The sequence below is a fragment of the Cucurbita pepo genome, chromosome 3, assembly GCF_057944985.1.
Source record: "Cucurbita pepo subsp. pepo isolate OVF chromosome 3, ASM5794498v1, whole genome shotgun sequence".
NCBI classification, from domain to species: domain Eukaryota; kingdom Viridiplantae; phylum Streptophyta; class Magnoliopsida; order Cucurbitales; family Cucurbitaceae; genus Cucurbita; species Cucurbita pepo.
Window position 1 is genome coordinate 3,335,399 of NC_141800.1, and position 243,972 is coordinate 3,579,370.

At 36.0% G+C, this 243,972-nt stretch overlaps 40 protein-coding genes, 1 long non-coding RNA gene and 2 pseudogenes across 67 annotated transcripts; 19 read left to right on the top strand and 24 right to left on the bottom strand.

Moving 5' to 3' along the window:
• Positions 1-966: 966 nt before the first annotated feature.
• Positions 967-4,202, top strand: SIP1 (Raffinose synthase family protein). Its single transcript, XM_023670680.2, has 5 exons — positions 967-1,793; positions 2,037-2,641; positions 2,713-2,890; positions 3,019-3,386; positions 3,472-4,202. The coding sequence occupies exons 1-5, from the start codon at positions 1,163-1,165 to the stop codon at positions 4,033-4,035; spliced, it is 2,346 nt and encodes a 781-aa protein (XP_023526448.2). The 5' UTR covers positions 967-1,162; the 3' UTR covers positions 4,036-4,202.
• A 455-nt stretch (positions 4,203-4,657) lies between these two features.
• Positions 4,658-13,452, top strand: LOC111791126 (zinc finger CCCH domain-containing protein 41). The gene is made up of 5 exons (XM_023672339.2): positions 4,658-5,060; positions 5,399-6,269; positions 7,380-8,603; positions 8,914-9,240; positions 12,772-13,452. Exons 2-5 carry the CDS (start codon positions 5,490-5,492, stop codon positions 13,111-13,113), a joined length of 2,673 nt encoding a protein of 890 aa, XP_023528107.2. The 5' UTR covers positions 4,658-5,060; positions 5,399-5,489; the 3' UTR covers positions 13,114-13,452.
• Positions 13,453-14,470: 1,018 nt separating this feature from the next.
• On the top strand, positions 14,471-20,209 carry LOC111791496 (Transducin/WD40 repeat-like superfamily protein). Of its 4 annotated transcripts, none has more exons than XR_015420467.1 (11): positions 14,471-14,629; positions 14,896-14,996; positions 15,226-15,335; positions 15,423-15,489; positions 16,029-16,128; positions 17,504-17,620; positions 17,695-17,832; positions 17,951-18,032; positions 18,327-18,376; positions 18,470-18,725; positions 19,966-20,209. XR_015420467.1 is itself a non-coding variant. In XM_087122746.1 (11 exons), the coding sequence occupies exons 1-11, from the start codon at positions 14,561-14,563 to the stop codon at positions 19,968-19,970; spliced, it is 972 nt and encodes a 323-aa protein (XP_086978872.1). In that variant the 5' UTR covers positions 14,471-14,560; the 3' UTR covers positions 19,971-20,209. The 4 variants fall into 4 exon arrangements, 2 of the variants coding, with proteins under 2 accessions (XP_086978872.1, XP_086978871.1); XR_015420468.1 differs by having other exon boundaries at positions 19,971-20,209; XM_087122746.1 differs by having other exon boundaries at positions 18,470-18,602.
• LOC111791497 (oleosin Cor a 12-like) lies at positions 18,832-19,530 on the bottom strand. The gene has a single exon (XM_023672870.2). The coding sequence runs from the start codon at positions 19,528-19,530 to the stop codon at positions 19,054-19,056; it is 477 nt and encodes a 158-aa protein (XP_023528638.2). The 3' UTR covers positions 18,832-19,053.
• A 6,185-nt stretch (positions 20,210-26,394) lies between the features above and the next one.
• On the bottom strand, positions 26,395-27,315 carry LOC147793064 (LOB domain-containing protein 25 pseudogene; annotated as a pseudogene). The gene is made up of 2 exons (XR_015420415.1): positions 27,285-27,315; positions 26,395-27,190 (listed from the first exon to the last, which is right to left on the bottom strand). The product of XR_015420415.1 is annotated as an LOB domain-containing protein 25 pseudogene (transcript).
• Positions 27,316-30,075: 2,760 nt separating this feature from the next.
• MKK3 (mitogen-activated protein kinase kinase 3) lies at positions 30,076-34,272 on the top strand. 3 transcript variants are annotated; one of them, XM_087121886.1, is made up of 11 exons: positions 30,076-30,235; positions 30,332-30,489; positions 30,720-30,974; positions 31,454-31,672; positions 31,789-31,926; positions 32,037-32,204; positions 32,368-32,481; positions 32,689-32,796; positions 33,286-33,377; positions 33,491-33,880; positions 33,980-34,272. In XM_087121886.1, exons 2-10 carry the CDS (start codon positions 30,388-30,390, stop codon positions 33,849-33,851), a joined length of 1,557 nt encoding a protein of 518 aa, XP_086978012.1. In that variant the 5' UTR covers positions 30,076-30,235; positions 30,332-30,387; the 3' UTR covers positions 33,852-33,880; positions 33,980-34,272. The 3 variants fall into 3 exon arrangements, with proteins under 3 accessions (XP_086978012.1, XP_086978013.1, XP_023528785.2); XM_087121887.1 differs by having other exon boundaries at positions 30,081-30,239; XM_023673017.2 differs by lacking the exon at positions 30,076-30,235 and having other exon boundaries at positions 30,341-30,489; positions 30,727-30,974.
• Positions 34,273-34,561: 289 nt separating this feature from the next.
• Positions 34,562-39,331, bottom strand: LOC111791076 (uncharacterized). Its single transcript, XM_023672273.2, has 16 exons — positions 39,141-39,331; positions 38,903-39,018; positions 38,692-38,800; positions 38,535-38,599; positions 38,219-38,257; positions 37,997-38,093; positions 37,779-37,875; positions 37,217-37,280; positions 37,069-37,145; positions 36,892-36,964; positions 36,715-36,794; positions 36,108-36,192; positions 35,941-36,009; positions 35,794-35,861; positions 35,662-35,710; positions 34,562-35,259 (listed from the first exon to the last, which is right to left on the bottom strand). Exons 1-16 carry the CDS (start codon positions 39,205-39,207, stop codon positions 34,903-34,905), a joined length of 1,512 nt encoding a protein of 503 aa, XP_023528041.2. The 5' UTR covers positions 39,208-39,331; the 3' UTR covers positions 34,562-34,902.
• Positions 39,332-40,212: 881 nt separating this feature from the next.
• On the top strand, positions 40,213-46,070 carry LOC111791505 (pescadillo homolog). Its single transcript, XM_023672881.2, has 13 exons — positions 40,213-40,346; positions 40,468-40,553; positions 40,864-41,112; positions 41,215-41,340; positions 41,477-41,561; positions 41,650-41,757; positions 42,667-42,760; positions 42,873-43,156; positions 43,620-43,727; positions 43,803-43,924; positions 44,281-44,500; positions 44,611-44,835; positions 45,749-46,070. The coding sequence occupies exons 1-13, from the start codon at positions 40,305-40,307 to the stop codon at positions 45,830-45,832; spliced, it is 1,833 nt and encodes a 610-aa protein (XP_023528649.2). The 5' UTR covers positions 40,213-40,304; the 3' UTR covers positions 45,833-46,070.
• A 1,392-nt stretch (positions 46,071-47,462) lies between these two features.
• On the top strand, positions 47,463-75,644 carry EMB3012 (embryo defective 3012). The gene is given in 37 exon segments (XM_087121859.1): positions 47,463-47,836; positions 48,491-48,756; positions 50,227-50,393; positions 50,501-50,717; positions 51,076-51,422; positions 52,597-52,776; positions 53,027-53,165; positions 53,242-53,390; positions 55,346-55,457; positions 55,561-56,147; positions 56,251-56,374; positions 56,495-56,772; positions 57,058-57,168; positions 57,402-57,464; positions 59,637-59,828; positions 60,161-60,220; positions 60,290-60,358; positions 63,716-63,862; positions 63,972-64,091; positions 64,248-64,367; positions 65,082-65,237; positions 65,316-65,378; positions 65,459-65,534; positions 65,537-65,588; positions 66,723-67,134; positions 67,967-68,069; positions 68,157-68,269; positions 69,157-69,228; positions 69,778-69,853; positions 70,157-70,264; positions 71,764-71,905; positions 72,477-72,548; positions 72,645-72,861; positions 73,271-73,337; positions 74,398-74,489; positions 74,594-74,654; positions 74,753-75,644. Coding segments are annotated over 37 exon segments (5,880 nt in total). The 5' UTR covers positions 47,463-47,660; the 3' UTR covers positions 75,127-75,644.
• Positions 75,645-76,314: 670 nt separating this feature from the next.
• Positions 76,315-79,298, top strand: LOC147793065 (RNA-binding (RRM/RBD/RNP motifs) family protein). Its single transcript, XM_087121860.1, has 6 exons — positions 76,315-76,628; positions 76,790-76,830; positions 76,923-77,086; positions 77,168-77,267; positions 77,347-77,516; positions 78,419-79,298. Exons 1-6 carry the CDS (start codon positions 76,492-76,494, stop codon positions 78,971-78,973), a joined length of 1,167 nt encoding a protein of 388 aa, XP_086977986.1. The 5' UTR covers positions 76,315-76,491; the 3' UTR covers positions 78,974-79,298.
• A 5,644-nt stretch (positions 79,299-84,942) lies between these two features.
• On the top strand, positions 84,943-88,898 carry LOC111790794 (protein kinase PVPK-1). 2 transcript variants are annotated; one of them, XM_023671855.2, is made up of 5 exons: positions 84,943-85,078; positions 85,310-85,385; positions 85,843-85,895; positions 86,013-87,232; positions 87,753-88,898. In XM_023671855.2, the coding sequence occupies exons 4-5, from the start codon at positions 86,184-86,186 to the stop codon at positions 88,651-88,653; spliced, it is 1,950 nt and encodes a 649-aa protein (XP_023527623.2). In that variant the 5' UTR covers positions 84,943-85,078; positions 85,310-85,385; positions 85,843-85,895; positions 86,013-86,183; the 3' UTR covers positions 88,654-88,898. The 2 variants fall into 2 exon arrangements, with proteins under 2 accessions (XP_023527623.2, XP_086978649.1); XM_087122523.1 differs by lacking the exon at positions 84,943-85,078 and having other exon boundaries at positions 85,098-85,385.
• A 1,538-nt stretch (positions 88,899-90,436) lies between these two features.
• On the bottom strand, positions 90,437-92,576 carry LOC111789673 (Tetratricopeptide repeat (TPR)-like superfamily protein). The gene has a single exon (XM_023670313.2). It carries the CDS (start codon positions 92,521-92,523, stop codon positions 90,676-90,678), a length of 1,848 nt encoding a protein of 615 aa, XP_023526081.2. The 5' UTR covers positions 92,524-92,576; the 3' UTR covers positions 90,437-90,675.
• A 3,271-nt stretch (positions 92,577-95,847) lies between these two features.
• On the top strand, positions 95,848-99,054 carry LOC111789674 (serine/threonine-protein kinase STY13-like). The gene is made up of 6 exons (XM_087122577.1): positions 95,848-96,572; positions 96,682-96,814; positions 96,933-97,128; positions 97,928-98,052; positions 98,147-98,305; positions 98,528-99,054. Exons 1-6 carry the CDS (start codon positions 96,442-96,444, stop codon positions 98,840-98,842), a joined length of 1,059 nt encoding a protein of 352 aa, XP_086978703.1. The 5' UTR covers positions 95,848-96,441; the 3' UTR covers positions 98,843-99,054.
• Positions 98,016-100,958, bottom strand: LOC111789675 (uncharacterized). Of its 2 annotated transcripts, XM_023670316.2 has the most exons (3): positions 100,465-100,958; positions 99,404-99,607; positions 98,016-99,147 (listed from the first exon to the last, which is right to left on the bottom strand). In XM_023670316.2, exons 1-2 carry the CDS (start codon positions 100,882-100,884, stop codon positions 99,449-99,451), a joined length of 579 nt encoding a protein of 192 aa, XP_023526084.2. In that variant the 5' UTR covers positions 100,885-100,958; the 3' UTR covers positions 98,016-99,147; positions 99,404-99,448. The 2 variants fall into 2 exon arrangements, with proteins under 2 accessions (XP_023526084.2, XP_023526083.2); XM_023670315.2 differs by lacking the exon at positions 98,016-99,147 and having other exon boundaries at positions 99,250-99,607.
• A 1,348-nt stretch (positions 100,959-102,306) lies between these two features.
• Positions 102,307-107,585, top strand: LOC111789677 (SAGA-associated factor 29 homolog A). Of its 2 annotated transcripts, XM_023670318.2 has the most exons (10): positions 102,307-102,407; positions 102,466-102,635; positions 103,588-103,681; positions 103,861-103,937; positions 104,741-104,835; positions 104,980-105,065; positions 105,752-105,805; positions 105,890-106,043; positions 106,191-106,204; positions 107,290-107,585. In XM_023670318.2, exons 2-10 carry the CDS (start codon positions 102,518-102,520, stop codon positions 107,396-107,398), a joined length of 801 nt encoding a protein of 266 aa, XP_023526086.1. In that variant the 5' UTR covers positions 102,307-102,407; positions 102,466-102,517; the 3' UTR covers positions 107,399-107,585. The 2 variants fall into 2 exon arrangements, with proteins under 2 accessions (XP_023526086.1, XP_086978563.1); XM_087122437.1 differs by lacking the exon at positions 102,307-102,407 and having other exon boundaries at positions 102,414-102,635.
• Positions 107,586-107,663: 78 nt separating this feature from the next.
• On the bottom strand, positions 107,664-111,170 carry LOC111789676 (GDSL esterase/lipase At5g14450). Its single transcript, XM_023670317.2, has 5 exons — positions 110,762-111,170; positions 110,464-110,673; positions 109,469-109,641; positions 108,442-108,715; positions 107,664-108,017 (listed from the first exon to the last, which is right to left on the bottom strand). Exons 1-5 carry the CDS (start codon positions 110,988-110,990, stop codon positions 107,770-107,772), a joined length of 1,134 nt encoding a protein of 377 aa, XP_023526085.2. The 5' UTR covers positions 110,991-111,170; the 3' UTR covers positions 107,664-107,769.
• Positions 111,171-111,983: 813 nt separating this feature from the next.
• On the bottom strand, positions 111,984-114,809 carry LOC111785645 (GDSL esterase/lipase At5g14450-like). Its single transcript, XM_087122666.1, has 5 exons — positions 114,497-114,809; positions 113,895-114,104; positions 113,654-113,826; positions 112,834-113,098; positions 111,984-112,456 (listed from the first exon to the last, which is right to left on the bottom strand). Exons 1-5 carry the CDS (start codon positions 114,723-114,725, stop codon positions 112,215-112,217), a joined length of 1,119 nt encoding a protein of 372 aa, XP_086978792.1. The 5' UTR covers positions 114,726-114,809; the 3' UTR covers positions 111,984-112,214.
• Positions 114,810-117,112: 2,303 nt separating this feature from the next.
• Positions 117,113-122,701, top strand: LOC111789715 (uncharacterized). Of its 2 annotated transcripts, XM_023670384.2 has the most exons (5): positions 117,114-117,432; positions 117,854-117,951; positions 118,057-118,338; positions 122,122-122,206; positions 122,315-122,701. In XM_023670384.2, the coding sequence occupies exons 1-5, from the start codon at positions 117,188-117,190 to the stop codon at positions 122,391-122,393; spliced, it is 789 nt and encodes a 262-aa protein (XP_023526152.2). In that variant the 5' UTR covers positions 117,114-117,187; the 3' UTR covers positions 122,394-122,701. The 2 variants fall into 2 exon arrangements, with proteins under 2 accessions (XP_023526153.1, XP_023526152.2); XM_023670385.2 differs by lacking the exon at positions 122,315-122,701 and having other exon boundaries at positions 117,113-117,432; positions 118,057-118,342.
• A 3,528-nt stretch (positions 122,702-126,229) lies between these two features.
• On the top strand, positions 126,230-130,899 carry LOC111785643 (E3 ubiquitin-protein ligase RGLG1). Its single transcript, XM_087122010.1, has 11 exons — positions 126,230-126,613; positions 127,022-127,696; positions 128,254-128,479; positions 128,568-128,681; positions 128,782-128,879; positions 129,284-129,363; positions 129,442-129,547; positions 129,666-129,793; positions 129,894-130,071; positions 130,624-130,680; positions 130,761-130,899. Exons 2-11 carry the CDS (start codon positions 127,406-127,408, stop codon positions 130,839-130,841), a joined length of 1,359 nt encoding a protein of 452 aa, XP_086978136.1. The 5' UTR covers positions 126,230-126,613; positions 127,022-127,405; the 3' UTR covers positions 130,842-130,899.
• Positions 130,900-131,414: 515 nt separating this feature from the next.
• On the bottom strand, positions 131,415-134,105 carry LOC111791907 (proteasome subunit beta type-7-A). Its single transcript, XM_023673420.2, has 9 exons — positions 133,987-134,105; positions 133,255-133,417; positions 132,679-132,820; positions 132,493-132,589; positions 132,331-132,400; positions 132,150-132,254; positions 131,958-132,056; positions 131,788-131,875; positions 131,415-131,685 (listed from the first exon to the last, which is right to left on the bottom strand). The coding sequence occupies exons 2-9, from the start codon at positions 133,396-133,398 to the stop codon at positions 131,609-131,611; spliced, it is 822 nt and encodes a 273-aa protein (XP_023529188.2). The 5' UTR covers positions 133,399-133,417; positions 133,987-134,105; the 3' UTR covers positions 131,415-131,608.
• A 1,088-nt stretch (positions 134,106-135,193) lies between these two features.
• LOC111791909 (S-adenosyl-L-methionine-dependent methyltransferases superfamily protein) lies at positions 135,194-137,189 on the top strand. Its single transcript, XM_023673422.2, has 2 exons — positions 135,194-135,774; positions 136,827-137,189. Exons 1-2 carry the CDS (start codon positions 135,223-135,225, stop codon positions 137,148-137,150), a joined length of 876 nt encoding a protein of 291 aa, XP_023529190.2. The 5' UTR covers positions 135,194-135,222; the 3' UTR covers positions 137,151-137,189.
• Positions 137,190-137,298: 109 nt separating this feature from the next.
• Positions 137,299-144,197, bottom strand: LOC111791908 (peptidyl serine alpha-galactosyltransferase). The gene is made up of 9 exons (XM_023673421.2): positions 144,042-144,197; positions 143,486-143,903; positions 141,993-142,163; positions 140,797-141,040; positions 140,455-140,655; positions 139,800-140,338; positions 138,785-138,949; positions 138,455-138,698; positions 137,299-138,338 (listed from the first exon to the last, which is right to left on the bottom strand). Exons 2-9 carry the CDS (start codon positions 143,785-143,787, stop codon positions 137,661-137,663), a joined length of 2,544 nt encoding a protein of 847 aa, XP_023529189.2. The 5' UTR covers positions 143,788-143,903; positions 144,042-144,197; the 3' UTR covers positions 137,299-137,660.
• A 774-nt stretch (positions 144,198-144,971) lies between these two features.
• LOC111790697 (ATP12 protein-like protein) lies at positions 144,972-147,323 on the top strand. The gene is made up of 4 exons (XM_023671716.2): positions 144,972-145,564; positions 145,667-145,841; positions 146,586-146,863; positions 146,999-147,323. The coding sequence occupies exons 1-4, from the start codon at positions 145,121-145,123 to the stop codon at positions 147,104-147,106; spliced, it is 1,005 nt and encodes a 334-aa protein (XP_023527484.2). The 5' UTR covers positions 144,972-145,120; the 3' UTR covers positions 147,107-147,323.
• A 1,883-nt stretch (positions 147,324-149,206) lies between these two features.
• On the bottom strand, positions 149,207-151,498 carry LOC111790698 (succinate dehydrogenase [ubiquinone] iron-sulfur subunit 2, mitochondrial). Its single transcript, XM_023671718.2, has 2 exons — positions 150,720-151,498; positions 149,207-149,561 (listed from the first exon to the last, which is right to left on the bottom strand). The coding sequence occupies exons 1-2, from the start codon at positions 151,379-151,381 to the stop codon at positions 149,390-149,392; spliced, it is 834 nt and encodes a 277-aa protein (XP_023527486.2). The 5' UTR covers positions 151,382-151,498; the 3' UTR covers positions 149,207-149,389.
• An 871-nt stretch (positions 151,499-152,369) lies between these two features.
• LOC147793066 (protein NOI4-like) lies at positions 152,370-154,371 on the top strand. Of its 3 annotated transcripts, none has more exons than XM_087122668.1 (3): positions 152,370-152,556; positions 153,324-153,509; positions 154,018-154,371. In XM_087122668.1, exons 1-3 carry the CDS (start codon positions 152,548-152,550, stop codon positions 154,039-154,041), a joined length of 219 nt encoding a protein of 72 aa, XP_086978794.1. In that variant the 5' UTR covers positions 152,370-152,547; the 3' UTR covers positions 154,042-154,371. The 3 variants fall into 3 exon arrangements, with proteins under 3 accessions (XP_086978794.1, XP_086978795.1, XP_086978796.1); XM_087122669.1 differs by having other exon boundaries at positions 152,372-152,556; positions 153,327-153,509; XM_087122670.1 differs by lacking the exon at positions 152,370-152,556 and adding an exon at positions 152,645-152,779.
• A 155-nt stretch (positions 154,372-154,526) lies between these two features.
• On the bottom strand, positions 154,527-159,452 carry LOC111789824 (putative membrane protein At3g27390). Of its 2 annotated transcripts, none has more exons than XM_087122667.1 (11): positions 159,438-159,452; positions 158,915-159,361; positions 157,212-157,320; positions 156,889-157,084; positions 156,664-156,800; positions 156,183-156,471; positions 155,893-155,999; positions 155,682-155,808; positions 155,371-155,566; positions 155,044-155,287; positions 154,527-154,932 (listed from the first exon to the last, which is right to left on the bottom strand). In XM_087122667.1, the coding sequence occupies exons 2-11, from the start codon at positions 159,006-159,008 to the stop codon at positions 154,677-154,679; spliced, it is 1,755 nt and encodes a 584-aa protein (XP_086978793.1). In that variant the 5' UTR covers positions 159,009-159,361; positions 159,438-159,452; the 3' UTR covers positions 154,527-154,676. The 2 variants fall into 2 exon arrangements, with proteins under 2 accessions (XP_086978793.1, XP_023526295.2); XM_023670527.2 differs by lacking the exon at positions 159,438-159,452 and adding an exon at positions 157,544-157,911 and having other exon boundaries at positions 158,915-159,399.
• Positions 159,453-161,883: 2,431 nt separating this feature from the next.
• On the bottom strand, positions 161,884-164,733 carry LOC111791462 (protein LOW PHOTOSYNTHETIC EFFICIENCY 1, chloroplastic pseudogene; annotated as a pseudogene).
• A 558-nt stretch (positions 164,734-165,291) lies between these two features.
• LOC111791761 (uncharacterized) lies at positions 165,292-166,393 on the bottom strand. The gene has a single exon (XM_023673232.2). The coding sequence runs from the start codon at positions 166,224-166,226 to the stop codon at positions 165,492-165,494; it is 735 nt and encodes a 244-aa protein (XP_023529000.2). The 5' UTR covers positions 166,227-166,393; the 3' UTR covers positions 165,292-165,491.
• Positions 166,394-167,816: 1,423 nt separating this feature from the next.
• On the bottom strand, positions 167,817-172,342 carry LOC111790003 (uncharacterized). Of its 2 annotated transcripts, XM_023670758.2 has the most exons (6): positions 171,612-172,341; positions 170,898-170,934; positions 170,557-170,793; positions 170,426-170,473; positions 169,289-169,758; positions 167,817-168,153 (listed from the first exon to the last, which is right to left on the bottom strand). In XM_023670758.2, the coding sequence occupies exons 1-6, from the start codon at positions 171,911-171,913 to the stop codon at positions 168,150-168,152; spliced, it is 1,098 nt and encodes a 365-aa protein (XP_023526526.1). In that variant the 5' UTR covers positions 171,914-172,341; the 3' UTR covers positions 167,817-168,149. The 2 variants fall into 2 exon arrangements, with proteins under 2 accessions (XP_023526526.1, XP_086978914.1); XM_087122788.1 differs by lacking the exon at positions 167,817-168,153 and having other exon boundaries at positions 169,118-169,758; positions 171,612-172,342.
• Positions 172,343-172,641: 299 nt separating this feature from the next.
• On the bottom strand, positions 172,642-176,088 carry LOC111785784 (uncharacterized). 2 transcript variants are annotated; one of them, XM_087121998.1, is made up of 2 exons: positions 175,533-176,087; positions 172,642-173,055 (listed from the first exon to the last, which is right to left on the bottom strand). In XM_087121998.1, the coding sequence occupies exon 1, from the start codon at positions 175,935-175,937 to the stop codon at positions 175,545-175,547; it is 393 nt and encodes a 130-aa protein (XP_086978124.1). In that variant the 5' UTR covers positions 175,938-176,087; the 3' UTR covers positions 172,642-173,055; positions 175,533-175,544. The 2 variants fall into 2 exon arrangements, with proteins under 2 accessions (XP_086978124.1, XP_086978125.1); XM_087121999.1 differs by lacking the exon at positions 172,642-173,055 and adding an exon at positions 175,114-175,462 and having other exon boundaries at positions 175,533-176,088.
• Positions 176,089-177,064: 976 nt separating this feature from the next.
• On the top strand, positions 177,065-180,071 carry LOC111789755 (uncharacterized). Its single transcript, XM_087122556.1, has 9 exons — positions 177,065-177,273; positions 177,710-177,735; positions 177,902-177,986; positions 178,107-178,316; positions 178,726-178,848; positions 178,925-178,982; positions 179,076-179,149; positions 179,606-179,694; positions 179,774-180,071. The coding sequence occupies exons 1-9, from the start codon at positions 177,169-177,171 to the stop codon at positions 179,841-179,843; spliced, it is 840 nt and encodes a 279-aa protein (XP_086978682.1). The 5' UTR covers positions 177,065-177,168; the 3' UTR covers positions 179,844-180,071.
• A 599-nt stretch (positions 180,072-180,670) lies between these two features.
• On the bottom strand, positions 180,671-184,834 carry LOC111791650 (Myb domain protein). The gene is made up of 4 exons (XM_087122557.1): positions 184,645-184,834; positions 182,351-182,458; positions 181,238-181,302; positions 180,671-181,149 (listed from the first exon to the last, which is right to left on the bottom strand). Exons 1-4 carry the CDS (start codon positions 184,732-184,734, stop codon positions 181,002-181,004), a joined length of 411 nt encoding a protein of 136 aa, XP_086978683.1. The 5' UTR covers positions 184,735-184,834; the 3' UTR covers positions 180,671-181,001.
• Positions 184,835-186,856: 2,022 nt separating this feature from the next.
• LOC111791649 (transcription repressor MYB6) lies at positions 186,857-189,969 on the bottom strand. Its single transcript, XM_087121883.1, has 4 exons — positions 189,702-189,969; positions 188,402-188,641; positions 187,734-187,863; positions 186,857-187,641 (listed from the first exon to the last, which is right to left on the bottom strand). Exons 2-4 carry the CDS (start codon positions 188,532-188,534, stop codon positions 187,116-187,118), a joined length of 789 nt encoding a protein of 262 aa, XP_086978009.1. The 5' UTR covers positions 188,535-188,641; positions 189,702-189,969; the 3' UTR covers positions 186,857-187,115.
• Positions 189,970-191,073: 1,104 nt separating this feature from the next.
• Positions 191,074-193,645, top strand: LOC111790881 (uncharacterized). Its single transcript, XM_023671988.2, has 6 exons — positions 191,074-191,445; positions 191,581-191,660; positions 191,850-191,992; positions 192,085-192,134; positions 192,813-192,887; positions 192,987-193,645. The coding sequence occupies exons 1-6, from the start codon at positions 191,192-191,194 to the stop codon at positions 193,549-193,551; spliced, it is 1,167 nt and encodes a 388-aa protein (XP_023527756.2). The 5' UTR covers positions 191,074-191,191; the 3' UTR covers positions 193,552-193,645.
• Positions 193,646-193,652: 7 nt separating this feature from the next.
• On the bottom strand, positions 193,653-197,523 carry LOC111790880 (alpha/beta-Hydrolases superfamily protein). The gene is made up of 2 exons (XM_023671987.2): positions 196,269-197,523; positions 193,653-194,477 (listed from the first exon to the last, which is right to left on the bottom strand). Exons 1-2 carry the CDS (start codon positions 197,144-197,146, stop codon positions 193,937-193,939), a joined length of 1,419 nt encoding a protein of 472 aa, XP_023527755.2. The 5' UTR covers positions 197,147-197,523; the 3' UTR covers positions 193,653-193,936.
• Positions 197,524-200,140: 2,617 nt separating this feature from the next.
• On the bottom strand, positions 200,141-205,792 carry LOC111791033 (AUGMIN subunit 6). The gene is made up of 13 exons (XM_023672211.2): positions 205,437-205,792; positions 205,276-205,332; positions 205,044-205,138; positions 204,643-204,793; positions 204,183-204,308; positions 203,908-204,064; positions 203,186-203,246; positions 202,823-203,102; positions 202,291-202,416; positions 201,731-201,892; positions 201,399-201,648; positions 200,848-201,303; positions 200,141-200,758 (listed from the first exon to the last, which is right to left on the bottom strand). The coding sequence occupies exons 1-13, from the start codon at positions 205,650-205,652 to the stop codon at positions 200,718-200,720; spliced, it is 2,178 nt and encodes a 725-aa protein (XP_023527979.2). The 5' UTR covers positions 205,653-205,792; the 3' UTR covers positions 200,141-200,717.
• Positions 205,793-206,295: 503 nt separating this feature from the next.
• Positions 206,296-207,618, top strand: LOC111791443 (uncharacterized). The gene is made up of 2 exons (XR_002814644.2): positions 206,296-206,778; positions 207,365-207,618. It is a non-coding gene; the product is annotated as an uncharacterized LOC111791443 (long non-coding RNA).
• A 5,293-nt stretch (positions 207,619-212,911) lies between these two features.
• On the top strand, positions 212,912-217,040 carry LOC111789798 (lysine histidine transporter 1). Its single transcript, XM_023670489.2, has 8 exons — positions 212,912-213,138; positions 214,952-215,109; positions 215,191-215,574; positions 215,661-216,054; positions 216,169-216,274; positions 216,357-216,448; positions 216,576-216,644; positions 216,747-217,040. The coding sequence occupies exons 1-8, from the start codon at positions 213,088-213,090 to the stop codon at positions 216,843-216,845; spliced, it is 1,353 nt and encodes a 450-aa protein (XP_023526257.2). The 5' UTR covers positions 212,912-213,087; the 3' UTR covers positions 216,846-217,040.
• Positions 216,576-218,426, bottom strand: LOC111789799 (TLC domain-containing protein At5g14285). Its single transcript, XM_023670490.2, has 2 exons — positions 217,561-218,426; positions 216,576-217,482 (listed from the first exon to the last, which is right to left on the bottom strand). The coding sequence occupies exons 1-2, from the start codon at positions 218,292-218,294 to the stop codon at positions 217,416-217,418; spliced, it is 801 nt and encodes a 266-aa protein (XP_023526258.2). The 5' UTR covers positions 218,295-218,426; the 3' UTR covers positions 216,576-217,415.
• Positions 218,427-219,287: 861 nt separating this feature from the next.
• On the bottom strand, positions 219,288-223,793 carry LOC111789800 (transcription factor GTE9). 6 transcript variants are annotated; one of them, XM_023670492.2, is made up of 11 exons: positions 223,437-223,793; positions 221,732-223,082; positions 221,590-221,644; positions 221,359-221,499; positions 221,031-221,101; positions 220,834-220,906; positions 220,322-220,399; positions 220,111-220,226; positions 219,928-219,994; positions 219,707-219,837; positions 219,288-219,621 (listed from the first exon to the last, which is right to left on the bottom strand). In XM_023670492.2, the coding sequence occupies exons 2-11, from the start codon at positions 222,983-222,985 to the stop codon at positions 219,352-219,354; spliced, it is 2,256 nt and encodes a 751-aa protein (XP_023526260.2). In that variant the 5' UTR covers positions 222,986-223,082; positions 223,437-223,793; the 3' UTR covers positions 219,288-219,351. The 6 variants fall into 6 exon arrangements, with proteins under 6 accessions (XP_023526260.2, XP_023526261.2, XP_086978286.1 ...); XM_023670493.2 differs by having other exon boundaries at positions 221,732-223,114; XM_087122160.1 differs by having other exon boundaries at positions 221,031-221,098; positions 221,590-221,638; positions 221,732-223,160.
• Positions 223,794-224,634: 841 nt separating this feature from the next.
• Positions 224,635-231,025, bottom strand: LOC111791450 (uncharacterized). Its single transcript, XM_023672802.2, has 12 exons — positions 230,532-231,025; positions 230,373-230,448; positions 229,239-229,444; positions 228,248-228,334; positions 228,086-228,178; positions 227,813-227,967; positions 226,843-226,927; positions 226,681-226,767; positions 226,487-226,606; positions 226,311-226,412; positions 226,018-226,250; positions 224,635-224,843 (listed from the first exon to the last, which is right to left on the bottom strand). Exons 1-11 carry the CDS (start codon positions 230,853-230,855, stop codon positions 226,083-226,085), a joined length of 1,503 nt encoding a protein of 500 aa, XP_023528570.2. The 5' UTR covers positions 230,856-231,025; the 3' UTR covers positions 224,635-224,843; positions 226,018-226,082.
• A 1,519-nt stretch (positions 231,026-232,544) lies between these two features.
• LOC111791128 (Pentatricopeptide repeat (PPR-like) superfamily protein) lies at positions 232,545-236,216 on the bottom strand. Of its 7 annotated transcripts, XM_023672346.2 has the most exons (5): positions 234,401-236,215; positions 234,143-234,324; positions 234,009-234,035; positions 233,664-233,915; positions 232,545-232,812 (listed from the first exon to the last, which is right to left on the bottom strand). In XM_023672346.2, the coding sequence occupies exon 1, from the start codon at positions 236,009-236,011 to the stop codon at positions 234,410-234,412; it is 1,602 nt and encodes a 533-aa protein (XP_023528114.2). In that variant the 5' UTR covers positions 236,012-236,215; the 3' UTR covers positions 232,545-232,812; positions 233,664-233,915; positions 234,009-234,035; positions 234,143-234,324; positions 234,401-234,409. The 7 variants fall into 7 exon arrangements, with proteins under 7 accessions (XP_023528114.2, XP_086977967.1, XP_086977966.1 ...); XM_087121841.1 differs by lacking the exon at positions 234,009-234,035 and having other exon boundaries at positions 234,258-234,277; positions 234,401-236,216; XM_087121840.1 differs by lacking the exon at positions 234,009-234,035 and having other exon boundaries at positions 234,143-234,277; positions 234,401-236,216.
• A 1,210-nt stretch (positions 236,217-237,426) lies between these two features.
• Positions 237,427-239,667, bottom strand: LOC111791046 (putative adenylate kinase 7, mitochondrial). The gene is made up of 4 exons (XM_023672228.2): positions 239,219-239,667; positions 238,788-238,928; positions 238,427-238,654; positions 237,427-237,856 (listed from the first exon to the last, which is right to left on the bottom strand). The coding sequence occupies exons 1-4, from the start codon at positions 239,570-239,572 to the stop codon at positions 237,704-237,706; spliced, it is 876 nt and encodes a 291-aa protein (XP_023527996.2). The 5' UTR covers positions 239,573-239,667; the 3' UTR covers positions 237,427-237,703.
• Between the last annotated feature and the right edge of the window lie 4,305 nt (positions 239,668-243,972).

Sequence of the window (243,972 nt, forward strand, 5' to 3'; positions counted from 1 at the left end):
AAGCTTTGAAATTAATTAATGCCTCTGTCCCCTTCATGTATTTGCCTTCATTCCCTGGGAATTAATTTAAATTTATAAATTTAATATCAGATCCCACGTATAGAGAGTGAAACGAAACATTCTTTTATGATGGTGTGAAAATCTCTTTTTAATAGACGCGTTGTAAGACCATAAGGTTGATGACGATACGTAACGAGCCAAAGCGGACAATATTAACGATACGTAACGAGCCAAACACCGAATTATGCGCCAAAGAGGACACTAGTCCCTAAAAGAGTGGAGTGCGAGGTCTCACGTTGGTTGGATATGATAACAATACATTCCTTATAATGTTGGTATGGAAATCTCTCCATAACACACGCATGTTAAAACTGTGAGACTGACGACAATACACTTGTCACAATCGCACTTTTGGTGGCAGCGGACTTGCGATTGTGCGGCACTCACTTTCCAACGACAAGTGAGCTAAGTCAATTCGTTCTGACGTCGCCTACGACCAAGTAACGTATGCTCGAGCCTCTAGCCTCGGTTTTAAGAGAAGGTTTTAGAAAACGAGAGCAGAGAGAGATTTGCGAAAGAGAGCGTTATATAAGCAAGCAAGAGAGAAATAACAACGGCTCACAATATATTATTTATTTATGGTTTTTTATTTTTTATTTTTTTGAATATTCAAATACACTTTTTATTTTAAAAATAATTTCCAAACAAGTTGGAGAGGTACCATTAATTTTTTTTTTTAGAAACCAGTCTAATCCGATGTGGATAATTTATTTAAATACACTTTTTTGAACCCACGCCTAATAATATTAAATAAACATTTAAATTTGTATTAACTCACTATTTTAAAAAATAAAAACAAAAAAAAAATGACAACGTCAAAGCTCGAACCCAAGTTCCCACGAACCTTCCTTTTCGCAGGTCTCCATATCTATAAAACCCCCAACTCTTCCTCTTCCCTTCCACCATTGTTAACCTCAAAGCTTTTTCACAGAGAATCAACAAAAATTTCCCCTTTTTCCTTTTCGATCCTCAAGAATCTGTAATTTGCAAAAAAGCCCTCATATTCTTTGATAATTATTTTCAATTCTTCTCTATAAAATCCTCTCCATTTCTCTTATTCTTCACCCCGACCTTCTAACCCTTGTTTTAGTTTTTGGGTTTAATGGCTCCCAGTTTGAAAAATGGCGGTTCCAACGACGTCGTTTCGTATGATGGTTTGAACGACACGTCGTGTCCGTTCTCCATCGACAAGTCGGATTTTACTGTGAACGGACATTTGTTTCTGTCTGACGTGCCGGAGAATATTGTCGCTTCTCCTTCTCCCTACACTTCGATCGACAAGTCGCCGGTTTCTGTTGGTTGCTTTGTTGGGTTCGACGCGTCGAAACCTGACAGCCGACATGTCGTTTCCATTGGGAAGCTGAAGGATATTCGGTTTATGAGTATCTTCAGGTTTAAGGTTTGGTGGACCACGCATTGGGTTGGTCGGAATGGTGGGGACCTTGAATCCGAGACTCAGATTGTTATCCTTGAGAAGTCGGATTCTGGCCGCCCGTATGTTCTCCTTCTTCCGCTCGTCGAGGGGCCGTTTAGAACGTCGATTCAACCCGGGGATGATGACTTTGTCGATGTTTGTGTTGAGAGTGGCTCGTCGAAAGTTGTTGGTTCGACGTTTCGGAGTGTGCTGTATCTTCATGCTGGCGATGATCCGTTTGCACTGGTCAAGGAGGCGATGAAGATCGTGAGGACCCACCTCGGAACTTTCCGCTTGCTCGAGGAGAAGTCTCCGCCAGGTATTATTAATTTAAAACCCGAATTCAAAAATTTGTTTTTATCGCTCAATTAAGTATGAAATAGTTGTCACGTTAAGTTTAATCACTCAACCCGTCATTATTAAACTATACCAAAATTCAAAATTTTAATTTTTTTTTTTGGCCGATCGTATAAAATAATAGTTAGGACTCACGGATTTACACAATGATGTGATATTGTCCACTTTCAGCACAAACTTATTTCAATATCTTACAAATATATAGGTATCGTGGATAAATTCGGTTGGTGTACGTGGGATGCATTTTACCTAACCGTTCACCCACAAGGCATCATCGAAGGCGTAAAACATCTGGTCGATGGTGGTTGCCCTCCTGGCCTAGTCCTAATCGACGACGGTTGGCAGTCCATCGGGCACGATTCCGACCCCATCACGAAAGAAGGAATGAACCAAACCGCGGCGGGCGAACAAATGCCCTGCCGTCTTTTAAAATTCCAAGAGAACTACAAATTTCGCGACTATGTCAACCCAAAGGCCTCCTCCGTTGGCGCCACCCAGAAGGGGATGAAGGCGTTTATAGACGAGCTGAAGGGGGAGTTCAAGACAGTGGAGTATGTGTATGTTTGGCACGCTTTGTGTGGGTATTGGGGCGGGCTCCGGCCGGAGGTGCCCGGCTTGCCGGAGGCAAATGTGATCCAGCCGGTACTGTCACCGGGCTTACAAATGACGATGGAGGATTTAGCCGTTGATAAGATTGTTCATCATAAAGTGGGGTTGGTGCCGCCGGAGAAGGTCGAGGAAATGTACGAGGGGCTGCATGCTCATTTGGAGAATGTCGGGATTGACGGCGTTAAGATCGACGTTATCCATGTAAGCACCGTTACCTTAATCTTTGATCTCCGTTGTGTTTCACTATGTTATTGATTGTTTGAATGTGACAGTTATTGGAGATGTTGTGTGAGGACTATGGAGGGGGAGTGGATTTGGCAAAGGCATATTATAAGGCCATGACGAAGTCGATAAATAAACATTTCAAAGGAAACGGAGTTATTGCGAGTATGGAACATTGTAACGACTTTATGTTTCTCGGGACTCAAGCTATATCTCTCGGTCGTGTTGGTACGTTGTTTTTAATGATTTGAAGTATTCTCGATTTCAATTTCGTTAAGGTGGATCTCACTGACCTTATCTGGTTATGTCATCAAAATCTTAACTGATAAAATATATTTGTTTGATCGAATTCTTAGGTGATGACTTTTGGTGCACTGATCCTTCTGGTGATCCGAACGGTACGTTTTGGTTGCAAGGATGTCACATGGTGCATTGTGCCTATAATAGCTTGTGGATGGGTAATTTTATCCACCCTGATTGGGATATGTTCCAGTCCACTCATCCTTGTGCTGCCTTTCATGCTGCCTCTCGAGCCATCTCTGGTGGCCCGATTTACGTTAGTGACTCGGTTGGGAAGCATAACTTTGAGCTCCTAAAAAAATTAGTGCTCCCTGATGGGTCGATCCTTCGAAGTGAGTACTATGCTCTACCCACTCGTGATTGTCTCTTTGAAGACCCGTTGCATAATGGAGAGACTATGCTCAAGATATGGAATCTAAATAAGGTAAACATTTTTGTTTTGTTTAACTGAAACAAAGGAAATTATTAAACTCAAATGTGATGGTTGATTTTTTTTTGTTTTTTAACAGTTCACTGGTGTGATTGGTGCATTCAATTGCCAAGGAGGAGGATGGTGTCGTGAGACACGACGAAACCAATGTTTTTCTCAATACTCAAAACGAGTGACCTCCAAAATTAATGCAAAAGACATCGAGTGGAACAGCGGTGAAAAACCGATCTCTATTGAAGGTGTGAAAACCTTTGCACTCTACCACTATCAATCTAAGAAGCTCATCATCGCCAAACCCTCCCAAAGCATTGAAATTTCTCTTGACCCGTTCGAGTTTGAGCTCATCACGGTCTCACCAGTCACCACACTCGTTGAAACCTCGATTCAGTTTGCCCCAATTGGCCTCATCAACATGCTCAACACAGGTGGTGCCATCCAATCTGTGGTCTACCATGATGACCTAAGCTCTGTTGAGGTTAGCATCAAAGGTACGGGTGAGATGCGCGTGTTTGCATCAGAAAAACCAAGAGCTTGTCTTATCGATGGTGAGGATGTTGGGTTCAAGTACCAAGACCAAATGGTGGCAGTCCAAGTGCCATGGCCCGGTTCTTCTGGCATTTCAACTATCGAATACTTATTTTAATTTATGTAGAGCTTAATTGTCGTTGTCGTTTTTATCACTATTAATATATTTCTCTCCAATAGGAAAACACATGTAATTTGGAGAGCGGGATTTCAAATACATGTAATTGAATCGTTTTCGGTTCATATTTTGTAAAGTACCTCAACACGATAAGAATATTTCTACGAGATCACGTTCCAGCTCGTTAGTGTATTTTTCTTTTCGGATTTCATTTTCCGCTAGAGATTAGCTGGTGTTTAGGTTATCTTAGAACAAAACGTATATTATTTATTATTTACATTTTTTTATTTTTAATTAAATTGTTGCTTTATTAATTTATTGACGTTCAACACTTAAATTTAATAGATTATATAATATTTATATTTGTTGCGGTTCGGTTCGGTTCGTTTTAGGTTTGGTTTTGATTCGGTTCGATTTTTGAGTTTAGTTGTTCCTAGGTCATTAGCGCGACCCAATTGACGACTATGAAGCCCACCTTTCTAATACTTTGGGCCCTTAAGAATCTCCCAAACGGCCCATAATTTCGGCCCATTTAAGTACAATAATGAGGCTTCAGAATGGGGCAAATACACAAATAGCAAAATAGCATGGGGGAAAAGTATAATTTCTCAAATCTCGAATCAAATTCTCGTTTTGCAATTTTTCCTAAATTTATTTGGTACGGTACAATCGTCGTCGTCGTCGTCTCTCTCTCTCTCTCTTCTCTCTCGGTCTAGAATCCTGTTTGCTGTTCACAGCTCCGAAGGGGGCCATATACGAGGTCAGGGTTGCGAAGGAAACCCTCACGAGCGCGCGCGCTCTCCTTCTCTCTCTCTCTCTCTCGCCGGACCTCCGTTGAATCGCTAAACGCCGGCGGGGTTTTCGTACAACGATCTTGTCTTTTTCGTCGGCTCTGTTTCTCTTCAAATGCGCTTCGTTTTATCTTCTTGCTTTGCTCTCCGCTAATTCCATAGCCGAGTTTCCATGCTCTGACTAATTCAAGCGTTTCGAGGCGCTGTCTGGATCAATTTCTCGGAGAATATTCGGTAACTTATTCGTTCGTTGTTTCTTTACTGCTATGTGTTTGTTATTTTTTTTTTTTAGTTTCTGCGAGTTCGTTTTTTGTTGTGCTCCTGGAAAAATTTGAACTATTGTGGTTCTGGTATAATTAGTTCGCCATTGAAGTGATGGATTATTGGGATTAAGGGGACCAATTCGATGCTTGATTTTTTAAGTATGCTTTTCAGCTGTTTACTAGTGTGCTTCGTATTTCATTAGAGAACAGATGATTAATGAATGCGGCTGAATTGATTCCTTTTGTAGCTCTGTATATTGTTATCATCTTCCGGGGCTAATTGATTTCTCTCTTTGTTTGTTTCTTTAGGTTACAAGAACTAAATATAGTCATTGCAGTCCTGGATACAAGACGCTCTTTTAAGCAATAAGGGATCATTCTGGTTTTTGCTGGGAGACAAATGGAACTGAAAGTTTCATATCCTAAGCTGGGCATTTCTTCCTCTGAATATGTAAGTGATCCCGAGGAAAAGGATATTAGTGATGACGAAGATGATGATCGAAACCATAAGCATAGGAGGCGGGAGACACGCTCTCAGTCTTTGGAAAGAGATACACGTGAACATGTTTTGAGGCCATATGGTAAGCGTAGTAAACCATCTGAAAATGGACGTAGTATTAGGGACAACGATTCTCAAGCCAATGAAGCTTGGAAGTCCTTCAATACTCCCACTCTTGAGAAAGACATACCTGGGAAATTTGATAAAAGACGCTTGGGTGCAGTGCCAGGAGCTCGACTGGCTGGGGATTTCAACCAAAGGATCAGGGCAAACCAGACGTTTTCTGGTGACCTAAGTTCTGGTAGGGGAAGAGGAAGGGAGTCTGGCACTTGGAACCAGTTTGATTCAAGGTTTAGTCCTGTTGATATTGCTTCCCAAATTGTTCACCGTGGGCCTTTTCCTCCTAGTCTATTTGCTGGAAGGGGTTTACCAAGTGTTTCTACTGCACAAACTGCACCATGGAATGCATTTGGATTACTACCAGGAATTCCAAATAGTGGGCTAGAAACGATGCACCCCATTGGTTTGCAGGGAACACTTAGACCTCCAATCAACCCTCCTCTGAACATAGGCATACCTCGCCAGAGATGTAGAGATTTTGAGGAGCGTGGATTCTGCCTTAGAGGAGATATGTGTCCTATGGAGCATGGTATTAACCGCATCGTAGTTGAAGATGTCCAGGTATGTATACCACCCTTTTTACTACACTTGGCTGAGCTTGGTGTCCAATTAGAAGCCATTTTGAATATATGCCTTTCTTTTTTCCTTAAATTATATAGAACATAACTTATGGTGTTCTGGCTATATCTCTCTGTGGCGCTGCCAACTACTGGAAGCATCGATTTTGGTGTTCTTAGATTCCAAGTTTTCTTCATTAGAAGGATATTGTTATCTTTGGTCCAAACTTCAGAGAAGAATGTGACTTTACCTTAGAATTACCCTGCCTAAATTTTAGGGATTTTCTTGATGTGTAGGTTTTTCAAAGAATAATATGTAAAGAGAATTCTTTTCAGGATTGATTTTTGGGTACTTGTGTTTCTGTTTACTCTCTTGTTTGCAGAACTTTTTTTAAAAAAAGATCCCAATTAAAGTATATGATGAAAATGATTGGCGCCATTGTTATTTGTACAATTGCTTTAGAAATCCAAGTTGTCATTTCTTCATAAAAATTTAGTGTGTGCTTGCATGTGTAGTTTGAAAATCTAAGTTGTCATTTCTTCATGAAAATTTAGTATGTGCTTGCATGTGTAGTTTGAAAACAACTAGCCGTTCAAGGAGAGGAATTTACCTCTACTCTCTTTGTTTAATTATTCTTTTTGTTCATTATATTGTTCATTCTGTTATTTAGTATTTTCATTTTCATTTTAATTATATAGAGAACTTTTTATAATTTTTCTTATAAACTTAAATGCCCCATTAATTATTCGTTTCGCCATAAAATTATAGGTTCCACTATTAATTTCATTTGCTATAAATTCTTTTAAGCGAAGTGGCTTAGTTCCTTGCATAAGAAACTTTGTTAAAACTAACCAAATATTAAGTTATATCTATAAATTGCTTGATAGAGGACAAAAAATTGAAGAGAACAATATAATTTCTTTTCCATTTACATTTTTTATTTGGTTGAACCTTATTGTTTATCGTGCATAGGCAATAATCTTACCAACCGATACAGATTTTGGGTTGTTTCTGGCCTATGTATTACCTGAAAAGGAATTTCTCTATGCTTTTGATGTACAACTAATAACCATAAATCTAATTCTAATGAATTGTATGCTCTTGCATTTCCAGAGTCTTTCTCAATTTAACCTTCCTCTGTCGCTTCCAAATGCACACCTAATGGGGAAAACTACTGGATCTCTGCCTGCAGTTAGCACAACTTCTATGACAGTAATGAGCGGCAAAGGATTGCTTGGAAAAAATAGCAAGCCTGGTGTAGGAGATGATTCATTGCCCTTTCATGGTGTATATTCAGGTTCTGGTAGTGCAACTGAAGCTGACTTGTATGACCCTGATCAACCCCTATGGAACAACAATTGTCCTGAGAAACCAAATGCACTCTCAGGCATGCATTCATCAAAGATTGATGATGTTGAATCCTTGATGGGAGATGATCCTTCTGATAGAAATCAGGTTAGGAAATGTGATGCTGCTGATAATGGATGCTCTAGTAGAATTACTGCAACAAGTGGTTCACAGGTTACTAGTTCTTCTGTCTGGGGTAGAGTTGGGTCGAGGAATAGACAAGATGTGAAAGGGAAACTTGATCCAGTAAATTCCTCTGGCTGTCTTGATAATGAAGTGAAGGAACACAATGAGGTACTGACTAGTGTTCAAGGAAATTCTCACCAACAAAAGCACATGGCTCAGGGTGATGCTCACACTGAAGCAGGAAATTTACCTCACAAGGCACTGAATGATGCCAATGCCGTGCGTACTATGCGCAAACCATCTCAGAAAGCATTACGTACTTTGTTTGTCAATGGGATTCCACTACAAAGCAACAAAACAGAGACACTTCTTTCTCATTTTAAAAAATATGGTGAGGTCATTGACATCTATATTCCAGCAAATAGTCAACGTGCTTTTGTTCAGTTCTCAAAAAGGGAAGAGGCAGAAGCTGCTCTTAAGTCACCTGATGCTGTTATGGGAAACCGTTTTATCAAACTTTGGTGGGCCAATCGTGACAGCATTCCTGATGCTGGTGTAGGCAGTAATAATGGTATTCATGTTCCTCCACGTCATATTGCAGCTGTTTCACTTCTTCCACTTGTTGTCAAAGGAAAGAATAGTGTCCAGGTTTCCACTTCAAAGGGCAGTGTTTCCCATCCGTTGGAATCTTCTTTAGCTGCCCCAGATCATTCTCATGCTTTCAGCAGCCCAAAGGTTTCTTCTCCTTTGCAAAAGAAATTAGAGAATCTGGAACAGTTAAAGGAGGAACTCCGGAAGAAACAAGAAATGCTAGACATGAAGCGGAATGATTTTAGGCGCCAGTTAGATAAACTTGAAAAACAAGTAAACTTTCATCCCTTATAATTTCAGTTACTATACATGTTTGATCGGAAGACTTTTTTATGAAGAAATTTCCTCTATTGCTGGAAGAATACGGGTAGAAAAAAATAAAAGTTGAGAAAGAAAAATTCATGCCAGGAAAATAGCATTTAGAGCTTCATATCATGCCATCTCTATATAATTACCCCCTCAACTCTTGGCTTTAATCTCCATGTATAGACACCCTGCTGTAGAAGTGCAATACTAGCCTCGTGTTACATACTGCAAGCCAATCTGCCATTTGTTTTATTTTCTTATCTTGTTCTCAATACAGGCCACAGGAAACAAAGGCGAAACAGTCGTTGGGTTCTCCGCAAAGCGACTTAAAGTGGGAATAGAGGCTGACGCTAGTAAACTTGTTACTCCAAAGGCCAGCGATTCTGGCATTGCTTTGGCATCACCACACACTGAGGCGAGTGGGGAGCATGTGGAGTGCCCTTGTCCTGAGCCAACCACATCTATTGTACAACAGGAATCCTCAAAGTTTGAGCCTGTTCATCCATTGTCATCCGAAACACCTTTTGATGTTGATGGAGAGAAATCAGGGAGCTGTTCTACTGGATTTAGAGTTGTTCCTCCTTTACCAGTCGACTTTGCCAATGTAAGTCTTACCACACCTCTATATCAAGACCATTTATGATAATCTAGTTAGCAAATTTCTGGAATCTCTTAGATGATGATGCTATAGACTCTTTGTTTGCCCTTTAAGGATGTTCTGAAAGATGAGGTCATAGTTGAGGCGAGGACTATCTCAAACAAAAGGGAACATAATTGATATTCAATCAAGGACTACCCAAAAATAGTCTTGTTTAATAGTTCTTTTTCTGTTATTTTATAAAAAGAATAACTGAACTGTCATTGAGAAAATAATAGTAATAAAAAAATTATATAAGGGCAAACTAAAAAACTTAGTTCACAAAAGAGAATCGAACTAAAGAAAAATGCTCCAATCAAGAAAAATATGATATAAAGGATAAATACAAAAGACTTTTGTCGCCAAAATCCAAAGAGAACTATATAACCTAATGAAGGTCCAAAACTCGCTTGAATACCTGTCAAATATTCTAGAGGTCTTATTATTCCTCTCTCCCAAGTGTCTATAAAACTGCACAAACATTGACTTGCAATAGAAACCCCCTTTTCTCTTGAAAGTGAAGATCTACTCGATCATCTATTTGCATCCCATGTGTCTAGCAAACAAGAAATCTGACACCTCAAAGAAATAACTCCAAACTAATAAGCAAAATCATAGCTCCAAAGAATATGGTCAAGGTCTTCTGTCGCTCTTTGACAAAGAATGCAATAGAGTTGCCGTACCAAACTAGGAATCTTCCTCAATAACCAATCCAAGGTTTTCACCTTTTTGGGGATGACTTGCACATGAAGAATTTAACCTTCTTGAAAATTTCACCTTTCACAATGAGATGCAGATGGACACACTAGAGGGAGAGGGATTCACAAGACATCAAAAGAGGGAACTTTAAGAGACCTTAAAGAAGGATTTAGGCTTCAAAGATGATTATCCCTTCTCCCTAGCCACTATATTTGTTGATCCTAGTTTGACAATGGACAATAGATATTGACTATGAACAACCATCTCATATTGTCTATTCTATGATCCTGGTTGGACAATGGACAATGGATCTTGACTACGAACAACCATCTCATATTGTCTATTCTAACCTTTTCCTTCCAAATATTCTATGTTTCTTTCAAACCAAATGCTCCAATGATTAGCTTTTGTCACATTGACTCAACTATGTGGGTTTTGTGTCATGTTCTCTTTAGAACTTTTATACAACACCAAAGGGAAGTTGGAAGTCTTAAATAGGTGCTCTCAACACTTGATTATGTGGCTCCTCGATGGGATACTGGTGGCAGCAAAATTCGTGGGGAGTGGGAAGCAAAGAATTTGGTTTTTATGTTAAAGATGAATTTGGAGAAGGTCTATGATATAGTCAATTGGTCTTACCTTGATGCCGTGCTTGAATTCAAGAGTTCTGGATACAAATCGTGTAGATTGATGTGGGGGTGTATCTCGACATAAACTTCTCAATTTTCATTAATAGTAGGCCAGAGGAAAAAATCTTTGTGTAAAGGGTCTTAGACAAGGAGACCCATTTTGGTAGACTCTTTTAGCCGTACAATCCACTATTGTTGTGAGACAAGAATTCTTCAAGACTTTAAATGAGGGAGAGAGAAGTAGAAGTTATGCACCTTCAATATGTTGATGATACGATCTTTTTTTGCCGAGTGCGCTGAAGATACTTAAAAATTGATGGTTTATTCTGAAGTTGTTCTTGGCTTGTGTTTATCATCTTTGAATCTCTCAATTGGCATTAATGTTAACAACACCATGGTGGAAGAGTTGGTTAATACCTTCGGGTGCAGAGTTGAGGCCGTTATGTTTCCCTATCTTGACTGTCTTCTTGAAGTCGTGTCTAGTGTTTTTAAAATCACTGAGGCATGCGCCTAGGCACGACCTTTGTGCCTTCCTTCAAAGAAATGAGGCTATCTGAATGAAGTCCACTCGCAGTGAGCGCCTTAGTGCTTGCGGTGTGCGTCTTAGCACCTCAAACCTAGTTTCCTACCTTCTTTTTTATTTTTTCTAATTTTTAAGTGAGAAAGTATGAATATTCTTACAATCTAATAAAGCTTGATTTTCTTTAACTTTTCATCATCTTATTATTCATCCTACTATTTTTCTTGATTCATTAAACTTTTATATACATTTTCTTATTGTGCACCTCGTAAAGAAGTCTGCGCTTTTTTTTGTGCCCCAGAGGGCCATTGCGCTTTAGTACCTTTAGCTTTAAAAAATAGTGGTTGTGTCTGAGGAACTGTTGATTTATAAATTGAGAGCAAAGCTGGATTAATTGTGTGGTTCTCTCCTATCTAAAGGTAGAAGCTTTGTTTTACATCCTACATATTTACCCTCCTTAGAGCCCATGCAGAGGAACATATGAGACATTGTGGGTTGCAGTGAAGTCTATAAGCTGGGCAGCAACTTGGTATACGTTTGTCTTCAATGTGTGGAATCTCTTTCTGCTGTTGAATTGGCAATGGAGATTCACACTAGAACAGAACCTCTTTTGGCGGAGAGTGATAGCAGCTATTTATGGGTGTGATTCAAATGGGTGGGTGACTGAAGAGTTTAAAACGAAAAGCTGGAGGAATTCCGTGGGTAGACATCAGCCTAAACAGAGAACTTTTCTTTGGCTTTACAAAGCTTATGGTGGGAAATGGGAGGAATATTCGGTTTTGAGACCTACAAACATGGGATCAGAAGAGGCATCTTCATTTGGGAAATTGATAGCCGGGCAGCCCTTTGTGAAAAAATTGAGCAGGTTCAGCTAGGAGGTGGTGCAGATGAACTTATTAGGACTTTGGATTCTGGGGGACCTTTTCTTCTTTCCTCTCCCTCACTAAACAGAGTGGTGTCTCCGAGATTAATTAGTTGACGATGATGTGGAAGTCATCTATTCCTGAAAAAGTCCATTTTTCTGTCGTCATCCATCAGTGATGTATAAGAAGCATATTACACACTGCAAAGTCGTTTTTCTTTCTGATTCCTCTCCCCTCCTTTTTGTTGTTTGTGTTCAAATGTGGAAGAATCCGTAGATCATCTGTTGTTTCATTGTCCTTCCGCGGCTAAGGGCTGGTCTTTTATTTTGTAAGAATGTGTGCATTTGATTTGCCTCTCTAGGTAGGTTGAAGACGCTTTAGACAGTTCAGAAAGAGAGACTATAAAATCTTTGAAGATTTTTCAAGTTCATAAGATTCTTTTGTTTATAGTGTACAGCATATAGCTGCTTGATGATTTTAGTTCAAGCCTGTAGTATTTTATTCCTTGGAACAAGAGTTTGATAAACGGTTCTCCTTGGTGAACTTTTGTACGCTTTGGGGCGCTGAATTTTTGTTGACAAACGCATTCAAGAGTACCTTTTTGGAAAATTTTGTTGGAGAGAAACAAGAATGTCCTTGTTTAGAGCTTTAAGATTCTTGATGTATCATCTTTGATAAGAATTTGTTGGCTGGTTGTGTATATGTCAATTACTATGCTCAATTTGTTAAGCCATGATTGTCTTTCTGGGATCTTTAATCTAATTTCATGTTATAATTTGTATTGTAGGAGGATGTGATAAAGAAACATTTCTCATCGTTGGGTGATGTTTGTACGGTGGAGCTAGTTTCGGAAGATGGCGATCGGATTTCAAACGCATCCAACAACTGCTCAGCTAATGTCACTTTTTTAACCCGTCATTCAGCTGAAAGAGCATTCAAAGATGGCAAATCCTGGCAAGGTCAAGACTTGAAGTTAATATGGTTATCTGGTAGTGAAGGTGAAGACCACGATGGCGCTTTGTCCGACGACGCATCTCGAGATGCAGACATGGAGCCTGAAAGTGAACCAGAAAGCATCCTTTTGAAGGAGGAAACCCCACATCATACAGAATCCCAGAATTCAACATGAAACCACAGCATCCAGCCTTTTGGAAACAGGTAAAAAAGTGTCGCCAATGGTAGAAAGAGACATGATTTAAGCATTTTTATGGTTTAGGAGGCGTTCTTTTTGGAGCATTTTTCATGCCGAGTTAAAAAGTGTAAAATTAATGAAGTTTTTTTTTTTTTTTTTTTTTCTCTCTCTCTCTCTCTTTTTATTATTTAGTTCAGGAAACTGGTTTAGCAAATGTGAAAATTTGTTTTCCATTTTCACCCCTCTTACCGAATTCATGTATAAAGAAAAGAAGTCTCTATTCCCAGACTGCCACCAAGGGTAATTCAGTAAAATAGTTGATTCAATCAAATATAATTTTTTAGGATCAAAGAATAGTTGTGTATAAACTCATTTCTTAGATTACTTTATTTACTTTTCTTCAATATTTTTAGGTTTGTTTGCTTTATTTACAATTATATTTATTATTATTCCTTCTTCAATAATCCCATCCGTTTATAATTTAAAACACAAATTAATTATTAATTTAAATAAAATTTATAAATTAATTGATTTATAAAAAAAAAAAAATTTATCCATATATTCGTAAAATTAAAATCTTGAGTTATCTTTTATTTTTATATTTTTATATTTTATTTTAGTATTATACTTCTAATATATTTTTCACTTTTGTATTATAAATATTTTAATTTATAATTTTAGTTACCTTATTTTATTACTAAATAAACACTTAAGTCTATAAATAAACCAAATTTTGTGAAATTCATTTTGTTAGTATTCAAACCTTTCATTAGTTTTTTTAATATTATTAAAAATAAAAAATATATATATGAATTTAAATATTGTTTTTAAAATTATTTTTTATTAAAAAAAATCAGACAATAAATCAAATCAAGCATTAAGCTAAAAAAAAAAAGTAAATATAACAAATAAACTAAATAACATGATTTAAAAAAACACACATCTCCTTCCATATATATAAAATAAATTTAAAAAGTCCTAAAATCGATTTCAAATTAGATTTTATAATTTAAAACGTATGCTAACATATACATTAATTTATTATATATATATATAATAATAATAATAATAAAATTAAGAGTATTAAAATAATCAATAAAATAAATATGGTTTAATTGAAATTTAAATCAACACATAATATTATAAAAGTGATAAATTATGCAATCAAATCAAATTATTTAATTATAAGGTTTATATATATATATATATATATATATATATATATATATATATATATATATATATATATATATATATATATATATATATATATATATATTTATTTATTTATTTATGTATTTATTTATATTTATTTATTTATTTATACATTTATTTACCTTGTTTTTCTTATTAATTATTGCGCTGAATAAAGGGTTTGGCGCAAAACCCCCGACCTGAATCGAAGTCGAGAGGAGACCCCATAGACTCATTTCGCCGTGTTGAGATGGCGCTAACCGAGCTCGACGACGGCACGGTGCGGAGCATGGCAATCGGAGCTGTTTTCTCTGACTTCGTGAGTATCTTTTTCCTTTTATGATCGGATTACTCTCCTGTTCTTCCCTCTCTCCTTTTCAGATTAAATTTTGGTTATCTGAAGATTCTGGCAATGCATTTGAACATATGGTTGCACAAATTTACTTTCGCGGCATTGAATTCTAGTTTATAGTCTATTTGAGTGCATGCGAAGAGTGTTTCTACTGAAAAAGAAAGTTTAGATGCGGAGAATTATGGTTGTTTTTTTTTTTGTTCCTTATAAAAGTTCGCATTGTCTGCTTGCAGGTTGGGAAGATAAATTCTCTTGACTTTCATCGCAAGGATGATTTGCTGGTGACGGCGAGTGAGGATGATTCCGTGCGGCTGTATGATATTGCGAATGCCAGGTTTGATTTTTGTAGGCTTTACGTTATTAAACCTTTTAGTTTATGACTTTGCTTTCTCCAATTGTTTATACATGAATCATCGATGTCTCTCAACACTTTTGATGACATTGGTTAACCTCTTTGAAATTCGAGAATTCTCCATTTTATCAATTTTATCAATTTTATCAATTTTATCGTTTATAATCTTGTTAACGGGATTTAGTTCAATCCAACTGGTTAAAATTTTTAGGTTACTCAAAACCACATTTCATAAAAAGCATGGTGCTGATCGTATATGCTTTACCCACCACCCAAGTTCCGTTATATGCTCTTCAAGATACAATTTAGATACTACTGGAGGTTGGTAAATTTCTTCGGGTGTTTGAAATTCTGATGGCACTTCCTGACTTTGAATACTAACTGCATTTATTCTGTTTATCTCTCCAGAGTCACTGCGATACCTATCAATGTATGATAACCGATGTCTTCGCTACTTCAAAGGACATAAAGAGAGGTAAAATCCAGTGGCTAATTGATAGATGAAGAAAGTAAACATATGCTTTGTTCTATTTAACAAACTAATGTGCCCATCTTATTTGTAATTACACTCTTAGTCTTATTTTACTTGATTGGAGCCATTTAGTCTTTATTATTTTTATATGCCCGTGTATTATTTCTTTTTCTTTTTCTTTTTCTTTTCTAAATAAAAGTTTGGTCTTTCATTAACAAGAATGTGCCTAGTCTCTAAGGAATTGTCCAATTTTGAGCCTTCATCGTTTACCTTACTAAGGCTTCTGAGATTGGATGGGATTTTTTTCGGGGGGATGTTTAAAGTGATTTTATTGCGTTGCATGTCCATATTCACAATCTGTGGTAGTATGCAATAGACTTATTTGAAATTCTCTCCTTTGCTTTTCCCGAGAAAATCTCAATAACCCTTCTCGACGGTTTCCAAAATTCCATCTATAAATGATAAGAAAAATCACCATCCTTTGTTCCATATACCACTGAGGTACTTTGTCTGACTACCATTTTTTCCTTTGTGATTTGCAGGGTTGTTTCGCTCTGCATGTCTCCAATCAATGACAGCTTCATGTCAGGTTCTCTCGACCACAGCGTCAGGATATGGGATCTTCGAGTAAATGCTTGCCAGGTTGGTTTCAGATTATCATGTATTTACACTTAGCTTTCATTAGAAAGAGTTTTCCTTGAAAGAGCTATATTTGAAGGTGGAACTCCGTATGCTGATAGATAATTTCTTATGTCCTAGAATGAAGAAGTATAAATATATACATGTCCCTAACAGCCACATGGAGCCAAAACCTCAAAAGATTAATACACTGAAAGTACACAAATACACATGAACAAAAGAACCTGAGCCAACTGTAGGTTTGGTTGAATGGTTTTTAATAATTGTATGGGCTGAATCATGTGTCTATATGGGACAATTCAATCCTCAAACCTCTTTTGTGGAATATAAAGCTACTACTGTACTGACGCTAATACTCATCTTCCTATTGACAAAAGAACTAAGAATATAACATGGCGAGAATCAAACTTGACTTGCTCAACTTTAGGAACACTGAAGCTGATTGTTTGGCTTTCACTGGAACAGGATATCTGTTTCTTGCCAGTGAAAATGCTTCCTCTCATTCCATATGAACCATAAGAAGATCCTTATAAGGTTGAGCGGCTTAAGCCATAAGACCTCCCTTCCTTCTTGAACGGGTGACTGTCTGACTAATCAAAAGAGCTTCATGTAATGAACGTGGATCTCCCGGTAATGCTGTGGACCATTTAAAAGCAGCCAAAAAAATTCTCCAGATAATGCTTGAGGACAAGAAATGAGTAGTGTTGTGTTTCATCATCTTTTTTGTAAAGGCCAATTTGGAGAAATAGAGACCCGTCTTTGAACATCATGGGTGTTTATACAGCAATAGCTAAGCTCCCATAAAAATAAAAATAAAAATAAAATATTCTTTGAATATACTTCCCTTTCCCCACATACTTATAAAGGAGCTCGTGAGCCCTATTTCCACCGGACACAAGGGCATTGTCGCATTGCTGAGAGATCTAGAAGTGAGCAAACCATTGCCTTCTAGGTTTCAAACCAACAATCCGATGAGATCAAAACTGGATGGTTGATCTGAGTTGGGCTTTTGAAAGGTGAGATTAGTTGGTTCGTTGGATAGGCACGATTGTTTAAAACGAGGTTGAAATGTAGTGTTCTCGATGGACACGAGTATGACAATTCCCTTACCTCTCTAGTATTGATTTGGCTAGTATAACGGGGAGACTTGATATCCCGCTCTGCTAGAACATTGAAGTGAATAGCTCTCAGGAATTTACACCAACGCATAATTCGAACGCACGTGAATAGGAGAAAACGGACTAGTGCTCGTCGTGGGTGAACGTGCTGTATTGTGTCTTAACACTTTTAAGACCTAAAATTAAAATTCTCTATAGCATTTTGATCGCAATTTCATCATTCGCCCGAATATGATTGTGCTTACTTTCATAGTTTCCAGGGAATACTTCGTTTACGTGGCAGACCTACCGTTGCGTATGACCAGCAAGGCCTTGTGTTTGCTGTGGCAATGGAAGGAGGTGCTATTAAGTTGTTCGATTCACGTTCCTACGACAAGGTTCATACTGGAGAAACATTTACCTCATTTCTTGATATCGTTTTTGGCACGAGTTGATCGCCATTTATATACAGGGACCCTTCGATACCTTCTTGGTTGGTGGAGATATGGCTGAAGTCTTTGACATCAAATTTAGTAATGATGGCAAATCTATGCTCTTGACAACTACAAATAACAATATATATGTTCTTGATGCATATGGAGGAGAGAAGGTCAGTCTGCATGTTTGGGTTTTTAAACTTCTATTTTGCTAATTTACAGAGGTAAAAGAAACATCATTTATGTTATTCCCTGCTCCCTATTAATCGATCCTGTATCTCCCTCGTACAGCAATGTGGGTTCAGCTTGGAACCATCTCCCAACACAACCATAGAGGCTACCTTTACCCCAGATGGGCAGTACGTCGTATCAGGTGACAAACTTGCCTTGCTTCTGAAAACTATATTTTTCAACTGCCAATGCTTTTCTTGTTTTCTATCTTACTCGTTTGCTGTGCCTCCGGCTGCGATTCCTCCCCCACTTCGTTCACAATTACTATTGGCTTAAGCAAAATCTATTAAACGTAGTTCAATATCTTTTCTAAAAATTAAATAGCTATATCCGGGTATTAATCCCATTACAAACCCCGCTTGATTCTTTCCCCGCATGTTTTCTTGCACACGATCACAATTCATCACTAAATATTTTGTTTTAATTTGTGCCGAAGGCTCAGGAGATGGAACCTTGCATGCCTGGAACATTAACAAGCGTACCGAGGTACCTGTTCATCTCAAATGTGTTTACAGGCTTTTAGTTTTCATTGTGAAAAGGATGATCATCATGTGGTGCTTTCATCAATGGTAATCGCAGGTTGCAAGCTGGAACAGTCACATAGGCGTTGCCTCGTGCTTGAAATGGGCTCCTCGCAGGGTCATGTTCGTTGCCGCATCCACTGTACTCACATTCTGGATCCCCAACACTTCGAAGTCTACAGGCGAGTCGGGTATGGAATTCGAAGCTCGTTCTCAAGGAGAACATCTATCTCAATCAAAGCCATAATTACACGCATTCTACTACGGATTATCAAACCACCAAACTTAACTCCTACAAATCTTAGCTTACACAGGTTAGCTATAGTTTATGTATCTGAATCATTTTTATGTTATTTTCACTCCCTAGTTTGATTTGGGAACATGGTGTGTCACATTCTTGAGAGGAGAGAGGATAGAAGATAGGTTTAACGACCAATGCATGTCTAGTAAGTAATAACAGATAGAGAAGCAAGCAGTACACTGGAACTAGTAGAAATGTAAACCAACGGTAGCATTCTAGAAGTAGCTCAAAAGTGAACTAATCTAGGAATACTCGAAAAGAAACACTCAAGACCAACAACAATGCCAACATTGACTTGGCTACAGGACTCAAACATAACTCCGCCATCTTCCTTGTCTAGATTACGTCTTCCTCCCTTGTTCTTGGGTCCTGCTTTGAATCTCCTGCCCTAGGTCCTTCGTCTTCTGCCCCACATAACCAGCCATATCCTGCATGCGTCTCTTTGCTTGGTCGATCTGATCAGGCATGAACCCGGCTGCCCGGCGTATGTAGTTGAAAGCCCATGTGAGTGAAGAGAGAGCCGTGAGTCCAAATGCCCCAGAGGTCAAGAAGGCAAGGACAGCCAGACCAATGGTTAAGATTGCTGGCACCAGAATGGGGCTGAAGATGATGAAAACCGGGATGAACACAGCCAGGCCAACTAGCGTGACTGCCAGCGTCAAACCCGCGAGTCCAAGTAGTGAGCCGCCAAGAGGGACGAGGGTCACAACGGCAAGGATTGTGGAGGCTGAAGGGCCTGCTCGTCCCTTGGCACCGACGTCGTCGTAGCGACGTTGGGGGTGGACTTGTATTTGGTGTGGTTGTGGACGATCAGCCATTTTGTTTAAGGCAAAGAAAAGTTGGATGGAAGAAAGACATTGGAAGGTGTTTATAAATGGTGGTGGGATTTGCAAAATGGTGACACGTACATGTGAGATGGTGAGTAGGGGCTTTGCATGGGGAACAAGTTTCATTCGGAACCTATGAACTACTTTTTAAAGGGAAAAAAAAAAACCCAAAAAGATATCAAATTTAGATAGATAAATGGCAACTTTGCAGTGTGCATGGAGTAGAACTTGTACAAATCTTGGTACAGAATCTTTCTTTCTTTCTGATGCAGTAAAGTTTATGCACAGTTTTTTATGAATTTTAGTTGTGGTAGAAAGTGACAACGGGTTAAAAAATTCAGGGTAAAAAAATTCTATTTTTACCAAGCTAAACCAGAAATTTACCCTTGGCATTATAAGAAGTTATGGTTTTGTGTTGTATTGTAGTTTAGTGGGAGAAGCAAGGCATTTGGATTTGGCGGGGAGTTTTCTGCACAATGCTCTTTCCTTATCCTTTACCCTTGGCGGCATCATGCAATGTAATGAATCAAAAACCAATCTTATCCAAATCTATTTATTTATGTAGCGTGACCCGATATAGCTGAGTGGATAATACACTTAATATCTTCTTTAGAGTTGAAGAACATAGTATTCATGATCATCGTCTTATACGATAAGTTCATTGTATTCATGTGCATCGTCTTGTTCACCATCTTCCTTTTCTTGTTCTCACTTGCATTTTAGTTGATCGAAGTTTGCTAAATTGCTAGTCGTTACTACCTTCAACGACGTCGTCACCAGGTTCTTCCTCACACTTGTCATTGCTAGGAATAACACCGAAAACAAACAATGAATAACACAAGGGTCTGTTTGTTTTTATGCGTGTCCTACTTTCAAGAGTCGGGTTCATAGTTTTCATGATATCTCCTGGAATGATTTAAAAAGAAGAAGTAACATACATGTACCTTTAATAGAGCAACCTGTGAATTCCACCTCTATTTGGGCCGTAACATTGGAGAAGAAATCGGCCCAAGTTCCAGTACATCGGCCCACCTACAGAATCATATATGAAGTCGGCCCACCAACTTCTTGTCAATAGACCTCGGTTTAAGATAATTATATACAAATACATATTCGAAGAAAGAAAGAAAAAAATAAAATAAAATGAAATTGAAAACCCCTTTTAAATTAAAATATTTATCATAATATTTGTTAATCATGGAAACTTGATAAGATAATGAATTAAAATATGATTGTATATTTAAATTAATTTAGCTTTGTATTTTGTCAATTTCACTATTTAGGAACATTTCCCATCATAATTTAATTTAATTTATCGTACCAAAATTATTTTGATACAACCCTTTCTATCCATGCCATTTTCTATATCTAATAATTTCCACAAATCACTCTCATCATTGATATCAAATGTTCATCCAATAAATTATTATAAAGAAGTTTCGATCGACACCCGACTTTTTTTAACAATAAAACCGTCCCCATTTAACGAACTCTCAAGTCGAAACACCATAAGCTACAAGCTCTCCAGCAACCGCTAGCAAATATTATCAATTTCACACAAGGTTTTTAAAATGAGTTTGCTAGAGAGAGGTTTCCACGCTCTTTCCAACTGATGTGGGATCTCACAATCCACACCCCTTCAAAGCTAACACACCGTCTAGTGTCCCCTTCAACCGACGTGGAGTTTCACAATCCACCCTCTTTAGGGCTAGCACACCGTCTGGTGTCCCCTCCAACCGATGTGAAATCTCACAATCCACCCTCCATTGGGACTCAGCGTCCTCGCTAGAACACTGCTCGGTATCTGGCTTTGAGATCTTTTGTAACCGCCCAAGGTCATCACTAGTAGATATTGTCCGCTTTGGCTCATTACGTATCACCGTCAGCCTCATAGTTTTGAAACGCATCTACTATGGAGAGAGTCAAGCCCAACTTCAACCAGTGTCTCGCATCATTCGATGACTGACTTTGATATCATTTGTAACAATAGTTCAAACCCACCACTAATAGATATTGTTTTTTTTTTTTTAGCTTTCTCTCAAGGTTTTTAAAACGTGTTTATTAGGGAGAGATTTCCACACCCTCGTCAAGGATGCTTCTTTCCCCTCTCCAACTACTGGTACTCGTTTTTCTCTCAAATCAATGTAGGTTCTAACCATTTAGAATCAAACTTAGCAGCTTCAAAACCTTGTCAAATAATCCCTTTTCTTACTGGAAATAGGCTTCTCTCCTCAACTATCAGATTAAATTAAAATAATTTGTAAAAATAAAAAATAAATAAAACCCTAAACAAAAGCTAGAAAAATGCGATTTAAAATAAATAAATAAATAAATGGTTATTATTTGGACCATAAATACACGTTGGAATCTAATTGAATAAATAATTAATATTTAGTTATTAGATATTTAACTAAAAATAATTTGTTTTCAAAAATTGTGGTAGAGCATAATTTTTGGGTGTCCTTTCTTAATAAGTACTTGGAATCCAATCATGAGAAAGCAAAATAAAAATAAATAAATAAATAAATATAATAATAATAATAATAATAATAATAATAATAAAATCTAAATTCAAAGTATTCCATTAAAAACTTCACCTCCGGGGGAAAAACACTGATTTATTTCGAATCAAATAAATAATAATAATTTAATGGTAAATGGTTGGATTAATTTAAACCAATCAAAAGTTGAGGTTGAGCGTAATTGTCGGAGGTCATTTCTTAAAACAAAATAACTAAAATAAAAAGAAAATAAGAGTTTACTTAAAAAAAAATTATTAAAAATTAAATTAAATTTATAATAGTGAGCTTTTTCTTGCCCATCATCTCATTTAATCAACCTCAAATCATTGAACCATAATGAAAATTTTAAAAATAAAAAATAAAAAAATTAAATATAGAAAATAATAATTTAGACTCTAAAATTTAATTTATAATGATTTAAAGCTTATATTTTTTAAATTTTGTAATTATACACGTAAAATTAGTGACCGAATATGTTTATAAAATATAAAAAGTTAATTAACTCGTTAAATAATTAAAATTTATATTAAATTTAAACGTTACACTAACGCTTTATTTAATAATAAATTAATTTTATATGTAAAAATTAAATTCATAAACATTATTTTTGAGTATTATAGGGCGTTTATAAACTTAATTTCATCTCGAGAATATTTTATGCATTCATGCATTCAAAGCTATGGTATTTTGGGAAATAAATTATAGTGAAATTATTATCATTATTATTAATTTAGGAAATAATTATTGTTTAAATATAGTAAATGTTTGGATTAATTTAAACCAAACAAAATGTGAGGTTGAGCTTAATTTTCGGGAGAAAGTTATCAAATTCTTTGAATTAAATAATTAGAGAAAAAAAAAAAAAAAAACATAGGACGACAAGACATCAAAATTCTATTGAGAGAGCATGTGCGAAGGCCACCATGAATGATTGGGGATTCCTCCTCATCTCATCAATCAAATCATCCCTAATTAACATTTTTTTTATTTTACGTAATATTAATTAGAAATGAAAATATACTATTTTTCATTTATATAGTCGTGATCTTTATTTAATATACCAAAATTATAAGACACTCGTATATTTTAAAAATTACAAAACAATAAAAACGAAAAATTAAAGGTACTTGGTTAATTTTTTATTTTTTATTTGTTATTATTATTGTTATTTTTTCATCTCAAAATTTAATTATTTAATTATTTACCCGTTGAAATAAAGATTCTCGTAAAACGAGTAAGTTTACGTTTTTATAAAATTAGAGATTAAATTAAAAAATACTAAAAAATTATGGACTAAAATATAAATTCAACTTTATAATATTTTAGTTTAGTCGAGTCGAAGTTATTATATGATTTAGTCCTTAATATTTTGTATTTTTTAATTTAGTCTGTAATAATTTTTTTTTTATTAGTGAATATTAGAATTATTTGATGATAAATTTACACAATATAATACTCGAAAAATTGATAAAAACATTATTAAAAAAAATCATTTAAAAGAAATTGAAATTTCAATCCAATTTTTGAAGATTTTTTCTTTCTTTCCGAGCAATAAATTGAGTTAAAATTTGATATCGAGAACTAAATTAAAATTTATAAAAATAACAAACACTAAATTAAAAAATCGAGTAACCAATAATTAATAGAGATGGAATTAAAAAAAAAAAAAAAAAAAAAAAAAATTGGGGAACTAAATAGTATATTTAAGAAAAATAATAATTAATTCCCTATAATTTAGGACACTACCTTACGGGGGGGAGGGGGGGTTGGGCGAGGGCACGTCTTGGTGTCGCAGCCGTAAGACCATAGGTAACAGTAGGGAATGGTTGTAGGGTCGGTGGTCCTTTCCTAAGGCGTTTGGTGTGGGTCCCACGTCTCCTTTATTATTATTTTTATTTTTAAATTTTAAAATTTTTAAAATATTAGTACGACATGACGGCAGAGAGAGAGATATTCATGGACTTTTGCGACCCTACTTTCGGTTAACCACGCGTTTCAGTGACATGTCGGTTTTTTTAGTTTTTTTTTTTTGTCAACCAAATGGAAAATATTTAATAGTTTATCAATATATTTAATGTCTCTTAAAATTTTTATTAATATTTTTTTTTAAATAGTGAATTTTTTAAATATAAAAATTAATTTTATGTCTAGAGATGGAATGGTTTTTAAAATATTGGTTAATGTTAAGATATAATATTTAGAGAATATATTAGTTATGGAATATATCTTAAATATTATATTTTAATATTATTATTTTTATGATTTGTTTTATAGTATATTTTATTTTATTCTCAATGTGTAATTAATTTATATTTTTTTTATTCGTAAGTATTAGTTGCTAGCTTATATCTGCTTAATAGTTAATATTATTGATATAAATATTAGTTTTAAAGTTACGTTTTTATTGAAATAAATAATTTTAATATTATTTTGTTTTAATTAAAAAAATATTTTAAAATATTAGTTTTTTATGCACGAAAATTTTCTAAATAATTAAACTGATCCCAAGCATCTCATGTGACATTGTCATACGATAACTAATGACCAATCAAAGCTTACCTTTACTCAATTATGACCGAAATGCATTGTTTAGGTCCAAGTGCCACATCCCAACATACCATTACTATATCCACGTCTTCTCAGAGATTTTAAATTCGAACTCTGTATCGTGTAAGGTTTATTTGATTTAGACATGACATGATATATATAATACATATTCATGTTGAACTTCACACATTTTATACGTTGCATCAACTCATAGCCAAACAAATTGATTTTAATCATAACAGACGTTGTTTTTTATTAGAAGACTTGAACACTCATGTCGGCCAGGTTCGTAGCATACTTTCGACGTGTGTGTTCAGATAACCATCCAAACAACCCTATAAAAAAGTTATTTCATGATATTAATTCTTAACAAATTATTTAGAATCCAATAGGTATATATCTTATCACAATTATTGCTATAAAACTATGTTACAAATCATATTATTTTACCCCATTTATAACAAATTAAAAATAGCCACGTCATCCAACTTAAATAACGAGGAATATTATAATTTTATTTATTTATAATATATTATTAATTTTAAAAAATTATTTTAATTTCATATATATATATATAAACTACCGATTTTAAAATGACAATTTTTACCGCGTTTGGCTTGACACCCACATTATACATCATATAATTTCGATTAATTTTGAAAATATTATTATTTTTAGATGATTATAATCGGATTATTAAAAATAAATATAACTCAATCGTACGTGACATTTTTTAATTCAATATTTTATATTGTTTACGGTTTAACATAAACCTAACGTATATAAATCATTAAAAAATATTAATTTTGAGCAATTTTTATATTTTCTTTTGCTAAATAATTATTTTTTTAATATTTTATATGTATACACGTATTATTATTATTATTATTATTATCATCCTCGTCTATATTATAATTTCAACTATGATAAAATAATGTAAACGTAACTATTTTGTTTTTAATTTTTAATTTTTGAAAATATTGGTAGAAAATCGATACAATAAAAAAAAATTATAGATCAATGATTTAATTCATATTTTATTGTATGAACTTTTATTATTACTCTATTTTTCTTATTATATACTTTTAATATTATAGAATCTTTAAATTATGCGTATAATTTAAGGATCAAAATAAAATAAATATTGTATAATTTTGATTTCAAAGAAAATTCAAAATAATTATGAGAATTATTTAAAATATTAGCAACTGCCAAAATAAAAGAATAAAACAAAACAAAAATATCATATATAATAATAATAATAATAATAATAAAATATATCATAAAATATTTTGGGGTTGTTTTTCAAACTTGTTTGACAATAATATACTTTTTGAAACTCATTTCATATGAGTGTGACATTTAATGTTTTTTTTTTTTTCTAAACGACATATATATCACGTCGTTTTGTCAAGAAATAGCCATTTCTTTATGCCAATCCTTTCACCAATTATTAATTTTATATTAAATTCATTGATTTTTTATTTTTGAATAATCGATTTTCACTTATTATTTAGTTTCTGAAAAAAAAAATTGAAATTCAATTCATAGTTAAAAAAAAAAAAAAAAAAAAAAAAAAAAACTTATTTTATTTTTAAAATTTTAAAAATAATAAATAATTATAGAAAATAAATAACCAAGGAAAATTACAAACAAGAGAGATGTTAATAATTAAATCATAAGAAATAAATAATAAATAATAAATATTATTTACCATATCATTCCAAACAGATATTTAAAATATACAACATATATTAATTTATATATGTTTATATTGATATATAACAAGATAATTGCAAATTACACCTCCTACTTTGATCTATTTGAAAAGTTATACCTCAAAGATTCTTATGATTTGCAAATATACCCTTCTAAGAATTATAATACCAAAAGGGTACTTATAATTCATAGATTTTGCAAATTATAAGGATGTTTGGAACCATTTTCAAAACATAGAGAGATATAATTTGCAAATTAGACTAACTTAAAGGTGTGATTTGTAATTATAATTTATATTTATTAATCAAATTGCGTAATGAAAAATTTACTTGAACTCTGGTTTGTCATGGCCATCTCCACAAGAGCCATTATGGCTACTACTCCATGGAGAAAAGTAGGGATTGGAATAGTAGTGCCCATAGCTAGAGGTGGATGAGCTTCCGTCGTGGCTGGTCGACGACGACCTTCGAGCGTATTGCGAGGACGAGGACGGAGACGGGGCAGGGATTTCGGTGCAGGCGTAGCGAATGAGATTGGCGTTGGTAGCGTCGAGCTCTTTTTGGAGCTTGATGACTTGCCTTTGGAGTATGGAGATGGCGCCAACGCAGCCATAGACGGGGTCTTTCATCCTCGCCTCGGCCTCGTAGGCGAGCGAGTTCACGGCGTCGTCCCGTTGGTGTGGTTGGACTTCGTTCAGCAGTTTGCTGACATTGCTGGCACCGAAGATCTTGTGAACGTTGGCGAACTTTTGGGGCTCCTCCGGCGGGAAATAGGGCGCGAAAACGCAATCGGGTAGGCATTTTCGGCGGAGGAACTTGCAGGCTGCACAGGGGGAGTTGGAATAGGTGGAAGAAGACATGTTCCTGCAAGAATAAGATGAAGAAAGGAACAAATATTTAATCAAAATTAGTAAGGTAAGAAGAAAAGTTATGAAATGGGTTTGTGTAAAAATTGGACCTTTGAAGATTTTGTAGGTCTAGAGAGAGAGAGAGAGGAGAGAGAGTAGTTTGAGACCAGAAATCATGGCTTAAATATGAGATTTTTGCTGAAAAAAACACACCAACACATATTGCTACACGACAACCTTAATTTTTTGTACCTTGTTTTTTTGGTCTGTCAGAGCCGTCTTTCTTTCTTACCATTGGAAATTCTTTTTAAGATTTGCATTAAATTTTAGGTAATCTTCTAGCTCTCTACGTATACATCCTTTTATGTGTATTTCTTACCTATATATATATGGTTTAGCTCGTAATTCTATATGGGTTTATTGGAATAGGGTTCGAGGGAATCTTTTGAGGTGATTTAGCTCTTAACTTGATATGGGTTTATTAGAATAGGGTTCGAGGGAATCTTTTGAGGTTATTTAGCTCATAATTTCATATGGGTTTTTTGGAATAAGGTTCGAGATAATGTTTTTGGGTTATTTAGCTCATAATTTCATCTGGGTTCTTTGGAATAAGGTTCGAGATAATGTTTTTGGGTTATTTAGCTCATAATTTCATCTGGGTTCTTTGGAATAGGGTTCGAGAGAATGTTTTTGGGTTATTTAGCTCATAATTTCATCTGGGTTCTTTGGAATAGGGTTCGAGATAATCTTTTAAGGTTATTTAGCTCATAATTTCATTTGGGTTTTTTGGAATAGGATTCGAAAGAGTTTTTTAGGGTTATTTAGCTCCTGATTTCATTTGGAGTTTATGGAATAGAATTCGTGAGAATCTTGTAGGATTATCTAACTCATAATTTCATTTGAGTTTTATCAAATAGGGTTCGAGATAATCTTTTAAGGTTATTTAGCTCATAAATTCTTCGATATTTTATTCTTCGAATGGTAAAACTAGGGATAACGAGAGAGAGAAGAAGAAAAGATAAGTTTCCTGTTGAAAGTTGAGGGTTATGTATAAAATTTGGTAGAAGGTCACTTGGCCTTCCCTAATTGCATCAAAGGCAAAGGCAATGGCATAGCCCTCGATGCATGTTTGTTGTCCCTAAATCAATTTCTCTCTCCTCCCCTTACCTCTTTGTCGATCTAAAAGGCGATGACTAGTTACACTTAACTTTAGACGTGGAGAGACCAAATTTGCAATTTAATTATTAAAAAAAATAAGAATTATCAGTTATTTCAAATATATGACGACCCAGATTCAACTTTAGCAGATATTATCTCAATATTGTCGTTTTTGGGCTTTCCCTTGAGGGGATCCCCTCAAGTCTTTAAAACGTACGTGTTAGGGGAAGGGGAAGGTTTCCACGCCCTTATAAAGGGTGTTTTGTTCTCCTCCCTGTTGGATGATGGAAGTCCCACATCGGCTAATTTAGTGAATGATCCTGGATTGATAAGTGAGTAATACTAACTCCATTGGTATGAGGTCTTTTGGGAAGCCTAAAGCAAAGTCATGAGAGCTTATGCTCAAAGTGAACAATATCATATCATTGTGGAGAGTCGTGTTCGTCTAACACTCCCAACTAATGTGGGACTCTCACAAAATAAGTTATATTGGTCGAGCACTATATAACACTTAATCGAGTGCATTTGGGTCGACTTTAAAAAAAAAAAAGTGCTTTTACTTCTAGAAGAAACGTGAATTGAAAATGAATCATCAACCAAACATTACAAATTCTTAAACGAACCCTTTAGGTCATAGGATGAACACTTTAATATGATGATTTTGTACGATGAGTGGCTTCGACATGTCAAAAGCGCCTCCAAACATGTGGATTGTACCATATTAAAGCTCGTTGATATATTTAGATTCAAAGTCATCATGTGCTTACATGATTGTAAATGAATTTCTCTTTCTCTCTCTCCCTCTTTTTCGCTCGTTTCTTCTAGAATTTAGATAAAAGCACCCCCTTCGATATTTAGTATTAAATTATAGTTTATTATATATATATATCTCATCTTTTATTATAAAGAAAATTTCTATTTATTACTTTTTTTTTTCTTCATATATTTTTTTTTTTTTGTAATTTATTTGATTATAAATAGATAACTTTCGCACCATTTAGCAAACATTCTCATGGTATCAGAGTCTTTCGGTTTAACAACTCCGATCTTTTCTTTTCAATGACTTCTAAATCCTCTACTATTCTTCTCCACCACCACTGTTGGCTTTGACGCTGCAAGGGCAGTCGTCATGGCTACTGCAGGCGAAGTCGATTGATTACTCTTCGGCTCCACCCTATTGACCCCCAAATCACCTTTCGTCATAGTTTGTACATACAACCGATTGTGTATGTACTAAAATAAATTAGGATCAAGTTGCAAGTAGATATGATAGTTTATAATTAATTATAATGCTAATGACGATTATCGAACGAGTATTATGAAAGAACACATAAGAACCAAGTGTATGAAATTGGATTACAAAATTTATGAATTTATGGAGTAATGTTTATTACCTTATTTTTTAAAAATTAAATTCAATAATCAAACGGTTATTAGAATTTTTATTAATTTGGTAAAATAAATTAGTTTAATATTATTTTTCCAGTGATCAGATTATATTAGAAAAAAAATATCAATAAATAAATAGAAATAAAATTCATAAAACAGTATAATTTTTTTAAAAAAAATTGATTAAAGGTGGTATAGCCAAAACTACGTCGTTTAAGCTAGAAACCGAAACGACGGACTAGTCATTAGTCAAAGTGGCAAAATCCCAAACGAGAATCCACGTCCCATAAAATTGAAATCATACGGCGTCGTTTTTGGAGTAACGAATAAAGAAGCTTTCAAAACCGACACTGGGTGGCGAAATTTTATTGGCGAGATCACAGGCGTGCCTAATAGCAAGCAAATCAGCAACCCGAATTTCCCGATTCGGCGCGCTGTGGGACATGCTCGAATCTCTCCGACCAGATTTATCGGAGGAAAGCGATTTCGGGGTTTTTGAAGAGATTTTTCGATTGTGAGTGAGTGATTCGATCGCGTTTTTTATCGTTATAATTTCACTATTCCAAATTCGCTTACAATTCTCTGTTTTGCTGTTCATTGTTCGTTTCAGTTCTAGCTTCTTTCCCCCACGATCAGTATCTCTAGTGTTGTACAGATTATTCGAACATGGCGGGTCTCGAGGAACTCAAGAGAAAACTTACTCCCTTGTTTGATGCTGAAAAGGGGCTTTCTATGGATTCCCCTGTGGACCCTTCTGATTCATATACGGTAACCTAATTGCAATTTAAATTTTAGAAAAGGGGTTTTTCTTTCTGATTGTTAAGAATATGAATTAATTTTGAGTTAGTGGATGATTTAACCTAACATCATAGTTGAAGGTCTTAATATTCGTAGTATTCATAGTTTGTGCTAGTTTTCAAGCCTGCAAATGAAGTGTGGATGAATAGAAATAAATGATTGACACTAATTGTTTGAGACCTTTATTGTTGTTTCTGAAGTTTTCAGACAATGGGACTGTTAATTTGCTGAGCCGATCATATGGGGTTTACAATTTTAATGAGCTAGGGTTACAAAAATGTACGTCGTGGCTTGCCGATGATTCGGGGAGTAGCGAAAGGACATATCGATGTGCTTCCCGTGAAATGAGGATATTTGGAGCCATTGGTAGTGGGGCTAGCAGTGTTGTTCAGAGAGCTATCCACATTCCTGCTCATCGAATCATGGCATTGAAGAAGATTAATATCTTTGAAAAGGTTTGTGATTTGGCATTCTCACTGTTTCTTTGCTTGTTGATGGTTTCTTTTAGCAATGACGCGTAATCGTGATGTGTTGAAGAGGTCATCTTTGAGATTCAGAACATGTTCTTGTTTTAAAGAGAGAATGTTTATGGTCCAGAAGGCAGCATAGTTGAAATTCATAATCTTAACGACATTTATGTGTTGGGCTACCCTATATGTTCCTTAACGACATTTATGTTATGGAAATAGAAGCATATTGATGTCTTAAACTAGTGGCCACCATAGTTTGAGTCCACGACTTCAAAGATCGTATGAGTATAGAACATTTCAACTTGCTAACTATGCTAATCCATAGTGGTTTTGTTTAAGCCAATTCATATGCTTACTGTACTTCATTATTTTGTTTGCAGCTAATGGTACTATGATCTTTTAGTGTAAACAAATCTCAAATGAATTAGAAGTCATCCATCTTAATCTTTTTCTTATGTTTCTAGGAGAAAAGGCAGCAGCTTCTTACCGAGATAAGGACACTATGCGAAGCACCCTGTTCCGAGGGCCTTGTGGAGTTTCATGGAGCATTTTATACCCCTGATTCTGGGCAAATTAGCATAGCTTTGGAGTACATGGATGGAGGGTCGTTGGCAGATGTCCTGCGTTTGAAAAAATGTATACCCGAGCCTGTCCTTTCGTCTATGTTTCAGAAACTTCTTCAAGTATAGTTTTCTTTTCCCTTTCTCATTTATTATCCCCAAAATTCTGGGGTATATTTCCAATAATCGGCTTACTTGTTCTATTAACTAATTGGTACCATTTCATTCTGGTTTTTAAGGGTCTAAGTTATCTGCATGGAATGAGACATTTGGTTCACAGAGATATAAAGCCAGCCAATTTACTTGTAAATCTTAAGGGTGAAGCAAAAATTACTGATTTTGGCATAAGTGCTGGCTTGGAGAATTCAATGGCAATGGTTAGTTTTAATAGTTAGCATCGTTACCATTTCCCTCGGTGTTATTGACCATTGAATTGGAGGCAACCGAGACAAGTTTTTGTTAACTCGGTTTTTGCACGTGATAACAGTGTGCTACTTTCGTCGGAACTGTCACGTACATGTCACCAGAGCGAATTCGAAACGAGAGCTATTCTTATCCAGCTGACATTTGGAGCCTTGGGCTTGCACTCTTTGAGTGTGGTACTGGTGAATTTCCATATTCAGCTACTGAAGGTCTAGTGAACCTCATGTTGCAGGTATGAGCTTATGATCAAAAGATATCCTGCTTTTTCTTCTACGTGTGAATTACACCATTTCTGGAACTTATTTGTTCGGTGTACTTTCATGACCAGATTGCCTTTTAACTTATGTAATGTTGCATTCTTTTTGTGTTTTCTAAACTCTTTTCCTTTACGATAGATTTTGGATGACCCGTCTCCATCGCCATCAAAACATAAGTTTTCTCCGGAGTTTTGCTCGTTTGTTGATGCTTGCTTGCAGAAAGATGCAGATGCTAGGCCAACAGCGGAGCAGGTAAGTCTATGCAAATTAACACGGGTCTTTTTAGATTTTGATCGTGCATGCTGGTTCAAGATGTATTCAATTACTAAAATCCAAATCAGAACTAGATTAATATTTTCAAAGATTTTTTGTTTTTGCTATGTAAAGACCTTATATCTCTTGAGGTAGGCAACACTGGTTCAAGATGGATAATGTTTGTTGATACGTCTCTGATTGCAGCTGCTTTCACACCCATTTATCAAAAAATATGAGGATGAACAAGTAGACTTGGCAGCTTTTGTACAGAATGTGTTTGATCCAATACAGAGGATGAAGGACTTGGCCGATGTAAGTATATAATATTTATGTTCTTAGTCTATTACCTATTAAACAACATTACCCTTACAAAATTACGAATATCATTCTAAGAGGCAGCCGATGTTCGGTCTGATCTCGTATGCAGTTTTTGAAATAGTCCTTTGGGTTCTTCTAGTATGAATATGGTGGAGCTGTGCTGGTGAAATAATCGTAGTCTTACAAGAACCTGAAGTCCAATATCTTAAACACCATTGTGAATTTTTGTAACAGCTTAAACTCATTGCTAACAGATATTGTCCTGGGCTTTTCCGATGGAGAGGGGAACGAAGCATTCCTTATAAGGGTGTGGAAAACTCTCCCTACCATACGTGTTTTAAAACCTTGAAGGGAAGCCTGAAAGGAAAAGCCGAAAGAGGACAATATCTACAAGCGGTGGGCTTGGGCTATTACACTTTTGCACGGTAAGACTGGATGCTGACCTCGTTTTTTTTTTTTTCTTTCTTTATTTTCTCTTACCAGATGTTGACCATTCATTATTACTTGCTCTTTGATGGACCTGATGAATTATGGCACCATACAAAGGCTTTATACCATGAAAGCTCAACTTTAAGGTAGTGTGTTGTTGTTTATGTTTTACCTCCTCTATAAACAATGGAGTTGGGAGACAATCCTCTTGATGGTTAAATTGGAATAAGTCACGACTCTTGCATACTTTTATTTAAAGTTTCTCAGGGAAGCAATTTTCTGGTCCAAATGATATCTTTGCCAAACTATCAGACATTCGAAGTACATTAGGGGGAGACTGGCCTCTTGAAAAACTAGTTCATGTCGTCGAGAAACTCCAATGCCGAGCTCACGGTCAGGATGGAGTTGCCGTAAGGGTGTCTGGATCCTTCATTGTTGGGAACCAGTTCCTCATATGCGGAGACGGTGTACAAGTAGAGGGACTGCCAAATTTTAAGGATCTCTCCATTGACATGGCGAGTAAGAAAATGGGATCCTTCCGTGAGCAGTTCATCATTGAACCGAGTGCCCTCATCGGCCGATACTTCATAGCCAAACAAGAGCTTTATATAATTCAATAGGAAAACGCCACTGCTGTTTGATCCTGCTGGTATGTTCAAGCCTCGACTCGTCTTATTATGCTTTATGATTCTAACTTAGAAGCATGATCCTTGTTGAGCTGTTGATAAGTTTATGCAACTCTTTGCAGTTTGTACAACTTTTTGTGAATCTGCAAACAAAAATGGATCAATCTCATCTGTAATTCCCATAGCAGAAATTATGTATCGAAATGTACTCGACCGTCGTAATTTAGCAGCCAGGGGTCGCAGCCGGTTCGTACACAAGATGAGTCAGTCATCTTCAAAGCAGCAGCACTTGAGGCCTCTCTTAGTGAGAATACTATATATGTCAAACTTGTTTAGTTATCTTCAGGATGAGTCTCTTAATTGTATATTTGTTTAGTTACAAATGTGTTATATATCACGTGCTAATTTTTTGTTATTGGTTTTTAATCATAGTTACTTTTTTCTTGTAAATTTTTTCATTTTTTTAAAACTTAATTTAAAATGTTGTTTTATTTTTCATTTATTATTTTAGGTTCTTAAATTAAATCAATATCAATATATTTTCTTGGAGAGTAACTCCATAAACACAAAAATACTTATTGTTTACTTCGAAGTTCAAACTCCATGACGTTAAATTTAATTTAAAATAGTTATTTACATTAATTATTCCTTACTTATGCACACGAGTAATAACTACTAATAAAACTCTTTGACACTAATCAAAGCATAACTCAAACCGTAGATAACTACTAATAATTAACTCTCGACGCCAATGCTTTAAACTGTCGAACGTATAAATTCTACAAGTTAAGACTTCACATAAATCTGTACATAAAACTGCTTCCCTCACTATACATCCCAAATACAAGCCATCACATCAAATATACCACATCATCTCATGACTTCCAAAACTAAGGTATAAAGTTAACAAGAAAATCATCAGCTTCCAAGTGCAAACTGGGGGAGGTTTCTTGTTCTAAAGGCTTCTATTTGGACCCACCACCATAACTAGTGCTCGAAGAATGAATTGGAAAAATATGTACTCTTCCTCTTAGTGAGTCTTGCTTTATGGAGCAACTAGAAAGTAATCTCGGATTGTTTTTCTTTTCATGGAGGAAGGAGGAGGATTGAGAACAGAAGATGGGCTTTTCGAATTGGCTTCAGGAGTTTTCTCAAAGCTTTCAATTAAAGCAGCTGATAAAACTCTTTTTACCTTGGATTCGGGAGTGCCTAATTTATGCTCCATGTCCATGGCATTTGAATTGGAGGGAGCAGCACAAGCTCTGTCGAAGTATGGAGAATCTGAAGTATCAGAGTCTTTGGCCTGTTCTATGGTAGGCATTGCCATAATTCTCTTTCGGTTGCCTGAAGTTGGCCTTTTGCTTGAGCTGCAACTGTTGTTTTGAGAATTCCATATTCGAACCTATCAGATAATTTTCCAAGAGTAAGAATCACAAATGGTGATGATCACAAAACAATCTTTACTAGAAACTTGACTGTGTTTGAAATTTTATCTTTTAGAACTTAAAGACATAGTTGTACAGCCTATAGAAGAGATCATGTTCAAGTAAGATAAGTGTCTGAAATCTTATCTTTGAAGTCACTTAGAGGAAGACCAATGTTGATTTCCAAAATGACTAATGAAAGATAAACTACAGAACTTTTAGAGTTGGATTAGAATGTAACAATTTAAAGGTGAAAGAAGTATGAAAATTTAGAGATAGGTTAATCTTTGGATTAATCAACTGTTATCTTAGCAAACCAAGAAATTGTGTTCAGAGAATAAGAAATTGAATACTACATCCAGTTTAATTCACTTGCATACCGTGAAATCATCTGAAGATGTCACAAACTTCCCGACTTCAAACGAAGACCTGTAAGAGGCTAAAATCTTCAGTAATGATTTTAATAATACCGGAGGGCTAAGAACAAGTGGCAAAAGGTTTAAAGAAAGTACCAATCCACCGCCGAAACTTCTCCATTATGTTTTGTTAATGTGATGGGATCTTCATGAGGCTTATCCACCTGATTGGACACAGCTTTTGAATTCGTGCTACAATTTAACCATACTACAAATAAAGCTTGTTATTAAAAGGATTCTGACCTGCCAAACATGGGCATTTCCATCGGTAGAACCACTGAGAAGGTAAGAAGCATCAGGACTGATTACAGACTGAAAAAGCAAGAAAGAGACATTAAATATGAAAATGCCTTCAAAAGAAAATTTTGCAAAAGACTAATGACTTCAAGGCTTGCTGAAACTACGCTCACCTTTACAAAGAAAGAATCTATTTGGCATCCAGAAAATGATTTTACAGGACCCTTCTCCAGCTGAAGTACATTGTACAAATATATTCTGTTATAGAGACAAAAAAATTTAGATCATGCTCTTGTTTGCGCTGATGCTAGCTCTATAAAAATATACACAAATGATACCAGGAAAGTTTCCACAATATAAGCAATTTGAAGGCACGAACACCCAAAAGCAGCTAGAGATAGGTTTTTTTTTCTCTTTATGAGAAACAGCCTAAAGGCCTTAAGGATAAGAGGTCCCTAAACCTAATTTGGAGGATTAATAAGGAAAGATGTCCAATTCTAAATTGATGGGGAACATTTTTTATTACAGAAGGAACTGTGTAAGGCACTCCAAGACAAGACGATAAACTGTACTTTTTCCCGAAACAAATGAAAAGAATATGCTAATCTGAGAATAATCTGTATTCCTTTCTTTCAAAAATTGCCAAAGAAGACTTCTACTATCATTGCTACACAAAATCTTTGCTTTCTTTTTAAACCATCAGCCGAACAAAATCTAGAGCTAGGTGTTTAGAATTCATGAAACTGGAAAGTGTGGCTCGATATTAAATGAGTTAATTACCTATTATTCATGCAAGATGTCGAAAGAAATGCCCCATTGGCGTCTTGGGATAGGCTAGATATACCATGTAATCTCGTATCCTACAAATGAACATGGTAGATTATAATTAGACTCAAAGCATCAATGGTACGCAGAAATCTAAATAATATGTCATTGTATCTTTGATTTGAACATTACCTTATCGCTGGATTTGGGTTGGCACTGAGTGGTTGCACTTTTCAAATTTCTTGTATCCCAGAACTTCACTACGCTGAAGACAGAAAAAACTAACAGCAGTAACATGTGATAGCTTCTGACATGGAAATCTACTCCCAGCTTTATATAAAGACAGTTGACTGTAAATCTAACACGCACCTATCCACTGCACCAGCTGTGGCTACGGTGAGTTCGTCTTTTAGATAAAGAACAGAAGTTATGCTCTTCGAAGCAGACTGGAGAATTTGAAAGGCTAAGTAAGATCTAATACCAATCAAATAACAAAAAGAAGATGGTAATAGCAAACCTTTTGACGCCTGATGCGCTTTGCATGAGAGGAAAGATGAGCTCCTTTAACTACTGCAGTTGCTCTGTTCAAGGTAATTTGGGAAGTTGTAAGAACACTACCAAAAGGGATATTAGTGTTTTGGAATATCTTCCGAAAACAATGCCTTTTAACATAAATCAATTTTCTATATGCACTTTGGAAAAAATTATTGATCGAGTGTGTATAGTGTTAGTTGGGAATGACTTTAAAGTATGAATGTGTTTTCCTTAAAGAATATTAATAAATAAGAACTTTAAAAAAATTGAAAATCTATATATGAAGAAGATACAAATTATTCAAAAATGTCTTTTGATTACTCAAAATCCTAGAAAAGATGTAGTGAGAAAAAAAAAACATATTTGTAGTTACTAGAATCACCTACGAAAATTGTTACTAAAATACTTTTAAAAATGTAACACAGACAAACATTTTTTATATTAATTGAAAATGTTTTTTTTTAAGTGCTTAAACCAGAAGATATTCCAATCAGACCCTATGGCACTAAAGTTCAGTTAAAACAACGACCACCACTTCTACTTACTGCAGACACAGCTCCTCACTTCCAACTTTGCAACAAGAACTGGTTCTCAAGTCCCAGTGAGCAAATGAGCCATCTCTTGAACCAGATACAATGATATCTGTATGAGTCAATGAAAATCAATCATTCGAGGATAGTAGCTCCTTTTAATACTCTCTCAGATATGACTATTTGAATGTTTAAACAAAATATTCATGGATTAAATAATATGAAATGTGTACCATGATTAGTTGGATGAGATGATATAGATTTCACACTTCCTTTGTGCCCTCTCAATATTCCTATGCATTTCATTTCCTGAACATCCCATAACTTCATCTGTAGAAGTCGAATTGGAAGGTACAACTTACTCCCAGATGAAAAAAGCATGATATTGTTCGAACTATAGAGAAGATGTTCAATAAATGAATAAACTGATCTAAGAGCAAAATGGTGATACTTACAGATTGATCCCCGGAGGCTGTAATCATTTGAGTGTCGTCCTGAACAACATTAGCATTTCATGATTTAGGATGCAATTTTTTTTCTGCTTTCCACAATTGAAGTGGTGGGGATCAAAGTCATTGAAATTTGACATGGTAATTGGTACCTTTATCTAGTAAATTATATTTGAATTGACGATTTAGGATGCAGTTACCATTGTATAAGAAAATTAATGCATGTACTGACTTTTTATTGTATTGATAAAAATTACAAAAAATGAAGGGAAAAAAAGTCTGAAGCGGTAACTACAGAGAGAGGATTGAGCTTGTAAACTACCTTGATCCAACAAACATCAAACACAGCATTGCGATGGGCTTCCCATTCACAAACCCTAGACTTCTCTGTAAAATAAATGTGATTCAGTTACATAGAAACTAAAATCAATCAAAATCCACATTCTACAGGGTTTATGTGATGGAAATGAGATCAAAACCTGAATTTTCCTCGTGAGATGAAAACAATGAAAATCTTCTGCAAGTATTGAACAGGCTTACGAACCCATCCTCGTCCGAAAGTGCAAAAATGTGCGAGTTCTTCAACGTCTACAAAGAAACAAGTTCACAATATCCTCCAATCATTCTCAAACCTAAACAGAGGGAATACGCAAATATCAAACAATGTCAAAAGGCTCATCGAATCGAAACCTTGCAGAACGAAACGGCCAATGGCGGCGTCTGGTCGCCGTCGTGTTCAACAGCTAAAGCTCCGACTTCCTTGAAGCTAAGAGCAATATCAGTGGAAAATCGCGGCCGCTTTCGAACTAAGAATGAGATTGCCGAGTGTTAGAAGACAGAGATTGAAACAAGAGAAAAAAAAAAACAAAAAAAAAAAACAAAAAAGATGAATAAGAAACAGCGATTGGCAATTGAGAAAGAAGGAAACCTCTGAATCCATTGAACTCTCTGGAACTGAGATCTTGAAAGAACGATTGTGATCTTGAAATCTCCATTGAGTAGCTTGAATCAGTCTCCGGGGATGAAAAACTAGAATGAAAAATGTTGAAGATGGGTGTTTCGCTTGAATCTGAAGAGATTTGAGACCCAACTTGGCGCCAGTGGTTGTGTTCTAATGGCGGGAACTTGAATTTTACCTTCCATCGTTCTTGGCGGAGGCGCCATTTTTATTTTATTTTTATTTATTATTTTTCTTTTTTCTTTTTTTTGTAAGTAAATGGTATTAATATTTAATAAATATCGAAAGTTTTAGGAATATTTTTTAAATATAAAATTGATATTTTATATAAGTTAGTGGTTAAAATATTTAGCTAAAATTATATTACAAAGTGAAAATATAAAACTTGGGTAAATTATTTAAAATAAAATGGTAAAAACTAAACTTTCTACTCATAGCTCGACTGGTTGACCGAACAACTACAATCTTATTTATATTCAACGTTTATGAACTATAGTTGAGAAGAGACAAATTCGTGTTACAAATTAAATTTCTTTCCTCGATTAATTAAAATATCTAATTAAGAGCACGAATCCATGTAATTTGAAAAAATAACGTTCGAATAAAAGCACGAGTCTAAACACGTATTTCAATTATTTGTTAAGAGGAATAAGTATGGCTAGGAGATTTTGAAACTTTGGTTCGGGTTTCGTGGGACGGACTATATACAAATAGAACTAAATCAATAAATTTCAAAATACCACGTTATATTTATAAATAACCGAGCTCGCGTTAATTTTCAATTAATTAATTTAAAATAATAAATTTACAGATTTTTTAATTAATTGCATTAGGGGCTAAAAATTAATTTAAATATATTTGATTTATTTATTTTTAGTTAATTAATAGTCAATTTTACCTAAGGAATAATATACGGTAAAATTCTGAAAACTATAGGCTAAAATAAATATAAAAAAAAAATTAAACTTAAAATATAATATTTTAAAATTTCGGGGACTAAATAATAACTGCCGGTACCGAAAAGGAATGTATCCCATATTTAAACAACACGGCCGCATCAACGGATGGTCATAGTCGGCGGCTTCCTTGCTGCAGGTCGTAGATTGATATTCTCTCTCGTCTGCTACCGCAACAATGGTGAATAAAGTTACGAGGAAGAAGCATTACAGGCCTCCGGTATGTTCGAACTTGTTCATAGATGTATTTGATGATGATAATCTCTGTTTATTAAGGATTGTTGAGCTGTTTCCGGCGCGGGTAGTGTGCTTAATTGTTTATGCTTTCGGTCGTTTATCAGGGGCAGAAGAAGGAGGGTAATGCAGCGAGATATGTGACCAGGTCGCAGGCTGTGAAGCAGTTGCAAGTTAGTTTGCCAGTTTTTAGGTATTTATTCCTGAATTTTTGCATGGTTATTGGTACCAGGAATGGGGCGTGTTTTTAAACGCATGATTCTTATTATTGATTTTGGACTATTAGTGCTTTAATACGTAATCATAGATGCTTCGAAGTAAATGGTATTTGTTTTTTAAGATTGAACATGTTTATCTTTGATTTGAAGTTATTGATATGAACAGGCGTTTGAAGATTTTGTAAATATTATATTGAATCCGGTTGGACTAGGATGGCATTGTTGTACCTTGATTGAATATAAACATTATTGAGACAATGGTTTCGGTTTTTATTATTATGACAGGAAGCTATGCATTTTCAAGGGAATTTTTCCTCGAGAGCCGAAGAAGAAATTTAAAGGAAATCACCACACTTACTACCACGTGAAGGACGTTGCTTTTCTTCATCACGAACCACTCGTGGAGAAATTCAGAGAGATCAGGGCATATGAAAAGAAGATAGATAAAGCTGATGCAAAAAAGAATAAGGAGCGTGCAAACTTTCTAAAAGTTCATAGGCCTACATATGTATTAGACAGAATAATAAGGGAGAGGTTCGTGCATTTTATTGGTCCTACTGAAAGAATTATTTGGTTTGTTTTCGTTGCCCATAATGGATTCTTTTCAATTGTTGTATGCTATGTTTGGCCTTCTAGGTACCCAAAATTCATCGATGCGCTTAGAGAATTGGACGACTGCCTCTCAATGGTGCACCTTTTGGCAGCATTACCGGCACAAGAGAGTGTAAAGGTTGAGGCAAAGCGCATTCACAAGTGTCGGAGGTTGGTCTTTACTGGCCACGATAAATTTCTATGAACTACATTTATATGTTGTTAAGTTGTCTTGTATTATTGGCATGGTAACAAATTGACAACTTCAATAACCCATCACATATATTCTTGTTATAATTTTTGCTAGGTTGAGTCATGAATGGCAAGCATTTATTTCTCGAACTCATAAATTACGAAAAGTCTTTATATCCGTGAAAGGCATTTACTATCAGGTATATCATGATTTATATTATGATATCTAGTGTCATGTGAAGCATTTTATATTCCAAATGTATTTTCTTAATTTTGTCGTTTGTATAGGCTGAGGTAGAAGGCCAAAAGATTACATGGCTCGCCCCTCATTCGTTGCGTCAGGCATTGACGGATGAAGACTTAACTGTTATTCTTAACTTCATGGAATTTTATGAGGTAACATTTTGATCCCATGTTTTCTTTTCAGCTATTCTACAGTAAGTGTTTGGTTCTTTTCACTGGTTGTCTTTCCAATGGAATGAATAGAGAGAAACTTTAGGAGAATTCATTGAGTTCATGATTTGTATACTATATTTTTATATTTAGAAAAGCAGGTTGGCATGGTTCAGATTATTCACATAAACGGTTATCTCTCTCTCTCTAATGAACTATGCTTGCAGCGAGGGGAATAAAAAAATAAGAGAACCAAGGAACATGATTGATATAAAAAATCAACTATATTGATTAGTTAGTTTTCTAGTGGGTGTGTGGTTTGTTTCAAGGTGAGGTAAGTCTGTTAGTTGCAATGTTGAAGTGTTAAAAAGAAGAAAGCGTGAGGGGACTTGGGACATAACAAGAAGATCTTTGGAATAGTTTTGAGGAGAGAATTAACCACCTTGATGCATAGTAAATACTCATTTTCCCCTCCTTTCAACTATAATATTATCTGTTTTCAAACAGAGCATGTGAAAAGTGCCCGAGATAACAAAAAAGTGCGTGTTACAAGTAGTTCCTAAGTATGAATAATTGAGAAAAGTAATATTCTTGAATGCATACATTCCATACAGCATCCAATATTCCTAATATTGAAGACTCCTGTTCCACTCTAGTCAACGGTCTACATGATAGATAAAGAACTCTTGCGTTCCATTTGGTTATTGTATTGGCACAATCATTTTGCCATTGGAGGTGACTCAACAACTGGAGTGTTTTATTTGTTTAGGACTCTTAATTCTTCTGTTCTAATATGGTAAAGGGGAAAAGAGTGCAATGCTCGTGTATCATGTTAATGCTTACCCATTTGCTATGCTTACCTTTTTGTTTTGAAATTGACTGGCTCACTCCTTGTAATTATTATGGCTGCAGACTTTTCTAGGCTTTGTGAACTTTCACTTATATCACTCGATTAATTTGAAGTATCCACCGATACTGGACCCTAAATTGGAGGCTTTGGCAGCAGGTGATTTTAATGTTTATTACCAAAGTCTATTATTTTAGATTGCTCTAATTTTAATCAACTTAGATTTTACTGTTTCTTTGTTTCCGCGTTTTTTATTATTGTGAATCTACAGATCTTTATGCTTTGTCAAGATACTTCGATGCCAACTCTAGAACTTCTCTATTGGGTCCTCAGACTTCTGGTTCTTTTGGATCTGGAGAAACAGATGCTGAACAAAAGTCTGAACTTAGACTTGCGCAGCTTCAACTTCAACTTCCCTTAGACGAGTCAACTGCATTGATGCATCTTGTTGAAGATGCAGCTTGTAAGGATGAGGATGAGGATGAGGATGAGGATGAGGATACTAGGGAGTGTAAGAAACTTTTTAAGAACATGAAGTTCTTTTTAAGCCGTGAGGTGAGATTATTTTCCATTTTACAATACGGTGTTTATGCTGTGTGCATTGCTACTGAAAATAGAGATGCTTTTTGAGATGGAATTCTGTAAGAAGATTGCATGCAGTAAATCCAAAATTAAACCCAAGATAAATTCCAAAACGTCAGAAACAGAGATTTTCTGTGTGGAGGGAAGAAATCATATATGTGAGGGTGTGATTCTACTAGATAGTTCTCTTCCCATCTTGTATGTAAACTTTAGGACATCAAACTTCATCAAACAACAATTTTAGGGGACAGTTTTGGAAGTTGATTTACTTATGTGAGTTCTTCACATAAGTGAACTAGTAAACGTTTGCTTAGTTGTTTTATGTCTCTATTACCATGGTTATTGGATTTGTGTCAACGATCCTCCATTCTTTCTTCTGAAGTCATACTGGATCTTATGATTTACTCTGTGGATGTTCTCCCAACTTCCATGTCAGGTTCCTAGAGAATCACTGCTTTTCGTTATCCCTGCTTTTGGTGGCATGGTTTCTTGGGAAGGAGATGGAGCACCATTTAAGGAATCCGACGAAACCATTACTCATCAGGTTTTCCAATAATTAAGACAAATTGGTGTGGCCTATAACATATTTTCATCCCTTCCTGATCCTTTCTAAATGCAGATTATTGACAGGCCAACGCAGCCTCACAAGTTCCTCTCTAGAGACTATGTTCAGCCCCAATGGGTCTTTGATTGTGTGAATACACGAATCATCTTGCCAACTGATGTTTATTCGGTGGGAAGGTACTTCCATGTTTTAAGATCTGCAATTAGATTTCTTTCTTGCATGCATTATCTAAGTACTATAGACTATCCAAATTTCTTTGATTCAGACTTTGGATGCTCTTTTATAGAAAGTAGTTCTACATGTTAGAAGTTTGAACCAACAATTTTCAGAACGAAAAAAAGCCCTGTTTTGTTGTTTTCAGGTTGCATTTATTGTTTATTTAAGTAAAGTTATGTATATGAATCATTGTAACTTTTTATAAATTCTACTACCTCTATCTGCTTTAGCACATACTTCATAATACAAATTAGTTTCTATAGTTGGTTTTTACTTTTATTATTTATACCTTCGAACTTATATATCAATTTGCTAGGGTTCCTCCTCCGCATCTTTCACCTTTTGTTGACAATGAGGCAGAAGGATACGTTCCTGATTATGCCAAGACCCTTAACCAGTTGAGGGCTGCTGCAAAAAGCGAAGTCTTGCCATTGCCGGGACTAGGCAAAGAAAATTTGGATGATCCTCAGAATTTGTTGGCTGAAGGTGTCACTGATCGAGCTGAGGCTATCATAGCTGTTGAGAAGAGACAAAAGGTATACCTTTGATGAAAATAGTACAGGTCGAATGAACGGGGCAGCTCAGTCCAACTGTTACTTAAACGCTAGAATATGCTCTTATTGTGGTATTGTATTTCCTAATGCAGATGATGGCTCTTGAGAAACAGTATCACGATGAGTTAAAATTGGAGATTGAAGGACGACAATATCATTCAGCTATTTCAAAAGTTGATAAGCAGTCGTCTGGTGAGGAGAGTGAGGGTGGCGAGGATTCCAACCTCCCTGATTATCAACAAATTGCAGAAGATAATTCTAACCTGTCACTGGTTCTTATGTCAAGAAACATTAGAGGCATTTATAAGGCTACGCAGGTAATTTACTTGATTTGTTGATCTATTTGTGGTAGTGCTTGAAGTTTTCCTTATGGTCTAGTAATAAACATACACCCACTCTGCGTTCGTTCTGTCATAACAAATTCAAGTTTCTATACTTTACTTCTTTTGCTCTTTATTCTCGGTAAAAGTTTTTTTTAAAAAGCTTGCATTAAAATCAGGTTTAAATTCGATTGTTTTTTGATCTCTAAATTTTGGTCTGTCAGCTTTACAAACTTGTTCAATTTTGGTCTCTAAACTTTCAAAATGTGAGTTGGTTCTTTTAAATTAAACTTGTTCAATTTTGATCTCTAAACTTTCAAAATGTGAGTTGGTTCTTGAACTTTAAATTGTCTATTTTAGTCGTTGGCGTTTAAAAATAAATTATTTTGATCTTTATTTTTGTTTTGTTTTGTTTTTAAGAATTTAATGACATAGTTTTGAGTACCGGTATTAGCATGTTAATGTAGACATGATTTCAAGCCACTTAGATTAGAGACAACAATTTGTATTCGATGGAAAAATAAAATATCAAGGACCAAGGTGATTGTTTTTTTTTTTTTTTTTTTTAAATTGAAGGACCAAAATACAACGAATTTAAAAGTTAGGGACCAAGATGAACATTTTAAACTAGTTTAGATGTTAGATTTTTAAACGTAAAATATATGTATTAAATATTTGTAACTATGTTTATTTCTTTATTCATGTTACTCTTTTAAGTCAATTCAAAATATATATTTTTATTTTTATTTTTATTTTTTGTTGGAAAGCACTTATTATTTAACCACTCTCATTTCTCAACCATAAATGCTTTCCGTTCTTTTTTTAGAAACATGCTTTTGTGCTTTCCCTTCTTTTTTAGAAACATGCTTTTGTACTCTTCTGTTGTGACTGAAATTTTTCTTGTTATCAGCTTGGTACAAGAAGGAACCAGGATCGTATTAAACTTCTCGAGGAAAGAAAGAGTAAGTTAGGAGAATCTCACCAATCGCAGTAAGTCAAATACAACCGCAATTTTGTTCTCAATCATTTGCAGTATTATTTTTGGATGTGCCAATTGAGTTAGTGTGCAGTTGAGTGTAACTCTTTTATCATCATTTGTGTTAGATTCGGTTGAAATTATTAGTTTTGACGAACTATGTCTGAATTTGTTATCTGCCACCTCTACTTAAAAGTAGAAGTCGACAAATGGACTACAATTTTAGTTCAGTCAAAATATATTAATCGAGACATTGACTTCCTAATTGTTGAGACTTGTTTTATGATGTGTTTGAAGACTACGAGCATTAAAAGTAAATGACAAACTCTATGATTCTTTCCGTTTTGTATATGATAGGTCCATGTTTTCTCGTTTAATAACTAGTGTTTTTTTTATTTATGGTCGAAAATTATGTTTATACACTACTTCCACCCTTATTAAGATGTGTGAAAACCATAAAAGAGATCTTAGATTGTGCTCTTCTATTTCTTTTGTGTGTATATATTTATATATATGTTACAAAAATTTACAAGTAATTACTGTGTGAGTTTAGGGTCGATGACATGATAATGTTTGCCTTTCATGAATATTTCCATTTGGCGTATAAATAATTATGATATTTTAGATGGAAATTAATATAGTAAAGACTTAATATAAAAATTTGGATTGCTATATCGTTTTGGTCGTCATTATATCATTATATGTCTTGATTTTCATTGGAGATTTCAAAGGATTTTATGCTTAAACGTGTATGCAAATATTACAATAGTATTGCAACATTTGAAATAATAATAATAGTGATGCAAGTGAAATGCTGTCCATAGTCATTTCAAGAACAATTCAACAAATTCCTTCAAAACTAAGACGTTTCTAATTGCTATTTATTACCCGAGGTCTAACTCTATTAAACAAAATTTTTAATTTGGCCATGAACAAAATTTATTTATAAGTGTTATGTCATATGCCATAAAATAACATGTATCATATTCCTTCACCAAATGACTATTAATCGTGTTTTTAGTTAATATTCCTTCACCAAATGACTAATGATTGTGTTTTTAGTTAAATAACACGTGACATTAATATTGAAGTTTCTTAATTTTTTGGTCGAAAAATGTATACGCGAACTATATTTACATTAAACATTATACTTTTAGATGTTTTAAATTTTAGTCTCAAAATTTCCAAATTTATATCGTCTTAGTCTACAGAAACTTGTTATCTATTTTTTTTTTTTTAAATCGTCGTGCGTTTGTCATCAAATTTTCGCTCGTCCAATATCTCTAACACGTGTCTTGAAATCCGTTTCATAATAACTTCTCCGTGCACACCTTCAAAGTAATGTCAAATATAAATTTAAAAAAGAATTAAAATTGTAAGAGAAAATGAAGCAAATCTAGAATCTTAACAATTAAGACAGTTTTTATTTATTTATTTATATTTTTATTTTTTTATAACAAAAGGCAACAAATGAAAAAGGTTATACTAAAATAGGATTTAAGCAATTTTTGGAGTAGCGTCGGAAAAGTAGCCAAAAGTAGTTTACAAGGTTCGGCCAGCTGGCGAGTGACAACCAATAGTATTGCGCCACGTTTCCCACTAGGTCCAATCGTTGCTTTTTGGGTTTCCAAATGCAAAAATCACAGAGACTTTACTAGGGTTCTATTCTCTTTCTTCAAGAATCTTCTCAGGTCTGCCCGTGCACACAGTTATTCAAGTTCGAGCTCAGTTTTCAGTCTCAATCACCATTTCAAGCTTCGAAGCTTGCCGTTTTTGTCGCTACAATTGCTTCTTCTGAGTTTTGTTGTAAACTTCATGATTATTGTTACACTGTGTTCAGCTGGAGATGTCGAATTTCACTCCTGCGCTGTTTGTTCTTCTCTTGATGATCGGTGGAAGCTACGGAGCGACTGCTCATTTCGCCTCTGGTCCGCACATTGCGGATGTGAATATACTGTTGCCTCCCAAGATGACTAATCCAGTAGAGTATAGGCTGCAAGGGAGTGATGGTTGCTTCAAATGGTAAATCTTAATTTTCGAGTCATTTTTCTAATTGATGTTTTGGATTATGTAAACGATGGACTTGTGAAAGAGAGTGGACCGAATGGTAGAGAAGTTGAAATCTGAACTTTGGAACTTCTGTATCAGTAATGGAGCTCAGTTGGTGATTAGTCTAATTGATTACATGCTGTAATGTCACGCTTAGTATAGAAATGGAGCCTGCCCTGCCAGTGAAAGCTCTTTTGGTTATTTCTACCCAGTGTGCGGCGGGGAGCTAAATAAATTTCCTCAGAGATAGGGAATCATTGGCTGTATCGAACCATCAAACAAATGCTTGAACTTATCGTTATATGGCTCATTGTCAGTGACTCAGTATTGAGCGATTCTCTCTCTTAGTAATAATTTGAAGTTTAAATTTAGTATCGACTATCAAGTGATTCGTAGTTACTATTTGGAAAGGTCAAAACATTTTAGAATGATAGCATTTCAAGAACAAGTAGATAGGCTTACCATCCCCTAGATCTCAAGAAATTATATAGCAAATTGATATTAGTTACTTGCCGCTGTTTTAAAATGTTTCTGTTTAACCAGACATTTTAGGGGAGTGATCTCATTGTAATTGTTGTCTTCTTTGGTCACTGCTAATTTATTTATTGCTCTTACAATAATTTTTAGGTCTTGGGATCATCATGATATTCTTAGTGTTCTACCAGAATACAATGTAAGTAGTCACTGCTCGACAAGTGCTCTGCTGAGATCTATTGCTCCTTACAGTGGTCGCAAGGAGACCGCTGTTTATGCTGCTGATGTACAAACTGGAATTGTAATTCGCTGCAAAGTTTTTATCGACAAATTTTCAAGAATCCAAATATTTCACAATTCTATCAAACTTGACTTGGATGGGCTTGCTACACTTCGAGTCCGTGCCTTTGACAGTGAAGGTAGATTTAGTATTCATAACCATGCCTTTAAAAGTGTATCATTATGCAATCTTTCATCTCTCTTGTTGTTGTGTATTGATTACATAATGTGGAAACGACGAAAAGAATAGTACACGATATGCAAATGTATGAAAAATACCAGGGAAATTGTCCACGAAGTCACAGTGAAATCCCAGAAAAGAAAATTTTAGATCAGTAATGGAACGTAATTTGTTCATTGTATCATAATCTTATTGTAGGAGACCCAATGTAACTTTTAGAATCCATTCTAAATATTTAGATTAAATATCAAAGACCTTTTTAGTACTGCATGTGTGGATGGTTGCAAAATGTGATGGAACTTTAGTTTTCATCCGTGTTTGTGGGACTGGCAGCTGCTTTGGCTTGTCTTTACATTATGTTCATTTCATAGGATCCTTGGAGAGAAATTGCATCTTCAAGGTTTGTTCAGCTTAACTATGGCTGGAAAGGGAAAGGGAATGCTAGATTTTTCTTAAGCCTTATTAGGATAGCTAAATTTGAATTTCACCTGATGAATATAAATTTGTGTTTATTATAATATTGACCAACTTTGACTATTTTTGAACTTTTAACCTACAATGCTTTCTCTCGATTTTAATACTCCCCTTATTTCCACATTGTAGTCTTTCTTCACTTATTGTTCTATGGAAATGTATTTTGTGATTTCTATGGCACTTAGTTTGCCCTCTTATGTTATTTCATCTCATCAATGAAATTAAGGAACACATGTTTCCATTAAAAAAACTGAGATCTCTAATTTGTGCCCCATTCTGGTCACTGTTCTGAAAGCGCCAAAATGCACGTACTTAGGCACTCCTTTTGCCCGGACATGGGTGATGTGATTTGTCTTGTTGAACGCACGCTTCTCAGCAAGTGAGCATCTTTACTAAGAGCATAAACGAGAGTTAAGCTAAATAAGGAAAAGCAAACTTAAGCCGTTGGGTCATCTGCTGTGTTCAACCCTCTCATCCAGAGTTCTTTCTCTCTCTCTCTCTCTCCATTAGTTGCGGAGAGACATGAAAATAAGAGTAAAGAGAAAAAATGATGAAGGGATGGAACCTATTCTGTGAGGCCAAGTTTTAATTTTTAGGTTTGAGTAATGTGGTTTTGTAGACCATTTTGTTGTTGAAAGGCTCATAAAGCTTGACCTTTGTTTTTTCTTTAATAGGAAATCCTTTATTTTCACTATCTCATGCTTCATGGTGGCTCTTTATGTTATACGTGTGTATGCGTATAGATTGTGTGCTTCACATTTTCATTTCACCCCTCACCTCCAAGACTGAGGCTATTGTGCTTCAGCGCATTTCACACTTATCACTGATCTTCTAAATCAGTTCCCCAGCTTCTCTGGATTTCACGTATTTAAGAAATTTGCATATATTTCTGTACCTTATTTCATTAGCTTTAATTTGGACGAGAGCTTGAATTGTTTCTCCATTCATTTTGCAGAAAATGTGTTTTCGTCATTAGTGGGCTTACAATTTATGTGGCATTTGATTCCTGAAACTGAAGGATCCTCGCATCACCTAACTCATCTCCCCTTGAAGGATTCTCCTCTTAGTGATTGTGGTGGGTTATGTGGAGACTTGAATATTCAAATAAAACTGGAAGATAGCGTATGTATGCTGCTGATGTTAAGAATTCCACTCTTGATACCGACCTAGTCCAAGCAAACCAACATTTTATATTTTATAATACTATTATTTCTTTCTTTATAATGCAGGGCGTATTTTCTGATCTATTTGTTGTAAGAGGAATTGAAATTGGCCATGAAATTGTTTCTGTGCATTTGCTCGAACCAGATGTTAAGCACATGGCCGATAAGATTGTTCTGACTGTGGCAGAGGCAATGTCACTTGATCCTCCCTCACCTGTTTTTGTCCTCGTAGGTGCTACTGTTCGTTACAGTCTTAAAGTTATTCGTGCCAACATACCCCAAGGTTTTCTCTTCAACTCATTCTAATTGTAGTTATCTAGTGTTGTACTAGTTACTACATAAAACTATTGACTCTGGTGTTCCTGCATGTTGATAAATATATTTTTTTAATAAGGAACCAACTCTCATTTGTAAAAATGATAGGAAGATATATAAGGGTGTTCTCCACAAAGAAAAAGAAAAGGACAAATCAATGGGGACTAAACAAAACTTGTAAATATGAAACCTAAGTTATGGACATTCAGTTGTTCTGTTGTATGTTTCATGACTGTCATTGAATTTGCTTACAAGTTAGACTTTACATGTGTGCATATCCTGTAATTCCCTTTTTTTTGTTGATTTTTATTTTTTTGCATATGCAGTGGTCACATTACCATCTCCACACTACCGATGGTCTTCTTCAAACTCTTCCATAGCTCATGTTGCTTCTGACCTGGGTTTGACAAGCGCTCTAAGATTTGGTGTTACAGCTGTAACTGTTGAAGACACTAGGGTTGTTGGGCACATTCAAATGTCATCATTAAATGTTGTCATGCCAGAATCTTTACATTTGTACATTACTCCTTTGCCTATCGTCGACGAACCTGTTGAAGGAATAGAAAGATCTGTATCTCTTGCCAATTGGTATATTGTTTCTGGTCGTCAATATCTCATTCAATTGAAGGTTTTCTCACGTGGACCTGATGCACAAGAAATATACATTACAGAGGTAACCTTTGTATCCTACAAATATTGGCATTTGAGAATAGATATTCAACATTGAAATATGGTTTTACTTCTAAAAATCTCTATTCTGACTATCTCACATATTTTCTTTGGTGTGTAACCTGGAACAAAATTTCAAGATAATGCTAATATGGCATGCTTGGCTTTCGGAGTCTACTCCTAATTGTTTACCTTTTGGGAGGGTTCGGTTAAAGGAATCATAAAGTATTTCATGAATAAAATAAAAGAGCAGAAGTTTGGGAGGTCATCCAATGGGAGGCACGCTCATGGTGTTCTTTATATGTCATCGCTTTATTTTCTGTTTTTGGAAATCTTTTTTTGTCGATGAAATCTTCTCTATTTCCCATCCAAAGAAACAAGTGTAAACAAGTTTAATGCAAATATGTCAACTTTCAACTGCTTCCACCTTAAGCTTGCTCTACACTGATATTGTTATTTGGAGTTGAATGATAACTCCAGTAACTGTTTGCTCTACTCTGATTTGGGTACCAAGTTGTATGTGACTTTAAAGCAGTAGAACCATATTTCTCTGCCATAAAGCTAATGCATACATGTCTTCCAAATTAAGAGAGAATGAAAAAGTAAAGCTATAAATAATTATTCGTTGAAAAAACATTTGTTTCTGGCTTAATGCATGAGAATCTCAAATATAATTTTAGGTAGTGCTGTTGCCGCTAATTACTTTCTATATGCTTGCATTTTAATCTTAGCTGTTTGAGACGGTACACGGTACTATTACAGCTAGTCACATTTGTTTGCAGCTTAGAAACACTCAGGGATTTAGACGATACTGTTGCAGCTGATTACACCCAACATGCATGCTTTATATATCTATATATATTTCCTTTATGCGTGCCTCTGTTTGCTTTCATCTTGTTCTTGTAAGTTGGTTTCTATAGAAAAAAAAAAAAAAAATTTCAATAAAGTCGATGTTAACTTTTGGCATTCTACTCTGATTTCTATACACTTTCTGCTTTATAAATTTTATTTTCTCTGAATTATGGACTTTCTCTTGCGGCTGGGAGAATTTACTGTGAGGGGAAATTGACTTTTTTATGAATAGCTTTTTTTCTACTTGTGGATTTTCCTCCTGCTTAATATATTTGGCTCACACTTTCTTCTATCTTCAGCTCATAATTTCTTTCCCACAAATGCAGAGTGATGATGTTCAGTTATATGATAACCAATCCCAGTTCTTGAGAACTTACCTTTTGACCAATGATCTTGTACCTAAACGCAAATGGCGAACTTCAAGAATTTTGCAAGCTATTTCAAAAGGACAAGGAATGTTGACTGCTTCACTGGCTTACTATGGTAGTGATTATGAAACTAAGGAGGTAACAGTCGATAGTCCAATCATATAAATTTTGTTCTTCTCCACAACTTCTTGGATTTTTACTTATACCTGAATCTTGTAAACTTCTGTTATAACAATTGCTATGATATCCTTTCCCATTCTATTTTGTGAGTATGGGGGTGGCCATCTCGATTATTGTGGCTATAATTCACATTGCTCAGATTAGTTATTCTTTTTCTGCCTTCTAGTTGAAAATTTATTCCTTTTTTGATCGTTTTCATCCAATTTAGGTTCTCAAGATTGTGCAAGAAGTTGTCATATGTGAACGTGTAAGATTCAGCTTCGACAACAGAAATGGAGTATCAAGAAACATCTTCTTACCTTGGACCCCTTCTGTTTATCAGGAGGTGTTACTTGAAGCTACTGGTGGTCTGTAGCATTTTAGCTGCTTAGTCTTTAAATCACTCTGGCTAACGTACTTATATCTTTTAATTCTCCAACATAGGTTGTGCTAAGACATTAAGTGACTACAAATGGTTTTCGTCGGACATAAGTGTTGTCACTGTATCTGCTTCTGGAATTGTTCAGGCAAAGAAGTTCGGTAAAGCAACTGTTAAAGTGCTGTCTATTTTTGACTCCTCAAATTTTGACGAGGTAAGATTTAAGAATTATTAGTAACATTCTGTTTAGTTGTTTTGAATGAACTCTCGTCTGTAGTTACTTGAACTTCCATCTGCATATTTCTTAGATTTTACGTTTTCTTCCACTCTTTTAATCCGTATTATTGTTTGTTATATACTTATATTTATCTTATTTATTTATTTATTTATTTATTTAAATTTTATTTATTTAGTTTGAAGAAACAAATATTTTGATGAGTGAAAAGTACAGAAAAGGAAGGGGACAACAACACTCGAAGTCAAGGAAATCTTACAAATAACTATTCCAATTCATTAATTAAAAAACAATTATAAATACAGAAGGTATTGGAGGGAGTACTAAGAGGAGGCCATAAACTTAGGGGCTGTTAGGAAAACTGTTTCGAAAACTTCTCTTTGGTTCCTATGCTATTTTTTATTTTTGCGATAAGATTTCTAATAAAAATTAATATTATGTTTTACTTTATTTTTATTTTTATTTTTATAATTTTATAAGAAACATCAATGGCTGTTTAATTGCAAAAACTAACAACCTCAGGGCCAGATAGAGACAGAACCCCCTTCCAAAAAGAGCCAAAGAAACCCCTTCCAATCAAGCATTATCAAAAGGAGGCTATGATTGCAATTTTTTTTTTTAAAAAATCCTCTATTTGTCTTCAAACAATCTTCACAGCCAGGCAAAAATTTTAATGGCACAGGCAAAAGAAATCCCTGCCATGCGCTTGGTAAACAAAAAGATAACCCAAACTCCCCAATCAAATTCATCGAACTGTTATTGGCATAAGTTCAGTGGAGGAATGTTATCTAGCGTTTCCTTGTACTTCAAACTAAAGCAACTAACCTAGGGAGATGAGGCATTTTGGAAACTTCCTTTGGCTTTTGTCCGTTGTAATCATCTACTTAAGTTTTTGGATTGATTGGTGATTCAACTCAAATTACCAATATCATTGCAAGAGTAATTGCAAAATGTTATTGTTTGACGATTATTTGTTTTTTGAATAAGCAAATTAATGTAACAAAAATGTTAAATTACCAATCAATTCAAAACCTTAAGCTGATGTGTTATAATAAATTTAACTATATAAATGCTTAAGATTCCTCTAAGTTATGGGCTTGAAAATTTGTAAGTCTTAACAAGCGAAAATCAAATATTAATTGGTAGAGGCAATAAAAATAGTGGTTCGGACCAATGACCTCTTGCCCTGATACCAAGTTAAATTACTAATCAATTTAAAAGTTTAAGTTGATGGGTTATGGTAAATTTAATTATATAAATATTTTAGCAAAAAATATTAGACATGTATCATCGACCAAATGATCATATCTTATTTGAATTAAAAAAAAAAAACTTACATTTTTTAGCGTAAAATTTGTACAAAAATATATTTTTTCAATTAATAAAGATTCTCCTACTGGGAGGCTTTTATTCACTCTTTCTAAATTTTTGTGATCTGATTTCTAATTTCTAATTTTCTTTTTTCCTTTTTCACTCTTTTGAGCATTTGTATCCTCGAGTATTCTTGCGTCCTTTCATTAATCAATGAAAAAAAATGGGTGAAGATCGCCCTACTGGTTTATTACATCCAAAACAAATAAAATACATAAGAAATAAAGGCCAACTCTAAACAATAAAGCTTGCATTTTTAAGGTATCGCTCTCCTGATGCTCATAAAACAAAGCCCAAAAATGGATGAAGCCCTCTATAAAGTACTGGTCTGGCTCGAATAAAACAGAAAATGGAATAATGCCTTGGGGTTTGCTACCATAGAAAATCCTTTCTTTATTCACCCTCAATGCCCCCATTACCTTTTTATTTTTTTATTTTATTTTTGGGGTTGTTCCTGTCAAGCATAGTTCATGTTTAACTTGTTCTCTGCTTTACTAAACATAAATATGAAGATTTGATCCAGTTAAACAAGTTCTGCTTATCTTACTTTGAAGTACTGGTAGGTTGTAATTGAAGTAGCCCTGCCTGCATCCATGGTGATACTTCCCAGTTTCCCTGTAGAGACTGTCGTGGGATCATATCTTCAAGCAGCTGTCTCAATGCAGTCATCAAATGGTTTCCTACACATTCAAACTTCAAATTTATGCGTCCTTATGATTTTTCTTTTCCTTTTCCTTTTTTAGTTTAATTTTTTGTAACATTGATTTTTCATTTGTAGGTGACTATTTCTATCGATGTGATGCTTTTAATTCCCATGTAAAGTGGAAAGTTGAGAGTGAATCTTTCAAAATTCAAAATAAAACATGGGAAATGCCTGTACTAGACGTGGTAGAAAATGTTGAGCCACGTGGTTTTTCCTATGGCCCTCCTTGTTCATGGGCTTCTGTCTATGCTTCTGGTTCTGGTCATACTGTGCTGCAAGCCACACTATATAAAGAACATCAGCATTTTGATCTCTCTTTGCATGGGCCTATTTTATTAAAAGCATCTGTACAAATTGCTGCTTATCCACCTCTCCGTGTTGGGTACATTGGTGATGGTAGTCAATTTGGTGGCTTTTGGGTTGATCCGACTCCAACAGAAGTTGATAGTTTGGAAAGTCTTGATAAGTTACATCTTGTTCCTGGAACATGTTCTAATGTCATGCTTCGTGGCGGTCCTGAACATTGGGGTCGAGGTGTTGAATTTATTGAATCTGTTGAAATTTTGGATGAAGATTCTGTTGGCAAGGGCGGAATTTTTGTGCACCAAATATCTGAAAATTATGGTTCATATCAAATTCAATGTCAAAGACTAGGAACCTATGTACATCTCTTTCTTCTTCTGTCATTCATTAGTAATATTTTTATTATTTTACTTGATTAAGAAAAATCTGATATATATGCTAATTCTGATTCAAATGACTCAGACCCTTCAATTTAAACGCGGTAATTTGATTGGAGATGGCCATCCGACACCTGCAATCGCAGTAGTTCTGGTCTCAGTCATGTGTGGATTCCCTTCTTCGATCGTCTTAATTGCTGACGAACCTGGTATTAATTGTTTCTGTTTGTCAAATGTAGACTCCCTTTGTCAATTGTTTTAGTTGTTGAATCAGTTTTTCATTCTAAAGTTGGATCTTTTTTAACTGGTAAACTGATGGTACTATGCAGTGAATAAAATTGACGTCATACGAACTGCAATTCTAGTTGATGGGGGTTCAGTGAGACATCGTGCTGCTCCTGTTACTGTGGCTAATGGTCGCACTATAAGAATAGCTGCAGTTGGTGTTAGTGATTTAGGAGAGCCTTTTGCAAACTCATCTTCTCTTCATTTGAGGTGGGAACTTAGCAGTTGTGGAAGTTTAGCTTACTGGGATGAGCGGTATGATTCAAAGAGGTCTAAGTATAGTTGGGAGAGATTTTTGAGATTGCGAAATGAATCAGGAGAGGTAAAATCTTACATTATTTTCAACTCAAATTAGCATCATTTCATGTGATCCTTTTTTGCATTTAAGTACTTCTTGCTGATTATTATAATATTCTTTCCTGGCATTATGAGCACATGTACTGTTACTTATTTGGTGTGGGTTATATGGATGAAATGCATGTAATGCAGACAACTGTTTTAATGGTGTTGAGATCTTTCTTCTTGTGTGATTGAAATCCCTCCTCTCCCCTGAACACCCATTGTTCTACTGCTTCTCTGAGTTGAAAAAATATCTTCTCTCTTCAAGTGCATTGTTCGTGCAACTGTCACCGGCTTTAGTGACGCTGTGAGGAGCGATTATTCTGCCCAGTGGCTTGATAATGCAGATAACCTTTTGACAGATGCAATACGTTTACAGGTATGGTCCTTACGAATTTCCTTATTTATTAATTCTAAATATAGGGGGAACTTGTGCTTGTATTTTTCTTCTTATGATTAATAATGAATATTTTAAGTTCAAGAAGTTCTTCAACCATGCAAATCTTTTTTCTTTTCGTTCTTTCCTTGCCCATTTTCATACTTGTAATGTATTTATTGATACTCATGTTATCTTCTTTACTTGGTTCTTACAACTGATGCTCACAAATGCAGCTTGTTTCTACTCTAAGAGTTCACCCAGAGTACAATTTGCTGTTTTTCAATCCGGATCTCAAGGTAGAATCCTGATACCCACAATATGGATACATCGATTTGATACCTTTCATATTGATATTGCAACTTCGATCTTGGTGTCTTGATATCTGATGTAGCCTAACATCTACAATTTTGTGGTTCTGATTTTGGTCATAGTACTAAAGATGTCATCTAACAAGCCATTTAACTAAAACATTAACCTACTTAGCTATGAAGCAAACTGACTAAAGGGAATTGATGCGTGTAACTACCGAATTCAACAGAATAGAAACAGCAAGTTCATGTCGTAAAATTCTTAATAGGAACCAAAACAATATAAACGCAAACATATATATTCTGATTAGAGGACAGAAAAGAATCATCCAAATATTAAACTGAAAAGTTGTTGTCAAGCACTACTGCTACCTTCTGATTTCTCACTTTCCGTCCCTCAACTCTGCTTTGTCTTCACTGCCACCGTCCAACAAAACTGTTGTCTTTTCGTTGTTAATAAGAGTTTTGTTTGAAATTTTAGTTTATTATTTAAGTTTGATTTCAGCCAAATATGGAAGTGAAAAGTTGCTGTGTAACATTTTTTTTTCTGTATCTGGGAAGAAAACATCATGATTTTTGTTGTAAGATTTGAAGTACAAACAGGTTATCCCTTTATAGTCTTCCCATCTTCGTTTGTTGGAGAGCTATTTGATTGAACTTCTGCATTTGCCGTGCATTCTAGTTTCTTCAAGTAAAACAGAGATCCTTCATGGACTTTCCACATGTCGAAGCTTAGATCCCATATAGGGTGGTCTTTAGAGTTTGTTGTCTGGCCTTCATTACGAGGAAGAAAGGTTTTAAGGATTCATGCTGGTATTAAGAAAAATGGGTAGTTTGTGTTCCATTTTTAGTAACAAAATCAACCGGAAGTAGGACCAAACTAAACTGAGGTTTGGCAAGCTCAGATGCAAGCTCACAGCTACTAGCGGTCTCCTACAACGCGATCCATCTCCTTTCTTATTCATAATTGTCCTTGGCCGAACCAAAAGGGCTTGACTAGAGGGTTCTATGCTGGAAAAACCACCCAAGCATTATCCATTACACATCTACCATTTGCAGATGATACAACCCATTTCTCCTCATGACGTAGTGGCTCTCAACAATCTCTTCCGTACCATCAAAGAATTTGAAAAATATCGAGTCTCAATATAAATTGCCTAAAATCTGAACTTTTGGTATCAATCTGGATGATGATCAAAATTCAACCCTCTAGAGTAAAGGGCTTACATAGTTATCCTCTTCCTGATGGTCCCAACCCTAGCTGCCGTCATCGTCAAACCCAGTTGTGCCATGACGGTCCTATTTGTCATTGTCTGATTGTCATAGAACGGTTGCCTTTATCTGCTGTCCTTGTTTGCAATCTCAGCTTCCACATCCATCTTCGTTAGCTATCTCATTCTTTGGGCCTAGTTTGTGAATTTTTTCCTCTTTCTTCTATGGGCTAGCTTCAGCAGTCGTTTGTGTTGTTGCTTCTGCTATCAACGCCGCTTTCTTTCTGAGTCAATGTTTTCTCCGCCTTCCATAATTCTGTCGCCATACCTTCTGCCGACGATTCTCAACTTTGTTTTTTGCTTTTTGGCTGTTTTTTTTTTTTTTTTTTTTTTTTTTTTTGCTTTTGTTATGACTTACAAGAGCTCTTGTGGTTAAGTACTTTAACATTTGGTTTGAAGATAGTGTTCTTTGTTTAAGATGTGAAGAACAAATTGATTATTCCTCTCTTGTTATCACATTTTGTGCTGGTTGGAAGACTCACTTGTGGATCTTTTGTTTCTTCTAGTGTCTTTGAACTTTTCTCAAGCAAACTAGAGATGATAGTGGTAAAGTAATAAAGATTGGAATGGAAGAATAAAAAATATTCCAAGAATGTAGCTAGTTAAGAAAATACTTCTTTTTCTTTTAGACTAATTTTTTTTGTAAAAGAGCTTTCACTGCATTGGACCGTAAATTTTTTTGACTTTGGTGCCAAAGGAGGACCAGCAAGCAAGTGTAGAATATTCTCCTTAAAATAGTCGAAAACACCAAGGAGCCTTATGATAATAAAAATTAAAAATGCAATAAATGATACTTTCCTAATTTTCCCCTGAACATATTCTATAAATTTATAAATTATAATCACAATATCTGCGATAACATACAACTAATGTTAGTGCGATAACACAGGTAAATATGTCGATTACTGGAGGGAGCTGTTTCTTGGATGCTGTTGTGAATGATTCTCGTATTGTTGAAGTTATTCAACCTGCTCCAGGTATACAATGCCGAGAGTTAGTGTTGTCACCTAAAGGATTGGGAACTGCGCTTGTGACGGTTTATGACATTGGGCTCACTCCTCCACTATCATCTTCAGCTGTGGTAATTTATCTTTCCATAGTGTTATTCCTGCAAGTATTAGTAATTGAGAGGAACTTGGTTATATTTGCACGATTGCCTTTTCTATACCCCTTTTCATGCTCATGCTATGGAAACGCTATGTTGATTTCTACTTGTGACTCTTTTTTAGCATTACTTGACTTGGAGTCAAATTAGTATTTAATGAAAATTTTGCAAGAAAATTATATTTTTGGTTGATAAGGTTTCTGAAAACTTATTTCTTTATGAACGTTCTGCTTTCTTTTAAGGAAGTTCCGAGTTGAACTAAAATTTTCATCTCCATGTATACTTAAGAAGGTTATAATGCTTTACAGGTTCATGTTTCCGATGTAGACTGGATCAAGATTATCTCTCAAGAAGAAATAAGCCTTCTGGTATGTTCTGATTTGACTATTAATACCTCATGTAAACTGTGTTTACCATGGGAATCTTAAAATTATCAGGAAGAAGGCTTTCAAGTTGTTGATTTAGCTGCTGGGATTAGTGATGGAAGTACTTTTGACTCCTCCCAGGTTCGGATTCAAATTAATTATGTACAGTTCTGTATGTGTGCTTTTAGTTTTCTTCCTTTTATACATCTCCCCTTCTCATGGAACTGAAAGCTCAATTCATCTAAACATTTGACATGTTTTGATGCAATAAAAAGAGACTAGTGTTGGAAAATAGAAGATATAAAGCAGTAAAAAAGGGGTAAAACAATTATAGCGGAATGACTTCATGTGTAAATCAAAATTTGTTTGATTTCTTAGCATCTTAACATCTCTTTGTTGTATGATGTGTTTTTTTAATACAAAGTACCTTGCCATATCTTAGCTCATTGCTCTTTTGCCTCACGATATTGGTAATAATGTTGGATGCTTTTGATTTGTCTATGGTTCTGCCGAACAACATCCTTTTCCTAGCGTGAAAAAGAATTTCTGGCTAGCTATAAACAAGGAACGGCCTCCAATCTAAATTGATGAGGAATTGCTGTATGTTACAAAAAAAATAGACGAGGCGATAAACAGAACATTTTCACTTAATAACAAACCAAAAGAAGCGAACTTATCTGAGATAATCTGGTATTCCTTACTTTCAATATATGCCAAAAAAGAGCAGTGAATATCCAATGCAGGGAACACAAATGATGTGGAGGGTGCCCAGTGTTGATATTTTTGGATTCTATCTATCGTGTTTAGATCATTTATAGAGCTTCACTTTCTTTCAATTATTTCCTTCCCATATCATTTTAGAGAGAGATTGATTTTAGTGAGTAGTGTTCCCATGAAGTTAATTGGAGGCAGATTTTCTGGAAAAAATCTCTGATGACTCTGGAAGCCAGCACAGTTGGTCTTCCTCATTTTTGGCGTTTTCCTTACAGAATAGTAATTGGCTGTCCCGTTCTTGCATTTCTCTATCCACAAGGCCTCTTCCGAGATTTAGGTTGCAAACATTTTCCACAGCAGACCATCTAAGGCTAATTAACATCCTTTTGGAATCGGCTATTGCATGAAGGCTTGGAAAGCTTCACAACAATCTCTCCCTGAGGTCCAAATGCCCTCCAAAAATCTGTTTTCCCTATTCCCTGATTTGAAGACAACGTGTTCTTCCCTGAAGTATTTTTGCTGATGTGTTTCCAAGGGCTAAGATTAGAAATCTTCTTAACCCTGATTTGGGAACCAGCCTCTTTTGGTCTGATGAATTTGCTTCTAATTATCTTTTTGCACAAAGCTGTTCATTTTGAGAAAATTTCCACAACCATTTCAAAAGCAAGGCTGAATTTCTTTTTATCTAGTCTCCCACAGCCAAACCTCCATAAATTTTGGGGGTCGTAACCTTTTTCTAGCTAACCAAATGACTGCCTCTATCCTTATTTGCATCTTCCCAGGGGAAATCCCTTGTGATTTTTATCAATAAAAGACTTTCGATCCCACATGCTTGCTTTTCTGAAGGTTTTATTTTGTTTATCTATTAAATCTGTTTCTCTTCTCTAGAAGATTGATCTGACTATGTGATTTATCTATAGGAGGTTCTTGTGTTTATAAATAAAAGTCTTGACTAAGTTCTATTTCTTTGACTTCTTCTATGCTCAAGGAGATTTCAGAAGCGGTAGGATTCATTTTCGGCTGTGAATAGTTCTTTGTTGTCCCTCCTTATTTTTCTTTTAGTGGTGTGGTTGTATTGGTCGTGTTGAGCATGTTCCATTCTTGTTTGATCTTTTTGTCTTTCCAATCAGTCCTTTGGGAGTTTGAATTTTGAACAATTGTTCATTTTGAGTTGTTTCTTGTTAAAAAAAAAATCTCACACCTTTTCCCGGGAGTTCTTTAACTTTTTTAAAATTCTAAATTCCTCTCAAGCTGAAGGAAAAATTGTAGAGCTTCTCCTCTTTGCCAACCCTTAGTAATAGTCACAAAAGCATACCCGTTTTACTATTCGCTACTCCCTTATATACTAAGGCCCAAGCCTATTGCATCAGCATATATGTCTTATTTCTTAGCAGCCCCTTTCTTACCAATTACATTCTTTCTTATCGCTAACTCTTCTAGCATGCTTCCTCCCATAAATATTCGTTACAGGGGTCATTTACTACAAGGTCCTCAAAGAGACACCTTGTGCGGAAGGTGAAACTCTTGAAAGCGATCAGAAGATCCCAAAACAACAGAGTCGATCTTTCTTAACTCCATAACAGCTGATGCAAGTTACATAATAGTGTTTCAATTGATCAAAAGATTAATTACGCTATAAACTAATTAAATAATAATAATAGAGGGAATAATAATAATAGAGGGGTCTGTTTTAGTTGTCCGATTGTTCCTTTCAACCCATAGGATCATAAAAAAAAAAAACTCTATCAAGTTGTAACTATATATTCTCTCTTTTTCAGGGGCGCCCCCCCCCCCCCCCCCCCCCCCCCCCCCCCCCAAAAAAAAATTGGCAATTGTAAAACTTTTGTATTAGTAGAGGGTTTGGCCATCTGAATGAAGATGGAAGAATATTTTAGAATTTGTTGGAAAAATCACAAGATATAAATGTCGCTGCATTCAGACTCCTCCAAACACATAACACTCTTGCTCGACCCTTCTATTTGAATGGCATCTTAAGTACCAATGATTTCGTTGTTCAGGATCGTGTTTGCTTACATTCTATTCAAATAGAGGTCTTACTTCAAATTGATTCGTAGATTCAAGAGGGCAATCATTTTTCATCAATATCTGATAGAGAGGCCAATGAGTGCTTGAGGGAAAACATGGCCATTTAGAAATCTTCTCATCGTTAAGTAATCTACAAAGTTTCTTTTCTGTCCAGGAAGTTTGTAGGGCTTTCCATTTAGGATATATATCGTAACTAAGCCAGGTTTATTGTTCCTTTCTAGTTTTAATCTTTTGACTTCTTTTGTTTATTTCGTTGTGTTTTTTCAGTCTTTTTTTTTTTCCTTCCCTGTTTATTTTTGCTCATTTATCTTTGAGCAGTAGTCTCTTTTCATACTCTTACTTAAAAGTGTCGTATTTTGTTCAAAAAAAAAAAAAAAAAAGAAAAAAAAAAAAAGACCTAAAACCACTACATGCTCATCACGGGAGCTATTTTGGAGTGGAGGAAGCAAGTGCATTGAGTTTTGGGAAATCTTGAGCTAGTGAAGAGTTGGACAACTGTTTGCTTGTGATGCAGATCTTATCAAATTGGAACTCCTTTTTCTTTGTCTACCTCCTGTTTCAACAATGAAATTTTTGTTTTTTATTAAGAAAAAGACTGAGGGCCTCCTCGTGATTCCCCTTGGTTTGGGAGCATCCTTGTGCCTTTTCTATGCGCTTCCATCATTCATACGATGTTCAATCTCTATTTAGATATAGAAATAGCAAAGTTAATTTACTGCATTCTTTTTTGTAATACAGTTTGCGTACATGAATATTCTCGTTCATATTGAGGATCAAATAGTTGAGCTTGTAGACACTGATGATTCTATGATTACTCGTCATGGGGTGGTTAAAGCTCCAAGTTTCAAAATTAAAGCTGTATCACTTGGGACAACTACTCTTTATGTAAGTTTACTTTCGTCTTAGTGTTTATTTGCAATAGTGTACAATTTGAACTTTTGTCAATTTCTGAAGAGGTGTTTGAATTTACAAGTTAAATTTATTATTAAAACAGGTGAGCATTCTACAACAATCTGGACGTGAAATATTAAGCAAACCAATAAAGATTGAAGTCTATGCACCACCAAGAGTTCACCCACATGATATTTTTCTTTTTCCAGGTGCATCTTATACGGTAAGTCACTGACTTATGGATCCTGGAATATAGAAAAATAAGTACAAAATAGAGAAAAGATAGGTTCTTTGCTTTCAGATTGTGATGTTTATTATTTCATAAAATAGAAAAGGAAATCTGTGATATAATTGCATTTCCTTTTTTGTGTAACCGCAGCTCACAGTCGAAGGTGGTCCAACAGTTGGCACATACGTTGAATATGCAAGTTTGGATAATGCAATTGTGAATGTTCATAAGTCTTCTGGGCTACTTTCGGCAGTTTCGTCTGGGAAATGTGTAAGAAATATTGCCAACTCACTATTCATATGCTGTGATCCTTCTAGTTTTCTTTCTTGCTGTAAGAAATAGATTCTCAACGAATGACTTAGAGTTTTGTCGCCTTGTAGTGCACCTTGCACTTTTAAAGCACGGGTTTTATGTTATAAGTTGGGAAAAATCAATTTATAACCTGAACTTCGGAGTTGTATCAAAACCTCAAACTTATAGTTTTATCAATTTAACTCTAAAATTTGTTAAGTCAATCAATTTAAACCATTTGTTAGTGATTTATATATTTTCACTTCCATTAAATACGTGTTACAAGAAAATTATCATGTAACCCTTTCTAAATACTAGAGAAAAACAGAAGCCGAGAAGATGAAAAATATCTCAAAATGATTTTTGCATTTTTCTCGAATTTAAATTAGTCCTTACATTTAAAGAAGTTTACACGTGAAAAATATGCATGTGCAGTTTTGAAACGAAATTCTAATAAATGGTCTAAATTGATTCACTCATGAAAGTTTAGTGTTTAGTTTGATACATTTATTAGTTTGAGATTTTAATTCGTACACCCCCAAAGTTTAGGGGTATAAATTGATTTTTTTTCCTTATATATTTTGTTTAATTATTATTTTACAACTCCCAACTGGATAGTGTGTGTTTCTGTTTGTCATTAAGTATGCACTCACCATTTCCTAATGTCGTTCCTTTTTCCTTAAAAACTTCCAGAATATCAGTGCAACTTTTTTTCGTTACGGAGGCTCTATTATTTGTCGAGCATATGGAAACATTAAAGTAGGAATTCCGTCCAGTGTGTTGTTGAATGTACAAAATGAACAACTAGGTGTTGGGAACGAGATGCCTATTTATCCCTTGTTTCCAAAGGTAACAATTAAGAACTGAAGCAAAGCACTTTCATCTGTTTTCTAACATGGCGACCTACTGACTTTAGTCTGTTGTCAGGGTGATGTATTTTCCTTTTATCAATTGTGCAAAGGTTATAGTTGGACTATTGAAGATGAAACGGTGAGACTATCTGCCTCTGTGATTTTCTTAAATTGAGGTATTGGTATCCATTGGATAGAAGTTTGACATATGTTGCTTAGGTGTTGAGTTATAGATTGTCAGAGCGCCTCAGTGGTAGAGACTTCAAGCCTACTTCAACTGTTCTAGAGGATGTTCAGTAATGAGTTATATGAACGAGGAGCTTGGCTTTATCAATATGGTATATGGAAGGTATGCACCAAATATTGCTGCAGCAAACTAATTTGGCTTCTATCTCTTGTTTTGACAATTCAGTCGACATAACAAGACTACGGGGATTCAAGCTACTGCGTAAATTTGAGTTTTATGACTTTTTATTAATTTATTTATTATCATTATAATATTTTAAGTTTTTATCTTCAAATTTTGGTTTAAATTTATTTAAACTGTACCTATCTTTTTTTTCGCGGGGGGTGGGGGGGGGGGGGGGGGGGGGGGGGGGGGTGCCTATTGTCACAATCGTATCTTCTCTATCTTGAGACGAGTGATTGTGCAGGGCTTGCTTCAACGCATTGTTGCAAGTCAGCTGTAAAAGATCAACTACTGCAGACAACCTTGAGCACGGGTCTAGCCTCCACTCACATTTTCACTAAAAATGGTCTTATAAAACGTGAGCAAAGAAAAGTATTTGAAAACATCTTGAAAAGAAAGCGTTGTAGACCATGGCTAAAAAGCCTGAGAGCAATAGCATTTACAATACTTGGTTGGGGGAGATTTGATGACTATTTGGTCTCTCTATATTACATTTTGAAACAAATTTACTATATGTTAAGAAGGGAGAAATGTTGTACATCCACAAGACTCTTAACAAATGAAAATAAACGACAAAACTAAGTACATGGTGTGAAAACATGATGGTTGAGCATGGGTTGGGCATATGTTCTAGGCAAACACTCCTTGTTCATGCCCAATACACCTATTTTTATTTGATCGCTGAATAATGTTTGAGATTACTTTGAGGTTAGTAGTAAATTTTTATTTTGATTAGCAAGACTGAATTTTTAATGTTCTATTGAAAATGGGGGTAATTTATAAAAAATGAAAATTGTATAATCATAAATAGGAATGGAGCAACTTTATTACATTCTTATAAGCTATTAGGTACTATCAATTTAGGCGTACATATCAGACAAATATTAAGGATTAAGTCTTTTTTTATCAATTTACTCATTCATATCAGGCGAGGTTGAATTATTGGAAATGAGGTGGTGACACATTTTTCGGTGGATTGCTGGGTGTATGATGATCCCTTTTCATTCATAGATTACTGTCTTGCTTTCACCTTTCCTGCTTTTCTTTATCTGTGTTTCTCTATTCTTCCCGCAGATCTGCAGGCATAACGAAGATTGCTGTGTCGTTCCTGTGTGAATTCACTTCTGATTCAAAAATAGAAACAAAATTTTTTAATGCTTCGGCGTCTTTATCAGTGATACCTAATCTTCCCCTTGCTCTTGGAGTTCCAATCACCTGGATTCTTCCTCCCTACTACACTTCAAGCAAAGCTTTGCCATCATCCTTGGACTCATATGGCCACTGGGAGACTCAGAGCCGAAAAAGAACTATAACATATTCCATATTAAGAGGTTGTGGTGAAAAGGATGAAGATGCCTGGAAGGATGCCATCTCCATTCATGGGGAAAGAATAAAGACTGCAGAGAGTAACAATATTGCATGCATTCAGGCAAATGATCGCTCTTCTGGAAGAATGGAGATTGCTGCTTGTGTCAGAGTGGCAGAGGTATAAATTTTATTTCCTTGTGTGTCAATATCTGAATATTAGAGTGCCATGAGCTTAAAATATCCATGAGAAATCATTCATTTATTATGAGCCTTAGCCAAAAATTCGTTATTTTGGAGGACGTTCTCCCGGAAGGAGTAGGGAAAGTCATTCCTTTACTCTCATTTTGTTTTATTTTCATTTTCATTTTCATTTTCATTATCCTCAACTCATAATTGTTATATTTCTTGAAGAGGCCTGGAATATTATGTTCATCACTTATTTTTTGTTCCTTTCTGAATTTCTATGTTCCTTTACATTGTGAAACTTCTACCAAATTTAGAATATAATAGCATCCTTATTGATTAATATCTTCCAATGGAAAATTGATCTATCATTTACTGGCCAATTCAAGAGGGACATTGTCTCTCTTAACAACACCTTGAGATACTAATCCCCCCGAGCCCCCCTAATAACAAGATAATCTTATTCTTGTATATCCTGCCTCACCAGTCAGCAATGCACACACACAAAAAAAATTATTCCACTTTACAAGGGGTCTTCCACTTTTAGATATGTGCCTTCTTCAAGAAAATCTCTGTATGTTGCATCTTTGTAGTATTTGGGAATATTGAAGCTTACATGATATCTACTCATTAATTTTATTTCCTGGATTTTCCTAAGAATCAGGATTGCTTGATAGAGGTTCCCACATTTGTTAACCTTATATGTGCATAAGAGATCTCCTCCCCGTTTTCACGCAGTATTCCCTTGGTTGATGTATTGTGTTAGGTGTTATATATATCTTCATCTGTTCATTAGCTTCTCACTCAGTCTGGGTATATGTTATCAGGTCGCCCAAATAAGGTTAACAAATCAGGAATTCCCTTTCCACGTGATCAATCTTGCTGTTGATACCGAACTTCGTCTTCCAATTAGCTACTATGATTCTCTAGGTACCAATTTTTTATTTGTAAAAATTTGATTTTATATGCTTTGATATTCTTTTCTTGTGGATCATATCTGACAATGTTCTTAACTAGGCAATCTCTTTCACGAGGCTCATGATGTTGTTCTCTTTTACGTGGAAACTAACTACCCAGATATTGTTTCTGTTAATTATTCGAGAGAAGGCAATGGATATATTTATTTGAAGGTACGTGAAATACTGTCTTTACATAAAAATATATTGGTTTGTAATATCAGAATAGATTTATCTATATAGTCTGCAAACGTTTCGAATGGACAGCTCTAGGAAGTGTGGCTTGTGTTTGAAGGTTCGTGAAAATTCTGAAGTTTCTTATTTGGTTTTCACCAAGCCATGAAAAAAAGAAGAATGTAAAATTATTAAAATTTGTCATATCAAGATTTCACATCATTTTTTCGTGAGTCAATTAACTGTGAAATTAACTTGTGACCATTTAGAACTATTTTCTTTATCTCAAGACTAAAATACCTTTTGAAACATCAGGACTAAATAGACACCGAACTCAAACCTTAGGGACCAAATATATTTTTTTTCCTTAAGTTTATTAGTCAAGAAATGTCATCTTGTTTTAGAATCAAGTTTGATTGGCTTTATCATCATAATTCGTCCCTGGTCAAGCCCTTATTTAATTTTCTTAGACAACAAAGGTTTTATATTCTCGTCATGGCTCTTTGGAGTTGTCTTTTAGAAGAAACCTGACCTTGATATCCATTCCTCCTGTGCTTGGTCAATCGTGATGTACATCTATCCTTGTTTGTTGATGAGAATTGCAAGGATCCCAATTATTCATCTTCTTAAAATATCCCTGTTTTCAGAGTCATCCCAATTATTCATCTCCTCGAGCACTCTCATCTTCTTCTTCTCTTCTCTTTTCGGTTTACTAATAAATTTTATCTTCTATAAGAAAAAGAAAATCTAGAATTTCATTAAAAGAGTTCTTAACCACATGCAACTCACATAATTGTAGGCAGTAATTGTGTGTTGGCTATTGTGAATTTTTAATTTAACTATATTTTGCTGTAGCTCTGTTGTGACTTCTTCTTTTATTGTTGAAGGCAAGGCAACATGGTAGAGCTCTTGTCCAAGTATCGATTGACAAGAATCCAGAAAAGTCAGACTATATATTGGTATGGACCAAGGGCCTCTTCTTTTAAATTTGTAAAATATTTATGTGCGTTCATATTTTTTTGACAAAGAGAGAGAACAAAGAATTTTGACATAAGAAAACCTAAAATATCGATGTGTTTCACATGATCGTAGCTTTCTCCTTGCTTGAGATCCTTTGAAACCCAGTCAATTAAATTGGCAGTGTTAAGACACTAATCAACATGCATAACTCTCTTACACTTGCATCTGTAAGTTATATGGACAACTAAGGTGGAGTTATTAGTTTCAGTCAGATAAGATCTGTATAAGTTTTAATTTTTAGTTTTTCTGGACAACTAATTTTTAGTCTTTAGTTTTTCTTCAGTCAGATAAGACCTCCCCAAAAAAACAGTTTCCATAGTGTGGCCAGTGTTGTTCAATGTATCTTTTTTGGGGTTGCACATTTTTTCATATCTCCAAAGAGTAGTTCGTACATATCGTGATTTACAGGTGTAAGCCTGACACCTTTATGCAAGTTATATCATGCCATAATTTCTTTATGATTCCCTGAATCTCATCGTCTCCTCCAGATTTCAGTTGGTGCGCTAATACATCCTCAAGACCCAGTAATTATTGTTGGTAGTCATCTCAACTTCAGTATAAAAGGTTAGTATCTCGCGGGAATTGAATTGAGAGCATCAGATCTTCTCGTTGATAGACTGAGTCTAAATTTTACTCGAAAAGCCAATATCAAGACACACACTTGATTAGTTTCTTTGTCATGTCATGATTATTCTCCTTGCAAATTAATTTTCAAATGCGTACCTCCATACTTCAGGATAATGCAGGGTTTTCTTTTTCTTCTTTTTTTTTCTCATTTTTTTCTCGTTGAAGGGGTGGGGGTGTGGGGGTGAAACTCAGGCCAGCTTAAGCAGTTAAATATAAGGATTTTGCTATAAATATGTGTAGGTTTCAATGGTCAACTTTCGGGCCGGTGGACTACAACCAATGGAAGTGTTTTATCTGTGGATATGCTATCTGGGATAGCTGAAGCAGTTGGTCCTGGTTCAACCGAAGGTACCTGATATCTTCATTGGGTTATATTTGTTACTTCATTTTTAAACTTATATTTTAAGGAATGATCTTGATTTAAGGAATATCTGTGTAATTAGCAGATGTTTTGTTATCCTGTAAATAAAGAAAATATTACCTAATATCGAGAGATTAATTCTAGGTATTTAGCTAGATTTAATTTTAACTAGTGTCGAGGAATATTATTTTAGCTTTTTGTTTTATAAAAGGATAATGTACCTCTCTGAAAATGTATGAAGAATGGAGAGAACGATAGTTTATACATGTAATATGGTGTCATAGCCTAAAACCAAACCTTAACTCAATCGATGAAGCCTTCATAGCCGCCAATCATCCATCGTGATAAATTTTGTTCAGAGCCTTCATAGCTGCCGACCTTTTGTGCATTACTACAACCAATCGCCTTTGCTTTCTGCTTTCAACCAAGTATCACAATAACTCATCCAATCAAGTATCACAGTCCACCGCAAGGTCACCATCGGAAAGCTGCAAGTCCAACTTTCTGCATGATCCAAAGGCTAGCGGGGAGGCTCATATAGTGAATAGAGAAATGTACTGAACAGGCTAAAAGAACCTATAGGAACAGATAAATCTACCAAAGGTTAGTGGCGAGGCTCATATATTTAGCTCACATTAGACTAAGCATAACATACTCAGTAAGAGTAATTAGCCAATCATGCATGATCCACAAGAACCTCACCTTTAGGCAGCATATAGAGTGTTGCGTTATCTAAAAGGAACTTTAGAGAAAGGAATTTTGTTCAAACGAAACAATTTCCTTGCATTGGAAGCTTACACTAATGTTGACTGTGTTGGATCAATTGTGGATGGAAGATCTACTATACTTTTCTTGGAGATAATTTGGTAACATGGAGGAGTAAAAAGCAAAACGTGGTGGCTAAATCATCTGTCAAAACAGAATTTCACGCTATTGCACAAGAGCTCTATGAACTCTTATGGTTGAAGATGATCCTTGATGATTTACAGATAAAGGGAGAAGATCAGGTAAAGTTGTACTGGTACAACAAATCAGCTATCAATATTCCACATAATCCTATCCTACATGATAAAACAAAGCATATTAAAATTGATTGACATTTTATCAAAGAAGAATTAGAGAAGGGAATAGTATGCATTAGTTATGTGCCCCGACGGCTTTAACTAGTAGATATACTAACAAAAGGACTTCACAGCTCAATGTTTGTTTCATGAGTTGACATTCAAGGTGGGAATGGATGATATCTATTCCTCAGCTTAAGGGAGAGTGTTGAAGGAATGGTCTTGATTCAAGGAATATTTGTGTAAAGGGATATTTTCGTAATCCCTTTAAGGAAAATGTTAGCTAATATCTAAGGATTGATTCTAGAGGTTTATTTGTATATATTATCGCATAAAATGATCATGTATCTCTAAAAATATATCAAGAATTGAGAGGAAGATAGTTTATACTTGCCACATAATCCACAACCTGTTCCATGCTACAGTACTATTTGAAGGTTCGAATTTGAACTTAAGGACAACAGCAACAGTACAGACTGGGTACATTCTGTCCGTGGTTGCTCCAGCTGAAATTTTGACAAATGTTCCTTTCCCAGCAAAAGGATATAACTTCTCTGTGAATTTCAGGTTTGTAGATTTGTATTCATGTGAATATAAGACATTAGATTTCACTGTCACTGAATTTTGGAAATATCTTTGGTCAGTTGTGTAATAATTTTCGGTACCATATGTAATGACTCTTTCATGTTGAATTCTTTTGAGGTTGTAATTCGGTGATTATATTCCCTGACCAACTAATTTGACAACAATATATTTTGGGCAAATTTACCTAGTTAGCTAATGAAGTTTCCAAGAATTTTAAATATAGTTCAGAAAATTAGTTTTCCATCAGTAATAATAAAGGAAAGTTGGTGAGATTGTTTTTCTTTTTCATTTATTAATTTTATAATATTTTCTGATCTGGTTATAAATTACAATTAATCAATTATATATTTTCTTGTTGTATACGTGGTAAATTTATTAATTTACTTGAAGCTAATAATTTGTTAGGGTATAAAGTTTTTTTTTTTTTTTTTTTTTTTTTTTTGAGGTCAATGAAGGTTTAAAGTTTGGGGATTGAGGAATCTTTTCATTGAAAAATATCATGGAAAACTGGTGAAATGTTAAGTTTTCTTCTGACCTTTTTCTTTTATTACAGTGGCAAACATGGAACTCTTCTAAATGATAAGAGAGTCCTGCACGACTGTAGAGTAGACCCTCTCTTTGTTGGGTATGTTTCGATATTTCTTCCCCCCCACCCCCCCTTCTCAATATTCTTGAACTGAGTAATTGACTGTTCATTCATTTTCTTTTTTATGGATTAAAGGTATGCAAAGCCATGGTTGGATCTTGACAACGACAATTCGTATTGCCTCTTTTTTCCTTACTCGCCGGAGCACTTGGCACATTCAGCCCCCAAGTCGAAGGCCATGAGACCAGATATATCTGTTACTATTTATGCTTCATCTCGAGAAGGCAGCCAAATTTCTGGATCTGCTTCTGCACTTTTTATTGGGGGCTTCTCTGTTATGGAGATGGGCAAGGTAATTCAATCATTAATAAACACCTGCATTGTATTTATCAGGAAACTGAACCTGTATAATTTTATCCGGATGTTTCTTCCAGTCACAAATTGATGTCCATATTAAGCTCGTAAATATGGGCATCAACATAAGAAATTAGTCATTTAAGTTCTTTTCTTTCTTTCCTAGAACTGATGATTTTGGATAATGTGACAAAGATTTTTGTCAATTTTAGCTTGTTTAAATCATTTGCTATCTCCATGAGAAGGTATTTTTAAAACTCTTTTTCAAAATAATAATAGTAATTTCCAATAGTTCAATAAAGCTCAGTCAAATCCTTTACATATGTTCCTTCTTCGTAAAATTAGTTTGTATTCCAAGAAAATTTGGTGTGTGATCTTATCAAATTTTGTCTATTTCCAAATTTCAGAGTGCAACGCAATTGATTCTGACTCCCGATTCGAACAAGACTGTTATAACTATCTTGGGGAATACAGGTAAGCTAACAACTTTATACATATTGTAAGAGAGAATTTGTAATATATTATTAGATATGCCAAATTCTATGTTCAACACACTATGTTTTATGAACTTGAGGAAATCTCTAATATGGTTTATAATGTTATGGAGGATTCTGTTTCATACGAAAAAATAATTATTATATTATGTTTTGAAATGAAATTTATTAGTAGATCTGCCAAATTCTGTGTTTAACTCCCCAGATAAACCTGAGAGTGTCTCTTCTCTCTATGGTTCAATTAAAGTTCTGGAGGATTCTATTTTCTTTAAAAGATAATAATTATATCTCATTAATTGAACGCATGGCCAATTGGCTATGTGTTTTCTTGTCACCATGGAGGTCAAAATGTTTGAGCTTGCTAGTCGCTGTTAGTTACTATCCAAAAAGATAATGATCTCTGGTTCAATAAAGTTGTTTAAAGGCTTCCTTCTTCCTTTACTTTTTCTTCTTGACGTAGCCTATGGATTTATTAGACCAGTTTTGTGGTTGCTTAAGATTGTACTAAGTTACTACAACGAATTTGGGAAAGTTTATGGGGAGTTTTCTTAGAAAACGAGAGGGTTTTTTTGTAACAATCCAAGCCCACCACTAACCGATATTGTTTTCTTTGAGCTTTCCCATCAAGGACTTCCCCTCAAGGTTCTAAAACGCGTCTGGTAGGGAGAGGTTTCTGCACCCTTATAAGGAATGTTTCGTTCCTCTCTCCAACCGATGTGGGATCTCACACTTTTGCTGTTGTTTCATTCGTATATAGTATACGGAATCATAATTAGGAAAATTTTCTTATTGACAACTACTATAAGAATATAGTGTCGTATTATTGCTGAAACCTTTTCCCGGCTTCCATTTAGCATGTCTGTTGACTTGTTACTGCCAGCAACACTTCATTAATTCTATAGCAGATAACTTCCAGTCCACAATGGCCCATCTCATCCCATCCATGGCCCTGTAGTATTAAAACTATTACTTTATGAAGATATCTTGTGTGTATTTTACATTGAATGTTGCTGATGATATTTGCTTTTACACTATTATAGACGTTGAACTTTACTGCCATGAACGGGATTTGGTCATCGTTGGTCCTATTTCTAAAGAAGATTCTGGGGTTGGTGGTCATTCAGAGTATGAAGTAAGTTTGACCCTACTTAATATTTACTCATAATCCAATCAATTTGTTTAAGCCCGTATATGAAGCAAGTTCTGCCCGTATTTCTTTAAACAATCTGTACTCAGGTGAAAGCAATGGGAACGAAGAGATTCAAAGACAAAATTATTATCACATTAGCCGCCAACGGTAAGCTGCTTTTACTCTATTCCTAAAACAATCCCTTTCATCATTAATATCACCAAATTGAGATGCATGATTTTGGCGATGGTATGTGTGTGTTGCAGGCCAAAGAACAGAAATTGATGTCTTCTATGAACCCAGAGAAAAAGAAGTATCAGTAGCCGCCTTTGGTACAACGACCATTTGGGCTACAATACTTGGCTCTCTGTTCTTGCTCATATTAACTATTGCTTTATTTATTTGTTTCCTGGACAAGCCTAACAGAGCTCAGCCCTCTCAGCCCTCTTGTCCTGCCACTACTCATACTCCAACTATTACAGCACCCGTCACGCCCGATCGCAGCAGCCCTGTTCTTTCGAATGAACAGTCTCCTCGAACACCACAACCATTTGTAGACTACGTAAGACAAACAATTGACGAGACTCCATATTACAAACGTGAGGGAAGACGGAGATTCAACGTGCAAAATACCTTCTAGTTTCGTGTCTGCTGTCGAACTTATTCCAACCCATTCAACAGGCATTCTTATTACAATGGCTAGAAGGAGATCTGAACCTCTTGGCTGTTTGGATCCCACTTTTTATTGGGCTCCATTTTCGCACTTTTCTTTGGAGGAGAGGTTCAAGTTTTATCATGCAAGTCCCAGATTTTGGAATTGTTCTTATGTTTGATTAAAATTATGGGATTTACAATGTTTTCCAACTCTAAATCATTTTCAAAGGAGTATATGTTAGAGATTAGTATCATGCTAGAGGATGATTGAATTGTGCTTAGAATCAGGCTTTCTTAAGTGATTGTTAAGACTTCTGTACACTCTTTGATTTGGGTCTTTGTCTGGACTTTGGAACAATGGCCCTGTACCATTGGGAACATTGGGTTACAAAATTTGTAAAGCTAGTTTGGTTATTGATCCAAGAGACTCGATTGTTGTGGGAGTCTCTCACTTAGAATCTCTCATGAATAGAAGTTTATCGACTGATCTGGCTCTTCAATTGACGATGTACTGCCCCTTTACTTACGTGAATTAGGCCCTTGCTCAGGGTCGAGCTCTTATTCCATAATAGATTAATAATAATAAGTTAAAAGTTCTGCGTTTATTGCTATTTTAGTAATTTACCCTCATCGGTTTTTCATCTAAAAATTTTAGAGTTAAAGTTTAAAGGTATTTTCGAAACTAAACATAAAGTTGAGATGTTTTATAAGTACTTTTTTTATTTAAATTTTAAAAAGAGAAACAATTTTAACTAAATTATGTCATGTAATAAACTCTTTTAACTCTTAATAAATACGTCTCACATTATATAAATATGAACTCGTAAAAGGGTTTATTTATTTGTATATCATAGTATTACTATATAAGCACGTGTTTAAATATGTTAACAAAATGATAATGAAAGACGAATCAACTTTTTATAAATAATCATTATAAATTTAGTCCTTAAACTTTTAAATTTGTGTATAAATTTAAAATTATTTAGTGGGTCTTAATTTTAAAAATATAGAATAAAGCCAAAAAGTTAGACTAAGTGACATCAAATACAAAAATTAATTTTTGAAATTGAAAATTTAAATGAATATTATTCTTCCATCACTACCGGTTGCATGGGATAAAAGTAAGCCAGGACGCAGCAGATTGAAAACCAAGATATTTATTGCATTGGTCCAATGAATTAAGAGGCAGGTCTGGAGGTTGTGGCCAATTGCGAATTCTAGGGTTTAAGGGCGCCATTTTTCCGAACTCGGCGGTGCGAACCAACATCAGCAACGCATGTTCTCTAGGGCTTAGCCAATTCCCTCGTTCCCTTGTCTTTACCCTCTCTCTTCTTGTTCCTCTGCTCCGTTAATGTCGGAAAACTCCATGGATTCCAAGGGGAATGATGCTGCCACTAATGGCGAACATGAGGACGCCAAGCCCTTGAACCACAAAGACGATGGGAGTAGACATGATCCTCCCTCTCATGGCGACGGAGCGAGTGCGGGGTAAGTTTTCTTTCTCTGTAATACTCCAAGCGAATCTCTGGGTACTCGGTCGATATTTTCTGGTGTGGGCATGGTATTTTGTGGTTATGATGTGTTGGACGATTTTGGTTTGTTTTATGCTTCTTGATCCGTTTATATTTGTCGTTTGGGTGCTGTTGTAGGAAAATCTTCGTTGGAGGTTTACCGCGGGAAACGACTTCTGGTTAGTTTTTTACACTTCGTCTTGTGTGGTGTCAGGCTTCTTGCTACGCAATCCCTGTGTTGTTGTTGTTGATTTCAATTGATTATATGCAGCACAATTTGTTAAACATTTTGGTGATTATGGAGAAATTACGGACTCTGTTATAATGAAGGACCGGAAGACTGGACATCCCCGCGGATTCGGGTTTGTGACTTATGCTGATCCCTCTGTGGTAGATAAAGTCATTGAGGACACACATATTATTAATGGGAAACAAGTAGGCCTATGTTTAGTGTTGAATTTGAGTTAGACATTAGGTTTCAATGATTTTATGCTCAAACTTTGACTTAATTTTTAGGTGGAAATCAAGCGAACAATACCCAAAGGATCTTCCAGCTCTCGTGATTTCAAGACCAAGAAGATTTTTGTGGGTGGAATTCCTACGTCTGTAGACGAAGGTAGCTTATTGATTACACCATTGCTTTGTTTAGATGGGTACTATGAGGTATTGAGTACTCACTTTTAAGTTTGAAGCAGATGAGTTCAGGGACTTTTTTATGCAATATGGTGAGGTTAAGGAACACCAGATTATGCGGGACCACTCCACTAGTCGGTCTCGTGGGTTTGGTTTTATTACATTTGAGACAGAGCAAGCAGTTGATGATCTCTTGGCAAATGGAAACAGACTTGAGTTGGCAGGCAGTCAGGTCAGCAAAGTTCTATCCTGGCTGCGATAGTCTAACATTTCCTCTCTCTGTCTTTAGTAGATTTTGATGTATCTACACAAAATCTTCTTTCTATTAACCAATTCGCTAGGTCCCTATTGTGGGTTTTTTATCATTTGTTTCATTTCTCTTTGAGAAATAGATGGAACTTCTTCCTCCTCATGTGGTTGCACAACTTTAGTATTTCTCGGATTTTGCACCATGAACCTTTGTTAGCAACACAACCTTAGTAGCACTACGAACATTTGTTGCACAACTTCTTCCTCCTCACTATGAACCTTTGTTATGCCGTACCAACATCTCCATTGCCACTATATCCTGAATTATTTTTGTTGTTACCAAGGCACAAGCATCTTCAATTGAGAAGTCTATACAGAGTAATGATGGGGCCTGTAGGCTCCATTTTTTTAACTTATTTGCGTCCATGGGTTCATTTGTTGTTACAGTTGTTCTGGGATGATCTGGATTGAAGTTTGAAAAGTTCTAAATCTTTAAATCTATTTTGCAAAATGTTTTTGGAGAAGTAAATTAGTGGTTATTGAAAATAATTTTTTTGTTTTTTTGGAAGCAATGCTTGATATTGTTTGATTATTTGTCCTGTTTATGAACTCAAATATTAAAACATAGAATAGAAAATGATTGGAATCAAATTTTGAACATTTTCAAAATTAAACCTCATCTTTTATTGCATGCTTATTCAAATTCAGATAAATGTTGAAACCAAAATTCATAAAGTTAACTGCATTTAAGGCTTTTTATAGGTCCTACTATGATTTTTTTATTGTATCAGTCACATGTACAACATAAGAATGGAGATTATTTACTCAACATCATCTATTGGAGTCATTTTAACAATTTGAGGTTTGTGTGTCTTTGTTCTAAAGGTGGAGATCAAGAAGGCAGAGCCAAAAAAGGCTAATCCACCTCCACCCCCTTCTAAAAGATACCATGATTCAAGGCCAAGTTACAGTGGTACCTATGGGGATGCATATGGGAAGTTTGGAGGTGGTGGGTATGGTGGTGGTTTTAGGGCTGGTGGACCGTATGGTGCTCGAGGTGGTGGATATGGTGGATATGGTGGAAATGATTTTAGTGGTTATGGAATGTATGGTACTGGTGGCATTGGAGCTTACAGAGAAGACCCCTCTATGGGGTACTCTGCTCGTTATGGAGCAGGCTTCAGTAGAGGTTATGATTTTAGAGGTGGTTATGGTGGACCTGACGAGAGTTATGGTGCATATAACAGCAGTGCTGCTCCTAATACTGGTGGGTATGCAGGTAGCTATGATATGGGCATTGGCACTGGATACCCTTCCGGTGGTAGAGGCTCCTTTTATGGAAGTAGAGGAGGAGGCGGAGGAGGTGGTGGTGGTGGAGGAGGAGGATATGATGGTGCAGGGAGTGCTCCAAGTGGTCGATATCATCCGTACGGACGGTAGTAACTAGTGGTGGGGAACCTTTGTTAATTGATGTGCTACCAGGACGGCAATGCTGATAAGTTCCCGGTCCTCAAAATTATGATAAATATGTGTGCCTCTTACCGTCACAAGATTCCTGCCATGTTCATCATGATCACAATTTTCAGAGATTTAGAATTTGACTGTACAATTGATTGTGACTAACTTGCTGGAGATTGTGCTAAGATTATGTATCACCCATATATGCCATTAATTTCTCCATTTTGCTATCAACATTTACGTTGTTTTATTGACATGGTTATTTTGAAGAATGTTTAATGAATTGGAATTTTTCGGTTTCCTTCTATTGCATGGTTGTTCTGAAAATTCTTTTTGACACCACCAATGGCATAAAAAAGGGCAAATCATGATACTATGAAATAGTGATAAAGGTCTCGACAGTGAGCTCAAGGAGGTCATGGAACTCAGAAGTTGCTTGTTGTGTTATGTTTGCACTCGCAACTCCTAGTAGAAGATGGTATGATAAATGCAATCCCTCTCTAAAGACGTTTCCGTCATTCTGCTGTCGAAAAACTTCAATTGCTCGTCAATGTTTCCCTGTAAGTCTCTCTTCTTGTCCACTAAATTTTTTACTCATTGATTGCCACTCCTTTCTACACTAGAATGATTGTGAAAATTTATTGCTTTTTTTGTTTGATGTAATTGCTGTAAATTGGCTCAAGGAGCATCAAGAATGTGGGTTAGTAACTGAAATGCTATCTCTTGATTGAATTGTGAGTTTTAGGAATCTTGTTTGATGTGATGTCTCCACAGTTTGGGCCTTTTTTTAAGGATGTGTTGAATGGGTGACCCAATGTATAGGATAATTTGCCTATGTAAAAAAGTAAGGACCCAGTGTAGGCAAGTATTCACCATCTTAAACCTGAGTTTAATGGAGGATTCAGGAAGCATATTAAGAAAATTATGTCGGGAGCTTGAGTAGTGGATTACTTGTTCAAGTTATGGGTTTGAGCAGCCAAATAATGTGGTGAGGCAAACCCTTCCCTCGATCGTGATCTGGGCTTAGAAAGTCAAGCCCGCCCTAGTTTATCCCATGTTCAAATATCGCCCCCAGATGTGACTGGATATTCTTTACTAATATGAGCATAGTTGGGGAAGTTGGGTTCTAACAAATTCTTTGAGCTTTAGAACCAAGTTATATGGTCATAATTGATAGGTATTATTCTAAGGTTTTATGAACTTCGACATCTTCCTCATGAAAGTTGCATAACTTTAAAGTATTATAACACAGCTAATGCTTCAATGAGTATGGTTATTGTGCTTAACTTTGTTTCATTGAGTTGTTATTGAACTACAGTGGCTGTCCTCTCAGTTTTTAGTGAGTGCTTTTTATATAGCCACGAATTAAAGTTGAGGGATGCTTTATAAGACATGCATCATAATGATCATGGGTGAATGGAGATCAACCAGAACGTTACAACCTCCAATAATTTCTTGTTTGGTGGTTCGACTTTTTCAATGATAACAAAGTAATGCTGAAGGATGATGAAATTGTAGGCCGTGTAATTGTTCGAGCTGTCTTATCCACTTTCAGGTTGTGAACATGGAGTTCGGACATTGCATTTTCAATTCTAAAAAGTAATGAATAGTCAAAAGAAAAGCTAGCTTGATAATCTCTACTTGGATTTAGATTTCAATGATTGAAATCTACTTTTTCAGATGTCTGTTGATTTGAGAAGTCAATTTCAGGTATAGTGCACATGATCCTGATATCCTTGGAAGTATGAGTGCTTGTGGCAATACCCCCTCCTCAAATTCCTTGAACCAAGACCATACCATACCATATTATGAGCTCATGGCTTATTTCATCATATTTTTTGCCATATTTTTGTTTCTTGTACTATCACTGTGGAAGATGTATGTATGGTATTATGGCTTGTTGCTGACTTTGTGATATCTTCTTGACATATAATAATGTAGTTTTGTTGCGTTGGCTCTTCCCTGTTCTTGATGTCTCTCTCAATTTTTGTTTGTGTTTATTTGATGTTGTTTGTGCAGAATCCACCTGTAAATGACCACAAACACAAACAGGTCAGTTCTTGAACTATCCATTCTGAATCTCCTCTTTTCTAGTTTAATCTTTTTGTTACCCATTTTTTGAATCATTGAATACTTAGACATCTTGAAATCTTTGAATATATATATATATATATATATATGCATAGAACATGAACATTGTTGTGTTCATACAGGCAGTAGGCAATTATTCTGTTATGTCTTTTGTGTTGAAAGATAATAGGCAGACATTCTCTAGTTTAGAAAATCTTGAATATTGAGTCAGGTTGCCCTTGTTCCTTCACTTACCCATTCCATTCAACTTGATTTGAACACGACCAAACTTTCTCTCAGCTTAATATATGTTCGAGTCCTTGATCGGAAGATCTAAAATGCTACGAAATGCAAACTTTAGGGATAAAATTATTGAGTTTGAAAACACTTTTGTTATGCTTTTTTTTACTCGATTGCAGGGCGGTTCAATTTCTTAATTTTCAATATGAAAATTATTGCACTCAGCTACGTTTAAATTGACCTACTTTCTTGTTTATTAAAGCTAATAATGGTCGATGATGATAAACGTATATGCTATAACTTATTGAGTTAGTAGCTTTATTACAAGTTCCCAATCAAAATTTTATATAGAAATTGCAAAACTCAATTATGCACTTTCCTCTATTGGGTAATTTATTGTTCCTTTAAACTTAGCATGTAACTTTATTACAAGTTTATATAACACTTTAATTATAAGCGTCAAAATTAACGGTTAAAGTTAACTTCAGATATTGGGTTCTATCCACATTATCATCTTGCATTTTATAAAAAAATCACGTGCTCGTGTGGTCTCGATCCATAGGCTTATCTTTCTTTTAAGACTATTATCTTATGTTATTTCTTTTTATAATTATTATTATTATTAATTCCTAAAAATGTTTATTTCTAAATTATTATTAAGGAAAAAAAAATTATATAAAATTTTATTAGATACAAAAATAAATTTTTATACCTCACTATACTCTAAAAATTGGAAATTTTTATTTTATATTTAGTGAAATAATGTTAAATAAATCTAATTGAAATCAATAAAAATGTGAATAATTATTTTTAATTTCGAATTTTTATTTTTCAACAAAATAAATAAATGATTGAATAATTATTTTAAAGTATTATTAATAAATATTATTATAATAAAGGGGGAAAAAAAGGGGAGAAATCCCACCATCATAAGGACTCCCCAACCACCCTATGGCCCCTTCACGCTTTTTTCACTGCCACTTTCAGGGACCCTCCAGCGTGGCAACCTGGGCCCACTTCCTTCTTCTTCGGGCGGTTTTATCAAAAGAAATTATTGCTACGTGGGCGCCTACTGTCAAAAGACGATTTTACCCCTGCCACGTGGGACCCCACTTTCAAACAATTAATTTGTAATCTTTTTATTTATTTATTATATGTGATTGAATTTCAAATTTTTAAATCTTAATTTAAACACTAAATTATAAATTCATAGATCTATTAAGATGTTTTTTAAATTCTCATAAATTATAAAAAATTGATTTGGAATTTTGCTCCGAATGATTAATAACACTTCAATTATAAGTTGTATTTAATAAATTTTTAAATATTTCTACTTTTCAATTTTCATTTAATATATTTATAAATTGGAAAGGTGTTTTAAGTAATTTATTATAAATAAAATTAAAAGTTACTATAAAATAATTAAAGACGATATTGCCCTTAGGATGTGGGCCCTTTGAAACAATAATAATACCAACAAAAAAAAAAAGAAAATAAGGGAAGTATTTATTAGAGGCTCATTAAAAAAATCAAGAGGTAAATAATATATATTTATTGTACTTGTTAGGGTGAAATGCACCGTATGGGATTACAGCCGTCCACGTGCTTAGTGGCTCTGTTCACGTGCGTGCATGTGACTTCCCGCCAAAGAGTTAATATTTATTATTAGTCTTAATTACTTTCCCCCTTCTCCCATCCCCATGTGATTATCATTAATATTAACATTAATTTGTGAGTTTTGTTTTTAATTTAATATTACTTCTAAATCATCAAAATTAAGTTTAGTATTCAATTTGGTATCTATTGTATGGACGATAATGTCCTTTTACAACATTCTTCCAATTTTAACCCTAAAAATTTAATTTTTCCAAACTCATTTATTTCTTGTACGACATAAATTAAGTTAACTCTATAGATATCAACTAAAATTCATCACTAGCGTTACAAAAACGTCTTGTTAATTTTAAGCTAATTTTATGATAAAATAACCTGATTCGTACATAAAGAAGAATTCGCGACCTTTTCAAAGTTCATATATAAAATAGACATAAATTAAAAAAAAAAGTCGTACTTATTTTTTAAGGCTAAATAAATACAAACATAAAAGTTTAATTACACTATAACATTTATTATTTTTCTCTCACGAGTTAGAAATACATTAAATGTTACGCCAATAAACATGTCCAAATTTGGACATTTAATATTTTCACTAAATTAATTATTAAAAAATTCTTATACTTTCAAAATTTAAAATTTTTGGAAATCAATATTTATTAATATCCTTCAAATTTTTTTAAAAATATAATTATACCATATTTAAAAAATAGTCACGAACACTTAAACTAAAATAAATAAATAAAATTTTAATGTCAGAATAAAAATGTTTATCTATGTCTCATAAATTATTTCGTTCTTCAATGAACGTCTATAGATATTTTTTAAATGGGTAACTAACGGTTACTTATATTTTTTAAATAAAATATAAAATTCACTATAATTTTTTAGTAATTCAAATTTTTTTTTAATTGTTGAGTAGAAATTCGAATAAATTAAAACACAAATAATTAAATGGACTAATAAAGGTTATTTAATTAAATGGTCCATTAAACCTCTTTTATTGTACGTTATAAATAAATTTTTATTAAATAAATTATTAATCCTTATCCTACACTATAAATTATTAAAGGATAATATATTAATATTGTAAATTATCACTAAATTTTAATAAAATTTACATATATTCATTTTATTCAAATGCCGTCCATAAATTAAATCAATATATTTAATTTGTCTATAATAATAAATTTAATTGAATTTTTTACTTTATAATAATTATTATACATATAAATAGTTAATTATAGTAAATAAAATGTATTGAAAATAATGAAGGGTAAAAATGACACAAGGCAGCTTATTAAATAATTCATAATAATAATAAAATAAAATAGTAATTATAACACAATAATAACAATCTATTAATTAGGTAAATTCTACTAATTAGGTAAATCTAAAAGGTGCATGACGTCAAAATTATATTTTAATTGTTTTTTTAAATAATTATATATATTATTTGAGAATTATTAAATACTATTTAATTGGCCGGCATTATTAACTACAATCATTTTCAATTTTGCCCTTTCAAACAGATTTTTCTTACCGATTATTAAATATTTAATTAAATTTAAAAATTATTTTGCCCCCACAACATAATTATATATAAAAAATTATTGAAATTATTTATTTTTTAAAATTTAATTATTCCGTCCCAGCATCACTAGTAAAGCTATCTATCTTCGAGAATAATCGGTATCGTTGAGCTAAAAAATTTTAACCCGAGATTTATAAGTACCTAGTTAAGGATGACTCGATGAATGCTGATATCGGCAGAAGTGTCGGGATTTCATTTTATGAAAACGTCAATGAAAATATCTTCCATTTTAAAAATAAATTTATTGATATTAGTGATTTTTTTAAAAATTTTGGTTATGTTTTATGACGTAATAAAAATATTTTTCTATGGAAATAAATTTTAAATTTTAAATAAATAGAGAAATAAAAAATTAAAATGATAATCCGACAACGATGAAAGAAAGAAAGAGGGAAAGAGGTGGGCCATAACAAAAATCAGGGAGTGCCCGTAACAATTTCAATGGGTCCAGTTACTAAAATAAATAAAATATTATATTATATTATTAAACAAAAACAAGAGCTTAAGAACAAGAGGAAGAGATTTTCATGGAGGGAACATTTTCAATTCAGAGATAAAGACTGCCATTTGTAACTTCGCTTCGTTTTTTTAGTTTTTTTAGTTTTTTTTTTTTTTTTCTCTTCGATTTTTCCCTCTCTAAATCTCTTCTCCTTCTTCTTCTTCTTCTTCTTCAATCGACGAAGAAATTCAGAAGAGAAAGAAGAACACTAAAAAAAGTTGCAGAAATTGTTGTTTGCAATTATTATATTCATCCTCTAATCCGAACTCTTTTTTTCATGTTGTTGGATCGGATCTGAAAGTACTTCAGAGACTCGGGAAAAAAGAACAAGGAACTCGCAAAGTTGCTTCGCTTTTCTCACTGTGCTTGTATTTTCGGTGGGTCTCTATCGCTTTTTTTTTTTTTTTTTTTTTTTTTTTTTGTGCTTTTTATTGCCTGTCTTGAAAGATTTGCTTGCTGCTGCATTGTGTAGTTGTGGTTCGTGGATATTTTGTTCGGTGTTTTTTGTTTTTGATTTCCATTGTTAAAGATTTGGAGGGCTGTGGGTTGAGTTTTGTGCTTGATTTTGGTTTTCACTTCGAAAGAATCAAAATCAGTAGTTGAAGACACTGGAAATTTTGGTTTTCGTGTTGTGAATCTCTTGAAAAGAGTTCGGTGTTGAGGTTAAGCTTGTTTTGATTTCTAGTGATTTCGAGCAAATTAGATGAGGCGTTGATGCTTCCGAGGAAGAAAACGAAGAAATTTTTAGACGGCGGATTAAAGAATCTGTTATTGTTATGTGATTACAGCGGCGTTTGGAATTTACTTACATGATTTCTTTTTTCGACTTTGTAGGGTTTGATATTGCTCAAGGCTCACTGCTTGTGCTTCGGATCAGCCATCAACAGGTAAATGATTTTCTTCATAATCTTGGAGATTTTCTTTGATTGCTTGAGTTGCTGGATATGGAATCTTCAATCTCCCTCGCAGTTTATCTGAATCAATTTGAACTTTTCAACTTCCAGAACCGATAGATATTCATTTGGCGTTTGCAAGAAAGGCATTAATAAGTGGAAGATTTTTTAGTTAATGGTTTTGGAAATTTCCATAATGGTTATAAATTATAATCAATCGTTGAATCCCATTCACCACACCCTAAGATCTGGCCTGAGAGTGTGCTTGAGCCGGAGCTGCTGATGGAACCACTTGTTGATGGTATGAGTTCTTTACTGAAAAATCAGAACCCGACATCTGCATCAAGGATTCTTGATTCCTCTAAACCGTCGAAGAATGAAGCAACTTCTTCGACTTCCTGTGTTATGTCTCAAAATTGTGCCAAGAAACCAATTCGCCATCCAAATGGTTCTTCTGTAAGTAGTAAAAAACATCCTGCCAATTTGAACCAAGATGTGCAGCTTGAAGATTTAGCTGATGTGAAAAAACATACACATGTTTCGAATAAGGGGAAATCCGAGCTTGTGAAGCCTATTATCGACGATTCTAAGGATTGTTGTTCAAATGGCTTGGAAGAATCTGGAAATCAAGTATTGAACGCATCAAAAGGAGCTGCCACACAAATAAATGACCAACAAAAGTCTCAGCCAGCTGAATTATCTTGTCCAAGTCCTCAGGCCAGCATATATTCCACGACTTTATATGCAGAGGCCAAACAAAGTTTCTCAAACACAGAAGTGAGTGAATGTGCAAGCAGCATTGACAAGTCTTGTGAAAGCATTAACATCACAAGTTCCTATGATATTCACAAAAGCAGGAAGACGAGTGTGTACCGAGGCAGCACTGGCAGTGATATCAGTGATGAGAGCAACTCGAGTAGTTTAAGCAATGCCATGTCTAAGCCCCATCAGGCAAATGACACAAGATGGGAAGCATTACAAGTCGTGAGATCCCATGATGGGATGTTAGGATTGAACCATTTCCGGTTGCTTCGAAGACTGGGATGTGGCGATATTGGTAGCGTCTATCTTTCGGAGTTAACTGGTACCAAAACTTACTTTGCCATGAAGGTTATGGATAAGGCTGCTTTGGCAAGTAGGAAGAAGCTTCTGAGGGCTCAGACTGAACGTGAGATATTGCAATCTCTGGATCATCCATTCCTGCCAACTTTGTATACACATTTCGAGACAGAGAAGTTCTCTTGTTTGGTAATGGAGTTTTGCCCCGGGGGCGACTTGCACGCGCTTCGGCAGAGACAACCTGGGAAATATTTTCCTGAGCATGCTGCAAGGTCTGAATTGTTTTCTTATCCTATAGCTCTATCTTGCTTTCACTCTAATAACCGAACAGAACATTTGCTGTCTCTATTTAAGATTTCTTAGGAACAGATGTGCTCCTTAAATAAATCAAATATGAACTGCCCTTCTATATGGCACTGGTGGAAAGATTTCCGCTCAAACTTTCCACAGATCATTACAGAGCTACAACACGAAATCGTGATAGGACCGAACGACATATATCCTATAATTTTATATATTTGTGCTGCTTCTTTCTAATATAACTTTGGACTTCAATTACTTTTATTGACATCGAACATTTCGTTCGTCTCTCATCGCCCTACTTAGATGCCATGGTGCAATAGATGTTAAGTTTTTATGGTTATTTCTCTGTTTGCCTGTGAAATCACTCTATTAGAGAGCTAGCAATTTGCACACTATCATAGGCTTCTGTAGACAGCCCTTTGCATTATAAACGGTTACGGGACTGTGGCTCACCTCGATTTTCATTGGATATTTTCTTTACTTTTCCAGATTCTATGTGGCTGAAGTTCTCCTTGCTTTGGAGTATCTGCACATGCTTGGGATAATCTACAGGGACCTAAAACCTGAAAATGTGTTAGTGAGAGATGATGGACACATAATGCTATCTGATTTTGACCTCTCTCTTAGATGTGCGGTCTCCCCGACCCTTGTTAAATCGTCGAACTCGGGTCTAGAAGCTAAAAGCTCAGGATACTGTGTCCAGCCTGCTTGCATTGAGCCAACTTGCATAATGCAGCCAGATTGTATCCAGCCAGCATGTTTTACGCCTCGATTCTTTAGCAGACACAGGAAAGAAAAGAAGTCGAAACCGAAACCGAAAAGTGAAGTATATCATCAAGTGAGCCCTCTACCGGAGCTCATTGCAGAACCGACAAGTGCGAGATCGATGTCTTTTGTTGGTACACATGAGTACCTGGCACCTGAAATCATAAAAGGTGAAGGCCATGGCAGTGCTGTGGATTGGTGGACTTTTGGGATCTTTCTTTACGAGCTTTTGTTCGGTAGAACTCCATTCAAGGGGGCGGGGAACCGTGCTACATTATTTAACGTGGTTGGTCAGCCATTGAGATTTCCAGAGTCTCCTTCTGTGAGCTTTGCAGCAAGGGACTTGATCCGAGGTTTGCTTGTAAAAGAACCACAACATCGTCTCGCTTATAGACGCGGTGCTACCGAGATCAAGCAACATCCATTCTTCCAAAGCGTGAATTGGGCACTCATCCGCTGCGCCAATCCTCCAGAGGTACCAAGAATGGATGTCATTGATTTCTCTTCAAAAATGGGGGCACCACACGCCGCTGCAGCCGCTGCAGCAGCAGCAGCAGCAGGCGAAAAGATGCCGGGAGTCGACGTGAAGCCTGAAGGTAACTATTTAGAGATTGACTTCTTTTGAATCTTTATTGTGATTTCCTTTTTTCAGTCTTTTCATCAACCAATCTCCTCTCCGTTCCTCATTTGTATTGTGCTGTGCTTCAATTCAGTCCTCTTGTGGTTTCATGTTCTTTTAACTGTCACTTTGTAACTCACTCTACTGTGCTATCTGCTGCTGCTCTGCATAATAAAATCTGTGTGAGAAAATATGCAGAAAAGATGCATCAAACTGGGGAATGGAATTGTTGGGTTTCCCTCTTATACTCACTCACATAATTCTTTCATTTTTATTCACTACAAAAAAGATTGTCTGTTGCTTCAAAACTTCCATTTCTTTTCATAAATGATTCCTACCTTTTCATAGACGTCGAAAAAGATCTGTAGAGTGTTAGAAACTACGACTCTCCACAATGATATGATATTGTCTGCTTTGAGGATAAGTTCTCATGACTTTGCTTTTGGTTTTCTTATGCCTCATACCAATGGAGATGTATTCTTTACTTATAAGCTCATGATTCACTCCTTAATTAGCCTACGTAGAACTCCTCTCCCAACAATCCTCAACGTCGAGCCTTTTGATTTTTTTTTTTAATGGAAAAAAGGGTGAAAAAAAGGCATCGACGTTGATGGGGATGTCGAAGGTGACAACTATAGATGAAAAAGGGAGGAAGGAGAAAAGAGAGAGAAATAGAGACGAGAAAAAAAGAAAATATTGTTTTAATAAAATAGTGTCAGTCTTTTTTCTTTTTTCTTTTTTCTTTGATGACAACGGACTTGCAATTGTGAAGCACTCACTTCTCAGCAATAAGTGAGTTAAGCTTATTCGTTATCGCGTCGCCTACGGCCAAGCGACGTATGCTCGAGGCTCTGGTTTCGATTCAAGAAGAAAGTTTTATAAAACGGGGCAGGGAGATTTTGAAAGCAAGATTTGAGAAATTGAAATTGGTGTTATATGAGAATGTAAGCAAAAGGGAATAATAACGGCTTACTGCAGGTAAGGGGATATTTATAAAAAAATTTAATGATAGAGATCAGAATGATACTAAAATAAAATTTCTGACCTAAAATGAGTTTGAAAATTTAAAACAAAATATTGTTGAATTCAAAATTTTTGAACATAAATGTAATATTTCACCAATAGCACAAATTTAGAAAATTAATATTTTATTTTTAAAAAATTTATTAGACAAAAATTAAAATATTTAAAGCCTTATTTGAACGTATAATTAATGAATATTTATTTTTATTGTATTTACTGAGGGAGGGAAACGTAATTTTAAATGTTTTTCAAATATATAAATATTTAGAGCTATTTTTAACCATAAATCCTTAACAAATAAGGAACCACATCTTATTCTCTCCGTCATTTTTCCCGCGCGAAGAACGACATTTGTTTTCTACTTCTCTCCGGCGATCTTCTTCGCCGTTGACGACTCGGTAGCGCCGCCTAACAAGGCAAGCTATGCGATTATGGCGACCAAATCGTTGCTTCTCTTCTCTCAGCAAAACTCTACGTGAACCTCTCTTCCTCTTCCGTTCTATCGATCACTCCTCTTCGCACCAATTTCCGTCGCCAATTTTACTCCACTTCTCGGAATCTCACCGTTTCTCCACATTTTCAATAGTCGAAGACGAGAATCTAGCTTCCGTCGGCCGGAGATGTAGCGGAGTGACCTTGCCGGAACCGTTGCTGCCTATGAGGAAGTCCCGCGATCTTCCCGTTTCCCGTCCCACGTTGGACTCGGATGCTGATATGCAACCTAAGCTCCATTCCTCGGCCATCAAAACTCATGACAAAGGTTAGTAAATGATGATACCTTCAGGAGACTGAATTGTGATAGCAAATAAATAGATTTCTATTTTCTGCTCTGGCTGATTGTTTGTTGTGGTTTTAACATTCCCAAAGCTAATAAGCACAAATCTAGTGCGAACTGATGGATTATCGTTTGGAAGATGATCGATAATCAAATCACTGGCTAACGTTGTGTTTAGCTCTCAATTTGAATAGTTTCTTCAACTTACATGCCCAACAATAGAATGTTTACTATACAATTTCCTCAATGCCCTGCAAATAGGTTTTTGAATTAGAGCTATAACCTTCATCTCTCATATTAACATTCAAATTTCTTAGCAACCTATAAATCTGGTCAGATTCTGGGTGTAATCTGTCATCAGCTACAAAACTATGAACCTCACTTCTTGCTTCAATCACACTTTGCCCAAGTATCTTCTTCAAACCCTTTTCCTTTATCATACTCCTAAGTTTTCCCACATTCTCCCAATTATTCTCCACAGCATAAATGTTAGATAGCAGTATGTAGTACCCAGCATGATTAGGATCTAATTTGAAGAGATTGTTTGCTGCAATCTCTCCCAAGTCAGATTTGTGATGAATACAAGCGGCACCTAACAGGGCACCCCAGACATGGGGCCCTGCTGGAATTGGCATTTTCTGAACGAAGTTCAGCGCCCTGTCGAGTTCTCCCGTTCGACCAAGAAGATCGACAATGATGCCGTAATGCTCCATGTTGGATTCTATTCTGTATTCATTCAACATCATGTTGAATATCTTGATCCCTTCTTCAATCAAACCAGCATGGCTACAAGCAGATAACAATGAGAGAAATGTTACTTCATTAGCCATAACTTCTGATGTCTCTCTCATTTTGTCGAACAGTTTCAAAGCTTCTCTTCCTTGTCCCTGGATTCCATAACCTGCAATGATCGCAGACCAGGTAACAATGTCTTTTACTTTCATTTCTTCAAATACTTTCATGGCATTGACTGTGCTGCCACATTTTGAATACAGCTCTATAAGCGAAGCTCCTACGAAAATGTTATCGGTGAAGCCACTTTTAACAACATAGTTATGGAGGCAAAGTGCTTGTTGGAGAATGCCCAAATCTGAACAAGAAGCAAGAATTTTCACTGTGGCAACAGCATCGGGTTTTATGTTGTTCAACAGCATCGTATTGAAGGTTCCCATTGATTTGGAGGACATTCCATTCAGGGAATATCCACTCAGTAAGGCAGCCCAAGAAACCACATCTTTTCTGGGCATTTTTTCAAACACCACAAGGGCTTCTTCAGGTGAAAAACACTTCATGTACATATCAATTAGAGCTGTGGAAACTGAAATATCCAACTCCAAACCTTTCCTGGTAACAAGTTCGTGGATCTTCTTTCCCTCTTCTAAGTTACATTCAACTGCACATGCTTGTAATGCACCAATCACTGTAACTGAATTGAATTTGATTTTCTGATCAATCATCTTGTTGAACAGGTTTAGTGCTTCAGCTGCTGCGCCATTGTGAGCATAACAAGCAATTAAGGAGCTCCATGAAATCACATCTTTTATCAGCATTTTCTCGAACAAATTGGCTGCAGCTTTTACAGACCCCGTCTTCGCATATAGATTCAACAACGAGTTTGCCAAGGATAAGTCATAATCCAGGTTTCGTCTAGTTATAAAGCCATGTATGCTACTTCCAAGCTTCGAATTCGACAGTTGAGTACAAGCCGATGCTAAGCTGACAAGCGTGACGGGGTCGGGATTTACATGCTCGATCATCACCATTTGAGAGAAGAAATCAACTGACTTCTTAGGATTTCCATTCTGCTCATATCCTGTGATCATTGAAGTCCATAAAACTACATCTGGTTGAGGAAATTCCAAGAAAACTTGAAGTGCCTCGTCCATTTTTCCACATTTCGAGTACAGCTCGATCAATGCAGCCCCAACAAACATGTCAAGGTCAGTTTTCTCATTTTTCTTGATGAACCCATGAACTGTCTTTCCAAATTTAAGTGCCTGCAACCCTGCGCAGGCCTTTAAAACTATAGGAATGGTGAAATTATCAGGTTTCCCATTTGAAATTCCATGAGATACCATGTCATTAAAGAGATATAAAGTCTGTCCCCATTGTTTCTCTTTGCAGTAGCTTCTAAGAATAGCATTCCAGAGGTGTACTGTTTTGCTAGGCGTTTCTTCGAACACCTTATGTGCTTGCACGAGAGAGGTGTATTTTCCATGCAGTGCACTAAGTTTGGTGGCGAAGAAAGTATCATGAGCAAGGCCAATTTTGAGCGTATAACATTGCAATTCAGCTAGAATTTTGCTACACTTACATTTTTCAAACAGCTTCACTAACTGAACCCTGCTTTTCATGTATATGATTTGCAAGCTGCAGAGTTACAGAAAGACGCCACTTAGCAAATGTGAAGTCTTCGGTTTGTGGAGAATCATCAAATGTTGTTCTTAGATTATCGCGAGTCTGGACTCGCCGTCGTTGAAATCGCGCCGCCGCAACGAGAGGGGGTAGCAGCGCGAAACGGCGAGGGACGCGTCGTTCACGTAGCTTGCTGTCGCCGTCGTCGCTTAAGGCTAGCCGGAGATGAGTGTAGCAGACGCCGTCTACACGCTTGGGTCGTTGCTTAAGGTGTCACCGGAATTCGAACTGCCGACGAGGAGCAATAATTACAGACGCTCGAACCTGCCGAAACCACCGCACACGCCGCCTCCGTATGTGGTTGCTACTCGCGCGGGAGAACGAAATGGTAACGCACCGTCGCGCGCTGTGCTTGTGGTCACTAACGATCGTCGAAGGAGAAAGAAGATCGTGAGAGGTGGCGGTGCTGGCGGCTGAGTAGGGTTGAATTGGATTAATATCGCCGTTAAAAAAAATGGTAAAAATTGGTTGGTTAAAATTGATATAACTGATCTAAGGTAAATTTTGGATTTTTTTTTTTTTTTTTTTTTTTCTTCTTCTTCTTCTTCTAGTCACAATACTTAGATTGAAGAGGTTTTAAGGAGATATAATGTGAAATGAGCATATGGAATGAGTTTCATAGTTCTCTTGGTTCAGCTAAGACCAAACTCTATAGCTTAGATATAGTTCAATAGTTTCTCAACTTCGATTTAAAACGTTCAAACACGAGGTGTTGATGGAAATCCTAGTGGGAGTTCACGTAGACAGAGGTGTTGAGGGAAACCCTAGTAGGAGTTCACGTAGAAACGAGGTGCTGAAGGAAACCCTATGCGAATAGGCACTTCAATTCAACTAAGATCAAACTCTATTGCTCAGATATAGTTCAATAGTTTTTCGACTTCGATTTGAAGTGTTCAAACACGAGGTGTTGAAGAAAACCCTAGTGGGAGTTCACGTAGACACGAGGTGTTGAAGAAAATCCTAGTAAGAGTCCATGTAGGTGCTCGACCCATACCAATTACAAGATGGATGTTCCAATAAGTTCGAGAAACGAAGTTTTAGCACAATAATTTGAATGATTGGTGAGGGTTGGGAAGATGTAGAATAATAGTAGAATCACTTAATTCACCGACGCTTCCTTTTCACATACCAAAAGGAGACTTCTTCCCTTTTGACAAACACAAATAATGGAACACTCCTTCTACCTTCTTCTTTCCCTTCTTTCCTTTTCATTTTCATGCTCCCATTTTCTCCCTTTTTCCCATCCAATTCTTATTCCACTATATATATAAAATAATAATAATAATAATAATAATAATAATAATAATAACAATTCAATAAATCAATAAAAAATAATATAAATATATTTTGGCTCTTAGGGACTAAAATGACCTTTAACTCGTAATTTGCTTCTAGAAAATCTTCATTTTTTTTCAACTTGATTGGTTGTCAATGCTTTGAACTTTGAGGGTAAAAGAATAATTTTTCATTTCTTTTTCATACAATAAATTCATACCAAGTAAAGTCAAAAGTTTCCATTCACATATAATAATAATAATAATAATAATAGTAATAATAATAATAGAAAAAAAAAAAAGAGATGGAAATTGAATTAAAATATTATAATTGAAAATGTCAAATTTGATATTTTTTTTAGTTTTATTATTATTGAAATATTAGAATTTAAAAAGAATTGATTTGTTCAATTTTATCATGCATAAAATAAAAGGACAAAAAAAAATCAAATATTTTGATGAAATTACAAGTTTATCCCTATCTAATATATCTTTTAACTTAAAAATTATTTAATGGATTCTAAAATTTTTATATATATTTCTTAATCTCAAGGAAAAATAATTTTTTAAAAAAAACCAAAAAATAAGATAAATTTATAAATTTATAAATTAGCATAAAATTATTCAAAAGTCACAAGGTTGGTTAGGAAAGCTAATAATTGATTTAACTAGTCGTGACGTCATGTCGTTCAACAAAATTAGATTTTTTAGACATGTCGTCCCAGATTCTAAACATGTCGGTGTGTCTTAGTCAATGTTTGCATAGAGCCACGTGCCAAATTATCATATATTTTGTAAGTAATAATATAAATTTAATAATATTATTATGATATATTTATTATAAAGAATGTCAGATTTGACCAGGCTCAATATTCGCCTATGGAAAATAATTTTTTTTTTTTAATTTTAATAGAAAAGTCTAAGTTATTTAATAATAAATATTTGTAGCGAAATTATGTAGGTATTACATTATTTTAATTCAAATATTTAACATAATTTTTTAATGGAAAAGTATTTTCTAGTAAAAAGACGTTTAAGTAAATGATGGGTATATGAATGAACCGAGACCATTTGCATTAAAGGAATAGTGACCATGGTTGCAAGCAGATAAACTAGAGGCTCAAAACGAGCGTTGGACAAGTACCAAGCTGAACACGATGCGAGTCCTTATAAGGGGATGACACTACTGCAAAGAGGCAGTCGAGTTTAAGTGGGGGGAGAACCCAAGTGAATGGTTGATCACCCTGTAAATGTGCTCCAAGGTGCAAGCACATGTGTATTTTTTGAGCCACTATCTCATACCTAAGCGGTCCCACGAGAGTATTGAGACCGACATTCGCTTAAGAAAAGAACATTAAGTTGGAAGTGGGCAAAAAGATCGCAAGAATATGATAACTAAAAAATGCTTAAAACAATTGATAATTAATACCTAAATTAAACGGGTTTAACTTGAAGCAATTCAAGACAACTAAAAATTAAATATATAATAAAAATTTTTAAGAATTTAATTAAAAAAAAATTAAGAACACAACTACAAATAAAAAAATAAAAATTTAAAAATTAAAAATTTATTAGAAAGGGAGTTTGAGCTAAACAAAAGGCACTCGTGTCTTTTTTCTTTTTTCATAGCAATTTTCAGCAGTTCTCAGCGGCGCAGATCTTGTCCTTATCCGTGCATCCGGATTTCCCTTCAAACCCCATCATCTCTTCTCTCTCTGTGTTTTAATTCTTCAATTTTTGTATTCAAAGTCAAATCACGGCCGCTGGAACAGTAACAATAACTCAAGAACTCTTTTGCAGCTTTAAATTGCAGATGGCAACCGCATTCACTTCCATAGCCGGAGAAGCATCAATTTCACAGCTCAATTTTGGTTGCTCGCCTTCATTTTCATTGCTCTGCTCCATTTCCGTTGAGAGCTACCTTAATTTGCTACATCCCCTGCTTCTGACACTAACTTTTTGTCTGATTTCTTTTAGTTTTTTCCCCTAATCTATTTACCGATTCCCCCAATTTTATATTCTGGGGCTGCTGGATTTGCGCTTTCCTACATGTGGAGGAGTATATTCTTTACCCACCAAGCACAAGAATCCGTTCAATTTCTGGATCGGGAGCGGGATTTTAGGGACGGGTCTGTACAGAATCAAATATGGGGTTTTTTAGTTTTTTTTGTTGTTGGTTTCGTACTTTGTTCGTACCTTTGAACCTCTGATGGGTCTTTTTTGGGAACGATTCATTTGTGTGGATTGAGAGAAGAAGGAAGTAACGAAGTGCACAGAAGGTGTTTGATAAAAGTCCTGAGTGAAGATATGGGTTCTGATAATAGGTTCTATTCCACTGATGAATTCTATTTGGATGCCAAATGGTTGATTGATCCCAGACATCTTTTTGTTGGGCCGAAGATTGGGGAAGGTGCCCATGCCAAGGTGTATGAGGGAAAGTACGTTTATGGGTTTTTCTGTGTCTTTGTCTGTCTGAAATCAGATATATTATAGTCCTCTCCATCTCTCTCTCTCCTCTAAATTCTGTCTCTTTCTCTCTTCTCTCAGATACAAATCTCAGATTGTAGCTATCAAAATGGTGGGCAAAGGAGATACTCCTGAGAGGATGGTCAGAAGAGCAGCTCGGTTTGCCAGAGAGGTAGCAATGTTGTCCAAAGTGCAGCACAAGAACTTAGTGAAGGCAATGATCAATTCTACTTTTGGAACTTTTGCTTCTTTTTATCACGTTTTTTTAGTGTCTCTCAGGTTCTAACAGAGCTTCTCGATTGATGTTCTTCCTTTTTTTTTTTTTTTTTCAGTTTATTGGCGCTTGCAAGGAACCTGTGATGGTTATAGTGACTGAATTGCTCACAGGCGGCACATTGCGCAAATGTCTATTGAATTTGAGGCCAATGAGCATGAAACTTGATGTGGCAATTGGGTTTGCGCTTGATATTGCTCGTGCAATGGAGTGTTTACACTCACATGGAATTATTCACCGTGACCTTAAACCAGGTACAGTGATTTACTATGCTCTTTGGACTCTGGTAGATGCCATTTACTGATTTGTGTATGATGTTGAAGCCATTTGGTAGATTATCATTTGCTTCTGCCCTGAAAATTGAGCCTTTTCTTTCTTTCTTTTTTGGGAAACACAGCCTTTTCTTTCTATGAGGGCTAATGATTTGAATTCCAAACGAGATGGACATCTGATATAGTAGTTAGAATTTGATTTTGTTCTTTAAAATGAGGTCTTCTCAAGCTTCAATCGTTCTTTTCATCCAAAATTCCATTGAATTCATCTTCGAGTTGCCGGCCATTAATGAACAGACAGGCTTTCTTGTCTAATTTGGTTTGAATTAGAGATAGTCTTTGTGGATCCCACATCCGTCGGGGGGAAGAACAAAATTCTTTGTAAGGGTGTAGAAATCTCTCTCTAGGAGATGCGTTTTAAAAATCTTGAGGGGAAGCTCAAATAGGACAATAACTGCTAACGGTGGGCTTAGGCCGTTACAATTGAGGATTTGTGTAGTGGGAATCTAAAACATTTCTTGGGTGTGAATTCAACATGACTCTTCATTACCATTACCACCATGAAAGGTTCAAAATTGTTTCAAATTTGTCCTATAATATGATTGCCAAAACAAATATAAACTGTGTTACTGAATCCTGTACGTAGCTGAGATAAGAGAAGAGAACCTGTTGGATCGACAAACGCATAGCTGAAAAATATTTACAACATGTTGAACCTACAGCATTCGAGTGAAATTTTTTCAAGTTCATACGTATCTCTAACGAAACTCCTTTGATGCAGAAAACTTGATATTGAGTGCAGATCATAAAACAGTTAAGCTTGCTGATTTTGGTTTGGCAAGAGAAGAATCGGTAACAGAGATGATGACTGCAGAAACAGGAACATATAGATGGATGGCCCCAGAGGTGCTTCTCATTTGAATATTTAGTTCTTATACATTTCATTGCTGCCTCTTATACATTTCTTCTTCTTCTTCTTCTTTGTATTGTTTGGTGGCAGCTCTATAGCACAGTCACTTTAAAACATGGGGATAAAAAGCATTATAATCATAAAGTTGATGTATACAGCTTTGCCATTGTCTTGTGGGAGCTCATCCTTAACAGGTTGCCTTTCGAAGGCATGTCGAATTTACAGGCGGCGTATGCAGCAGCTTTTAAGGTAAGCATGTCGTTACAAAAGGGAACGTCTTATAATGTTCCTATGAGTACAATTGGCTATAATCCACTTGTAATTTGATTGAAGAACTGTTTCTACAACAATTTGAAGCTTTTTACATGAAATGCATGACTAGATAAGTACTTACAGCCAATTGTATGCAAATGAACAATCTTGTAGCCTTCCAAATATCCTGTTTTGAATTCATAGCTTTGTTGTTTTCAGAACATGAGGCCCAGTGCTGAAAACCTTCCAGAGGACTTAGCTTTATTAGTGACATCATGTTGGAGAGAGGATCCAAATACAAGGCCAAACTTTAGCCAGATTATACAGATGCTATTGCAGTCCCTTGCTAGAATATCACCTCGAGAACCCGTAATCCCGCCTCGGATATGTGCTTCTGAAAATGTCGTGATGCCACCTGAATCTCCCGGTACAGATTCCTTGATGGCTGTCCGACATGGCTCAGGGGAAGCCTCACACGGCATGATAGAAGAAACCCCTAAAAGCTCCTTCTTCTGCTTTAACAAGTGTTACTGATCCAATATAGAAGAAACCCCTAAAAAAGCACAGCTTGACTTTAGTTGTAGTTCTATGAGAATACCCAATAAGCCAATCCAGGAAATGTAACAGAATTTGGGATTGCTGCCATGGCACCCATCTGTCTAACAATCAAGAATCTTGGCATGTACTGTTTCTGAGCTCTGTTGAGAAATAGATAATGAGAAATTAACTGATCATAGTGGTTGTAATAAATCTTGAACCCTTTTGTGTTTAACTAACTGATATGGCTGTCTGCCTTCCTTGCAATAGTGTGCCTAAGCAAGCCTGTATACTGGAACACCCTATATTTACAACTTAAAGCAACATCAAGAATCATAGAGAGGAAGCACAAGGAAGACCAATAACACCCACAAAATAAAATATTCATGACACGAACATCGACGTTTCTATAAAACTAAGATCAGTAAATTCCTTTTAATATCGACAATGAACTAAGTCTACAAGCATAAGAGTTTGCTATCTACTGTAACAAAGAACGTGATCTTCACAACTAGGCTACACTTTAGTGATTTCATAGGATTCATGGTAAGATCTTACAAATGGAAGGTCCTTGGCTCCTGTTTCTCTTCAATGCTCGAATCGTTACTCGTCGCACAGTGAGGCCATGAGCTCACGTGGTGAAGCCCAGATGGGAAGATCAATTAGACGCTGTTTCAATTGGTTTTCTTCCGTCGTGCACAATGCTTCAGCTATATCACAAAGCTTTGAAACATTACGAATGATGGCTTCCTGAGCTTCTACCTGCACAATTGAAACTGTAGATATCATTATTAGGATAGATAACCTATTTGATAATTGAGAAACTATTTTGTTTTGAACCACTGCGGCAGTCGGGCGAAAAAGAATATAGGATCAGGAAAAGGGTTCGAAAGGGTTTTCACTCACCCTAAGGCCAACTCTGGTAAACAACAGAATTCGCCTTCAATTTTCCCAATCTTAAGCTTAAACTCCAGGAGACGGCAAAAAGTTTAAATTGTAAATTATGAAGTTTCTACTCGGATACTAGAACCCAATATTTTCAGTTTGAAGATCTGTCTGAACATGTCTCAACTCTCGAGTCCTTACCTTAAAAACATCTTTTGAGGAAAATGATTGAGATTTTTTAACAAATAGTGTCTGGCTATCTTTTGGGGTAAAGTGGTTGATAAATCCGAACAATATTTGGCGAAAAATGACAATTTTCTCTCCTGATCTCAGTCGGGGTAACAAATTGGATCTAGATTGGGGCAAAAACTTGGCCATGCAAGCGATTTCAGAACTGTGTGTTCTCTTAATCGAATATTTGACTTAGGATGGTGGGCCGTTCTAATAGATTTTCCAAATCTAGACCTCATACCACCGAAAGACGGAACGCCTTTTATCCGATGAATTTGTCAATCGAGTAGAGGAATAATTAGTTCTACAGAGTTCCACCCAATCTGCGAAAAAGGGCAAACTGAACTGGGAATTCTTATCTTAGACATGAAATTTCACCAACGAATGATGAATTATGAGAAAATTGAGGAAATTCCTAAACAACTCAACACCTGAATCCGTAAAATTTCTATTCCTTGCGCCTTTATCCTAAATTATGACACAAGACCAGAATACCGATTTACCTGAGAGAGAAGATCTTCCACCATCGACGCGCACGAAAGCTTCTTGTGCTGAACTACAGTCAACGAGGAAGCCTCCAGAAGCGACGCCATACCTACTTCCCCTTCCTGTCGGTACTGTTCCTGTAGCTTCCGAGCCCTCTCCTCCATCGCCCGCAAGTTGCTCGACAAAACCTCCCACTGTTCAATCTCTTTCCGGTACTTCGCCCTAACTTTCAACAACGTCTTCCTCCTGCGCTCTCGCCGCCGATTCACTTCCGCCTCAAGGTCCGCCGCCTGAGCCACCGACGAGCGAGCTGCCACAGCTTCCGCAGGGTCCAATCGACGCCTCTTCCGCTTGTAGACGAATCCATCGTCGTTGCAAAGCTCCCAATCCTCTTGTTCAAGAGAGACTGTGGCTACGGCTGCTGCAATTGAATCCATGAAACCACCCGAGCGGGAAAAAAGAAGCAAAGAGAAGAGAGAAACAGGCGCCTATCAATCAGTTTCAATTCCCTCAAATTTCGAACTCCGACGAAATTTGTGGCCGTCTGAGAGCGCGCGAGTCCGCTATTTGGGCCTCAAGCCCAATTCATTTTTTGGGCCTACAATTTCTTCGGCCCAATAAATTTCATCCATTGTTTCGTAAATATTAAATATATGAGATAATTATTGATAAAGATTAATATTTTTTAATTAAATTAATTAGTTATATGTAAGATAATAAATTCATCTAATCATAAATTAAAAATAATATTATATTGATAATTAAATAAATATTAATTAATTAGAGTGTTGCTAATTACTCATCGATTTTCATATTTAATTTCTATATCTCGAGTTCTCTACTTTTAATAATATGATAATATCGATTTTTTTTAGTTCAACAATATCGGATTGTATATTTATGTTGATAAAATATCAAATTTTATAATTTAAGTTTAATCAATGCACAAATTAACTATTAAATAGTTTGTTAAAACTTATTTACTTAAATAAAAATTATCTCTGGTAAACTAGAACTTTAAATAGTTTAATTAATGCTTTTAAAATGTTGCAAAATATTTTAAAATATTATTATCACCTGCCTATTAAATTGAAACCGTCAATACTTCATTTAAAAAATACACTTAAAATTTTAAATGCTCCTTAAATAAAACGGTAAAAAGTATCAAAAGGTTAAATTATTAATAAAAAAATTTAAAATTTTAAATGTGTGTTTTAAAAGAGTTTATAAAGTTACTGTGGGTTACTCGGGTAAAATTATATATTTTTTAAATATGTTAAATGGCTAAATTAATAAAATACATACATATATATATATATATATATATATTTAAATATTATTATGGTCAGTATTATTTTTTAAAAAAATACCACGAAATCTTAAAAGAATACCCTTAATTTTAACAAAAAAAAAAAATTAAAAAAAAATTCTTACGGTCAATATGTGGATAGAAAAATTCTATCCACACTCATATATTATCTCATTTTTTAATATATTTTTTAAAAATTTTACGAGTATGTTTTAAACATGGTACAATCGTAAGCGTATCTTTTAACTTTTTACAAAAAATTTAAAAGTGATTTGAAGTCCGTAAAAAAGTAAAAATGTATTTTTTAAACTCTTTGGAACGTTTAAATATATTTTTGAAATAAATTACTAACGGTTTTGGATAAGAGTATTTTTGAATATTTTTGGATTTTATCTAATATTTAAAGATATTATTTTGATTTTTTTTTTTAAAGTTTAAAGATATTTTTAGATTAAAAAAGATGTATGCTCAATTATTTTAATTTAAAATTTAGTATTTTTATAATTTAGATAAAATATTTTTGAATATTTTTGAATATTATAATCGCAATCATGTAATTCCCTCAGCTGCTATCTGTCTCTAGAAACTTTAAAAAGGGGGGAAAATAATGTTCAGGGCATTGAATGAGAAACCCAGAAGCCCATTCTTCAGGTAGAATTAAAATTTTTATATATATATGTATTTGTTTCCTTCTTCGTTCATTCTACAGTCTGATCAGCGGTAGAAGAACAATAAAATCGCTACTCCGATCATACTGAACAATGTCGTCGCTCGACATTGACGGAATTTTGGCGAACACGAAGGAGCTCGATCGCCTGCGGAAGGATCTGGAGGATGTTGTTCTTGAGATTAACAAGATGCACAAGAAACTCCTCGCTAGTGAGTATTCTTCAATTCTTAAACCTTTTGATCTGATCATGATTTTTTTTTTATTATTATTATTTTTTTTTTGAGATCAAGCTGGTAGGAATTGGCTAAATTGTTCGATTCTTGCTCTCCTGCTGGTTTAATTAATTCGTCTGTTGATGAGGCTATTGTTGAAATTCGGATTAGATGACAATAATCTGAGAGCTATTGCATTCTGGAATTTTACTGGAAGTTACTTGATTCTTTTTTTTTTTTTTTTTTTTTTTGGAACAATACTTGAGCTTGTTAAGGCGGTATTGAGTGTTCGATGAAAAAAAATCCGAGGTTTCTGTTAATTTTTATGCCGGCCTTTTGAATGCTATCGGCTCAATTTTAAGTGTATCGTGACAAAGAGACTGATTCAATGAACTCAAAGGGTTTGCTGAAATAAGAGGAAACTTACTGAAAACATTTCAGCAGTGGAAGTACTTCCTTATCCGTTGCCTTTACCTTATAGCATTACGATGACAAGAGAAGACAATGTTAATTAGTTAAAACCACCCAGTTCCTTGAAAGAAAAAAATAACATTAATAAGAAATAAGAAATAAAGAATAAGAAAGAACAAGTTATTCATAAATTAGAATAACTTACGAACTATAAGCCTAAACTATCTTAATTACCGAAGCTAAACTAGTTTATTGTTCCAATACCCACGGTGTCAAGAAAATTAAGGGCAAGTTTGTGGTTCGTTTTATATTTGTTCTAGATCTTTGACGTGTATATGGATTTGGAAGGCGAGGATGATAAACTCGGTAATTTTGATTAGTTTTTGGTTTGTTAACTAAAACAAAGAAGTATATAACCTTGGGGAGTTTATTATCACACTTTTTAGAGAGTTTTCTTTTCTATTAGTGCTCGTCACCCTGTCTTCCTTCAAATTTCTGTTTTTAGCTGGCTTTCTCCTTAATATTTGATCGTGTGCAGCTCCTAAGGTGGTCGAGAAGCCTGGGGATAATTCATTGTCAAAACTGAAGCATTTGTATACTCAAGCAAAACAACTTTCGGAGGATGAAGTGAGGTAGTTTTACTCTATTCTTACATGAAATTCATACTTCAGAGTTTGTTCACTTGTGTTTTATTTTTTGTAAGTTTGTGTGCGTTTAGATACATATGAATAGAAATCATTTATCTACCCCAAGTGTGTCTGGATCATAGCTATTGCGCATGCATTGAAGTCCATATTATTTTTTATTGCAGCGTTTCCACAACCTTATTGGGTCAACTTGAAACTTTGCTGCCTGCTGGACCTCCTGGGCAACCAAGGAGAAGGATAGGTATTTCCAAGAATTATTCAACTCTACTATGTTTTACTGATAACTTCCCCAAAAGCTTTCTGATACAGGCTAAGATATGTTATACACATTATCATGAAAAGAGGCCAATCATATTTTCCACTCTTCTGCTCCATTGGCTTCTCTTGAAGTATTACGCTCTTGGATTAACCACAGGATAGAATTTATGTGTTCTTATAAAAACTAATCATAACTAACAGAAGGGCCATATTTGTTAATATCACAGTGGAGACGATAGGAATCTTGCTGATGTTATTGGAAACTTGAACACTAAATATGTTTTCTTTCCTTTGTTGTTCCTTCTTCTGAATCTTTCTTGATAGATGTCAATTAATGTCAGCCCTTGAATTTAGTTGCCAAACTACTGTATATTATACTCCCTAATACTCAAGGACATACTGATGGTGTCTGAAATGGCAATTTTGAGTTTCTATTCTTGAGGAAACTGTATGTCCTGTTCCACCCATTCTGATTACTAAACGCATGCGTCCGTGTGGGTATGAGTCTACACTTGTGATTGCTGCAAATGGATAATAGGAGAAAGGAAATTCACTTTTGTATTTATTTGCTAAATGTATGGGATGGGACCTCCTAGAATGGCATCTTAGATTTATTCATATGACTACATATGCCCATCAACGAAAAAAGAGTCGTTAATTCCCTACGATCCTTTCCCTTATTAGCAAACAATCATTAGTTTATTACTGCTGATTCTCTTGTCAGATTTTGAAGAAATATTCTGAAGCGGTTATCTGTTTATTTATCAATTTGAATGTATATGGCAGATAAAGCGAAAAGAATGAAGGCAGATTCAGATAATGCTCGCCTTTCTCCTGCCATGAGAAACCTCGAGGCATGCGCCAACCTGAAAGATGAACAGGTCTGTATGTCGATTGCCACTTTTTTTTGTTTATTTTATTTTATTTTTATCTTTTTACTTTTAAAAAAACTAAAAATAATTTAAATGCTTTGATTAATTTCAACCAAAGATAGCTGTATAGTTACCATCGTCTGTTATCTTCAGGTGGCAGCCAGGGTGACGCCAGATGGGGCTGAGAAGGATGAATGGTTTATTGTAAAAGTGATGCATTTTGACAAGGAGACAAAACTGTAAGTTGAATTATACTAGTAAGTTCTTAACAGCTAGGCATGTTGGAAATTAAGTTGAATTGTTATTTTTATTTGAAAAGAACAAAGAAAGAAACTGGTTAGTCACGGAAAACTCATATATCATCATTCCCATGTATTCAATAAGGTCAAATTTCAACATTGCCTTCTAACAGGCTTCTTCAATATTAGTAATCAGTGGCTAGTGTCGTCGTGTCAAATTCCCTTTTCAGAGATGACTATTTGTACTTGGTGAGATGGAAGATTGTCAAAGCAAAGAAAGATATAGGGAACAAACATTTCAATAGTACTCCTTGCTTTGTCATTCATTAGTGTTTTACATGTTTGATTATGTGCACTGTTTTGAGATCACTCTGGAGCTTAATTTGTGAATTTTTAGAACTAATCAAATAATTTTAAACATGTTTGAATGTTACAATCACATTTAGACGATCTTGTTTCTAATGGGATTTTCTTGTCATGATTGTAGTTGTTGTTAAAAAAAAAAAATTGCGTAACATCATTTTGTGAGTACAAGTTCGACATTAATCTTGTTGCAGAGTCTCATGATTTATCTTTTATGGAGAAAAAAAGGAAGAAAAAGAGATCACCATAATGATTAAAACATGATACTTTTCAGACACTAATCTCCTTTATGATATTTTAATATGTAATATGAACATGCGCAGATTTGACGTACTAGATGAGGAGCCAGGCGATGAAGATGAAGGTGGAGGGCAGAGGTAAAGCTATTGATTGTGGGTAATTGGATAGTTTCTTCTCAGTTTCATGCTAATCAACCAATGTTTAATTCAATTTAATTTCAGAAAATACAAGTTACCAATGTCAGCCATCATTCCCTTTCCAAAACGAAATGATCCTTCTACTGTCCCCGATTTCCTACCTGGAAGACGAGTTTTAGCTGTTTATCCAGGCACAACCGCTCTTTATAGGGCAACAGTTGTCAATGGTCATCGCAAGGTCAGCATTTCATCTCTACACCTTCTTCTGCCATAATTGTAGCACAAAAAACTACGTCAATCCTCTTAACTTCTAACCTTTATTATAATTTTATGTGCAACTTACTGACAATTTCTTTTGGAATGGATGGCATCTTCACGCTTCTAGAGGAAGACAGACGAGTAAGTTACCTCGTTTCTTCTTTCTTTTTGCTTTTTTAAATTCATCACTCCATGTCTACTCTGATTTTCCTCTCTTTGATGACCATCATGTTCTGATTCCTTTAACTTTCTATGTGAAATAGCCCATTAAAGCTTACTCCTTCCTTTCGTCCTAGCCATATAGAAAGTTCTTTCACCACCTGAAATGAGGAAAGAACAAAAAAAAGCCATGAGCGCATCTTTCTCATATGGAGAAAGGCTTTCTTAGTCGGTTAGTCGGTTTGTCAGCAGCTTAAAAGAACCTTCTTTCCTTTCTTTTTCCCATTTGAATTCATTCCTCGTGAGCTTACTTCTACCGTACAAGGCTGGGACTTATATATTCTATATCTTTTTGGTCTTCCCGTTTCTTCATTTGGCTTCATGTAGTAGTCAGACCTTCATGTAGTAGTCAGACCGAATGACTCTGAAACTATGTCGATACTTCCACATATTACGGGTAACGTAGGAGACGTCTCTATTTTTTCCCTCGGGAATCCTTAGAATTACCACTACTTAGCTTTCAATTTATCTCTGACCATCAAATAAAATGTGAATAACCCGTCCTCCTCTCTTTGAAACAAGGGACACTTCTAGTTTTGTTGGGATTATCACTAGAAACTCGAATTCGCCATGAATTCCTTTGCCTATCTATTCTATTATGGTCGGCTTGGAGATACTTCAACTCTTAAAATAAGAAAAAACCTAAAGACACTACAAATCACTTTTAAAAAAGCACGCTTCTTTCAAGCGTGCTTATGAAAGAAGAGCTTTCAAGCTATTGCCACCAGTTTTGATCTCTCTCTGATACCACTTTTCTATACGGTCAATTTCATTGGCTCGGGATGTTGTGATCATTCGTTGTGTGTTTGCCATCAGTTTCGACCAACTGTGTCTTGGTGCCAATTTTCAATGAAATGCATTTTTCTCCCCTTCGAACCACAATTATTTCTCGTAACGATTTTTCGTGTCAAATGATGTGTTCATGATACATGGTACCATCTATATACTACTTCTACATGATCATCTATTGTGCATTACAAATTCATCCTATGTTTTATTCTGGACAGTTACTTGTTGGAATTCGATGACGACGAGGAAGATGGGTCGTCGACATTGCCCCAGAGAACAGTGCCCTTCCATAAAGTTGTAGCCTTGCCTGAAGGACTCCGCCAGTAAGCTGCGTGTATTTATATTTATATTTGTGAATACTACTATATAAGCTTGTAAATCGTAGACCAAACATTATGCATTATTCTCTGTCTTTAAATTTGAGAAATGATAATGTATTCAGTATCAGATGATAATGGTGAAGAAACCCCATGATAATTATTGTTCCTTTAATGATGATTATCTCTTAAATTAACATCCTTGTTTCTCATCATCGGTATACGTATAATTTAGTACGTTTAAGCACTAAACCCGAGAACACGACCTCAAACCATCACCGAACTCAAAAGTTTAAAACTTTTATTAAGTACTACTACAAAATACATGCTCAATATTAGTAGTAGTGGAACTTCAATAATGCCTACCGAAAGATCATAGTTCTAACTCCTATGGCAGGCTTTTGTGATTGGAATAGGAGGGCTTGATAATGAACCATTGAGAATGTGATTAGCCACAAAGTGATTAGCAGCCTCAGAGTAATGGACTCCATCCCAACTCACATACTGAGCTCTGTTTTCACAGGCATCTCCAAACACCAAGCTTCCATTTATGGGTGCTTTTGTCCCACACCACACATGGTCATACCTTACGTGGTACCCACAGCACACCTTGAGCGGATTGGGAAACCCTGCAAAAGTTTGATATTTGAAATAGATGTCGATCGAAGATAAGTGTTAACTAGGAGCATGGTTCTTTTACCTCGTATAGAATTTCTATTGCCTTCGTCAATTTCTTTAGTGGCTCCTATATTCTAACCCCTTGTGTTCATGTTCATGTTCGTGTTTCTTAAACGAATGCATTCAGCTAACTCTATGATGGGTTGAGCCTTTTTGTCCCCACCCTTTTCAAGAGTCTAGACATGTTCTAACATAAGATCACACAATCCTATTGAACTTTAGATACCGTCTTGTAAAATTGCGAGGACCCCTTTTCGAGAAAAACCATGGATGACCCTACTCAAGGCAGCAGACTCTCGATTCTTTGTTCCCTCGACATCGACAAAACGTATAGCAGAAAATGTTAATAATGAGTAAGAGATATGGAAGAATAACCTTGAGTTTTGCCATTGCTGATAAGAGCATACTTGGCAGCATAGACATCCACATAGGTAATGGCAGCTTCTGGGAGCTCTGCCCTAAGCTTCTCCAATTTTGCTTTGAGCTGATTATTTAACTCCATAGAGATATCATTTTGAGCCTTGATACAACCGTGCTCGTCAAGGATGCCTGGGGCTGGGTTTAGAGTGTAAAATTGGTTCACTGGGAGGCAACCAAATGGCCCTGTGTTGTGTATCCAAAATGATCTCCCTCCAAGCTTGTATATCCTCTGAAATTTATCAAATTTCACAAACATTTTCAGAAATAACAAAACAAAACCATGTTCTCTTCATCATTTTGAGCTTGTTTCGATTAACGGTATAAGTAGGTCACTCCAGATTGATTCTTTTATTGGTCAAACCCTAACCCGAACTAACTTATCAGACATGTGGAAGAAAACAACACCAACCCCTTTTTAAAGCTGGGTTAAGTGTAACAGCCCAAGCCCACTGCTAGTAGATATTGTCCTCTTTGGACTTTCCTTTTCAGGTTTTCCCTCAAGGTTTTTAAAACGCGTATCTTAGGGAGAGGTTTTCACACGCTTATAAAGAATGTTTCGTTCTCCTCTCCAACTGATGTGGGATCTCACAACAAGGGCGCAAAGGAAACGATCAAATTGAACCAATCGACTGTTTCTTCTAGTCTATACTTTAAAAACACGAACCGACCGAACTGAGTCGATATTAGGTTCAAAACATGTTTTGAGTAATTGTTTTCTAGACCTCATCTCCCTTACTTTCTTCCCGAAAAAGACTTTTCTGATGCACTGCTTCAATTTTCAAGCTCGGTTTCTTATCAAAACGAAAGAAAAACGAAATCGCACAAGTTTTTGAAACAAATCTATAAAAGAAGTTTCCAAACTAAACAGCCCAAACACAATTATTATATACAGTAAATGACCAAATGGGTGTCATTCAAACGCAATAGATGATAGACATATCAAGAATGGCAAGGAAACAGCTCTGTGAGAAAGTGGGTTTACTTGAACTGCAGAGGCAAACTGATTAACGATATCGGGCAAAGCAGCACGAAGTTGATCGATGCTCAGCTTTCTAAACCCCATAGCTAAATCATTCTGCCCAATATCAAAAGTGTAGAGTGCTTTGGAGAAATCCTCTGGTCTTGTAAGTTTCTCTCTGTCAGATGGGTTCTTGGCTAAGAATCAATCATCAACGACAACAAAATTTCAGTATAGAAAAAAGAAAACGTCAAACTACAAAATGAGGAAAGTGAACAGATAGATAATTTAACAGTCCAAGCTATACCACTAACAGCTTTCCTTTTCGAGTTTCCCCTCAAGAATTTTATAACACGTTTGCTAGGGAGAGGTTTCCACACCCTTATAAAGAATGTTTCGTTCTCCTCCCCAACCGATGTTGGATCTCACAATCCACCGGCCCAACGTCCTTGCTGGTATAGTTCCCTTCTCCAACCGATGTAGGACCCCCCAATCCACCCCCTTAGGGGCCCAGCGTTTTTGCTGGCACACCGCCTCGCGCCACCACCTCCAGGGCTCAGCCTCCTCGCTGACACATCGCCCGGTGTCTAGCTCTGATACCATTTGTAACGGCCAAAGCCCACCGCTAGCCGATATTGTCCTGGCTTCCCATTGAGGTTTTTAAAACACGTTTGCTAGGGAGAGATTTCTAAGAATGTTTCGTTCTACCCTCCAACCAATCAATCAATCAATGTGGGATCTCACAGATAAAATTGAATGATACAATCCAACAAAAATGGAAAAGATTCAGGTATATTGGCTTAACATGCTTATTGGTCAAGAATTCGAACTAGATGTAATTGATAGGAATGCCAGTAGGATAGAAATGGGGGAGATTAGCAGTTATTCAGGATATGCTAGCAACTGGTTAAGGAGATTGTCGGAGGGAATTTGATTACAAAAACAGTGAGTGAGAGAAGAAGAGTTTCATGGCCTAAATTTACGATGAACTACAGATTGAAGTTAAGAGATCTTGAAACCTTGGTTGTAGAGATCATTGGAGCGAGCTTTGAACTGTTCGAACTGAGTAACCTGCATGTCAAGGAAAAATGGACTAATTCCATATTCATAAATGGTTTCATTCGGCTTCCGTACAGTCGATCCGCCGGTGGCGAAATTGGCGCCGTGCCGGAAATTAGCGCCAAGCGAATTCAGATAAGCACTCAAATACGGCAATCTCAATCTCTCGGCTGCAATATCAGAAACCCTAAATTAACATCAACATCAACAATCTTGGCGGGAAACTAAGAGAGATAACCGCAATGTTAGGTCAGTTACCAATGAAATCGATGATCAGACGGCCGTCGCTATCCCTTCCGGATGGCTTGTTGAAGAATACATCTCCATATGGCCATCGGATGGGCTCGAAAGCGGCGGAAATGGCGCCAGTGTCGGAGTTCGAGTCGCCGAAGTTGAAAACCACCGGGAAATCACAGTCGGGTGAAGCCAACGCAAAGGTAACCTGCAAAACCAAAAATGCAAACACTACCTTCGCCGGAAACTCCATTTCCGTTCCGCAGATGCTTCCGACGGCGGTTTTCGAGATTCAGGAAGAAGGTTTTTCAAATTTCGCAATGTGTTTAGTATGTTTCACACTTATACATCACTTCCACCGAGTGAGAGCTTCACATTTGCCTCTCTCTCTCTCTCTACATTATCTTCTTCGGAGGTCCGCGGCCATGGCCAGAGCTTCAGCAGTACCGAGGGAATAAACTTTTTTTACGATGTCGGTGCGGGTGGAAATGATTGGGTGAATTGGGGCCGTTCGATCGCGACAGCAATCGTGATCGTGCGGCTGCGATGAAGTTGGCAAATCGAGGCGAATAGTTTCGTTTCCATGTGAATACAATCAAACGGGGGCATCCCTTGTCGTTTCTAGACAATCATATCACCGTAAATCTCTGTGTTTCTATATATATATATATATTTATTTATTTATTTATATATATTTAATTCATTATTAATAAATTTAAGTTAAATTAATAAAAATACTTTTAAATTTTTATTTGTCTAAAAAAAATTTGAAACTTTCAAAAATTTAATAATAACTTAAATTTTTTAAAAAGTTTTAAATATATATTTAAACTTTTAATAAAAAAATTAAATATTTATTTATTATTAATTTTAGACGGGACAATTAAATTTGTATAAAAAACATCCTTAAATTTTAAGAGTAACCTTCAATAGTATGATATCCTCTGCACTTTGAGCATAAACTCTGGTTACTTTGTTTTGGGCTTCTCCAAAATGTCTCATACCAATGAAGATAATATTATTTGATTATAAACCCATAATCATTTCCTAAATTAGCCGTGATCGAGTTGTTTTTGTTGGATGATGAAAGTCTCACATCGGCTAATTTAGGGAATGATCATGGGTTTATAATCAAATAATACTCTCTTAATTGGTGTGAGGTCTTCTGGGGAAGCCCAAAGCAAAGTCACGAGAGTTTATGTTCAAAATGGACAATATCATATCCATTGTGGAGAGTTGTGTTCGTCTAACAATTTTTACCATCTAATTCTTTTAACATGTCTCGAAGTAAACTACAATTTATTGTTTAGGTAAAGTATTACAATTAAAACACGGGTAAAAGTTAAAACCTAAACTTACCACACGTAAAAATGTTATAATATGTTGAGAAGTAAACTATCCTGAAGTTACACCGTCGAATATGCATGTTGTAAATAAGACGATCGTAGCCGTCGAAACCTAATCAGACGGTAGGATATCAACGACAAGCATGCGTGATGGGAACTTGGGGGTCGGAGAAGGAGCCTTTGATAATCTGATTGGCGATCCAACGGTTAGCAGCCTCAGTATAATGGACCCCATCCCAGCTGATAAATCTGGAAGGATCATCACAAGATCCAGCGTACACTTGGCTGCCATTTATGATCTTCTGGTTCCCGCACCACACGTGATCATTGCCCTCGTGATACCCACAACATATTGCCCCCATCTCCATAAACCCTAATTATTTAAAGAATTATATCCAATTAGTTAAAAAAAATAACTTAGCCCCGATTTATTAAAATTAAATAAGAGAGAAAATTAAGTAAATTCTCGAGTAAAGAGATCCCGTCTTTGCACACGGCTAAACTTAACTTATGATACTTACGTAACTCGGTTAAATATTCAAATATTGACCTCACGTAAATTTGTTTATTTAATATTTTAAAAACATACATAGGGTTAAAATGGTAATTTAACATGATAATTTAACATGATAATTATTCTTTTTAGTGGAGTATTTACTTTTAATTTCAATTTAGTCCTAAAATATTTTGTGATTTCTAAATTTTATATTTTATTAAATACAAAATTAAAAATAAATAAATAATAATTACCTTCTTCCTTCGCATTGGCTATGAGGTGGAGCTTAGCTGCAAACACATCCACGTAGACGAGAGAAGCATCTGAGAGTTTTGCTCTTTGTTGAATGACTCGTTCTTTAAGCTGTCTGTTGAACTCCAAAGCGGCGTCGTTTTGGTACTTAACGCAGCCGTTTTGGTCAAGATCTCCGTTGACTGTGGTGCGAATCGCCACTGGAATGCAGCCTATGGGCCCTGTGTTGTGTACCCAAAATGCCCTTGCTCCTTCTCTATATAACTCCTATTAATTGAAAATTTAAAAAATAAAAAATAAAATTTATTCTTATTTTATTTTTATTTAATAAAATTTCATAAATAATCTCTGTAATTCGATAAAATCTCCGTAAATATTTAGATAAATTCTAATTTTTATGAACTGGTAGATTAAATTATAAATTTTTTATTTAATATTAAAAAAGTGATCAAATTGATGGTCGGTTTATTTTTTACTAGCTCTATTTAAATAAATAATGTTGATTTTATAATTTTTTTCCCTTAAATATATAGGTTAGTTTAATATTGTCAAAGAGTAGATGAACAAATAAAGGGACAATACTTTTTTTTTTTTTTTTTTGTTGGTAGTTCATGTCGTGTTGACTTTTTTTCCTTAATAAATAAATATATATATATATAATATACAGGTGTGTATGTATATATATGTATGTGTGTGTGTATACATGTATGTGTGTATATAATGAATATAAAAGGTAAGGAAAGTTATTAATAATTTAACTATCGATATATAATATTATTTTATGAATTTAAACATGAAATGATTTGAAAATAAGCGACTTACTTCAATGGCGGCTGCAAATTCTCCAATGATATTAGGAATTGCCATTCGAAATTGGTCGTTTGTCATTTTTCGAAATCCAGCAGAGAGATCGTTCTGACCAATATCGATGGTGAAAAGAGCCTTGGAGAAGTCTTCTGGTATTGGAAGAGTGCTTCTAATAAAGTCATTTGTTTCTGTCGTACAAAATTATTAATTATTAAGAATAGTTACAAATAAAAATAAGATGATAAGGAAACCTTACCTTCACGATATCGATCGATAGTACGATTTTTGAACTGACGAAACTGTACGACTTGAATATTGAGTGAAAACGGGCTGACTCCATTCTCAAACACCGATTCGTTTTGATTCCGAATTGTGGAACCACCCGTCGCAAAGTTTGCACCGTGTCGGAAATTTGCTCCAATTGAATTTAGGTATGCGCTTAAGTAAGGCAACTCTAGATGCTTTGCTGCAAAATTAAAAATATAATAAATGTAAATTCAAAAATAATTTATTTTAAAAACACACTGGTGGTCGATATTGTTATTTTTGGGCTTCTTCTCAAGGCTTTAAAAGGCAGACCGAAAGGTTTCCACATACTTACAAATGGGTGTTTTGTTCTCCTCACAACCAATGTGGAATATCAGAAAAAGTATAATAAATTTTTAAAAAATTAAAAAAAAAATCAATTTTCCTTATATATTATTAAATTAAGAATTAAAATTTTAAAAAACAAAAATTTGAATAAAATAAGTTCATTTAAATAAATATAAATAAGAAAATAGCAATAAATTTGCGTCTTAAAATGAATTAATAAAAATTAAAAAAAAAAACTAAAAATTATGAAAAAAGAAATATAACCAATGAAATCGATGATGAGGCGGCCGTCGCAGCCTCGACCGGCGGTTTTATGGAAGAACGTCTCGCCGCAGGGCAAAATGGTAGGGTAAAACGCGGCGGAGATTCCGCCGGTATCGGAATTGGAATCGCCGAAGTTGTAAATCGCCGGAAAATCGCAAGCTCTTGAATCCGCCATTGAAATGAGAATGGAAGCTACTGTAAAAAAAGCCATTTGAATCTTCATCGTCATTGAAGGAACTCAAGATCCAAGACGAAGAAGAAGAAGAAGAAGAAGGAAAAACAGAGACGATTTCCTCTTTCTTTGCCGGCTCGATCGAATTATTTATTTGGTGCATTTTTTTCATGCTTCAAATTTATTTTAATTTATAAACATTTTTTTAATAACAAAAATAAAATAAACATTGTCACCATGATTCTCGGCTTGAAATTTGAAAAGGGCAACAGCTAAAAAATTTATGCCATTAAATGTATTTAGTTAAAGCTTTCCACCAAAAGTATATTTTGCGATATTAGTCCTCAATCTTTCACCTATTTTATAATAGGTCCCTAAATTAAAAAAAAAAAAAAAAGAAGTCAAATATGCTATTAAATTTTTAATTTTAGCTCTAACTAATTTCTAGTTAATATTATTGTAAAATTAACTGACATTTTTTAATATTTAACGGACATTATGGTTCAAGTTTAGGGTTTAAGACCCGTAACATTTTTTTTTTAATATTTTAGCTCTAATAAATTTCTAGTTAACAGGGTATTAAGCTTTCAATTTTATATTCGATACATACGTTTTTTAAGTTTGTGTTTAAGGATTAAATTTATATTTATTTTTATATAAATAAATAAATAAATAAATATATATATATATATATATATATTAAAATAATCAATAAAAATATTAAACCCTAAATTTGAACATTTTGGAGAAATCAAAAAGTTAATACAGCTAAATTTTGTAATAAAAAATAGTAAATAAAACGGCTTCTATATATATATATATATTTTATATAAATCCAATAAATAAATAAATAAATAAATATATATATATATATATATTAAAATAATCAATAAAAATATTAAACCCTAAATTTGAACATTTTGGAGAAATCAAAAAGTTAATACAGCTTAATTTTGTAATAAAAAATAGTAAATTAATCGGTTTTTTTTTTTTTTTTTTGTTAAATTAGATCAATACGTCTAATTTTTATTTTTATTTATTTAATTATTATTGTTTTTTTTTTCGGTGCAAATTTTAGAGTAAGAAAAATTTTAACCTCTAATAAAAAATAATGGTGCATATATATATATATATATATATTATTAGGTCCACCATAGGAAACTTGGTTTAATGATTATAAATGTGACATTTATATAATAAGTATGCTCCTATAAATGTGTCACACTGGGAGACAAAGTAAGTGCTCATTTTTCAAATAGTGGGATGAGTGCATCCCATGCTTTCTAAGTGGATAGTTAGGTCTTCAACAAAGTGGGTTAAAACTAGTGCACTCTATGCAACAATATAAGTGCTTGTCTCGAAAAGCACTCGATGGCATATGGACTGGATCAGCTCGAGAACTTAAATAAGGCACGAATTTGTATTAGGGTTCTCGGGTCTTTTCTGTGCAAGTCGAGCTTCTGGGTATATTTTTTTTTTTATTGAAAGTTGAAGATTGAGAGGTCGTTGTTTAGGTATATAATAATAATTTTGCGAGACTAAGTAGAGACACCTTAACTATTGAGTTATATATTTTGGTTGGCTATAAAATGATTCTCTATTGATTCTCGTTTAAGAAAGATGTTAAAGAATAGTTTGACATGTCCGATATTTTTGTTCAATTATTTTTTATGAGATTTCACATCGGTTGGAGAGGATAACGAAACATTATTTATAGGGATGTGGAAACCTCTCGTGTAGATGCATTTTAGATTCGTGAGGCTGACGCCGAAATTTACAAAAATTATGATTTTTTTTTATCCCTATAGTATATTTTGGGGCATTTTTGCCCAGGCGGGTGTAGACGCGATTCTGGTGAACGGTCATACACCTCCGTATTGACCCGATATGAAATGGTAAAGGCTTATCTAAGATGAAAACATGAAAAAGTGGTTTGGAACGAGTATGCAACTATAAGCAACACGCCTTGAACAAACATGACCATGACATCCTTCCCCGCTCAATTGGTTGACGTCCTTGTTGACCGACTCGAACAAGCTGGGACATCTGTCATGCAACCATAAGCAACATGCTTTGGCCAAACATGACCGTGACATCCTCCCTGTCAACTGACTCAGACAAGCAAGAGTGGGACACCCTCACATGTTTGTTGAGCTAAAAACAAATTTTATTGGTATACATTTGAAAAATGTCGTTTTAAAAATTAATAATTTTTTTAAAATTTTGTGTCCATTAAATTTTAAAAATTTAAAATGGTCTAATAAATCTTTAATTTTGTGTCTAAATATATAAATATAAAATTTAAAATATATTAAAATGACATGAAATTATTAGATATTCAAACTAAATAATAATAATAAAAAAAGTTAATTAATTAAATTATCATTTAACTAAATTAATATTCCAAGAAAATAATTCAGGAAAAATAACATAGTTTTCTAAACCGCCCTAATTGAGCAAAACCCCGACCCACAAGATTTTTCTCCATAACCGTACGGACAAAATCAAACCTCTTATCAATGGCGACGAGTACTGGCGAGGAGAGGGCGGCGCCGAAGGTGGAAGGGGCTGACCTTCTGGGGAAACCGACCTTCGCAGAGCTCGACAATGGCCGCTTCCGGTGCGTCGAGACTGGCCACGAGGTCCTCGCCAAGGATAAGGACTCCTACTCTCGGACCAAGCGCTGCCGTCTTGGCCTCATCGATTTCGCTTTGTCCCATCGAAAAGCTCCTCTTAATATGTTCGAGCTTGATCCTCTCTCCCGGTAATCTAAACTTCTTTTTTAGATGCACGTACAATTCGTCAGCATACATGTAGATGAAATATATGGAAGTTTTAGCTCAGTGATCCTGTTTGATTTCTTGGATACTGTGGAAATTCATAGAAATTATATTGAAATAAAGCTTCTATTTGATGGATTGCAGCCTGATAATTGAAAATGCTAGGATGAAATTGAAGTCGCGTAGAGTAGTATTTATTTGGTTGCTATTGTCTTGTAATGAGCACTGTTATTTGAGCTCGATTAATGTTGGAAGTTGGTGACTAGCGTCTTTTTGAGTATGAATTTGTCGTTTCTTGGTATCTAAGTTGTAGTTATTTGGTTATTTTTGAATGATTTTTGCCCTTTCTCTTGCACTTGCAGTTATTTCACGTTAAGTTGGAAATTGGCCTTTTCTTTTTTGCAGTTCGAAGCTGAAATGCAAATTGACTGGTGATACCATCAACAAAACAGAGGAACATATATGGAAGCACATTAACGGCAAACGTTTCCTCAACAAATTAGGTTTGTACTTCTCAGTCTACATGGATTGTTTATGTTAATCCTTTATCTTATGATTATGTGGTCTTAGCAAGTTGTCTGATTAGCAAGTTTGTATTTTCATTGTAGAGCAAAAGGAGTTAGAGAAAGATTCAATGGCTAAATCAGGAGAGCAGAAAGGCAAGAAGAAGGCCGCTAAGGCTTTGAAGCATAGTACAGAAAATTCAAAGAAGAATAAGAAGGAACTAGAGAAGATTATTTCTGAAGCTCGTGAATCGAATGGGGGTAGTGACGCAGAGGATGTCTTCTGGATGCCTCCAGCAGGGCAACGCTGGGATAACGACAATGGAGGAGACCGATGGGGTTCAGAATCAGATTCAGAGCATGAAAGTGAGAAAATCAATGCAATGGGTAGGTGTGTCTAATTTTCAAACTTGACATTATATTTACGTTTACATTTCATTTAAATCACAAGGGTGCTAGGGAGAAATGTAGTAGGTCATTGAATGCAAAATCTAGAATGAGTTGGGTAGCATGACATCAAGTGTGAGCCTAATGTATATTAGAATGGTTTAAAACTTTGTGACTACTCTGTCACTACTTTCAAAGTAAGGCAGGGAGTTAGGTTAGTGTAAATGGTTGTGTTAGAGGGATCTTGGGAGTTCTTTCTTGGGTTTGGTTTTTGGCTTGTGGGATTTGATTTGGGTTTGGGTTGCTTGTCTTTGGCTGTTTGGGTATGTCCCATGCATTTACAAGGCAGGAACATGGTTTTTAGAAAGGAAGTCAAAGAATAATTGACAGAGGATCTGACATAGCTTGTGATTCAACCGTTTAAAAATTTGTTCAAATTACCTGTGGGTTGTCAATGCTTACATTCGTTGGGTATTGGTGGAGTTCTTTGGTGATTTTAAAGATGTCTTCCTCCTTATATGGCTGGAAAGCTATGTTTTTATTTCTATCACTTACTTTGGGTAGTGAATGTGTTAGTCTTATGTACAGTTTGGTGAAGTTTTTTGTATCTCACTGGTAATTTTTCATTTTATCAAAGGAAACGTATCATTTCTTGTCAGAAAAGGAAAAAGGAAAATAGAATGCCAAGCATCCACATAATAATGATACCACCAATGGTTCTTCAAGAGTTTAGAGAGCACTAATCAATCCTTTTTGGACTCTTAAGAGATTTTATTAACTGTCTATTACATGATGCGAATTCGGTTGCTTCCAATGCAACTGTGACTGGGCTGGCTTGGTAGTGCCTTTGATGATGCTACACAGCATTTTGCTATTGACGTTCCAGCTTATGATCCTGATAAAGCATTAAGGGACCCCTGTAATTCTCTTAAAGCATGGTTGCTCCCAAGTCGTATCATATATTTCCAGCTGTTAGGAGAGCTTGGGCTATTTCTCCACTGTTTGTTGTTTCTTGTTATAGGGAGGTGTGCTCTCCTGTCCAATTTTTTCAGCATGGAAGTGAGTTTATCCTTAGTCTACTTCCTCTTCTGCATTGGCCGCCACTTTGGAAAGGATGATTTTCAATTGCATGATTTCTCTGTTGGTTGAGAAGAATTGTGTCGTTCTGTTATACCCATAGGTCAAAAAAAAAAAAAAAAAAAAAAAAAGCGTTTGATGCAGCTCCGCTCGCTGCTCGCCACCGGCAAATGCAAACGGGTCAGGCGGCAAAAGACAGGGCTAGTTCGAAAGGCGGGTCGTTACAGTTTGGTATCAGAGTTTTAGGTTGATAGGTTCTATAGACTCTCTAGATAGAGAGTGTTAGAGTTCTCCATAGCCCAGCTCAACTACGTTGTGCCGCGGTCAGGTAAGCAAAGCTAACATGAGTAGTTTAGATCTTTTAGTGAGCTGAATCGGCTGACTGATATGATGCTAAGTTTGAATTTTATGGAACGCATGATGAGGTGGTGAGAAATGTGGGGAATAAATCTTAATCTAAGATTTGTGATTTGACTTAAATGGCACCCAAAGCTAGAGGGGGTATTTGCAGGCGTCGTATTGGTGGTGGCAGAACACATGCCACCGATGTTCCCTCTCAAGAGACGCCTGAAATATAGACAACCCAAGTCCCTACGCCAGACACAGTGACACCCCCATCATGCACCATGGTGACGATGTTTGTAGAAGAGCTGCAGAACTTGTTACAGACCACCATGACCAGTCAAGTAACAAACATTGTAGATGCAGTGCTGGCAAGCTGATAAGGGCATGGGCATTGGGATCAATTTACGTTAGAAGAGTCTTGCTACCTGAGGGATTTCAAGAAGTATGATCCCCCGTTGTTTGATGGGCGAACCCTGGACATAGAGGCAGCAGAGGCTTGGTTGGTGGCCGTCGAGTTAATCTTCAAGTACATGAACTGCTCTGACACCCAAAAGGTCCACTGTGCAACCTATATGCTAAGACATCAAGCCCATTTTTGGTGGGAGTCAGTTCTCCGCTCCTTTGAGAATAAGGGCAAGCAAGTGACATGGGAACAATTTCGAGAGGCCTTCTTCCAAAAGTACTACCCTAGAACGGTTAGATTTCAGATAGTAGAAGAATTTATACAGTTAAAGCAAGGGGAAAGGACAGTAAAGGAGTATGAGCACGAATTCACTCGATTGTCCCATTTTGCCCCAAACATTGTGCGCACTAATGAGGCCAAGACTGAGAGATTCATCAATGGCCTAAATTGGGACATTCAGGGACATGTGTCGGCCCATGCATCACTGAATTATGCCGAAGTTGTCAGGGTAGCTACTGTCATCGACAATGCCAACCGTCGAAACACGAGGGGGCCCAACAAATCAACAAGGCTCTAGTAATAAGAGGAGGTTTAACATAAACTCCTCCCGGTCTCAGCGACAATCTCCTAGGAGGTAGTTTGACCAGCGACAAAACCCACAGAGACAGTTTGACTAGCAGCAAGGGCCACAAAGACAATTCGACCGACAATCACCTCCAATCGTTGGGAGACCAAAATGTAGGCTGTGTGACAAAGACCCTGGTGGGGAGTGCCTGACTGGGACAGGGGCTTGTTTCAACTGTGGAAAGAGCAGGCATCGGGTAGTTGAATGCCCCCATAAGGGAAGAGCAAATACCGACCGACCTTCAAGGTCGAACCAGGGGAACCGAGGCGGGCAAGTACAGGTTTGAGGCATAGTTCACACCACCACAACTCGTTGAGCCACAAATGCAGGAAACGTGGTGACAAGTACTTGGCTATTATGCATTTGCCTTGTTTGATTCTGGATCAACGCATTCTTTTATATCCACTACTTTCGTTAGACAAGTACTAGTTGGGATAGAGTCTTTAGAGTATAGTCTAACCGTGTCTACTCAAGCTGACACGATAATGTTGGCTGAGGAGAGAATCAGTGAGAGAAAAATAATACTGGCAGGACGCTAGTTTGAGGTGACGTTCATAATCATCGACATGACTGACTTTGATGTTATTCTGGGGATGGACTTGCTCGCAGAGAACTATGTCTACATTGATTGTCATGCAGGAGAGTTACTTTTTCCGTCGCCATCCGGAGACATTTTCAAATTCAAGGGCACCAAGTCCTAAAGTGTACCCAAGATAATATTTGCAATGAAAGCAGATAAACGGGCATGCGGTTGTTGGGGGCTTGTGCCTTGGACTTTACAAGCAACTGGGACGAACACTTGCATTTAGTGGAATTTGCATATAACAACGTTTGAAATATATTTTTGAACGATGTTATATTAAATTTAAATTTTCTTTATGTGCATGCACGTTTAGAAGGTTTAAATTAAATGCATATTTTCAAATATTTCATGTCAATAAGTAATGGTCCGCGACTCGAAATCTCGTAAGGCGGGTTGTTACACGTTCCCTTTGGAGGATCCTCTTCCCACCAAAGAGGGGGCATCCTAACATATAGGGTTGAATCTTGGCCTTTGCTGCCCAAGATTAGGTAGGGATGTAAGATGAAACTACAGTCAGCTAAATCAACTGAAAATGAAACTAACACTAACTTTGAATGCAATTGATATTAGTTTGGATTGGTTTGGTTTAGTCCAATCTCTTCAAGTTCAGTATTTTAGTTCTCTTATATATTGTTCTTTCTTGGGTAATCGTATGTTGCTTCTGTTAAAAGGAGAAAATGTTTCCTGACATTCTGTTTATGGCTACTTACAATTTTACTGTAATAAAATTTGATTTTCTTTTCTCTTCAGACGATGAGGATAACGATAAACATGGTGAAAACAAGTCAGATGAAGATAAACATGGTGAAAATGAGGCAGTTGAATTGTCTAACCGGTACGTTAAAGAAACCGATAGCTAATATATAAGTCGTTTTCTTCCCAGTCTGTTCCAAATTACATCAAGTTATCGTCGTTTACTTACCCAATACGTTTATGATCACAGGACCAAAAGAATGTCCATAGAGATTGGACCCAGCAGCTTTGCTTCAAGAAAGAAGAAGAGTAAGAAAAGCTCCAAGTGAAGCCACATTTCTTCAGGTATTCCTCAATAATCCAACTATATCTCGCTTCCTTAGGCGTGCACGGATGCCTCCGTTCGCCATTTTCGGTATGCTTCATCGCTCCAGGTGCCAATTTTTCCAGCTTAACTTTACGTTTAACTAATCACCATGCACTTTTATCGTCCTCCTTAATGTTCTTAGCTTTAGCTAGCTTATATATATAGCCAATTTGAATCTTTATTGAGCAGGCTTCTGTTTTGCTCTCTTTTCCCTTCTTTTATAGACATGGATATATAGATTGGTTCATAATATTTAATACATTTCTCACTCGTGATCCTGTTCTTTTAAAACCTTCAAATTTGTTCTTAATGTATCACTTTATGTTAGAAAATCTTTGTTGATGTTGTTAGGACTTGATGAAAACTATAGCACATAAGAAAGAGTCATATAATCACTCTATTATTCAGGTAAGTTTTCACACAGATTGGAAAAACAAGAACTTGAACATTAGGAATTTTCTACGTTATTAGTTATTATTTGTGTTCGGTGGTAAATTTAGAATCTAAAAACATTTCCATGACCTGTCATGAAAACTTTCGATCTTTTAGATTGGGGATATATATGTCTTATGTCTTAACCCATTAAGATAGTCATTTGAGCATTGTACAAGTGCTTATGGTTCGTGTTCGTGGTCCGTGGCCACAACTATTTAGTATAATCACTCTATTCAGAACTAGGCTTGACTTGGTTAATAGTGTATGCTCCCTTGTCCTGGAGGCTCGTGCTTAATTAGATTGTTAAATAGTAATAGCCTTGACTTGGTTAATAGTGCCCGCTCCCTTTTCCGGGAGCTTATGCTTAATTGGCCCAAAGTTATTGAATAGTAGTAGGCTTGACTTGGTTAATAGTGCTCGCTCCCTTGTTTTGGAGGCTCGTGCTTAATTGGCCTGAAGTTGTTGAATAGTAGTAGGCTTTGACTTGGTTAATAGTGCTCGCTCCCTTGTCTTGGAGGCTCGTGCTTAATTGGCCCGAAGTTGTTAAATAGTAGTAGGCTTGACTTGGTTAATAATGCCGCTCCCTTGTCTTGGAGGCTCGTGCTTAATGGGCCCGAAGTTGTTGAATAGTAGTAGGCTTGACTTGGTTAATAGTGCCCGCTCCCTTGTCTTGGAGGCTCGTGCTTAATGGCCTGAAGTTGTTAAATAGTAGAGGAAGTATTGAGGATTTGAACTTGCGACCCAAGGGAAAAGAATACTTATTAATTATGGCTGAACGGAGAATATATAAAAGTTTAATGTTTGAAATTTTAAATAATTAATATTTGATAACAAAATTTTGGGTTTGTTTTACCAATTTTAAATTTAATTTATGGTAAGGGAATAAATTAGTGGACTATAACCAAAAAGTACCTAAGGAAATTAAATAAATTAACCGATAAAAATAATAAAACAAGTATAAATTACTTAATCTAATAACAAAAAGTATATTAAATAGTTAAACTAATATAAAAAATTAATATTATTGAATAATGTTTTTGAGTTTCATAGAAAGTAATATTATAAGTCTCGATGTCTTTCTCCAAACAAATGAGAAGTACAAATTTAATACGACTTATTCTACTTAGGTGAACTACCTAAATTTTTATACCATATTTTCAATAATTGACGAATTAATTAATCAACAAAGCTGACCTTTTATTTTCTTTTATAATAAATCTTTGAAAAATAAGCTTTCACCAAAATTGATTTTGCATTCTATTTCATATTAAAGAAAAACTAATGGGAAAATTTAAAATGAATGGCTTTTCAAAATATTAAAAAAATATATATATATATATTATATATAAAAATTAAATTAATAAAAATAGTTTTAAATACAATTATATTCTTGAACTTTCGAAAAAAAATCTAAAAAATACCCTTATTTTTTTGTTTTATTTTAAAAATATCATTTAATTTTTTGTGTTTTAAAAAATAACCTTAAATTTTTAATAGACTTCGATCTATTTGAAGGTTGAAGGTAATCTATGCAGTGTAGACGGATGGATTTAGTCGATAATAAGGATTTATTTTATTTTATTTTTTATTTTAAATAAAAGTAAGGACTAAAATGGTATTTAGCGATAAGAAAATTCTTATGTTATTGAACCACATATCATTTTTAACTAAGGCTGACGTGACAGACATTAAATGTGAATAATATTCATATTATCTATTAAGTTTCGACAATTTTACTCAATGCCTTACTTTAATGAGTTCTTATACAATGTTATGCCTGCTTTTATAGTAAAATAAATAACGATTAGGAGTGTTTATATGAGCTGATAACTCGACTAACCGAGACTACCAATCTAAACCATAAAGGTTGAGTTGGGTTATATTTTTTTTCATTTTTCAATTTGAGATAAGTTGAATTTTTGAAAAGCTGAAAAGAAAAATAAATTTGGTATGCACGTTTATAGTTTTTTTGGTTGGGTCAACCTAATCGACCCAAAAGTAGGTACCATACTCTTAAAAAAATTAAGAATATTTAACGATTGTAACCGATCCGATATTAGTGAGATTTGACTTGTAAATGTTTGATATTTGAAATTTATGAGATTCTAGTTATTCATGTAATATGTACGGTGGATAAATAGTATTTGTTTTAGATAATAAACTAACAATCCGACCATACTGAACCTGGAAATAGAGAGTTGAGTTGAGTTGTGAACTCTATTCGAGTCGTTCGAATCACTAAGCTGACGAACCCGTGTGCACCCCTAATGATAATACTTATTATTTGGACAGAACACAATGGTTCATGAAATTTGAGATGGATGTCTATTTGGTCTCGAAAGTCTTAACCCTTAAGTATAACCGATAATAAACTCTTTAAAGATAATGTAGCTTGTAAGATCGTATATCGTACGAAGCAATCCCAACTCGAATTCTTAGTAAATTAAGGGCGATAATGACTCGTTTTATTAGCAAGTAAAGAAGTCAAATAGTAATTTTTCAATAATTAAGACCTAATATTAACTTTTTAAAATAATAATTTTGAAAATGATACTTTATATTATAAGATAATGAAATTAAAAAAAAAAAAAGGAAAACCAAACTTGGGGGATGGGATTTTGCTTGTCTGTGAAGTATGGGAAGCAATCCACGCAACCTTTTGCTTCGTTGGCAAAGTATAACATATCCATTTCCACGTGTCATACAGCTCTATGCCCAGCTGGATTTAATGCATTATTGGCCTAATTACAAAATTTACATTATTACTACTAATGCAATTTTAATTCTTTTCTAATTAAATTTATTTTAACTAAATATAAATTTAAATTCAAATGTAAATTTAGAAATTTAATTTCGTGAAATTTAGAGACGAAATGAAAATTATTTATGTTATATCCCACATTAGTTCGGGAGGAGAACAAAACACGTCTGTAAGGGTGTAGAAACCTTTCCAACGAGGAAAAACCCAAAAAGAAAAAGTACAAAGAAGACAATATCTGCTAACAGTTGACTAATATCAATAATAATAATAATAATAATAAATGCAAGATAAGACGATGGAAATTCAAATAATGCATTTATTAATGATGTCGTAAATTCATAATCAAGTAAAAAATTTAAATTATAAAAAAAAATCCTTAAATTTTATTTATTTATTTCCAAACAAAATTTATTAGAATTTTGGGGAAATAGTTATTAAAGATTTAAAGTAATAAAATATAAAAAAAAAATAATAATAAAAAAATCTGATCATAAAATATTTGATAAGACCTGACATTGTGTTTATTAATTTAATAAGAGACGTGCGGTTACGTTTATAATTGACATGAAAGTGACTACTAATGAAGATTCTTTATTTATTTTTTTATTTATTTTTTTATTAGAAAGAACAACCGGGAAGATCCCGTCGTTTGTTCAATGGCGAACTGATTGAATTCCATGATTGTTTTTCTTTTTCGATCGCGGAAGTCTTCGAATCCCACTAATTTCAAGCAATGATTCGACATTGCTTTGTTACGGAACTCTGCTTTAATGCCTAATCGAGGAATCGTTTTACCAGATTAACAAATTCAAGATTCCCGTTGGAACTGGAAGTCAAAAATCCGTTCCACTTTCCATTTCTCCTTTTCTCTTTTCTTGCAGAAGGATTTGATTTTATTATCTTCGTTGTGCGTTCCTTCTTTGAAGTGAAGTGGATTTTGCCATCAATCGCGGATAGGGGAAGCAATTTGAGAAACCGAGACGATGGTACGGATTTCGTTTTCGTTCCTTTTCGAGATTCTTTTTTACTTTTTCATTGCGTTCTAGGAAATAGGGTGAAGAATCTTAGGATGAATTTGTCTAGGATTGCTGGTCTTTTTAATGGCGTTTGGTTGTTTCATGATTCTGTAGATTTGAACTGATTGGCGTTGGGGTGTGTGACTCGTGAGTTTGAAATTTTCAACTTATTTTCTTTGGCGCTGAGGATTGGAAGTTGTTAATGGTTGAATGTTTTGAACGTTGAAGTTGAAAAGATTTAAGGGAGTTTGTCAAATCAAATCGTGTTGTTTAATTGCATGTTCATCTCTTTTCATATACGTAATTTTTTTCCCCAGGAAAAATTGCTTTTATATATCATTTCCGTTCTTTGGCCTTTTCTTTTTCCATTTTTGACAGGCGGCGGCAATCTCTTGTGTTTGAACGTTCCTGGTTTTCATACCTCGTTTTTTCTGTTTTTCTTTTCCTTAGTCGGTGAAGAGGCGTGGCGTAATGGAATTACAAAGCTACGTATTTTGATCTCCTTTAAAACTTCATTTGTGAGAGAATAATTTATGCTCTTTGGCCAGTTGGACTTGGATTATACCCTTTTGGATATACTGGTATCTGCCTTGTAGCTGAGGATTTTGATTAATTTTGGCTGATTTCATCGTTTTTCTTTGTTCATTAGACAAGAAGAGGTTCTTAAGATTTGGAAGAGAATCTGATTTCATCGTTTTTCTTTGGTCATTAGACAAGAAGAGGTTCTTAAGATTTGGAAGAATTTGATAGAGTCTGAAATTGATGGGGGCTGCAAATTCAAGGGAGGAACCATCAGTTCCGTCCGTTTCATCATCGTCATGGAGTGATGCATATGCTCAATCCCCATATACTCAAACCCCTTATGCTCAGGAAACATACGCTCGACCCCCATATGGTCAGCAAAGTCAGAGTTATGTGCCACAGCAATCATTTTCCTCACCGCAGTGTTACCCTCCTCCTGAAAACTACCATGGTGGTGCTGCTGCTGATAATAGAAAGAAGTTCGACAGACGATACTCGAGAATTGCTGATGATTACAAGTCCTTCGAGGAGGTAAGATAGAATGGAATGTTCCTAATGGGAAATTGTTTTCCGATGTTAAACTTTGTTAATTTACAAGTTTGATCAGGCCTTTGAATTTTCAAACGTGTTTAATAAGTACCTGCGTGCCTAATAAATCTCTAAACTTTCGGTTTTATGTTAATAAGCCCTTGAGCTTTCAATTTTAAAGTTGAAGGACCTATCTAACACAAACATGAAAATTTAGGGACTAAAACTTTGAATTTAACCTTAAATTTTGTGCGGAGAGTGAATGAAAACAAATAATTTCTTGCTTAGGAATGTTATTTCCAGTTTCGTGCATGCATCTATAACCTTGATTCTCTAAGAAAGAAACAGCATTTGGTTCAGCGTTCTGTGGTTGGAAGAACAGAATGTTAATCGGTTGATAGGCATTGTTTACAGTTGGTTTTCGTTATGTTTTGTTTTTAGAAGGATATGTTCTTCACTTGATGCAACTTTATTAAGGATAAAATATAAGAACTTGGTCGTATGCATTTTCATATTTACATTCTGCAAACTATAAATAAGGTGAAACTTGTTTTCTACAGGTAACAGGAGCTCTTGCCCGTGCTGGGCTCGAGTCATCCAATCTCATTATTGGAATTGATTTCACAAAGAGCAATGAATGGACAGGTGCAAGATCATTTAACAAACGAAGCCTTCATGACATCAGTAATGGTCCCAATCCTTATGAACAAGCCATATCCATTGTCGGGAAAACGATGTCTGCTTTTGATGACGATAACTTGATTCCGTGTCTTGGATTTGGAGATGGTAATTACTTAAATTGTCCTCCGTGGGCTGTATTGTTCTGTTTCAAATTTCCATGCCTCATATTACAAATGTCTTGTGTAATTTGCAGCATCTACACACGATCAAGAGGTCTTTAGTTTCTATCCAGAAGGGAGATTTTGTAATGGATTTGAGGACGTGTTGAATCGTTATAGGGAAATCGTTCCCCATCTACGTCTTGCAGGTTCTACAATAAATTTACTTCTTCATGCTTTATATTTTATCAAATTCTTTCTCACATACATGTAATGGTTCTTACGAGGTTATTTGTTATTCTATAACAGGACCAACATCATTTGCCCCTGTTATTGAGATGGCAACGACAATTGTGGAGCTGAGTGGTGGCCAATATCACGTTCTGTTGATAATTGCTGATGGGCAGGTACTAATACAGTTCAAAGGAAAAAACTTGGTGGAATCTGTTTCTTTTTTTCGTTTTTAGAACAAGCTGAGTTTTCTTAAAATGTTTCTCATGAATGAAAGAAAAAAGGATTAAACATTCTTTTAATCCTTGTACTTTAAATTTTGCACCTATACTTTCCATAGTTCTTAAAACTAGTCCTTATTGTTTGTTTGAAGTTAATCTTTATCGAATTCGGTAAAATAAAATAAGAAAAGGATTATCTTTCCCAAATTTATCAAAGGGACAAATTCCAAAGGACTGAATGGCGTTTTAACCGGATTTTTTTTTTTTTTTTGAAACTTGATTGAGAATTCACGTGCGAGTATTGCAAGATATCTGTTCTTCTGTTCCTTTATCTTTTTCTGAAATGAGAAATATCTCAGGTGACTAGAAGTGTGGACACTGAGCACGGGAGGCTAAGTCCACAAGAGCAGAAAACAGTTGATGCCATTGTGGCAGCAAGGTGGGTATAAGATTTAAATACCTTATTAAATTTAACATTCTGTACAGATTCTCATAATTTTATATGCTTTCATTTCAGCAATTTCCCCCTTTCAATCGTTTTAGTTGGTGTTGGGGATGGACCGTGGGATACAATGAAAGAATTCGACGATAATATCCCCGCCCGTGCCTTCGATAATTTTCAGGTAAGCAGAGGCATGCCCTTACTTGCCTTTTGTTATCTAAAATCTGCTTGCTTTGCTTATCTTATATAACTGCAAATTTAAGAGACCCTTTTTCTTTTTGGTTCCCATCTCCCTTTAGTTTGTGAATTTTACTGCAATCATGTCAAAGAATGTTCCCCAGTCCCGGAAGGAGACAGAATTTGCACTTGCAGCTCTGATGGAGATTCCTTCTCAATATAAAGCCACCTTGGAGCTTAATCTACTGGGGTAAGAAGCGTTTATTCCATATGTTATTTTAGTAGGAAATTTTTTCAAAAGGGAATCATCATCTTTATTGTCACAATCATTTTATTCGTTCTTATCCCAGGACTCGGAAAGGCAATGCTCCAAAGAGGATTCCACTTCCTCCACCTGTTGCAGCATCTTTCAGCAGACCAAGACCTCCTCAATCCTTTAATTTTCAGCCCAGCGTGCCTCCATATCCTGGGGATAATAATTCAATCGAAACTGTTCGTTCGATCGATCTTTCGTCCTACGATGACAAGGTAATTTTTGTGTGCTGTGATGTGGATTTGTTTGACTACCGCTCTCTAACTCTGACTGTTGCAACTAGTTTTATTTGTCCTAGTGAGTCTTGGATGATTTTTAGAACGATATGAAGTGCTTAAAAACATTTTATTTTATGTAAACGGTGAGATCTCACATCAGTTGGAGAGGGGAACGACACATTCTTTATAAGGGTGTGGAAACCTCTCCTTAGCAGACACGTTTTAAAAACCTTGAGAGGAAGCTCGGAAGGGAAAACTTAAAGAGGGCAGTATCTGCTAGCGGTGGACTTGAGCTGTTACATAGATTATAAGCATAGTTCTACCGATTCTTGTATTGTTGGTCATTATCTCGGGGTGGCTCCATATCACTAAGATTTTGATTAAGAACGCTACCATGTCCATTAGCAGACACGTTTTAAAAACCTTGGTCATTATCTCGGGGTGGCTCCATATCACTAAGATTTTGATTAAGAACGCTACCATATCCATTTTCATTTTTACTTTAAGAGTTCTCATCTCAATACCAACCGCTAGTTTTTCTGCTCACAGTTATGCGGCATTTGCCTTAGTAACCCAAAGGACTTGGCATTTGGTTGTGGACATCAGGTAATCTTCTGTGCTTCAAGTTTACAAGTATTACTAAAATTTGAGTTCTTTACCCTAACAAATGTGCTCGTCAATCGCAGACTTGTGGCGAATGCGGACAGGATCTTCAAATATGCCCGTTCTGCCGGAGTGCAATCCACACACGGTTAAAGCTCTACTGATCAAATCTCGACGAGTAGCCGGAGTGCAATCCACACACGGTTAAAGCTCTACTGATCAAATCTCAACGAGTCATACTCGTCGAAACAATCATCATGCAAGTTTGTGATATGATGCACAGGCATAACGCCTCGATATCGAACAATTGCTTGGCCCTATAGATGTGAAAATGTAGACAAACAATTCTATTCATACCTTTTGTTACTGAATGATGCTTTTATCAAAGTTTGATGGTTTGAGTCTTCTTGGTTCCAGTAGCCATGGTCAGAGGAGGAGGAGGTGTTGTAAATGAAATTTGGCCACTGGAATTCATTCTTTTCTTTCTTAAATTTATTTATCCATTGTCTTTGCACATAGAAAAATATGTTATGTCATGTAATGTAATGTAATGATATTTTTGTGTACTTTTTGGCAAGTTATTTTATCAATGAAAAATAAGGTAAATTTATCCTCTCAGGGTTTTGCATTTGTTGTTTAAGATGGATAAGTAATTGTATTTTAATATTTTGAGGTATTAAAATAGAATATTTTAAAAGTTTCGTGACAAAAATGCTCTACAAATTTAAGAATTAAAATGAAATTTAAACTATGATCGATTACCGACTCAACCAACCTGATTTTTCCAATCCAAAATGCTCTACAAGTTTAAATCAAGTCATTCACATGAACTCAAGGCCAAACTGAATTTTCTAGTAATATCCACTTGAGAAAAGAGAAAAAAAAAGCTTTGAAATTCCCCATCGATCCCGAACCTGTGCTTTCGTCGTTCTCACTCCTCCATAGCATCGCCTCCTTCGATTACCTCGACTTTTTCCTTCAATGGCGTAATCTTTGTCAGCAGAACCTCTGTAGTTCAAGAAAGCACGAGTCATCGGTCGAGCAATGGGGGTGTAAGGGATGTGGAAAGAGAAACAAGACATGAAAGCTATGAGTAAACAAATGACTAACCCGTTTTTTTGGGGAAGGAATAGCCTTTTGAACTGACATACGTACGAGGATTTGGCAACAGGTGGTTTCTCATATAATCCTTTTGGCCCTGTGAGTCATCGACATACTTTTTAGATGCATATTTTCCTTTATTATCTTCACAGAGATCGAGGTACATTACGAACACGAACCTTGGTAATAACACAAACATCGACGTTACTTCCACTCCCCAAATCGTTAAATATCCCAGAACATATCGCCTCGGTTACCAGCCGAATCCCTTCATCCCTCTACAACAAGGAAATAAAAGCTCACCAATCACCATGGTAAGATACACCAAGTTGTTCAAATTTAGCTGTATCTATATAAGCACATGAACTTACAGTCAGGCCTTCTTTGTACTTCGATTCAAAAACAGACATTGCAGCTAGAGAACCTGATCCCATTGTAGCATATGGCAAGGTGTCGGTGGATCCGTGAGGATAGATCTGCAGATGAAGTATAGCATTAAAAGATGGCATGTTATGCAACCCAAAATCGTTTGTTTTTCAGAACAAAACTCACGGTATGTAAATGAGGTCCAGTAACATCGACTCCACCAAGCACCAAAGCGGCTGAAACGTAGCCTCGATAACTAGGACAAAAGGGATGGGGAGACTTAAATTTCATGCTTCAAATAGATGAGAGATATGGAAAGAATCCAAGTAGACAAAACAAAGGCTATACCCAAAAAGGTGTTTCTTGAGAAGGGTCAGAGCGGTAACAACCCTTGATTCTCGACCGGTGTGGTAACGATGCAATTGCAATTGGGAGCTAACCATGTCTTAAAAAATGCAAGAATAGTAGAATTAGTTGTGTTCGAGAAACAATATTGACAAAACTAAGTAGCAGAAGCAAGATACCACCAACTACCTGTTACTGCCTCTGTATCAGCAGCTGTTCCTGCTCCACAACAATATATGTTTGGTGCCATATAATGAATTTTCTCACAGTTCTTGTCAGCAACAATAGGGCCTTCAGTAGCACGAGTATCTGCCCCAAGAATAACACCATCCTGAAGCAACTCAGGAAGATTAAACAAAACATTTATTCGAATTTACAAAAGAAACTTCGGTGTATTATAACATAATTGAAAAGAAGAAAACGTGTAGTGATACGCATTACATTAGCTAAGTAACTGGACCAGACTACTCAATTCAGTCATCTTCTTAAAAATGATGTGAACTTTATCAACAAAGTGAATGCTTAAATGCTTCAGACAACACAACCAGAAGATAGCAATTTTAGTACCACTAAGACGTTTCCCCATTTAAAAATTTCTTCATACAAAGAATATCTGCAACACTTTGATGTATATGCATTAGGAGATATTGGGAGACTAATAAAAAAATTTCTCGATAAAGTTATTGTCTGGAAGAACAACATTTGGCTCCAAAAAACAACTGAAAAATAATAAGATTGATCTATGTTACAAGAGTAGCCGATTACCTCGAAGATTAAACCCACAATGGTAGTTCCAGTCTTAAGGTAAGACGGATATTTGAGACCTTTCTTTGCAAGCATATCATTTCTTCTGCAGAGATCAAAATTAAAGCCACCCTTGGGAGGGGCATCAACTGCAGTGCTAGACATAGCTAAATTTCAAGTGCACCTGCAAAGTTGAAACAAAATATCGAACTGGCTTCCGCGCGAAAATCAACAGAAAAAAGTGGAAAATAAAAATCAATCAACCCCACAACTTGTTACAATATACTTCCAAGAATCCAACTAGATCATTGTTCCTAACGTTGAACCAAATTAACGGGTCGCTTCGCTACACCAAGAAATTCAAGATGACATAAATGAAACAAACTTCATGAGTGAAATCTCGGAACCTCAACCAAGACTAAAGAGTCGCGATACATTCCCAACCTATAATCACGAAGAATGAATATCCCCCAGAAATCAAACATGGAAAAGTAGAACGGAAAAAAAATCCCCATTTCCTAACACTTACATTCCATCCCGAGTCTTTCAAGCAATAAAATACCAAAAAATGTACATGTCGAACGTTTGTCATTACTTCATTTGATGATCTAACAAAAAACTAAGAAAATTATCGAAAGAAGCAGTATCACAAATTCCAATTTCGCCAGGAGCGGGCAGATTAAAATGGCAACATCAAATGGTTGAACACGAAGAACAGAAGAACTGGAAGATTCAGATTTGTTAAAATCAAACCTGAAAACGAGGAAAATGGAGGATCCAACTTGGGGAGCAGCGAGAGTTCGAGTGAGACTTGAGCGAATTACCTCCACTCCTCGTTTCTTTGTCTAAAAAGCAAATAACTTGCAGAGAAGGAAAAGACATTTTAAAAGAATATAAAAAAAAAAAAAAAAAAAAAAAAAAGATTTTGGGGGATGAAATTGAACTTCAAGTATGGGCCAGAAACTTAGCATAATTAATATTGGGCCTGAAAGTTCTACAGGCCCATTTTGTTTGTTTGCATAATTAATATTGGGCCTGAAAGTTCTACAGGCCCATTTTTGTTTGTTTGCATAATTAATATTGGGCTGAAAATTCTACAGGCCCATTTGTTTGTTTGCATAATTAATATTGGGCCTGAAAGTTCTACAGGCGCATTTTGTTTGTTTTATGCCACGGCGTATTTAATAATATTATAAATAATTTATTATTGGACAAATTAATTTATAAATATTTTTTTTTTACATCTATTAGTGAATACATAAGCGTCTATTACTCTTACTATAAATATTTTAAGGGTTTTTTTGGACTTTTCAAATATTTTATTTAAATATTTGGAACGAGGTTAAAATTGTCATATTCATAAATATTTTTATTTTGTGCTAAATTTGCTATTATATTTAGGTTAAACAATTTTATATGTAATTTCTCTTATATATTAAAAAAAAAAAAAACAAGAAAAAAATTACATTTAAGTAACATTCTAACCCCGATTTTTAAACTCGTTATTTTAACCCCTGAAATTTTATTTAGTAGTATTTTGATCTATGCAAAGTTTTAATATTAAAAAAAATAATGATATTTTTTAAATTTTATTAACTGTTTCCATCCAAAATTAACGGTAGAAATATTTCTTATTTGAAGGTACTATTAAAACGTTTGAAAGTTATGGGTATTTTTAAGACAAACTACAAAGTATATGGTTATTTTTATTAATTTAGTTAATATATATACGTGGAGAGAGAAAAGGTAGATTTTTCACATAATTTTAGGACAAAATAAAATGCAATAAAATAGGAAGGAAAACAAAATATTTTGCAAAAAAAGAAAAAAGAAAAAAAAAAAGTTGGAACAGAAAATATCTTTTATCTTGTCTGGTAGGAGAAAGCCATTGGGCCAACCAATAATGAAAGTAGAAAATGGCCACAAATGAAAACAACTTATCTCTGAATCCAAGTCCCAAAGCCTGGTTAGTTCAAGCACAGTTCCTTGATGCTAGCCATTGACATAACCACCCAGCCATGGCTTCTTCCCAGTCCTGGTTCAATCTCAGGAAAAGCACAGCCGCCCCGGCAGCTGCAGCGGCGGTGGCGAAAAACCATTGCCAATCTGCAAGAAAACAGCCAAACAAGACAAGAACCCACAGCAGCTGCAGGCAATATCAGACGCCAGGTTCTTACCTCACAAGGAAGAATTAAGCTTAATGCATACCCGGATCGAGAATTCTATGCTTTTCCACGATTTGTTACTCATGTCGACAATGGCTTCATTTCCAGTTTAACCAATTTGTATCGGGAAAGGCTGCATCCGGGTATCGAAGTCCTCGACTTGATGAGCTCTTGGGTTAGCCATCTCCCTAAAGAAGTCGAGTATAAACGAGTGGTTGGACATGGGTTAAATGCTCAGGAGCTTGCTAAGAACTCCCAACTTGATTACTTCTTTGTGAAGGATCTTAATGAAGATCAGAAGCTTGAGTTGGAGAGTTGCAGTATTGATGCAGTTGTGTGCACTGTTAGTGTGCAGTATCTTCAACAGCCTGAGAAGGTTGCTTTTAAGTCTTATTGATCATGTGTTCTGTACATTGTTTCCATTATGCAGTTGCAAGGAGCAGTTCTATGCATCAAATTATGTCCATAAATTACGCCCGAAATCTGTATCTGTAACGGTCCAAGCCCACCGCTAGCAGATATTGTCTTCTTTAGAGTTTCTCTTTCGGACTTCCCCTCAAAGTTTTTAAAACGTGTCTGCTAGGGAGAGGTTTTCACACTCTTATAAAGAATGTCTCTCTAGCTGATGTAATATTTCACAATCCCCCCCCCTTCAGAACCCAGCATCCTCGCTGGCACACCGTCCGGTTTTCACCCCCCTTCGTAGCCCAGCATCCTCATTGGCACACTATCTGGTGTCCATCCCCCTTCGAAGCTCAGCATCCTTGCTGACACACCGCTCGATATTTGACTCTGATACCCATTTGCAATGGCCCAAGCTCACTACTAACCGATATTGTCCTCTTTGGGCTTTCCTTTTCAGACTTCCTCTCAAGGTTTTTAAAACACGTCTGCTACGGAGAGGTTTCCCTCCCTTATAAAGAATGCTCCATTCCCCTCTCCAACCAATGTGGGATCTCAAAATCTACCCCCTTTCGGGTCCAACGTCCTCGTTGACACACCACCAGGTGTCCACTCCCCTTTCGGGTTTAACATCCTCGCTAGCACACCGCCCAGTGCTTGACTCTAATACCATTTGTAACAGCCCAAACCCACTGTTAGCAGATATTGTCCTCTTTGGGCATTTCCTAGCAAACGCGAGCCCAAATAGGACAATATCTGCTAGCGATGGGCTTGGACCGTTACAGTATCTTTTGAGCTCGGAGAATCAAACCCATCCTAAGATTCTTTCTACTTCTCGAAAAAGTTCTAACCCCGTGTCTTTACACAACTTGATTTAGCACTTCAGAGCCCCCCAAGATGAGGGAATAGATGCATCATGGCCAATATTAGCAGGCAATCCAAGATAACTATAACATTCAAACTAACATAAACAAAGCTATAAATATTGATGAAAATGGAAAGGCTAACCAATGAGTATCACTGCAGGTGTTCGCCGAGGTGTTCAGGGTGCTAAGGCCAGGAGGAGTGTTCATCATTAGCTTTAGCAACAGAATGTTCTATGAGAAAGCTGTGAGTGCATGGAGAGAAGGGTCTGCATACAGTAGAGTACAATTAGTAGTCCAATATTTCCAATGCGTTGAAGGATTTACACAACCAGAGATTATAAGAAAGATGCCTGCTTCAAGCGGCACTGCAGAAGATAACTCACCGTTCAGCTGGATTCTGAGGCTGCTAGGCTTGTTTTCTGGCTCAGACCCTTTCTATGCAGTCTTGGCTCACAAGAACTTCAAGCCTGTATATACAAATTAAACTACTTGATCTCGGAAATATGTAACTTTATTAGTTCAACTCTCGTGTCCGTTTCGGAGTAGACGTCTTCCTTTCTGTCAACTTAAATAAATAACCTAAACAAAACCGTTCTTAAACAAAGTTCTCTAATATAATCATGAGAAAATAATTTATTATTAACTAGAGTTATCGTTTATTATCGTCTCAAATGTTGAATGAAGCGTTCATGACAACCATTTCCCTGGTTCTTTTCTTGTTCTTGTTGAAAAGGCTAAAAAAATACAGATCTCATCTTTTGTCAAAATGTCCTTGATATGTGAAGAAAAGAACAAATCCATCCAAGATTCAAGCCCCCTTTGAAGTCCTTTTCCTGATTAACTTTCGAAAAATCTGTCGAAGCTAACAGACGATGAACGTCGGGGATCAAGAGCACGCCACGCCCATTCAGCACGAGGAGTTGTTTTACAGGTTGCTTTGCAATTGTCTGTTGTGTCTACAACAAAACTTCTGAATTCACTTTGCAGGAAAATATTACAAGGAGGCATCGAGATCTCGGACATACTTCTCCTGCCCGTTTCGATCCATGAAACCTGAATAGGAAGCAGTTCTTCTTTTCATCCTCTGATGTTTTCCTCTCACCACTTTCACTTTCCGACCCGAAAACTTCGATATGATCAGTACCAAGAACAGCAAACCAGAAATCACCCAAATAGAAATAATCCATAACCTCAAAGAACTAAACATCGCGTCCTCTTTCACCTCCTCCGATGATTCCTGAGAACTCTCTGTTGATAAATGGTCGCCTTTTCCAGTATAGCTTTCATCAAGCTTGCCGATTTTCCTCGAAACCCCAGCTTCACTTTCATTTTCCGCGTTCGAGTTGGTCAATGAGCTAGGATCTGAGCAGTTACTCTTCTTATGATGCAGATACAGAGCTTCATTGAGTGTTCTTATACACTCTATGCTAAGCAAGTCCCTTGCAAAAGCATTCTTATCAGTTTGATCAAGTGTTGAAGCATCTGGTGGAGCTGGAAATTGGGCCCAGCATGTGTTGACCAAATCAGTGTCCCTCCAATTTGCCTTGCCAAAGCTCCAATTCCCAACTTTAAATTCAAGTCCATAGTGAAAAACTCTGTAATGAACTCCAGGATCAGGATAATATCCTGGGTATATCAGTATCTCCGTGTTTCGAATATGCCGTAATTGCAACTGTTCGTACACGAAAAAAGAAATATTTTCAGTTTTGTTATGTTTGTTCCAGTATGAAAGTTCGTGACCAAAGTAAGATTAAGAAAAAGAATACTTGCTCCGCCATAACCAAGTACCTCGGCAGCACCGAACGAGTAGCCATACATCTCACTGATCCAGCCAGATTCGTATATATCTCCTGTGATGTTTGTTGCATAATGAGCTCGATCGGCTCGGACCTCCTCAGTTTTGTGGAGCCATAGCATGGCAAATTTCCTGAGATCATCTATGTGCATGATAATAACACCGCCAACCTTGTCACAAGCTTCGGGATGGCTTGTATGGAGTTTCGCAAGCACATTGTCACAGCCAATAAGGTAACTACCAAACACGTATGTAAACCGAGTCAAAAAAACTTCCTACTAAAAGGAGCAACCGAGTTTTCAAATATCAGATTAACTTCTTACTCGTATGGAGTTGAAACGGGACGTCCACGAGCTGCTTTGAATTCCCAAGGCGTAATTGGTCCTCTCATGATCATATCAGCATCAAGAATAACTATAAATTCTGCATCAGTGTTCACATGATTGAGCCAATGAAGCACTGCGGCTGGCTTATTTATTGCCGGATACCTAAGACAGAACAGAAGGATACGAGATTTAGTCTTCCTCTGCCATTATTATAACTTTTCTTGTTGGGTCTTCGCAAGCAAGATTGGGAAGAGATTGGAAGATTTTCAGTCTTAAGGGTAAATATATATCACATTAGATGTAACGGCCTAAGCCCGCCTTTAGCAAATACTGTCTTCTTTGGACTTTCTCTTTCGAGCTTACTCTCAAGGTTTTTAAAATGCGTATGCCAGGGAGAGGTTTCCACACCCTTATAAAGGGTGTTTCGTTCTCCTCCCCAACCGATATGGGATCTCACAATCCACCCCCCTTCAGGGCCCAGCGTCCTTGCTGGCACTCGTTCCTTTCTCCAATCGATGTGGGACCCCCACTAAATCCACCCCCCTTTGGGGCTAGTGTTCTTGCTAGCACATCGCTCATGTTCACCCCCTTCGGGACTCAGCCTCCTCGCTGGCGCATCGCCCAGTGTATATCTCTAATACCATTTGTAATGGCCCAAGCCCACCTCTAGTAGATACTGTCCTCTTTGGGCTTTCCCTTTCGGGCTTACCCTCAAGGTTTTTTAAACGCGCATGCTAGGGAGAGGTTTCCACACCCTTATAAGGGTGTTCCGTTCTCCTCCCCAATCAACATGGGATCTCACATTCGATCTCAGGTAGAGAAATTAAAAGATGGTTTCTTGCTTTACATCCATATGATGATGCAGAGAAAGATTTTATCCTTTTCAAAATAATATGTGATACCAGATAAAATTGGGAAGTACATGATGAAATGAACCAAAAAACGATCAAAGAGGCCAAGTGATGAGCAAAAGAAGGGCAGGCGCATGCAGTGAGGACAGAAAAGTGATTACCAGTCGCCGGTCAGAGGATGTCGGCTCATGGAAGGAACATAATGAGTTGGAGCCAAATTGTGACCTTTGTATTTTTTCAAATCCTCGTCGGTACAGCTGAGAAGTCGTGTAATGTTCCCAGGCTGGCCGCTCAGGCGGAAACTATGCATAAGGCCTACAGTTTGCCAATCGAAATAACTACTGCACTCCGTCGAGAAAAGGGTGTGGATTTTTGGATATGGTTCCTGCAGTTCATCAAGCACTGGTTGTTTCTGAACAAGTTCTTCCTTTACTGGTTGTTTCTGAACACGATCTTCCTTCACCGGTTGTTTCGGAACATGATCTTCCTTCATTACTAAAGTAGCAGGGGTTGGATACTTGGGTTTAGTTAAGTCAGCAAAAGTTTTACTCTTTAAAAAACTTAAATATTTTGACCACTGTGGCTTCGGGCATCCGTTTCGTTTATGTTGCAACAATAGGCCCTCGTTCAACAGGTTGATACACTCTATATTTATAAGTAGCCCCCGCTTCTTATTTGAATCGGATTCCATTTGTTGTATCTGCACAAAGTTCAACTTCTTAGCAACAAATAAAAACTTACAAACCAGAATTACAACAAATTCAAAGCATAAAAACAATGCAAAATATCCAAGGAACTATTCATTTGGACACATACCTCTCGAGGATACGGAGGCTCGGGGAAAAGGCGGTTACAGTCATAGACAATATCATCTTCATGGTGATATAATTTACTAAAGGACCAATTTCCCACACTAAATGGCAACCCATAGTGAAGAAGTATAGGCTCAATGTCGGGACGAGGAATATAACCCGGGTATATCATCAAATTGTCGTTAATTTTGTGCCGGAGACCGACCTGGTTTGGGCAAAGAAGTCGCATTAGCAAAACATAAATCTAGAGAACAACGGAAGTATCTCGAGCAGCCAATAAACAAGGTGCGATATGAAACAAGTTCATATTGTCGTTTGGCACGGTGAGAGGAAAAATAAAGCTTACTTCCGCAGCTCCGAATGAGTAACCATACATCTCGCTTATCCACCCTTTGCCATAGATATCACCAGTTATATTGGTCGCCCAGTGATCTCTATCTTCACGCACTTCTTCAGTCTTCGAAAGCCACATTGGTGCAAATACTCGAAGATCATCTATATGCATGGCTAACAGGCCACCAACTTTGTCACAGAGCTCTGGGTGCTTGGTGTGCAATTGAGCAAGAATGTTGTCACATCCAACCAAGTATCTGAAAGAAATAATTATACATCATTTGAATAGTCACAACAACATTAAGAAAAAGAAACTTTTGTGCTTATTTTGGTACCTAAACTTTCAAACATTCATCCACAAGAGTTGACAGTATCGAAATCTAAGATTTCTACTAAATGATAAATAGAAAATTTATGAGCAAGATTAAAACAGATTTTTATTATAACGCCTAAACTCACCGCTAGCAGATATTGTCCTCTTTGGACTTTTCCTTTCGAGCTTCCCCTCAAGATTTTTAAAACGTGTCCTACTAGGGAGAGGTTTCCACACTCTTATAAAGAATGTTTCGTTCTCCTCCCCAATCAATGTGGGATCTCAGATCTCATAATCCACCCCCCTTCGGGACCCAACGTCCTCATTGGCACTCGTTCCTTTCTCCAAACGATGTGGGACCCCCAAATCCACCCCCCTTCGGGGCCCAGCATCCTTACTGGCACACCACCTCGCATCAACCCCCCTTCAGGGCTCAACCTCTTCACTGATACATCGCCCAGTGTTTGACTCTGATACCATTTGTAACAGCTCAAGCCCACTACTAGCAAATATTGTCCTCTTTGGGCTTTCCCTTCTGGGCTTCCCCTCAAGGTTTTTAAAACGCATATGCTAGGGAGGGTTTCCACACTCTTATAAAAAAATGCTTCATTCTCCTCCCCAACCGATGTGGGATCTCACATTTATACCATGTTTAGAGATTTAAGTTATAACATTTGAAACTCGAGAGATTAAAACACAACACTTGACAGTTAACAGTATAGGGATCAAAATAAACGTTCAAGCGTCAAAAAAAATATATTTTAACCATTTTTTATCACTGCAGAAAGCCAAAAGCATCTATCCAAGTAACTTTGTTAAAGTCTCAGTTTAAGGAGAATAATAAGCTTCAATGCCACAAGGGAGTGAAGAGGGAGAAAAGAGAAGAGTGTTGTAACCCATAATATGCTGCAACAGGTCTGCCCTTCTCAGCACCAAGTTCCCAAGGTATTATTGGGCCTCTTATGATCATGTCTGCATCCAGAATCACAACCCAATCAACATTCTCTGCCTCTTTACTATGCTTAAGCCAGTGGACAACCCCTGCAGGCTTATTTATTGCAGGATACCTGCAAAACAAGTAATGTTTTCTTCTTATATCCTTTTCTTTTCATGTGTAGATGTTCCAAGAGGAGGAAAAAGAGAAAATAAAGAGCATGAAGTCGGAAGAAATATAATAAGCGAGCGTTTTCCAAAACATAAAAAGCAGAAATGAGAAGAACAGATTAAAGATCTAATGGGTACTTTGATGAGTGATGAATGAAACTTCCACAAAGCATCAAGTTCGACAAAAACAAAAACGAAAACGTATTTTATTCTACTCTAATATTAAGTATCAACAGAAAACATCTACTCTGTTCAACGATGCGATATTCAATCAAGTTTCTTGAGAGAGGAATGTATAATCCAATGGAATCCTGATGCCCCTCGAGCATGCAACCTGCACAAAGACTCTTCTTTGTGCAGCTAAATTATCCATATTCTTGAATGTTGGCTGAAGTATACATTCTTTGGAGTTGCAGTGATATAAGAAAACTGGTCCTATCCTCTTGAGGATGAAAGAAAAATGCTTTGCGGAGAACTCTTTTCATGTCAGAGTATTAGTGCTAGTTAGACGTCGGCCATGAAATCCATCCCTATACTACACTCCAGTATCCACTTTGATTCATGTAGCTACTATGGTAACACCTGGCATCTTCATGATAGCAAGGTGCTCCCCTTTATTTGGATACCCACCTACGGCTTTGATTGTTATTACTTCTGCAAGAGCTACAACGTCATTCCTTGCGGCATTAAGATTGAAGAGGTCAAAATGAAAATCGTTCCCACCCCGGACCCCCTTTCCCCAACTTTCAGTAATCGACTCTTTCAAGTTTCTCCCATTTAGTCACGTCCCTCTTATCTGGTTCGGGTTTTATCACACCATCTCCTCCGACAACCACTCCCTTCTACATTTCTACACCATTGATGATTGCACAACATAATCTTAGAAACATGAATATCACATCTTGCCACAGTCCGTAAGATATATTTTCTAAACATGAATCCTTTCCACCGGCTTCACCATTATCAATTGCTAAATTAGCTAAACTCGAAGCAGCCAGTTAGCATCAAACAGTTATAGATAGAGAACACATGCCAAGCACAATACCATCATTCTGTGCTCCTAATCCAACAGGTCAACCAATCTTATGAAAAGAAGAGAAGAAAAAACTGCATACATACTGATCAATCTAATCAAACAGACCAATTTCAGAACTAAAATCAAACAAAGCTAAGGAAGATAACAATCAAATCAGTAACCAGAAGCACACCAAAATCAACACAAAACCCAAATCCTGAACTCCAAAAAGTTCAGGAAATGAAAGGAAAAAGAAGAAGAAACTCTCACCAGTCGCCAGTTTTGGGGTGCCTACTCATGGATGGAACCTCAAAAGTGGGAGCCAAATCCATCCCTCTATAATTCTTCTTCTCCTCATCGGTGCAACTAAGCAAACGGGTGATCGGCCCCGGTTGCTTCGACTTCTTGAAGCTATGCATCAACCCAACAGTTTGCCAATCGAAGTAATTCTGACACTCCACCGAGAACAGAGTATGAATCCGCCTTGGCGCCGCCATGTCGGAGTTAATACTCCGCCCGCCGGCCACAAACCCCATCAAACAAACCGCCACAAACACCAAAAATCCCCTCATTTTGGCTCAACTCGAGGCCAGATTTCAAATGGGTATTTGTTCAAGAGATCTGGGTTGCATTTCCTGGATCGCAGCCACAGGTCAAACCTCCATTTCTCTTACTCTTTTTTTGTTTTCTTCGACATGGAGGAGAGGGAGTGATGTGGGGCCATGTTAGATAGAAAATTAGCTTAAAATAACAATCAATTGGATGCTAATAAAATAATTCACAACAAAATTGTATCAAAACCTAGAAGCTCAGGGTTGAAATTTACCGCTCTGATCAGAACATGGAGCCGTTGGGAATGGCTTCTCCAAATCCATCCTCCATTTTCATGAAGCGCTGCTCCTCTTCTGCGGTAATCAGTGTGCGAAAAATATACCGTAGAGTTCATCTTCTATCTTTTCCTTCTAAATTTGATCCCACAATCCTTTAAACCTTCTAATTTTTAGTGGATGGAATTAATTAAAAATGAATAATTATTTAATTAATCAAGTAATTACGTTAATTACAGCAATTTCAATTTTTTATATGATAATTACATAATATTTACATTTCACCCACCAAGAACCATTCTTGGTTATCCTCTACAACAGGTTCCAGCATAATGTCCACGTGGCAGAAGCCCATTTCATCATCGCTACCACATGATTGAACTTGAATTCCCTCGAGATTCTCCGTATATAAATCGTCATCCTCATTGTCGAGCAAGTGATCTACAATTCTAGAGGCCGACATGTCGAACATATTCAACCCAAATCCTAAGTCAAATCTACGACCGGTCAATTGACTAGTCAACCACTGATATTAACGTCACACAATCGAAGCTTATGAGTACCTATTATCAACGACATTCTGATTCAAAGTATATATCTGACTCGAATTAGTAACTAGATTTAAAAATTTTATCACATTTTTTAAAAATGTGTACGTATTTGATATGATGATCGGATATTTTGTAGAATTTATTTTAATAATAAAACCCAGATTATATACTAAATAATAATCCAATTAAACCATTAAATTTTAAAAATAACAATGGTATCATTTGAAATCTTAAAATAAAACTATTATTTTTATTTAATTGGAAATAAATTTCAAAATTACTTAAATAAAATTAATATACTCTCAAATTCTTATTAAATTAATAAGAAACTAAAGTAGTATTTAATTTAATTTTTTTTTAATCTATAAAATTCTGCCGACCATTTTGAAAACCGACCGTCCGAGTCTGAGTCGAGGCCGAGTCGGTTAAACCGATCCGGTCCGTCTATCGCAATTCTCTTCTTCCTCAATTTCTAAAACCCTAGTACAGATCGTCCAGAACACAGAAACGGGGGAAGAAGCAAGACAATGGCGAGCTCAATTCTTGCAAAGATGGCGAAATCAATCAGAATCGCCAATCCCACGCTGATTCCATCTCATTCGTTTCGCTGGCGTACGCTTACTACCAGTGTCGCCACCGCCGCCGAACAATCTCAAGCCGACGCCGCCTCCTTCACATTCTCCGAGGACAGTACTAGAGAAGATCCTATATTCGTCAAGGCTCCAAACATGAAATCCGGAGCTGATTCTTCATCCTATTCCAGTTCTTCGGTGACGATGCCGACCTCGTTCATGACTGGTTCTGTCGTAGGCAAGCGGTTTTACAAGCAAGTGACTACGAGAGAGGCAGATGATCGGAATGGATGGACGGTGATGCTTGATTACCGGACGCTGAAGACTCCTTCGAAGAGGCCGCTGAAGCTACCGACTCTTGGCCTTGCCAAGGCAGTTGCGGCTGAGTGGGAATATCAGGTGATTTCTCTCATCTTTTGCTCCTGAAGTTATCCTCATCCTTTTTGGAAGGTTATTGAAATTTCGTTTGTCTGGATTGAAATGAAGATTTGATCGATGTAGGAAACCGATGGGATTAGACCTTTCTCGATGCCTCTAATGAAACTTGCCTGTACCGCATTGGAAAGAGTGCCTCTTACCAGGCCCAAGATTATCGAACATTTAGTGCAGAAATTCAATCAGGATCTGGTTTTCTGTCGTGCTCCGGATGACAATGTTCTAACAAGTGGAGTTTATGGTATGTCAAGTAATCCTATGAGTCCAAACTTTACTAGATGCATTGAGCACGAGATTTACTTGAATTTCCATTCACTAGTTCGTCAAACGGCTGATCAACAGAATATGATCTATAGATTGAGTGGTCTTTTAGGTTTTCTCATTTGGATTTGGTTAGTTTAAGTTCATAACTCCTGATATCACTAAATCAACCACTTTTCCTTTGGTAGATTTTCGCGACATTTATGGTTATAGCTGCAATAACATCAATATCCTGATTGAGGGATCAACCACAATTTTTTGTTATAGCTGCAAAAACATCTGCATCCTGATATGAGTGATCCCCGGGTTTCTTTAGTTGAAACTTCCAAAATTTTTGGCTTTAGCTGCAATAAGATCTAGATCCTGAATTATGTGATAAATCACTTTCTTCTTATTATTATTATTGGTAAGAGGTCATGTCTAGATCCATAAATTTTGAATGCCAGACCATGCATGTTGCAACATAGCTAAAATATTGCATGTAAACATGGAATAGTAAGATATATATCCTGTATCTCTTTGCATCTCCTGTTGGAAGTTGATGATACTTTCTTGACAATTGCTTGAGCTACTTTTTTGCAATTCAAAAACATAAAGAACTAGAATTGAAGATTGACCAATTTGTTTGATGAAAGAGATTATTATCTAGGACTGAATATTCATAAAGGTTGAATAAGGTTGAATAAGGTTTCAGTACATAATTGGTGTTACATTTTCCTTGTAGAACGACAAGTGGAGAAAATCGATCCTTTACTCGACTGGGTGCGCTTAGAATTTGGCTTTAAGCCTATTGTATATTCCAGCTTTTTTGGTGGGAAACAGGAGGATGGTCTTATAAAGGCTGTTGAAGATCTTCTGAGGAAAACAGATGACTGTGAATTGGCATCAATTGATGCCATTGCATCAGCTGCACACTCTTTAGTAATTGCTATTGCAATTTTTCGTGGAAAGTTGCAGATCGAAGAAGCAATCGAGTTGATTAGACTCGAAGAAGATCTACAGGTTTAACTTCTTTTCCCTCATTCTTTATCATACATATACTTATTCCGAGTTGCAAGAGTCTAGGATAATGTCACATTAAGAAGCAAATGTCATAACATATTCTGAACCAAAAAGAACCTGCTCGAACATTTGCAGGTGGATAAATGGGGTCTGGTCGAAGGTGGTCACGATGTCGATATTGCTGATCTACGGGTTCAGATCTCATCTGCTGCAGTATTTCTTGCTCTTTCAAGGAGGTTTTGAATCCATTAATCTGATTACTTTCTTATCCTACCCTATCAGCTAGGATGTGCCTTTTTTTGGTTTTTTTTTTTGTTGTAGATCCAAAGGGCCTTTCTAAATTATACTCCAAGACTGTTTATAAGACATATTGTAGCTGTGAGCAGTTAAGAAAATAAGGAAGAGATTGTTTCTGTAAACACTTCCCTCTGGCCAAGAAAGAACCAAGTATTTAGATGTCACGACTTCAATCTTAGCTTAGGTTTGCGGGAATAAATCGAGATCACATACAAAATAATGCATAAAAGGAGTGAAGTAGTAGTAGTAGCTGAGCATGTTTAGTAGGCATTGGCATTGTCAAGGCTCTTGGCAGCATTGCACGCAGAGAGGTGGTTGTTTATTGATATCACAGTTACAGCAGGCAGTGTCACAGTCGTTATTGCACCCTACATTAGACATTTTCTGATATTAGAAAGCTACTCTCTGGTTAAGATTTCATAATTGTTTATTCAAGATTTGGCCGTCTCAATTCCTGACAAGTCTATGTTCTCCTTTTATTAATTCACTATCTATTTTGATCATTGACAGAAAAATCACAGTTATTATCAAGAGTTTTGTTGATATTATGTGAAAATCTCAAATTTATGAAAAATGTTGATAGCCATTGATATTTTGTTAGGAAATCATACGTTCATGTAAAAATTTGATACTTGTTTATATGTCGCTTAAATTACAAGTTTGGTTAGGACATCGGATGTAGCTTTGAATCTTTCTAATGTCTTTCCACATCTTATTGATTATTGGTTAGGACATCGGATGTAACTTTGAACCTTTTTAATGTCTTTCGACATCTTATTGATTATTGGTTAGGACATCGGATGTAGCTTTAAACCTTTCTAATGTCTCTCGACATTTTATTGATCATTCTATTTTTGTTTTCAAATTTTGAAGATATCCCTTTGTCATAGAGCTGAGATAAATGTTTAATATCATTCCTTTGTTTTATTTTGGTTCCTCGAATTTAAAAATATTCATTTACATCTATGAATTTTAATAAAATTATTCCAAATAGCCAACTATTTGTGTTGAAGTTTAAAAGTATATTAAACCAAATAGAAATTAAAGTTATCAAAGTGGGTTTAAAATATAAATAATTAAAAAAAATTAAAAATTAATATTTGACAAATTAATGCAAATGAGATTCTAAATTAATCATCTTAAAAAAGTTCATCAGGTAGACATATTAAGAGGCTTATAGACTGAAACAAAAGTTCAGAAAACATAATGGAAACTTAATCACATCCCTTCACATATAAAAAGTCAATTCATAAAAATACGGAACGTCGACATCGAGTACTCGTCGATGTCGAGTATCGACACTCATGGTTGCATACCTGATACCGTAACATACTGAGATGATTCAGAGTCTCGTCTGTTTACAAGGAACAATAGGCGAGTCCCTGCATGAACTCTGGAACTGACTTCCATCAACATAAAGATCACCAAAACTAGAAAGGGAAAGGGAAGCATTGATGATAAAGACGACTTCATAGTGTTGTAATAACCAATAAGAATTGCCTTACGAGTTTGGTAAAAGATTAGCTGCTCAGTTGGTGAAGAACCAGCAGCAGAAGCCACAACATTATATAGGTTCCATGGCCTGGTTTAACTATACGCCACATTAATGAATATTGTAATTATCATCCCACATATGCTGTGATAATACTTTTCAGTTCTACACTGTATTTACAATCATTTGTTTAGTTTCAACAGAGATTAAAAGTGTCATAAGAACCACATGAGGTTAGTATTCTATACCTCACAAGAAAACTGCATGCTCCTCTTCAATATGGTTTGTTTACCTTCTTCCTGTTCTTGTTTGTTTATCGTTTTTCTGACAATTACTTCGAAAACCTGCCCAAGTTAGATTCAGAACACATTCTCGACACATAAGGTCATCGAAAGAAACGGGAAAAGTATGCGAAACCTGGGTACGTGTTCTTCCAGTAGAACCTTTCTCCCCTGTATTACTATTACAAAATAACACCAACATATATATTTGATTTTCAGACAAGCCATGTTTAGTCAAATATGATGAATAAAGGAAGATCTTGATACAGCAACTCAAGAAGAAAACAAGGTTTCTATCAACATTTATTTGCAAACCCAAATGATAAGTACAGAATGGGTGGAAAGTAAGTGATCCACAAGTTATTATATCAAAATCACAGAGTTCATCTCCTCAAAATATATCCGAACTGAATGAAAAGAACATTATTGTGCTTCATTGTACCTAGAAACTTAGGCTCAACCCACAAGCTGAAGTTGTTTGATATTTTGAATCTGTTTTCCAGGGTTCAAACCCTTGGGACATGCGCGGGCACAGTTCAGAATAGTATGACAACGATAGAGCTTGAATTCATCATTTATTGCCTCAAGTCTTTCTTTGGTATATTCATCACGGCTATCGCTTATCCACCTGCATGCACAAAGGGGATTAGAGGGGACCCTTTTGTAACTGAAAACATGTGTCTTCAGTAAAAACCATCAAAAGAAAACAGCCAATAAGACAATTAAGAATGCTTTTGAAGTCGATTTAATCGAAGTCATATGTGTCAATCTTCTTGCAAAGTCATGGTGATAGATAGGAAGTTGTGAGGTGAACGATAGGAACAAATAAATCATGCAATTACAAAAGATATACAACATGAACTTATGAAGCATTCTTTAAGAAGGAAAAAAAAAAAAAAAAGAATAGAAAAAAAGAACCTATGAAGCCATGAATTATATACGAATACAGGGTTGAATACAAAGATGCTTTAGATAGATGTAAAACTTCATCACTGTTCATTGCTTCCAAGTTTTGGATCTTCTAATTTCATTTTTTAAGTTGTTGGGGTAAACTTGTACCAAACTCTTTTGCATGAGACAAATGCTACACCTTCCTTACTATGTTCCGTTATCAAACTCATGGTATACGAATCCTAAGTACGTGATTATCATGACTTGAACTCATTACCCTTTCGCCTTTTTCATTTACATTGGTAACCATAGTTATTGCTTCCATTCAAAGTACATCTTTCTCCATCATGTAGGGTGCCAGTAAAATGTTGAATAAAATTATCCTAACTAATCATTTATAAAAGGTTAAGCTCTTGACAGTTGCAGGAAGCATTTGTCCAATTTGGCTTCCAGCCGTCACCAATGAAGACTAATATTCTTGGCGAAATTTTTGTGGATAAAAAACTCTTTTATGCAACATCAGTAAGGATTAAGGTTGAAACTCACCAAGAAACTAGAGCAAACAAATGAGTTTCAGATCAAGTCTACCAAGGCATATCAAAACTTTGTTAATCATAGATAATAAATACCGAATTAAGTTACTCGATTCTCTATAAAAATAAGCAATCAATCAAATCATACAAGTTCTACCATGCATGCAAGGGCCAAATTCCCAAGCAGGAGAAGGAGATCACTTTCTAAGCACTAAGAAGACGTAACCTAACTATATCATGGAATTCTACAGCCTTCACATGTAGCTTCTTCATTCCTCTAAACAGTCCCTGTTTTCTATTAATTTCTAACACAAAGAGAGGCATGGAATAACCAAAACAAAGAACCAAAGTGAACGAATTACCTATTGGCATGGAGCAAAGCGGCTGGTCCGAGGTAGGACTCCGGGTTCCACCAATAGCTGGGGCACGATGTACTACAGCAAGCACACAATATACACTCATACATTCCATCCAACTTAGCCCTATCTTTCTTACTCTGAAGTATCTCCTTCCCAGGCACAGGCGGCTCGCTCTTCCTCTTCAACCACGGCTCAATACTCTTATACTGGTTATAGAAATTGGTCATGTCCACCACCAGATCCTTGATCACGAACATATGAGGCAGCGGCGTAATCGTCGAGGAAGCTCCGGACGGAATCTTGGTCAAGCAAGCCAATCCATTACATCCATCGATATTCATCGCACAGGAGCCGCAGATCCCCTCTCGGCACGAACGGCGAAAGGTCAGAGTCGGGTCGACTTCGTTCTTGATTTTGATAAGCGCATCTAGCACCATGGGGCCGCACTCTTTGAGATCGATCTTGTACTCCTGAAGCTCTGGTTTTGAAGGACTATCAGGGTTCCATCGGTAGATTGCGAATGTCTTTAGGTTCGTTGAGGCGGCCGCTTTCTGCTCGACTTGCTGCGCTTCGGCAGCCGAAGCATGTGCTCGAACTCGAACGAATCTTGAAGGTGGAGTTGCAGAAACCCTAGCTATTGCCCTCCTCAGGATTCCGCTCGCCATTGTTGTCTCGAAGAAACAGAGATCAGAGAGGTGAAAAAAAAAAAAAAAAAAAAATATCAGAAGAAGGAAAAGAACAGAGAGATGCTCGAACCTTGGCGATATGGTCGGCCTGTTCAAATAAAATTTTGGTTAAATATATATATATATATATATATAAACTACAAAAGAAAAAAATAATAATAATAAATACTAATTTTTTTTTATTGGTCGAATATTTAAAAATAATATTATGTATTTTTCATTAGGGAAAAACTTATTTTTGATTTAAATGGATAATTATGAGAGGTTAGGTGGCGTAGTGATGACGTGGATGAATGTGAGCCGTCAAAAAGAGTGACAGCGTGGACCAATCTTCGAACAGTCATTTTTAGCGCCTAATTATTATTCGGGAGCGTGGGCGTGTGTCTTCCATAAACTGCATGTTAGTTAGTTTCACATCAACACGTCACTTATTTTTATTGTTTTTTTGTTAAATTATATAAATTACTACATTTTTTTTTTCATTTTTAAAATTTTTAAAAATTTCAATAATAACTTTTTTGAATCTCTCACCTTTTAATCGAGAATATAAATGTATGTATTTTTTTATTTAGAAAAAATGCATAATAACAGACATATATTCTAACGACCCAAGCCCACTGCTAGATTTTCCCTTCAAGCCCACTGCTAGATTTTCCCTTCAAGCCCTGTTTTCAGGATCTCACATATATTGCCGTTTAAGAGGTCTCACAATCGCACTTTGATGGCAGTGGACTTGCGATTGTACGACACTCACTTCTCAGCAACAAGTGAGTTAAGCTTATTCGTTCTTGCGTCGCCTACGGCCAAGCGACGTATGTTTGAGCTTTTGGCTTTAGGAAATAGGGTAGTAAGGAGAGGTCGAAATATGGATTAACTCAAAGTAAGAATAATAGAATGATAATAGAGGGTTAAAAAAGTAAGTTAAGAGATGTAAGTAATGAAGAAAGATAGAAATGTGGAAGTGATGTAAGAAACTGAAGAAACGGCCTTAAAATGGAGTTTTTTTTCCAAAATACTCGGTTTCTGTTATTCCCATTTTAGCTTCCAACTCTCCATTCTCCCTCTTTCCTTCCCTCTTCCCTCTTTCCTTCTCTCTTTTCTCTCAGTTTCATTTGCTGTGCACAAAGCTTTGTTAATGTATTTTAATGGCTTCGGTAAGATTCCTCTTCCTCTTCCTCTTCCTCTTCTCCTTCTCCTTCTCCTTCTCCTTCTCCTTCTTTCATCTATTCCTCTTTTCTGTATGCATCTTCACATCCTTGTTCGGTCATTGATCGAGTTGATCGAACCAATTCGAACATTTGCTCTCTCTGTATAGAGATTCTGCAACTTTTACCTGTAATGAATGAAAAACATGTAGCCATTGTATTGTAAGACATGGTAAATGTACAAATCTATGTCATTTGCTCGTATCGAGCGAGCGAGCAATGAGACGACCATTGAAACTTTCAGATATAAATCTATGATCTTACCTATGATGTTTTGTATCATTTTTTTGTGGTAAAACATTCAATATATAATCATGAATTACCTTCCCTTTGTTTCTCCCTGCCATGCCTGCATTGTTTGATTCCCCCAACAGCAGAAAGATTTCATTGCTTAAATAGAAATGCATCGCTGGATTATCTTGAAATAGCCCAAACTCGCTCCTAGTAGATATTGTCCTCTTTAAACTTTTCCTTTCAGATTTTTCCTCAAAGTTTTTAGAACGGCGTTGCTAGGGAGAGGTTTCCACGTCCTCGTAAGAATGTTTTATTCCCCTCTCTAACTGAGGTGGGATCTCACGTATCTACACATAAAAATGGAACATTCTATACAACAGAGAAGCGCATTTAAAGAACTGACAAACACGAGACTTCACAAATATAGTTTATCAATGAAGATCTGAATTCTGATATATGTATGTTTCTAATGATGTCTATAGCAGGATAGAGGTCGCCCCTTGCCGAAGTTCGGCGAGTGGGATGTCAACAACCCGGCCTCAGCCGAAGGCTTTACAGTAATATTTAGCAAAGCTAGAGACGAGAAGAAGTCAAATGAGGCTCCGGGGAACACAGCAGCAAAAAACAATGCATCCAGACCAGAAGAGAATTATCAATATTCTCCCATGGTAAGTAATGTCATTTACTAATTCGATTAATATGTTATATCACCGACTAAAAGATCAAAAGTCTCAATTCATACCTCTAGATGAACTCAAAAAATATATACATATACTTCTAGATGAACTCGAAAGATCAAAAGGCACCCGACCAAAAGATTATATATACCTCCAGATGAACTCAAAAAAATATAAGTAATAATGCAATTGATTACCATGTTATATCACTGACCAAAAGATCAAAAGTCCGAATTCATACCTCCAGATGAACTCAAAAGATCAAAAGTCACCGACCAAAAGATTACATATACCTCCAGATGAACTCAAAGAATATATAAGTAATAATACAATTGATTAACATGTTATATCACCAACAAAAAGATCAGAAGTCTCAATTCATTCCTCCAGATGAACTCAAAAAATATATACACATACATATCACGAACTTACTCGGCTATGGCTTCATGTTCTTGCTATCTGGTTAGTATTTACTACAAATTTTTGTGCTTGGATGCAGAAAAAATGGTTTTGCTGTCTCTGAAACTGCTAGGGAGTGGTGGTGGTGGTGGTGAGAACAGACATGGTGAAAGAAGGCTAAAGAAAAGTTTCATGAGTGAGATGCAGAACCAAGCAGGGATGTGATGGTTTATTTCCTCTCTCTCTCTCTCTGTACCTCTTACTATATATGCAAATATAGAACACACAAATTTTCATGGCATGCATATAGAAGTTAAGCGGTGGTTTATAGCTCCCTGTAAGTTTCGCTCTAATAGAAACATTTTGCTTTCTTTCAGTTTCTTCTTCTCAATGTCATGAACTAACACACTTGGTTTTTAAATGATAAAAAGAACCAAATCAGGGCTTCCTATTTTCCTCAGAATACTAGAGAGGAGAGGCAGAGTTTAAATTAACGACCTTTTATAGAGAGAGGTAGAGATGCCTTATCCATCATGTCCCACGCCAGATTTCCCGGTTGCTCTAGGAAAAACCTGGAAATGTGTGACCTGTACTGGAAAATGAATTAGGTTCAGTTGAAATGAAGAATTATTATAGCACTTGAAAAATCATATAACCTATACATATATACTAGAAGTACACGTTTATCGCCATCGATATAACACTTGGAAAAGAACTAAAGAATTACAGAACTTCGACCCTACTTCCGATCTACCCTCCCTAAACAATTTCGATATCTGTTTCGTCTGGATGAGATTCTCTCTCAGACCCTCTGTAGCTTGTTTTGTCGCTTGAAGATTTTTGACTGAACAATCTGCCAAATGCACTTCTTGACCTTGATAACGACCTACTTCCCTTGGTTGACTGGAAAGAACCATTTTTCTTCGAAAGTTCTTCAGATAACTTCTTTACAAGATTATCGAAACGGCGCCTGAAAGTTGGATACCTTGAGATGGATTTAGTGATTCCTCGAAGCCTTCAAATAGTCACGAGGAAGAGGAAAGAAGGGTTAGACTAAACTGAGTTAAGGAATACATTAACAACATATAAAGGATCACTGTATCTTTATTGAAATTTGAATTCCTACCTTCGAGCTAGTGCTTCGAGTTCAGCTTGTCTTCGCTCGGATTCTGGAGGCATTACAGTGGTTAAACTTTTCAGCCTCTTAGGATCATCACTCAACAGAACTAATCTATGTAAGTATTCCTCTTCTGACTCGCAAAGTTTTTCTGCTCTAATTTGTTCTTTGATTATCAAAAGTGGGTTAAAAAACCAATCAAAGAAGGCATCCTTGGGCCTGTTTGTGCTAGAAATTTCTGTAACGTTGTCACCTGCATTCATTTGAAAGAACCAAGAGAGTGACAAAGAAATCATCATGATTCATATCTAATGGAGGAATAAATTAGATGCTCACTTAACAGAAGTCCAGATGTATTTGCTTTTGCAGAGCGTAATAATGTTTCAAGAATGCAAAAAGCTGGTAAGCCAATGCTAATAACTTTGCTTCCGTTGCCTGACTGTGCATCTTCAATATCATTTGACGTTATTATTCCTTCACAAACCATAGTTTCTCCATGGCGTTGACATTCCTTAAACAACCCATCAACCAGCTACAGAGATGATAAACATAAACCCACACAGTATCAGAGCTTTACACATCCATTCAGAGAAATATCGCAAAAGAATACTTGTAAGGTTTATGTGGTCTAAAATGAGCAAAAGTACATCAAATGACTTCCAATCAATCATAGGTTTGTTGAGAGAATTCATGCGTGCAGGTGGATCGGAGCTTGAGGAGGATGTACGCGAACCAGCCATTGATGATTGGCCCTCCTTTCTTTGATAATTTAGCCTTCATTATAATAAATCATTATAGTATCAGAAAGACTAGAATGGGGGGAGACAGGATAGCCTACTTAATTAAGCGTTCGAAAACCTGGGAAAGCACGATCCCTCTCGCATGTCAAGAATATCGTTGCTGTATTCATCATAAATCGACAAGGATGTAACAATGTATCGCAGCCCCAATAAAAAAGAAGCCTCCTGCAAAACATAAGCCCCAAAAGATTGATATAATCTGGTGATGTATAGACATAAAGCATACATCACGTATTCTATAATGCAAACAATGAATTTCATTGAATTGAGTCCGTTTATTAGTTCTGATAAAAACTAAAAGACGAGGGATTCATCAAATCCTATGAAACTTGCATTCAATAATTTAACCTGATATGTAACAATCCCTGCATAGGCACCCAAGAAGAGACTGGAGGCGATTGAGCCCAAAACTGAACCCACAACAGCTAATGGCCAAAGTAGGATAATAAGACCAGCAAATGGAACACATATTGTTTCTAAAAAGGGACCTTCTCGCCCTATAAGGTCATGAAACAAGCGATTCCACCCTTTGAAAAGCATAATAGGACTTTTGCATATGGCTATAAGCGAGATCATGAATGCATCGACAGCGATACCGAGAATCCCAGCAATTAAAGCTCCAGGGAGATAGATCAACCTGCATAACATTAACAGGAAAAAAAATAATGGTTATCTAAGCTTTCATTGTTCAATGTTTTCTATAAGCATTATTTGATGTTAATTAATATGTTTTTGTTACATAGATCATTGCGTTCTGGTAAAAATCATTCTAGATGACTCAAATGATACAATAACCAGATATAGTGACAAAAAAGAAAAAAGAACAAACTTGATCTCATAGTGTTTGCCGTTTGGAGGTATTCTTTGTCGCAGGTCCTGCATAAATGATATATAGGAATAGGAGCAAAAGTCCCCAAAATCTCGAATAACTGTGAAGCATCCTTTAATTGTGTCCCAAGTTCCATCCTGAAGACCCAAAAAACACAAGTCTCTCTTCATACAAAGAACAAAGGCTGATAATAAAGAACTAGGCAGAACCTAATCATAGCCATACATAGAAGCAATGAAAAAATTGGTTGTTCTTTGATTCTCCAACAGCATCGAATGTAGCAAGTATAGGCGAAAAAAATCCATACGCCGCTCCACCAATGAAACTTGCAGCTATACCAACCACTGGCCACAAAATCAAGGGAACGGGTAGCGCTCCAAAGCAGAGAACAAATTTTAAAACAGGTCCTAGTTGTTTGGCACTGTTAATTCAGGGTAAAGAATGTCAGATCAATTATGGGGGTAAAGGATGGAAGAGAATGGGAGTGACAAAAATACAAAGCAGATAGAAAAAAAATGACTTGGCAAGACGACTTCCCAATGGCACACCTCAGAATGCTGTAATACGACCAGACAAAGTGCATTGGCCAAAGGCCTAATATGATACCAGAGATTCCAGCAACCATTAGGAGACATATCAGAGGGCACAGAATGATACCTGAAATAATAGTCTGGTTAATATACATTAATTTCGAAACCAACAAGGTTCATACGTTCCATTCGGTCAGTATAACAGTCAATCAAACTTAAACATACAATTCAGAAATTAGCATCACTGTAGTTACTTGATATGCTAATGATTCATTATCCAGACCACATATATCATATCAAGATAGAAAATCGTGAAACCCGGTAATATTAACAAGGGGAAAGCAGGTTACTTTTGTACAAATCTCCAATGGTATATTCCTCCAATCCACCATTCCTTTCTCCGTAGTAAGTACTCAATAGTGTTTTCAGCAACAGCATTCCTTCTTCACTTGTTGATTCGAGTATCCTGCCATATTCTTCGCAGTGCTATACCAAACCCAACAAACTTCCTTTGGATTGTATTCTCACGTAGACCCATCCATTCATCCAAGTTCTTTCAGTTTTTCGAAAACTAAGCGGTCTGCAGACTGTTTTCGGTTGGTCCCTCTTTCTTTGTGTTTTCTACTTGCCTCCCCTTCCTCCAGGTTATGCTCTCTTGAAAACTCTCCCTACCAACAGAAGGGTCCTTGTCTTCTTTAGTTAATGTGAGATCTCATATCTGTTGGAGAGGAGAACAAATAAGGGTGTGGAAACCTCTCGCTAGTAAACATGTTTTAAAAACATTGAAGGAAAGCCCCTGGAAGTGAAAGCCCAAATAGGACAATATCTGCTAGTGGTGGGCTTGGACAGTTACAAATAGTATCAGAGACAGACATTGGCCAGCATACCAACGAAGAGGCTGGGCCTCAAGGGGGTGGATTGTGAGATCCCACATCAGTTGGAGGGGGAACGAAACCTTTCTTATAAGGGTGTGAAAACCTCTCCCCAGTAGAGCGCTTTATAAAACTTTGAGGGGAAGCCCGAAAGGTAAAGCCCAAAGAGGACAATATCTACTAGTGGTGGGCTTGGGCCGTTACAAATGGTATCAGAGACAGACATCAGCCAACGTACCATCAAAGAGGCTGGCTCCAAGGAGGGTGGATTGTGAGATCTCACGTCGGTTGAGGGGGAACGAAGCCTTTCTTGTAAGGGTGTGGAAACCTCTCCTTAGTAGAGCTCTTTATAAAACTTTGAAGGGAAGCACGAAAGGTAAAGCCCAAAGAGAACAATATCCGCTAGTGGTGGGCATGGGCCTAACATGTGCTACCCCCATCCCTTACAAACCGTATAGTGACCATGGCTTCCTTCAGATTCTCAAATTTGGAGAACGTCCATGGTTTTTCTCACAGTTTATCTTAAACCACTTCTATATTATACCCCAATATGGAAATGAGAAGATATTTAAACAAGAGGGGTTCCGTTGACACTTGAGTATTGGTAAATGAGGACAGAAACAATAGCCACCGGAATAAAACAAAAAACAGAATAACTCAATTTGACAAACTAAACTGGACTTACTAATTAATATAGTAACAAAATTTCTTGAAGCACTTGTTGTTCCATGATAAGTCAATATTATTTAGAGTAAGCTAATCAACAATAAATGGAATCCGACCCGAAAAGATAGGCTAGGTAAGAACAAACAAACAGCATAATTTCCCAGCCAAGAAATCGAAGCATACCTTTAATGGTGCCCAGAAGCAACAGACCAACAAAAAAGGGAATGAAGCGAATAAAACTCCATAGCCAAGGCAAGAACCCCCTCGGAGGTTCCATTGGCGCCCTCAAACAATCCCTCGAAGATCTCAATGAAATCAAAGCAAGATCATCCCCGAAATCAATCAACCTCAATCGAAGCACAAACCCTGTAGATTCAGTTCCCAAAACAATAACGGATTTGGTCGTTTGAACCGAGTGAAATCCTTTACGCGAAGACGTTTGAAATTAACAAAAAGAATGTGGGGGGTTTTTGGAATGGATTTGAAACAGGAGAAGCAGTTAAAGAACCGTTTAAATGGGGCGCTTGAGTGAAGAACAATGAACACCGAATCGCTGAGCCAACTCTTTACTCTTGATCGAATTTGCAACGAAGCTACGTCGAGTCGTTGTACTTGTTCTTGCATTGCTTGCTAAGGAAATGATTGAATATTTAAATTAAGTATTAATTTGTAGTTTACTTTCAAAATTTATATTAGAATATACAACCTCCAAAGGACGGAAAACGTTCCTCCATCGTCGTGTCGTGGCCAGATGGACGTCACTCGAGAGTCGTTACCTTGTTCGTCTGCGTGTGGAGGTCACAACCTATCGTCTTTTTACCTATTTGATCTACAAAGGTTCACATTATACGTCAGGCTAAAAAACGACGTAAAACTCTATACATAATTATTAAAAAAAATCATTATGTATGAGAAAATCTTCACTGTCGTGTTACGTAAAGCTTTATAAATAGGTAAATTCATTTCGTATGTCGATACACAACTCGAGTCTAATTGCTCGAGACCACCTCGATTTTGATACTTACTTAAGCATTCGAGCATGACAGTTAAAAGTATCATATCCATGCGAGTTTCCTTCTTACAAGTGATTCTCGTTCCTTGTCTTGTCACTTCGGCAACTTGTTCGTGTGGGACCCGAACCATATTCTCGTACTAGTAACATATATTCCTTTCGTCGAGTGTAACAACTTAATTTTTGTAATTTCAAATTTATAATAATTTACTCTTTAATATAAAAATAACATTAAATTAAGTGTTATTATTATTATTATTATTATTATTTGTAATTTATAAATATATTTGGTCTAAAGGACTGCCCAATTAAATATTTTAAAAAATAGACTAAAACAAAACAAATTTATTTAATTAATAATATTCAAAGGATAAGCTTTTCTTAAAGAAAATGGAGTATAAATAGTTTTATAAAATTATTATATTATTTAATATGTTAAAAAAAAAAACTTTCAAATATATTTGTGGGCCCACTTTTTAATTATTGTTGTCTGCCTCACAGTTTTAAAACACTTATAAAAAATGTTTCGTTCCCCTCTTTTACTTATGTGACATCAACATTGTGAGGCTGACGACATTACGTAACGAGCCAAAGATATTACAATTATAAATAATAAAAAGTATAGCTTATATTTTAATTTTTTTTTAATTTAAAAATTGAAAGATATATTATAAACTCCATTACTCGGAGTTCCAATTTATTTTTTATACCAAATTTAAGCATAGTTCAGCGGGCTAAAATATTGACGATGTCCCACCACATATCGTGATATTAAAAAATATATATATTTACAAACAAGTCCTACGCTCTTATTATTATATGTATATTGGTTGACACAATAATAGCAATGACCCGAATAGTAATTTTTTTGGAAAGTTCGGGTCAAAGTAGAGACTTTAAAAAATACGAGGCTAAAATAGTTATTATTTGAATAGAATATATTTAAAAGTTGAGATAAAATGAGATTTTTTTAAAATTATTAAAAATATATTTTTTTAAATCTAAAAGGAATAAGAAGAGAAGGGAGATGAGTTAAGATTCTTATTCTTTTCTTAAAAGGTTAGGTTTTCCAATGAAGAATCTATATTTAATAACTGCACATGAAGCTGAAAACCCAATCAAAGAATGACACGTCAATGTTGGATTTTATACTTTTCTTAGGGTTTATATTTACTTTTCTTATTCCATTAAAATAAATAAATAACTAAAAATAAAAATAATTTTTACTAACTATTTTACTAACACTAAATAACATTGACATTAGGAGTTTAAACCCTAAAAACATATATATACTTCGTAGCTTAAAATTGAGCCGAACCACGAACATCAGTTTTAGCTTAAAATTGAGTCAAACCAACAACATCAGTTTTAGCTTAAAACCGAGTCGAACCAAGAACATTAGTTTTAGCTTAAAATCGAGCCGAACCAAGAACATCAGTTTTAGCTTAAAATCGAGCCAAACCAAGAACATCAGTGGTAGCTTAAAATCGAGCCGAACCAAGAACATCAGTGGTAGTTTGAAAACGAGTCGAACCAAGAACATTAGTGGTAGCTTAAAACCGAGTCAAACCAAGAACATCAATTTTAGCTTAAAATTGAGTTGAACCATGATATTTAGTTTTAGCTTAAAACCAAGCTAAAACAAGAACATTAGTGGTAGCTTTAAACCGAGTCGAACCAAGAACATCAGTTTTAGCTTAAAATTGAGCCAAAAACAAGAACACTAATGGTAGCTTAAAATCGGGCCGAACCAAGAACATCACTCTAGCTCGCTTAAAACCAAGCTGAACCAAAAACATCAGTTTTAGCTTAAAACCGAGTCAAAACAAGAACATTAGTGGCAGCTTAAAATCAAGCCAAGCCAATAACATCTTAGCTTAAAACCGAACCAAAACAAGAACATTAGTTATAGCTTAAACTTGAGCCAAAAAGCAAGAATGTCAGTTTTAACTTAAAACCGAGCCGAACCAAGAACATCTGTTTTAACTTAAAATCGAGCCAAAGCAAGAATATCAATTTTAGCTTAAAATCGAGCCGAACCAACTCGCTCGTCTCCCATTATGGGCAATGATTGCTTAAACTTTCTGGGAAATACTTCTAATGGAAGAATCAATGTTCAAACAAGGCTGCTCAAAAGGGATTACACAGTCAAATACACAACTCATTTATTAAAAGGCCTATGCCATTTTCAAAGGGATCAGATCAAGAGACCTTTCAACTTTATAACATTTTATAAATAAAAAGGAAAAAGCTTCAAGTTCTCATATACATTCATTGAAAATGTAGCTCTCTATACAACTAAAAAAAGTTTGACTTCCCACGTCGCTTTCGATTGCGTTTTTGAGCTCCATATACGCTCGGGGCAGATCAACAGAAGCCTGTGGCTTCTAGGTCGCTCAAAATAATTTCTCCACGAATCAAGAGATCAGAGTAATGACTATAAGAGTTCATTGATTCGAATCGTTTGGCTTTCCCTAAGAACATCCACAGCTTTACGAACATTCTCTAATAGTAGTTATCGGAATCTATGAACTCTTGTTCTTGTCGAGTGGCCTCAGCCCTAATAATCTTATATCAATGGAGGCTCCATGAACTTGAGAGGATTGAATTACTGCATCATATATCTTAGAAGAAAGATTGAGACCCTCATCCTTAGCACTCAGGTATAACTCATAAGCCAGCCTTGGTTTACCTTCCTTTGCAAGGGCCTCAACGAGCAACTCGTAACTTACCTCATCCGGAGAGATATTTCGAGCTTTCATGCGGTGAAACCACTCGTAAGCTACACTGCTCATCCCGTTACGGACACATCCCGTAATTATCGCGTTGTATGTAACGACTGTTGGCTCAATGCCTGATGTAACCATATCATTGAGAGTGACTTCAACCATATTAAACTTTCCTTGGCCAGTGAAAATCGAAGTCATGGTTGTATAGGCATAGATGTTCGGCTCCACCCCAACTTTAATCATATGATCCCAGACGCTACGTGCTTCGTCGTAGAGCTTTCCCTTTTCGAGAGCGCTTAATAATGCCCCATATGAAAGAACAGTCGGTTTTTCACCTTTTTCGACCATTCTCCTAAAGATATCTATAGCTGCCGACGTTTCTGCAGCTCTGGAACAGGCAACAAGAACGGCATTCCATTCCCGAATTCCGGGTTTAAGACCTTTCTCTTCCATTTTGTCGAGTAACCTAACGCCCCATCTCCAAATTCCTCGTTTCTTCGCAGCTGTGAGAAGAACATTGAAGTGAGAAACAATTAGTTCATTTGACAAATTATTTGGTTTTGGTCCTTTCTCCAACAAATCTTCATAAATCTCCAATGCTGCCCACCATTTCCTAGCTTTCCCCATCAACCAAATCACATGATTACAAACAGATAAGCTTATACTACATTGCTTTTCTCTTATCCTGTAGTACAATTCTTTTGCTACATTATGGTGTTCGGCACACGTACAAGCCCAAATAAGTCGTTCTTCTTCAACACGATCAAGCGACAATCCCGCTTTATCCATTTCCATTAGAAGTTGCAACACCTTAGTGTTTGCGGGGTCGTCCTTCGCAAGCCAAATCCTCATTACTTGGTAGCAAACACGTCTTGTAAACTTTTCGAGCTTCAAGATCTTATCAGCCCAATCTACATCATCATCTTTCACTAACTCACCATTACGATATCTTTCTCTCAACTCAATCATAAACTTTAAAGCGCCATTCCCATCATTCATCCTTCGGTATGCTTGTAACGCTGTAGAGTAGGACACAGGACACGGAGTTAGGCCTTTCCTCGGCATCTCTTCGAAAATGCCAAGAGCTTTTATAGCTAGTCCTTGTTCCAAGTAAATGGACATAATCGTATTGTACGTAACAACATTTGAAACGATTCCTTCCTGTGCCATATCAGTCAAGACATCTTCCATTTTCGAAAACTCTCCGGATTGCTTAACTGCACCGAGAAGACTGTTGTATATGAACAAGTTCGGCGCAATACGACCATTAGTTTCAATCTTCTTTTTCTTAAGCCATTCAACAAGAGCCACTGCACATTCCAACCTTCTGTTCCTCCCAAAACCTCTAATAATGGATGAGAACACTTGAAGAGGCAATACGCCGACATCCTTGAGAAGCTCCTCAACACCATCCGCCGTTTGAGCAAGCTGCAACCGACGTGCTAGAGCACGAACATCGACCTTAACATCTCCCTCTCCCTCCATTCCTTCCTCGTCTTTAAAATTTCCTCTTCCATGGCTATTTTCACTATTAACATTGCCAGGATCATATACATCCCAATCTAAACTACTCTCACGAAAATCATCTCTAGAATTTGATTCAACCCTAGAAATTTCATCATCAATCGTTGGTTGTTCAACAGTCCAAGCAAATAAAAACCAAGCCCCAAGGGAATTCCTCTTCGGCTTCATTAATGGAGCAACTCTAAGCTTAGAACAGCCATGACGGAACTCACGGATACATTCAAATCTCGAAGTCTCGCAACAAAATCCACTTCTCAGAACACTCAAATTAAAGGAAATCAAAGAGAAATTCCCATTTCCATAACAACTATCAGAAAACGCAACACGATTTATTCTTTTCCATGACCGATGAACTACAGAATAAGAACCTAATTCAACGCCGGAGTTACTAATCGGACACCAATTACTATGAACATGCATTGTCTATAGAGATCAACGATAAAAAAAAAAAAAAAAAAAAAAAAAAAAAAAGATAAACCCAGAATTTGAACGCCAATGAATTTCAGAGTCTTATGGATGATTTCCCATTACAATCCAAAGTTGAAAAGAGAAATGAAGAACAGAATTACCTTAAGAGATGACCGTCAATGGATGTACTCCATTTTTTGAACTGGCAATGAGAGGATTGAAGAGAAAAATTGATACGAGTGCGGATTTGTTGAATGGGTTTTTGGATAATATGGATTTTGTTCGTCTTCTCGCCGTCACTCGATTGGAAGTGAGGGTTAAATTTCCAAATTCACAGCCATCTCATTTAAGGTGAATTCTATTGTTTTCAAGTTAAAATCAATAAAAATATTTTAAACTTTATTCCAAAAAAAAAAATCAATAATACACTATTTTTTTTTATAAAAAAAATCAATAATATTCTTTAAACTAAAAAAAATACTTATAGATGGTTTCAAAAATAACTATAAACTTTAAAAATTATTTTTAAAAAATATATATATATATATTTTAACAAATTAATAAAAATACCGTTATATATAAAATATATATATATATATATTCAACGTCTAAAATTTCAATAATACTCTTAAATTTTTTTAAAAAAAATTTAAAATTACCTGACCTACTTACAAAATTACCCACGTTTAAATAGTAATTTTTTTTAGGAGGCTTCAATATTAAAAAATTATTTATTTATTTACTTACGAAGTAATATATATCTATATATATATTAAATATTAAAAAAAAGGAAAAAAAGAAAAGAAAAGGTATATTGTTTAACAATAACAAAAAAATTTAAATAAAAAAAATATTATTTAAATAGATAATTATGATGGAATAATAAATGAGTAACGTAATATGTATTTCTGTTAAAAAATGAGTTTTGTATAAAAAAAAAATGAAAATACTACAACGACCACAATTATCATTTTTAATTATAATTTAATTTTTTTTTCTTCCCGATAATTAGTTACACATTCTTCATTTTTTTATTGTCAATTATATGAATGAAAAAGAATTAAATGCTTATTTCGTTAAGCTAGCTTCAGAATGCAAAGAGTCCGGCGACGGCGACGGCGACGGCACCACAGACGGCGGCGGAGGTGAGTTTCAGAGCAGAAGTGCCGCTGTCGGCATCACCGTCGGGCGAATCAGCCGGAGAATCAGAGATGGGGCCATCAGCCTCCGAAGGGCCATCAGCCTCCGAAGGGCCATCAGCAACGGGGCTATCGGCGGCGTCGGGGGTGGGAGAGGGGGGAGAAGACGAATCGGAATCAGGCGAGGCAGCGGGGGAGCCGGAGTCGGCGGGAGACGCAGCTGGGGAGTCGGTGGCCGGAGAAGGAGAAACGGAAGGGGAGGAATCCGGGGAGCTGTCGGGGGAGTCGCTCGCCGGAGCCTCGGAGGGCGAAGTCGGAGCAGAGGCTGACGGGGATGGCGACGACTCAGATGAGGCCGCCGGAGCGTCCGACGGTGTCTCCGCCGGAGTATCTGCCGGAGTATCTGCCGGTGTATCTGCCGGTGTATCTGCCGGTGTATCTGCCGGAGTATCTGCCGGAGTATCCGCCGGAGTATCTGCCGGAGTATCTGCCGGAGTTTCGGCCGGAGTATCCGCTGGAGAGGAAGCCGGAGAGGAAGATGGAGAAGACTCTTCGGAGTCAGAAGGCGCGGATTTCGGCGCGGGGGATTCCGATGGGGAGGCGGTGGGTGCCTCGGCAAAAGCTCCGGCGACGGCGGCGACGAAGATCAGAGCAAAAACAAGAACAAAAGACTGAGAAGCCATAGTAAAATTACTTGGAGAGGACAGTAATTTTCTATGGCAGTAATTTTCAATTTTCTCTGAGGTAGAGAAAAGGGAAGGATGAAGATGAAAATGGAGAGTGAGAGATTTATATAGAAGGTAAAAAAAGAGGAGAGAGAAAGAAGAGAGGTAAAATGAATGGTGGGATTTGAAAGATATAAAATTAGAGTTTGACATAGTTTAATAAGGACTTTTACCAAATATCTATTAAAAGAAAAAACAAAATAGACTTGTGGGTAAGATTTTATTTTATTTCATTATTATTATTTTTATTATTTTATGTTTTTAATGATTAAGGTAAATTATTTGGTTAAAAAAAAAAAAACAGGTTTTTTAAGGTTAAATTATTGTTGTTTCTAACAATAATGTCAATTTGTGTCGGTGTGGATTATCGTTGCAAGACGAATGTCTTGGGTGTCTTTCTTTGAAAATATGTTTCTAAGGACGATATCACGCCTCATATCTTGAGTCAGAGGTTGAAATATAGGAACGAGTTTCGATACACTATACAAAAATGACCTTGCATGAACATGAGAGGATTCATGTTATAATTTATGTCATAAAATCTTGTAATTAATTATTAATTAAAAAAAATTAAGATTATTAGTGTAATCTTGAATAGTACGTTATAATATATAGAAAAATTTAAGTGTCTTATTTTAATAATATTATTAATATAATCTACTTTGTAATTGTTATAATTAAATTATGAAATATTTAATTTTTTTTTATAAATTTATTATTTAAGAAGATTAATATTTGATGACAATTTTATTTTTATTTTGAAATTCAAATGGACATGTATTTTTTTTCCTTAAATTTAATTACAATATAATTTTCTAAAAAATATTTACTAATGACTATTTTTTAAATTTGGTCATTCATATAATTAAATAATCAAAAGAAATAAAAATGGCCGATGAAATTGATTATATAATAAACTTTTAAAAAAATTATGTATAGAATATTTTTAATTTAAAAGAATAATTAAGGAGCTACATTATAATATAATAAGATATGACTCACCATACATATTTTTCCTTTTCAAATTTAATATATTAAATATTAATTTAAACGCTAGTTCAAATTAAGTATATGTTTTTTATCTTTTAAATTTTATATATGAAAGATTTATTTCAACATTTTAAATTAAATTGATTCTTTTTATATTACTTTTTAATGATATAAAATTAATTTATTAAACTTTTTAATTAATTATTTTTTCTTTATTACCTCACATTTTTTGTGATTAAAAACGGGACCATTACATTATTGCGGGAAAAATTTATAAAATCACATCTATATTGGGTTTTGATCGGCTAGGCCAAGGACAAAAATGTAAATTTCTTAAAATATAGATATTTGTGTAATACGTGTCTTCAAAGGATATATATATATATCCTTTAAATTAATTTTAAATTTAAATTTTTACGAGATTGGAGTTTGAATAAGGTATTTATCTTCGGCTACGAAGTTAGAAGTTCAGAGATATATAGAGCTCTCGTTGAAACAAACCGGAGAGGACGATTGAGCAAATGGTGGGGAAGAAGTAGAAGGTCAAACAGACAGCCAAAAAGGGACAAACTTTGAAAGCATTTCAAAATGTTGTGTTAGGAGACCAGACATCACACAGATTTGTGCAGAAGAAAAGTTTGAAAAAGACGGAAAGTCAAATCCCCACCTCCCATTTGCTGCCAATGCAGAGCCTTCTTCATATCATGCTGAGCTGCGCATGCTGCTTTTTTTCTTGTTCTTCCCATCTTCCAAAAGCCACCCTGTCTTTAGCTCCCAACACCTTTTCGGATTACATAAACAATCGTTCGTCGTCGTTGTCGTTCTCATCATCAACCTTTGACTATGGCTTCTCTGTAATAATCATCCCTACATCTTGGATTCTTGTCTTTGTCACCTACAATCATACAAGATAATGAGTACTCTTATTTGATATCGAAAGAACTGACACGATACATGGTACTTTGTTTCTTTGACTCGTGTGTTGTCAATATAGCCTCTTTCATGTTGGTTGGTGTTAGTAGTAGCTCTTTCATTCGTTACCGACACCTTTGGTCGTCTATGGTTAGTTCTTTTAGCTCCATGTCAAGGGAAGGTATTGGAAATCCTAAGGGCCGAATCTAAGGCTTTGATCATGGTTGGAGCTTCCTCCGACTCGAACACTCGTTGAGTCTGTTGGGTCTTCCTAGCCTATGACAGTGGTAAATGGAAGGGCCGAATCTAAGGCATTGATCATGGTTGGAGCTTCCTCCGACTCGAACACTCATCGAGCCTGTCGGGTCTTCCTAGCCTATGACAATGGTAAATGAAAGGGCCGAATCTAAGGCATTGATTATGGTTGGAGCTTCCTCCAACTCGAACACTGGTTGAGCCTGTTGGGTCTTCCTAGCCTATGACAGTGGTAAATGAAAGGGCCGAATCCAAGGCATTGATCATGGTTGGAGCTTCCTCCGACTCGAACACTCATCGAGCCTGTCGGGTCTTCCTAGCCTATGACAATGGTAAATGAAAGGGCCGAATCTAAGGCATTGATTATGGTTGGAGCTTCCTCCAACTCGAACACTGGTTGAGCCTGTTGGGTCTTCCTAGCCTATGGCAGTGGTAAATGAAAGGGCCGAATCTAAGGCATTGATCATGGTTGGAGCTTCCTCCAACTCGAACACTCATCGAGCCTGTCGGGTCTTCCTAGCCTATGACAATGGTAAATGAAAGGGCCGAATCTAAGGCATTGATCATGGTTGGAGCTTCCTCCAACTCGAACACTCATCGAGCCTGTCGGGTCTTCCTAGCCTATGACAATGGTAAATGAAAGGGCTTCCTTTTGGTTACGTTTATATATTGGGAACAAAGCTCAAACAAAGTTGTGGAAAGCTGATGCATCAAGTTTATATATTATAGGCTGTGACCAGCCAAACTACACAGCAGCACCCAGCAGAGAATAAGTTATGAGAAATCAAAACTAAATGAACCTTTTCCCAGCAAATGCACACCCAATTCCTTGAATCTTTCAATCTATCTATAGTAAGAATTACCCGGTTCGTATTCTATCGAGCCGATCGACGCTTTTTCTTGCTCTTTCCAGCTGGTGATCGATGCTTTTCCGTGACTTTTCATGACAATCAACGCTCCTGCGAGATCTTTCCCCATGGTTAAAGGAGAGTCTAAACTTGTCTAACTTATCAGAGTGATTCTTCAGCTTCTCTGGTTGATCCATGCTCCGCCTCGGTTTTTCTCTCCTATCCGTGCTCTTCCTTGGAATCTCGAAAAACTCGGTGCTCTTTCGTGGCTGCTCATATTGGTCTGTACTCATTCTAGTACTGTATCGTTGAGAAGGCGGTTTCTCAACTGTTAATACAAACTTCTTTAGATGTCTGATATACTCAGGATAGAGCTCCAGATTACAGTGGTTTCCTCCTTTTAGCCACAATGGTTCATATTTTTCTTTACAAAGTTCCCAAAGTTGCTTGCCATGAGAGCAATCAACCACATCATCTGAAGTTCCCTGCAAAATGATGTAAAAATCCCTTAATCTTGATAATTTCCAGGATACTTTCAAACTAAGTGTAAAAAATGCTGGTTGATAGACTCGGTTAATTTTGTTGATGTTTTCAAGGCATACAATTCTAAAAACCGAACCAAAACCGACAAGATGATACTTCCTCTTCTTCTACTCATAGCAGTAGAGCAAACTGACAATGTGAGATCTCACATCGGTTGGAGAGGGAAACAAAACATTCTTTATAAGGGTGTAGAAACCTCTCCCTAGTAGACGCATTTTAAAACCTTGAGGGGAAGCCCGGAAGGGAAAGCTCAAAGAGGACAATATCTGCTAGCAGTGGGCTTGGGCTGTTATAGACAATATCACCGAACTCCTAATGACACTAAGGAAGACAGAAAAAACCAAAATACTTGACACATTCAAAACTGTGTCGCATCTTCCCTCAAGGGAAAACTCATAGAGGACAATGTCTGCTAGCGGTGGGCTTGGGCTTGGGCTGTTACAGACAACATTACCGAACTCCTAATGACACTAAGGAAGATAGAAAGAACCAAAATACTCGACACATTCAAAGCTGTGTCGCATTGATGCATAATCATATCCATAACCCATATGTTAAATAACAATGTACAAAACCATGAAGAGGAAATAGGTTGAAGACCATCCTTACATGAATGATGAGAATAGGGCAATTAACCTGCGAAACTTTGTCGATATTCTGCACATAGACCGAAAGAACAAAGTCCATTTACTACACATGGCATGGATATGAAAACCAATAAATCAAAAACACAATCTTACCTTATAGATATCGAACCAGTAAGAGCGTTTCACAGGATACATGACTCGTAGGCCAGAAAGTATTGGACTGTGCAAAACGGTAGCTCTTAGTCGAGGAAGTCGGGCTGCAAGATCCAAAGTCGGACCACTCCCAACAGATTGACCATATAGGATGATGTCTTCCTGCTTGGTTCCATAGCTTTCTTCAAGACACTTATATGCAGCCTCAATATCTGCATATGTATTTTGCTCAGATGGCTGCAACACAATAACAGGTCACAAATGAGACTTGAAAGATCCTATCATTGCATTGATATAGAATACAGTGTTGTTCTTTCATCAGAAGGAAAAATCCAACACACCTTTCCTGATGATTGACCGTAACCCGAATAATCGTACCTGCAAGGAGTAAAAGAGGCAGTGGTATCAGGAACAGTTGCTTCTTATTGTTTCAGGATAATGTTAGATTGCGTAGACACGACAAGATCGAGAACTTCCATCGAACAAGAACATGAGCTTCATGAGCTTTAAAAGTCAGAAAATCAAGAGATGAGCATGGGAGTCACATCATTTCCTACCCGTGCTTGAAATAACCTATGAATTAACAAATTCCTCGACGTAAAGGGTGTCATTGCTATGGCCTGCTTAAGATTTTATTGATTAAGATGCATACCATAATTCTCAGAATCTAAATTGGCCAAAGATATAGCTCTGGAACTTCGATTTATAAGGATGATATGTTCATAAACTGAAACGAACATAGGGAAGATGATGCCCACAAATATGGAAGATCTACCAAAATATAACTCACAAAAAGTTGAAACAGAACTTAAGCTCCACAAGTTGATGCTAAAGAAGTGAATCAAATTCTACAAGGAAACCAAGCAACAACAAAAAGTTCTATGAGAATTACACCCTCCAACTACATCTCTTAAGTTAATCAAAATGCTAGCAATCAAGAGCATCAATTGAGAAGATCACAGGGCTTAAACAGAGAGAACCAGATATCAAAACAGAGAGAACAGAAAGAAAGAAGTATGAATCCAAATGTTTAAGAAATGGGGAAAAGAAAGTACCCCATTAGATTAACACGCAGGTGAATGCTAAGCTCGATGAAGAGCTCATACATTTGGCCCAGATCGGCGGCGTTGCCATGAGAATAAAGTAGAGTCGAAGTTGCCATCGGATGCCGGACGTAGATTGCAACGATATCAGTGCTCCGGCGAGTGGGCAGTTTCAGAACTTCAACATTTTCGCGATGAGGGAAAGGGCTGAGAAGCAAAAGGCCAGTAAGATCATCGGTGATGAGCTTGTACGAAGGTGGGTTCGGCGGGAAGAAGGCGAACTTGGCCGCCATGGATGAGGTAACGCCGCCCATATCGCCGCCGGCTCAAAACCCAGAAAAATGTTCAGATTCTACACTGAAAAAACGACTGATCAAATCGAATTTCCAGCACTCCTTTGGTCAACAACCCTTTGTTTTCCTTTTTCCAGACGATTCGATTCTTTTAGAGACAGTGGAAAAAAAGTACAGAGGATGTTCATCCAGTAACTACATTCTTGAAAGAATCAAGGCTTCACTCCCATGGTTTAGAGCGAGGAGGAGGGGGGGTGGAATGGTGGACCAGAGCTCAGAGAATGGTGTGGAGGTTGAATTATTTGAAGAGTCAGAATTCTGTACTCTGAGTGAAAGGGAATAATGGAGGACGCAGAGCTCTCTGCTGATGCTTAATTTGGTCAAGAAATGGGCATTGCCATTTGGCTCCAACCATATCATGGCTCTCATGTTCTTCCTCTTTCATCTGGTACTCATTATTTAATTCAAAATCAAATTAATCATTCAATATACTAAAATATACTGTAAAATCAATAAATAGAGAGAGAGAGAACAGAGCCAGCCATATTGGAATTTACAGAGAACTATTTTTAATGATATCAAAAAATTTGATCATCCAGTGATGTTATATTGAACACTCCCGATTAACAAATATATCCGACATATAATCGAGGATTTTAATCCTTCTTTATAGACAATTTGAGGATAGCTAAGTTGAAATCTAACTTGTTTATAAAGCCAGATTGAAGTAGTGATTTAAACTCCGAATATATTACGCTACTATACTTTATAAATGAATCAATATTAGTAGCTAATGAAAAGAATTCATAAACACTTCTAGAAATTAAGCATTGAAGGATCAAGTGGGATACAACATTCATAAACACTGCTTGAATGAAGAGCATTTCCCATTTTCTCTTCTAATTCTCTTTTTTCCCTCCTTTTTTTGGTGTATTCCCTATAATTTATTTTTAACATTGATACAAAATTTTCACTACAATTATTCTCCTCTCCAAGGGAAATCGTTACAAAAACATGTCTTTCCATTTCAAGCTTAACAAATTCAAATGGTTAAGAATTGTTCGATTAGGCAAATACACGAACATAACGATTCGTCGATGAAGGGGTGGAAAAAGAATTCTTCCTGACCTCTGAGGTCCCATCAGCTCCATCCTGATCAATTGCTGCAAAGGGTAAAAATCATTCTCAATTAAAGTGAAGAAAGCAATTCACAATAGGCATATGGGAAGGGAATGATTATTTCCTCTATCCAAATCATAGATAAAGAACGTTTACCAGCTAAATTTATCAAAAACTCAAATCACGCCATAAAAAGGCTTCGACGATCATGATATGATATGATATATGCATGTAGTAGATGGAAATTTAGTCAAAACTAATCACAAACATTGATTTCCGGAAATTCAAACAGGTTTATGTTCCAGACCCCACAAAAAGTAATTTCAAGAAGAAAAAAGATCAATCCAAACATGTCATGAATCATGATATCAGCCACACTACATGGGCCCAAAATTAAGGAGAAAAGCTTCAAATCAAGATCATAAAGCAAGCATCAACCTCTTGTGTTTGAAAATGACTAAATAACAACTAAATATAAAGGAAAAATCACTAGGAAGTAGAAATGAAGCTACAGGCAGAAAAAAAGGAAGTGGGGGTCCATGTTTTATGTAAAGAAAAGAAGTTGTGGGTCTCTGTGATTCTACCTCTCCTTTTTTGTTGTAGTGATGGGATGATGAGACATGTCCCCTATCAATGGCAGAGAATCTGGACTTTGCCTCACAGATTTCTTTGCTTGGGTTTACAAAATACATCGAGTTCGTCGATGATCGGGTTTAGCAGCTATATTAGTTTAGTTCAAACCAAACAATTTTCTAGCCTAACATGTATGAGAAGACAAGGAAGTTGTCAAGTGGTATAGCATGAAAAGAAGGAGGTGGCAAGTATATGGTCTACTTCACAGCTTAGTGATTGGGACAAGCCCTCTTCAATTACATCAAGCAAGAATGACAATACATTCTGGAAAAGAAACCTTTCATATATATGTCACAGAAGCAGATAGAAAAACAAAGCATAATTGGTAATTGTTGTCACCTCCTGTCAATTATTACATCAATACACTCCCAACACCAATAATTGGTTCCAAGCATTGAATTCTTAAGCATTCCAGAGTTTTTGCCTCGATTTCAAAATTAACGTACATGGTTAATCACATTGAAGTCCACTTATGCTAATCTCAACTAATAAGTATCAGTTTACAAGGGATGTGCCACTTCCTATATCATCACGGCTTTTACCTAACCAGTGAAGCAATGATTAACCGAATTCTCAAGCTTATAACTCAATTTCAAAGTTCATATCAGGTCATTGTGGTATATGTATGCTACCTCGATTAACAAGCTACACTGGAAGTGCATCTTCCTACATTATCACATCCTTTTCCAGCCTGTGAAGCAACGTTTTGTATTAGAGGGTTGTCTAGTGTGTTTCATCCATCAACTTTTCGAGTCTAAGTGGTAAGTATCCACCGGGAAAATTTTGAACTACTGCAAAATTTCAATATCTAAATTCTAGACTTTTTTTTTTTTTTTTTCTTATGAGAAATATGATTCTAGACAAGTTAAATTGAAGACAACTCAATATGAATGCCAATCAGAGTGCAGGACGAAGAAGGCTGCTAGAAGAATAAACTAAAGTCATATTTACCTATCAAAGAACAAATAGAACAAACTGTTACACCTTGCATACATACTAACTCATGACAGTGCAAACCAATTAGGGTATATCCGTTTGTATTAGCTATGCCTATGTAATCACTTCCAAGATCCCAATGAAAAAGGAACTACAGTTAAAATACGAAGCTCCAAATGCAATCCTCTTTTCTTTCGTTCGGGGGAGGGTGGTTCGCGCTGAGGCAGAAGTAGGACAAGAGACTAAAGGTACTAGTCCAAAAAGAGAAGTCCAACATCAGAAGATATATCAGTTTTCAGTGAAAGATTTGCATGACCTAAAGTTTCAACAATGCTGTCCTTGTCAAAATAAAAATAAAATTCTCAAGGATATATCAATATTCCAGCACCATCCCTCTCCAAACCGCCAATCAAAGAGTATAAAGCCAGATCAAAAGAATTCTATTTCTTTGAATTTTCTGAGTGAGCAAACTTATAAACATACACAAGAAGAAGCCATCTGTAGGCTCATAAATTAATAGATGATAACGTACAGAAAAAGAATATATTACCACCATTTGATTACCAGCAAAAGAGCAGCTTGATAATTCAAGACCACAGTGTTTAATGGTATAACCAAAAAAAATTAGGCATTACAGAGATTCAATGGGGAATAAGCTAGATAGCAACCCTTCATCTTACATCAATACCAATTTTAGAACAGAAGCAAACAGAAAACAAAATCTGCAATATAACCCTACAAACAATGTATCATCACTATTTTACTCATATGAATCGTTTGGTTAACAGAACACTTCCAAACTTATTCCAGAAAATGAAAGGCAAATCTGTTCTGTAAAAAGCTTGCTTTGAGCTTGAAACAAGAGTCTCCAAGAATTTGCCTCTAGAGAACAATAACAAAGGAAATTCTTTTAGCCCATTCTACAAGACTATAAAAATATATATAGTCTTACCAAATAAAGCAACTAAGTCTGTCTTCGGAGCCGCTTCCTAAGCTTCTTGTACTTATGCTTGTTCATCTTCCGTTTCCTCTTCTTCTTCACGCTATCAGCCCACAATTTCCTAGAATCATCTTGTTCAACAAAATCGGGCTCGAACGGAAGCATCCCAGATGAGGAGATTTGCGGCAAGCAAAACCCAAATGGAAAACTAGGGTAAAACAGGGAAAAGTGAGATGGATTCGAAGTAGAAACAGAGTTCAAATTAGAATCGCAATGCCGATCTGGTTTCTTGTCAAAATCAAGCGGCTGGTGAAGAATGTAGGGTTTTAAGGGATTTTGTGAGGTCTGGGTACCCAAAGCAGCAATTAGTCTTGTTGGTGGCGATTTTCTGACGAGCTTTTGAAGCATCGACGCCATTGAATCGAAACGAAGCTTCTGAGACTGAATCTTTTAGAATGCTTAGGAGATGAAGATGGAAAACAGAAATGAACTCAGCAGAAAATGGGGGGAACAATCAGCGTCCCAAAACCCTAAGCAAATGTGAAGTACGGGGATGAGCGAAATTGTTTTTTTTTTTTTTTTTTTTTTTTGGAACCAAATAAATTAATAATATCAGAAATTCATTAATGTTTTATATTCGAAAATTATTGTTGAAAATATATATATATATATATATAAAAGAATAAAATTCACTTTTAATTAATATTTTACATTTAAATATTTATTAATCTCAAAATTGAAAGTGAAACTCAATTATATATAAATATATATTATATGTAATTTCGCAAGAATGAAATTCAAATAAATTGCCAGGGCCTGCACAAGTAGTGGAGCATGTGGTTTAATTCGATGCAAAGCGAAGAACCTTATTAGGGCTTGACATGCCGTGAATCCTCTTGAAAGATAGGGGTGCCTTCAGGAACGCGGACACAAGTGGTGCATGACTCTCGTCAGCTTGTGTCATAAGGTGTTGGGTTAAGTCCTGCAACGAGCGCGACCCTCGTGTTTAGTTGCCAACCGTTGAAGTTGGAACCCTGAACAAACTGAAAAAGCTGAAAACTTTCTCAATAGAACAGATGAAACAACAAGCTATGACTTTTACTAGAAAGGTCAAATGGAAGAGGGACTCTCGGGCAGTTGATTTAGGAGCTTCTTCTTTTTTCTACGAGTCAAGGGTTCCAGAGCTAAAAACACACTGACATCATTGTAATCGCCCCGGCCTAAAGCGGGTGCACGGGAGGGCAAAGTGCGAAACAAAAATCAAATAGCTAAAATGGATCTCTACGCTTCATCTGGGTGTGTATTCATCATTTCCCTCAACAATCTTTTCTCGTTCAAACCTTGTGTTGTGCGTTAGGTCAGTGATGAATGAACCCACGAGCAACGGTGCTGTAATTGTTGTCGATCGAACGCCCGAGTTCGAGAAATTTTGGCTACATGCAATGAGACGATGAGACCTTAGGGACTAAAATATAAATTAAAATTTTATTTTTTACACTTTTAGCATTTTAATCCAAAGAGAATAAAAAGTATATAAAATTTGCTCATATTTTCCCCAAATTATGAGGTGGCCCTCACCGTCTTCGTAGTTTTTCTAGAGTTTCCTCTTGCTTTCAATTCCGCTTGTGGAGGTTCAATTTCATCAACAATGGGAAGGCGATCCTTATGGGTTGCGCTTCTCGTCCTCTCCCTTCTTCTTTATTCGCGGCCGCACGGAGTTTCTTCCACTCTTCCTCTTCAATCATTGAATCAGGTACTTATTTTCGTCTATGAATTGGAACTGTCTCTGTTAGATTCAAATTTTGTGAGATGGAGACCTGTTAATTCGTTTTGAAGCGTAACGTCGTTGATTGATTTCGTATAAAACGATCATTGAAATATTCTGTTCATTAGTGATTTCATTTTAAATGCTCTAGCGTTTGATTTAACCTGATAATTTGCTATAGAATGTTTCGATGTTTCGGCATTGAAATCCAATGGAAATTTGTTGATGGATTTCTATAAATTTATCTGGGAATCGAAGTATTTGAAGTTTTCTGAACCGTTCGTTATATTTTCGATCTCTTCTTATGTTTTGTTCAACTGGAATTGTCTGATTCAATTTCTTAATTGTTGTGTAAATTGCAATTAATCACTGGATGAACATCATTCTATGTATGAACTTCTTCTTTGTTGTTATTTTTCCCTAGGGTTCTAAAGATTCAGCCACCGAGAGGTAATATTTTGTTTCTTTATGATCACCTACGTTCCTTTTCTTAGTACAACAAATGAGGTAGAGGATTTGAATCTTTGACCTCGAGGAAGGTAACACATGCTAATTAAGCTAGGCTCACTTTCGTTATGATGATGATAATTTGTTGGGCTTTGGAATTGATGTTCAGCACTCCGAAGCAGGATTTGAACAATGCTCATGAGGTGCATTGCTCCAGAGAAAGGAGTAGGGCTGCGTGGAAAATAATTGAGGAGGTATTCATTCAACACTCGAATGGTGTTTCTTTGTATTTCATAGTTGATTGGTTGACATGCTTGGTATGTATGATATGATACTTTATTAAGCTAGATTCGAATGTTTTTATCTCGACGCAGTATCTAATGCCATTCGTGGATAAAAAGCGATACAAGATTTCTACTAAGTGTAGGCTTCACCCCGATAATGACATGTTCAGAGATCAAGAACAGCACAAGAGCCATCTAGATTTTAATGACTGGAAGTGTGGATATTGTAAAAAGAAATTCTACGAAGAAAAGTATCTCGATCAGCACTTTGCCAATAGACACTATGATTTACTCAATGTGGTAAGTTTCCGTTCATGATTCAACTTCCAACAGTAGCGATGATCGTAGAACTTTTCTATTAAATCGTGGGCTTCCATTAGTTCACTGTGGATTATATTGCCATCTAGTCAATTATCTTGGACAAGTAGATATAACATGAGGCTCAAGTTACTATATGTTTAAGCTTCTTGCCAACATGAACATATCTCAGCGTTTTGCTTCTTCCCGTGAGACCGAAGGTTCACATCCCCACCTTCACATTTGTTTTACATAAAAAAATATGTTTAGGCTTCTTTCTAGATATTAGATAGTTTGCATGGTCCTGTCTTTCTTGTACTTCAGGAGCATATCCCGTAGAAATTAGAAAAAGCGTTGTTTGCTTCAGTTTTAGCTGATATGGCGCTTCAATTATCTTGCTCGTTTATTCCAGAGTCGAAGCAAGTGCTTGGCAGATTTTTGTGGTGCATTGCACTGTGACCGTGTGATAGATACAATATCACAGAAAAGTAAATGCAATCCTGCTGCTGCTGCAAGAAATAAACACATGTGTGAGGTGACATCAGAAGATTTCTTGCAGATTTCTTCATCATTTCCTCATCATTCACCACACAATTGTTAATTCATCGCAGGGTCTTGCTGACAGTTGTTTTCCTATCGATGATGGTGCCTCGGCCAGCCATCTTCACGGTAGCTTCAGAATTCTCCCTTCACTCATTTGACAACTTTCACTACTTCTATCATCTATCTAATGAAACACTTTTCGTGTAATTCAAATGGTAGAATTCTTCTTACGTCAGTTCTGTGATGCACACACATGTAGCGGAAAGCCAAAACCTTTCTCGAGAGGTCGACAAGTAAGTTGTTTCATTGTATATATGTGTGTGTATGTATGTAGACATGTTAAGCTCCTTTCAATCAATTTCTTATGGTACATGTTCCAAGTATGCCGAGCAATCTTCAAGATATGCCATTGTTTTCTCTGATTTTGATTGACCCTCGAGATATCATATCATAATATCAACATGCCTTTGTGTTGGCAATGAACTATAATGCATATAATGTGAAGTAGGAATTGTTTGATCAAATCATCTTAAGTTTGTGTTTCACATCACACTCATCAATTTATTCAAATCAAGTTCATCTGTTCGTTCATATTCAAACAGTCGACAGGAAAACAATTCAGACGATATTTTACGAATACATCATTTCTGTTCGAATAAAATTTCGAGGGGATGAACGTGTAATGCATGTATGTATTCCTTTTTTTGCACTTCTAATTTTGTCAAATGCATTCTTCTGTTTGTTTGCAGGTTAGGACGAGTGTGTTCTACGTTGTTATTTCAGTTTTGACAGTCATTTTTGTGCTGTTTTTCTATGTCTTCATTTACTTGTATAAGAGGTATCTTTCCTTCACCCACCTTCATTTGTATGTTCACAAAAGCTTCAACTTTGATTTGACGATCGTGTTCGTCTTACAGGGGAATGAGAACTCGACCACAGGTGCTGAAACGCCTCTCAAAAAGTGGAGGAAAGAAAAAACCTTCATAGATAGAAGCTCTTGCCCTTTCAATTACAATATGTTGATTTATTTACAACTCACTTATGAGAGGAAGAGAATGAGAGGGCAAAGCTTGTTCTTTGAATCAGTTTTCTTTCATCATCTGTACCTGTAGAACTCTTAACACGGACAGATTCAACTCCTATAGAGGGGAATGAGATTTTTTGTATCATAACATTTGTTTGAGAAATATAACCATTTCATGAAGGTTAACTTGAGCACTCATGGTTAGTCCATTATTTTCCCTACTCGAGTCCCATATTCGTGGGTGAGAAGAACGAAACATTCTTTATGAAGGTATGAAAATCTCTCCTTAGAGACACATTTTAAAACCTTGAGGAAAGCTTCAAAGAGGACAATATGTGCAAGCAGTGGACTTTGGGTTGTTACAAATGGTATCGGAGCCTGAGCAATGTGCCAGCGAGGAGCAATGTGCCAGCGAGGAGCAATGTGCCAGCGAGGACGTTGGGCCTCCAAGGGATAGATTGTGAAATCCTACCTTAGTTGGAGAACGAACTTGTCATACGAAACATTTCTTATAAGGATCTATAAGGGTACTTCTCCCTATTATATGTGTTTTTAAAACTTTGAAGGATCTATAAGGGTACTTCTCCCTATTATATGTGTTTTTAAAACTTTGAAGGGAAAACCCTCACACATTTTAAAACCTCGAGGGAAAGTCTAAAGATGACAATATCTACCAGCAATGGGCTTGAGCGGTTACACTACTTGACTCAATAAAGAATATTGACATATTGAGTGACTCAATAAAGAATATTGACATATTGAGAGACAAGATAACTTTGACATATTGAGAGACAAGATAACTTTGTGGTTTTACACAATTGATCATTACTTAAACGTAACATCATGAGTAAATACCTCTCTATTTTATCAAGCATCTTCTTAACAAATCAATGGTCATAATCAAAATTTGTCAAAACTTACGGACTAAGTAGCCAACCAACCATCGAAATACAAGTCCTAATCTGTAGTTAAACTAAGTTCATAGATAATCTTGCAAGGAGCTACACTAATATGTGTATTTCCATGCTCAGGTTCTTGGTTCACAGTCCAAGAGGTCTCAGATGCTTATAGTTCAACAATTGAATCTTTCTCCAACCTGCTCACGACAGTTGATTTGTCCATCACTTTCTCTTCGGTGGATCTCGGCTCAGTCCATGCTTCTTTAGTGTTTTAACATAATTTCTCAAGAATGTAAACTTGTTGCTCCCCAGATGATAGAAATAATCCCACGAATAAATTCCAGTTCTATGTAAGTCATCAAAAAGGATCCTACCAAATTCAAGCAATATGTTTGGATTCTTCAAAGTCAATACCAAAAGATTGCTAAAATTAATGGTAGCTAGTAGTTTCAAAGTACCTTACCCCATAGTTCCCAACTGGTTCTGCAGACATGATACCGACGTGACGTCGTCCAGAAATTACCTAAGTTTGAAACGTGCATTTAGTAATTGAATCTGATAAAACAAAATCAGTTAAAGCTCTAGATGATGTTGATAAATCAGTAGAAGGATCGGATCATGAGAACGTGGCTAAACAGAAAATCGTGCTAAATGAGCAGTTTGGCCAACCGTCATGCACCCGTTATTTTATACTCCAAACTCTAGAATATGGCTAATGATATCTCTATAAACCGATCGGGTCTGAATATCTTAAAGTCGGTGTATTTACACTTAGTCCTAACCTAATCAAGTTTGAGTGTTCGAACCAATTTACATATACAACAACTAACTTTATGAGATTAGTTTGTCATTACAATATTTAACGCTAGAAAAGTTGTAGGATGTATAGGGTGAGTTGGTATGACTTTCAGAATGGCAAAAAGTTAATTGTTTTTTTTTTCAAAAGTATTTATAAAAGAAGTGTTTCATGGGCTGGGGCTCAAAGAGAAATAGTCCAAACCATAGAAGTCATCGATCTAGTTAGCTTGTCTTCTAATAGTCAAAATGCATGTGACATCCCACGTTGGTTGGAAAAGGGAACGAAACATTCCTTATAAGGGTGTAGAAACTTCTCTCTTGTAGACGCATTTTAAAACTGAGACTGACAGCGATGTGTAACGAGTTAAAGCGGACAATACCTACTAGTAGTGGGCTTGGACTATTACAAATGGTATCAAAGCCAGATACGGGGCGGTGTGCCAGCGAGAACGCTAGGTCCTCGAGGGGGGTGGATTGTTAGATCCCACATTGGTTGGAGAGGGGAACGAAACATTTCTTATAAGAGTGTGGAAACTTCTCCATAGTAGACGCATTTTAAAACCGTGAGATTGATGGTGATACGTAATGGGCCAAAGCGGACAATATCTACTAGCAGTAGGCTTGAGTTGTTACAGTAAGGAAATGTTTCATTTAAAAGCACTAGCCTTAAAAATCATCCAACCATCCAATTTGGCTATTTGACCATTGCCCATGATGAATTAGCTAGAGTTTTAGATAGAAAGATATATGAAACTAAAGTTGTTTTACAGTACCTTTTCACCCCCAATTGACCGAACCTTAGCATCAGCAGCTGGGCTATATACTCTCAAGAATTCAGCTGACAAGTCGAACACACTTCCATCTGCAAATTTAACCTCAACCTGAAAGTGAAATATTTAACGAACTACATCATACTAAACAGTGTACGTGAAAAAGAAAAAACCATATTCACAAAATGAAGGCTAATAGCACATCAAAACATTCAGCAAAAGGATCTTCTAATGTAAGTTATGCTCCAAACCTAATTTCAAAGTCTATAAGAGAACATATATTGTGGGATCCCACATAGGTTGGAGAGGGGAACGAAACATTTCTTATAAGGGTGTGGAAACCTCTCCCTAGTAGACATGTTTTGAAATCGTGAGGCTGACGGGGATATGTAACGGTCCAAAGTGGACAATATCTACTAGCGGCAGACTTGAACTGTTACAAATGGTATCAGAGCCAGACACAGGGCGGTGTGCCAACGAGAACGCTGGGCCACCAAGGGGGTGGATTGTGAGATCCCATATTGGTTGGAGAGGGAAACGAAACATTTCTTATAAGGGCGTAGAAAACTATCCCTAGTAAACACATTTTAAAACCGTGAGGCTGACCAAAGTGGACAATATGTGCTAGTGGTGGGCTTGGACTATTACATATATACAGTTGAAGTCTCCACCTCCCATTGTCTTCTTCTGCCCCCTTTGATAGTATAAATCAACCCACTTTTTGAAGCAAACCCTTTCATCAGCTAAATACCACAGTTTTCACTAGAGATTAACCCATGCACCCCCAAAGAAGTGGTCACATAAATCTGATTCAAGCAAGTTAGGCCAACTTACCCATCTATCGTTTATCCCCTTTCCCATCCTCACAAAGATCACGGCATCCATTGAGAGACTATTTCGAAACTTGTAGTGTGGAAGGGCGACAAGGAGAAGAAAGGTACACACAATCTTGATTGAGAAACAATCAAGCTCCCCGAGAAGGAAGAAGGAGGATTGCAGATCTAGAACAGAAAAGTACTTCCTTGTTGGTTAAGTGGATTTGGAATTTCATAAGGAAAAATATCATCATCTGCAAGGTAGGGAAAGGAGATGGCACACCGTTTTGGTTGGAAAATAGTGCCCTAAAAGACAAGTTTACCTCTATGTTTGCTATCATACAGAAAAAAGAAGCCTCAATGGCTAATTTATGGAATAATTCATTGCCTTCTTGAAATTTTTGGCCAAGGAGAAACCTGCAGGTAGGGAAATAGAGGAATGAACCAGCCTATCTGATGCTCTTGCCGTCGTTGTTCTCAATGATACTAACGATTTTTGGTCCTGGAATTTGGAAAAGATGGGGCTTTCTCATCAGAATCCCTCTCCAAGTTTCTATCCTCAGCTGGTGATCATGATAAAAACGACCTATATCTTTCCATTTGGAAAGGAAATTTTCCTAAAAAGTAGAAGTTTTTCCTTCATGCCTTAATACTCACGACAAGCTGCAAAGAAGATCTCCATGGATTAATATCTCTCCTAGTTGCTGCATATTTTACAAATATGATGAGCAAACACATAGTCACCTTTTCATTTGGTGTAAACAGGCTAGATCTTTTTGGGAACACATCCTAGTGGCTTTTGGTTGGCAGACTGCCTTATCTAATGAAATTTGGGATATTCTCTGAGACATGTTCATTGAGCGGGTCTCTTTCTTGGGCGGGACATCAAGTACACGTATCTTTACCGATCAACCAATTTATTGCACATAAGAATAGTTTTTTGTAATCCATTGGATTTGATTCCATCATTTTGTAATTTCATTTTATCATGGAAATATATAGGGAAACAATTTTCTGGTATATTAACTTATTAGGATAATGAATGACTTGCTAAGAAGAACCAGCTATCATTTCCATTTCCTGAACATGATGGACCTTTCCAGATAATTAAGAAGGAGCAATTCTGATTCAAATCACCATTTTAAAATCACAAACAAAAAACCAGAAATCGAAACCCGAGAATGGATCGATATAACGAGCACACTGAACCAGAATCGAAATCAGATGGAAAATCAAACGAAGATTAGTAGGGGAAAGGCTTACATATTTTGAAAGGAGAAGGAGCAATTCTGATTCAAATCACCATTTTATAATCATGAAAAAAGAAATACAACGGACAGTTCCGATTCAAATCACCATTTTAAAATCACAAACAAAAAACCAGAAATCAAAACCCGAGAATGGATCGATATAACAAGCACACTGAACCAGAATCGAAATCAGATGGAAAATCAAACGAAGATTAGCGGGGAAAAGGCTTACATATTTGGGGGCGCGAAGAGCGAAACTGGTAATTTGCGGAGCATCAACGGTGGTATGGATCGTCCGGAAAGCCCTATGCAGAGTTAACATCGTCTCTCTGATTCGTTTGGCCGACTGATTTTGGTTCGAGTTTCGCGCCTAACTGCTGTGCATTGGGTTCGAACCACGGCCTCTTAACTTTTCTCAACATTATTCTGTAATAATTATATGAATATTTCAGATTTTCAAATTATTTCTAACTATTAATAATAAAACTATTTTTTTTAAATGATTAAAAAATTATTTATTAAAAATTATAACACCATGAGTTTTGGGTTAAATTTGTAGGTGGTTGTGAATGGTCAAAAATATTATTTTTTTATAATAAAAAATATATTTTAAAAATGAAAAAAAATAATAATTTAGGCTTTTGATTCCATTTAAAACCAACTAAAAAAATACCTAAATAAAATTATTATTCTCCTCCAAAAATAGGAAGAAAAAAAAAATTATATAGTTTTTTTTTTTAATAAATAGAAAAATAAACAATAAATAATATATATATATATATATTGAGATCTCGTGTCAGTTGGGGAGGGAAATAAAACATTCCGTGGAAACTTCTTCTTAGTGGACGCGTTTTAAAATTTTGAAGGGAAGTTAGGAAAGAAAAACCTAAAGATGATGATATCTGTTAGTGGTGGGCTTGGTCGGTTAAAAAGCGGTCCCTGTATTTATATTAAATTGCAAAAGGGGAATGATGGAGTACACCCCATTTGAACTTTTGCTTTAATATTGTGGATAAAATAGAAAAAGGTTGGGAGGTTAGGTACTATTTAGCAATTAAAATAATATTTGTGAATGTAAAGAGAAAAAGGTTCAATAATTATTAAAGCTGACGTGGAATGATTAGAAGAAGTAAAGGTGATATTCTTAGCAGACAAAACTATTCCATCATTTTGCTTTTTGGCCCAACAATTCTATCATTTTGCTTTTTGCCCCAACTATTCCATCATTTTGCCTTTTGACCCCTCAACTTCTCTCATTCACAAACCAAATTTGAAGTAAGCTTGAAGTTACTTTCAGCCCCCATCATGCATGAAATCATGGGAGTTTTGTTTGATGAGAATATATTGTCCTTTATTATTATTATTATTATTATTATTATTTAGTTTTTATTTTGAAATTAAACGGGCCGAGCACCCGCCCGCCCGCCCGCCCACCTTGCTGTAGTAGACGTGATAAAGGTATCTATCGAAATTAAAAAGAAAGGATACCCTAATTTTCGGAAGAAATGACCCTGTAACTCGCCTCTATGCAACATTCAAATACCATTTGTAACCGTTCAAGCCCATAGCTAACAGATATTGTTCGTCGTAGCCTCACGGTTTTAAAACGCGGCTGTTCGAGAGAGGTTTCCATACCCTTGTAAGGAATGTTTTTTGTTCCCCTCTCCAACCGAGAGAGGTTTCCATAAGTTGGTATCAGATGTTAGTGATGTGTTGTGACTGTGAATGTTAGATATTTGAATGGTACATATACTGTGGATAAGTATATTTTTTTAAATAATTAAAAAAGTATACAACAACGATCCAACCCGATTCATCTCGAAAATTGAGGGTTAGGTTGTGAACCCTATTCAAGTCATTCGGGTCATCAATCCAACGAACCCAGTTCGTGTATACTCGTGTAACTTGGTCAATATTCGTATTAATAAAATCTAATGGACTATCGTGTCAACATTTCATTACCGATCAAATATAATTATATGTGAAGATTCCATCCAAAAGTGATTATTGATTAGGATTAAATATAAACAAAATTCAAGTTTAGAAAGCATTTAATTCTTTTTTAAAAAAAAAATTAAGAACTAAATAAATACATGTAATTTATAATCCGTGACATTTTAATATAAAAATATCTCATATAAATCCTTATTCAAATTGATTTGGGTCCCTACCTGTCTAGTTATTTGTATTCCCAACAAGAACAACCCTAGCCCTTCCCTACTCGGAAATCATTTTGTTCGAGAATAATATAAACATAAAATAAACATCAAAATGATTTGTTCCCGAACGCTATTCTCTCGACTTACTTAACAAATTGAAATGCTTTGACTAAAAACACTTCCTTTAGAACACTCTCAACACGTGTTTAGGGATTGTATACTTGAAAATATAAATTGCCCTCAACATAAATCTTGAAAACTTAAATTTTAGGACACCAAGAACTCTTGAGATGCCGTTCGTAAGGGCATCTTAGAATGTTCGGACATCTTATAAAACAAACGAAATATTCGTCGCCAATTCACTCGAGAAAATGAACATTTCCCCACATTAATATCAAGCTTTATATGCTCCTATTTGGACAAGCATGTGTGATTATTGAGCATGACAATGAAATAAAAAGGTAATTACAGCCATTCAAAGAACTGATGAAATATGACCCAAGTTCACAATGTGGAATAAATGTAAGCTTTAGAGGAAGAGAGTTTAGTGAGAGAACGTATCGACAAAGTAGCCACTGCTGTTCCCGAGCGAGTAAATATCGTCCTCTTCGAGCTGATTGAATTTTGGAACGCCATCATCCCATGAAGGAAGTGAATCCAAACTATCAAACTGTACAGAGTTCGGTTTCATAATCGATAGAGATTCATTCATTGAAGAACAATACTCCAAGGAAAACGATGCGTGGCTGTCGGTTTCTGATTGGCCTGTCCACATTTCATATCCAATGCCTTTGCACACCAGATTACTAGAACCACCTGATATCATATGAGCTGCCACTTGGTTTATTTCCTTTGTCTCAAAATCTAAATTTGGCATTGCCTCTTGTTTTCTTAATGGATTTGATGCAATAAACAGCTTTTCTTTCAGTCTATATGTTTTTTCAGTAGGTCTTTTGTGTGTCGATGGATCCAAACCAAGTTGCTTCAATCTCTTTTTGATTCGAGTGTTCCAATGGTTCTTGATTTCATTATCCGTTCGGCCCGGAAAATGTGCTGCGATTTTCGACCACCTGTAAGAGTTAGCGTAAAACCATGTGAATTTGGTTTGTAGATTTGAAACAAAAAGGAGAAAAACGAAATGAAGTCTGTTTCATTTCATTACCTGTTACCAAGAAGAGAATGAAGGTGAATGATTTGATTCTCTTCCGTTTCTGTGAAAGCGCCTCTCTTGAGATCGGGCCTCAGGTAATTGATCCATCTTAGTCGGCAACTCTTCCCACATCTTAGCAAACCTTCACCATAGAAAAGAAAATGGTCCGTAAAAAATCTCGGGTTTGTTCAGGAACTGTTGAGAATTCGATAAAACATACCCATATGGTCGTTTTCTAAACGTTGTTTCTTTTAATATGTTTTCACCGATGACTTTCTTTTTAGAACATTTTGTTCTTCATTTCTTAGAGCATGATCCTATGAATGGTATATATGGATGATGATTTCAAGTCATTTTGAAGAAAAAAGTAAGAAAGTTACTTTTAAAAACAAACGCTAAGGGAAGCTTTTTAACAACATGTTGTTTAGTTGACTACCTTTTTTTTCGCACCTAGTTTCACTAGAGGTCTATTTTCGTAGAATAATAGATATAAGACATTGTTTCTTATAAAACTATGTGATCTTGAACCATCACAATCAACTCGACATTTGAAAGTCACTCAACTACACTTCTTAAAAACAGCATTCAGATCCCGTTCAACGAAACGAGCAAACAAACAAACTCGAAATTTAGAAACAATGTTATGTAGAGCCGGTTAGCAACGAGAAGGAAGAAAATACCTGCAAGTTTAGGCACCAATCTCCAGCAATGAATTCCATTGTTGAGGATGAAGTTCATAAGCTTATGATCTTCCTCGACAGTCCAGGGGCCTCGTTTCAGTCCGACCTTGTCGCAGCATGGCTGTCGTCCCATATCTCGATATCGATGGAAGCGAATGAAATAGTTTGCATGAGTTTAATGCCATGGAACTGATGCTTAAAAAGGAGCTAAGGAACTTTGACAAAGATGGTGCCAGTTCACTGAAACATATAAAAAAAACAAAAGAAAAAAGGAAGGATGTTGTGTAAAAGGGTGATAAATGATTGAAATGGAAAAAAAGCATTCAAGTCCAAAGAAAAGAAAGGCATGGAGCAGTGTGATTATTGAATAGCCAAACCCCAAAACACCTCTCTTATTCTAATATTAGTTTAAAGAACCAAATCCAAAACAGATATGCCATAAAGATTCCTTTCTCTTCTTCAAGGCTGGCCACTTTTGTTTTTGGAAGACAACTCCTAAGTGTCTTTAATTCTATTTTTAACTATTATCTTTCCTGGAAAATTCAATGTTCATAAGAGTCAATGAGATTAAATTTTGATGCCATTTGAGCCCAAAACGCTGGAAACTTGACTTCTGGGTATGTGATCTATCCATTGTATTCAAAAGTTTCTTAGATTTCTAAGAGAAAATTTGATTACTCATACGATTTTGAGGAAAAAAACACTTGAATTCACTTGGGTTTTTTGAACTTATGCAGTTTCTTAGATTTCTAAGCTTGAAGTTTCAGGAAAATCATCATTCTAATTTGATTGCTGATGCAACTTTGAGCAATGAAATGAAAAAAAACTCAAATTCATCAGGGTTTTCTTTGATCATTCAAAAGATAAGCAAATGTTTCTCAGATTCACAAGCATGAAATTTCCAAGCGGAAATTTGATTACTGATGCAATTTTGAGCAAAGGCAACACCAGAATTCACTTGGGCATTTTATCATACACTTTATGAGCAAAAGTTCATCGGATTTCCAAGCTTGAAAAATTCATCATTCCAAGAAGGAATTTGAGCAAAAACAACAACATAATTCACTCTGGTTTTTTATCATTCATTTCATAAGCAAAAGATCCTCAGAGTTCCAAGCAAGAATTTTACAGGGCAGTTCATCTTTCCACAAGGAAAATTGACATAAGACTAAGAACACACGAATTCACAAAGGGTCTTTCAATTCAAGCAGGATAATACATAATAATGAAGCTAAAATTGCATAGAAGAGAGAGAGAGAGAGAGAGAAAAGAAACAAAAGGAGAACAGAGAAGGAATCACCAATGGAGGAGTAAGCGCAGCAGAGCAGACAAGAAGGGTCACTCAAAATGATATCATTCCGAGAGGGAAACCCCATTCGGCAATCCAATTTCTACGCACATTCTTCAACATCCATAATGGTTTCTGAAAATGTAAGGCAACTCCGCCCATCTCCATTTTCTCTCTCTCTCTCTCTTTATGATCATACCGGCAGAGGCATTCACCATTTCTATGGAGAAGAACATCATAGAATCCTTCGCCACACCATTTTTTTTTTTTTTTTTTTTTTTTGACCATCCACAAAAATTTCTACCATTACTATTCTATTTTAATAGCATTACTCGAGATTCCCGATTATATAGTATATCATCGAGTTGAATCGTGTTGGTATGAACCGTGCCACGAGAGAAATTTTTGAGGTAGTATATTATCGGGTTAAACTAAACAGCTTCTCGAGAAGACCTAGAAAACATTGTATTGTAAATTTGTTATGGTAAGTGTGTCGTGATGTGCCTGAACGAGTATCGTCGATCGGATTAGACTGTTTATCTACGGATGAAAAAAAATAAGTTGAGTGAACGAAATAAAAACAGTGATGCTTGCACTTTTCCGGTTGCATTGTTTTACCTAATCAAGAATTCGAGAATGTTCGTGTAACTGTCCAAGCCTACAGCAAGCAGATATTGTCTTTCCGGTATGAATTGTTTTACCTAATAAAAAATTCTAGAATGTTCATGTAATTGCCCGAGCCTATCGCTAGCAGATATTATCGTTCCCGGTTGAATTGTTTTACCTAATCAAGAATTCGAGAATGTTCGTGTAACTGCCCAAGCCTACTACTAACAGATGTTGTCGTTCCCGGTTAAATTGTTTTACCTAATCAAGAATTCGAGAATGTTCATGTAACAGCTCGAACCCACTGTTAGTAGATATTGTCCGATTTGTCCCGTTACATATCGCCATCAGCCTCACGGTTTTAAAACGCGTCTTTTAGGGAGAGATTTCTACACTGTTACAAGGAATGCTTCGTTCCCCTCTCCAACCGAGGTGAGATCTCACCGTTCATGTGCCACTATAGACAAATTATAAAAACTAACATCCCGATTAAACATGTTCGAGATCATGTGCTCGTTTGAAATAATCATTAATTTAAAATTTTAATTAATATTCTAAAATTTAGGGTATAAATTGATAAATTATAAATATAACAATAAAAATTAAATAATGATTAGAAGTACAAATGGAATGAATTTCAAAATTTATGTTCTAAAATAGTGTTTTAAGGTACTAATAATTATCATGATAATTAATTAGCCCGGAAATATAGCCGTTGCAAAAAGGAATTACCGAGCTGAATTGCATTCAAATACGAAAAGAAAATCCGACCGTTGGAGAATTCATCACTTTAAACTAATCCATTTCTCCAGATTCTCTTCTGCAGAGTTCGACGAAAAAAAACTGTTCATTCTCTTGTTGATGATCTTCTTCGCCGATTCGAATCTGATCTGAAAATGGTGCAAGAAGGATCGACAGCAAGCGCTTCAGAATCAGAACAACGAGCGATTGAATCGAGACCACTCGAAAGTGGAAATGATGCGGATAGTTTTTTTAGCCCTAGATTCAAATCGGCGGCAGCCATGGCTGGCTGGGACGAAGAGGCGCTTCTAATCGCGAGCCTCGTCGTCGACGACACGCCGGAGAGAGAGTTCCAGCAGAAGAAACGGTCTGTTCTGCATCGCAAAAGTCCTACGTCGTGTTCGAGAAGGTAAATATATATTGATTTTGTTTCTTCTCTTGTTTTTCGATGTGAGAAATGAAGATATGTCAGCGGATTTTAGGTTTTTGTTTCTCTTTTTGCTTGTTCCGATTGAAATTGGAGTTCATATCTTGTTTTTCGTAGGAAACGAAGGATTTCGACTAGCAAAATTTCGATTCCGGTGGCTGTTCTTGACCTCGATGCGGAAGAACCGACTGTGAGAGGTATGGATTTCCTCTCCGGTGCTTTGAGGATTTCGATTTCCATTTTGAGTTTCCAAATCTTTATAAGTTCAAGTTATGGAGTTGCTGTTTACTTAGGTTCTTGAAAATCTTCTTATAGGTGGTTGAATTTTCAAAATTGTGTCCGTTTTCAAATTCGACAGAGAAAATAACTCTTGTGCCTATGAACAGATGATGCTACAAAACAAGATCCAGAAACTGCAGAGGCTGAACCAAAGAAAAGTGAATCGTTGATTGAACAAAAAGCTGGTGCTTCTTCTCTATCATGTTCACTCCCATGCATTGATAAGCTCAGAGAAGAGCTCTCTTGTGCTGTAAGGATATTCTCTCACCTTTGATTGAGCCTTTTAGATGCTTATTTCATTCCTAATTGTTTCATTTTTTTTTTTGTTAATTCTTTTCACAGATTTGCTTGGAAATTTGCTTTGAACCTAGTACCACACCTTGTGGACACAGGTAAGCCCATAACTGACTGACTGATTGTTCTTACACTTTCATGATCATTACATATAAACACGAAAATTTGGAGACTAAACTTGTAATTAAACTCATTTTTAAAAGTAAAACTCTGCAAACTACAAATTTAAATAAGCCTAACAGTTCAAGAATGATATAGGTTAATTTTGTTGATTCGCTGTATCACTAAGTTTTCAAGCATTCATATTGTGAATTGTTCTTGCACTTTCAATCTTATTTTGAACGTTTGAATTTGATGTTCTGGTTTAATTATGGGATAGAACACAAAGAATTTGTTCATAATCCTTACCTCCAAATTTTACAAACACGAAAATTTGGAGACTAAACTTTTTAACTCATTTTTAAAGGTAAAATTCCGCAAACTACATATTTGTTCGAGTGATCGCTATCACTAAGTTTTCATGCATTCATATTGTGAGTTGTTTATACTATCAATCTTATTTGGAACCTTTGAATTTGATGTTCTATTTTAATTCTTGGTTGGCACAAAATTTATTCATAATCCTTACATACAAACACGAAAATTTGGAGACTAAACTTGTAATTAAACTCATTTTTTAAGGTAAAACTTCGCAAACTACAAATTCAAATAAGCGTAACAATGATAATAGATTAATTTGGTTGATTATGACTAAGTTTTCATGCGTTAATATGTAGTTTCTGCAAGAAATGTCTAAGATCTGCGGCTGACAGATGCGGAAAAAGGTGCCCTAAATGCAGGCAGCTAATAAGGTTTGAATTTGCCACTCAAATCAGTTGGATCATTTCATTTTCAGACATTAGTGCTTATACATTTCTTTCTTGGATTTCTTTATTGATCTTACAATGCAGCAATGGGGGTAGATCCTGCACCGTTAATACAGTTCTTTGGAACACAATACAACTTCTCTTTCCCCAGGAGGTTGAAGCAAGGAAGGTAGTAGCAAAAGAGTGTAGTAGCCATGAGAAGAAGGTTCAAGACCCGGAAAAGGCCTTTTATAGTAGTCTGCAGAACCATAATACACAAGCAACCGACACGTCGAGTAGGCGTGGTAGTAGTTCAAGAAGAAGAGGGGAAATAACAGTTCGAGGCGACGAGGATGGTGAACGGGACAACAGGGTGATGCAGCAAGCTGCGTCTTCGAATGCTGAAAGCAGAGTCCCATCCAGAATGCACCGTAGAAGCATTCGATCAATGAGGATGGCGACTCGAGATGCAGATGTAAGTAGTAGGAGAGGTACGCCAGACCAAGATCAGGATGCTGCTTTGGCATTGAGGCTACAGAGGGAAGAGTTTATGGAGGCTTTTAGAGACACTCCAGTGCAAACCAGAAGAAGCTCGCTGTCCTTGGCTAGAGATAATCTTAGAGAAATGGCTTCTAGGGCGGCTGTTAGTCGCCACCACCGGAATTTGTAACCTTGTACTCATCGACTAATCTCATGATACAACTGTTAGTGTCCCGTCCTACAACATTGGGTTGTAATAAAGTTTTTGAATCTGCTTATTTGAACTCGAGATTGAGACCATAACTAGGAAAAAATTGTACACAAATTCATGGTGTAAAAAAATGGAAAGAACGACAGGTACAATCTCGTTGTTCGACGCTTTCGAGCATTTTACATTACAAGACCAATGATAATTGTATCCTCCTAATCTCAGGCAAGTTCCTATCTTACAAAAGATCAAAATGGGAGGAACTAAATTTGATAATGAAAAAATGTTACACTCCCTCATTCTACATACATTACATGATCTCCAACCGTGACAACCTCGACGTGCCTTGGCTTCTTCAATACGTGCATCAATAAGAGAACTCATGGCCTCGTAGTGAAATATATTTTTGGACCCAAATGGCTATGTCCTCGGCGCAAGCTTGGGCTTGAGGTGTCTTGAGAAGAATGTCGAGGGTCGCGAATTCGTGCACTGCATCCTTGTAGTCAAGAACAGGTGCATCGACATTTACCTTTCGAAGTTCTTCAGAGTAAGCTATGGCTCGGTCTCTCATCCAATCGAGTTCAGCCACCACTGTCAGTGTCGGTGGCATGAGCTTTAGAGGTGGCCCTTCTCTACCAGAAACAAGGGGGTTTGCAGCTGGATGATCGAGATTAAACTCTTCCTCGGGTAGGAATAGTTTCCAAGCAAGAAGGCACATAGCTTTGTCGTAAAAATACGAATTCGCTAACTTCAACTCCGAATGAGTGGGAACACTTCCTACGAAGAATGGGTACAAGAGAACCTGCGCGACCACCTTGACGGGGTCCAAGAGCTTACCAGCCTCGACAGCCTTTCGAGCCACGTAATCAGCAACATTTGCTCCACAGCTAACCCCAAGAAGAACGCATCTGCTCGAAAAAAAAAAAAAGAAAAAAAGGGTCAAATTTCTCTCCCGAGGATTTGATGCTTTTATTAAAAGAAACGAAAAGAATACAAATGGATGATATAAAAGAAAGAAAACCCACTCAAAAAGGAGCCTAGAAAAAGATACCAGACCATTATAAAAAGAGGACTCTAATTTTTGTTTCTTCTTTTTGAAGAAAACAAAAGGAGGACTCCATTATAGAGAATTATGATGAACAAAAGGAGGACTTCCATAAATTTTCTCAGAAAAAATCCTCGGACACCGACACTCAAAGAGAGTTGTGAAACGTGGCAGTAGCCCACACCTCTTCTGTAACCGTCCAAGCCCAGAAAGGGAAGCTCAGAGAGGACAATATCTGCTAACAGTGGGCTTGAGCTGTCACATCTTCCCAGCGGGGATCTCTTATTCTTAACGAACAACGTTTTCAGTAGGTAACAGTGAAGATGATTTTAAAATCTGGAAACAAAAGGAGATTTCGGAAATTTAACTAGCACGGGTAACATATGGTTCAAACAAAATCTCCTTCTCAAAGAGGCATCCTCTTCAGCCAAGATATTGGGGCAAGCAGGATATATGCAATTCTTTCAGAAACTATTGGAACAGGTTACAAAAATCTATTACAATTGCTTAACCATCCTACCAGTAACAGTTCAGAATAAAGAACTGACTAATTAAATCCGTTGTTCAATACAGCCCCGAACACAATCTAATACATCAAAATTCGGTTAGAAATACTAACGATTGAAGGATCGTGAGATATTAAATATGATTAGTAACAAAGAACTAACAAATACATGCTAGAATGTCATATAAGCACCAGCTTGCATTGTGATGCTGACTTCTTCAATGCCTTAAAATTTATATATAGCTCAAGATAAATCACTTCAATCGCTTCAAACTACATCTACCACCTGTTATTATACGGACCAACATGTTTGTTAAACTTATGCTAAGGTGTAAATAAGTTTTGAAAGCAAGCTAGGGACTTTCTCTTTGATATAACCATACACTTCAACATTGCAGCCTAAATCAAGAACAGATTGACATTGTTGCTTCCAACTTTTGATCTCCATACCATTTGGAAACATCTTATGTTACAAATCATACTTTGGACTAGTCTCTCAAATTATATTTATGTCTTTGGAGTTCACCTATAAGACTATACCATCATTTTAGATGATCGTTGATCTAGTGCATTTCGAAAACCATTTTGCAGATCCGATCATAGACCACCAAAGTTCGTTCCTTGCTTCTAATCCCAACTTCAAGGAATCAAACAGACAGAAACAGGAAGTTGGTGTTGAAGAAATAGAAAACGAAAGGTCTATATGGTACCCGTACTTTAAAGAATTTCTAATACGTCCTGAACAATCAAGAATGTGTCTATTCGATCTCATATTTTAAAACGATTTTGAAAATTCCTAGAAGTTAAACCTCATAAGTTTAACATCTATCCCACCTAATACAAGAATCTGTCAATTATCAGCTCTTCACCTAATCCTTAAATAATGTAATGACCAGATAAGCTCTAAAATTTAAATTTTAAAATTCAGAGAACGAACTAGATAGATGCACCCATGAAAATTCAACAGCCAATTAGAAAATTATTTAAGAACACAAATCCACCAAACTTATAACTCAACCAAAACAAAAACTATCCAGGTTCGTTAACACACAAGGGAGCAAGAAAATCAAAGCAATGTCATCATCACATTAACCCATATAATTCAAGGAAAAAATTAGTAAAGAAAAATAGAGTTATGAAAATGATAACCTTGTTGGGTCTCCATGGGCGGCCAACCAAGGCTCTACCATTGACGCCCCAAATGTGTCAACAATATGCCTGTGATTATCCGACTTCTTGAACTCATTGCCATAGCCTTTTGTATTGCCCATAGACTTGCTACACTCGGCCAAATTGGCCTGCTTCCCCAACCAATTCAACACCTTCAATCCATCCTCAAACGCCGCCGGAAAACGATTCTCGGGCGCAAGACGATACCCTACGGCTATGACAATAACATCACACAATTTTGCAATCCTCCGGCAAAAGAAATCATTGGCTGCAGAATCATTGCTACCACTAACCCACCCCCCGCCATGAAATTGCAACATCACCGGCAACCTCCGACCATTCTGCGCCGCCGGTGCATACCCTCTGTAAACACCACCGGTGGCGGGGCCCGGAATCAAATTCAACCCCTCTATTTCATTACTGTAACCCCCAACTCTATTCACCCGCAGTTCTTCCCTAGCATTTCCCAAAGGACCATAGCTATTTCGTCGAGAAGAATACGGCTGTAAATTATCCAGATTCTGATTAACAAGATCCAGTTGAAGATCTTGACTGTGCCATTTAGGTTTAGCCTTCGACGATTTAGAAGAGGGTTTGGAGTCAGTTTCAGGCGGAGTAAGCGAAGATTCAGGGAGGAAGATCCGAATGCTGAGAGATGTAAACGGATCGATGTGAATATCCTTGGTAGCAACGCCGTCGGTGAACAAAGGATTAGCAGAAGCAACCGTTTCTTCGGGTCGCGATGTAACTCCAAAAGGACTCGATTCGTCAAGTGGAGCTTGGATCAGATTCTGCAAACGATGCTTCAAGAGAAACTTGAAGAACACGCTGTAGAGCTTCACAGCCACGCTTGGCATTTCTCTCGGCCTCTATTCTGAATTCCTCTCGCTCGCTCTCCTTTCTTTCTGTCGCCCTCTCTATCTCCCTCTCTCTTCCCCCTACTACCCCCCCTCTCTCTGTTGCAAATTCTAGACCATAAATCGCAGAGCTGAATCGCAAGGAGACGGCAGAGATAGAATCATGGATGAACACGGAATTTGGGGGCTTCTCTACCGATAGATCGAGTGAATTGGGAGTCCTTGAAATGCAAAATCGATCTCGATATCCCTCAGCAATGCTTCAATGGCGTTCGGTGTTCGAGAGAGAAAGAGGGAAGAAGGAAGAAGAAGAGGGATCTTCTGGGTCCGTAATGGGCATTCGAACCATACCCCCAAATCCTTACCAGTTTATTTCCTTTTCCTTCAAAAAGAAAAAAGGCAAATTAATTAATTCAAAAACAAACAAACAAATAAATATTATTTATTTTACTACAACAAATATTAATTTTTAGGTATTATGTTTATTTTAGTACCACAAATATTAATTTTTAGGTCATTAAGCACCTAAAAATAATATATATATATATATATATATATATATATATATATATATATATATATATATATATATATCCCGTCGTACGACTTGGATTAGTTAGTGAAAACGATCTTAGCTATTGTAAGTTATTTGAGACGAGTACAGTAACATCGCTAGGTCGTAGCAAGTGCAAGAAAATATATTGGGCTTATACGTCAATTTTACAGTTTGGATCCTAGAAACGTTGCAACTTGTCACAATCGCACTCTTGATGGCAGTGGACTTGCGATTGTGCGGTACTCACTTTCCAATGACAAGTGAGCTAAGCTAATTTGTTCTTACGTCGTCTACGGCCAAGCGACGTATGCTCGAGTCTCTGGTCTCGGTTTAAGAAGAAGGTTTTAGAAAACGAGGGGAAAGAGAGATTTTTGAAAGAGACGTTATATAAGCAAGCAAGAGAGTAATAACAACGGCTCACAGTATATAACTTTGGGTAGGGAAAAGTTGTGTATTCAAGTAGGACTTCTCTTAATAGGACGTGGTTCGGGTACAAACCAAGGTGGAAGTGGGGTAACACGTGATGCTCAGTAGAGGAGAAATACATGAATAAATCGATTGCAGACTCGAATGACAGAGATTCAAAGATATGCAAGTATGGTTAAAAGAAAAGTATGTCAACAAATTGCATTTTTATTTTTAAAAATGGTTCTCGATAATCATTTAGTTCGTTTTTAATTTTTGTTTTCTTATAATTTCTTTACGAGTTTATTTTTTTATTTTTTTATTTTTTTATTTTTTCAGATGGATTAACTTTAATAATTAAATAAATATATTTTATTTATATTTTTGCTTTTATAAGGCGTTGTCACAGATCTATTGCTGTGCCAGCTAGGAAATGAGCTGTACAAACTTGCCATGTCACATGTGATGGAACCGGGACAAATATGGGAGAGGGTTGAAACGACGTCGGGTTATCAGGTAATCAATCAACTATTGAGCTAGGGGGGTTGCAACAAAGAAGTGACAGCTCACCTATGAGAAATTGTGACACATAAAATATAAATAAAATAAAATAATTTCAATTTGAATTATAAAAATTATTTTTAATACACGTTTTCCCCTTTTTAAAATTATACCATTTTAAATTAAGATGGTATTATTCAATTAAACTTTGATTTAAATTAAATGAAAAATTAAAAAAATTGACAATTTGAATTTGACCAAAGTCAATTGAAATTTGCCATTGACTGTTCATTATAAATATTTCATTCAAATTCAACGATAAAATTTTAACTAAAAATAAAAATCTCCATAATAATTTTGGTAAATATTTTGTGATAAATTTTTCTTTTCATTTTATTTATAATGTAATTAAGCCATAATTACGTAATAAATATATGTGCTTTTTTTTCAAAGATATTTCTAAAATAATTTTAATTGCTTAACATTATTAATACTCATTTAAACTAAATCTAATAATTTAAATGTAAAAATATTATAATGAATATACTAATTATCCAGTATAAATATTGGAGACGGAAAAAAAAATTAAAAGAAAAATTACTGCATGTGTCAAACAAGATTTAAATCAAATATTTTAAAATTTAAACTTGCACGATAATATAAAGGAATTAGAGGTGTCTACGAGGCAGAGGTGGGGGACGAAGGACGAAGAAGCCTTCTAGTCCCTGTTACTGTCTTCGTCTCCTATTTTAACCTTTATTCTTGCAAAATCTCCCATTTACTTCCATAAAGATCAAATCCCTCACCAAGAACTTTTCGTTCACAAGCGATAAAAGCTAAAATTCCAAAATTGCAACGTGGTTGTCCACACTTTAAAAAGAATATTTATTTACTCCGTAAAAAGAAAGAGAAATAAATAAATACACACAAAGTGAGGCACGATAGAGATTTGGGCGAGGTCAGAGACGGAGAATATTCCTCACGCCCATCCACATTTAGTTAATGGGTAAAAATATCTCCTCACTCCCTCCCACATATATCATTTAAACGGGTTTTCGCTCCTTTAGGGGTAAGTATAAACGAACATTTATGAAAAGATGACATCTCTAATTGGAATAAATAAATAAGGAAAGAAAAGCTCTCAAACGCTGTTTACACGTTACTTTGAATTTTTCAATTCAACTTAACGCATATATGCTTTCCTTAATTCTGTCAACTTCCAAATGCCATCTTTTCATAAATGGCTGCTTCTACTTTTTCTACGCATGCAACTTCTTAAATCGTAAAGTCAGCTCAACAATCGTAAGACATACAAAATGCTAAGGAATCTGTCTATTTCACTGGTCAGCTCAGCAATCATCATATTAACATAGTAAACTACCAATCCTAAATGCACATGATGTGATATGAAAATTTGATGGGAGCTATGTTGTTGGGTCTATAGGGCTTACCCGTGAGACGAGTTCCAAGTTCGGCTCGAATCTGGATCAGGCCAAAACAGATGCACGTGAAGGAACAAGCCAGCTGAAAGATGAACAAATCAGGAACACAATTCTGTAGGGGAATGTACAGATCGTTCTGAGGTACATTAACAACGCTACCAATTCAGGTAATAAAATACAAATCAGCAAATATATAAATGAACTTGTCAATTAGTGCTAATGTTTAAATCAAACAATAGATACAAAAGGCTACCGATCCCGAGCTTTGATCCGAATTTAGTATTTTAGCCCAATGTTTGAATGGCTTACCACTTTGAAGAACTCGCTTAAGCTCACGTTAGACTGAGGTCAATGGGATTGGAAGCTGTTGAAAACCCATCACAGAAAACCAATCGAGAAAAAGGATTAAATACCATAGCAATCTGAATGACTGTCCCGATCGTGGACAGCCGAAAATATTTGAATTCTTTGCTAGGCTTGAAGATATGTGTGATCCATTAATAGCATAGTACTCAGTTGGCACATGGCTACCACAAAAATAACAAGAATATCCATCCACTGTGTGAAGCTGGGACGACGAGGTAAACTGATGTATGCACCGCGTGGAACGAGTGTTGAGATGTGAAAAATCTCAAACTGAGGAATGAAAAGCTGCTGAAATTTCAACTTAATGGTCCATCATTGCAGTTTCAGTTTCAGACAGCGGAGCTGAAAAGGAATCAGAATGGCATCAACATTTTTTTAGAAAGAACACGCATTCAATTCTAAACTGGGATGCTCTGACCTAGATAACTTACCAAGTAGATCTTCGTAAGAATCTGCTAAAAGTGATGAGTCCAACAGCAAAGGTGGTGAGAATACTTGATCCTGAGCTTCATCGTTGTCGAAAAATAACTTTCGACCATCAGAAGTTGCAGAATTTGAACGAGCAGAGGAAAGAAATCCATTTAATTCGTCAAAATCATTAAGAGAATCCAGATCATTCAATGCACCAGTAAATTCATTGAAATCGATTCCATTATTGAAGTCACAAGCAGGACTCTCAGGAACAGACAACCTTCCACTCCTCGTGGAAGCTTGTTTACTATCTGGGCCTAAATGAGCAAATCCAGTTCCTGAAAGTGGAACAAAAAAGTGCTCTGCACTTCCATCAGAAGAACATTCTCGTGATGCTTCTGAATTGCTGTATTTCATCAAAAGAGCAGCTTCTCTGACTGATCTCTTTAAATTCTGGACATAAGAAGTCTCTGTATCTGTTGAAGAAAATGTAGATAGAACATAGATGAACAAGATGAGCTGAAAAGTTTAACCTATCGTTGAAGTTAAAATGAGATGTATTCAGCCAAACCTTGTGGTAGGTTATTTATATGATCATTTGAAGAAGGCTGGTCAGGAGATTTGTTTTCATATGAATTTTCTATTTGGCTGGTTTGAGATGCCAAATTGTGTCGCTTTTGCATATTTCCCGTTTTTCCAGAAGAGTTTGGTGTCAAACTAAACAATTGAGGGAGCTTTAAAGTAGGACTGGCAGACATCTTGTCCAGTTGAACAGAAGACATTTTTGAAGTCACCTCAGAAACCTCATCACTACTACTAACCTGAATAATTCAGAAAAACAGGGAAAACATTGTTCAGCAGATTGAATCACTTCGGATTCATAAACAGCATCTTAACAATTACCGATGTCCGTCCACTAGTCTGTGCTTGCATAGGTGACATAGATCGAACAGGATGTTTGGTCGCTGGAGGTAGATTTAATGATATATTGTTCACTTTTTCGGTACACTCTGATATGGATTTTTGTATTCCAGGAGCAACTTCCTTCAATTGGTTGATGAGCACCTGCACGTACAAACATTGACGTCAAAGATAAGAAAACATCCCACATGAACAGACCTTGGTATAGCCCCCTACAAACAGGCAAAGTTTTAAAGCCAGGATTACATGTAGAACACAGAAACCAACGAGAAAAAAAGATTCACATACACACAAATTCTAGTACCAGACTCTTAAGGACCATACATAACCAGCCTTAGAATCCTGAATGCTGAAATTTTCACTTGAATACTGAAATTTACCAATACACTTGGTTCATTTGAATCGATTATTTTGAAGAATACAACAATTTGGAACTAAGCCTTATTAAGCCATCATTGCACCCATCATGAAAAAAAAAACGGTACTTTAGAAAGACACAAATGTTGTTTGATCACAATTACAAAAGGGTATTTGATGAAAACCTGCAAGCTTGCCAGGTGTTGTTGATGTTCAGCAAGAGTTGCTGCCAAAGACTCAGCATGGCCACTTGTACCACCATCATGTGCACCGCGTAGAATTTCAGGACCTTCTCCATCATTTGCTTTTGCCTACAAATCAGCTCATGAAATACTTCTAAATCTCCCAATCAGGGAAATACATAAATACATTTGAGCTATAGCCTAAAAGTTGGTCCAGAAAATAACCAAACAGGAGAAAAATGTTAAATCTCCCAAGAAGTGAAATATAAAAATATAAGTTCGCTATATCATGCATACAGGGAAGATCCTTCGTATTCTACTGTGACATGGAGCTACACGTTCAAAATAATGCAGCATGTTGCAAGAAAAGCATTTGCTAAACCAATCAAATGAACTCATAGAAATAAAATGAGGAAAGTGGTGAGAAAACTAAGACTCATAGACATGTAATCCATTCCCAAAGGTTCAGATTTTGTAAAGTTAAACTAATCATTCAAATGCTTGCAATTTTTTTTAAAGAACTAATAAAGCATACCAGATGGAGCGACTGTTTATGAATACGCTGTAAAGCATGAGTCCAACGCCTAATGATTTCGGCAACATCAACAGTGGGATGGACTCTTCCACTCCTATCATCCATCCATGATACTGAATCATCACTTATTTGTGAACTGGCATTTGACCTGTCACTCTGATCTTTGTCATCCACAAACACTGAATCTAAATCACTTGACTGACTAGGCAGGACGTCCATGCAAGGAACCTGAGAGCTCTGATCCATGGCTGCACGTAGAGATGATCCAGAAATGCGATACCTAAAGGTCAATATTGTACAAAAGTTAGCTTGGCATATGGTATCGAATCTTTATACCCTAACAAGTAATACACAACAGTGTACCTATGCTCCCGGTGGGCAATTAAATCCTCTATAGGACCTGAAGCAAGAACTTCATGTTGACCTGTACATCATCGAGATATATATTGAGTTAGAGAGAGAAAATTGAGCAACCTGACTTCAATAGTGATTGTCAAATAAAATTCAACAACGAAAATAATAATCTACGAGCTAAACTAATAAAGTTCAGATATTTGATCTTCACCAAAAAGTTCATTTTTCCATGTACTGGAAGGGGGAAATGATACGGTAAAGGATTTCCAAGCAAAAGGATTTCCAGGCAAAAGGATTCATGCAAAATAATAATAATAATAACAACCAAAGTGATCTAACATAAATTTGCAGCTTCTCACACAAAAGGAACAAAGATGTTTTCCTAAGTCCAATTACTCAAAGAAGCAGATTGGCGAGTCAAGATTCAATGGCAGCCACGATAACCAATCACAGGAGCTGTGAAGACCTAAAAATGAGATACTAACTACTGGAACGTTTACATGAATTGGCCATCCAGAGAATAAAGAGCAAGTTTGAAAAGATATTAACTACTGGAACGTTTATCCATGGAGCCCTTATTCCTTCAATGTGAAGTAGTGATCTTATTCAATTAAATTATATTAGAAAACTAAACATAAAATATATAACCTGATTGAAGAAAAAAAACTACAACGTAGCTCAAGAGTTCAAAGACCAAAATTGTTGTGCAAGCACGAAAACTTTAAACTAACTTTTGCGTGCCAATATAGACTCCCACAAACGAGTTGCCTTTGAAACTAGATGTGAGTTTTGACTTGAACTTGATACAAGGTCATCCCATAGCTCCCCTTCCAATTTTACTTTGTTCCTCAGATCATGTAGTTTTTCTAGCTCTTGCTGCAGATAGGCCTGGCATCCATGATTCCCAAACAAAGAGGAAAGAAAGAAGAATGATGAGGCAACAATCATGAACGCCAAAAGTATCTTAATAAGGATAGCTATAAGTTTCTGAGGAAAATATGAACACCTCTTCAGCACAGAGGCCACGAAACTCGGCGGTCATTTCATGAGCCAAATTAGACCACATGGCTTGTCGTTGCACAGCTGTTTCAGCATTCTTCAGAAACTTTCTTCTTTCAAGTGCAATTCTAGCCTACTTGGGACAAAGAGATTAAATAAATGTTTGCAAGTACCAATCAAATAATTAGGAATCAACAAAAGGGAAAGACCAAGGACAGAAAGACAGACAGAAAAGTTATTTATCGTGAGATGATGGGTTAACCTCACTGTTTCATTGAGCTACAGGCACGTAAACACACTGTTTCATAATGTTACTAAAATGCCACTTCTTAAGTGACAACTTATATATACATGACAAATAATTCGTCAGCCGTCGTGCATGGAAGAATGCAGAGTTATAGTTCATTATTTGGTTATTAATTAAACTGGGGAATGAAACAGTTATCTGATGACTAACTAACAACTACCTTCGTCACAGGAAGTAATGTAGCAGCGTGTGAAAACGCTACATCTGTCAACGGTGCAGGAAGTGGGTTAGATGCAACATCAGCAGCAAACGTGCGTCTGTGAACCTCCCGCAATGCATGCAGGGAAAGTTGCCACAACAGTTCAACAAACCTGCACACAATTATCCAACTCGAGTGAATCTCTATTTGTTTGTTCATATGAATGTTATCCCAAACTGGGTTGAAAGTATGAGGCAAATTTTAGAATCATTTCTCCAACATGCCTACTAAAGCTATAAGCAGTGTCTGAGTAGCAAAATCGTTCCACAATTGACTCTATACCCAATGAACTCACGAGAAACTATTCAGCAGAGCTGGAAATTCTAAACGATATATCACAATGAGTAGCATCATCAACTGACCTCGGTCCACAGCACGTGGCTAGAGACGAAACCCTCGAATTACTCCTGGGTAATGCACCTTGAGATTCAAGCTCACTGATGATCCCTTGCACGACCTAAAAAAATATTTCACCAACTAGTAACCTAAATTAATCCGAAAAGTAAAGTTAAAATCGAAATTCGAATTACCTCTATACCAGAATTGACGAGCACGAGAAAAAAAAAAAAAAAAAAACGAGATCGAAAATTATACCTTCCGGAAGTCCCTCGATTGCGCGGAATCAAAGATAGGCCAAACCTTATCGAAATCCTACCAAGATCCAAAAACAAACAAAAACAGCAGATCGGGCGAAATTGGAAACGGAACACAACAGTAGAAACGAAATTAAACAGAGAGATGAAACGAAATGTTACTTTGGCGGATTGAAGCGGTCCTCGGAGGGAAGATAGAATGAAGTAGAGGAGCTGTTCGCCGAGTTTGGGATTGGAGTGACGGAAAAGGCCAACTCGTGGTATGCCGTTGGAAGCTCCGACGCCGATAACCGCCGGATCGAGGCCCAAAAGCAAACAGTTAGTGTACATTGAACACTCGAGCTCAATCTCCCTCTCCTTCTCTCTGTCCATCGTCATCACCAACTGAAACCAACCCCTCTCTCTCTCTCTCTCTCTTCTGTTCCTCTTTCTCTCTCTAGATTTCTTGCTTCCTTCCTCTTAGGTTTCGTCTCTGCTCTCTCTCCAGTTTTGCATCTGCACGATTCCGAAAGGTCTTTCTTTGTTTTTTTTTTTTTATTTTTAAACAGATAAATATTATTTGAATCTTAAATTGCATTTTGGTCCTTTTAACTTTCCTAATTTGCTATTTTAGTCCCTATACTTTAATTAAATAACAAACTAATTTTCCTGTTCAATAAATTTGAAGTATTTAATAAATTTCTAAAATTTTTAAATTTATAGTTTCTTTTTACCCTATTTAATAATTTCAAATTAAACAAATTTCACAAAAATAAATATTTAAAACTGAAATTTAAACCGCACAATAAATAAATTTGTAAACTTAATTTTTAAAATTATGAATAAAAAACTTAAATGAATATTTGAACATTTAATCGAGCACGAAAAGAATTATAGTTTTCCAATAATAATTTATTAAATAGAAAATTAAAATTTTAAAACTTTTAAATTTATTGTTTAGCCCTGACATGGTAGGGGCTTGATGATATCTATAATTGTGAAAGTTGCCCAAATTTGAAAAAGTTTGGGGCGGTTATGTGAATTGGAGAAAGTTGGTGGGTGGTTTTGTGATTAAATAAAGTGTGTGTGGACCCGGGAAATAAACGAGACTTTGAATGAATTTCTTTTTGAAATTATGGGAGAGGCGATGCTAACGTGCGCCCAAGTTGTCTTCTTGACACTGTGGAAAAACGATGTCGTTTAAATGTAGTCGGTATTATCTCAAATTTTGTCTATATGTTATTGTTTGTTTTTTCAAAATGGGCCATTATTTGGGCCATATAATCCCATTTAAAAGCCCAAGCCCAATTTGTAAGCTCAAGCCCAATTTGTAAGCCCAAGCCCAATTTGAAACCCGTAATCACCGTTCTGGTTTGACCTCAAGCCCTAATCCATTTGCTGTCCCTCAGGGCTCAGACGCATCTCTTTTTCTCTTCCACCAGTACCCAACAATGGAAGCTTCGATTCTCCAGTCTCCATCTCAACAACTATGCTGCTTCGATTTCTTCTCCGTCGAGTAATCCAGGTATCGTCATCTTCGTTGACGTCATCTTGTTCATTTTTCTCCATTTCTCTATTGTTCACTGTATGTAATGTTTAGATTGAACTTCCTCTTTCCATAGATTCGTATTATTCTGTTTCTGGAATGTCGCGTATTCTTCTTCTTCTTCAAGCATGCATTGAACCGCATTTTGTTTTGTGGAATTTGATTGTCTAAGGTTCTCGTACTCTCTATGTAAGTGGAATGAAATTCGATGCGAACTCATTCAGAATCTCTGATCGAGGTTGGAATAACTATGATTTGGATGCTTTTCGGATTCGAGAAGTGCAAATCTTCGTTTTCAGGACAAATTGAAAATGAATAAAATAAATCACGTTGTGAAATTTTTAAGAGTAAATGTATAGACTAAATGGAATGAGTGATCGACATCAATGACTAGCAAGTCTCATCCGTGATCTTTCTTGCAATCACATTTTTCTCCCTGTTTTCATCACTGTTGTCTTCAAAGTCCATTTTGATGTCTACTTTCTGTTAGTTTCTGCAAGCATATTCAAACACCACAAGTGGAATAGAATTGATTAATCTTGTTATTATCTTTATCCTTGTGCAGAACAAAAAAACAAAGAAGAGAGTTGAAAAGTCGAAGTCAATCTTCTGAAATCATGATGGAAGCAAGAACAAGCAAAAGCTTACAACAGAAACAAGTCATTTAAGATGTGTAAGCAATCATCTTATTGTCAAAAGTACACAATAACTTCTACTTTACTGCGCATCTTTAGTTGAATCAGAACAAGAAGGTTGGTTTAAACTCTATATATGATCGTAATCTTACAAATTTATTCCATTTTAGGTTTGAGCTTTCAACTTTGTTTGTATTTGGTATAAAGTATTTGTAGTTGATGAACCTATCGTGATCATCACAATCGTCACGATCATCACTTGACACCTGATGTGATCATCACAATCGTCACGATCATCACTTGACACCTGATGTGGCTTCGAATATGTCTATTAGTATATCAATACAAACATGAATTTAAACCAAATAAGTTAGAGGCCGACATTGAAAATAGTGAACTTGAGGTAGAAAAGTAGTATAAGTGTTTTTTTTATATGTTTTGGAGATCAAAATTTTGATTGCCGTACCGAACTTTTTATGTCCCACTAGATGATTTCATATTCCACATTTCTAAAAGAAGTCAGAATTACATTTTTACCACCTAGTTAGGCGTGGTCGATGCTTCAAGAGGTTGCATTCTCAACCAAATAGTTGATAATGACAAGTCAACTTTCTTGTCCCAAAATTAATTAAGGGTACTTTTGGAATTCATCTGCTTTTTTGTATGAAGATCATATAAGTAGTTAGTAGAAAGAAACAAAAACAAGTCCGGTGAATTACGAAGTAATTTCTTATGTTTCAAACAAATTAAATGCTAATAACGATGGGAAAATGGCAATTTCTAAAAAATGATTATATATATATATATATATATATATATATATATATATATATATATATATATATATATATATATATATATAATTAAGAAACACTATAGTTTTTTTTTTTTTTTTTTTTTTGGTCTAACACTAATTTATTTCTAAAATTTTGAATTAATGGCTTAAATATTTTTTTAAAAAAATTGAGTAATTTATCCCTAAAAGATACAATCCCCATGGCTATTTAATATTAAAATATAAATTTATTGATTTGTTTAAGAAATTAAAAAGGTTATCCATAGGGACATTCAAAAGAGAATTCAAAGTCAACATTGTAACCAAAAAAGTCAAAGAGGCGTTTTTTGTTCATATTTTGGAGCCCACAAGTACTTATCAAATCAATCCTCTTTTCAAAATTAAAAAAATAAATAATAATAAATAAAACTGTTCTTTTTAATTCTTTAAATATATAAATTAATAAATTAGAGGTATGGTGGCAAAATCCTATTTAATACTTCTATAATCCTAAAGAGTTAATTAAAATTATGTCCATATAAATAAAGTCAATATTTTATATAGAATTCAATTCGATTACGAAAATACAAGTCATTGAAGAAAATTAACAAAATTAAGTCCAATTCATTATTAAAGGAACATGTGAACAACCTATTTAAATAAATAAATTATTAAAATCATGTATGAACCTAAAATAAAGAAAAAAAAATTTAAAAATCAAGACGTTTGTGAAATTTCATAAAGTTTAGGAAGGATACGAAGAAATTCTTTTAGAGACTCGTAATTTGGCTCATACTTAAATAATACTAAACATATCATGTGATCTTTTATCTTTTAAGTAATTATAGTTTGGTCATTCAATATTTAAAAATAATAATAAAAATAATAAAATTATTGTTTTATTAACGTATGCGTACATCGTCACTTGGGCATGTTATCTGAAGAAAATAAAATTTTCTTAATGAGTCGTGACGACGAATTTCATACAGTAAGTTAATAAATATTGTCATCTTTCCATAAAAGGACCTAAAGATTATGGTGTAAATTAAGATATATATATATATATATATATATATATATATATATTTATTTATTATTATTATTATTATTTTGCTTGAAAATATTTAATTTATATAAATTTGCATTATTTTTTAAAAATTGATTTTGTTTTATTATGCTCATGTTTAATTAAAGTTAATTATTATTTAATTTAATATCCTTGTTTGTTGTGTGAATGGTCAGATGAAGCCAATGGACAAGGCTGTTCATACAATTATGTTTGTTTTTTTCCTCTTCTTTTTATTATTTTTTTAAATGGTAAAATTATATAATATCCCTAACTTTAAACTAATTATGCTAAATTTTTAAAATTTTAATTTTAATTTTTAATCTCACAAATTATTTATTACTTTAAAAATTATTATCCATTTCTTCGCCATATATGCTTTTTAACCACTTTCTAATAAATAAAAAATAAATGTGTTTTGCTTGGAACAATTTTATATTAATTGACTTTCCCGAGAATTTTCTTAAGAATTATGCGAGTAAAGACAAACTCATGTTGGTCTATGGGATAGCTTCCACTCTTAGAATCAAGGAGTAAATAACATGACCATGCAGTAGAAAAATCCGAGCCATAAGGTGTTGAATCCGGATTAATCTCGAGCGTGAAACTTTACCAGTAAAGTTCAAAATCGAGAACAAAATTAGGATTTTAAAACAAGTAAAAAAAAATCGACCCAACTATATATATATATATATATATATAAATTGGTAATATATACATTTGCAATAGGTCCATATTTAATCCTTTAATCGTAACTTTTTATAGATAAAAAATAAAAATTTTCCGCTAAAAAATATATATATATATATATTAATTATTATTATTATTATTATTTTTTGTCTTTATAATGAAGTTCAAACATAATTCAGTCGATAAAAATATAAATATTTATTTAAATATTGAAGGGACGTGTCATAATATAATATTATTTTAGGATAAATATATATTTTTATATTAAGGTTGAAATGATTTAAAATATTCCTATTATATATTATAATTGACTCATTTATTTAATTTTCATGGTGTCATGCAATTTTGATTTACACGACTGTACAAGTCAACGGTTGTTACGTCAACGGATTGATTATTTCCGTTCTAAAAAAAATATTAAAATAATTCCACAAGTCTCGTCATATGTGGCCAACGCATTAATGAGTCAAGGTTTTAATGATAATAAATTACCACATTTTATGTAAATTAATATTTAATGATAATAATTAATTAAATTGTAAACTTCCTCTTCCTTTATTTAAAAAAGAAGTTAAATAATAAAATCATAAAATAAACTTTATAATAATTAAAACCCTAATATTTTCGAAATGAATTCATTTAAATTTAAATATTTCATTTTAAAATTAGAAATAAGGGTATTTATATAACTCGATAATCCGACCAAATAACGCTATATAATCCAAACCATAAAGGTTGGTTGGGTTAGATTTGGGTTCGGTTTAATTTTTTGAAATAAAAAAATTTAATTCGATTTGAGGGTTGACCTTTTTTGGATCAGGTCAACCCAATCAACTCGGAAATTAAAAAAATTTGGTTCGATTTGAGGGTTGACTTTTTTTTGGATCAGGTCAACCCAATCAACCCGTGAATAAGGTTACAATTCAATCCAACTCAATCTTATCCTAATTTAAAAAAAGTTAAAAAATAATTAACATTTGTAATCCATATTAGTGATGAGTTGTAACTTTTAAATATTTGATATTTGAATTTTACGAAATTTTAATTGTGGATAAGTATGATTTTTTTAATAATTAAAAAAAAAAACAACCCGACAGTAATATCTCAAGCCCACTGCTAGCATATATTGTCCGCTTTTGCCCGTTAGATATAACCGATATCCTCGCCGTTTTAAATATTTATAAAATTTGTATTATTACTTTATGTTAAATGAATTAAATAAAATTTGTAACGCATTTATTTTTACCTATTTAAATTTTATTTACATTAAATTATTTAAAAAAAACTTTATGCTATATTCCATGTTGGTTCAGTCTGTAATTGGCAGTTTGGTATGAAAATTATTCAAAAATTAAAATATTTTTTTTGGCAAACCTAATTTCCAGACTATTTGGGTCTATTTTGGTAACTTCAAAATAATTTATAAATTAAATTAAAGCTGTATTTATCTTATCATAAATTAATAATTATATGTTAAGTTGTATTTATCTTATTATAAATTAATAATTATATGTTAATATTTCAAAATAAATAGGAGAGCGGGCAGCCTGACCGGGTGGGACCAAGAATTTATTTCCATTCACATGGACATAAATGCCCTCTCCCATTTAAAATTATTTTTAAAATAATTTAAAAAACAATAAATATATATTTTTTTAGACGAATAAACTCAATTAAATTAATAAAATATCTATTTATTTATTTATTTTCAAATTTTCCATTTAACATTCAAATTTTTAAATTGAAAATTTATATTTAAAATTTTTAAAAATTTATTTTAAAGAGCCGTTAGAAAATAAATAATTATAATTATATTATAAGTAATTTTTTTTAGAAAATAAATAATTATAAAATTATAATAAAGATAGCTACATATAATTATATTATAAGTAATTTTTCTTTTAAAAAATTAATAATAAATTAAAATTGGTAATAAGATAAATTTTTATCTAATTCGATTCAACAAAATTCAAAGAGAAAAAATTCCTTGAATCACTAAATTTTTTAAATATTCTTTTAAATTATTAATAAAATATATTGAATAATTATTTTAAATACAGAAAATGATGTTAATTATTGAAACGAATCAATAGAAATAAAAAAAATTACAGATATCTTATCGACTGAGTTATATTCTAATAAAAAAAAGTACAGATATCCTGTCAACTCAGTTATATTCTAACAAAAAAATTACAGATATCTTGTCGATTCAATTATATTCTAATAAAAAAAATTACAGATATCTTGTCGATTCAGTTATATTCTAATAAAAAATTACAGATATCTTTTCGATTCAGACATATTCTAATAAGAAATTACATATATTTTGTCAACTATGTTATATTCTAATAAAAAAAATTACAGATACCTTGTCGACTCAGTTATATTCTAATAATAATAAAAAAAATTACAGATATCTCGACTCTTATATTCTAATAAATAAATGACAGATATCTTGTCCACTCAATTATATTCTAATAAGAAAATTACAGATATGTTGTGACTCAGATATATTCTAATAAAAAGAATACAGATATCTTGTAGACGACTCAGTTATATTCTAATAAAAAAAATTAAAAATTACAGATATCTTATCGATTGAGTTATATTATAATAAAAAAAGTTACAGATATCATCTTTTAGATATATTCTTATCGAGTTATAATAGTAACAAAATGGATTAGGATATATAATAAATTTGTTGTTTTTTTTTTTAATGGGATTAATTAGAGTACTTAAATATGAGCTGTGATTATAATTTTCAAACCAAAAAAGAAAAAATTCCAATAAAAATATAATTATTTGAGTTTAAAAAACAGCAAAATTTGAAAATTGACTTCAAAAAAATTGGTGTGAACGAAAATTCTAGCTGGGTTCCAAAGAAAAGGAAATTAAATAATTGTAGAAAATTTAAAAAAAAAAAAAAAAATCGAAATCAAAATCAATGGATGATACGATCCTTCACTTTGAAACTTGCAGCCCTTTAGTCCCTCTTTTTCTTTAAATACGGCGTCTCCATTTCCATGTTATGGAGAAATCAGAGCTTTCTGTGATTTTTGTTCATTTCTTCTTCTTCGTCTTCGTTGCGATTTCTTGTTCAGTTTTTTAGGTTTTCGCCATTGATGGGAACTGAAGCTCCGCCAAGAACATGGAATGCTGACGGCAACGACAATGTTTGTTTCTCTTTCTCTTTGTTTTTCAATTGATGATCGGATTGAATCGAAACTCGTTGAGGATTTTGTTCTGTTTTAGTTTGGGGAAATTTCGTGGTTAGGAATTTGTTCTACTGAATCTTAATCGTTGATTTGATAGTTTGTTATATGTGCGAAGTTCATGATTCTGTAATCCATTTATGAACGATCTGTTGTTCTTCCATTTGAATTCCATTTTTTAACTATACTCTGATTGATTCTAATGGATTCGAACTTTTAACTACGGTGTTTTAATCGATTGAGTTAGGTTGGTGTTGGTGTATTCATTTGTTCTTTTTTTTTTTTTTGTGCATTTCGTTGTTGGGTTCTGGGAACGTGATCATTTTCTTGGTTTTGTTCATGTTCTATTGCACAACTTGAACAAAGGAGGTTGGGTTCCATGTTAGGAGATTATTTTAGGTTGAAAATGGTTTGTAATTTGAAACAAAAAAGGAAAAAAAGATTCATGAGGATTCTTCCTAGAAAGTGTTTAAGCTGACTTTTGTTGGAATGCACCCAAGAACGATGAGAATATGACACGTTGGTTTAGAGTAGGATGAAACATTCTTTATAAAGCGTGGAAACTTCTCCCTAACAAACACGTTAAACGTTGAGGGAAAGTTTGAAAGTGAAAGTCCAAAAATGACAATATCTATTAGCGGTAGGTTTGGGTTGGGCTGTTACAAATGGTATTAAAGCTAGATATTGAGTAGTGTGCCAACGAGGACGCCGGGCCCAAGGAGGGTAGATTACGAGATCTCATATGGTTGAAGAGGGGAATGAAATATTGCTTATAAGGGTGTGGAAATCTCTCCCTAGGAGAGGTGTTTTAAAAATCTTGAAGAGAAGCTCGAAAGTGAAAGCCCAAAAAAGATAATATCTGCTAGCGGTGGGCCGGGCTTGAGCGGTTACGAATGGTATCAGAGCCAGATACCAAGCTGTGTGCTCGCTGGGCCTCAAGAGGGTTGGATTGTGAGATCCCAAGAACATTTTTTTTTATAAGGGTGTAGAAACTTATCCTACTAGACGCGTTTTAAAAACTTTGAGCGAAATTTCGAAAGTTCAAAGAGGACAATACAATATCTACTAGCAATGGGAGGTTCGTTAGGTTCAAAATCACCTTTAAATCCGCTTTGAATTGCTTAAAAGTCGAGGTTCTACACGTAAAAATCATTCAGAAACATGGAGCTGTGCCCCCACTTTCTTTTGTCCTGTTGGGAACAGCAACAGCTCTGGTTTCTACTTCAAATTGTATGAAATCTAGATTTTCTTTTTGCTCTCTTCTTTAATACTCTGTCTAGGTGTGAGAAAACTGGCCACTTGTGGACTTTGACTTTGATGGATGGTGTCACGTTGTGCCCATTTTGTCCACATATTTGAATGGCTTTAAAGGGATGAGTTAACAATATTGACCTTAAAAGACTTTGCTAAACCGCCTGTCGGTCCAATTCTCGAGCGATGATGTGTAACAGCTCAAGTCTATCGCTAGTAAATATTGTCCTCTTTAGCTTGTTACGTATCATCAGAGAGAAGTTTCCATACGTTTATAAGAAATGTTTCGTTACTCTCTCCAATCAATGTTAGATTGTCAAATTTGGATCATAAAACACTCAAAAAGAACTTTTTTGATACCCATTTCAAAAGTACGTGGAGATAAAAAAGTAACCCATATTATGGTTTAATCATTACTTTAATCTACCTCGATCCCCTAAGATTATAATAATATTACTTTTTGATTGCTTGCACTTATTTATGCCTGCCATTGAGATGTTTTTCCCTTTTTGTTGATTGATAGGGAGTCGAAAAGACGAAGGAACAAAAGAAAATAGATGAGTGGCTTCCAATTACTTCGTCAAGGAATGCAAAATGGTGGTATTCTACCTTCCACAATGTCACCGCCATGGTTGGTGCTGGTGTCCTTAGTCTTCCATATGCCATGTCAAACCTTGGATGGTAATGAGCTCGGTTTTCGAAAACAAGTTCATATCAATTTGAACTCTGATCGACATCGATCTAACAAATTTGAACTTGCAGGGGTCCTGGTGTGGCTGTGTTGGTATTGTCATGGATCGTCACTTTATACACATTATGGCAAATGGTGGAGATGCATGAAATGGTTCCCGGGAAGAGATTTGATAGGTACCATGAGCTTGGTCAACATGCATTTGGTGAGAAATTAGGCCTTTACATAGTGGTGCCTCAGCAATTGATTGTTGAAGTTGGTACCAACATAGTTTATATGGTCACCGGCGGTCATTCACTGAAAAAGTTCCACGACATCGTGTGCCCGAGCTGCAAGAATATCAAATTAACTTACTTTATCATGATCTTCGCCTCGATTCATTTCGTAATCTCCCACCTCCCCAACTTCAACTCCATCTCTAGCGTCTCGTTGGCTGCAGCTGTTATGTCCTTGACGTATGATATGCTAACTGCTTGCTATATGTGAAAGCTATACAAGATATATAGCAGAAACTGACCTTGAATTGTTGATTGATTTGCAGATATTCAACGATTGCTTGGACAACTTCTGTTGCTAAGGGTGTTCAACCAGATGTGCAGTATGGATACAAAGCTACCACTACATCAGGGACAGTTTTTAACTTTTTGAATGCTCTTGGAGATGTGGCTTTTGCATATGCAGGCCACAACGTCGTGCTGGAAATCCAAGCAACAATCCCGTCTACACCGGAGAAGCCCTCGAAAAAAGCCATGTGGAAAGGAGTCGTCGTCGCGTATATAATCGTCGCTCTGTGCTACTTCCCTGTTGCTTTGATCGGATACTGGACGTTTGGAAATACTGTCAAAGACAACATTCTGCTATCACTAGAGAAACCTGCGTGGCTTATTGCCATGGCTAACATGTTTGTTGTCATCCATGTTATAGGAAGTTACCAGGTAAACTTCTCAAACGATGTCAACATCTTAGTATCTTCTACAATCTGTATGAACGGATCAAAGGGGTAGTTGCACGACGAATCAAACGAAACATAATTGTTCATATGACTGCAGATATATGCAATGCCAGTGTTCGACATGATAGAAACTTTATTGGTGAAGAAACTACATTTCACGCCTAGTTTTATGCTTCGATTCGTTGCTCGTAACGTTTATGTCGGTAAGCAACCAATGTACTCATTATTCAACTTATAACTCGCTCAATTTGAATAGAGCTACTACTAATCGTTTTATCCTTGCAGGACTTACCATGTTCATAGGAATTACCTTCCCTTTCTTCGGTGGGCTACTCGGATTCTTCGGAGGATTCGCCTTTGCCCCTACAACATTTTTTGTAAGCTACAGCTTCTAACTCAATATCTCAGTCCAAGAACATGAAAAACAAGACCACCTAAAGAATTTTTCATGAAGTTATACAATACTTGCCTGCTGATCCTTCTCATTTCATTTTGCCTTCTCAGCTTCCCTGTGTCATATGGCTCGTCATATACAAACCCAAAAAGTTTGGCTTATCTTGGTGGACTAACTGGGTAAAGTTCTTCTTAGACACTGCTTTCATTTGATCAGATTCTTTACATAAATCCTTTCAAATTCAAGTGAAGCTAACATTCTCCGTTCATGTTTGGTTTCAGATATGCATCGTACTCGGAGTGCTTCTTACAGTAATATCACCCATTGGAGGACTAAGGAATATCATACTTCAAGCCAAGAACTACCATTTCTACTCATAAATTACCCATCAACTGATACAGAATGAAGCAGATGATAATAGTGTCTAGAAGTATGTTTGTAGAGTGATAAAGTGTCACTTTTAGCTGAAGATTAGAGAGAATCTTAGCATTCAAACTATCTTGGCGAGGGATTTACACTGTCAATTCTTTGACTCTTCATACACAATCACAATATAAAAGCTTTGCTTCTATTTACTTGCATTCATTTCCCTCTTGTTTATCAGACACAAAGCAACAAACAGGCATGAGAACCCTCCATTTTGTCACTTTTTTGGCCATTTCTTGCCTATTTCTATAGTTCAAAAGGGCAACAAAATGTGTCTAAATCATATCATACTGAAATAACACAGGAATTCACAGGGTGTGTGTATATATATATATATATGTGTGTGTGTGTGTAAGCTACATGGAAAGAACAATAATAAGTCATTGAAGAACAAGAACAAAGATCATATATCCAAATGAGGGATGATGAAACAAAAACCACAAAACTTCTCAGATTTTGACACCCTTTTTTGTTGTGTGAATGATAAATGAATCTAACAGAAACAAATAGAACTCAATTGGTTCCTACCTCCTCCTCCCCCTGTTCTTCAGATGTGGGTTGAAAGAAACACCAATTTTGATATCATTTTCCCTGTTGTTAATCATAAGAAAATCTAACTAATGTAAGAACAAAGAAGAAAGTGAAGAAAGCCAAATTGCTTTCTCCTACCTTGCCTTCTTCTTCTCTAATTTGCTGCTTCTTTCTCTGTATAATTCAATCCAGAGATTTGTAATCCACAAAATACTCACAGAAATGGCAGCAGCAACAACAAAAATCCAAGACATCCAAACCCACTTAGGAATCACAGTCTCAGCTCCTCCATTGAAGAAGAACTCACCCATTTTGTAAAGAAAGTAAGGCCCAACAAATCCCCTGACGATCGAATACAGCACATAAAATGGAGGAGATAGAAGATTGTATACTCTATCAGCGAACTCAACATCAGCTCTTCTGGCTCTTGCGAGCGTCCAAGCGTTCTGGCAAAAGCTAGTGATCTCAGCGAGAATGAGAAGGACAAGAATCGCATAAGCGCCATAAGAGACGAGGTAACGGCAAGTGACGAAGACAAAGAGAGTGACCAAATGATGGGCAATGAAGAGCAAATCTGCAGGGAAGAAGATGAGATAGTGCAACAGATCCATGAGAAAGTAGGCGATGCTGTAATCGAGGACGGAGTTTTGAAAATCGGTATTGGATGAGGCAAAACCGCGAGCGACATCGGCGAGAATAGCTTTGGAAGCTAAGATCACGGCGGGGGTGCCATGAGCGAAGGAGATCGCGCAACTCGCAGCTTCAGGTCGGATCATAGGGCTCCAATTACGAAACAATAGGAAATAAGCAATGATATAAATGGTAAAGAAGATGGAGAAGAAGAAAGGGAGAGGGTTGAGATGGGTTTCCATTGAAACCCGTTGCGGCCGGTGATCGGGATCGGAGACGGAAGCAATCCGGCGATCGGGAAAATTGAAAAGGGAGGGAGGGAGGGAAGGGATCGGGTTTTGGGGAAAATCAAAATCGAAAAAGCGAGATGGGAATTTGGGAATTTGGATGGGAGAGATTGAAAGCCCAATAAATAAACACGAAGATCCAAACATTTTTGCCCCCCTTTTTTGGGAGAATCAAATAGACAGCCACTCAAAAAGTTTTCCGTATTTATGATTTATGTAAAAAAAAAAAAAAAAAAAAAAAAAGGAAATTATATATTTTAAGGAAAATAAAAAAGGAAATTATTTTATTTTTTCCCATATGTATTCACTATTATTATTATTATTATTATTATTATTATTATTATTATTATACGTATAGAAATTCAAACCTCTAATTATTTTATATGACATACCTGAACTATTATATTGTATTAATCGGACCAACCTGTAAGTATAGAAATTCAAACCATTTTTTTAGGGTTTAGGGTTTAAAATGCCGAGAAAATAATACCGTTTCACAAATTTATAATCCGAAGTTTTCATTAAAATATATTTTAAATTCATAAAATTTGAATTTAATATTTATTTAGTTTTTAAATTTTCAAAACTAATACTTCACTAAAAACCCTAAATTCAAGAGGAGAAACTATTTGAATTAATTAATCAGTTTTTTGAGACAAAAAAGAAAGAAAAAAAAAAGAACCTTTTATGAATTCGAGTTGTTTTCACAGACCCATTTGTATGATTTGATAAATATAACTAACCTATTATCAATCATGACCCCCCAGAAAATCAGAATCCCGAATGGTCGGTCCCAATATAACCCTTTATGGTTTGGATTGGATAATACGGATTGGCCGGGATATCTGGTCATATGAACGCCCGCCCGCCCCCTCCTATCTTCTATCGTATTCGTCTAAATAAATATAACCAATGATCAGGACTGGGAGGAACACACCAGTTTCTATCTTCAGTCAAAAGGGATTGATTATTCAATTCTACCATTGAATTCAACATCACACTATTTTATCCTCTAATCAATTTCACCTTCTTCTACATCTTTTATAGAGTTCGAGATATAATTTGGCTCGTTTTCTTCGTCCTCTTCGTCTGCTTTAATGAATAACCCGAGTTGTTCTAAAGGATTGCTCCCTACAAATTTGAAACTGCCCAGACCGTCTTGTGAGTGATCGGGGCTTGTCTCATCCACCGAGCTCGGCAGGGGTTCGGTATGAGCGGTTCTAAGCATCTCCAAGTCTTCCAGGAATTGGGAGTTCTCATCTATTGTAACGGTTTTCTCAATCTGGCATTATATTCGAGTAAACGAGTAAAAACTATGGAGTTTCGGGTGACTACTGATCTGAACTTGGATTGATTGTGTAACTTACCTGGAGCAATGCCTGTCGTGCTGCTTCTCTATCGAGTTCCCTCTTTCGTTTAGCTTCGGCTGCAGCTTCGGCTTCGGCTCGTCTTTGTGCATCGCGTGCAGCCTTTGCTTCTGCTAGTAGTCGAGCTTTTTCTAAATTTCACGTACAAAGAGTGTTAATAACACACACTGATCTCAATCACTGGAACAAAGTCAATCAAATTGACGATTCTGTCCAACTACCTTTCCTTTGCTCCTGCTCCAGCTCCTCCCTCTCCTGTCTCAACTTCTCAGGATCGCCCTTGTCGCCCTGATCTCGGACAAGATCAAAACGCACACCATCCAGATCAAAACTCGCAATCTCTCATTGCAAAATCCATAAAAAGTAGTAGGATGTTAAACAAGTAGGCCATGTTTTGAACCAACCTGTGCCATCGTCTTTTCTTTAGCTCTTAAAATTGTGTCAACAAATCGGTTTTTAAGCAGAGCAGCCCGAAAAAGCCGCTCGGGGGACACCGGCTTCTCAGATGCAGCGTAGTTACCTGCAATGTTGATAAAAGAATTAACAGGAATGTACTCAAAACAGGGGTCATTCTCGTCTTTTGGAGTATGATAGGCATGCCACACTTCAACTCACCATCCTGATTGCAGTCTGACTCGGTAGAACTGGGCTTGCCGGAAGTCTGCTCAAGTTGTTCATAGCCACCTTCAGATTCTGAGAGTAAATAGCATAAGTTGCAAAGCAAATGCTTCAATAACAATATAAAACAAAATTTCCGAAGAATGGTATCAAGAACATGAATCAATAGAGACAACGATTAAGATTTAAATTATAAAAGACACACAACATGAATCAATAGAGGCATGCTCATACCGGCATGCTTCTTTTTACCGGATAACGTTTAAAGAACACAAATGTGTTGAATAATCCAAACAAAGTACGAATTTGTCAGGAGGGGATTCAATCAGAACTTAAAAGGCATGAACCAAACACGATGCTAAAATATATCTAGTACAAAAACACAGCATGAACACATTTAATATTTGCTCAGCCAGCAAAGAGTTACTCAATTCATGAAGATAAAGATGGGTATCGCATAATCCAATTTCTTTATGAGGAAAAGATGAAGGAAGGATAAGAACACCCACGATTCCTTTCAAATGGTCCGCCCGAGGTTGTCGTTTCAATTACTAGACCTGCAGAGCCAATTGTTTCTGGAACCTGTCGATAGTCCAAAGAGAAAAATCAACCACCTCTGACATCCATTTAACAATACAAGCAAAGCCCGAATGCAAATTTTCTAGAAGCCATCCATTTGAGGCTAAAACAATAATCAATAAAATACCAGCTCGTGCACATGAATTGGAGCTTTATCACACTCGGATTCATTTTCAGAACTAGAAGAGTCTGAATCTGCTGATAATAAACGAGATTGTCAATGAATAGGTCAGATAACAAAAAGGTTACACATTAATGATGATATTCCACTCATTTATCAACACGAGTAACATATGGATCTTTAGGTTCGATTCCTATTATTAAGGAATCTTTGTGTTGTTAATAGCTATATTATGTAGTTATAACTGGTATAATATTTTTATCGTGCAAAACGGCGATGATAACATGCCACAACAGAGTACCAATACAAGATAGAAAAAGTAAACTGTACTAACCTTGTGAATTCCTTGGGCTCGTACATTTTCTGTTCCTAAGGATAGCATCCATAGCGTTTTTATCTATCTCCATAGGAGCACCGCTTGAAACAGGAGCTTCATGTCCACCAACATTCACATCCTCATCAATTGGCCCACTCCCTAATATTGAAATGGAAGAAAATAAAATAAAGAACTATATGAGAAGCGTGTCGCTAGTACTCATAGTGAAATCGAGGTAGGCCCCAAGACCTTTGGATGGTTGCATTGATGAGTTGCTTACTCCAGAGTCATTCAACATCTGCAACTGAAAGTAATAAGTTATTTAAAACAAAAGCAGTCAAATACATAGATAGATTACAATATAACACAATTGTCGAATTGGTATTAATACCTCAATCACACACGGTTCAGCACTGGCATTATTCTTTTGTTTCTCCTGACAATGATCATCTAGAAGATTCCGCAATTTAAAAAGTGTATCATCGCTGAGATCATCAATATCAATCTCAAATTCATCTTCTCCACATTCCCTTCCACCAGAGCTATGCTCTCTCAAGAAGTTAATTATATGCAGGGGAAATTCTCCTAACATCAACTCCAGCTCTCTCCCCAGATTTAGCTTTTCTTCGTCTGTCATTACACGCTTGGCGGGTATGGGTGTAATTTCTTGAGGCCTAGAAGCAACTTTCATCTTTTTTGGAGGTACTTGCTTAACAGTCTCAACATCTTCTCGAGGTCTAGATTTAGTTGGCAATGCATGACCATCCATTTTTGGAAGCTTTTTCTCAATAGCTTTCCATCTCATATCAAAAAATGAGTTAAGAACATCAGCCATGACGTGCACATCATTGCCAGGAGGGTTGTATGTCATTGCATTGGTGAAAGTGAGCCTCACATCAGCAAGAAAATCCAGTGGACTTGAGTATGCTCCAGAAGATAACTTAGTTTTCACAGTTCCCAAATCCATTGGGTGCTTGATAATTGTGAAATAATCAGGGAGATTTAACTTCACCACATCAACAGGAGTGTTAAATACCCAGCCATACTGGTGTGACATTACTCTTTTCAAAAGTTGTTCACACTGTTTCATCAAAATCGCTGAAGTAGTGGTTGCGGTGTTGGAAACAGATGCTTGCACGGTAGACCCAACTTTACCCGAAGCAACCCGACTGCATCCTTGCCCTTTCTTATGGCTCAGAACATTAGATTTCTTTCGTTGCCCCGAAGACAAATTTGAGGTATTTTTAATGTGTTCAGCTGATGGCCCATCGCGCACATTGCTACAACTAAGAATATCACTCGAAGATGAGACTGTAAAACTATTTGTTCTAAGCAATTCTACTTTCTTTCTGAGGGTTTGAATCTGTTCCAGTTCATTTCTCAACCTGTAAACCAAGTCCTTCCTCTCGGATTGCAACAGGCTTGTCAAGGGAAGAACTTGGGTTCGGACTCGCAACCCTTCACGCCTATCAGAATTAAAACTCATACATCTTCTCATCGGCGTGCTAGAAACTTCCGAAACAGCAATCTCAGGATCAATTCTTCCTGAGCTTCCAGAGCCCTCTGATTCACCAGCAGTGCGAAAGGAACTACTACCATAGTATCTTTCCGGGTATCTAATATTCTTTTCCGTCCTCATATCCATTTATATGAACCACGAGCTGCTTCGGAAGCGCCTTGGAGCAATTCTGGTTCTTCAAGAATGCAGACTAATTGAACACGGGCGTGATCAGGCACCTCCACTGCAAACACGCCAAACCATTCAGGCTAAACCCTGAAGAACGTGAAAACACCAAGATCGAAAATTGCTTCCCACTCAGCTGCACTCAATATCAACACTTTTGTTCATTAACTCACGATTAAAACCACAAAAGACAATAGTAACATAAGAAAAATCATAAAAGCAAATCAAGCCAGAAAAACACAATTTTAAAACTATTATAAGTCAATAGTACAAATAAATTACGCCGAGAGAAAGCAAGTAGATCCAAAGCCAATACTCTTGTCTTTACAAATTAACCAAGTACAACAAAATCCCCCCTAGATTTGACCATATACAAACGGCCAATGAAAAAAAAGAACCCTAGATGATTTACCAGTAGCCTCACAAGCTTCCTAGGTCAATAGCTCCACACAACAAAACCTCTCACACTGTCTGAATCGCAAGAACAACCCCCCAACAACTGAAGAACCGAGAAAACCCCAATTCAGAAGCGTAGATCAGAAGCCGCCACTGAATCCCACAACTTCAAATCGAACTTCAAACACAAGCAGAGAGTGTAAACAGAACATCCAAACCTCGAATCCCTGAAAACTTGCAGCAAAACAACGACAATCGAAGAGGAAATCGAAGATTGAAGAGAAGAAAAGAAAAGAAGAGCAAACCGCGTCGAAGACCTAGAGAGAGAGAGAGAGAGAGAGAGAGAGACGCCCTCACTCTCTAGTCTACTATGCTAAGACGCAAAGCCCACGATTTCCACACGGTATCTAGGGAATTGGACGGCTAAGATTGAAGCCGCCAGTGGGTGAATTGGTTGATCGTGACCGTTGGATGTGGATTGCAGTTGGGAGGGAGGGTTTTTTTAACTTCTGCCACCCGGTTAGAAAAGTAGGCGACGGGGGAATTTGATTGGTTTTAAAATAAATATAAATTCGATACGGAACTGAAAAATCTGACGTGTCAATAAAAAGCTTATGAACATGTCATTCCCTCAACGACCAACTTATTTATTTATTTATTACACATTTTTTCAAACTAAGTTTTAAAAATTATTTAAATAGTTTCTAAAAATATTTTTCAATTTTTCATCTTCTCAAAACATCGGGAACTTCATCATCAAATGCTCCTCATTCATGACGTGATCGTTCAAATGATGGGAGATTCAATAATGACCACTAGACCGAAGAGATTCTCTAACAACAATGTAATAGCCCAAGACAATGATCACTACTACCTGTGCTCGTGTAACAGTCCAAGTCCTTCCCTTCAAGGTTTTAAAAATGTGTCAGCTAAGAAAAAGATTTCACACTCTTATAAAAAATATTTCGTTCGTTCTCCTCTCCAATTGAGTGGGATCTCACAGGCGATGTCTAGCTAGATTTTCTAGCGATCAGTAAGGGTATAGTCAACAATTAAGGTCAAATCAGTAGAGTATAGTCAACAGCTCAGCTGCAAAGTCAACCTACTATCATTCAACGAATGATCAAAGAAACCCACGAACTATTTTAATAATTCTCCTCAAAATTTTAGAGATCGACGATATTTGCTTTGAAACTTCAAGAACAAAAGAGAGATACATGTTAATCATCGTGTTTATTTACGAGACTTCGAGCGGACGATCACAAAATAGCGATGGATTAGTAGTTATGGCTATTTACAGGAAGCAATTTGACAGAGTGAGTTATAGACAGTAAGAAAAGCTCCAAATTTTGTTCTCAAGAACCTGACCACTTTGAATGAACAACCAACCATCCCATGTAGTGGGCAGCTTACTTAGATTAACCTGCCAAATAACAGCATAGTATCAAAACCCAGAACACTAGCTCCATAGAAGAGGTCACCAGTTCATATAAAACGAGCTCGAACCAATGGTTACGCCAATTATACACCCATCGAGGTACTCGTGATGATGTTTATAAGAATAAGATTGTTCAACCACCAATGGTTTCCCTAGTGAAAAGGTCTCGAGATGTATGGAGACACCCTTTCAAGGTTTCGGAGCTTGAAAACACTACTTAAAACCTTGGAGCTAGTCTTAGGAAGGTGAAATCATGTGAGATCCCACGTCGGTTGGAGAGGGGAATGAAATATTTTTTATAAGGGGTATGGAAACCTCTATTTGACATACGCGTTTTATAACTGTGAGGCTGACAACGATACGTAACGGACTAAAATGGATAATGTCTACTAGCAGTGGACTTGGATTGTTACAAATGGTATTAGAGTTAGACATCGAGCGGTGTGTTAGCGAGGACGCTGGTCCCCGAGGAGGGTGGATTGTGAGATCTCACATTGGTTGGAGAGGGATACGAAGCATTCCTTATAAGGGTGTGGAAACCTCTCTCTAGTAGACGTGTTTTAAAACCATGAGACTGACAGCAATACGTAATGGGCTAAAACACGTAATGGGCTAAAACAAACAATATTTGCTAGTAGTGGACTAAGACCGTTAGAAATAGTATCATAGCCTACATGGCGGTGTGTCAGTGAGGACGCTGACCCCCAAGAAGAAGGGGGTGGATTGTGAGATCGGAACAAAGCATTCCATATAAGCGTGTGGAAACCTCTACCTAATAGACGCGTTTTAAAACTGTGAGGCTGACGACAATACGTAATGGGCCAAAACGAACAATATCTACTAGCGGTGGACTTGGGCTGTTACAAATGGTATCATAGCCAGACACAGGGCGGTGTGTCAGCGAGGACACTGACCCCTAAGGGGGGTGGATTGTGAGATCCCACATCGATTGGAGAAACGAACGAAGCATTCCTTATAAGCATATGGAAACCTCTCCTTAGTAGACACGTTTTAAAACCATGAAGCTGACGACAATACGTAACGGGCTAAAGCAGACAATACCTACTAGCGGTGAGCATATGATGCATGGACCCATCAGCCACCACCCCGGATACTAAACGAAAAAAAGCTCAGAAGAACGAGTATTCATCAAACTAACCTTGATTTTCGCTTCACCTCGGGATGGAGGATTTCGCGTCGCAGCTCGATTCGTGACGATCTAACTCATCTCAACAAAGGTTCATAGGGAGCAGGGCATGGAGAAACACTATGATCCGGCAACTGATACATGAACTCAATAGTCACTTCCAAGCATGACTGAAGAATCTTCTTTTCCAATCTAACAAGCTGAGTAGCAACTCGCTTTTTCGGGTTCAAATCACCATCGACCAGCTGATCAAACAAACGGGTAAGCAAACGTGAAGAACAATGGATTCATAACAAAAACATTACCAGAGACTCGTCGTCGCTCAACGTAGTCGGGTAGCCAGCCAGTCGTCGCTCGAAATAGCCAGCAACTTGTTCCAACACAGCTCTTTCCATGCAAGGGCTCACCTAAGAAGCAATGTTTCAACCTTGGTGGATTGCCCACATTTGTTCATTAGCCAACAGCGACATTTAATACTTACAGGACAGACAGGACCTTGAGAAGAAAGAACAGACAGCATAGCTGACGGATCAGTGACATAGCCAAGCCTAAGATAAGGAAGCATGTCTAAGACAGCTTCTTTCTCCTTTCCAGCATAAATCTGTGTCAGAAATGACATTTTATGAAACACAACAGCTTAAACACTTCATTTCTGTCGGTGTTTTGAATTCATACATAAAAGGTTTGTATTGATAATCTGCCATTTCTTTGAGCAACCATTCTTTTATCTTGATATTGAGGATCTTCAGTGTTCAAAGCTGCCTGACACAGGGAACAAGGATGTTAAGTGATATTGATCCAAAAGATTGTGAGTTACAATCAAACATGAAGGCTTACCTCGACTACTAAGCGATCGTAGCGGTTATCTTCGTCGACGAATCCATAGTTTAGGAGTAGTTTTGAATTAGGCTGTGGCCCGCACCTGTTCTTGAGTTTGAACAAGAATGAAAACCTTGCTAAATGAATTAAGAATAGGTATAAGCTCACCGCTAGCCGATATTGTCCTCTTTGGGCTTTCCCTTTTGGGGTTTCCTTCAAGGTTTTTAAAACGCGTATGCTAGGGAGAGGTTTCCATACCCTTATATAAAGAATGTTTTATACTCCTCCCCAACCGATGTGGGATCTCACAATTGATCCACCCCCCTCGGGGTCTAGTGCCTTTATTGGCATTCGAGCGGTGTGCCAGAGAGGATGCTGAGTCTTGAAGAGTGTGGACACCGGGCGGTGTGCCAGTGAGAACGTTAAGCCCTGAAGGGGGGTGGACACCGGCGGTGTGCCAGCGAGAACGCTGATCCCCGAAGGAGAGTGGACATCGAACGGTGTGTCAACGAGGAGGCTAAGCCCTGAAGGAGGTGGACACTAGGTGGTGTGCCAGCAAGGACGTTGAGCCCTGAAAGGGGGTGGACACCGGGCGGTGTGCCAGTGAGGACGCTAAGCCTTGAAGGGGGGTGGACACTGAGCGGTGTGCCAGCGAGGACACTGAGCCCCAAAAGAGGGTGGACACTGGGCGATGTGCCAACAAGAACATTGGGTCCCAGAGGGGGGTGGATTATGAGATCCCACATCGATTGGAGAGAGAAACGAGTGTCAGCAAGGATGTTAGGCTCCGAAGGGGGGTGGATTGTGAGATCACACATTGATTGGAGAGGAAACGAAACATTCTTTATAAGGGTGTGGAAACCTCTCCCTAGCAAACGCGTTTTAAAAACCTCAAGGGAAGCTCGAAAGGGAAAGCCCAAAGATGACAATATCTGCTAGCGGTGAGCTTGGACTATTACATAAGTCGGTAGCACGGTTGCAAACTTACCAAACCGCTATAGATTCCCCAGCCTTGTACGGCCGATCAACCACTAGTTCCACAGCACCATCAACAGCACTTAACATTGCCTTGCAATGGCTTCTATAAGCCAACAACGGAGGGCCAAGAGGAACCAAAGCAAATCTCCGAGCCAAACTTACATTCTATATTCAATAAGCCTTTAGATGATCAATTTGGAAGCTTCTTAAGAACAAAGAATACCTTAAAAACATCGAAAAAGAACATGAAGACAGATGGTGAAACAAAACATGTTTGAATTACCTGTAAATGCACCACACATGATTGAACTGCAACAAAGGCTTGTTTGAAAATCTCAAAGGAAAATGCCTCCGTTGGAATATCATATGGGTATTGCTGCAAATAACCCAATAAAAGTTAGTCTAAATCATCATCTACTAGATACTCAACAACTTCATGGATTACCTGAAATAGAGAGCCAGCCATAAACCACACAGTGTCAAGCTCATTATACTCCTTCTTGATTCCTTCCGCCCGTTCGAGAACTTCTTTCTGATCCATACAAGTACGAATTTTAGGTAGGAAATTTCTAACTCAAGCCCACCGCTAGTAGATATTGTCTGTCTTGGCTCGTTATGTATTGCCGTCAGTCTCACGGTTTTAAAACGCGTCTACTAGGAAGAGGTTTCCACACCCTTATAAAGAATGTTTTGTTCCCCTCTCCAACTGATGTGGGATCTTACAATCCACCCCCTTGAGAGCCCGGTGTTCTCGTTGGCACACCGCTTGTGTCTGGCTCTGATACCATTTGTAATAGCCCAAGCCCACCGTTAGCAGATATTGTCCGCTTTGGCCTGTTACGTATCACTGTCATTACTAGGGAGAGGTTTTCATACTCTTATAAGGAATGTATCGTTCCCCTCTCCAACTGATGTGGGATCTCACAATCCACCAAACTTGGGGGCCTAGTGTATTCGCAGGCACACCGCCCGATGTCTGGCTTTGATACTATTTATAATAGCTCAACCCTACCGTTAGCAGATTTTGTCTGCTTTGGCCCATTACGTATCGCCGTCAACCTCACAGTTTTAAAACGCGTCTACTAGGGAGAGGTTTCCACACTCTTGTAAGGAATGTTTCATTCTCCTCTCCAACTGATGTGAGATCTCACAATCCACCCCCCACTTGAGGGCCAGTGTCCTCTCTGACACACCGTCTGGTGTCTAGCTCTAATACCATTTATAACAGCCCAAGCCCACCACTAGCAGATATTGTTCGCTTTGGCCAGTTACGTATCGCTGTCAGCCTCACGGTTTTAAAACGCGCCTACTAGGGAGAGGTTTTCACACCCTTATAAGGAATGTTTCGTTCCCATCTCCAACCGATGTGGGATCTTACACAAAATGAGTGACTAGGTGAACTACGCATACAATAAGTTGCATAACAATCTTGTTACCTTTGTCGAACTTCCTGAGAGGTAATCGAGTTCAGCTTCCGACCATAGAAGAGGCGACTCAACGGCTAGTTGGCCCCTCCCACGCTGGCGATCGAGCTCTCTAATGTAAGGGTACCAGAAAGACTTCTTTCCTTGTTTCTTTTCATACATCAAGTACAAAGCTAAGCATGCCAACTCTGATAACTTGTTGGTGGTTAACAACTCGGCTGCAAGAAGATCCAAACAGCCATAAAAGTTATGAAATCAAGATTGTCTTCCTCCTTCCAAAATAAAAGTAAAAATTAGTTAGTACGAGACAAAGCAAAGTTGTAACAGCTCAACCCCACTACTAGCAGATATATTGTCCTTTTTGGGTTTTTCCTTCCACACTTCTCCTTATAAATGGTATAGAGACAGACACCAAGCAATGTGCTAGCGAGGAGGCTAAACCCCGAAGGAGGGTGGACATAAGACGGTGTGTCAGCAAAGACGCTGGACTTTGAAGGAGGGTAAATTGAGGGGTCCCACATCGATTAGAGAAGGGAACGAGTGCTAGTGAGGACGCTGGACCCCAAAGGGGTGGATTGTGAGATCCCACATCGGTTGGGGAGTCACAGACACGTTCTAAAAACCTTGAGGGGAAGCCGAAAAAGAGAAAGCTCAAATAGGACATTATCTGCTAGCGGTGGGTTTCGGCTGTTACAAATGATATCAGAACCAGACCCTAGGCGATATGTCAATGAGGAGGCTAAGCCTTGAAGGGCGTGGACATGAAACAATGTGCCAGCCAGGATGTTGGGCTTCGAAGGAAGGTGGATTGGAGGATCCCACATCGATTGGAGAAGAGAACGAGTGCCAACAAGGACGCTGGGCTCCAAAGGGGATGGATTGTGAGATCTCATCAGTTGGGAAGAATGGTGTGAAAACCTCTCCCTAAAAAAAATGTTTTAAAAACTTTGAGAGAAAGCTCGAGAGGGTGGACATAAGACGGTCTGTTAGTAGTGGGGTTCGACTGTTACAAGACACTAGACAATGTACCAACGAAGAGGCTAAGCCTCGAAGGGGTAGACACGAGACGGTGTGCCAACAACACTCAACCATAGCAAGAAGTAGCACTACCACCACTCAAATGTTTAACAACAGAAGAAACCATACCGACGGTCTCATTTCCAAGAACTCTCTCAAGCGTCACGACCAAGGAATCCGGCACCGAGAATGCAACATCACCCACCTGAAAACCCCAACAGTCCCCAAAATCTCCCAATTAAATCCATTGAATTAGCAATAAAAACACAACCCAGAACACAAAATCACCTCAAGATCTTCACTGGCAGCCACATAACGTATAGGCCAATGATTCATATCATGCGAAGCCTTCTCCTCAAGAACAACCTTGCAAGGGGGCAGCCCATTTTTGTGCATCCAAGCCTTCAAATCTCCAAATTCATCCTCTTCCTCCTTACGCGATCTGGCAACAAGGGTATCGAAGCTCGAAGCAGAACAGGCATTCCGGCGACGAGTTGGCCGTAAAGAATTGGAAAAACCAGAAATTCGCCGCGCAGAAATGGAAGGTTTGGAGCGGAGAAGGCGGCGGTGGGAGGAAGGAAGAGGGGTGTCGAGTAAAGGACAGAGCTCCATTGGAGGGGTTGTTGAGATTAGGCGATTGTTAGGGTTTTGAGGTGGATGGATGATCGGGGAAGAAGAGAAATTGATGGCTTGATATTTGCTTGGCTTTCACAATCTCGATTTTTCTTTTTTTTTTTGTGGGATTTTTGGGTTTGGAATTGTGTCCGAATGTTGGGTAAGAAAGAGATGGCAGATGAGTTGGAGGGAAATGGAGACAGGGCACAGCAACAGACAACTTATGTTGTCGTTGGAGATTATAGGACTTGGTTTAAGTTGGTGTATGAGAGGAGTGTCACAATTCGCACTTTGGCGGACTTGTAATTGTGTGACATTCACTTCTCAGTAACAAGTGAGGTAAGCTTATTCATTTTCGCGTCGCCTATGGCCAAGCGACTATGTTCGAGCCTCTGGCCTCGGTTCAAGAAGAAAGTTTTAGCAAACGGGCAGAGAGATTTCGAGAGAGAGTTTTGAAAGCAAGATTTGAGAAATTGAAATGGGTGTTATATGGGAATGTAAGCAAAAGGAGTTAAGCTTATTCATTTTCGCATCGCTTATGGCCAAGCGACGTATGCTCGAGTCTCTGGCCCCGGTTCAAGAAAAAAAAATTTAGCAAACGGGGTAGAGAGATTTCTAGAGAGAGTTTTGAAAGCAAGATTTGAGAAATTGAAATGGGTATTATATGGGAATGTAAGCAAAAGGCAACAACAACGTCTTACTGCATATAAGTAGGGAAAAGTTGACAACTAGTCATATCGCTTATAGTGCATTTTGAGGCCTTACATGTTTGGCAGGCATAGACATGATTTTTCCGAAACGTCGTACTCCCCAGAAATACAAAAGTAAAACATTACAACATGGAAAGAGATAAAGGATTTGGTTTATCATGGACATGCGACCATGGGCAACACGCCTTTGACGAGCATGACCATGACATGGAGTTGGCTAATAAGGTGATATGACTTGGATTATCGTGTTATTTTTATTGTTTTAGCTAAGCTCGTACCTAGTATGCAAGTGTCATGTTATTACCCAGGTTAATTGGAGTTCGAGCACGATTCCCTTGTCGATTGGGCTACGTGACAAGTTTCAATTTGTCCGATAACATCCAAAATATAAAAAAGATGATAATATATATATATATATATATAATCTTTTAACATTACATTATTATTCTCTTAGATTTTTTTTTAAGGATAAGAATGGTATGACTAAATTAGAGATAACAACGAATAACATATTACTTTATGTAACGGTGCAACCGTATATTTGAAAGTTAATGTATATTCTTTGTCCATCTTTAAAAAAAAAAAAAAAAAAAAAAAAAAAAAAAAAAAAAAAAAAAAAAAAAAAAAAAAGCGTATATTATTTTTTATTGTTTATGAAATATTATTAAAATTAAAGTATTTTATATTTTTTAATAAAAAAATAGAAATTATCCATTACAAAAAAAAAAAAAAAATGTATGAGAATGAAGAATAAAATAAATGGCAGAGACAGAGACGAAAGCAAAAATACGCGAGAACAAATACTAATCTTGATAAACCAAACGACACAAATAAATTAGATTAGATTATGTAGAGGACGCACGAACAAATATTAATTTTGATAAACCAATCCACACAGACAAATTCGACATTCAAAAGTATCTAAGAGTTAACAAGTATGGTGTCTGTCTCATGAATGCAACTCTTATGGCTTAGACATGAAAAATTATTTGGAAAAAGTAATTATTAGAAAAGAGGCAGAGTTTTTAATCCATGTCAAATCATTGTTCATCTTCACTATGACATTTTTCCTTGTCAGAGATTTAGAAGAAACTCACTGCACCTTCAAAAATTCACTCATTCGGGTGTTCTTGGCCTATGCCTTTCCTGGTTGCACTGCAACTGACTAGCTAGGTGGCCATGGATTCTTGTTGATGCCAAAGCTTTCACATGCACGGATAAGAATCACGGTGTTCCAAATGAACCTATTGCCAAGAAGATTTAAAAAAATGTCATGAACGTTGTTCCAGATGAACTATTGCCAAGAAGATTCAAAAAAAATGTCATGAAGATCCAAATGAACTATTGCCAAGAAGATTAAAAAAAAAAATGTCAAGAAGATTCAAAACATATGTCAACAACAGAATTCAAACCTACGGAACGCGGAGAGCTCAATTGATTTCAAATCTGTCACATTATCCCCTCAAGCCCATCAACTTGTTTTTTGTGTGGAGAGTAGAGGGGATCCGTCCACAAACGTCTTTTGTCGAGAGACTATAAATACCCACCTGTTATGTAAAATTTAGATTCGTTGATGAATGTAATTCAAATCCGAGCATCATATTTGTCATTTCTAAGTTTTTAAGTTTCAAGCCCGAGCCATTCAATCAAGCCTTGATCAAGTTCGATTATGGGGTGACTCAATTTAGAACAAGGTTTCAAATCTTGATCGCAAGAGGTAATCTAATTCTAGCCTTGTCTCTTGGTTGATCCAAATTTCGTATGAGGAGATGTTAATTACTTTGATTCAAGAAGATCTTCGATCGTAAGAGGTAATCTAATTCTAACCTTATCTCTTGGTTGATCCAAATTTCGTATAAGGAGGTGTTAATTACTTTGATTCCAGGGTTCTTGCTTCAACAAAAGCTTGGATCGTTGGACTAAGGATTAGGGTTGCCTTATCATGCACTCTCGCACGTTGTTCCATACTATATAAAAACACAGGAACAGCAGGGTAACCACAAGAAATTGAAGAGTTTACTATTAAACATTATGAAAGAGCTACCATTCATTCAAATAACAGTTGGGCTATTGAGTTAAAAGGAAAGAACTGTACCTACAAGAGCTGCCTCACAATCAAGTTGAACACAGCTCCAAGGTTCACTCAATAAAAACTAGTTCAAGCAGGTGCAAATTGACTCCAAATCAGCCAAGTAAGTCTGCTACACTAAACATTGCCCAATGAAGGTTTCTGAACTCAACCCGCATGCTTCTAATACGCGTGGAAGAGGAAGGAAGACTGGGCCAGAGAGACCTCAGTCTCGCCCTTCGACATTGTACAAGAGGTCGGCCTCGAGAATTTGACGAGCTGGTCAAAATCGAAGATGGGTTAGAGGTACTTTCCCTGACCTCATGGCAATGGAGATACTTAAAAGAGAGGTCATCCAACTTAAAAACCTACCTAATTCATAGCATAGTGAGCAGAGACCTAAATTTACAATGAGTAACGCTATTTCATAGATAATATCTTACACATCGAATATGTCAGAGTATCTTATAAAAACACAAGCACAACTTATATTCCTTTGGAAGTACCTTGAAGAGACCCCCAATGGCAGATCGGCACATCGGCAGAACAGCCTCAAGTTCGACATATATATGTACAATCGTGCAGGTAAAATATTCATCAAACATGTTCTAAAGGGTATACCTCAATAGCACTCTGGCGCCCTGTTCATCAGAGATGAGACACCAATCAATCTGGAGCAAGCAAACGACTTCATTTACTAGAAAGGATTAGCAGTATTTCAACGTACAGTAGATTAGATTTGTAAATATGTAAAGAATTTATACCCAGAACTCTCAAGTTTCAATCAATATTTTCTCGAGCATATTTGCTTGTTCGTCCATATTGCAAACAAACTTGGGTACAAATAGATGCCAGGCTTTATCGTCTACAACTCCGCTCGAGACGAACATCGAAAGAATATTCAAGAATTCTCCTTCTTTTCCCAACTTGAGGAGCCCTTCAGCCAAAATTGAGTAAGTTGACTCATTTGGCAAGCATCCCTTATCCAACATCTCCTCCGCTACTTTAATCACTTCCTCAGCTTTACCAACTTTAAGAAATCCTTTTATCAGCATGTTATAAGTAAATTCATTAGGCATACAACCCTTTTCCAACATGTCATCCCACAACCTAGCGGCTTCACACAACTCCCCCATCTCACACATCCCTGCAATGAGCGTGTTATAAGTTAATAAACTCGGAATCGATCCCCTCTCGAACTCGTTAAATAAGTTTCTTGCTTCCCATATGTTCCCCTCCTTACAAAGCCAATGAATAAGGGTACTTGTAATAGCATTATCCGGAGTACAGTTCTTACTCAAAAGCTTCCCCCACAGCTTACAACCTTCCTTTACCCTCCCCTCGCCGCACAAAACATCGATCACCTTACAGCAAAGTGCTGAGCTTGGTACATACTTCTTTTCAAGCATATCATTAAGCAGGTTAAGTGCTTCGCCCGACTTCTTCTCCCTACAATAAGCTTCAATAATGACTCCATAAGTAATATCATTTGGCTCAACCCCATTTTCTTCCATTTCATCCATCACCTTTACAGCTTCAGTGAATCTACCTAGCTTAATGTACCCATCCATTAAAATTGTATAAGTAGTCGCATCAGGAAGCCAACCATGATCAAAAAGCTCACCAAAAACTCTCTTGGCACTTACCATATCGCCTCTTGCGACATAACCACCTAAGATTGTAGTATAAGTAACCACATTTGGAACCATACCCATAGCAGGCATTTCGTCAGACACCTTCCGTGCACCCTCGACATCATTCTTTTCGCAAAGCGCTTTGATCAAAATATTACAAGTAAACACATTAGGCACGACCCCAAATTTGGATCTCGAATGCTTAAACAACAAATGTACCAAAGTAAACCGTTTGTTCTGCACCAAAGCATTGAGCAACGTGTTCAACGACCTCACCGAGCGTCGAACACCGAAGGTTTGAATACGTAGAAACATTTTCACAGCCATTTTCGGCCGGCCCGCAAGCCCATAGTTTCTAATCACAGAAATGAACAAATCCTCGCCGCAATTGATACCAGAATTCTTCAATTCCCCAAGCAAAGACTCGACAGGCTCAAAAGCTCGAGCGCGAGAGAGACGATGAATGATCGCATGATAAGTATCGTAATTATGGGAAAATCCGGGATGATATTTGCCGGCGTAGTGGAAGATTTGAAGGGCGAGGTCGAGATTCTGTTGGCGAATGATCATAGCGACGAGGCGCTTGGGATAGAGACGCTGCGGCCAGGGCTTGATCGGCGGCGTGACGGTGTAGGATTGAACAGAAGAATCAACGGTGAAGATGAAACGAAGAGGAAGACTGGAAATTGGGCTATGGAGAGAAATTGGAAAGAATTTATTGCAGCGGAAGCAATGCCACATGATTGATACTTGAAAATTTGAGGTTGAAGAAAGATATGGGTCTGTTCCTTACACATGGAAAGCTGCCATCATCGCCGCCGACAACACAGTAGTAAGGTTCTGGCGCGGTCCCAATCGCAAGGGAAGGCGAGGGCGAAGGCAAGATGACGACGACGACGAAGAATGGGCTTTCTGTTCGAACCTGAATGCGAGCTTGGACTTGGAAGAGGAGGGAAACGGGTTTGGGCCACTGAGCATGTAGCCAGTTGCAGTAATTATTTAAAATATATTTTAGAGTAATTTTAAAATTATTTAAATATATATTTTTGGAGAGGATAAAATAATTTTTTTAAAATAAAATCAATTTTTCTACTAATACTTTTGGAACTCTTTAAATATAGATTCTTCAAAAATAATTTTAAAAATAAATTCAAAATTTAAAGTATTTTTATTTATTTACTAAGATTTTGTAAAATAATATTGTTGTTGTTGAAAATAATTAATTTTACTAATGTGCTTGTAAATAAATTTGAATTTGTTTTAATAATTTTTAAAAAAATTGGTATAGATTTGTTATAAATTTTAAATTTTCTATAAATTCCCGTGCCTCAAATAAATAAAAATAAATAAATAAATATATATAGACTCTCCTATCTAAATCATCTGAATTAGGTTATAAGTCCACAATCTAGGTTATAACTGAGAGTCCGCATACTGCACAGTACTTTAGTTGATAATGACAACTATCTGAGCTAGATTTCATTGAGTATCTCTAGTGGTCCAGGTTATAACCGAGAGTCCGCAATCCGCATACTACATAGTACTTTAGTTGATAATGACAACTATCTCAGCTCGATTTCATCGAGTATCTCTAGTGGTTCCATTCCCAATTTGAGTGCCTCAAATAAATAAATATAAAAATATATATATCGACTCTCCTACCTAAATCATCTCAATTAGGTTATAATCGAGAGAGATCGTCTTGCACAATACTTTAGTTGACAATGACAACTAACTGAGCTAGATTTCAATGAATATCTCCAGTGGTTCCATTTTGGGCAAGCAAGTACGTAAGCAAGTACGTCTTTTTTTGTAACGACCCAAGCCCAAGAACACCACTAGCAAATATTGTTCTCTTTGGACTTTCCCTTTCGGGCTTCCCCTCAAGACTTTAAAACGCATCTACTAAGGAAGGGTGTTTTGTTCTCCTCCCCAACCAACCAATGTGGAACATCACATTTTTAGACTTTAAAAAACAAAAAGTAGATAGGAGAAGGTCAAATATACTCGAAACGAAAGAGGTTATTACTATGAGAGTCCATATACTACACGGTACTTTAGTTGATAATGACAACTATCTGAGTCGGTTTCCAATGAATATCTCAAGTGGTTCCTTTTCGAGGCAAGTCCTTTTAGGACGTCAAAAAGAACAAAAGTAGACATTTGAAGGTCGGATTACATTTATATAATCAGGCCATAAGCTCAACATTACTGACATTTTTGTCAAAACTTCCCTTATAACTTCACTGACTGACTTCTACATTACAAAACTCACAAACAAACAAAAATTGTTGAACAAAACATCAAAACTCAATATATTTGGGGTAGGAAAACTCCAGCATGATGATGTTATTATGTCAATTCACTCTCACATTTATATTTACTACTACGCCGCAATGGTTAAAAAGGATGAACCAAAACTTGAAGCTAAAATCATGTAGTTAGCTTCTGAGTAGAACTTACAGCATTAATATGCTGAAGATGTAATGCTTCTAATAACCCTTTCCATGTTTCTCCGGGCCCTCCTGTTACTTGGAAGTCCACAAGTTTCCTCTGTCCTCTGTAGTACTCTTCCAATGGCTTCCTCTGAAATAATATCGAATTCAAATTTCGTCTTTCAGAAGGTTTTTCTTACTTCGAAACTAGTTTTCAGACAATAAATACTCGAAGTTCTTCGATTTTTTTACTTGAAAGCTTAAACAGGATACCGAAAAACAAAAAATAAAGAACAGAAATGGTTATATCAATGGTTATCAAATGGGGTTTCGATTTTTCACCTAGAAGCTTAACTACATGACTTTGAAAAGATTTCTCCGAACACAGCGTGTTAGGTGTCACAATCGCACTTTTCTAACAAGCATGACCGTGAGACTAGGCACATTTCTTAGCCTCGATGCAACAACATGTGTGCCTCATCACCACATAATGTTTTAATGCAACGGCCCAACCACTGGTAGTAGATATTGTCCTCTTTGAGTTTCCCTTCCAGGCTTCTCCTCAATGTTTTTAAAACGTGTATGCTAAGGAGAGGTTTCCACACCCTTATAAAGAATGTTTCGTTCTCCTCCCCATCCGATGTGGGATCTCGTAGCTAAATTGCAGGGCTTACTATTGAATATAAACTATTGGAATGCCTACTTAAAAATTGAATGTTACCTGCTCCATAGATGTCATTTCTTTCCAGGAATATTCTGTAGTAGCAGAAAGGCATTTCGGCTCTTTGTCCAGTGGCTGGAGATTTTGACTGCTCCCAGAGCTGCATATGGTGCTATATTCATGAAAGCCAGAAAAGTTTCCAGAACCCAGATTCTTTCTAATCAAGGGCTCTTCAGTGGTTTTGAAATTAATGACCAAATCAATATCTGCAGTTCGGTCAAGAATCTCCTGCAAAGATGATCCACCCATTCAAAAGCAAAACATTTAATAATGCCATTGAAGAATCACGAAATAGAGTTTTCGGCATATCATTGAAAATGGAGAAGAAATGTCAAATCTGTTCTTGGGAAGAGACACATACTGCTTGATTCCTTGTTCTTGGAATTCCTTCAAGAATGAAGCCCGATTCACCATTGCAATACCCTTCTTCTAGCCTCTTTGACAACAGTCTGAAAATGATTTCTTCCAAAACAGGCTTTCCTTCATTGATTGAACTAGCAATCTGAAATGGAGGAAAGGGAACAGAACAATTGAGACTATCTCATTATACAAGCCAACAAGAAGTAGAAATTACACAAATTTATTTCACGATGTTTCACAATATTCCTGGTTTATCATCAATTACGCAGAAACAAGATTCTTAACAATCATTTTATCAACAAATTAGAAATCTAGAAATTAGAAAGACGTCAAAATGCAGAAAGTACATGCATTCCACCGCCAAATTTCACCTACTAAATATCTACTTCAAGTGAAACTTTACACATAGAAATTAGAAAGAAGAACAAGAACCTGCTGGTAGATAGAAGACCGAGGATTGAGCTCCTGACGAACAAGACTCCCCATGGAAATATGAGGAACATCGAGAAGCTTCGAGAGCCTCTCTGCATAAACATGCTTCTTCGACCCAGGGTCTACCAAAACCACCCACTGCACTCCTCTTCTCGGCATCCACCCTCGAGATTCCGCCATCACCCTGCCCTGGCTCCGATCCCCACTCACTCTCTCGAATTCCTCGTCGTCCTCATAGTAATCGTAATCCACCTCCAGTGCCGCCGCAGATCCATACGCTCTTCCCGCGATCGGAGACTCACGAAAACAGCGGATCGGCCGCGCCACCGCGCTGAGGCGGCTGAGGAGGGACATGGCGGCGGCGAAGTTTGGGGTTTAAGACGTAAAAAAAGGAAAATAGAAGAAGAAGAAGAAGAAAACAACGAACTTCAACGTTTCCACATAAATGGAAAAAAGAGGTTTAAGACGTGAAATAATAACTAAATGCCATTGGATTGTCTCTTATTTACAGAATTGCCATTCTCTTTCCTCCAATGTTTTAGGGTTCTCTTGGAGAGCCAATGTGCCACGTGTAATGCAGTCATTAGTCATTGCCGATGTCTTTTAAAAAGTTTAAATCCATAATTTCATGGTGCCACGTGTCATGTGTACATGCCACATTCTATACATATGTTTTTTTTAGAAAATTAATTATTTTAAAAAACAATTATAATATTATAACATCCACTAGAATTCCCGTCCCAATTTCTGTAAAAATAAATAAGACATTTCGAGGAGATAGGAAATGAAATAGGTGGCAGAGATGGGGACGGATGTTGACATCTCAGACGAGCGGTTCGATCGATTACGATATAATTTAATAATACATTTGTTGATTTTATAAACAATTGGGCTAACTTGATCCACTTCACTTGTGTTTCAATTTATTCACTGAGGCCCATGTTTCCGGCCCATGATTATGGGCCGGCCTTCTATTGCATATGTGATGAGGACATATATGTCTTTTTCATCAATACAATATTTTCTTTATAGAAATATTCAATATTTAAGATTATTTTTTGGTTGAATAATGTTTATCAAATTATAATATAATGTTTTACCAATATAATATCTAAAATTATACAGATCAGACTGGAAACAATAAATATAATCTACGTCATTGATTTGATAAATCTCTTTCGGCTTCTTCTCGTTTAAATAGTAACTTTTTTTTTAAACCTGTTCGAGGAAAGTCCACGTAGGACTTGAACGCCACATATTAAATGGACATTTCTAGTAAGACGTTCATAGTAATTTTTTTCCCAATTCAATGCGAGTTTTGATTAAAACAACAAAAATGAGCCGCCCATTTTAGACTTTAGGGCCTCCCGTGGCCCACGTGTTCGACCCCTGTACTTATTTTGGATAACTCAATAAGTTTCTTAAAAGTTTTAAAAGGACTAAAGTGCAATAATTGATAACTTTTTTTACTCACTTTCCTCAGTCCGATATATCTAATTTTAATGTCTCCGACTCTTATATTTAAAAATCTAAAAATATATTGTTAATTTTATAATAAAACGGTTAGTATTTTATTTTAAAAATAATTCTGAATTTAAAATTTTTTTATTAATATTCTTTCACGTTTAAAAAAGTTTTATTTTTATGGATAATTTTGTTAATTTAACTAAATAATAATTATTAACAAACGAGTTATTTGGCTATTTAGGCAAGAAAATCCATGTCACTTTCTCTCTCCTACCTGTCATGATTGGGTCAACATGGTAAAGTAAACTTTTAAGGAGGGGTTTTATTGTAATAATAAGAAAAATTAGGACCAATCTGAAATATATTTTTTTTTATAGAAAAAAACACGTGGATTATATTAAGGCTTGCCGACATACATAATTCTTCTCCCAATTTTCTTTTTATAATATTAATCAATTACTTTTCTCTTCTTCTTTTATTGTTTTTTTTTCGAATAAAAATTAATTTTATTTTAAGAATTTATGTAAGAATTCAATTAAATTTTACCAATGTAAATATTATAATAAATAAATTATGAAAAAAAATATTTAAAAAAAAATTAAAAAATACGAAAATGAAATTAAAAAATTATATTGAAATGAGATAATTCAACCAGTTGACTTTATATTATTGAAATAATTCGTCCATATAATGTAAATAATTATTGTACTACAAATTTAATTACTTTCGACTATAAGTTCGACATTTTTACGGTAGTTTATATATTAATTTATTTTTTATTTTTATAATTTTATAATTTTCTTCAAAAATATAAATTCATTGATATTGCTAAATGACAAATTTAGCAATGGTTAACTTTATTGCAATCATCCTCTAAAAAAGACAAAAAAAAAAAAAAAAAAAAATTATTGCAATAATAATTAAAGGAATAATTGGAGTTTTAATAAATAAAAATATAAAATTATTATTTATTTATTTGTAGGAATAAAATGCAATAATTAAAAATCACTAATTCATTTATTTTTTAAAAGAATATATTTTATGAAAATTATATTATTTTCTTATAGCTTAATAGATATTTTTTAAAAAATATATATATAATAATTTTCTAGAAATATAAATAGTCATTTTCATCAATTTAATAATTATATAAAACAAGACTGCACCATGAAATTAAAAAGAAATAAATAAATTAGCATAAAATAAAATAAAAGAGTCATATTCTATGGGTTGAAAAAGGTGTATTATTAGATTTTGATAAAATCTAAATAATAATATTATTTTATATTCTAACATTAAAGTCAAATAAAACACCTCACTATTGTTGATTTTTTTTTATATTAAATTAAATTAATTATTAAAATATAATATATGCTCGAGAACTAAGAAGTTGACCTTAAAAAATATTAATTTTGTTTGATAGGTCCTTCAATTTTAATGACGTGTATCATACGTGTCTCGAGACTTTTTATTTTAATGTTTAATATATTAAAAAAAATTAAATTGGTAAATTCCAACAAATTTTTAATTTTAAAATTAAACAAAGACTTTTAGCCTATTTGCTTTTTATTTATTTATTTATTTTGAAATTGTTACTCAAAAAATAATAATAATAATAAAATAAATGCCACGTGGTACAACTTAGAACTCCAAGAGAAATTCAAACTTTGCTTGATACCTAAAATCACCGAGTTACGGGATGTCACGACCATCGTCGTTCATTTAATCATGTCTATTGAGAACGGGTCTATGTGTCATTCATAACATTGGGACATCCCAAGTATCCATTTATCTGGGTTTTATCCGAGCATTGGACCCTCATATGTCTATATCTTATCATTTACGGACTCTGTATCGAATAATGAGTGTATGATTCAACCTTCGACACATGGACTGAGATGTAATGTCGATACACTTATGTCGTCCGACACTCCTTAAAAGACCATTTAAAAAAAAGTCGTCCTAGACACTCGACTTGCCATGCTCGCCCTCAATGTGACACACGCATGTACTACATGATAGCTCGCTTAGACCACCTGTCTCAAGAGTGGTATATATATATATATATATATATCTTTAATGTAATTTTAAAAAAATAAATAGTCAGAAAGGAAAACTAAAGGCAAGTCATATGAGCACGACGTTGCAGTTCATGCTTCATTCAGCAATACATAAGCAACACGTTTGAGGGGTTTTCCAAGCACATCATGCCACTAAATACACGGCATCCGAGAATACAAGCAACCGAGACGCGTTTCGTGACAAGCCATGCAAAAGTTGAAGCGATACACGAAATGACCTTCTGAGCTCATCATGCACCCAACAAGGGGTGCCGATAGAAAGGGACTAACAAGACTCAATGCTACCGGTATCCCGTTGTTTCTTGTTTTATTTATTTATTATTATTATTAATTATCTAATAATAAATAAATAGACTTTATTTTCTAATTTTCCCAATTCAGCATGACAATTAAAAAATCAAATAAAGTTATGCCATAAAAAATCAAAAGTGACTTTAGTTAAAAGCAATTTTATATTTTAATTATAATATATATATATATATATATATATTATAGTCATTTATTTTTAAAGGTTACTAAAATTTTGGTAATGTCAAATCACAATAAAGGACATGTCTTTGGAATTATTTAAAAAGAACAAATTATGTTAAAAAAGTTAAAATTTTCATATAATTTTAAAATAAAATAAAGTGAAATAGAAAGAAGTTTTTTTTTTTTTTTTTTTTTTTTTAAATAATAATAATAATAATAATAATATACCTTTTATTAAACTAAATTTCTATATAAAAAATTGCTTGTGAATAGTGACAAATCCAAATTATTTAAAATAATTTTAAATTTTTATAAAATTCACCGATGTTATGTGTATATTAATTAGTTGAGTTATGTTTAAGGAAAAACTCAGACAGAACAATATCAGTTAGATATGGACTTTGACAGTTACGAATGGTAACAGAGCCAAGTTATGGGCAGAGTGCAGCGATGACTGTGCCCTGAAGGGGGTGGATTGAGAGATCTAAGTGGTGTGTCAATCTCTCCCTAACAGACATGTTTGTTACAAATGGTATCAAAGTTAGGTTATGGGTAGTGTGCAGCGACGACACTGTGCCAAGGGGGTGAATTGAGAGATTCGGGTGGTGTGTTTTAGCAGACGCGTTGTAAAAACTTTGAGGGAAAGCACGAAAGGGAAAAACTCAAAGAAGACAATATCTATTAGCAATGGACTTGGACGGTTACAAATGGTATTAGAGTTATGTTCTGGGTAGT

Bases quoted from the DNA above. Each gene is read 5' to 3' on its own strand.
- LOC111789675 (XM_023670316.2), bottom strand. From the start codon at position 100,884: ATGGATTCAATTGCAGCAGCCGTAGCCACAGTCTCTCTTGAACAAGAG. The intron at 99,608-100,464 runs GTAAATCGGTAT...TCAATTGTGCAG, and splicing joins TGGAAGATCTTCTCTCTCAG to GTAGAAGCTCAGGAAGCCAT.
- LOC111791496 (XM_087122745.1), top strand. From the start codon at position 14,561: ATGGCGCTAACCGAGCTCGACGACGGCACGGTGCGGAGCATGGCAATC. The intron at 15,336-15,422 runs GTTGGTAAATTT...TTATCTCTCCAG, and splicing joins CAATTTAGATACTACTGGAG to AGTCACTGCGATACCTATCA. The intron at 15,490-16,028 runs GTAAAATCCAGT...TGTGATTTGCAG, and splicing joins TTCAAAGGACATAAAGAGAG to GGTTGTTTCGCTCTGCATGT.
- LOC111791908 (XM_023673421.2), bottom strand. From the start codon at position 143,787: ATGAGGGGATTTTTGGTGTTTGTGGCGGTTTGTTTGATGGGGTTTGTG. The intron at 138,950-139,799 runs GTAATCACTTTT...GTTCTGTCTTAG, and splicing joins CATCCTCTGACCGGCGACTG to GTATCCGGCAATAAATAAGC. The intron at 138,339-138,454 runs GTACTTGGTTAT...GTGTACGAACAG, and splicing joins ACTCGTTCGGTGCTGCCGAG to TTGCAATTACGGCATATTCG.
- LOC111789824 (XM_087122667.1), bottom strand. From the start codon at position 159,008: ATGGAACCTCCGAGGGGGTTCTTGCCTTGGCTATGGAGTTTTATTCGC. The intron at 156,000-156,182 runs GTTAAATTATTG...TATGTTTTGCAG, and splicing joins CAGGGATTGTTACATATCAG to GAGGCTTCTTTTTTATTGGG. The intron at 155,567-155,681 runs GTACTTTTGCTC...TCATCTCTGTAG, and splicing joins TTGATTGGAAGTCATTTGAT to CTGGTTGATGGGTTGTTTAA.
- LOC111789676 (XM_023670317.2), bottom strand. From the start codon at position 110,990: ATGGAGTTTCCGGCGAAGGTAGTGTTTGCATTTTTGGTTTTGCAGGTT. The intron at 108,716-109,468 runs GTAAACCCACTT...GATAAATTTCAG, and splicing joins AGTTTGCCTCTGCAGTTCAA to AGGATATACAAGCTTGGAGG. The intron at 108,018-108,441 runs GTTATTCTTCCA...AAACTTTTGCAG, and splicing joins CAGCAATGGCAAAACTCAAG to GGTTTCCCAATCCGCTCAAG.
- LOC111791909 (XM_023673422.2), top strand. From the start codon at position 135,223: ATGCTAGCCATTGACATAACCACCCAGCCATGGCTTCTTCCCAGTCCT. The intron at 135,775-136,826 runs GTTGCTTTTAAG...GTATCACTGCAG, and splicing joins ATCTTCAACAGCCTGAGAAG to GTGTTCGCCGAGGTGTTCAG.
- LOC111791497 (XM_023672870.2), bottom strand. From the start codon at position 19,530: ATGGCTGATCGTCCACAACCACACCAAATACAAGTCCACCCCCAACGT.
- LOC111791046 (XM_023672228.2), bottom strand. From the start codon at position 239,572: ATGTCCCTCCTCAGCCGCCTCAGCGCGGTGGCGCGGCCGATCCGCTGT. The intron at 238,929-239,218 runs GTTCTTGTTCTT...CCTCCATTTCAG, and splicing joins GGTCTTCTATCTACCAGCAG to ATTGCTAGTTCAATCAATGA. The intron at 238,655-238,787 runs GTATGTGTCTCT...TCATCTTTGCAG, and splicing joins CAAGAACAAGGAATCAAGCA to GAGATTCTTGACCGAACTGC.
- LOC111789800 (XM_023670492.2), bottom strand. From the start codon at position 222,985: ATGGATATGAGGACGGAAAAGAATATTAGATACCCGGAAAGATACTAT. The intron at 221,102-221,358 runs GTTAGTACAGTT...GTTTATTATCAG, and splicing joins GAGCCCAAGGAATTCACAAG to CAGATTCAGACTCTTCTAGT. The intron at 220,227-220,321 runs GTGAGTTGAAGT...TCAACATTGCAG, and splicing joins GTCAGACTGCAATCAGGATG to GTAACTACGCTGCATCTGAG.
- LOC111789799 (XM_023670490.2), bottom strand. From the start codon at position 218,294: ATGGAAACCCATCTCAACCCTCTCCCTTTCTTCTTCTCCATCTTCTTT. The intron at 217,483-217,560 runs GTAGGAGAAAGC...GATTAACAACAG, and splicing joins TTAGAGAAGAAGAAGGCAAG to GGAAAATGATATCAAAATTG.
- LOC111789798 (XM_023670489.2), top strand. From the start codon at position 213,088: ATGGGAACTGAAGCTCCGCCAAGAACATGGAATGCTGACGGCAACGAC. The intron at 216,055-216,168 runs GTAAACTTCTCA...ATATGACTGCAG, and splicing joins ATGTTATAGGAAGTTACCAG to ATATATGCAATGCCAGTGTT. The intron at 216,275-216,356 runs GTAAGCAACCAA...TTATCCTTGCAG, and splicing joins TGCTCGTAACGTTTATGTCG to GACTTACCATGTTCATAGGA.
- LOC111791126 (XM_023672339.2), top strand. From the start codon at position 5,490: ATGGAACTGAAAGTTTCATATCCTAAGCTGGGCATTTCTTCCTCTGAA. The intron at 6,270-7,379 runs GTATGTATACCA...TTGCATTTCCAG, and splicing joins TCGTAGTTGAAGATGTCCAG to AGTCTTTCTCAATTTAACCT. The intron at 9,241-12,771 runs GTAAGTCTTACC...TTTGTATTGTAG, and splicing joins TACCAGTCGACTTTGCCAAT to GAGGATGTGATAAAGAAACA.
- LOC111791907 (XM_023673420.2), bottom strand. From the start codon at position 133,398: ATGTCTAGCACTGCAGTTGATGCCCCTCCCAAGGGTGGCTTTAATTTT. The intron at 132,590-132,678 runs GTAGTTGGTGGT...GCATTTTTTAAG, and splicing joins TGATACAGAGGCAGTAACAG to ACATGGTTAGCTCCCAATTG. The intron at 131,686-131,787 runs GTTAGTCATTTG...CTTGAACTACAG, and splicing joins TTCCTTCCCCAAAAAAACGG to AGGTTCTGCTGACAAAGATT.
- LOC111790003 (XM_023670758.2), bottom strand. From the start codon at position 171,913: ATGGGCGGCGTTACCTCATCCATGGCGGCCAAGTTCGCCTTCTTCCCG. The intron at 170,935-171,611 runs GTACTTTCTTTT...TACTCCTTGCAG, and splicing joins CTGCGTGTTAATCTAATGGG to GTACGATTATTCGGGTTACG. The intron at 170,794-170,897 runs GTGTGTTGGATT...ATTGTGTTGCAG, and splicing joins ACGGTCAATCATCAGGAAAG to CCATCTGAGCAAAATACATA.
- LOC111789674 (XM_087122577.1), top strand. From the start codon at position 96,442: ATGGGTTCTGATAATAGGTTCTATTCCACTGATGAATTCTATTTGGAT. The intron at 97,129-97,927 runs GTACAGTGATTT...CCTTTGATGCAG, and splicing joins TCACCGTGACCTTAAACCAG to AAAACTTGATATTGAGTGCA. The intron at 98,053-98,146 runs GTGCTTCTCATT...GTTTGGTGGCAG, and splicing joins ATAGATGGATGGCCCCAGAG to CTCTATAGCACAGTCACTTT.
- LOC111785645 (XM_087122666.1), bottom strand. From the start codon at position 114,725: ATGACGATGAAGATTCAAATGGCTTTTTTTACAGTAGCTTCCATTCTC. The intron at 114,105-114,496 runs GTTATATTTCTT...TTAATTTTGCAG, and splicing joins CCTCATCATCGATTTCATTG to CAAAGCATCTAGAGTTGCCT. The intron at 112,457-112,833 runs GTAATTATTATT...TTAAATAATTAG, and splicing joins AGCCAATGCGAAGGAAGAAG to GGTTTATGGAGATGGGGGCA.
- MKK3 (XM_087121886.1), top strand. From the start codon at position 30,388: ATGGCGGGTCTCGAGGAACTCAAGAGAAAACTTACTCCCTTGTTTGAT. The intron at 30,975-31,453 runs GTTTGTGATTTG...TTATGTTTCTAG, and splicing joins AGATTAATATCTTTGAAAAG to GAGAAAAGGCAGCAGCTTCT. The intron at 33,378-33,490 runs GTAGTGTGTTGT...TTTTATTTAAAG, and splicing joins CATGAAAGCTCAACTTTAAG to TTTCTCAGGGAAGCAATTTT.
- LOC111790697 (XM_023671716.2), top strand. From the start codon at position 145,121: ATGGCGAGCTCAATTCTTGCAAAGATGGCGAAATCAATCAGAATCGCC. The intron at 145,565-145,666 runs GTGATTTCTCTC...TGATCGATGTAG, and splicing joins CGGCTGAGTGGGAATATCAG to GAAACCGATGGGATTAGACC. The intron at 145,842-146,585 runs GTATGTCAAGTA...TTTTCCTTGTAG, and splicing joins TCTAACAAGTGGAGTTTATG to AACGACAAGTGGAGAAAATC.
- LOC111789677 (XM_023670318.2), top strand. From the start codon at position 102,518: ATGTCGTCGCTCGACATTGACGGAATTTTGGCGAACACGAAGGAGCTC. The intron at 103,682-103,860 runs GTAGTTTTACTC...TTTTTATTGCAG, and splicing joins CTTTCGGAGGATGAAGTGAG to CGTTTCCACAACCTTATTGG. The intron at 105,806-105,889 runs GTAAAGCTATTG...ATTTAATTTCAG, and splicing joins GATGAAGGTGGAGGGCAGAG to AAAATACAAGTTACCAATGT.
- LOC111791033 (XM_023672211.2), bottom strand. From the start codon at position 205,652: ATGACGATGGACAGAGAGAAGGAGAGGGAGATTGAGCTCGAGTGTTCA. The intron at 203,247-203,907 runs GTTAGTTTAAAG...GATGATGTACAG, and splicing joins GTCTATATTGGCACGCAAAA to GTCAACATGAAGTTCTTGCT. The intron at 201,649-201,730 runs GTAATTGTTAAG...TGAATTATTCAG, and splicing joins AGACTAGTGGACGGACATCG to GTTAGTAGTAGTGATGAGGT.
- LOC111791076 (XM_023672273.2), bottom strand. From the start codon at position 39,207: ATGGAGATTTCAAGATCACAATCGTTCTTTCAAGATCTCAGTTCCAGA. The intron at 38,258-38,534 runs GTAGTTTACAAG...AATGTTGTTCAG, and splicing joins TTGATGTTTGTTGGATCAAG to GACGACACTCAAATGATTAC. The intron at 38,094-38,218 runs GTAAGTATCACC...CGACTTCTACAG, and splicing joins CAGCCTCCGGGGATCAATCT to ATGAAGTTATGGGATGTTCA.
- LOC147793065 (XM_087121860.1), top strand. From the start codon at position 76,492: ATGTCGGAAAACTCCATGGATTCCAAGGGGAATGATGCTGCCACTAAT. The intron at 76,629-76,789 runs GTAAGTTTTCTT...GTGCTGTTGTAG, and splicing joins GGCGACGGAGCGAGTGCGGG to GAAAATCTTCGTTGGAGGTT. The intron at 77,087-77,167 runs GTAGGCCTATGT...CTTAATTTTTAG, and splicing joins ATATTATTAATGGGAAACAA to GTGGAAATCAAGCGAACAAT.
- LOC111791505 (XM_023672881.2), top strand. From the start codon at position 40,305: ATGGTGAATAAAGTTACGAGGAAGAAGCATTACAGGCCTCCG. The intron at 41,113-41,214 runs GTTCGTGCATTT...TTGGCCTTCTAG, and splicing joins GACAGAATAATAAGGGAGAG to GTACCCAAAATTCATCGATG. The intron at 43,728-43,802 runs GTTTTCCAATAA...TTCTAAATGCAG, and splicing joins ACGAAACCATTACTCATCAG to ATTATTGACAGGCCAACGCA.
- LOC111790881 (XM_023671988.2), top strand. From the start codon at position 191,192: ATGGTGCAAGAAGGATCGACAGCAAGCGCTTCAGAATCAGAACAACGA. The intron at 191,446-191,580 runs GTAAATATATAT...TGTTTTTCGTAG, and splicing joins CCTACGTCGTGTTCGAGAAG to GAAACGAAGGATTTCGACTA. The intron at 191,661-191,849 runs GTATGGATTTCC...GCCTATGAACAG, and splicing joins GGAAGAACCGACTGTGAGAG to ATGATGCTACAAAACAAGAT.
- LOC111791761 (XM_023673232.2), bottom strand. From the start codon at position 166,226: ATGGCTTCTCAGTCTTTTGTTCTTGTTTTTGCTCTGATCTTCGTCGCC.
- LOC111785643 (XM_087122010.1), top strand. From the start codon at position 127,406: ATGGGGGCTGCAAATTCAAGGGAGGAACCATCAGTTCCGTCCGTTTCA. The intron at 129,364-129,441 runs GTGGGTATAAGA...CTTTCATTTCAG, and splicing joins GATGCCATTGTGGCAGCAAG to CAATTTCCCCCTTTCAATCG. The intron at 129,548-129,665 runs GTAAGCAGAGGC...ATCTCCCTTTAG, and splicing joins GTGCCTTCGATAATTTTCAG to TTTGTGAATTTTACTGCAAT.
- LOC111790880 (XM_023671987.2), bottom strand. From the start codon at position 197,146: ATGCCAAGCGTGGCTGTGAAGCTCTACAGCGTGTTCTTCAAGTTTCTC. The intron at 194,478-196,268 runs GTTATCATTTTC...TTTTTCGAGCAG, and splicing joins GCCCATGGAGACCCAACAAG to ATGCGTTCTTCTTGGGGTTA.
- LOC111791128 (XM_087121841.1), bottom strand. From the start codon at position 236,011: ATGTGGCATTGCTTCCGCTGCAATAAATTCTTTCCAATTTCTCTCCAT.
- LOC111791649 (XM_087121883.1), bottom strand. From the start codon at position 188,534: ATGGGACGACAGCCATGCTGCGACAAGGTCGGACTGAAACGAGGCCCC. The intron at 187,864-188,401 runs GTATTTTCTTCC...TCTATGGTGAAG, and splicing joins ATTGGTGCCTAAACTTGCAG to GTTTGCTAAGATGTGGGAAG. The intron at 187,642-187,733 runs GTAATGAAATGA...TAACTCTTACAG, and splicing joins CATTCTCTTCTTGGTAACAG to GTGGTCGAAAATCGCAGCAC.
- SIP1 (XM_023670680.2), top strand. From the start codon at position 1,163: ATGGCTCCCAGTTTGAAAAATGGCGGTTCCAACGACGTCGTTTCGTAT. The intron at 2,891-3,018 runs GTACGTTGTTTT...TCGAATTCTTAG, and splicing joins TATATCTCTCGGTCGTGTTG to GTGATGACTTTTGGTGCACT. The intron at 3,387-3,471 runs GTAAACATTTTT...GTTTTTTAACAG, and splicing joins AGATATGGAATCTAAATAAG to TTCACTGGTGTGATTGGTGC.
- LOC111791650 (XM_087122557.1), bottom strand. From the start codon at position 184,734: ATGTTAACTCTGCATAGGGCTTTCCGGACGATCCATACCACCGTTGAT. The intron at 182,459-184,644 runs GTAAGCCTTTTC...TTTCACTTTCAG, and splicing joins CTCTTCGCGCCCCCAAATAT to GTTGAGGTTAAATTTGCAGA. The intron at 181,303-182,350 runs GTACTGTAAAAC...TTTCAAACTTAG, and splicing joins GGTCAATTGGGGGTGAAAAG to GTAATTTCTGGACGACGTCA.
- LOC111789715 (XM_023670384.2), top strand. From the start codon at position 117,188: ATGGCGACGAGTACTGGCGAGGAGAGGGCGGCGCCGAAGGTGGAAGGG. The intron at 117,433-117,853 runs GTAATCTAAACT...TCTTTTTTGCAG, and splicing joins GAGCTTGATCCTCTCTCCCG to TTCGAAGCTGAAATGCAAAT. The intron at 118,339-122,121 runs GTAGGTGTGTCT...TTTTCTCTTCAG, and splicing joins TGAGAAAATCAATGCAATGG to ACGATGAGGATAACGATAAA.
- LOC111790698 (XM_023671718.2), bottom strand. From the start codon at position 151,381: ATGGCGAGCGGAATCCTGAGGAGGGCAATAGCTAGGGTTTCTGCAACT. The intron at 149,562-150,719 runs GTAATTCGTTCA...TTGTGCATGCAG, and splicing joins GCTTTGCTCCATGCCAATAG to GTGGATAAGCGATAGCCGTG.
- LOC111785784 (XM_087121998.1), bottom strand. From the start codon at position 175,937: ATGGCGTCGATGCTTCAAAAGCTCGTCAGAAAATCGCCACCAACAAGA.
- LOC111789755 (XM_087122556.1), top strand. From the start codon at position 177,169: ATGGGAAGGCGATCCTTATGGGTTGCGCTTCTCGTCCTCTCCCTTCTT. The intron at 177,736-177,901 runs GTAATATTTTGT...ATTGATGTTCAG, and splicing joins AAAGATTCAGCCACCGAGAG to CACTCCGAAGCAGGATTTGA. The intron at 178,317-178,725 runs GTAAGTTTCCGT...CGTTTATTCCAG, and splicing joins ACTATGATTTACTCAATGTG to AGTCGAAGCAAGTGCTTGGC.
- LOC111790794 (XM_023671855.2), top strand. From the start codon at position 86,184: ATGGAACCACTTGTTGATGGTATGAGTTCTTTACTGAAAAATCAGAAC. The intron at 87,233-87,752 runs GTCTGAATTGTT...TTACTTTTCCAG, and splicing joins TTTCCTGAGCATGCTGCAAG to ATTCTATGTGGCTGAAGTTC.
- LOC111791450 (XM_023672802.2), bottom strand. From the start codon at position 230,855: ATGGAGCTCTGTCCTTTACTCGACACCCCTCTTCCTTCCTCCCACCGC. The intron at 226,768-226,842 runs GTAAGCCTTCAT...TCCCTGTGTCAG, and splicing joins ACGATCGCTTAGTAGTCGAG to GCAGCTTTGAACACTGAAGA. The intron at 226,251-226,310 runs GTAATGTTTTTG...TTGTTTGATCAG, and splicing joins TGAGCGACGACGAGTCTCTG to CTGGTCGATGGTGATTTGAA.
- LOC147793066 (XM_087122668.1), top strand. The intron at 153,510-154,017 runs GTAAGTAATGTC...GCTTGGATGCAG, and splicing joins ATTATCAATATTCTCCCATG to AAAAAATGGTTTTGCTGTCT.
- LOC111789673 (XM_023670313.2), bottom strand. From the start codon at position 92,523: ATGGTATCTCATGGAATTTCAAATGGGAAACCTGATAATTTCACCATT.